The sequence below is a fragment of the Melampsora larici-populina genome (genome assembly GCF_000204055.1).
Source record: "Melampsora larici-populina 98AG31 unplaced genomic scaffold MELLAscaffold_36, whole genome shotgun sequence".
Taxonomy (NCBI): domain Eukaryota; kingdom Fungi; phylum Basidiomycota; class Pucciniomycetes; order Pucciniales; family Melampsoraceae; genus Melampsora; species Melampsora laricis-populina.
Genome location: NW_006768800.1, coordinates 1 through 237,443, shown reverse-complemented (window position 1 = coordinate 237,443; position 237,443 = coordinate 1). Strand labels below are relative to the sequence as shown.

Sequence of the window (237,443 nt, the reverse complement as noted above, 5' to 3'; positions counted from 1 at the left end):
TGAAAACACTGAAAAGATGCGGGCCCGTGGGGTCAAGCGACATATTACAAGGAAAAGTATGGTGAGAAGGCGTACGTATACAACAAGTGCATTTCTTTTACCACGTAGGTGATGTCGTCGACATCAACGCGATCTCCGATATCATAAGGGTCTGGCGAGCATATAAATTTGAATCAAGCTTTAGCATCAACCAGTAAAGTGATGGTGACGCTGGAGAACTCACGCTTGATGAACAGAAAAACAACGGAAGACAGAACTTCTTGCGCGGTGGCTCCGATCAACCAACTCAGACCCAGTGTGAGTGTTCCCGCAGAAGCAAGCATCGTTTGGAATGACACATCCAGCAATGCAATTCTGGGATGGAAACCAATTAGGGTGAGATAACACCATCATCGATATAGGTGAGGTACATACATTATGAGTAACGATATAAAGTACCTGATCAAGACCAAAGAATGATGAGTAAAACATACGAAGAAGCAAAATCGAATCAAGGAGCAGCTCACCATATAAACATTAGAATCGAATCTAATCGCCCAACGGCGCTGTCAAGATCACGCATGCTCTGAGGAAATCAAAGAAGTCAGATTTTAGAAAAGAAGATAGGGAATGACGGCGACTAACGGAACCCAAGGACAGTCTCTCGCGGTGAAGCTGAAGTTTGAAAACCGGGTTAATTTGGTGGAAGGCACAGCAGTATTGTAACATGAAGACGTACATCCAAGCAAGCCAGTTCGATGTCTTCCAAACTGGCGTCGCCATTTTCGTCCTTGTCGAAGATTTCAAAAGCTTCTCGGGACTGGTCTTCGTTGTCAAAAAACTTGCCAATGTCACTCAAAACCATCATTGTTCGATAGTGAGTGGGAACAAAGCTGTAATAGATCCTGCGAGCGAGTTGTCGAGTTTTGTTGGCGGAGGAGAGCGCAGAGAGGACCATCGAGGCGGGTGAGTTGGGTTGAAGGATCCGCTCGCCAGCTATCTGTTCTCGGCGATTCCACGAAGACCTGATGTCAATATTGACTCTTGAATATCATAGCGTTGATGGAATGAACAGACCTCGGAAGCTACAGTGCCAAAGACAGTGGTAGTAGACTTGGCAACTTGTTTAACACCCTTCAAGGCTTTGCGAAGAACTCTAGCGGGGTCAGCACCTCTACCGCCAGCCAAATAACCGCGATCCAGCGTATCGGAGCGCCCGATGTCATGGCTGTTCATATACAATGTCACGAGAGCACGGATAGCCTGCTTCTGTTCGCGAATTCGATCTTCATATGACCGGCGGTGGAAATTACTGGGGGAAGCGCGGTGGGGTTAGCTCCTCTATGGTTGAGAGGTAAAACGGTTCTTGAATTCTGTCACAACTGACCTGGCGATGATCTGAATCAAAAGTTTTTCGGCAACAAGAATGAGAGTCGATAGAAACATTCCGAACAGCCCCTGAAAAGAAATGTAGTGTCAGCCGTTTGATGTCATGGGAAATGGCTTCGAAAAGTCCTGTTAAGCCCACTTGAATCATCCAATGTAAGACATGATCGTCCCCTTCGGTGATATTGTTCATTTTGTGTTTCAAAATGAACACGTTGAAAGTCACTGGGTAATTGAAGAAGAAATGTCAATAAATGCGGAATGACCGGGATAAAATTGTGAACATTGAATTTTATACTGACACCAACTCAAGAAACTCCATACGGCCCCCATGATGACTTTCTTCATCGGAGTCAAATAACCGACCCATTTGTCAACAAATCCAGGGGGAAGAATCACTCCAATGGTATATTTGAAAACCTTGGGTGTGAGGATCCCAATGGCAAGACCAATCCACCACCCGCCCCAAGCAATTGAGAGCCAAGCTGACCACCAAACCAGCTCTACACCCCATATGCTGTCAAGTCATTCAAAAACACGTATCAGAGAAAAGAGAAGCTTGAAAGTGGAAATGCGATTGGCACTGAACTCGAGATGGCTCTTGTCGAGCGTGAGACCGATTATTCCTGGGATCCATACCAAGACAAGTACCGGTGTGATGAAAAAGAACCAGCGGATAATAATGTTGGAGTCATAAAGCGAGACCCATGAACGAGCGAAGGCGTTGTTAGGTTTGATGAAATCGCCGTCGGCGAAACGGATGGTTTGCCGAGACGATTGACTGATCTCAGGGGTGCTTTCCATACGATGATATTGGGTACGCCGGTTAGCAAGACGGTTAACGCGCGTGGCCTGATCGAGGGGTGTATCGAGATATTTTTCGCGAACAGAGTGCGAGGGGCTGAGATGAGGTGTTGATGTTGTGTGGGCTGTGCATGCAGAGTCAGGGTAAGTGGGAGTGCTAGAATGTGGAGGAGTCATTGTTGTAAAGTCCCGTGCCGTCACTGTTACGGCTGAGGTGGCTAGGCACCGTAGGTGGCTTGGCATTCAGCCTAGTCTCATCCGTTTTCGGTTTAGCCCAGGTGGAAGATCTAGGAATGTTAGATCGGGCTGGTTTCATCTTATTCGTTAGCTTATTCTTGTAACGCCTAGCTGAAACATGTTTCAGATAAATAGCAATAGTTTCTCCCTAAACTTGTGTTGTTCTCTATTGTCACATTCTCTTTTGTTTGTTTCGGTAGATTCACTAACACTAGTTTCATCTAGGTAGAACCTTATTTCTCTTTATGCAATTGTCACATTCTCTTTTGTTTGTTTCGGTAGATTTCACTAACACTAGTTTCATCTAGTTTGCTTCCCACTGCTTTCGTCCCAATAGGTTATGAGCTTTAGAGTCCCAGACGACTCAGATATATCCTTCGAATCAGCGCAATCCGAACCTACCGTTTTTAACAATCAATCTTCTTCTGACAATCAATCATCGCTTGACAATCAACAACTTACCTCAAACCCTTACGCGACTACCATCGAACCGCTCGACCCCGAGACCATGGAACCTGAAATGCAAGTTGCTGGAACTCAAGGACCACCTGCTGCTGGAGTTAACAATTCCCAGAACTTACAGCAGATCCTTCAGCAACAGTCAATCACGAACGCTCCCCAAACCGTCCATCAGACTATTACCAATGTCTTCACCATTACCGGCAGTGAAAACCCGGACTCTTGGATCGTTAGAACTCGCAACTGTCAAGTAAAATTGGCAAGTCTGGTCGAACTCTTACCAGACGGTTCTAATTTCGACGTTTGGGATGCCGATATCCTGGCTTACTTGGAAATCTTGACTGGGTGCATCGATTATCTCCATCCAGCAGCTATTCCTTCCGTTGATGGCTGGCGTGAAGATATTGCCCGCGGTATCAATGGGTTGTTTCACTGGACTATTGACCGAAGCGTTGCTATACGTCTTACGGAACATTCTTCTATTCCATCGGTTCGGTATGCTTGGCTCAAAAGTCAATTCTCGGGTCAGACTTTCGCGGGTCGAATGTCATTACTTCATGAATTCATATCTATCAAGTATGATCCATCTTCGACTACTTTGGATGCTCATATTCAATCTGCTTCGACTCTCCGCCGTAAACTTGAAAGATCTGGCATGTCAATTCCTGAAGACATTTTCGCTGGTATTCTTTTAAATGGTGTTCCTAACGACTTTCCCAACATTACGAACACTTTCGAGGCTATGATAATCAACGACCCTCGAGCTACGGTCAATTCATCATCAATGATCAGAGCTATTGGAGCAGCTGATGTGGCTCATCGTCGAGGCAACATATCTGTTGCTGATGGACTCAATACTTCGATTTCAAGATCACCCAAAGCGAAGGGTCCACGTTGTTATTATTGCAAGAAGACCGGTCACACTAAACCGGAATGTCCTGTACTCAAGGCTAAGGACAAGAAGCGCAATACTCCTGTGGCTTCTACTTCTGATGCACGAACTGTTGAACCTCAGTTCGCGGACATCGATTTCTCAGGGTGTGTGGATATCCGTCATATAATGGTTTCACAACTGGACACTGATATCACTCCCTCTACCATCATCTTCGACACTGGCGCAACTCATCACGTTTTCAATGACCGCTCTCTTTTCATTTCTATCCGCAACATTACTCCCTTACCAGTTAGAATGGCCAATAACAATTCTTCTTCTTTTATTACTGGTGTTGGTCGTGTTAGAATATGCAATGTAACAAACTCTAATGAGTTTTTAGAAGTCAATAACGTCTATTTTTGTGAGAATCTTCGCCACAGTCTTCTTTCTGGTATTCAACTGGAGGAGGATGGTATTACTTTTCGAAATTCATCAAAAGGTATTGAACTATGGAAGAGTGGTTCAAGAATCTTAACAGCAATCAAGTCAGGAAGAAAATGGATTTTAAAGGCCTTTTCGCAGCCTGTTGAAACTGCTGCTGTTTTGGGCGATTTTATGCTTTGGCATCGCCGCCTCGGTCATGTTAATGACAGAGTTTTATTGAAGCTTGTTCGTGAAAAATCTTGTGTTGGATTGCCTGAAAAGCTGACGAAAACTGTAGCTTGTGAAGATTGTGCAATCGCCAAATCAACAAAAACTTCGACTATTGGTCCTTCTTTAATTTCTTATGATGGACCACTTCAACTTGTGGTAGCTGATCTTTGTGGACCTTTTCCAGTCAAAACCATATCAGGTTCTGAATATTCTTTGGAAATTCGTGACGTCTATTCTACTTTCATGAGGACTTATTTATTAAAATCCAAGAATGAAGCAGCTAATCAAATCAAGATTTTCATAGCTGAAGCAGAACGCCGTACTGGGAAGAAGGTTATTCATTGGAGGACTGATGGTGGTGGTGAATTTGTCAACAACGCATTGAAATCATACTTTGCTGAGAAAGGTATCAAAATTCAAACTTCGCTTCCTTATTTTCATGAGCAGAACGGTTCAATTGAGCGTGCAAATCGAACAGTTCAAGGTGGTATGAGGGTGCTTCTTCGAGACTCAGGTCTCCCAAAGAAATTTTGGGGTTTTGCGATCATCACAGCAACTGATCTTCATAATAGAACTCCGAATTCAAACACCGGCTCTAAAACCCCTATCGAACTAATGTTTGGTTTTTCTCCACAAGTCGATCATCTTCGGATCTTTGGAAGTTGGGCTTTTGTTCATGTACCTGTTGAAAAACGCAAGAAGCTGGACGACCGAGCAATTAAATGTCGATTTGTCGGTTATCTTGATGCCAGTAAGGGTTGGAGATTCTGGAATCCTATCAACAATGAATTTATCGACTCGGCACATGCGCGATGGTTAGATGAGAAAGCTACAAGTCGGATTCTCCCGGAGCCTGTTTCTACTCATCTTGATGAATCTTCATTAAATCATATTCTTGCTTCCAACGACACCATTGAAAATCATGAAGAACTCCGAATCTTGTTCGAATCTCTTTCTATCACTTATTCCCTTGAAGATCGTCTTTTTACAGAAACTGTTCGACAGCAGGATCTCAATATCGATCTGTTGCATGCGAAAGCTGCTGGGTTTGCTCAACGTCTTCCTCGCAGTTATCAGGAGGCAATGAATAGTGAATATTCGACGGAATGGAAGGATGCTTGTAAGAAGGAATTGGAAATGCTTATTCGTTTGAAAGTATGGGAAGAAGTTGTTTTACCTCCTGGTCAGAAGACTGTATCAAGCAAATGGGTCTTTGCTGAAAAAACAGACGCGCATGGAAACATCACTAAAAGAAAATCTCGGTTTGTTGTCAGGGGTTTTACTCAACGCGAAGGACTCGATTTTTCTGAAACTTTCGCACCGACAGCCAAATTCACCTCACTAATGATAATTTTCTCAATCACTGTGTTTCATGGATGGCATATCAGGGGTTTCGACGTTGTGGCAGCTTATCCACATAGTCCAATCGACGAGACTATATATGTAAAGCCGGCTGAAGGAGTCCTCACATCAAAACCAAATCTTGTTCTTCTGCTACGCAAAGCTCTGTACGGTACTAAACAAGCCGCACGGTGTTGGTGGAAGCACTTTTCTTCGATTTTAGCAGGTATGGGTTGTAAGTATTGCATTAATGACCAGAGTTTGTATGTCTTGCATTACAAAAACAACATCGCCTTGCTATGGATTCATGTGGATGATGGAGTCATTTGTGGCTCATCAATCGACATCATAAATTTTATTCATGAATCATTATTAAAAACATTTCAAATTACATGGAACGACAATTTGGAACAAATCGTTGGTATCAAAATCGACTACAAACCTGACGGAATCTTTCTGTCGCAACCAACATTAACATCAAGTGTTCTAGAATCAACTGGTTTCACTACTTCGAAGACTTCGACTCCGATGATAGCAAATCTTCAATTGGACACCTCCGACAAAGACGCTATCGGTGTGAACGCCTCATCTTATCTTTCGATTTTGGGTTCCCTTTCTTACCTTGCAATTGGAACTCGACCCGATATCTCTTTTTCTGTTAACTATCTTGCTCGTTTTTCATCAAAACCAGGCGACAAACATTGGTTGGCGTTGAAACATCTACTTAGGTACATTAGTGGAACGAAGAATGAGGGTATTTATTTTAGGAAGAAGGAACAGGATGCGGATTTGGTTACTTTTTGTGATGCGAACTGGGGGGGTGAATTCTCTAGGTCTACTCATGGTTTTGCAGTTTTTTTATTTGGTAATTTAGTTTCATGGGCCTCAAGAAGGCAGAGTTGTGTAGCAACATCAACGTGTCATGCAGAGTATATGGCTTTAGGAGTAGCTGCACGGGAATCAATCTGGATTCAAAATTTATTAGAAGATATTTTCAAGAAAACTTTTATTACAACTTTGAAATGCGATAATACGGCCGCCATCAAAGTAGCTCAAGATTTACATTTGACAAAAAGATCACATCATGTTGCTAGGGAATTTCACTATGTCAATGAACAAATATTCGACGGGAATTTAAAAATTACTTGGATTGACGGACCCAATCAAAAGGCGGACATTCTCACTAAATCTCTTGGTAATGTTATCTTTCAAATCCACAAGCATAATATCTGCATGTCTTAGGTGGTATAAACCTCTAAAGGTTGAGGGGGGGGTGTTACGGCTGAGGTGGCTAGGCACCGTAGGTGGCTTGGCATTCAGCCTAGTCTCATCCGTTTTCGGTTTAGCCCAGGTGGAAGATCTAGGAATGTTAGATCGGGCTGGTTTCATCTTATTCGTTAGCTTATTCTTGTAACGCCTAGCTGAAACATGTTTCAGATAAATAGCAATAGTTTCTCCCTAAACTTGTGTTGTTCTCTATTGTCACATTCTCTTTTGTTTGTTTCGGTAGATTTCACTAACACTAGTTTCATCTAGGTAGAACCTTATTTCTCTTTATGCAATTGTCACATTCTCTTTTGCATGCAGAGTCAGGGTAAGTGGGAGTGCTAGAATGTGGAGGAGTCATTGTTGTAAAGTCCCGTGCCGTCACAACCCCTTCAGACGATTTTGGAAACGCTCCCTTGGGTGCAGTTTCGCCCCTGGTTTCAGGTTCTTTGGCTGTATCCTCAAAATTGATATATTCGAAACCAGAGAGGGCTGCTTGTCGCGGTGGCATATCGAAAATTGTTTGGGTAGAAAAACTCGGTTGGTATTCCTGCAAATGCTCTGTATTGTAGGGCAAACGAACGGAATCGCTTGGAGAGATGTTTTGGCGTCTTGACTCCGGCGACTGAGATGATAGTGAGTTTTGACCGGTTGCTGGGGACACAGGCATCTGCGATGCTTATGTGTTAATTTTTATTCGATTGATCGTGTCAGCCTATAGAATGGGCAGTCACATCAATTATGAAAGTATGCAGTAGGTGACTAGGGTAGGTGGACCTGAAGTACGATTGAACCGAAAAGGATTTGAAAAAATGAGTTGGACTGATGAAATTGCACCAGGGCAGGCTCATTAAAAGGGTTGAAAACAAAATGGGTTCAATGAAGTGCAGCCCTGTAGATACGCACTCCTTCATGAAGCTTCATGGAGGATTCATGCTGGATAGGGAGCTTTACCCGCGAAGGCAACTTTTTAGCGAGCAGACGGAACCTGCCAACATCATGGTGTGAAATGTAGAAAACTGAGAAGACCAGAAGCGATCGGTAAGCAGACTGGCTCGTGTGATGAGACGGTGGTAGGTCACGTCGGCTTTACGCTTATCCATGACTCTCAGGGGTCGGATTCCAAAACTGAGTGATCCTTGCATCCTACCACCCAGCAGTGCCCATTGTCAAACCAACCAGTTTCAGCATCACGATGAAGGTTAAGCATCTGGTCGCATCAATGCAGATCGCCACATTGCAACTAATCCAGACAGATGAAGTTGACTCAAACCGCCTTCCTTAGTCTGGAACTCTGGCCTCCTTTTTCCTACAGAATAGCCTATGTACCCCTTGTCTCGATCCTGGTGAGCCGTCCACTGCCAACATGCTGCAACGCCTCCTCTCAACGTTCGCAATCCGGTCATAGCTCGCTACGCGCGACTCAGCAACTGATCAAACGAGAACGAGATCATATACGCGCGCCGCGGGCGTGACATCGTGATCGTCACAAATGTCAGTTTTCATCACTTTGCACACGATGCCAGACGAGTCGCATTGTCACAGGGCGGACACTTGATAGACTTCGACCCTGGATCTCGGCACTGCTGACGGAAATACTTCTTCGGGGTTTCATGCTTTTATGCCCAGCATAGGATGATGGCACACAGGCTGGCTGGCTGGGATGATGTACAGTCGTTTTCAAAAAGCTTGCCGCTAATTCACCGCCCAATTGCTCGAGTTTTGCGGGCAAATTTCGGCAAGCTTTTTGAAAACGACTGTATGATCTTGCCACATGTGCAAAGCCAAAAATGAAGCAGGAATAAGACTGTATTGAAATAAAACCTAAAGAATGCTGTAAGCAAACAGTTATGACAAGCTTACTTGTGGAAAAGTCTTGCAAACAGCTTTGATATTTATATATGTCAATGTTGTCCAGGAGGGTGGTGATCAAACCACTTTGTGTTGACTATTAGAGTGTACAGAGTGTACAATGGAGATTGGTGGGATGATCATTGTTGTGAATCCACCTTTGCCATAAGGGGACTTTCCCGCGGCTGGTCACGATGTTTTCACAGCCCTGCTGATGCTCACCTGCGCTGCTCTTTGGATTCCCTGAATAGGGCGATTATAGACGCTTACATATACCCTTTTGAAAAATAAAGAACACGGCGTGTGGAGTTGCGTGAAGATGTTTGCTGTGCGCAGGATCTGAGAAAGCTGGATCAAGTCGACGATAGATCGTAGTGTTTCAAGTTTTGAGTTTTGGTCACGCTCCCTTGTTCAGCTCAAAACCCCTCAGACAGGGATGCTATGTAACTTACGCTTCAGGATTTTGATAGCCGTCTTTCTCAAAGCAGCCAATCGAGGTGAGCGAGAGTGAGCCGAATGATGGGCAGAGAATCTGGAGCGTGATTCTCGCACCTCGCAATCAGCAGAGAGGGTGTGAACCGTGTTCCAGGTAAGTAAGTAAATCTTCATGGTTCCTGTGTGATTGATTGAATTGGTGGTGTAGAGTTTGAGACGATAAGGGAAGTAGTTTACTTCCATGATCCCCTATCTCCCCTTCTCTGATCGCATCAGCACAGTGATATCCCATAATCGTCACGACTTGAATCAATCTCCAGATACATAGTACTCTCTGAATTGGGGGCCTATGACCAATCAAGGTGGGTCGGTCTATCCTTCGCTTGGTGAAGTTATGTACATATGCTTATCTTCGGCAATCACAGCATTGCATATTTCTACACTTGGTTCACTTTCATCCTGCAAGCTAAGAAAATAAGTCAGAGGTCGTCATCATGCCTTCTGCTGAACTTACCAGTTTCCCCTCCGACGACTTGGAGAAAGGCCCATCAGCTGTTGCCAACGAATCGGCCCTGGCCACCGAAAATCAAACCACTCCGATAACTGATATCAAGTCGCGATCCATTGAGTCTTCGCCGAGAAAGTAAGCTTGATCCACGATGGTCCTTGTTCGAGAAATTCACCTTCGATATTCATCATCGTTCTGCCAATGAAGCCCAGCGTCTCCTCCTCCACGGCCCGTCTGGCTTCGCCCGCTACTTCATATCGGTCAGGCCTTGTTCTACAGTCGCTCTTGCTACCCGAATTTCAATTTTAAGGTTCCCGAGAAGAATCTAACGCTATCCATTACATTCATGACATTTTCTTAGCTCTTATCTTGCTTCTCCTGGGCTGGTACATCCCTGGGCTTATCAATCGATCCACTCGTCATAAATGGGTCATCACTACATTCTGGACAGCAATTTTCCTAATCGTCTGTAAGTCAATATTGAAGCTTCTGCCTAACAACAATATCATAAGAAATAATTGATAATTTTCATCACGGACTTTGGATAGTGGCTAGCCAATATAGTTCATTTCTTCGACTGTTCAGAACTTTGACGCGTCCAATCTTTTCGCCTCTCGCACGTCTTTGGAATGCGTGTCCTCGTTGGTCGCGTTATTTATTCGGTTGGGCAACACTAGCTGCACTTATTATTGTACCTATGGTCTGTATTCCAGTACAAACTGGAAACTCCATCAAAGATCGTGCTGTATCATTGTTGGGTTTGGTAGTTTTCCAATTTGGCTTTTGGTAAGTAGAGCGATCAAAGATTTTTTGAAGTAATCATATTTGAAAAAGCTCACTATGATGAATGTTTGGGGTTTCAGGGCTACTTCCGTACATAGGACGAAGGTAAGATGGAGAACTGTGATCATCGGTCTCATCTTTCAGCAGGTCCTCGCCTTGTTTGTGATCCATACTTCAGCTGGGTATGTTCCTATTTTGTTTTCTTGACCCGAGAGTCTGTGAGGAGACACGCTTTAATCCACCGCATATATCTACTTGTTGACCTTTGAACTCCTTATCAATATGCAGACTTTCTATCTAACTCTCTTATCGCGTCTTTTACTTTGATATTCAACCGATTAGATTCGATCTCTTCAGTTGGATCGCCAAAGCCTTTACCGATTTACTTGACACTGGTACAAGAGCCGGTGGATTTTTCTTTAATCAACAAGTCCTCGATCAAAATTGGTTCTGTGAGCAACTCATCAGTTGTCAAACTTGACTCATAGCTTTTCGTGTGCTGAGAGTTTTGTTCTTTCACAATCTCCAACAGTCGTCAATGTCTTAGCTGCCATAATTTATTTCATTGCTTTGGTCCAATTGTTATGTGAGTGAAGATTTATAGATTTTGATTGTTTTTCGGATGTTATCACTTACTTCATTGATTTGACGTTTTTAGACTATTTGGGAGTTATGCAGTGGATTCTACTTAATCTTGGTTATTTCTTTTTCAAAGTTATGGACGTGAGCGGCGCAGAAGCTGTAGTTGCGGCTGCGTCCCCTTTTGTAGGACAAGTTAGTTTTTCACCTTTTTCTGTTATGTATGATATCATGCGTTTGTCGATTCGTGTGCTGAAAGTGATTGTTCATCCCTTCTAGTCTGAAAGTGTGATGCTAGTTCGTGTGAGTATCATATGATCTTGCAAGTCAAAAACTGAAGTATTCCTGATGAGGTTTTCAAATCAAAGCCATTTGTGAGCGAAATGACCGATTCAGAGCTACATCAAGTTGTCACATCTGGTTTTGCGACGATTGCCGGCTCCGTTCTTGTAGCTTACGTGTCATTAGGGATGCCAGCAGTATATCTTATCAGTGGTATGTGTATTGATTTCATGGCTCTTTTGACAATACTGATCCAAAACGAGTTCTCAGCATCAATCATGAGTATTCCAGCATCTCTGGCTATCAGCAAGCTCAGGTTTCCAGAAACAGGTTCACCATTAACAGCTGGAACAATAACAATACCGGAATCAAAGCAACATGATCTTAATGCTCTTCACGCCTTCTCAAATGGAGCCTGGTTCGGTCTCAGGGTTGCTGGCATGATGTAAGCATATTATAGAAAATGTATCGTCACTCTCAAGAGAATTTGTACTGATCAGTGTTTCTTTCCAACGACAGCCTCGCGAACGTCTTATCTGTACTTGCGTTGGTGTATACCATCGATGGTCTTCTTACTTGGATAGGACAGTTTTGGTCTCTTGATCCTCAAGGTCCTCATCCCCTGACCCTTGAGCTTATATTCCAATACCTATTTTATCCTATCGCAGTCAGTCATCCTCTACTCTTAAACATACCTCTATTCTTTCTTTGCTCTATGATCTGACCAATTTATCGAGACACCTATCTTCCAGTGGCTTATGGGTACCCCTTCATCTGACGTGATGAAAGTATCTAGATTACTTGGTCTCAAATTGGTTGCTAATGAGTTTGTAGCTTGTAAGTCATTATCATTGTTGTTCGAATTTGAAGATGAGACTGATATCACAATAAAAATCATGTAGATCAAGCTTTATCAAAATTACAACCTGAAATGACCACACGTGGATTCACAATTGCGACTTACAGCCTGTGTGGTTTTGCTAATCTAAGTGGCCTTGGAATTCAAGTTAAGTACATTCCATTTTTTCAATCATCACATCGATTGAAACATTTAATTGAGGAACAAAGCAACTCATCAAATTGGTAAAAGATTGGAGTCTTGAGTTCTTTAGCACCACAGCGACAAGCTGATATTGGGAAGATAGTCTTATCAGCTTTGATTTGTGGATTTTTTTCTACTATTCAAACTGCCGGTCAGTTTTTCTCGAATTTCATAACCTTTACGCATGAAAGTATCAAGATCACTAATTAATATTCTTTTGGGTCTCTTTTGTGTGGAGTAGCCATTGCTGGTATGCTAGTATAGTTTAGGTCTTTGCTGTTTGATGTTGTATATTTAAAATCTCTTGTGTGTAAAACCAAATCTCTGGCTAGAGGATTGGACTGCAAATCGGGATTGTCTCGAACCGAGTATGTAAGTATATATTTTATAAACAGACAAAAGAAACAAAAGATCAGGTAAAGGAGGGTACTCAAAGAGTCAGAGTGGAATGAGAGATTAGGAGAGTCACACTGGATATATGTTTCTATGTACGTCATCTCAGAATGAGCCCTGACTCCATTGTAACGGAGTCAGGCTGGGGAACCAGATGGCTGATTGTTTCTCGGAGAGCGGAGCCACCACAGGTCATTATGAGCAAGTCTGATGATTGAGTCAACAAATAGGGAAATCCAATTGAGGACTTTATTTTTTCAAGGAGATTGACCAATAAGTTGACTGCAAGCTCCTGTTTGGAAAACTACGGCATCTACTTCTCATTCTGGGATCCCCTTATTTGTATTCTAGCAGAAAAAGCTCAAGATACAAAGTAGATTCTCCCAATGATTCAGGCTCCCAACAATTGTCTGGGGTGTTCACCTTCCTCTCAAACCTCTGCGATCACACTGCTATTCACGAATGTTTTTCAATATAGATCGTTTGAATGATTGTGTTTGAATTTCTCCCCTTGAAGCTGTCTGTTTTGTTCCATCAGAGGCTCGACCTTGCTCAAAAGATATACACAGATATAGTACAATATTGTTGAAGAAACGAACCATAAAGATTCAGAATACAAATTGATTTGGATTGTTGCTTTTAGCTATCAAGATGCTGATAAAGACAGTAATGTCACTTTGATTTGCTTCATTGATCAATGGTGTAGTTCTAATTGTTTCAGAAACGAAAAAGATTCATTAGATTGATATTGTTTTGATTTTTTGTGGGTCTTGATGCAAAATGTAAGTCAAAAAGAGAACTTACTGTGAATGAGTGTAACTGGTGAATCAAGGAATGTGTTACCGAAGGAGTCGGTGGTCACACGTGGAAGATCTTGAGTGAGTGATGCAGGTAACATAACTTGGTTGGGGTTAGCTCCATCCGGTTTTGCAGGTAGTGCAAGTGATCCCGAGATCTTGTTTCGAATGACATTAGTGATATTGAAGATCTCAACATCACGTGAATAGTCGCCTCCTTTATTTTTGAATGTATATTGTTGTGAAGTTCTACCGATACCACTGATCGCTTGACCTTTACCATCGAAGTGTAAGTTACCTTCTGAATTTTGAGTATTTACAATATCAGACTTGGATCCAGCGGGATAAATATGATCCTCTGTACGAGTGTAACCATGTGAAAGTTGTCCTGAGAAGATACTTAGGTTTGCACTTGGTGCAGTTTGAATCATGGTGAGGTTCATAGGGTACGAAAATTTATCTTGAAGAAGCGGGACTCCATTATGTACGGATTGAGATAAACCTTCGGAGGATTGAATCATATTCTGATCAATAGAAAAAAAGCAAAAGGATCATAGTGAATAGATTTCGAGAAAAGTTCATCTTTAGCACTCAAAACTGTCTTCATTTTTTCTCGTAGTAAAGATCAAATCGAACATACCGAATAATCTCCACTCGCCGTTATGATTTGAGTATTAGAAAATTTGAAATCTTGCGTGACTGTTACTGATTGTTTACCCTTAGTGCCAGTGATGACGGTAGCTTTCAGGCTAAGTTGACGAGAAGCTTCGGTTTTGAAGTTTATTCTTCCTTGAGCATCATCGGGAAGTGGGGTAGATTTTTGGTATGGTTTAGTAACGACACTGTCGAGTGTTCCGGTGGTTCGAGTTCCACTAGGATCGAGAGTGATACCAACAGATCCACTTAGGACCCATGAAGGTTTACTCAATCCTGGCTCTTGTCCTCCAATCATGATAGTAAAGTTGTGATTCTTATCATCAGTCAAGAGCGGTACAAAGGGGGTGATGTCCAGGGTATAAGAAGGCGCATTTGAAGCTCCAATCGCGGCAATCGGTCTTTCAAAGATCAAAAATCATCAGTTTTTGATCATTTTAGATAATTCGATCAAACTCACCTCCACCAAGTGAGTAAGATTCCACCAGTGTAAATCACTGGAAACGGGTAGACAACACCAGCCAATTGACCATCTTATAGAATTATAGTGAGAGTGATCACTAAGCCAGTTTGAAAATCTTTAGGTAGAAAAGAGTAACTTGGAACAAACCAATCAGAAGCTGAACTTCTCGATATGGACCACCTCCACGGTAAGATCCTGTATTCTTTGGGTCAAGACGAGGCAGGAGTTTGTCGGGTACATTGGTATACTGTAACTCCAAAATTTTCAGCAAAGGTACCTTTCTCTAGTGTATCAAGATTGCGCAAACTAACCCAGAACTTATGAAAACAAACCAATTCATTGATTAGTGATGATGAGTTTTTGTGAAAATCGAATTGTAAGTGAAGCACTAACCTCTTCTTGCTGACTCCCACTGGCAAAGATTTCCACAAAGGCGGTAGCTGTGTTCTGTTCCAGAATACAAGTCAGGTAATCCAACGATTAAATGGATCAAGTTGAATTATCAATTACCTTTGGCAACGTGAGCGGTTTCTCAATCTTAGACCCTTCATCATAACCCAATGGAACAATCTGACCCAACTGTGCCACTGCAGGGAAGGCGGTAGTCGGCGCGTAAAAGCGGGCTGATAAAGTGACCTCAAATTGACCAGTCAAATTTTCAGTTGGATAAACGGTGTTGTTGAGACTGAGGGTAAGTGGATTGGGTTTAGACAAGAGTGGCATGTATCTTGTCACATCACGATCACTATGATATATAGATCCATATGACTCAGGTTAACGAAAATGGAGAAGGGACTTTATATATTTTATAAATCAAGTTTGACTCACACAGTCCAAATAATACCTCTCTTGATGGGCTCAGCTAATAAAAATCAAAAATTCGACCCGGATTCAACTCGAGTAAACTTTAGACAATCATCGAAGAGAAAGCTTAATTGAAGAGTAACACTCACGGGTCGAAGTTCGCCATACTATCACATTAGAAAAGAGATTAGTTTCAAAATAAGACTTGAGCAGAACACAAAACAAACTGACTTTCAACATTATTAAGAAATAGTTGCTATTTGAATTTACGAATGATCCAGACCAAGATCCCAAAATTCAGCGGATAAAAGAGATTTGTTGGTTGAGATTTATCAATCAGAAAATAACTCACCGCTAATCTATCATATTGCCTCCCTTGGGAAGCTATCAAAGTGGTGATGTTAAGCCATGATGCTGCATTCAAAAGTAAGAAATCTTAATTGACTTACTGGCTGTCAAGGTAAATACGACTGATGCCCAACTGCCTACTGGTCCGCAATTGGTAGGTGGTACAAAGTTGACGGTCGCTGGGTGACCATAAGAGCTGACAAAAGTCTATCAAAAAGTTCTCAAGCTCGGTAAGAGATCTGTTGTTTTGAGGTAAGAAGTATGTAAGAATTCAAAGAACCTACATGTTCAATGAGTTTTACATCGCAAAACTTGCCATCCTTGGGTACAACCGGTGGCTAGAAGGGACAAGTTTTTGGACGAGGATGTCAAAGGAAATCAAATCAAGATAAGATAAAACTTCATAACATGGAGTTTTGCAAGGTGCCTTCAAGAATCGGATAAACTTACCGCCATAACTTCAAAATTCACCAACGCATCTGGGCGGTGTTGAACCTGACGAGAGTTCAAGTGAGGAGATGGTACCACTTCACCGATGAAGAAGTAAACAGCCAAAAAAAGTTTAAAAAGGGTATTGCAAGTCATGATGAATAAACGATGTGTAAGAATGAAAAACTGATGAGCTTCGTAAGCTCTGAGAAAAAATTGAAAGTCGTTGAATCCAATGCCCAGGTTCGACAATCAAATCAAACAAATAGAAGAAATTGTAAAAATGTGCTCGGAACGAAAACAAGACGCCGCCGAAGTTTCTGAACCCTGTGGTCGTCAGCCAGGGTCATAGCTATGACAGCGATACCTCTTGTGTCTTCAGCAATTCAGCCACTGTTCATTCAATATAAATTTTCCTTATTTTTATTGTAGTCACTCTTATGGCACTAAAAAACATAGGGAGGCGCACGGCCGGGTCTGACCATCTCTTGGGCTCCCCGTAGCTCCCTGTTCAAATATTGCTCCCCTCCCCAACCAAAAGCCTCTGGCGTACGGCTTCAGGATAGCCTAATAGGCCTTTCACAGATGGTGCTATGGCCCGAGCGCTTCCATGGTGGAGCCCACAGGGAAGTCCGATAAGGATGACTAAGCTTATGTTGATAGGGAAAAGCTTCATTTATTTCGCCCGCCATGATCCAGGTAAAGTGAAGAGGAATTCGAGAGTCGAGACAGGGTTTCCTGTTGTAGACAATCGGTTCGCTCAACAGATCCGCCTGTACCCTTTGGAGGGTCACCGTCGAAAGTCTTGCCAGATTTCAAATGACAAAACTGATACATCGCCATGCCTTCATGCCTTCGACCCTGTTTTCGTTTGGATCGCAATACGGGTTCGCTCATGTGGTCAGATTCCAGTGCCACGCCAGACATCGACGTTCGGCAACTATTGAACCTCACTTCTCCTTTGTCCCATTTTTTGGTGTCGTGTTGTACGTATCAGAATATGTAGCACGAAATGATTGGCCAATGGCAGTGCAACAAGATGAACGGAATCTCCCTAACACGGTGACATATGCAAGGATCCTCTTAGGGCTGTTGCCCTCAACGCGCAACTGAAAAGATCGTGAACGATCCCATGGGCTCCCAAATTCTAGCTATTATCGAACCATGATGCATCGAGCTACAAGGAGATGGCATGTATGCGGGCGGGAAGTCGAAGCTCTCGATCGAAGTCACTACGGAAGTGTAAAGTGATTCAAACTGCGATGTTGCACCTCTTCAAGATGAATGAACAGTCTGTAGTTTATCTTTTCAATCAAGATCCTAATGAGTGCTCATGAGTGTCATGATGACCTGGTTTATAAAGTTGAGGTAGACCCTGAGCAACATATGAGTGGTATTTGAAGTATATGTATAGTGAAGTAACGATTGATAAGGAGCGTGAGTTTTGAAGTGAGTCTAGTTTAAATCCAAACTTTAATTTCTCATTACCATTTATAAAACTTTCCCTTTCCCTTTCCATTTCCATTTTCATTCGTTAATCCTAGTCAATCCATCAAACTTCACTTGATAACTTCAGCCTATCAAACTTCAACTATAACATCAGCGAACCAACCAACTGGAAATGTCTACTTCTACCGTTCCATCAAAGTGAGTATCATCAGTCATGTAAACTTATCTCTTAATCATTCGAAGCTAACTTGATTGTCATTTCCTTTTCTTCACTTCAACCAGCACTCTTCCCATTCTAGCACCTATCAAACCTCGCATTTTATCATCCGCATCAACTATTAGCGATTCGGTTTTATCTTGTATAGGTGGAACTCCATTAGTACGACTCGATCGATTCGCGTCTGCTCATGGTTTAAAATGTAATCTTCTTGGTAAACTAGAGTATTTCAATGCGGGTGGATCAGTCAAAGACAGAATCGCATTACGAATGATAATAGAAGCAGAAGCAGAAGGCAAACTAATTCCAGGACACAGTGTAATGTAATTAAACAACAAAATCCTAAACGATTCTTTTTTTCCCAACAAACACTGAAATGAATTCCAATCTTTTTATACTCTTTTGTTTAGTATTGAACCTACAAGTGGTAACACAGGTATTGGTTTAGCATTAGGAGCCGCTGTAAAAGGGTATAAATGTATAATTGTTTTACCAGAGAAAATGAGTCGAGAAAAAATCAATACGATGAAAGCTTTAGGAGCTACAATTGTTCGTACACCTACTGAAGCTGCTTCTGATAGTCCTGAAAGTCATATCTCAGTAGCTGCTAGACTTGAGAAATCGATTCCCGGTGGGATCATTTTGGATCAATACACAAATCGATTTAGTTAGTCAATCTTCTCTTTACTTCTTTGAGATTTAGGGATCGCAATCCTGACTTTTTGGTTTTGGATCATTGTTGTTTAGATCCATTGGCACATTATGATACAACTGCAGTGGAAATCATTGAAGCTATCTCAAACACGCCTACACTTGAAGGACGTCAGTCAAGTGGAAAAGTAGATTTATTAATCGCAGGAGCAGGAACAGGCGGAACCTTAGCAGGTGTTAGTCGAAAGCTCAAAGACCATTATGGATCAGAATCAGTTCATACAATTGGTGTGGATCCAGTTGGTTCAATCTTAGCTAGACCTGAAAGTTTGAATGTAGGGGGGATTGCAACTTATAAAACAGAAGGTACTGGTTATGATTTTATACCCGACACATTAAATTATGAAGTCATAGATCAATGGATGAAAACTAAAGATGAAGAGGCCTTTAGTTCAGTTAGAGAATTGATCAGAGTGGAGGGAATCTTATGTGGTGGGTCTAGTGGTCAAACTGTTGCAGCTGCATTACGGTATCTATCTCCTGGTGGAGAAGGTTGGGAATCTTATGGAAAGGTAGAGAATAAGAACGTCGTCTTGATCTTTGCTGATTCTATTAGGAATTATATTACGAAAGATTGGTTGATTGAAGGAACTGATGCTTCTGAAACCACTGAAGCTGATCTCGTAGCCAATCTTGCGTCTTCGGATTCAACTTGAAAGATTTGATCATGGAAACTGATCGACGTGATCAAAGTACAACAAGCTTGTCATCCTATAATTTTTCTTTGTCTTTCATTTATATGTTTCTGTTCTATTTCTCATCCATTGTAACTTGTTTCATCTCTTGATCTCTTTATATTTGTTGTTCCGATTATTAAAGCATCTTGATAAATTGATTGTATATATATATCTATACTTCTCGAATAATTCTCAAAGTCAAATTTCATCTGTTTGTAACAAGTTGAAGTTGGAAAGGAATAGATATGGTGTTTAATTCGATTTCACAATAGTGAAAATTAAACACTAGAGTATTTTGGGAGTGCATATACTTGGTATGCATGAGGAAATGAGGAAACCAGGTTCAACTACCAACAACAAAGATACTGTGGACTCAAGAATGCAAGGCGTGCTTGGATGAAGAATACTATTCAATGTTTTTTTAATGTGAAAAGGATGTTGCATCCAATCCTGAGTCCTTGGTGACTGTGTTCAAGGTAATCATGTGAGGGGAGCTTGGATTTTTTTAATCATTTTTGATACTCAAAACTATTAGGTTCAAGCAACCTTTCACATTTTTGTAAAAAAATATTCAGACAATCCCACTTTCAAATATAAAAAGCTTGGATCTATTTTTTCAATACATTTTTTTTTGAAAAAAAGGTTACTTAAACCTCATAGTTATAAATACCATAATTTGGGTTGGTAGTGAAATGAATATCATCCAAAAACCACGGTGGATGATATTTGTACCCCCTGACAATGCTGATTCCAATGCCAAGCTAGATCTTCACATTGTTGTTGCAAGGGCCAAGGAGGAGGATGAGCCAGCTCCAGATCTAAATGAAGATACAATTAGGATTCTGCTGATGCAGCAGATGCGACTGATCCTGGTCTTTGAGCTGAAGCTGAAACAGTTCAACCTACTCATTGCCATGAGTCAACTTCAAACAAACCGGATGCCCTTTTGGAGAAGTTAAATGACCTTTCAATTTGTTTTTGCATGGTCTTCATTGTAAGTAGTTATTATTTTTGAACTACTCTTCATTTTTATAAATTAATTTCTTTCTTGGTTGTATCACACAATCTGCAGGATGGTGCAAGGAATACAATCAAATCATGAAGAGTATGGGAATTGAACTTCAGTGATTGATTTCTGTGTATGAATCTGCTGGAACATAAAGTAAATTGGCTGGGAAAACACATGGAAGGTTCAAGAAGTAAGTTTTTGTGTCACATATCATTCTTGTTGGTATTCTCTGGCTCTACAAGTGCTCACACCCACTTCTTCAGCCCATTGATCAATCATCAGTGTCTTAAGGATGATCTTGCCTAATTACATACCAAGAATTCTTGGCAGGGTCAAAATGGAAAACTCAATGGTTACTTTCACAAGCTAACAATCATGCTCACAGAGTGTGCTCAAGTAAGGACTTGCAATAAAGAGCTCATGGTATATGTTTGTAAACTTAATGATATCAACAGAGGTGAATTCACACCTGGCTGATATTTTGAATTTTATCCATCTTCCTATCATTGCTATTCCCGGAGGCTACCAAGTAAATGGAGAGCAGGAAAGCCACAGGCTCTATAGTAATTCCCAAGTACATTAAATTACGCAAGACATTCTAGGATCAAGCCAATACACTTGACCACACCAATTCTCTTTACCCGATGATGGCATCTGTTATGAGCCTAATAGCGGGTGATGCTTATACTGTAGCTCACCCAACTCATATCTATTAGACTCGAAAGCCCACTTGTACATTTGCTTCTTCACGTTGCAATCCTGTTATTAAGCAACTCATCCCTTTGCTCTTATCCACTAAGCTTGGTCCTAACATTTTGCAACGTCTCAATTAGGATAACGGCAAAGCACTCGAAGTCAAGTATTAAAAGAAAGCAGAAGTCTACGCAAGCTCAAGAAGTTGAAAGATCTAATCAAGAAAGTTAAAATTTATCAAGATTCACATTACAGTCAAACCCCTCTAAATCCATACCTCTCGGTGGAAAGGAAAATGTATGGCTACAGAGGGGTTATGTCTTTGTTGGGGAACCCCTCTGTAGCCATACAATCATGGCTATACACGTAATCCCCTCTAAAGACATGGAAAACATGGCTGTAGAGGGTATCAAAGTGCAGCCATACATATAAAACCCTCTGAAGACATAGAAATCATGTTTGTAGAGGGGTTTTTATGTATATGGCTTGGGCTCTCAGTTGATCTTGCTGAAAAAAATTGAATTTTCTATCAAAGTTTTCAGTAATTGATGTGTTGAGTATCTTATGAGAAGAAAATATTTGATTTTGTAAGTACATCACAAAAGTTTAGTTTCTACTAAAGAAAGAAGTGATGGAGGGCTGAAACTTGTTAGCAAAAAGGGTCTGACTGGTCAATGCGCTTTCAAGAGGAGGAAGAAAGGGGTCAATAGCTGTGCCTTCAGGAAGATCAGAACTTTCAATGAATTGGATGAGTAAAGAAACCGCCTTCAAAGCTTCAGAAGCTGTTGGAGGTATCACTGGGTCAACCACCTCCATCTGAGCAGCCTCGATTTCTAATTGAGTCTGCACCTCAAACCATTCCTCGGCTGTTGCTGAAATAGGTTGAGGATTCTCATCTTCCGGGTTCAAAAGCTCAGAAATTGACATTCTGTTAGCTGAACCAACAATTCCTGCATCCTTGAGTGCTTGAAGGCTGGCCTCAAGATTAACATTTGGAATAAGTGCTTGAAGAGTCACATCTGCATCAGTGCTATGTATAAAATACAAATACCAGTTAGATTTTATTCCCAATGAAAAAAGAAAAAGAAAATTTTTTACATACATCTGTTCGATTCCATCTCCAAAATCGACAATTCCTGTATGACGCCAACAATTCTTGATGCTTGTTGAACTGACCAAAGACCATGCAAGCTTTGCCATTCGCATGGCAGTTAAGATATTGATGGTGTGAAGCTTAGACATCTCGACATGGGCCTTGAATCTTTGTAGTGAACGGGAAAGGAATTGTTGTCAGTATTGAGCTTTGAAAGCATTGATGATACCGGCATCCAAAGGCTGGACATGTGCAGTGAGATTGGGCTTGAAGAATTCCATTCGGATGTTCTTCAGAAAACCATCAGGCACTGAATGACCGGAGAAGTTGTCAATAAGTAGAAGGATCCGACGCCCTTGATTTCCGAGTTGATGATCTCAAGATCCAATCCATTGTTGGAAGATCCTGGTGTCCATCCACGCATTCTTGCTTACATAGTATTTGATCTTTAAAGCTTGAGGCGTGAGTTTATTGAAGCAGTGGGGACTTTTGTATTGACCAATGAAGCAGACCGGAGTTCCAAGGCAATCGGAGCCATCAGCATTACAAGTCAAGAAAACTGTAATGTGATCTTTAGATGCTTTGACCCCATGACCTCCTTGTTGGGCAAGGCCTTGGTCAGGAGGTAGTCTGAAAGATATCAAAAATAAATTAGTAAATGATAATGTATATGTACAAGAAATGAAAAGTACTTATGCATAACATAGACCAGTTTTGTCCATGTTGTATATATCAGCTGGCTTGTAGCCAGCAGTGATCGCACGCACACATTCAACTTCAGTTTTGACTTTTTCCTGAGATGCTGAAGCAGCTTCTCCGTGCTTTTTGTATTCGTGCAGGTTGTTTTGCTTCTTGAAACAGTCCAACCAACCACCACTAAGACTCAGCCAGGAACCACTTGGTATACCTTGAAGTCGAGCAAATTCACGCCACTGTTCCTTGATCTTGTCACCAGATAAGAGAAGGCCATTTTGGTTTGCATTCTGAATGTATGTAACAAGGAGCTTATCGACTTTGGGAAAGGTGACTTCTTTCGTTCTCTTGAAGTTTCCTCCTGACTTTGTAAATTTCACACAAATTGCAATCTCTTTTTTGATCCAAGAACTGACGAGAGGTTGAGTGAGGTTGAGGTGCGGATAGAGTGACTCAAAATGTCTTGCAGTTTTTGATTGGTTCTTTCCATTAGCATGATACCAGTCCAACACATAAATTTTCTCATTGAATGTCGCAGAACATTGTTTGTCAGGTTTCTTGGGAGCTGAAAGTTTTTGAAGGGTTTTGCTGCTGGACAAAGTAGGCTGAACAAGGCGTTTTTTTTTGTCTTTTTTGAATCTTTAAAATCTTGAATCGCTTTTGCTTTCTTGGTTAAAGTGGTGAATGCTTTAAAATCAGATTGGTCAAGCTTTGAGGGCTTGTCCTCTTCCATCTTCAAGATCATATCAATCAGGACTTGCTCGGTAATTAAGTTTCCACCTTCATCCATCCATTCCAAGTTGGATGGTGATACTGACTCTCCGGCTTCAATCTTTTTACTGACTTCTTTAGTTTTTTCTAGAATCTCGTCCTTGATGTTCAAAGCCGCTTCAAGCCGGTCCAGAAGATACTCTTCCGTGGTGATATCGTTTGGAAATTTCGAGGGCAAGCAGGAAGACACAGCAACATAGACACGATTACCAATTCGGGTGATGTAAGGTGGATTAGCTGGATTGAACACTATGGGCTCTATGCCATAGTGCTCTGGTGGTGGTGATTGGTCTTGATCCGCCATTGTAGGTATCAAATGGTATCACCTAGGAGCAAAGATGTGCAAAGGTAGGCAAAGATTCTCAGCCCTCCTGCCTCGGCACTGACCCTTTTTTCTATGGCTTTACGCTGAAAAGATGTTTTTTTTTGAAATCTGGGTATGGCTTACTGCGTTAGGCGGAACTATGGCTTTTTTGGAATTTTTGGCCCCGCCCAACTTGGGAGAAGCCAAAAACCATGGCTACAGGCGGTTTATCACTTTACACGGGTAGGGCTTTAGAGGGGTTTGACTGTAGTGGATCCAGACATTCAAGTTCACTGCAAAAAGACCCTTGGTTGAAGCATCTGAGTACTACATGTGGAACTAATTGAAGTCAAAATATTGGCTTGCATTTGTAATGTGTATCGGTTGGACATGATGTCAAAGACATGAAACTCTTGGATTTACTTGCAAGATGTTTCAAGTATTACTACAGTATTTATTCTTGTCATGACCCCACAAACTTAATAAGTACCAGACTGAGATGACCAGACTCATCAAATTCAAGAACCTGCAAAAACCCCTTCTGACCAGAAGAAAAAATCCCAAGCCAATCCAACTCTCAAACTCTTGTAATCAAAATATAATACATTTCTTATCAAAACCTTTAAGCATATTTGAAAAAAAAAATCCCAAACCAAAAAAGGAAGATATATCATCAACCATCAAACCAAATGCAAAAAAAAAATCACGCACACAAAAAAACAAACCAAAAAGAATTGGAAGAGCTCTTCTTTATAAGCCATTTCAATAAATCGATCAAAGAAAATAATTCATTATTATGATTGTAAAAAAATAATGGTAAGATAAGATAAATTCTAGAAGAAAAGAAAAGAAAGGAAGGAAAGAAAGAAATGCAAAAATATAAAAAAAAACATCAAAGACTAGATGATAAAAAAATGCAAAATACAAAGCAAAAAGCAAAGAATGTAATAAAAAAAACCGTTCAAGCCAAACAAAAAAAAAAGAAACCCAATGCAAATGAAGGAAATGAAGAATAAACGTCTCTCTAGAAGATCCCATTCCTCAATTCCAAATTCCTCCTTTAAAAGTCAAAAATAGAGTTTGTTTCAATTTACTCTTCTACATCAACCAATTCAAATGCAATCGTCACAAAGATTTCTTCTTCATTCCCACCTTCAGAAATCCTAGTAGATCTTAAAGTATATCTAATCGGCATATCACCAAAGATTTTAGCTACATTCATCTTAACTGGCCCGATTGCTAAATCAAATGTATTAAAATTCATAAAAGGTGAAAAGAATGAAGTTGCATAAACCCTAAAAAAATTAACAAAAGGTCAGTCAAAAGGTGAGGGGTAGATTGAAAGAAAAGTAAAAAAAGTGACTCAAAACACATCAGGATCGTAGATAAACTCTTTACGATGTTTTCCATATGATTCAGAAAAATACTTGCGTCGTTTTTGAACATCTACACTTTTATTCAAGAATACAAATGTATTATCCTAAAGAGAACAATCAAAAATAAAAAAAACATCATCAAAATCAAATTATTTCAAGATAACAAAAGTCTTTGCAATCATCAAAGAATGAAAGAAAAAAAGCTCATACCTCTAAAATATCAGTCGTAGGATTTCTAAATCTCCAAGGTCCTAATTGACTATGAACCTGATCTTGAAATGGATCATCATCTAATACAAAATTCAGCATATCACCAAACATTAAATCACCTTTCTCTACATCCTTTAGAGCAGGTGCCGCATCAATTTGTTTTTGAGTGGGTCCTTCTCTTTCAGTAGCTTCTCCTACTCCTCTATTTGTGTTTTGCGAGCTAGTTTCAGATAAAACTGATTCACTTTCACTACTTGAAGATCCGACTTTTTCCATCGGCTTAGGTACAGTTAGGTGTTGTTCATATGATCCAGTGGGTCTCATACTGATTGATTTCAGTTCAGGTGTTCGATTCGCGTCTGTTTCTACTCCTTCTTCTGCTGATGAGACTGATTTAAGGACAGTAGAGTTTGACGAATATGAACTGCTTCGTTCTTCCTGTGGTTGTACCTGTCGAGCTGGCGAAGGATGTTCACTAAAAGATGTAGAAGTAGATGAAGTATCATCAGAATGATGAAAAGTCGAAGGCGATGAAACTCTTGGTTCTCCTTCGATCACTTGTTCACTTTTCTCCAACACATCTGGATCAGTGATGATCGTAGGAGAGATGAATAAGGTTTGAGGTCGTTCTCGGATTTTGACACTTTCGAGTTGTGTATTCCTTCCATTATCAAAAGAGGTACTTCTAATGCGATTATTGTTCGAGGTCTCGATCGGTTCAGTTTCGGGTTGAGATTGAAGTGGCCGAGCAAGTACAGTTGAACTTCGATCGGCAGTTACCTTTTGAGGGGGACTAGGTGAAGGTTCATTGGTGTTAGTGGATGAGGAAGGATCACGCCGTCTTCTTGTGAATGGCAATGTGCGGGATGCAGCTCGAGTGACGGTGACTGTGTTAGATTTGCTTTTGCTAGTTGATTTTGAATGATGTAATACAGTTGTAAACTTATTATGACAATTAGTAGGAGGGCTACTGGAAGATGATCCCCCTAAACTAGAAGATGACGTCGAGGAAGATAATCCGGCAGGAGTAAGTTTTTGAAACGCAGTCTTGAGTTTCTTCAATCGACTCTTAACTTTGTGCAACTTTTTCTCCTCACTATCGTGTAATTGGTGACTCTCTAATCTAGGTGGCATAGGAGGACACATCACCACATCTTCTTCACCTAAAGTATCCATCACTTGCTGTGCTCGTGCTTCACCTTCTCTTTCTGTAGCTTCAGTTTCTGCATCTTGATATAAATCTCGCATACCAGCTCCGAAACTAATTTGATGACGTGGGAAGATCCTAGGCGAGAATCGATAAGAGGAAGCTGAACTCATTGGAGGTCGTCCTTCCAAAGCAGTTGAATAAGTCGCATGTGATGATGGTGCACGACACGAGAGTGCATCATCATCATCATCCTCGTTGTATTCTTCATGTTCGCTAAGTTTTCGAGAATGTTGTGAAACTGAAAGAGGTTCTTGAACCGGACGTTCTGCTAAAAGTTCTTTATTCTTCTCTAAAAATGCATCAATCCTATCACCATCTCCTTTAAGTCCAATAAATCTCCAATAACGTTTAGTATGACGACCAATCTTTTTACTTCCAGCTGCTTTACCTATATCAGCTCGATCGACTTGTTCCATTGGTACCATATCATCCCCATCATCCAGATCTTGATCTTCATCACCACGATTGGATTGACGTAAGCAAACGAGTGCATCACTCATTCTAGAAGGTGAAGGCCAAGCACAAAGTGTGTTCATACAAGCTAGATAAGGACTCATGATAAATGGTCGACCACTACTTGGACTAAGATCGTAGAACGTATTGGGATCGATCCAACGTGCTACTCTCATTCCAGCGTTAAAGGCACTCTTTGGAAATTCAACCAAGTGATCAAAGTCACTGTTACAATGAAAGTAAATAAAACAGATTGGATGAAGAGATAAGATTGAAGGTAAGCATTATTATTAGGAAAGAAGCGGAAGAAGATAAGATCCAAGAGTAGAATTAAAAGAACAGATAGGAATCAAAAAAGATAGAAAGCTTACCTTCCAAAATGAACTTCTTCACCACTATAGAGCGGAACTCCTTCACGACGTTTAAATCTACCTTCGATTTGAATATCAAATTTACGAGATCTTCCATCAAAATAAACATGATCATGAATTGGGTTTGAACCATCTGGAGTGATCCCATCAAAATCTTTAATCTTCACTAATACTCTACCAACAAATATATCTGAATCGATGATTGTCGGTTTAGTTGAATCGTTGACATGAGCTATCTGAAGTGTATCTCGGGATGAACCAATACTGATTCTTAGTTTTTTGTTCATTTGATGATGGTGTTCACTGAGGTCGATGGGTTGAGGGCTGGATGGATTGATGGTGATGGTCAGGATGGTAAAGAAGGTCAACAGAGGTCAAGAGAGAGGTGTGTGTTTAATGATCTGAGTCAGAAATCGAATGGCTGTAATCAATTTAAACCCAAAACTGTATTTGACCAAATTTAGAATCAGTCTAAGCTTAATTTAATTTATTTATCAATTCTCTCATCCTGATCCAACAAGCAAACAAATCCAAACTCACTAAAATAAAATAAAATCATCAACTTCTTTTCTAAGGACAACTCTCCGGTAATCCGAACCCAACCTTCAATTCTTGACTTCTTTTAACTTTTAAATACAAATCCACCAAAAAAACTCTCATGCAAGCCCATGCACCTCCAGGCACCTCCATGCACAACCGGCTTAAATCGTATTCTTTTCTTTTGACATACACAGGGAATTAAAAACTTGTTTTAGTTTATCTGTGATTCGACATTCGACATAATCACGAGAGCTAGGAAATTTTGTATTACAGATCATGTCAAATCAATTGATACCATCTTTGGCTAGGCCATAACAATCCTCACACGACCTCGGATTAAATTGCCACCTTGTGTGACAGTTTAATCCTTTATGTACATATCATTTATGTACCCAAGCAGTCAGGTACATATTCTGGTATTATTTAGCAGTACATTTGTATCCAACTTCTTTTAAACCTAGGATCTTGGTTTTGTTTTTGGCGGGGAAAATGCCCAAAACTTTGTGGCTTTCAGGACCCCTGTGCTTACCTGGTGCTTACTTATCCTGTTGGTATCTCCTTTTCCTCATATCTCACATCAACTATCAAGTTGTGTGACCAAACACTCACCAACATCACACTCATGTGGCGCTGGTTTGAGCTTTGAGATGATCCTGGGTGGAACCTGATCACCAGATGGGTGGTTGTTCAGGTTTGCCACAAAGTAGGTAACTGGAGGCAAGGACCAAGAAAGCTCACTTTTTCTGGTTGGGGCCTAGTGTTTGAAAACAAAGAAGTCAGATTCTACCTTCTCACTTTGAGTGCTGTAATTGGTCTTAAACTGCTTGAGTTGAATGTCCATACCCTTCTGTCAAACGCTCAACTAGGAGTTTATTACCCTTTATGTTGGCACTGACTAGTACTTACCTTGAAAAAAGCCCAAGATCACTCAGATGTTGCTTGGGACAGGCTGTAGCCTTAAGCCAACATTAAAGGGATATTGCCATTTATGTGCTTCACAGAAGGAGTAAGGTTACTAACTCACACCTCCTCAAAGTCTAGCACCTATATAGAATAGCCTACATGTCCAGGCTTCAAGTTTGTTTTGTAAAGTACATGTCTGTATTGCAAAAATGATCATACTGCTAGAGTTTCAGGTCATAAAAAAACAACTAGACCAGAATTTAAACCTGGTACCTCAGTATTTACAAGCTGAGAGACATGTCAGAGTACTGCATTTACCACTGTCACTATCTTTTAAAACCTTTTTGAAACATCCTTGAAGTTGAACTTTTACACTGAGTAAATTGCACTACATATTGAATGTCTTGATGGTTTCCTGGTATCTGGAGCTGAAATCAAGCAATAATATTCAGAAAACCAACAAAGTTTGACCTAGTTAAAGAAACATATCTACTCAGGCTTTCATATTGATGCTCAAAGACAATAACGGTACTCAAAGTTGTGTATACTTTGCCATGCATAGTTTTTTTGTGTTGTTTGCAACTACAAACAACTTGGAAACAGTATGTTTCTTGATTGAAGCTCAAAGATATGTACTTTTAAGCCAAAAACATAGTTTTCCCTGGTTGTGTGAAGTTGCGAAAAAAGAAAAGAAAACTATGCACAGCAAAGTATACACAACTTTGAGTACCGTAAATATCTATAGTCTAGAAAACACTCCAGTGAAATTGTTTATTATATCAATGTCACCTGGGAAAGTGCTTCTCTTCTCCTCTAGTATCTTTTCTTTGTAAAACTATCAAGTTCCTAGATATCAAATCAAGTTTTTTGGTCCTAACAGACTCAGCAGAAATAGTGACATCCCACGAGTCTGTTTGAGCATTATCAAAGGGTGTTGATGGTAAGTGCGGGAATGTTGCCCCGTAGTTGGTTATTTTGTTGAATTCTCTGCATTGACAATTTCATAGAGGGATTTTCTAGTTTTGAGATTCTTGTGACATCTTCAATTTTAAGGTTTTATATCATGGAGTTTTGTTTCTCAAATTTGCTTCTTCTATGTTTCAAGAATACTTTCAAACCTTCTTCACCCTACAAATTGGTTGTCTAAATATGATCTGATCAACGGCATCCTAAGCCTGTGGTTTTTGTTTGTATAGGATCTTTTGGGTCCTTGCACTGTTGCCAGTTTGAGATAATCAAATCAACACCTTCCTTACATACCACAAATCTGTAAAGGATGAAGAACTCGTAGTATCTTCTCATTCAAATTCATTCAAAAACTTTCGATGATGTCGATTCCACCTTCATTGAGGGAATTTTGATAAAGTCAATGAGTGGAATGATAAGGTTCAAATGTCATTCTTGATTTGTAGTGTAACTTGCAGTGGCAGATCATTTATCAAGGAGGATTAAAATATAAACAACGTCAGAAACAAACATGGATACTATTATAATTTATATACAAAATGACAAGGCTTTTTATTTAAAAAGCTTTTTTTACATTTTCTCCAGAAGTGATTGTAACGATAGATATATAATCTCAAGAATTTGAGAAGTAATCAGCTGAATTTACTATGACCTGGTGGTTTGCAGCCTGAACATGCTATTCACAAAAAGGTGGCCATGTTGGATTATTAATAATTGAAACTCATGATAGAAAGGAAAAGTTTACTAACTGATAAAGGGTACATTGGAGGGAGTATAAGGGCAAGTGTAATCTCTGCCACCCGAATTAGAACATGCTATGAAAGTTGAAATGTATAAGTTTAGAAAAGTGTTGAATGATATAAGGTAAAAGGAAAGTTTATAAAATGGTTCAGCAAACTGATAGAGCTTATCAAGTAAGTCTATGGAAAAACGTGAACAGGGATAACTAACCATATTGACCACTTGTTTTGAAATTGTAAGCCGAACATTCTTGATTACTCGTGCCAGCAACGTTATCAAGTACACATCCCTTCATTGGTACAAATTGACGACCTATAGACAGTTTACACAATAATTAGGGGAATTCAAACTACCCAAGATGAATAAGAATATAAAAAGATCGCAATTCACCATCTTTTGAGCACTGTTTTATTGGGCAAAGCCAGTTTACGTAAACTTCATCATGGCAAACTAGTGGACAACCAAGATTTGATGAGTATTTTTCTTGGAAAGGAACGTTGGACCGTTTCGCTTACCTGCGTTTTGTCCATTCGCAAATGGCTTGTATCCAATTATACATTTAGCAGTATTTGCGTTTGTGATAGGGAATTGCGTGATACACATAGCAATGAATATGATAACAAATTTATGAGAAGATTGGAAGAATGACATGATGATATATGAATGAAGACGAGATTGAATTTTTTTGTGGTATTTGAAAGAAATATATGCAGATAATAACGTTGTTGTAAAGTCGTGGTTAAAGGAGATTCACGGGTTTCTCAATCTTATATGCAAAAAGTAGAGCACGTTTGAGCAGGCTCAGGCTAAGGGAAAGGCAAGGCTTACTCGTTTGCCTTTCCGCATCACAGATTGAGCGGAGTTTCATACGCGGCACAAAGCGCCTTGACGAACACATCAAGCAATAGTCGACTTGAACAAGGTGCGCTATGCAGCCCGAGCCTACGGAAGCCAAGCGCCACGAGAGCAGCAGGGATGCAACGTTAGGATATTCGAAAATTCATACCGTCACACTTCCAGAGAAAGTGTTCGTGTAAATGGGCGAAAGCGTGAAGTCGAAGCAATTGACAGCTTTGTCGTAAGGCAAGGCTTACTGGTTTGTGGAAATGCAACACAGATTGGACGGAGTCTCATACGCGAGACAACCCGCCGTGACAAACACGTGAAGTGCTAGCCGACTTGAACAAGGTGCGCTAGGCAGCCCAAGCCTACCGAAGCCAAGCACCACCAGAGCAGCAGGGGTGCAGTTTTGGGAAATTCATACTGCCACACTTCTGGAGAAAGTATTTGCGCAAATGGGCGAGAGCGTGAAGCAATCAAATGGGTAACTATGCACGGAAACAGATACCCACAGTTCGAGTTTGGGATCACTACCAGACATACATGATATCTTGAGGAAAATGCTGAGTGTGCCTACTCATTTTAGGGTGACGATATAGTTTTAAGTCTTGCGGCACGCAATGTGCTTATCAACCTGTTATGCGTGTATCGATAGAATTCATAATTCCAATCCAACCAGTCTCAGAGCAGCTCGTGAAATATTTTTTTCTCTTCAGTACAACAACAGTAGAAGAGAATTCCAAAAGACATTGTAAAAGCAAAACAAACGGTCGAAAGAGGTGTATATGCGCCTATTCCTGATAAGGATCGATCTCTAAGTGTTGGGACAAAGTTCGAACTGAACTTTGTAAGAAATTCTTACTAACCTATGGTAAACTGCTCGCGAACTTCGTTGTGCAATTGATGCTCTTTACCTCTTTACCTTCTTTATAAAAAGTTGTAGGAGTTGTATGAAGCTTCTTTACCTTCACAATCAATTTGTTTACTTTTGTAAACTCATCCATTTTATCATCAACAAAACTTTCTCTCTATTCATCTCCAAGTTTAGCCAAAAAACCGTGTGAACATCAGAAGCGCGATTGAGGATGTCATGATGTCTTTTATGTCTCGTGCTGATTTGGCTGCTTAAGAAGCAGGGGGTAGTGGGTCAAGCTTGATGTTCTCACCCACCCTTCAGCATCAGCAAAAATAGATGTATTTCTTTCTTTATTCTTGTGTTCAGTGACTATTAGCATGAATGGTTTCTGAACTATTGATTGATGTGATCAATCAGTATCAATAGTTTCGATAAATGTGATCAAAAGTACGTAGATTTCCCGCTGCAGTGCGGGCCTTTGCAATTACCGTGTCCGCGCAAGGGCTGTGTCAAGCTAACCTTTGCAATGAGTCTCTGTAAAAATGCTCTATAGCCGCTGCCCTCTACGCAAGCGGAGGGTGTGTTGCAGCCTGCGCCGCGAGGATGGTCACACAGGGTCGCGGATAAGGTTGATGATCACCGTGATCATTCAGATCACGTAAAGGTCGCGCACATATTGATCGAGAATTGATACACTCTCTCACACTCTATCCTGATGACACAATTTTCTTCTCTTCGCATTCAAGAGCTGACACTCTTGATTGCAGACAAGTGAACCAATACTTGTGCACAACTGTTTGATAGTTGCGGCGGGGGCGATGGCTTTCCTCCTGACATTCAACTGATAATCACACTTTGTAGGCAGAGCAAAGGAGACTCTAAACACCAAAAGATATATGCAGTCTGAACAGCAAGCAAAAAACAGATGGTGAAGCATCAAAGGGCATACTCTGGAATACTTGTTATTTGCCAATAAGCTTCATCACAATACACAAGTCAAGCCATGACCACCAAAATGTGAAGCAAGCGGAGACCAAAGATTCAGGGACCCTCGTCACGCATGCTCACAAGCAGCTTCTCCATGGTATGAAACTTGACAATGTTCACATCATACATGTCAAAAGCCAACATGATACAAATCTTCAGAAGGTGATGCAAGGGAGCACATCATTATGTTCTATGACACAATGGTTGAGAAGAGCCAGACAGACAGAAACTCAGGCAGGCTTCAACACATATAAAAGGTCAACTAATTTGCCAATGACTTGTTGCCTATCCAATTCATCCTACCAAGTTGTTTGTCTAACCTGCACACTTGCATAGGTATGTTTCACAACAGTTTTCATCAGCCAATTGTAGTTTTTTTTTAAAATCATTAACCAAGCTCATACTTGATGGTCCCTTACCTTACCCTTTTGATTAGCCTAGATATTATCAGAGTCTCAACCCAACCTACACAGAATCTTTCTGGCATCCTGGTGAGTCTTGAGTTATTTAAATAAATCTTCTTTGCAATTTTCCATATCTGAGACTTGGTCAACCAATTAGATATCATCATGAAACTCAGCATTGTCGCAGCCATCTTCACAGCATCTGTATCATTTAACCAAGTTTTTGGTTCAATGACTAATGATCTCAAGAGTGAAAAAGGAATTCTTTTTGCTGATGAGTCTTTGGGCAACCCACTGGACCCCCCTGTAGAGATGCCAGAGTGTCAGGCATGTGAGGCTTGTCAAGGAATCAGGAAAGCTCCAACTGAGGTTTCTGATGAAAAAAGTTGGAATTTAACCCAGGATTTTATCAATGTTTCTGATGAACATGGCCGGGATTTGAATTTTTGCTGAGATTTTTTTGACAATAAATGTTGGAATTGTGGCTAATTTAGTGACATTTTGAGGAAAACAATCACACTTGGTGACTGGATGGTGGGTTTAACTTTGGGGTCAAAGCTAGGTCTAGCTATGTATGTAAATTTGTGGAAGACTGTGGAAGGATCAAATAGTATGAAATTTACAATAGAGAAAAGCTAAATTCCTCTTCTTTATCACAAACAACACATGTGCCCCCATTTGTTTGAAGATCTAGTAAACTGATGTTTTATGGGTCCAGACATTGCATCTTGAGTACACAACACTTGTCTATGAGCATGTGGCTGGAAGAATGCTTCTGTTACATGTGCTATGTCATCAACAAGCTCATTCAAAGGTACCATGAAGAAACAAAAAGTCAACAGCTTGTGGAGATGATGAATAGTCAACATGTTGTTTTCCCCTTTTTATCCTCTTTAACCTGCATGTTCTTGATCACATTTTCTATCATACCAAGTACCTCATCCAAGTATGTGATTGTATATAAACATGAAATCCAAGGTTTCTTACCAGATAACATGCATCCCCATGTTTATTCATGCTTCTGAGAGCCAGCCAATGCGGTTGGTAGTACTATATTTCCCACTGTATGCACATCCTCCCCCAATCTATAACAAAATCATGCAAATGCATACAATGGTTTTCAACAACCACTAGATGATGTTACCATCTCACAATTCATGAACCGTTGAGTAAATATGGCACAAGGCGTGATACCATCTTGTTGTGTTTTCTTTCAACATACCTCATGTTTCTTTTTCCCAATCAATTATTTCATATATCCTGTTTTGAGTGCTGATCTGTGTTATGTTATGTTATGTTATGTCATTGTTTTCTTCCTTTTCTCAAATATTTGGGTGCATGTTTTTTTTATTTTATTAATTCATCCATCATCAGATTCAAAGAGTCAACATCAACAATGTTCAAGGACTTCTGGTCTCCTGCTGTAAAGATTGACTCACCTTTTGGATATGCCAGCCTTCTTCAAGATCAACCTGTTGAGAAGAAAACCCTGGTTGGTTAAAGTGTTGACTGATCTAGGAGGTTGTGCTAAATCATGTAAGTAGGTTGTCTTTTGACCTGTGTATCTTTCTTTTCACTATATAGAGCTCACTTTGGTCTACTCAGCTTCTTCCCTCATTGGAAAGGATCTGTAAGTACGTTTTCTCTGTCAGCATCAATAGCATTATTTATTAATCTCCAATGTGTCTTATAAATCCTTTTATTAGTTTCCAGATTTATGAATTTGAAGACCTCTTGACAACTTTTTCAAAGGAGCATCTTGGCCTCTTCTCACCCATTCTGTTTGGCTAAGTTTTGGATAAGTTGGTAAAGCTTCAGCATCATTCTCTTCAGCTTTTCTAACCAATTTCTTGAATTGATGTTTAAGTTTGCATTCGAGCTGACACCTTCATTGCTTTTAGGTGGTCAACATGTAACATATGTTGTTAGCTGAAAGTTGATGAAACAAATTTTGATAGGGTTCAACAGCTTGGTTTCAAACAATGGTTATGCTGTTTGTGTGTGACAGCTCATCAGGAGGCCATTTTCATGTTTAATTACATTCATCAGATCACCTTCCTTGGCATTGGATAGAAAATTCTATTGATTTGGATGATCATTCATGAAAAGTGGTGATTATGTGGCTGCTAGCAAAGTGAATGTTTTTGTGTTTAAAGAATTTTCATTTTTCACAAAGCAACCTGATGAACATTGGTTTTTGATTCCCAAAAATAATTCAGACTTGCAATACTCTGGTTGTGTATTTCTTACCAATAAATATACATAGTTCTTTTTCCATCCAAATGACCCGAAGGCAAATGATCAGGAAGTGATGATGGATGGGTTAATTTTTGAAAGATATTATCTTGATCCTTGGTGCCATGCTGAAGTAGAGAACCTAAGAATGATCACAAATACTAGGTATATCAATCCTGTGAAAATCCACAATCAAGTGTTTTACTGAGATATGTGTTGGAGTCATCTACTGCTCTAGGTAGAAATATTTCAACCACCATGCTACAGGGAGTGTGGTTAGCTGGATCTTGACAGAATGATTCCAATGTTTTGAGACATTTCACCATCATCACAAGCCCAGAGATTTTTGACACGGTCTTGTGATGTGTGATCACAGATGTGTTATCCTTCATTCTCTTCTATCCACCCGCCAAAGTACTTGCAACATATCAAAGCAATGGCTTTTGAGATCAGATGTTATGAGGGGTTTTGAGGGGTTTTGAAAACGAGGTTTCGAATACTACCGACACCCTTGGCCTCCAGAATCCTGAAATTCAGGTATAAATGACTTGAATCTGATATTCGGATATATTTTGTCCATATTCTTCCTGGGAGCTATCCGCGGGCCTGCTATGGTCGTGATATCAAGACAGAACGCGCCCTCATGGACCTCATGGGGGGTCAGGAAGGTTTCAATTTTTTCATACAATTTTCTGTTTTATTTCAGCCGGATAGAGAGCATGCAGGAACAAAAACGTGCATACTTCCTAGTATCTTCAGGTGTGCTGAAGGGCTGAAATCCATGTTGGTTGTATGCACTTACGCGAATAGAAACCTCATGGGTATTCAGTGCTGCTCGGTTCCAGTTTCGATCATCGAGAGAAAAGCTGAGAAAAGAGACTAGCGAGCTTCTTGTCTCCGAGAGGGTTATTGGACGATCGGATAACAAACTTTGAATTCTGAAGTCTCCTTCGTCAAACAGCTGTAAAATTGACCTATGCCCTTCTCGGCACTGGTATCGCTTCTGATATATTTGCTCGAAGTGTTCAAAACCAACCGATTAAACAACCATCTGATTGGGTCAGTCCTTTGGACGTTCAACCAATACGCACGCCATAGGGTTTCCTTCCTCATAAGACCCCGAATCCAAAATCCTTCAACCAATTGCAGAACTGCGGTCACATGCATCTCGCAATCTCATTAATTCGCTGCACATCTTGCTGAGATTGGGACTTTGATGACAGTTTACGCAGTTGAATCCAGGAAAGTTTGGTTTCTATTTTGCTCCCAAGTAAAACATGTCTCTTGACTGCCTTCCACTCAAATTGAAAGATGAAGAGATGACAAATGAAAAAACTAGCGAGAGTCTTTACTCTGAGTGTGAGTAGCTTGGAATGTGGCCCCCCAGAATGTCGCCCAGGTCTCTGCGATACAACGCGTCTCGGTCCCTCGAAGCTCTCCAGCGTCGAAAAGTTGATGTTTTCTATACATGAAGGGCGAGCGTTAGACGGTGACATCAGTTTGATTAAGTTTTAGGTTGTTGATTGAAGTTGTAATTTTCATGATGGGGTGGTAAATATTTTGTTGTACATAACCATAAGCCCAAATTACAAACTCGAAGTGATGATGTGTGTAACGATAAGCCAAGCTTTGTGTCTGTCTACTTTTTTATTTTGTTGACCGTTGACTCGGTTCATTACCATCGATTCTTCCCTGCCCTACAAACTGATACTATCAATCCACTTTGAATAGCTCAAGTCCATATCATTCTAAACTATTCTCACACAAGCCATCGGACAGATTGATACATCAGTCCCCGGCTCATTCAGTTATTCATTCATCATTTTAAATTTCTACCATTCACATTGTAGTTTCCTTTCAAACCCACCTGATCGAATCTGATGGCTAATTCCTCTTCACCTAAGTCTGTTCGGCGTCCATCGGTTGGCGCCGGGATATTGAGTTCTTCCATTACTCCGATTACTATCGAATCTCCTACGAGCTTGAGGAGAGATAGTACACCCGGTAGCGCCAAAAGGAAACCAAGTATTGATCCAGGAAGGTCGGTCTGATGTGTTGTTTTGGGGTCCTAGTTCTGAACTGATTTCTCGTTTTGGGGCTACCTATATATATTGCAGACTCGGAAGTATGCACGCTCTTACGCCTGTGACTAAACTACTCAAAGAGATGGCAATCAAAGGTCCTTTTAACGTTGTTTTTATTGGAGCTGGGGTCAGTGTCTTCGTTCAGGATGAATTCACATCCGATTTCCAAGTTGGTTTCTTGTAACCGAGCTGACAATTGTGATGGGATTTGATCGGGTTGATGAAAACAGAACATTAACTTTGGAAGGTATGATCTTCCCCCTTGCTTTCGTTCGATCATCTTCAAATACAGATAGTGTGTTCTGATCTTCCGTATGATCTCGATACGCATACAGTGACGAAGGCCCGTGGAGTAAGTCTGAAACATTGGTTTAAATCGCTTACCAGTCTTTGACTCGAATGTTGATCATCTCACATTGTCATCTGCTAACGTTGACTCTGATCAACTTTGCCTGCAAATAGATCATTCGGTCCGACTAGAGCACAAGTTACAGACACGATTGAATGTAGTAGCGATCATAGATCCCGCCACTCATCGTTCCAAACAGGTGAAGGAGTTGAAATGTGCAACCTTTGTAGAGAAGGCTTATAAGGATGCAAGGTTATGTAAAGATTTAGACGAGTTTGTATCAGTAATGACTCCAGAAGAGAAACCCCACGCCATCGTGATCGGTAGTCCGGCTCAATTTCACGGTAGTAACATGTGAGTACTGCCTGTTTAGCTCATGTGTGATACAATTTTGACATGGTCATTTACCAGTCCTGGACAGGATTTGGAATTGCAATGCTTGAAGCATTTCCCCGACGTGGCGCTTTTTATCGAAAAGCCTATATCATGTGCTCCTGTTCCTGCTTGCTATGCTTTGGCCGACATCTTAGAAAAGAAAGATTGCGTAACCTCTGTAGGATACATGTTGAGATATTTACAGGTGTGCCTTTTTCTCGAAAGTCTGCGATTCCAATTGTGATTGCACTGTACTGAGATATTGGATCATTTACAGGTCATTCAACAAATGCAACGCATCATCGCGGAATCTGGAAAACCAGTGATGATGGTGGTAGCACGATGTGAGTTAATTTTTACCACCATAGAACCATGAATGTTCTCATCTGATACACGAACGTCAGATGTTTGTAGTTATGCCAAGATTAAAAGTGAAGTTTGGTGGAACAAATCAAAAAGTCTTGGTCCGATTGTTGAACAAGGCACTCACTTGGGTATGCTCTTTACTCTTCTTTTTTATGCTCTTCACAAAACCAAGAATGCGCTGTCTAATTGTTCCTGGCCGATCCTTAGTCGATTTATGTCGTTATTTTGGAGGTGAAGCTATATTGGATTCTGTCCAAGCCACATCTACCGAGGTATAGTAATTTGTCTTGATCTTTGAAAAATCCATCTTCTGAAGACTCCAGTTTTCATCATCTGATTAGTATTTCGAAGAGGCTGGAAAGCTGGAGATGATTCCAATCGACGAATCCAAGATACCTGAGGAACATCGAATTCCTCGTACTACCTCTGCACTCTGGTACGCCTTATAATTTTTCTTCCTGTGCTGCTGACAAGATTTGTTTATGAGCTGACACCAATTTGTCTTATATCTTCCAGGAAATTTGATACCGGTGCTGTCTGTTCCTTCACTCACGCGTTGACTTTACAAGGCACCAAATACTCAACCGAGTTGGAGGTATACTGTATGTGCTTCCCTTGTAGCCGCTTTTGTTTTCTCTCTCTGGCTCAGGATTGTCTTGGCTGATTAACAAACCAACTTTGAAAGTGGACGGATGGCAAATGAAAGTAGTAGATTTATACAATGAGCCCACACTCTATGTACGATCGCCCGAAGCAGATGCAGAACAAAAGATTGATTTTCCATCCGATGATCCCTACTTCGGTGAGATCTCAGCTTGGATTGATGCAGCTGAAGGAGGCAATCACTCGGATTCAGCTATTGCTGAAGATGACGAAGAAGAGATTCCAAATGGAATCTTGAGTAGCTTCAGAGACGCATGTGGGACTTATGCACTCACCTGGTTTGTTTCATTTTGTTGAAAAACAAACGTATGTTTTTGTTGATTGATCATCTTTCGTTTCTTGTCTTCTGTAGGGCTATCAAAGAAGCATCAGAACGTGCGATGAAGACGCCTGCTACGAAATCATGAAGGAAGCCAGAACAAGATCATGATGATCATCACCTTGACAAGTGTCCTTTTTGGCTCGGGCATATTTTTTTAGTATCTCCTTTTTTCAAATGATGACCGAACGCACCAAAAGATGGACTCCGTATGTGAAGAGAGAAAAATACAAAAACACGACTATAGAGATAGAATCGAATTGTTATGTTTTCTTTATGTCTTACTCTTTTTGTGAGGCTCATGTGACTGTAAGAATTGAATGGTTTCGAGCGATGTGCACTTTTGAGTTTGATGAAGGATTCTTCAATTTGAAGTCTTGCCTTTTTAATAAGTTCATCTTCAGGCATAAGGTGTATTGTGTGAATATTGCTACCCATTGTCACTAGGGACAGGGTTATTTGAGGAGTATGACTCACAGAAAGCACAATTATGAATAAGTAGTAACGAAGATGAGTGTTTGGGATTGGTTATCTGGCTGTAAGCAAGACCATGATCTGGGAGTGTTGCAAAACTACACTGTAAACATTAGCCGTGTTCAAACCAAACCCGGTTGCACAAAAACCTGGTACACCCGGTTGACTTTCTGGCTGGAAGCTGTCAAGAGCTGTCACTAGATACACAAAGTTACCACCAAAGATGCAACTGGGTGTACTGGGTTTTTGGGTCAACCGGGTTTGGTTTGAACACGGCTATTGAACAACTTCCCTTCAATTGAGCAGGGAAAAATTATTAGAAGTATAATTGGTCATAAAGTATTGATCACTGCACACCTGAGCCATAAAACCCACATTACATATCTGCAACAAGCTGAGCAAGTTGTTAGCTATCACGTACATACGGGTCTGCTCAGTTCCCTGCTCATATGAATAAATAAATCACATGCAATACATCATGTAACTTTTTCCACTTTGACAAAATCCTCCCAAAAATTGACTACATATACCTCCATAGCTACTCAGGCAATACTCTGGACACCATTCAATAGTAACAGAAAGGGTGTTACATGAGGTTCACTTGATGAAATTACAGAAAAGCTATGAGTCAGTGTATGTAGTCAATTCTTGAAATGCTTTGGTCAAACTGAAAAAAATTACAGAAGGTATTACATATGATATACTCATTCAGATGAGCCAACAGCTGAGCAGCTCTGTATGTACATGATAGCTCCCAATTTACCGATCCTGCTGCACATATGTAGTGTGGGTGCTATCACTTGGGTATGTGTTGATCAATGCTTTATGGCTAACCATACTTTCAACAATTTCCCCCCCCCCAATTGAAGGAAAGTTGTCTGATGTTTGCAGTGCTACAATCAAAAGACTTCTTAAGGAACTCAAGCATGGGGTTCAATGGTTCTCTCTCAAAAGAAATTCCCAATGTACATGCATGCATGTTGTCACTGAGATAAACAGGATTCTTTCCTTATACATTGTCAAAGACAACAAGAAATTGGTTCTTGCACCAGAACACAAAAAATAGAAGATAGAAACTATGGTTTTAAATTCTTTTCAGGTCACACCTTGTCATGCCGGTTTGACTGAGGTCAGTTCAGAGACAGTTGCTGAGTCCCTGCCAGAAACTACATATAGCAAATGGGTCAATAGATTTTCACACTGTCCACCCAGTGCCATTCCCGGGATCAACCCGGATTTTGTGGGCCAGGTCAATGCATCACTACTAGGGGGTTTCAAGTTAAAGGTTTCTACATATTTTTATGCTATAACAACTTGCCTGAGGCTGTTGTTGTAAAACATGCATAATTTTTTGTCAAGTGGGACACCTTTTGAAGTGTTTGAATTAAAAACACATTGGTTTTATGACAATTTATTTGCAAAAAACTTGCCTAAATTTTTAGAAAATACACAAGGAAAATCACACTTGAAATCCCCTACATACTGAATCTCACCTCAATCCTACTGTGCAAAGAAGTCATGTGTATAGCCATGCGTGTAAAATTGTAAACACATGTGCCAAAGTTAAATTTATGCCTTGTAATTTTTACATGCAGCCATTCCAAGATTGCTTGTTGCACACTATTGAAAAGAAAAAGTTTATGACCTTGAAACCTAAGTTTTAACCAGTTAAAACCTGAAAATTGGCTGTATTTCCTTGAATTACAGCCAACTTCAAAGTTTTATTGAGTAAAAACTTGAGTTCCACCAAGTTTCACTTTTTCTTTTTCAAAACGGAGCAACAAGAAATATTGGAATGGCTGTACCATAACAAGTGTAAAAAACTACGGGGCAGAAATCTGTATGAGCCCCCAAATTCTAATCTCACTCTCAAAACAGTTTACACTCAAACTTGGATGTAAACATCTGGAATGTCAATATACATGTTAAGACCCTCTCAGAGTTTAGATTTGCACTACACCAAACCTCACCAAATTGTTGATTGGCAATGGCTACTGCATTACCAAAGGTTCCAATTGGCAGCCCTTCCTCAGCCCACTCTGCTGCAAAGACTGTGTAAAACCTTCCATCATTGCCAAACACAACCTAATATCTCAAAATACCACAACCATCTGTAGTCAGGCAAAGGAGGCCTTTACATCTTCATGTAAGTATTTAGCTTTTCATTTTGTATATTCATTCCATAATTTCCCAAATTATCTTTATTGACCAGTATTTGCTATTTGATTCTTAGGTCCTGCTTTAATCAGTGATTGTGGTGGTGACAATCTTCCAAACAGGGAAAACAATCTTGTGCCTTAACACAAGGAGAAAATTCATGTGTATTTGATCAATCTGATTGTAAGTCATGTCACCTGTTGATATTTTAGATTGAGAATTGCTAATGGACATTGAATCTTCCTTCATCAAGATGCTTATGGAGCTTGGGGGGGAACTTACTCCAATGCGCAGCAACTACAACATGTTGGATACTATTGAGGTATCCCAACCCAAAGCCGAGGAAACTCAACCACCTAATGACCCCCTGACCCTGCACCTTATCATAAAGCAAGCCTCCCCAGATTCCAGCCCTATGAAATCACTGCCTCATAAACCAACAACTAGGAAAACCAAGAAAATCACGGTGGAAGTTAAAGAAGATGATCATATTGTACCCAAGAAGAAGGTCAAGGCTAGAGGGAAGAAGAAAAAAGTTGTGAATTTTTAGTAGTGGTTAAAGATTATATAGTGATGATCATCATTACAAGGGTAAGCACAGGAGTCATCAACATTTTCTTCCTGCTCTGTTTTTTCTTTTCTTGTTATCTGTCTCATGTGTTGTGAGTCTCAGGGAGCCTTGATGAAAACGGTGGCCAATCAAGTGGTGGAAACCATTCCGTGCTGAGTGGGGACTTACTGTGAGAATGAGAGAGAACTCAACAAAGCGGAGAGGGTAAGTAACATGATAAGAATCAAGTAACTTGATACAAATCTCAACATTAATTTTTAACCTTGTTATTTTTGGCTGAGTCAAGCGATGAGTAAAATTGTATTTCTGGGGTAGTGTTTTCAAATTTAGCACTCCAGCCCTTTGCACTGCATATTGTGTGTAAGGCGTTTGAGTGCAAAAGTAGCATTTTGCCACTCAAAAGTGATTTTTGCCCTTGTTGTTTTGACACTCCATATCGAGTGTGAGAATATCAAGTGCAAAAGTTCAACTTTGGAACATGTGTTTACAATTTTACACTCATGGATTCACACATGACTTCTTTGCACATTAGGATTTGGGCGAGATTCAGTGCAAAATTCTAATCTGCACCCCTTCATGTTGACTTTTTCACTGAATCAAAGTTCTCCATATTGAGTGTAAATAAAAGGTCCAGTGTAAAAATCTCATGACTCATAGCAACTACAAACTAAAATCCAATTGTTTTTTCGTCAACAATGTATATAGGCTTCCTAAGACGTTCCGAGTGAACTTACTTATGGGTTGGATTTGGTGTATGTTCATCTTGCAGTGATACGTAACACCCCCGTGATTGGTACAAGCTGAGCAAATTAAGTCGCATTTCCAAGTAAACAACAGCCCAAAGTCACTCAAGGGGAAATAGATGGTTGAAAACTTGCGACGCACAGAATCGGTGGTGATTATCGTCCCATTTGTATTCCACGCATTGTTGAGTGCTCGTCCCGTTCCAATTGGAGTGAGCCAGTACACAGTGATCCATCTTCACCCATCTATGACCTGATTATATATCACATAAATTTGGCATGCATTGCTCAGTTTTCTTGTGACAATCCATCATCTGGAATTGATTTTATTTGATTAAATATAACCTACCCCCGTTGGTGCAGCCGTCATCGTCGCAGTAGTATATGGTATTGTCATGAGAAGTTCCGCAAGCTTTGAAAAAAAGACACACGCTTGATAAATCTCATTCAAAGTTGTCGGACAAGAATAAAGGTCAACATACCAGCTTTACCCTTGTGTTCCCCTGTTTTTGCTCCTTTTGAGAAGCGACCGCGGCAATACAAGGAGGATTCAACGAGTGCGCTGAAACACAAGATAGAGAATAGCATAGCGATTTTGAAAAAAGACTGGTGAAACATGATGGTGAGGACAACACGAAATCAGAACAGTGACTGTACTGAGGAAGTAGTCGCTGAATCTGATATTTGAGGATTGTGCGTTGAAAGCAAGATATAATCGGAAGCGGGGGAGCTGGTGAGATGTGGAAGATTTTCTCGTTGTACGTATTTCTTGGTGTCGGTGTATGAGGCTGTCCCCTTGGCTGGCAAATTCTCGATTGTATGTAGTATGTGTACACAGCCAAGGCTCAATAAACAAACATCAAGGAATCCTCCCGTCTTGTGGGGCATTCAATTGCTGATTCAGCCTTCAAAGCCGTACCAATTCCTCCTTTCTCGAACCGAAGGTGATGAAGGGTTGTACCGAGGTCGTAGGGGAGCCTCTATAGGTGGCTAAATTGTTATCATCTCGTTAATGATGCAATCTTCTTAGGATGTTCTGCATTGGGATGACTTATCGATGGGTGTGAGTCGCTTTGGTGCCATATCACAGGAATACACTTGATGAGGTATTTGCTCTGTAGCTCAAAGTCAACAAAAGTCTGAAGTCCAGGGGAACGGAATCGTTGGCAAGATGGCTACGCGCATAATATCTACATAAAAAAGGCTTCAAGAAAACTGGTGTACATACCCATGTTATCTGAATGGTCATGTTGATATTGCAATGCGAGGGCAGTAAACAGACATTGGCGACGTGGCACAAAAAACGTCTTATGGAGTTGACATTTATTCCCATCTAGGACGTGGAGATACCATATACGAGCTCGTGGTTTTGGCTCAAAGCCCCTACCAATCAATTCTTGCATAGTAGAATTTCAGCTCCTAAGACCTGAGAGTGGTGCCAAACTTGACTACGTCAACTCGCTCCTCGCGAGAGTGGTCCAGACTTATGATCAAAAGAATTCTTGAGGAAGTCCAGCAGAGTGTACAACGATTCTCTCTTGCAACAGACTGACCACGTTTCAAGGAAGTTCCCAATGTACATGTTGTAGCTTGCTTCTGAATGGGTCACACATAACAGTTGATTTGTAACTCAAGTCAAAGACTCGAAAGATAACGGCGCGAAAGACAGGTGTTTGTACCGTTACAAAATACAAATTCTGGGTTTGTATCAATTTGAGGTCAGGCCTTGGTATGTGGAAATGAGGGTTGTTGAAAAACAATCATTGGGTACCTCCCAGGAACTATACATAGCAAGTATCACAACCTGAAAGGCAATTGTATTCTCTTGTCAACGATTCGGTATATAAACTTGCCTGCTTTGAAGTGAACTGACTTATGGCTTGGATTTCCTCTGGTGTCACATCGCAGAAATACACCTTACCCCCGTTGTTTCTACAAGCTAAGCAAATTGATCCAGATTTCAAAGTAAACAAAAGTTTTATTTAGGTCAAGAGAAATTGGATGGTTGAGAAGTTGTTACGCACTGAACCGGCTCATAGAGTCTACCCACTTGTATTTCACGCATTGTTGCTCACTTTGACCGGGCCAGTTGAAGTTAGATAGTACACATTTCGACATTTTGACCCATCTATTACCTAGTTTCACATCCATCAAAGTTGATATGCATTCGTCAGTTTTCTTATGAGACTCAATAATCTCACAGCGACGTTATTTGGTGAAAGACACCAACCCCCATTGGTACAGCTGTTGTCTTCGCAGTTGTATGGAGCTGCATCCCCATCAGGCTGGCAACCTTTGAAAAAAGATACACGTTTGGTAAATTCCATTCAAAGTCCTCGGTGAATGATCAAGACTGATAAAGGCCAACCTACTAGCGTACCCTTTGTTTATCCCTTTTACTCCTTTTGAGAAGCCCCCGCGGCAAGGCAAAGAGCACTCGACGAGTCCGCTGAGACATACGATAGAGAACAGCACAGCGATGCTGAAAAAAGACTGGAAGAAAATCATGGTGAGGAAAGCACGAAAAATAATTTGACGGTGGTGAGGAAGAAGTCGATCACAATTCAGGAAAGTGAACCAACATATATTCGGGACAGGAAGAAGGTGATATATGCATGATTTTCTCGTGGAAAATTCTCGATGCATCATACCCAGCCAAAAAACGGAAAAGTACACATCAGGTCTTATCAGATCTTATCTTGCGGGGAATTCAATTGTGTATTCAGCCTTCAAGGGCGTGTGTAAAAACTCTTCTGCTTCAACCTCAACGTGATGATGGATTGTGCCGGATATTTATACGTGTTCGTATGTGTGCTGCATGCAGGAGAGCCTGGTGTTCAGATTCACATTGGTATTTTTCAACCAACGCACACAGATAACGTCGGCGGCTCAGAGATTGGGAGAAGTCGTCGATCAGCCACATTTTCCACACTACGAGTCAATCAGAAATTATGTCCTGTCGGTCAACAAGGGTCTGTATTTTGCATCTCGCCCAACCCTAAGAGTCAATAAAGATTTGGAAACAAGTTTTCTAAATGCCCAAACAGCTGATTCTTGCATAGCAGCAGGTCACTTTCCAGGTTCTTCAAGGGATGCAACATCATGATGAAGGCAATTCTTGAGCAAATCGAGCAAATCGAAAACAAATTTTCACTTCTCACCAACTCAGACTGGCAAGGTTCAAGGATGAATTTTGCGCTCTGCAGGTTGTCTTGATCTAAAATAAGCAAAGTTACTTCTATGAAGGTGCGCTGTTTGGTAAAATGACAAAGTGGGTGACCAATGGGTTATTACTTAGGTCAAAGCTAAGGGCAGACATGAAGAAATCAAGATCAAGTTTGAATCCAGAGCAAATTACTTGAAAGAGAGAGTAGAAATTCCTGTTTTATGTCACTTTCAAATCACGCCTTGGTATGGCGGTCTGAGAGTCAAACACAATCATCGAACACCCGCATGACTATGCGAAGCAAGTCTGACAAGCTGAATGGCATTTTTGTCTCGTCAATGATGTAAGCTTCCCTAGAATGTTTCGAAATGGACTGACTTATGGGAGTGAGATCGTCGAATTTCATATTGCAAGAATACACTTGATCTTGGAAAGTGGTGCAAGCTGAGGAATTGAATGCGGATTTCAAATCAAACAAAGGTCAGAAGGAATTCAAGGGAAAAGGGATAGTCGAAAAATGTCTACGCACAGAATTGGTTGATTGTAGCGTCCCAGTTATACATTTTACATTTCTGATCGGTTTCTTTACGGTTCACGGATTTGTTCAATAAACAATGATGCATTTGAACGTATCTGTCAACTAGGTTCACAATCATCAAAATCAATAGGCAAAAGTTAGCTTTCTTGCGATGATTCAAGATCAGAAAGTGAGTTTAGTTAGTCAAAAATACTTACCACCGTTGCGACAGGTGTTGTCTAGGCAATTGTATTCGGTGTCCTGAGTTTTACCAACCTGGCAAGCTTTGAAGAGACACATTTCAGACAATGTTAATGGTGATTCTCGAAAAAGTTATCAGGGGGAAAGAAGGCTCAACATACTAGCGAAACTTATGTTTTCACCTTCTATTCCTTGTGTCCATCCACCGGTGCATTTCAAGGAAGAGACGATGAGTGTGCTGAAACAAATGGTAGATATCAGGACAGCAATTTTAAGAAAAGACTGGTGAAACATGGTGGTTAGAAAAACAAGAAAGAACGGTGACAATAGTGATGAAGTGGTTGATGACGCTTGAGGAATGTGAAGCAGGATATGATCGGGAGTGAGGGAGCTGGTGAGAAGTGCACTCTTAGCCTTTTATCTTCGTGGGTTGTCCTCCAATAAGCTCCAATACGACGATGAAGGAATCTTTTTGTCTTGCAAAGTCAATTGTGAATTCAGCCTTCAAGGGCTGAAGAATCTTTCTTTCATTGAAACCAAGTTGATGAACGGTTGTGCCGGATTGGTACAAGAGCCTTTACATATAGAAGTGAATTTTTAGTTCAGAGTCACATTGACATTTTCCAACCAAAGCACACGACGATAACCTCTATGGCTCCCATTTCAAAATGTTCACCCTTGAATTGGCCGTCCAAGTTCCACCCATCAAAAGTGTAAAAATGAAAGCATATGTATGGACTCAGCGCAGTCAGCTCATTTCTAAGCTTAACTGACACCTGATGTTCTTCTCTAGACTCTATGTGGTCAATCACATCAATGGGAGGCTTGGGAGTGAAAAGACATGCACTTTGTCCGTCCAGAATTTAACATCTTCCTGTTCTTGCTCGCTGGGGCATGATTATGAACACCTCTATCAGGTGTTCATCGATAGTTGTGATTATAGCTCAGCATAAGATGATGGTTAAGTGTTGTCCCAACCATAATCAAGGTGTCAACCCACAAAGCCTGTATGTCTGTATACATAGGACTATTTTTCTTGCAATCAACTTTTTCAGAGTTTTACAGAGTTTCGCTGCTTGCTTCTCATTGCGCTTTTGGATTCGAAAGAATTTTTATCAAGACGACGATACCATGAACTCTTCGAGCGAGACCAGAATTGAAGCTTTCAATCATTGGCTCAAAGATCGTGGAGTGATTCAGCATCCATCTATCTCAATTCATCATTTTGGTCATCAAGGTCATGGTCTAATTGCTACTGAAGATATCGAAGCTGGCACCATACTTTTTTCAATACCTCGACCACCCGTTTCAAATTCACCTTTATTAACGATTGGAACATCAGATTTCTTAAGTAAACTAGGCACATCAGACGCGGAGAAAATTTCCAGGAATTGGATACCACTTTTGATGACTATGATGTGGGAGCGCGCTCGGGGATACGATCAATCTGTACCTTCTCATATGTCATGGAGGCCATACTTTGAAATGATGTGAGTCTTGACTTCTATTTATCCATCAGCGGTCTTCTTGATTGATCGCCGTTTTTCAAAGATCGCGATCGCTCATCATCAACTTTTATCTCGCCTTTTTTATCCAGGCCGACAGAGTTTGATACCTTGATGTTTTGGTCGGATGACGAGTTGAAAGAGCTTCAAGCCTCAACGGTCCTTGGCAAGTAATCCATTCGATGACTTACTCAGCATAAGCTTCCAAATCTTGGACGTAAACACGAAAATTGACGTGTTTAACATCCCTACTCTTGATTGTTGTAAACGTTAATCGATTGGTCAGATAGAAACGATTGGTAGAGAAGAAGCCGAAGCTGATTACCATCAACTAGTAGCCCCACTAATCCGTAGTCGATCAGACCTTTTTCCGATCCCTACTTCAAATCAAGGGAAAGTTTGGACATGGGATGATTTCTATGGTCTTCAAATTTATCATCTTATGGGGTCTTTGGCCCTTTCTAGATCTTTTGAAGTCGATGTGGTACCTGAAACCGATAATCATGATGAAGAGGAGGAGGTAGATGATGATAAGTCAATAGAGGATCAAGACGAGAATGGTGATATCTCAATGACTGCAGCCAGTGCTTCATCAACTGGTATAATTGAAGAAGAAGTGGGATTGAATACTTCAGAAGGTGTAGCAATGGTACCATTAGCAGATATCCTTAATGCAAAGTCAGGTTGTGAAAACGTCAGTCTATCTCAATCTCTTTCTCCACCTACTTATAAGCTGAGTTTGTATGGAAACTATTTCACCCGATAAAACTTCTCATCCACCTTCTATTGTTTTGAACAGGCCAAGTTGTTCTACGAGCCTACTACACTGAATATGACAACTACCAAATCTATCAGAAAAGGAGAACAAATAGTGCGTCTGATGATGCCTCTGTCAATCCTCAAACTATCTCGAAGTCTGACTCATTTAGCCTTTTCCCGGCGGGATTCTTTGGTAAAGTATAACACATATGCTGATCCACCAAACGCAGATCTCTTGAGACGATACGGACATGTAGATGACGAAAACCCATTTGATCTTGCTGAGGTCTCTCTCGAACTTTGTATACGACTCGCTGCCGAAAGTCTCCATCCTTCTGACCCTCAAAACCAAAATACCCTAGACGAACTGAAATCTAGAGCCAAGTGGGCACTAGAAGTGAGCGATATAGATGAGTGAGTCTTCAAATCAAAATCAAATTCTCCTTACAATTTTCCTCATGGTCTGATGTTGGAATATTTCCTAGAATTTTTATGCTTCCTACAAAAAGTCAACGTGAACCAAAAGAAATTTTACCTGATGAACTAGTCATTATGCTACGAATTCTCTTATCAACAGAGGAAGAATTTCAAACATGGAAATCTAAAGGAAAAGTACCTAAACCTGCTATGTCAGAACCTATTGCTCAACTTGCAATTCAAATTCTTTCAAATCGATTGAATCAATATTCAACTACAATTCAAGTGAGTGTTTACCAAACTTTTTGCTCACTCTTTGAGCAGAAATTAATTTCAACTTGTATTTTTTGGTCCAAAATCAGAATGATCAAGATTTATTAAAAGATCAAAGTTTATCAAGAAGAAAATTAAAATCTATTAAAGTTAGATTAGGAGAAAAGTTAATTTTAAATGACCTTTTAAATGATCTTAATAAGTCTATTCAAATTAATAATGGAAAAAGGAAGAGTCAAAATCAACTTGAAAAAACCAAAAAGAATACAAAGAAATCCAAAACTTGACGTACAATTTGATCTTCACTTAACTATGTAGACAACTTCATTAATGTTTTCTTCAACAATTGATATTGATTTATATAAAGTTTGAAAATTTGATGCAAATGGTATGATTGATTGACTGAAACTTATTTGGATCTACTAAATGGTCCAGGTGATGGTCAAAATTATCAAAGTCTTTCAACATCTTACTCAAAACATCCTGGCACCTATCACCAAGACCACATACTTCCTCACAAGGAAATCTCAGAGGGGTGACTAATCATCAGTATTTCTCACACCAACAACATTTTGAATCCAAGGTATTCTTGGATCTCACTTGGATCTCAAACCTTCAACAGAATCTTTCTCAGGTTTTGATCCAAGGTAATTCTCAGCATAGGATAATATGTTGGTTCAGAACCTTGGTCAAGGCCTGTCCAAGGATTTGCCTCTGTTGATGTGTCAAATTCCTCAACCTGAGACTTATGTTGGCAATCTTACTGGTTGCAAACATGAAACTTACCCCTAACCCTTGGCCATGTCAGACAGATCCTTGTAATGGCTTGCTGAGATTGCCTAGTTTGGCATAGACTTCACTGTAAACATCATACATTATCCCCAAGTGAGATAGGGAAAAAGATTAACATTGTAGTTTGTCATGAAAAGACATATCACTGCACACCTGAGGCATAGCACCCACACTACATATGTGCAGAAGGATAAAACGATTTGGAGCTAGCATGTACATACAGTGCCACTCAGCTATTGGCTCATCTGAACAAGTATATCATATGTAATATCTGCTGTAATTTTTTTCAGTTTGAGAAAAGCATTCCAAATATTGACTACATACACTGACTCTAGTTTTGGTGTAATTCCATTAACTAACTAACTTGTAACACCCTTTCTGTTACTGTTGAATGGCTTCTTGATTATTGCCTGTGTAGCTATGGAAGTATATGGAGTCAATTTTTGAGACAGTTTTGTCAAGCTAGAAGAAGTGACATGATGTACCAAATATGATTTAATTATTCAGATGAGCAGGGAACTGAGCAGACCTGTATGTAAATGATAGCTAACAATTTACTCAGAGCATCCGCACTCGTGCGGTAAATCGAGTGCGGTAAGGTTAAATTTAACGCAACCGCGGGGTCTTTTCCGCACCGGTGAACAATTAGCCCCGCGGTAGTTAATTTTTCATCAGTTTGCGTTAGCGAATTGGTAAATCTACCGATTGGCTAACGCATGCGGTAGCACACATCACGACCTGTTCACAGCAACTACAACTCCAAAAACTCAACTCAGCCCAATCTCCAATACCAAAGTCAACAACAAACATCGTCTTTTCACCTCTCTCACCCAGTCACATGAATTGAATCAAGACCTTTTAACACCAATCGAGGTTTTTACGATCGTTTTTTTTGTTTTTTTGTTTTAAAATAGGTCGTTTGAAAATCTTCAACTCGACTTCAAACCAATCGAATCAATATGAAGAATTTCAGACTTCACATATGTATAGAGATAGATGAGAAAATTGAATTCTAAAGACTAATGACTGGAAGACTTTTAAGATCAAGAGATACAAACCAAACAGTTGAAAAAAGCTGAATCAAACATTAAAAAAAGTTTGGATTGGTTCAGATTGTTCATCTTGCTTGTGTAGTTTCAAATCGTTAGAATTTTCACAAGATCAATAGATGTATTCAAATATAGCCTTTGTTTTCTTAAACTTGAAATTGTACTTGAAAAATTGAATGTTACCTTACTGCATGACCACTGTGGAGCACATGCATTATCGGTAAAGTTACAAACGTTACAGTGCTACTAACGCAAACGAGTGCGAAATTTGGCTGAGTTAAGTCATTTTTTGCTTAATGTAGCGGTTGTTACCGCACGTGACCAAGTTAACAACCGCAAACGAGTGCGGATGCTCTCAGCTTGTTGCACATATGTAGTGTGGGTTTTATGGCTCAGATGTGCAGTGATAGATGTTTTTATGACAAACTACAATAATAATTGTTTTCCAATTCCCACTTGGGGATAATGTATAATATTTACAGTGCTTCTTGGGAGAATAGAACAGTGGATCTGCCTCTAATATTGTACAAGCAGCTGCGGAAAAGATACATCACCCCTAAGGGTTGATTGCCTTACACTTAGGTGTATTACATATGCTATAGCAATGCTTTGGTAACATATCTTTTCTGTGTCTGCTTGTATGTAGGCACCAAAAATATAGCACCTACAGCAATTTCTGGGGATTTGGGCGCTAGTTTTGAGCACCACTGCCAACATAGATTCCTCGGGGTGCAAAATCCAAGGCATCATTGGAGGTAAATCCTTGGACAGAACATTATTCAACAAAAGGGAAGCTGTATCTATCAAACCGTACAAAACAAAAGGCAAATGGATAGCTGACACACTAATTAATAATTTAGAAAAAGGACAAGCAGGGGCAATATTTCAACTAAGATGGGGCCATTGCCCACTACAAAAATTCTTACACCGTATAGGGGTAGAAGAACACAACAAGTGCAACACTTGTTTTGCAACGGAAACACCAGCACATTTTCTAATATACTGCAGAAAATTCGCCAAACAACAACAAGTTTTTAGACAAAAACTGAAAGAAGAAAAGATCAAAGTTAACACAAATTTGGCTACAACATTATTAGATACACCCAAAGTATACCCTTACTTAGCACAAATATATCTAGGAAATGGGAAGGTTTCTTCACTTTGAAACATATTTAGATAACTGAACTCAAGAAGTTTACATTAGTAATGCTCTATGTTTGATATACCTTTTTTTCCTTTCTCTATTTCTGTTTATATTTTCTCAATGTGGGTTTATCAAGAAGAATCTGTTGTGAAGGCAGAGTAGTTCATTACATTCAAAGCCCCAAAAGAAGTTGTAAATTACATAATTACAGTAGACACACTTGGACAGTTGGTGCAATTAGGGTGTTCAAACCTGTGCAAGAAATGTGCAAGACCGACGTGCAAGATCCGTGCAAGATCCGTGCAAGATTTTTTGCACTAATCTTGCACAGTAATTTTTTTGACAACCCGAGTTATTGTGTTCCAAACCGTGCAAAAACCGTGTCCAAACCGTGCAAAAACCGTGCGAGACCGACTCTTGCAAGTTTTGTGCAAGATCCGTGCAAGTTCTATTCATATCTTGCACAGAACTTGCACAAAACTTGCATGAATTGATTTTGAGGTTTGAACACCCTAAATATGTGAAATCAAAAGCACTTGAAAAAAGAATAAATGTTGCCTGCCTGGTTTCATTCTTTTATTTTTCTAAGGTTACACTAAAACTTCTACATAAGAGCTGTATTCCAGGGTGCAAGGACTGTGAAAGATCACAATCTTGTTCATCTTTCACAATCACTGCTTTCTTTGTACCCAAAATGCACAACCTTTGGTAGGGTTGCAACCAGCGGGAAGGTGAGAGGAGACTTGAAATGAGGATTACATACCATGCCCCATGTAGAATCTAGGTCGATAATTGTTTAGTGCAACCTTTAAAAAAAACGACATTTATTCTCGAAACTGCTATACCAAACTAGCCTATTGATAGACAGAGTAGTGGGAGGAGTTAGCAAGGAGTGGATTGCTTTATATGACACGGCTGGATACAAAGATGAGTTTATAACTATTTGGGTAACATATATTAGGTGAAGTATTAGGAGGGTCCATGTGATTTTCCAAGATTAAAGCTCAGCCCAAGTTGGTGGAAGCTAAAACTAATTTGCGAGTGAGGAGAATCCGTTGAAATGTTTTAGAGGGTTTTATCTGTACTGAAGCCGTTTAAACTGATTAAAGGTTAAGATTTGAGTATCCCTCGTCAATCGGTGCCTTTGACCAGACTGCTAATTACAAAACTATCATTATTGCTTTCCAACATTCGTCTCAACAACATTCACAAGTGACCTTTCACTGTTTCGGATGAATTCACGAAACTCGTATACGACCTCGCCTCCTGGTGGATCATGGGGATCGAACGGAACTCAATCTCCTGGTCGCGGTGGCGGAGGACGGGGACGAGGACGGGGACGAGGGACTGGCCGTGGAGGGGGAGAAAGCGTTGGTCGAGGACGAGGAAGAGGACGAGGGGGATTCAAAGCTCAGCAGCTCAATCGTGTTAATTTCAACTATCAAAATATTTCACGCAATCCAGCTTTTCAAGAAAATCGTATAGGTAAGGCCTACCATGCTTCGACTGTTGATAGGATGATCAAGCTCTCTGGATAATTAATCGATGTCTGATCTTCTAGACGTACCCATAAATCCATACGGACCATCTCGCGATCAGAACTCTCCTAGCAACAACAATCGATCTGGACCTCCACAGCCCTCAAGTTTCCCTCGGCGCGGTTATCCATCTCGAATCCCCACTAATCGCTCTTCACACAGGCCTGCTGAGCATGGACGAAGCTTCAACTCAACCAATCTCACCAATGCACCTGGCCAATACGTTCCTCCACATCTTCGAGCCCAAATAGCTGCTTTACTTCAGGAATCTCTACCGGGTCGAAGTGTTCCTCGACTCCTAATCCCAATCAACTTTGTCAAAGGTACCGGATTGGACGAAGCGGCCTTGAAGAAAGTAGCCGAAAGTCAGATGACACTTCATAAAGAACCCATTGTCATTGAACCGACTCAAGACTCGCATAAGAAACCTATTCAACCAATTTGTTCACAATCGCTTCACGTCTTACCAACCGATCTACCAGAACCAGAACAATTCACGTTCGAATCTTGGGGAAAGGTCAACGATACTGAAGCTACTATGTCCGACATGGTACAAACTACTCTTGCCGGACGAACGGCAGCCACTGCTGATTTGCCGACTGAGGCAGCTTCAGGTACTCTGAATCAGCCCACCAACCGAATGTCCGAGCAGGTTCCACTCGCCTCAACTCTTTCAGAGAAGACCGACGATCGATCAAGTAGCCTCTCAAAGGCTTCATCGACCATTCTTGAACGTTCCCACCAGAATGATGATAAACCGGATGAAACTTCCAACCAGACAAATTTATCATTACTCTTGCCCAAAGACACCTCTAGTGGGACTTTTCTCAGTCATGCGCCCTCTGCAAAGCTGAATTACGCCTTCGAACTTCCCCCATGTTACACGTCTGACAGGGACGAAGAAAGCACGCAGATGATGGCATGTGATACCGTAGCTGCAGCTTCTATCAAATCTCACGACTCACCAGCGCCTGCAGCGATCGAAGATCCCTCCGTCTTGATAGCATCTCTGAATGTTTCCGAGGTGACAGTCCTTTCTGGCCATGATGAGATTACGGTCGCCCCTCAGACTGAACCCGACGAGACAAAAACCACATCTGATCCAGCGCAAGTCACATCTGATAAAGAAGAACAGGATGCATTTATGATCGATTGCGAAGGTGACCCTACCTTGGCTCATCAACTAGACTCTTCCTCTTTTCAAAAGCCTCGCCGTACACATTATCAACCATTACACGAGCCTGTACTTCCACCTCAAACAAAACAGGAAGAACTTGTAGTACCATCCTCAACTCAGTTTGATGTCCAAAAACCGTTTACAGTGTCTCATCTCGCTCGAACAATTGTTGATCCGATTGTATCTACTCAAATCTTGAAAGATGATGATCCTGATAACTCGATAAATTTAGGCCCCTCGATTGCGAAGAAAGGCAAAAAATTGCAAAAGAGACGTGAGGCTCTTCGTGTGGAACTACGTAAACAACGTGAACGTGAAGAAGCTCGATTGAAGATTCCCAGAGAAGGTGACAGTGATCTCGAATGGGGACCCGCTGGACCTCCAGTTGATCTGAAACCTTCAACTTCCAAGAAAGAAAGGTTTGAAGAAGGGATATCTGTGCGAAACCAACGTCGTAGGAAACAGGCTGAAGAAGAACTACTTATTGAAGATTACATCCTCAACACTACGAACGAAGATGATGAAGTTGATGAAGTTGAGGATGCAAAGAGAATGAAATCCTTTATAGATGCTGTTTCTGGGAGTACGAGTAGACACCAGACTATTGAAGACCTAGACGAAGAAGACATGATGTTAGAGGAAACCAAGTATTTTCAAAGGAGACGCTGCGGTTCTGGTTCTGGTCAAGAGGAAGATTGGAAGAAAGCATCTGGATCTGACGGTGAAGATTCACTCGATGAAGACTCAGATAGTAAGATCTTCCCCCTGTTTCTTTTGGATTCCTGCCACTGTATCTCTAATTCCTTTTGACTTCCTATCAATTTCAGGTGATGTAGAATCCGACGCAGTGATGGAGGCTATCCTAGGGCAAATGATTGAGGATGAGTCAGATGACCTCTCCGGTGAGGATGGTTCAGAACGTGGGCTGGATGATCTTTCTGGTGAAGTGGAAGATCTCGAACTACTGTTGCAGCATGAAGAAGCAGAGGCAGCCGTTGAGGTAAACACTTTTCCGTTCATTTGGCAATGTTCTTGGTTGAACACTTTCGTAGCCGTCATTGAATTTTCGCTTGCCTGATCGTGTGGTCCGTTTAGTTGGCGTATGGTGTGTCAGAATCGGAAGATCTCGATTCTGACAATGACGATGACCTAGACGAGGCGATTTGGGGTGTTGATCCACAAGCAGCACGCAAAGGTGATTGAAGATACCGCTTTCAGCGAGCGTAATCAACATTTCTGATTTGCTCACGTTAATCCCTTTGATTTTGTCGATGAATCTTTTAGCCATCAAAAAAGGTTAGTCGATATTGTATTGATGTCGGCGAAGCCTTCCAATCTGTTGATCAAAAATCACTCTCTGACAAGCCCATCATCTTCTTTAACGGTTTTGTAGCAGCACGTGCTACTCGTAAAGGAAAGAATAAGGCCAAAGTCAGCTCAGGCTATATGTTTACCGATGCATTACAGAAGCAATGGGAAGCCGATCGTAAGAAGAAGGCAGCTAAGAAGGCTCTACGTGAAGTAGCACGACTTACTGGCGAGATCAAATCCAAGAAGATGACGAAGGAGTCTAAAAAGGAAAGCTGGGAGAAAACCGATCTGTTCAACACGCATGAGAATATTAGATACTTTATAGAAAACTCTTTAGACCAAAAATCTCTTCGACTATCGCCCATGAGTAAGAAGGGTCGTGCAAAGATTCATCTGGTGGCAAATCTCTACGGACTGAAGAGTCACGTGAGCTGAATCTCTCTCATCACTTCTTTTATCTTTCTATATAAAAAAAGAAAAGGTTCTAATAAATTCATTGCACCTTGTACATTTGGTTTACAGTCAAGTGGTAAAGGCAAGGCCCGTGCAACCACTGTAGAGCGTACTCATTATACTCGAGTTTGGGGAGTAGATCTCAAAAAGATACAAGCAATCTTATTTGGAAAGTCACCCCCAAAAGGTACACAAGCCTATAAAGATTATCAAGGAGAATATAATCTTAGACCGATCCAAGGAAATAATAAAGATGGAACATTAGTTGGACAAGGAGCAAGTGAGATTGGACAAGAGAATGTTGGGTTTCGATTATTGGCTAAAATGGGATGGACTAAAGGAGATACTATGGGATCTATTAGTTCTAATAATGGATTAACTGCTCCTTTAATGGCTGTTGTAAAAAATTCAAAGAATGGTTTAGGTATGACTAATTTTTATTGAAAGTCTTGCTAGTTGAGAATTTTTTGATTGTTTTTTCACCAAACTTTGTATTACAATCAGTATTTTTGCTTGCTTCTGTTTTTTCTTTTTTACATGGTATGAGAGCAATAAGCCAATGGGGTGAGCGTAAGTATACTTGCCTTGATTATAATTGCTCAATCAGGATCTCCTGCTGTTCTTTCAATCGCTCTTCATTGAAGTGATCTATTTGATGGCTTGATGATAATTTAGGAAATCATATGTATGTACAATCTGCCATGTCAAAACATCTTTGAGTCAAACAATTGCACCTGGGACAGTTTGAAAGACGTGAGCAAAGATACACGAATCTAGTCTAAAAATATATATACAACTTCACTCCATAACGCTCTGCGTGTCACAGCCAGACAAGTCACCGTAACCACAACTTTGAGATCACTCGAGATTTTTATAAGGCGGGGAGATGATTGGATCGCCTTTGGATCTAACCACAATCGCTGCTATTCATATCATTGATACAACTAGGGTCACTAGGGAGGACATTCACCAGAAGTATCAATCATATAAGTGATCAAGTTTGAGTGAGCAAGTTTGAGTGAGAGATTGAGAAGTAGCCCTGGTAGCCTCGACTTACATTCTATTTTCTACGCTCGGAACGGTGTCCCCAGATGAGGGTTCAACTTTATGGCTGGTGGTGCGGTCAAATGATTGAGTAAGATGTCAACGTATTTGTATGATGAATCAATCTTAAAACGCAGATAAAACTCCACTCACGCTTCTTTACCTGGAATGGGCTTGGAAGAGATTGTGACTGTGTTGATTGCCGGAGAGGTTAGTATCAAGAGAGAGACGAACAGAGATAAAAGACAACGATAAGTTTCCTCACCAGCTAGAACAGGAACAAGAATGAACTTATAGAAAAGCATATAAATTTATGGATTGGATGGTTCTTATCTGATGTCCAAGAGATGATGTGATTCTGGAAGGGGACGAAGGTTAGGATATTCAGTCACATGATGAGGCAGAATATTGACGACAAGCTCTCCTTTTTGTAAAACAGGGTTGCAAAAGCAGAATAATAAATCAAGGGGTGCCATTGCCGTGCTTGGCTACCCTTTGAGAACCAATTTTCTTAATAAACCAACTCGCCGCGATAGACAACAGCTGCGCCAGGGCGGCGTTCTTAGCGCAACACAAGGGCCACCCAATTTCCAGGAAAGAACAAACATGGGACATTAGTTGGACAAGGAGCGAGTGATGTAGGTCAAGAGAAGGTCGGGTTTTTATTAGCCATGTTGGTTAAAGGAGATACAGCGAGGTTTATTATTTATCGTAATGAATTAACTCAACCTTTGATCATTAAAGCGGTTCACAACAATCAAATCAGTAATCACAACATAAAATCACTCAAAGACCCTCAGAGATGGTAGCGTGATTATATGTTGAAGTTGGCAGATACTATCTCCATCCAAACTTATCAAAGTCCCTCGCCAAAGGCCCAAGGCTTGAGCGAGGGACTTACCGCTAAAAAGAAAATCGTGGCCTGAGAAGTAGCCTGTATTCACGCCGGGCAAATTGAGGTCATGGAGTGAATACAGGTTGCGCAGTCATGTTGAAAACAGAAAATATTTTTGCACTGTGAGTCATGTCACAGCTGCATGACATGTCTTCATGTATTGCGCCTCCACCAGTCATGCAAGTGACATGGGTACAGTTGGTCCAGTCTAGTCACGACCAGAGCCTCTCCGCAAAATCGAAATTCGATTACACAATTTTATACACTTAACACCTACTATTAAAGCATATGTAAGAAGTCATTTATGGGCTAAGAGTATGGTGTTTGTGTCAGAAATGACTTGGTAAGACGATCGGCTCGGCCAATTTTTTTTCAAAAAATTTTTTTTTTCCGAGACCTCGAGATTTGGGTCTAGGTACTTAAAGGGCCTAATATTAAGTACTTGATGACTTAAGTTAAGTACCTAAGTACTAAACCTATGTATTAAAGTACTTAGGTAAGCCCTTAAGTGGCTACTTAAGTACCCTGAGACGCAGAGCAGTGCAAGCACCTCTGTTCACAACTCATTCAGGACAAAACAGCATACTTCGTATATAAATTTCAGATCACATTCTTGTATTTATAATCAGGATAACATTCTTGTGTATAGATTGATGATAACATGAAGATAACAAAGTAAAAAATTTAAGGGTTGCAAATGAAATCAAGATTCAAGGCAGCCTTACGTGGAATACATCGGTGTGAACGATATCGCTTATCTTTAGCTAAGTTTTCGGCGTGCACCCCAGTGAAACCCTCTCTGAATTAAGACAAATAGACATTCATGCATTAGTATATATTGATGAGAAAAGACAAGAAAAATCTAACCAACCGATAGATATTCATATGTCGATCAACCTTTCGAAGATACTTTCGGATGGTTGATACCGGGCAGCGCTTGCGTATGTACTCAAAGAGAATTTGACAATCTTTGAAGGTTTTGCATTTGAAACTGTTGGGTTGATAATCTTTGAATTCAAACAAAAATTAGTAAAATACATAAATATGATATTCATTGAAATTAACTTACGGTGCTTGATGTAAGACCAATATAGCTCTATTGGGTTGAGCTCACAGTGGAACTTAGGAAGGAATAAACATATATGACCAGCCTCCTCAATGACCATCTGAAGCAATGGCTTCTCGTTCAAAAAATCTGACTGCATGGCCAAGATCTTCGATGCACAGCAGTATGGATCATCAGGGTTGTTGATGGAGGATGTGTCTGGGGTTTCACCTTTCTCATAAGATTCTTGTGCTTCTTTTTCACGTTGTAATCGGGATTCTCGAGCAGCTAGATCACGTTTAGTTGTGGATAGCTTACACATCGCACAGTGTAAGACAGTTTTGTTACTGGATTCTTTCGCTTTTGCTTCGTAGAGGTCCCACAAGCCACGCTCGGCTAGGACGCATTGGATGCCCTTGTTTTTCCCAGCAAGATTTGCATCAGGATAGTCGGCTGGATATACCATGGACTGAGGAAGTCCTTGTCTTTCAATTGGGATTCTAGGATCGTCGGTTGGGATCTCGGTATCTCGTAATGGTGCTTTCTTGCCACCAGGATTAAGGTTCATGTTGGAGACTTGGAGAGCTGAAGGTCCGTAAGACTCGTGCGCAGAAGAACAGTCAAATATAAAAACTGCCTGTGCGTTTGGGAAGAGATAATTGAAGATAGGAATTGCTCGATTTTGTACTTGCTCGATTAATTGCATGCAATCCCACCAAGGATCGCCTTTGCTTCCAGGGTAAGTAACCACTGCAGCATCGGTAAAAGGAGGCAAAGGCAGTCTTCCATGTTCATCTTCTGAAGTAATGACAAGTCGTCCAGTGCTGGTAGCTGGGGTGATCCAATTGGAATCATGAATGAGTCGTCCATCGCTCTTCTTACGCAGCTCTTGAACATTATCTTTGACCCAGGCTCGTTTCGGTCTCTCGTTTGCGTGGACCATTGACTCGTCGTGGTAAAGGAAAATCGTCTCCTTCTCATCTTGAAGGACAAGAGGATCTGGAGCAATTGAGAACTCCAGATCCTCGCCATGATAGACTCGAGAGCGTTTCTGCAGATCAAGTATCATCTGTAGATACTTGTGGCGGTACGCAACAACATCTGGTCGTTCATGTCCATTGTAGTACAGTCCTTTACTGTACTCGCGTGCCCAAATTCCTAAAAAGTGAAGCCATCGATTGGCTGTGCTGATACGAATCGTTTTGTTGATACCATGAGCAGGTAATGCAACATTATTGACGTGGTGAAGCAGAGATAGGGGAGTGAGCTGAAATATAAGATACATATAACTTGTCAACTTTGAATCAACAATGATCATAAAAAAGAGATAGTACAAAATGAAATAAGCGTACCTCTCCAGGTATTCTAGATATTGCCCAAGTATGAAGTGAGTTATACAGCTTCTCATCATCAAGCATTGATTTATGCGCTGAAGCAAATCCTCGCTGACTTGAAATCAACTCCTTGAATCTTGAGACATTGATGGCTTGCTGTCGTATCTTCTTTGCTCGACAGACTCCGGAGGTTGGTTTGATGGAAGAGGTTGAATTGTTGGCTCGTCTGCGAATTGATGAGGCTGCAGTTAAAATTGAAGCAGTGACGGCAGGGTCTTTTTCACCGTTGATTGTAAGCTCAAATCGCCGTTGATTGTACTCTCGAAGGTCATCAATGATGGAAGCTGGATAATTGAAGGCTGGATTTTCTTTGGCGTCTTCACGGGCCTTCTCTTCAATGATCATGATGTCTACATTTAAGCTATTATATCGTTCTTCGGCTAATTTTTGGATTTTTTGAGGGAGTGAACTTTTGGTCTTGCTGGATCGATAACGTTCCACACATTCTTCAATCCATGAATTTGAGACAACTACATTAAATCTGTTATTGTTTTCAGGTTTTTCATTTTCATTTTCATTTTTGTTTTCAGTTTCGTTTTCAGTTTTGTTTTTGGTTTCATTTTCATTTTCAGTTTCATGTTGACTGTTTTCAGAAGATTCATTCCCATCGTTGGGATTATCATTAGCAGAGATTTCAAACGTATCACTAGTAGATGAAGCAATGGTGGGTGATGCAGCAGGAGCTGGAGCCGGAAGACGAATAAGCCAGTTGGCAAACATGTTGTTTGATTTTCCCAGAGCCTTTTCTCGATTCAATCTGTAACGTCGTTTAGTTTCTTTAGGTATCTTTCGGGGTAAAAGCTTGTTCGAATTGGCTTGAACACAAGGCTTCTTATACCCTTTGAGGGTATAACCAGTCTTGGTTCTGCGTTTACCAATGAGAGTCGGTGGTTGATTGAGGACAGGGCGAGTAAAAACTGGAAATAAGGTGTTATCGACAAGGTCATTATCACAAGCTTTGTCATCGGAAGAATCAGCAATACCGGCTTGAGCGTAGAGTGAAATATCTAAAGGGTCCATATCATCCTCCTCAGTTAGATAAGCAGGATCGATTGGCATCCAGTAGAGATCAGATGGTTGAAGGATAACCGAATGAGGAGGCTGGGGAGGTTGTGGATTATAACCTTCAGAATCAGAGTCGTCCAAATGAATCATCATTGGAGGTTGAGGTGCGAGATTCTCTGGATTAAGGGCTCTCGTGGATATGAGTTGATCATGTGAATCGATATCGAGTGGTTGATCTTCCGTATCGGAGATCACCACAGGTTTGTTTTGGAGTTTGGCCGTGCGAACCTTTTCCCATCGTTTGGCTTGACCTTTCGAAGCTTTGCTCTTCTTCGGCATAACAATGAGTGTGCATGCGTATGGTTTGAGTGGGGACCGGTGATACAGCGGTGAAGGTTCAAGATGTGCGATGATACAGAGCAAAGATGATGAACCTTTGCCAAAAATAACCCCTGCAAAAACTTTTTTTTGGTATTACTGGGACCCCCTAACATTTGGGTCCCGGGGCCGGGGCCGGGGCCAGGCTCTGGTCGTGACTAGACTGGACCAACTGTATCTGGCCCACAATAATGGGCCAATACAGACCTCATGAGAGGCTTATAGCTATGTGACATATACATCTCAGTACGTACTCAAATACATGTGATTGGTATGATTGATACAGAGTGTGTACAGGATAATGAGTCCTGCATGCGTGACAGGTGCCCCAGGTCCTGGCATGCATTCAGGACCGTGCAACCTGTATGCACTGCATGACCTGAATTTGCCTGGCGTGATTGGCTCAAATATTGCTACTTCAATATACCCGTTGTGTTTGTAAATGAACAAGGCTTGAAGCAAAATAAAAGTAGGACCAAAAACGTCCATTACATACATTGCAACTGCAAGCTCCACCATATCTTGTCTGGAGCGCCTGCTAGTGGGTGTTAAAAAACATATCTTTTTTACTTTTTCTGACCCGTGAGCCCGCTTGGAGCCTGTATTTGGTGAAATTGATTGATCTTCAATCACTCAAAAGTGGAAGTTCCCAGAAAGATACAAAGGGGCTTGCAATTGGAGCATATGTAATGAGATCTTAATGTTATCTTTTTATTTTGCATCAAATATTGTTTCTTGTGGGATAAAAAAAATAAACCAATGTATGGTGGGAAGCGTCAAGAAGCACGAAACCACGGACCGGGTATCTTGTAATTACAGAAATTCCCAAATTTCATTATTTGCTGTTGACCACTGCAATTCATATTTTTCTCGAGCATTATCTTCAGCTATACAAGTTCAAATGGCAACAAAAGCTCAGAAAGCTCAGCGTCGTCGTCGACATGGATCTGAGAAGTCTCCAAAAAGATTGAAGACAAACCAGTTCAAGCCGTGGCTAACTCTACCAAATAATTTGGATCAATCCTCTAGTTCTAGTTCAAGCTTGTCTTCTTTGGAGTCTGAATCATCTTCTCTCTTTGACCCAGAATCTGTGCAAGAAGCTTTGGTCAACTCATCAGATTCCATTTCAAACGAGTCAGAACTCAACTCATTGGATTCCATCTCGGATGATTCAGAAAGCTTGCCATCTCATGAATCAACGGATCACATCTCTCAGACAACTCATCAACATCAAGACTCATCTTTGACTCATACCAAAACTCCTTATCAACTTGAAATGATAAATCATGAGTGGAATCAGCTCAATCAAGCAATTCAAGATGCTTCGAATTATTGTAAATCCCATCCAACTCCGACCCCAATTGCACTTAAGAAAGCAGATCAACTTAGCCTTATATGTGAATTTAATAACCGTTGAAGGATTCTTAACCTCAAAAATTCAAAGAGTTGTGCCATCCAAGCGTCTCGCGAAACGGTTCATAATATATGGCTTCGACAACAAAATCCGCCAAATGATGGAAGCGGCATCAATCATGCTTCCAGAATTCGTGCCCAAGCCGCTCATATTCTGCAGCATTGATGTCTCCCAGAGAGTGGTAGAGGTAAATCAACACCTCATACATCGATCTTGGACAATAGTGAGGTACTCAAGATAATCGCGGATTGGATTACTGAGCAGCCAGTTGGAAGGGTAAATATCTTGAATCCTTTCATCAAATTTGGTCCATCTTATCCTTAGCTGACTTAGCTTTGTACTCTGTTTTCTTCAGGTAACGCCTAAAACACTAACTCGCTATGTGAACACAGAGATTCTCCCCGAATACAATCAACATAAAGAAACAATATCTGTATCAACTGCTAGGAAATGGATGCATAGAATGGGGGTTCATGTAAATGAGTACCGGCGATCTGTGTATTATGATGGGCACAAACGTGCTGATGTTGTTATATACCAAAAGCAATTCATCAAAGAGATTTTCGAACTTTGCAAGCGCGAGAATCAGTACGGCGGTGAAATGATGGATCAGATCGTTTATCCTGAACTCAAGGATAACACCCGCGAGATCATCAGGGTTTATCACAATGAATCAACTGTTCACACCAATGAACAACCCAGACGAGCTTGGATGTCCAACAAAGATGTTGCCCTTCGGACCAAAAGTATCGGCAAATTGATTCACATCTCCGACTTCATCTGCCTCACAACCGGACGGCTTGTACTACCTCCCGACACCATTTCAACACTGCCATTTCGAGATGCGGCTGTCACAATCTACCCCGGAGCTAAGGAGGGATGGTGGGATGCTCAGCAACTTGTCGAAAAGATTGTCACTCGAGCCATTCTGATATTCAAACACAATCATCCAAAGGCTCAAGGATGCTTTATTTTTGACTGCTCGGCAGCACACGAATCTTTTGCTTCAGATGCTCTTCACCTATCCAAGATGAATCTCAAACCAGGTGGTGCAAAGGCTAAGCTTAGGGACACTGTTATCCCATCCGATGATCCTAATATTCCAATGGAACTCCGAGGAAAAGTTCAAACCATGAACTTCTCGCCCGATTATGTCAACCCGGCTCCATCCAAGAAAACTAAACGTGGGAAAGCTGCTAGAACAGAAGATCTGGCAGGAAAACCGAAAGGGATCAAGCAAATCCTCATTGAGCGTGGCTTGTGGGATCATCACAACAAACTATGTGCTTTGCGAGGTGAAAAAGAAATGAGTTTGAAATGTAAGGACTGCAAGATGACTGGAAGTGCCAAGGATAAGATTGCTTGAGCCGAGCGATTACTTTGACATGCTAAGATTCCTGAAGAAAAAGATCGACCAACTCCTAGTGATGCTTTACCCGTGGTAGATATTCCAAAATGTTGTGCACACAAGGTGCTAGCAAACCAATCCGACTTTGCCAATGAAAAGCCACTGCTTCAGCAGGCAATTGAGAAGGCGGGTCATATCTGCAAGTTTCTGCCTAAGTTTCACTGTTAATTCAATCCCATTGAGCATCTTTGGTGTTACATCAAATTGCGTAAGTCATTTCAATCATTCTCTCATTTGTTTTCAGCCGCGCCTGATGAAAATCGAACACCGATTTCATGACAGGATATCGAGATCACACTTTTGAATGCCACAGCCTACAAGAAGCTAAGGACTTGTTCAAAAAGATCAGGCAAACATGTCCCATTGAAACCATCCGTCGCTTTTTTCGCAAGACTGATGGAAAGATGACTGAACTCATGTAAGTTCACCTTCTCAGTCATCTCTTGGAATCGTTTGAGTTTTGTCTACATAATTCTTGTTTTTTTGTCTGATTTCCAATCGTTTCTCTCGAGAATAGGGACACTATGAAAGCCAAAGACTCTCTTCAGCTTCCAACAAAACTCTATGCATCACATCGAGTCGTTCCTCTCAACTCTGCTAGCGATGCTCACTTGGAACGATAATTTTTCTTTTTTTTTACATTTCTTATTCAAATATTGATGTATTGTACCGATTTTTTGCTCTCATCGAACAAATACTAAACAAACCATCACACTGTATGATTCATTTCAATCTTCATTAGTAATTACATTTTATGGTTCTTTCTGTCGTTGCTGTAAAAATCGAAAAAAACAAGAATTATGAAATACGGTCCGCTCAGGACATTTTTGAATAGCCCTCAACGAGAGGACCTCAAAAATATCTCAATTTGTTATTTGAATGATTTTTGCAATTTCAGCGAAGTTTTTTAAAAAAATACCTGATTAAGTGGTTCTTGACGCTTCCCACCATAGAGCTTTTCAAGCCAATACAGGCTACTTCTCAGGCCATGCTTTTCTTTTTAGTGGTAAGTCCCTCGCTCAAGCCTCAGGCCTTTGGTGAGGGACTTTGATAAGTTTGATCTCCATCCCGCCCTGTCACAACTCACTTGGCATTGGGTTTTTGGTCTACCATAGGGCTGTGACCCGACCCTAAAAGTTCAGGGCCGGCCGCGGGGCAAAGTCCGGCCCTGGCTTGACCCCAGAGTCTTCAAGAATCACACAGGGCCAACCAGGGCACACATTCAGTGCTAAAAATGTGGTAAAATCCAATGATTTACTTATTTGGAGCCTATATGAGCCTACTTGCACATCAAGAAGATCCATAATGACCTATATTGTTAAAGAAAAATGAGTATCTTGTTTTTTTATCAAGCACTTCACACTGGGGGGCGCAGAAAAAAAACACGCCAAACAACGCGCCTTGCGGCCAGGCGCAAGGCGCGCCCAAAAAACTCAAAAAATTGGTCAGCGCGCCCAAATTGGGTATGGGTATCCAAACCTAACAAACATGGCGAGGGGGGCTCTGTTAGGATTGATTCTACCATCAGGTATGCCCCCAGGTTTGAGGATCATTCTGAATTCATGTATATTTATACGGATTCATATTCAACAGCCAGTTCATCTTTTTATCCGGTCAACAATATGCCAAAAGCTCAGAAGACACACAGTGCACCTGGAGCTTGGAACCCCAAAGATGTCAATTTTCACTAGTTGGATCTCTTCCATCATCTCACTCTTTTGTTTATTAAAGTATTTTACGATCTAAATTTTTCAAAAGACAAGCCTTTCTTGAGTTTGGCTCAATTTTTGCTTAAAAAACACGCCCGGCGCGGTTTTGATCCAAGAAAAGGCGCGTAGGCGCGCCTTTTAACAAAAGGCCGCGCCCCCAGTGTGACAAGCACCAAGGCTGCCACAGATACGATACCAGTACCGGTATTGTACGGCACCGTATCCGGCGAGTCAGGTACCGTAGCTTGGTTATTGTAACCGAGCCACGACTACGATACCAAGGACGATGGTGGGTGGTATCGCGAATCCCGGTACGGTATTTGGTATCGTAACTGCCCCGCGGTACAATACCGGATACACCAGCTTTTCAGTACCCAGGAGAGGATACGGTATTGGAACTGTATCCTTCAAACGAGTACGGTACCGTGGGGCCAAAGCGTTGGCTACCCTTCAAGCAAGGGATAACCCTTTGGCCCACAACCTCACAGACGCTTTGGTCAGTATCACAATCATACATACTTTCTTACCTCAATTTGTGCTAATTCAACCTGCGTTGGATCATTCACACTCAAAGCGACTTAGATTGGACCAGATACAACGTCAAAATGCCACTTCTAGAAACATTGCGATGGGAACACTTGAGTGTGGCCAGGAGGTTATATAATCTCAGCAGGTATGTCCCCATCCGTTTGTCCCACATTGTTCTACTCTGTTCTCTATCTTTTGTGTTTCCTTTATTGATTATTTTTGTTAAATTTTCCCTTCCCAACTTTTCTCAGTCGACTTTCTAGATATACGTTCACCGCTTTTTCAAAGATGTCATCCTCTACCATAGGTGATCCACCGTCTCGTCGCAGTACACAACCATCCCCTTCACGCCGGTCATCTGTCCTGCTAGCATCACCTTCCGACTCCCGTATTTCTATGCGGCGCCAGACAGACATAGATTCTTTCACTCCAATCCCTTTAAGCTCATCCAAGCGCAAACGGACTGACAATGAATCCTATGAAGAAGAAGATCAATCTGACCGATCCTCCATTTCACGTTCATTGAAAAACTCTTGCAAAGAACCATCAGCACCTTCCAATTTAAATCCTTCTAGCTCAACTTCGCGTGCTCAGGGAAAACGCAAAGCTCCATCTCGGTCACAATCATCTGTTTCTAAACGATCTATAGCAAACAATCAAGACTCTGGTCCTTCAACTAATCAACAGACCTCTACTGCAACTTCGGCCACTCAATTACGTCTCCAAGTCGACTTGGTTCAAGACTCAGACGATGAGAACAGCAAGGTGGCTAAAAAGCCTTCTAAATCCAAGTCCAAGCCCAAGGGACCCAAATTTGATCCCCTCAGTGACTATTACCATCCGGATAAAGTCCACGGGAAGAATGACGTAAGTGTTTTTTTAAAAAACAAATTGTCCTAACTGCCTTCTTCATTCCACTATTTCATCTTTTAATCAAACTTTCTGTATCACTTTTATGAATCATAGGCACCAGGCGAATGCTCTTACTTAGTGTGTAAATACTGTGAAGCGGAAGTTTCGGCTTTTCAAGGTTCTACTTCGAACCTGTGGACCCATCGAGATGGATCGAAGCAAGGTGGCAAGTCTGGAAAGCCCGGGTGTAAGAAGAGGCAGGAGGCTATTGATCAAGGCTGTATCTTACCTATTACAATCATGGAGCAGCGTTCCGAGAAAGCCAAAGCTTCGACTGTCAATGGACAGACCTCCATCACAGCCTTTGCTCAGAAGGTGACGAAGTTCGACAACCGAACACTCAATCAAATGCTAGGCATGTGGGTCATCAGATCGGCACAACCTTGGCTCCGCGTGGAGGATCCTTATCTCAGAGCGTGTTTTCGATATGCTAATCCAAATGCTCAAGTCTTTGGAAGAACATGGGTTGCACGGTTTGCACATGAAGCTTACCTTGAATTACGAGAAACAGTCATTGGAGAACTCAAGGTGAGCTCTAATCACAAATATATTCTTTCATTATTTAACGTTCACCACTGACTCTTTTAATATTTGCTTCCATGATTGAAATCGACTTGTTTATCTTTATGTTAGTCCCTCACCAGCTGCTTTGGTCTCATCTACGACGCCTGGACCACCAAGGGCAATCGGTACGGCTTTATAGGCGCCAGCGTCACTTACATACGGTCCGACTGGACTTTTGTAACTCGCCATTTCGCCCTCAAACTGATTGCATGGCATCATAAGGGCAAATGGCTCGCCAAGCCACTGATCAATCTTTTGACCAAGCATGGTTTACATACCAAGATAAGTCTTCTCATTTCTTACTTTTTCCTTGTTTGTCTAAGGTTTCTTGTCACTGACCTTATTTCTGATAACCACATGTTAGCCCATACGCACGACTCAGGCAGCAATAACAACACCCTGGCTGAAGCCATGCAGGTGAGGCTGAGTAAGTACGCTCAGGATAGGAACGAGAAGTTCCAATGGGATCACAAAACCGAAAGGGTTTGATGTGTGTGCCACAAGCTTGCGCTCATTGTTAACGCAGGACTCCAAGCGCTCGGCATACATGCACCACCTCCTCCTCTCGTAAAATCTACCATGCTAGGTGATTTCCCGGTTCCCACCAATACATTGCAAACTGTTGTTGAGGAAGATGAGAGTGGTGAGGGCGAGGCTATCGATGCGGATTCTGACTCGGATGGCGAAGTAGATGATCTTGACCCAAGTGCTCCTGAACCAACCTCTGGATGGTACGATTTGATTGATGGTCCGCATGAAGAAGAGGAAGTAGCTGCTACAGATCGAACTGCAGCCAATGCGGTGCACTTACTCACAACCAAAGTAAGTTGTAAATTTTCTGTTTCTTCTTATTGAATGAATGAAGCCTGACACGTGTTCTTGGACGGTTTGCCAGCTGGATCTTGTAGGACGTAAGATAGGAGGCTCCGCCGTGATGTGCATGCTTTTTGACGCGGTCAGTAAAGCTGTGCTATCTGAAAGCCTCCCGAGACCCATTCCTGGGTATGGTATTCGATGGAACATCAAGCTTCAGTGCTGGAGTCGGCTATACAATGCTCGAGAGGTAAGTACAAAATGGTATTCATATTATGCCTTCCATTCACAAGTCTTAATCTGATCTCAATCACTTGTTTTCCTAGGTCATTGATCGCATCTTGAAAGATGATCAGATGGAAGCCCCACGTCGAGGTCACGCTAGTCGAGCAGCTGCCGAGACTGTTCTAGCTCCCGACATCAATCGACCTCGTGGAATATTCAATAAAGTCATGATATCTCCTGACGAATGGCGCCAAGTAAGGGACCTGATGGAGGTTCTTCAGGTAAGTCCGACTATCCTTTCTTCCATCATTCTAACTTCATTTCACTCACACTATCATTATCTTTGTATCATTATCTTTGATAGGAGTTCGAAAACTTGACAAAGTTTTTCGAACAAGACAGACCCACAGCCTTGCTCATCCTACAAGAGTACGTGAGACTTCAGAAGATGCTTCAGAAGAAAATCAACGCAACTCGATCTCGAGCCGAACCACTTTTCCCCATGTACCATGCCATGTTGGTGCGAGTGAAAACGTATCTCAAGGAAGCCTTGAATTCTCACACCATCATTCTTGCGACCATACTTCATCCAAGTTTACGTCTGGATTATTTCGATTTTGCATTTGGAGCTTCTTCCTCCGAGGCCACTTTGGCAAAAGAATTGATTGAAACTGCATACTCCAAACGCAAAACCGAAAAGGACGATCTTGGAACACTTCACGCAACTGCCATAAGCAACACAGTAGGTCAAAGCAAGAAGTTAGGAGAAGACGATGAGGAATTTCGCAAGCACAAAGAACATAATCGTCGAAATACAGCCAATGAACTTAGGTCCTATTTGGAGATGGCCGAGGATCCTGCGCCTGAGGTGGCTGAGAATCCTCATCTGGCTTTGGAATGGTGGAGGGTATGTCCTCTTCCTCCCTTCTTTCCTTTTCACAATTTGTTTTTTGATGTATTGTTTATTTTGCTGTGCAGTTAAACGTGGGGAAATATCCCATTTAAGCTCACTTGCACGCGACTTCTTGGCTATCAGTGCCACCGCCTGTCCGGTGGAGCGATCGTTCTCTTCTTCGGCCGATGTGTGCTTGCAGGATTGAATGGCCCTCAAGCCACAAACGATTGAGCGCTCAGTTGGGGGGCTCTTGTGGTCTGTACAAGGAGTCAAGATGAAGGGGAAATTTAGTATGGCCAAAGAGGTAATGGCAGATTGTATTGCAAAGGACCAAGCTCAACGTCAAAGGAGGGGATGAAATTGTATTGGAAGGATCATGTCATTTATTTTTTACTCTCTGTTTCTTTGTCTTTTCCCTACTACCCTAATTCTCATCCCGTTCCCATCTTTGAAATTACTTTTGTTGAAAATATGGCTACTATTAACCGTACCTGAGGTATGGTACGGCACCGTAGCCGGCGCCTTCCTCTAAGGTACGATACCGTACCGTATCGTTAGTAAATCTGACGATACCGGTATCGTACCGTATCGCTTTGAAACATGAGGTACGGTACCTACCATGGCATTCCATAGGTATCGGTTTATGCGATACGGTTCTGGGTATCGTACCCGGAACCGTATACGATACCTGAAATCGGATTTGATGGTATCAAGCCACCGATTACGGTGCTGGTATCGCCGATACGATACCGGTACCGTATCTGTGGCAGCCTTGCAAGCACTGCCTGTGTGCCCGCAGGGATTTTGTGGCTAAACCTCAGTGTGACAGGACACAGACTGTCAGCTTTGTGAATATCATCGGGTACAGCCGGCCAGGGGTACGGGTCCGGGTCACAGCCCTAGTCTACCAGTCATGACTCAACAGTTGTAAGTACAATGTGTGATTGACAGAATTTTGAGGTCACAAGTCTTTGATTCAAACAGTTTCAGCCTGAGCCCCAACCCCCAAAAACACGGGTAATGTCCTACCCGCACCCCAAACCAATAAACAAAGACCCCCCCGCACCCAAGCCCTACACCAAACCAATCAAATGCTGCCTCTCAAGAGGCACCCCGCACTCAAAACCGACTACTTTGCGGGACCCTGACAAGGGCACGCACAAAGTCCTTTCTTCCAACATTGGAAGTTGAAGTTTTTTCTTGTTCAAATTAATTCTGAGACTCATTCAACCTACTCAGCATCACCGCCAACATATTTACCTTGGATGACAAAATCCGAGGTATCCTTGGATGCAAAACCTTGGACAGAAGCTTCCCAAGGTTTTGATCTGAGGTAATTCTCAGGGCAAAAACCTTGGACAAGGTCTGTCCGAGGATTTGCCTCCGATAATGCCTTGGATTTCTCAACCCTAGGCATTTATGCTGGCAGTGCATCAATCCTATGCAACATGACCCTCAACTTTAGGTGTTGAAAAATTACGCCTACATCCCAAATTTTGATTGTAGGCGCTTTTTGGTAGGAAACACCCATGTAAGCATAATTTGGGCAGCACCTACATGAATTTTTTGTGGGCTGCAAATAGGAACGGCCTAGAATAAATTCAGTAGGATCACCGGTGTAATAGCAACAGGAGCTGAAATTTGTAAATATCTAAATAATGGTAGTGAAGCAGGGGAGGACAAGGGCACTGCCAGTTGACATGGACTTATATACTTGTGTCCTTGTGAGATAGAGACAAAAATCAGAGAAGCTTTATCAAAGTAAGAATAATTTGCATTAAATTGGATTGTACAGGCATTTGGGGTAATTTGAGGAGAACCAAATTGAGTATATCTTCAGGAAAAGCGCCATGAAAAGCCACTGTTGAGGGACAATTGAGGAAATTGATTGAATCTTAATACCAGCACTCGCCTATTCAAGACCTGTTTATTTAACATTAACCACTTAGTTGGTTTATATGAAAGTGCCTTCTGTCTCATTGGAAGGCACATGTGACCTTGAATTGAGATCAAATTCAAGCTCAGTTTCAATAGGTACAAGTGAATAATTTGAATCAATCAATTCATAACTAATACCAATTAATTTTTCAAATCTTTCAAAGTTAAGTTGATCATTATCATTCAAGTTAAAGGGAGGCTGTATTCCCAGACAAAATTCACTAAACTCCCAGGGCCAAACCCTACTAAAAATCTCCAGGTTTACATGTCCAAGTCACACTCACACCTGGCGCTTTTGTTGTGGCCCAGGGTGTGGTGTGGCCTTCCATTTAAAGAACCTCAGATCCTCATTTTTGGTTGCTACTCCCTGCTTAAGACAATATTTAGGGGGGCTTTAACTGAATTTCATGCTGTGCAAAGGCCATGAAGGGGTTGGTGTGAGGGCCACAGAGTGGCCTAAGCCCTGGCCCTTGCCATGTGCCCCTCCAGGGTGCCTTGTGGCTTTTTCACACCCGGTGTGAGTGTGACATCCAAGCCATTCATTTTGACATCCACGTGTTCCACCCCAAAATTGCCCACTCACACACACTTGCACAAATGCATAATCTAGATGTGACAAGCACCCAACAGTAAATACATGATTGGCCACTTGATTCAACTTCTTGACCAACTATACTTCAGCTTCAAATTGAACTTCTCAGATCAGCAGTACACGCCAATTAATCAATTCATCAATAATTAAGATATCATTTGTGGGATACAAAGTTAAGACTGGTATTTTTTTTCCCAGCTTCCCAGTTTTCGTTTTTGGCTGTGTTTGGAACTTTCCCACGTTCTCCCAGTTTCCCAGTTTGCGTTTTTGGTGGTATTTGGGAAACTGGGTAACTGGGAAAAAACTCCCAGTTTTCACTTTGTATCCCCTAATTGAATATGATAATCATCAAAACATTAATTATCATGTCTGAACAATCATATCAATATTAACCATTACGTTATCCAGCAAGACCAAACAGCTTTGTCAATTCACCATTCACATCAATATCAATTTTTAGAAGAAAAAAGAGAGACAATAGCCGTGCTCAAAGTTGACCTGGTTTCAAGAAAACCTGGTTGACCCAGTTGCATTTTGGCTGTAACTTTGTGTATCAAGTTGTCATTTGTTGACAGCTCACAGCCAAAAAGTCAACTGGGTCAACTGGGTTTTTTGTAAGTGGGTCAACTTTGAGCACGGCTAATGTCAGTTAAAAATACTAATCCAAACAGAAGATCAGATAATGTTCATAAAAAAATTCAACACCATTGGCCATGGTAGTGGTAATGAAGTACATAACACAGGCAACCAAGAGTGATTCCAATTGTGCAAGCTTATGACTCATTCATTTGATATGTAAGTTGTTTTACTCTCTACTAGACACCCACCTTGTGCTCATTCCTACGCAAACTCTTAACTTACATGAACCAAATCCAAGTTGAACAAGCTCATCAACATTTCACCATGATTTGCCTCAACTCAACAAAGGTTTCAATGATCCTAAAAGTATGTCAAATCACGTTCATAACATCCAAGTAGTCAGTTCCAAGGCTAAAGCAAGTTTTGTGATAATTGATAAAGATTTCAGACTTGTAGGTGACTCTCCAATTAAGATACAGGTCAATAGAATTTTATTAACCATTTGCACTCAATATGGAGTGTAAAAGGAGTCGAGTGTAAAAATCTGCATACAACAGGGTCAAATGTAATTTTCCACATGATTTGCCCCAAATCCTGGAGTGCAAAAACTTACAGTGTAAATGATGGAGTGTAAAGTTTTGAAATCCCACATCAAAGTTAGACTTTTGCCCTGTAACTTATATACACCATGACAAGTGTTAAATATCCACAGGGCAAAACTCTGTATGGGTCCCCAAATTCTAATTTTACCCCTGAAACACGGTACACTCCAAGTTGGATGTGATGTGCCAGCATGCATTTTTTGAAAATACCACCATCAAAGTTGAGATTTGCGCCAAACCATCCACGACACGTCTGATTAGCTATCTTCACCAAACCTACAATACAGCAGCACCAAACCGCACCAAACCAACTTTTCCGCATCCTTATCTTCTACCCACGCTCCCACCGCAGAGGTGTTTGTTCATCATGGAGAACAAACAGCTCAACCATGACAATCACCCTTGATATCTTCAATGCACTCTCCCTCCCAGATATCACAAAAGCCAGGCCACCTCTCCTCACCTCGTCCTTCATGTAATATCAACTCTCTCTCATCATCATCACAACAACTTGAAATGACATCTTGCTAACTAAATATACAATCATCTCACTTACCATCCTGTGTTCAGTGACTCATAGCCCCAATGGATTGAAGTCAACTGGTTTTGTTGACATCCAAGGCTTGCCTTTGAAGTTCTCCTCAACAGCTCCACATCAATTGTTCAACCACAATTTATCCGGCCTCATTCTACTCTGTCTGTTCTACAAATTCCCGCAATTTGATTGATCCGCAGCTCAACAATTGTATGATATCAATTCTTCCAGTCTCCTTCTGCTCTATCTATTCTACAAATCCACAAATTAGACCAATCATCCTTAATATCAGACAAATCGCACATCCTTTATCTCTACAACAATTATACACTTTCAGTTTATTGTCTTATCATGTCTGATTATGAAGACACTATCTCATTAGGCTCCCTTGAACCCAAACGGTGTGGTGATCTATTTATGATATCAAGCAAAAAAAATCATCTTCACTTTACCAAGTTATTAGAAAACTTCAGTGTAGCAGGAAATTTGAAATTCAAGATTTCAGATCAATTGAAGCTCTTAGAGGCTTATGTATACTTATTGGCTCAATATTATGTCATCTCATTTCAAAATTATTCTTAAGATCAACATATTTTACTTACAAAGTTATTACAAAAAGAGAGAAAAAGAAAAGATAAGAAAAATTCGAAAATGTAGGTGTAAAGGTTGGAAAATGGTTTTTAGCATATTTATAATTAAGTTATGGGTTTTTAAAGGTTAGAATATGAAAGAACAACAGTTTATTATACAGTAACAATTTTAATCTTCAAGGTTGATAAGGAAAAACAGAAGTTATTAGGAGAAAGGTACTTTTTTGAAGTTGGTAAACAAGGGTTATGCGTGTAGTTTGCATATGTAATGGTGGTAGTAGTGGAAATTAAGGTTGCCAAGAGGATTTTCCGGGATTTTTAAGGTTATAGAAGATGATGTCATATTACATGAGCAAGAAAAAGGGAGTAGTAGCTGTGAAAAGTGAAGAGAATGGGTGAATTTCGTCAAAAATGAAGGTTTTCAGCTTATTACATATGTCAAATGACGTCAGATTAAGTTGGTAGATAGCTCATTCACCGCAGAAGAGTGGATTACATAATGTACAATCCTTAAATCATTAGTAACAGAGGTTTATGAAAAAAGTTATAAGGCAAATAAGAAATTGGTGTGAATCTCGAATTTACAGTCACAAGTCAACATGTAACACCAAAAACCTTAACTTCACAACTCACACTGTGAATATAATGTATTTTTCCAAGGTGAAAAATGATTACATTTATTTCACAAAATGATTAAAAATGCATTAATTCTGCATTTTTCTGCATTAATTCTGCATTATTAATCATTTTGTGCATTAATGTCAATCATTTTTCACCTTGGAAAAATACATTATTTTTGCAGTGTCAATATCTTACTCATCACTCATCAGAAGTAGGTCATATGGGTGTCAGAAATGATCAGTATCACGAGAGCTACAAGATGCACTATAGTAGATCAACATTGGAGCACATCTGAAAAAATTCGTAATCTCAAAATTTGGTTTTCAGCTAGTTTACAAGGAAAAAATCACCTGTATTCATCTTAAGAAGTGCTGTACATTACATCATTGCGTCATTGATCACTTTTAGCTGTGAAAATTACATCATACATTAGTAACAAGATCATTACATTGTGTCATTACATGATTTTTAGGGTTCTTTAGGCGGATTTGACTGGTTTTTGAGGCTGTTGACTGTTGTAGAGGTTGTTACATGTGGATATATATACTCTTTGATGATTTTGGGATTTTTGTTCCCCTTTCTGCATCTTATACCTTTGTTGTAGTGTTATAAATCATCATTTATTTACTATATTTGTACTAAGATCACTTAAATCCGCCCCTTCAAAGCAAGGAGAAATTTATTTATGTGTGTTAAAGACTAAAAGTCAATTGGGAATAATACTTAACAACAGTATTGCTAGTAATAAACATAGTGTGTGAACCTTTTTGCGCTTAAAACTGGGAATAATACTACACAACAGTATTGCTTTATTTCTCTGGTGCCTTTATCTTTTTCTCTGTTATCACAAAGTGGTCAGCAAGTGCCCTTGTGCTGGTTTCTTTGAAGAAGGCAGTCTTTAGGCAACTTCTACTATATTACACGTAGTAGATTATCCCTTCTTAGGTGTTGTAAAGCTCTTGTTGAGCTTTAAATACTACAACGGGCTTCATCAACTCCAACTGAGGCCAAAGTCACTTTGGAAATTGAACCTGTTGAAGCTAACTCCACCAAAATGCTTTCTACATCACAATCACCTGGGAAGAAGAAACACAATTGCCCAACCAAGACTGGGAAGAAGTTCAAGATACCTATTCCGTCTAGCGGTGAACTCAAGACCTATATTGATCATGGGTTGACCCAAGATAGTCATGGCTACACAATTTATCCAAATGGTCAGACAGTCTTTGTCCAAGAGCCTGGCAACAACATCCTAAACTTTGGTCACATCTCCTATCCACATACTCAAAAGGTTCAAGGCGCCAAAAAAGGACCTTGGAAGATGGTCTGGTTCACCTGCCTGGGTGTTTTACATTGCAACAATGACTTTTGTGACTATGCAGCACCACCTCTGACTGCTGATGGAAAGGCAGCTGAGCTGGTTCTTGAGTGAGTTTATCTCTTCTTCTCTTTTGCATTTTCAATACTGAATCAGATGTGATGTCTTTGGCGCCCTCCTCTCTCCCTGTAGACATCTGATTTGCCCCATTGTCAGGTGTAATGGAAATCATCTTTGGACTCAATGTAAGGAATCCAACTGCCAAGTTGATATACAGAAGGAGACCAGCTGGGGAGTCTTTTGCCACACAGGAATTTATTGCCACATCTGGCCTGCTTCAAAAAACACTGACCCTTTGGCTATGAAAGCGTTTGAGGAACAATTGGTGAAGAACTCAAAGGCAGGAACATTGGGTCCTGAAGGTGATCTAATTTATTGGTTGACCATTTTCCTTCCAGCTTCTTCAAGCCAAAAGATGAACATAGACTGATGTTATGTTTATCCTTAATCCATCTAGGTAGGGCAGGCCGGCTCTGGCCAGGCAATCACTGCGCCTGTGGTCAATATCCATCCAGCCTCTGGAAATGGTGGCCGCCTAGGCTACTTACAATGAAGGGTTCTAGTCGAGAAAGGTCTCATGCCTGAGAAGGAGAGTAACAGTGGGGGTGATTGACTTATAATGGATTTGATGCACTGGGGCAGGCAGCAACAATCTCAAAAAGAATTTTTTTCTTTCAGTGTTCTGAATTGCATGTGTTTAATTGCTGATTCAGATTGCATTTTTATACATGCTAAAAGATTACAATGGTCTCAAGAAATGCAAGTATCAACATTGGACACATCTATCACAATAACTCTTCAAGAGAACAAACCACATTTTCTTCAATCATCATAAAATCAGTAAGTTTGTTTCTGGCTGCGGCAGGCCGCAGCTAACTTTTTATCCTTATCCTTGATGAAAACAAAGGATGATAAAGAACATGACAATTGATGTTTTTCAGCCATGGAAAAAATGTGACAAGTCCGGAAGGAAAAAGATACTTACAGCTGGTGATACAGCGGAAACAGTACAGCAATATGCCCCCTTATCATCCCGTGGCGGACAGCTCCAAAGACTGAAGCCACCTTTGTCCGCAGACACTAGGATTGCATCAGTAGCTAAATATTTTGAGATATAAAGTCAGTAAGTGCTATCAGAGTGCCATGAAAGTAGGACTTCTCGTCTTCCTGGTCAGGATAGAGAGGATGATACTCACGATCCAAGATGAAGTTTATCAAGGAGTCCTTGCCTGTTGGTGCCGGAGATCTGGGCCTTCGGGAGGACCCTGACTGTCAGTCCTGTACAGCCAACCCTGACTGTCAGCCCCCCCTCAAACGCATAATGTGATGGCTTTATATCACCTTTCCACACTTCAACAAGGATTGCTGCCATCTCTCACGAAAGGGCTCGTGAAAGACAGCCCAGTGACTCGGGAAATAACCGTCACCAAATAACCGTGACCTCACACCGATTTCAGGCCTCCCTAACTCACCACCGCTCTTCCTTTTCCAACTGTCCACTCTAAGTTCCCATCATCAGCCATGCTACTTGCCACCTTTATCAACATTGTCTCTTCTGACTGCCCGGAGCTACTCACAACCATCACAATATCGGACGTCATACGGTTTGCCAGCCTTGCCGCGGAAATATACACTCGCACCGAGGGCGCCTGGAATATGACTCTCGACAGTGCAGACGACGTGATACCCTTCCTCAGGACCGCATTGAACTCTTCACTACCGACCAAAGCCTTTCGCCATCTGTGGCGCATACTCTTCCCAACATTGTCCCAAATCCACATCCGACCTGCAAACCTGATCCAACAGCACGGTTACCAATCGGGACTTCCTGAAAGCATTCCCGAATTCTTTCTCACACCACCTGTGAAGAAATGTTTAGTTTGTGCAAATCCTTCCACTCCTGAAATTCGATTACAGCATCGCTCTCAAATCGATGGCTACGTGTATGACGTGGACGGCGTACATACAGCCCGGATATACACGATGAAATGCCCAAGTAGGTCTTCATGACCAGCACTTTTGACGGCGCTTTGCTCATTTGCATTTTTTAGAATGCACCACCCACTACCGACCCAGCTACTATTCTGAGGATGGCACCCGCACCTACTACTCGTCACTAATTGGCCGGAACCAAGTAGCCTACCAGGTCTCCACCCACTTTTTCATGACCCACCAATTGGCTGAACTTTTCCTCAACGGACAAATGCTTGCCCAGTAAGTGTTTATTTTGTCTCTCTCTCTCATATCGGCCACGTGATTAATATGTACATCGATAATCAGTATCTCGAACTTCAATCTAGTCAACATGTTCAACCTCTCATATGTCAATGATGTGACTGACATCCCGAGGTTGAATGGGGCCCCCACTGTTCAACCCTTTATATCTGAATCGACTTGCCGTGATGCGTTAGACATTCACTGTCTCCTCAACCGAGCTGACGCGTGCTTTGGTAACTTGATTGTGGACACCAAAACGACCGCCAGTGATCAACGTTACCACGACCCAATGCAACAAGTCTTGGAATGGATTGCTCTAGAAGGTACAAAACATCGTGATCATGTTTGTTCAGCATGTGTCCAACTGACTTCCGAGACCGCTGAAAACGGCAATGAAGGATGTAAGTTGATATTTCATTTTTGTACTTCGCTTTGATTTTAATTTCAAACAATCTTGTTTTATCTCTAGACATCCGTGCGGTCGTTACAGATGGTGTAACTATAGGGCATTGGCGCTGTACAGCAACAGCGGATCAGCTCCGAGAACTAGCGGTTTCTGACGGTTTGCCGCCACCAAATGGGCCGTGTACGACCCCTCTGGCTCGAGTACACGATTGTTTCTGCCCGAATCATCAACTACGGCTCGGGCGGCGTTGCCATGCTCAGCCTTGCTCACAGGACGCGGAAAATGGTTCAGCAACATGCGGGCTACAAGAGCATGTGGACGCCTATGCCCGATTCAAAGCACGCGTCAAGTCAAGCTTCGCACTCACCTCTATGCTCAACCGTCCTGGTTCAAACCGACCATCTGACCCGACCGTCCATCAAGCTTGGGACACCGCAGAGATGGTAGATATGGACGCTGTACAAGACGCAGACGAAGACAATCGGGTACATGAAAAAGCGCGCGAGGGTGTAGATGCCCAAAAGAAAAAAGGCAAATGAGTGTGCATCTCTCGCAGCCGAACACACAATGAACAGCTTGTAGTAGCCGCGTGCGGTATCATACTCGGGCGAGAAACATTTTTCCACTCTGAGAGCTTGAGTGCAGTGAAGGTATGTTTGTATCTAATCCTAATGCTCCCGTAGCCAAACTGACTATACTATTATTGTTCCACCGGTCAGGCCTTTATCTTACGTACGTTTCCGAAGAAAATACCCGAGGTCTGCTTCTATGACAGCGCCTGCAAGCTCGTGGATCACATCTACAATGGAGATGAAGATCCCACACCCTTTTTAAAAACCGTCTTCCCAGTAGATCCCTTTCACTTCCGTGGGCACAAGGACACCGACGAGTTTTGCCAGCATTACACGGATCCCAAATTGTTCCCAGAACTTCAGGACGAGAACGGTCATTGGATCTTCAACTCGTCCGCTGCCGAGATGACCAACGTTTGGTACAGGGGTTTTGCTTCCATCGCACGCAATATTCATGCGGTCCATTTCAATTTTTTTATGGAGGAAATGGTAGAACGCAGGAATAAATGGATGATTCGCCGACTCAAAAAAAGAGCGAACATGTTTTTCTGCGGAGACTTGGAAATGTGAACCCTTGATTCATCATGTCATTCTGGCTTTTCTATCTCTTCAATCAAATTTATCAATGGATGTTATGAATATCCAAAGTGATCTGATCAAAATGAGATTACTTTGAATACATTGCCTTTGCTTGTTAACATGTATCTATATTGAATTTATTCATGTGTATGAAAAAATTATATACATTGAAAGACAATCAGTCAGTGTTCATGATGGAATGAAAAGTCCTTTTAGATGTTTGATTGGAAAGACACAATTTGGCAAAGCTCTTGTCTCTTGTCTCGTTGATGTGAGATTAACCTCACATATCTTAGTAATTCACATGGGAGTCAGACAGATATAAAGGGCAAAAAGATCATAATAGCTGAATTACTTTTATTTTCAATGGACACAAAAACTAGTCACCAATGACAGCAGAAGTTAATATTTGAATGAATGGTTCCAATACAGATGAAAAGAGATTAAAAAAAGGGAATATGAGTTGCAAAAGCAATCCCTCGTAGGTGACAGAACTTCCTACACACGTGTTCTTTGGGGAAAATTGGCATGAGGCCGCGCCAGTTGCCAAAGGTCCAATTACGCCTGTGGCAAGAACGGTCAGCTGAGGTACCGAGAGAGGAGAGAAGAAAGTATGACCGAGGAAAGACGAGTGTCCATTTATTGTACTAGGCACCACCTCCACCTGCATTCTGAACGTTTTACGAGCCATCCTCCTCAAACCACCACCCCACTCCTCCATCCATCCTTGGCCTCTACACCAAAACGGACGCGTGTTAAGGGGATGCTAAATGGCCGTAGTCAAATACATTATGCAAAAAAGGTTCTACTTTAGACATTTATTGCAAATGTTGCTAACGCGGCAGTCTTAGCATATATATACACTCCTCGCTGCTCTCCCTCCGGCAGTGGGGTTCAGTTCCAACCTGGCATTGTCTTTGCCTCGCATCAATCTCAATCGCATCGAACAATTTATGCGATTGATGTAGCGCGAGCTTGGTCAAAGATAGGGTTTGTTCCTCCTCCCTTCGCACGTAGAGTTAGTTAGTATGCGCTAGCTTGGACCGACCTGTTTTTTAAGAAAGCAGAAGCGATTAATAGTCCTCCATAACTTCATGATACTGAAGTTATGGAGGACTAAGGTTAGGCAAATCAAAGATGTAAATTAGCGCGACAGCTCACCTTCACGAGAGTAAATCAAGTAGATTTACTCTTGAAATAGCCTAGCAGTCTCAATAACTGCTTAATATTCTCATCTAGTTTCCTCAACACCGATCTTTTGACTTTTCGACTTTCGATCCTCATATTCACTATTTTCCTGTTCTCGGCTGGATTTTTTCAACTCTGTTCCTCATAATCTTTATTTACCCAAAGGTTCTATAAGGCTTTTATCTCTCTTGGTATGTGATCGCGCCGCTGAGATAGCTTGTCTGACTCCTGCCCTACAATCCACTCCTCCCACCTTACACACAGAAACCATGAAAGGTTACCACTCAGACAGTGGCCAAAGTGCCAGTGCCCGATCGACTGATACGCAGGATGCTGCGTTGCCTGAAGACACAGCCACTCAAGCCTTCACCTTGCAAATGGAACCTTTCGGGATTTCAGGGATTCCCGAGCCGGCTGAACCCCATGACGCGCCAGAAGAAGAATCCGAAGGAGAAGCAGAGGATGCACCTGCCAACGCCCAACCGACGATCCATGAGGTGTGTGAAATGGGTAAGTCACCGTCCACATTAACATTCTTGCGAAATGTCAAAAAGTTGAAGGCATTTTCGCCTCATGGTATCATCTTGTCTTATTCATCTTCTCATAATCGTCGTCAGAGAACCCGCTTCAGGGGGTCTCTGAGCATTTAAACGACTCCAAATACTTCGGCAAGCAGGTGCTCCCAGTGGTGGTCCAACACCAGTTCATCATTCCAGACTCCGACGTCACCATATTTGCCCTTCGATGCGACATGATTCATGATGTTGTAACTTGGTCCTTTCAAGGTAAACCAGTTCGCATCACAGTCACCAACGAGTTCATACACTCTTGGGATTTCCGTTCGTCATTCCAAGCCACCATTACGAATGAGAACTGCTCTGTGGTGGTGGCTGTGCGCTCCTTCCATCACCACGATCGCCCCCTCTCCACCTATCTTGGAATTGCACAAGGTTACTTCTACGCGGCCGTAGAACTTGACGGTTTCAGGGACACCATCGAGGATAAGATGACGTTTTCAAACACCACAAACACTGAGTGGGATACCCTTCAACAACTGAGGGTGAGCGCGAATCGTTTCATCTTGGCTCGTGCACAGTTGCTGACCGCAAACCTTTTCTAAATGCTCAAAGTTCCAGGAGAACCTTGTGGGGATGATGCATGAAGGAGCACCGAATGTTCATCCTGCTCTTACCGGTTTGAGCTGCTTCACGGCGGAAGAGCTTGTTGAGGGAACTCGAGAAATGTATAGCTTAGACGCCTGTTTCAAACCTTGTCTGGCACCCGTCCACCACCATCTCTCGCGCCCAATTCGCCTTCTACTGGGAGCCCTCTCGCACTGGACGTACGAGACCAGTGGGCACACACGTTTCCTTGCGGGCTTCCAGGGTGTTGGGCCTGTCATCACCGAGGTGGTTGTTCATGACGCCAAGTGAGTGATCTGGTCAAACGTGATGCCTATAAGAGTCTTGCTCTTACCTCGCTTTTCTCTTGATTTAGTGATCCGTGGACAATTGGCAACTTTGGCCAGGACGCCCTTCGCCGCTTCCCCAAAGAGTATGTGTGTGGCAAATTTTGTGACATACTAGCCCTACCCGAGTTACCCAGGCGATCTCCATCTCCTGAAGTTTGACAAGCATACACATCTTCCAAAATACTTGTATTTCTCTATCTCATACAAACTAATAATTCAAGAACCTCAATCATCTGTATCTGAAAATTGTCTGTCTGAAATGACACTGTGAATGCGACATACAACCTATCTTTGTGGCTCATCCAACGATTGAGAGCATACTTATCCTCTCAATCGTCTTTCCCATCAAGAAAGATCGGAGAATGATCGTTCATCTCCTCTAACTAAAATGTGTGTGAATCTGTGTGAAGTCTAAGTCTACGAATGCAACTTCCGTCTAATTGCATGCGTAGACTTCATGGGATCTCCTTGCGCCATCAACTAAACGCAACCATCACACTTACACCCACCCTCAAATCGCGAGGGAGTTTAGTGTGATGCCTGGAGTGCTCGGGAGCGCGCGAAATGTGCTTGTGCTCAATTACATATTTGCTCAACCAAAATCACTTCGCAATACAAAAGCGAAAAGTGCAAAGGTGACGCAGGCGATGCGCTTCATTCTCGGTATCGTTCAATTCCACAAATTACAACAACATTATTTGCAAAATACATGGATATATGATTGGAGACTTAGAGATTATAATTTATCCCCTTCAAATATTGTCACCAAAAGTCAGACAGCCGTACCCTCCTTGTGCGTTCAATTTGAACAAAACACCATAAGGTGAGGAAGGCGCGTCCATCGTGTAGAGACAGATTGGATGTCAGAGGACTGAAAAGGAATAACGACCATTTTTGGTGATCATTTGGGTAATCAATCACCCAAATGATCACCAAAAATGGTCGGTTTTGAGCCTGGGAGGCCTTTTCTGGACTAGTAAGTTGTGATGAGTTTACTGATACAAACGTGGGGTGGGTACAGCAAAAAGTCAGATCCAGCACTGATAGGATGACGATTGCGCTGCTGGAATCATTCACTCAATTTTCGTTTCTGGCGCTTGTTAGGGGGTTCGACGGATTTAGATGGAGATGGTTTCCGCGCGGCGCCAATAGTAAACCAGAATTGTGGTGATCAAACATTTTATTGAGGGTGTTGATTGTACTTGACGGGAGCCAATCGTCGTGCGTGGCGATACACATTTTTGTGGGGGGGAGATACTGATCACTGACAGAAAAAGCACATATTACAAACGATGAAAGATACAAAATGATACATAACCGTCAGTTTTTAAAGCTGAATTGAAGGTTCACCCGGAGGCTTTATTCACCAAATTTTTGTTTTCGGCGTGTTTGTGGATCCGTCTGATTCGTCTTATTGTTGGGTGATTTGACCACGTTGACAGCGACCGGGTCAGAACCTGGTGATCCGGCGAGCTGGAATTGTGCGCGAAACTCAGCACGCGCAAAAGGTACTGCGAAGGACTTGCCAACCGATTGCTGCCGTTGTTCCCATGCCAAAATGTTGGGAGGCTCTACAATTTTGATCCATCTACCATACCGATGGATAGTACTATCTGAAGGTTCTTTGAAGTGTTCACCAAAACAGATTTTCCACGCTTTCACCCGGTGCAGTTTTAACGTCAGATTGTACCATTCAAATAAGTCACTAACTGGACCCTCGTTGTTGGGCCAGGTGACTTTGGCCAGGTTGGTATTGGGGGCTGCTGGAGTAGTAGTCTGAGCAAATGAAAAAGGAAAACCGTGGTCAATTCAGGTGCACAGAGGTGTGGGAGGTGAGGGGAAAATCAGAACTTACTTGTTTTGTAACCGTGATAACAGGTTGGGTTACATTTGAAGAAGCCTGGTGACATTGTTCTCTGACCAATATAACTTCATCTTCCTCTTCTCCGCCATGTGCGACAGGGGCTGAGTTTGCAAGGCGGAAAGGTGGGGCAGGGTGGGTTGATGTCGAATCAGCCGAACCTGGTATCGCTGTGCCTGTTTCGCTCTCGTAGAGAGAATTGCGGAACCAATCGAAGCGCGGACAATCATCAGATACAAGTTGAGGGCTTTTGACCAAAAATTGGCGCGGAGTGATCGGTAGACGGTTTGGCAAGTTGTTGGGGACAGTCCTCTACAAACAAGGCACATTTCAGATCAATCAGTATGAATTTGGGGATTGGCGGTAATAAAGGTTATGCTCCCACCCGGGCCGTGAAAGCTGGGTCCCATAGCGATAGGCTTTCAGTAGGAGTTTCCCCATTTGAAATGGCAAGGTTCATAGCCCTCTCCACCATGGGAAAACACTGCTGAAGGGTGAAGAGTGGCCACTTAGGCGCGTGAAAGGTGAACAACTCTGGATCTTGTCCCGCCTAAAGACGATAAGAATCTACAGTCAGTTTTTAGAGTCATCTCCAAGATGTGATCACCTATGTCATCTGACCTTGAGCCACGCAATTACGCTGACAACTTTGTTTTCCTCAGTATCGATTTCTTGGCTGAAAGCCGTCTCTTGGTTTCGCCGAAGGCGTAAGGCAAAAAGGCCAGCTTGTTGAGTGCTACTTAGATTGTGGGCAAGACGCCCACCCGTTTGTGCGCATTGAAGTGCGATGCGACGATGTGATGCTACAGGTGCTGGTGCTGGTGCTGGTGCTGGCGCGGCCGCTGGTGTCGAACCAGAAGGTGAGGAACTGGCCAATAAAGGATTGATAAAGTCCGGGGTGAGGGGTTCATTCCTGTTCATGAAGGGGTGGCTAGGATTGAGCGAAGACGCAGGTGGGGCATGTGGGGCATTTTGTGGCCTTCCGTGCCTTTTGGCGGTGCATCGCTGGACTCCGAGCGTTTGACAGCACTAAGTGAGGAGTTTTCACTAATCAGTTGATTACTTAGGTACAGACGCGGACGCGGGCCAAAGAAAAAATACTTACGCTGGCACAGGCTTGGTAGATGCATTGCTTGTTTCCTTGGCGAGCTTGGTCAATACGGTGACTCTGGCCAGTCTTCCCCAGAACACCTCGGCACAAAAGTGGTTGAGCCGAGGTGGTACTCTTTAGATGGTTGCCGGTTGAAGTAAACGGGGTGAACATTGACTTTAGGGACGATCGGCTGGGAGTGAGTGAGCCTGTGTTGGGGATACCGTTCGCAGTGTTCGGCAGGTGATCGACAGGGGACGGGTTTGGATACGGCAACGGTGGCCAGTTCCCCGCATTTATTGACTGAAGCTCGTGCTTCAGCTGGGAGTCTTTCCATAGGCGATACCAGTGTCCATAGTTTTTGGGTTCTCCAGTCTTGGCGCGGGGAGGTGTGATGCCGCACTAAACAAGAGTGGTTGAGACCGTCAATAAATAAGACATCTAGTTTGAAGCGAGGTGGCAAACGACTTACGGCGACTCGCCAAGTGTTGTTGAAATAGTTGATGTACTTCATGGGGGTGTCTTTTCCAACTGCGAGGCAAGCGGGGCAATAAAATCCAGTGTGGTGAAATATGATAGGAAGAGCTAGCGGCTTGTTGGGGTCAGTGCGTAAGAACTCGGGTTTGATGTAGATCTCGGTATCCATGCTGAAGGTGATTGGAAGTTTAAGGAGGGAAGGTAAGTGAGGGTTAGAAGGGGTGGTGGTGGACGCGTCGTGATATAAAGGTGCCCCGGGAGTTTGGGTATCCGTCAGGAATCCGTTGCGGAAGGGGCCAGGTCGGTGAGGTGTCGACCGCTTTGTAACACAGGGGAAATGTTGATTCAGAGGTGGTGAGGGCCTGTCATGTGAGGGAGAGGTGTAGGAAAGGTCAGTGAAACATGTGACTGTCAGGGGCTGACAGCACGATCAGGGACCTCCCGATTGTCCACTGTTCCCGTTGGTGCTAGGCCAGTCGGTCCACAGATGCCCTTTGAAGGTTTGAGGGTCGCGGGTAAGTCGCAAAAGAAACCTATTTGGTGTTTTGCCAACACATGTCCATAAAGCGGAAAGTGAGCTGCCATAAAGAATATGTATGTTATTGATTTCATTCTGTAGCGAGCCCAGTAGATGATCAGCATTAGATGAGAATCAAGGTTATCAAGGGTCTGGGACTGCACAAACTGAAAAGAACCTACGTAAGAATCTGACTTATTCTTTGCAATCAGGATGTACACCACGGGGCGACTTTGAACTGGGACCACGTGAAACGTAAGTTGGGTATGACCACGCCGAGTGGTTGTGTAGAACAGGTGGCAGCAGTGTGACCGCGGCTACGTGGCCCTCACCCCAGCTTGCCACCCGTTCTACATATGAGCTCGCCGTGAGCAGCGGGTGAGCTGATGCATGTGAGCGTGGCCTGAAAGCCAGGTGCTCAGCACACGAATGAACTTGGATGCCAGTCATGCAAGCTGATTTGGGTCCTAAGCACCTGGGCGGCACGTGAGCCGGCATGTGTCAGTACAACCTCCCATCCACACACTCAGCTTGGACAACTAGCATCCAAATGTGCGTCGGGTGCTGAGCAGATGGGTATTTTTTTAATGTGTGTAAAACACAAAGTGAATTGAGACAAGTACACAAAACAAGAAAAAGCCCATTGATCAATTCTGGGATCCTTTTCTTTTCTTTTTTCTGATGCATCTCCACAATTGGTTATTTTGTGTTCATACTGTAACTGATTATGAACATTTTAGATTCCTATTGAAAACAGAATCCGTAAATGCTAATTACATCAATATTGTACAAAAGTATCCTAATTACGCTATACAGTGAGAACATTTTTGTTATCAAAAGATATGTCAGCCTTATTGACACTATCAAAAAAGAACAAAACACAAAAAACACGGGTTGCTTGCATCACACACAGACATAAGAGGTATGTATAAGATAAAAGTCAACAAAAAACTTACAACCTGGAACATCAACATGTATACCCAATAGATGAACGGAAGTGAAAGCTGAGAGCAACTACTTTGATACAAACTGGCGATGATAGCTTTGAAACCCTAGAAGACAATCAAAAGACAATTGAGATACAAGGCTATTAGTATCAAGTTGAGAGTGTTGGATGACAAAGAAGAAGAAAAGACTTACCCAATGGGGCTAGCTTAATGGTTAAGAACGATCAAGAAGAGCTGTTGGCCAAAGTGATCCTGAAATTCGAAGGCCGCTTTTCCAAAAGCAGGCTGTGTAAATGTCACAGCCCGGTGTCATTTTCAGAACCGGGTACACATGCTGTCAAGTATGACGTCACAGACACATGTCACAGACTCCACAGTTACACCTTGTCCACTGCCCCAGTCTACGCTCGAGTCCTTTGTCACTCATGGGTCATCACATCACATCGATCACCTTTGTCTTGGAGGCGCTCATTCATTCGACTTCTTTGCATAAATCATCATTCTGATAGGTACCAGTTGGCTGGATTCAAGTCTTTCTTTTCTATCTAAACACTCTTTTAAATTTCATTTTTTCAGATTCATATTTGCTGACTCTAGTTCTGTTCCATTCATATTGGAGTCCTTTGATCGATTATTTCATTTGTCAGTCTTTCATTCTTTCATATTTATCTCATTCAATTTACTGTGAAGCTTGATGTCATGGTTTGCTCCTGTTTGAAGTGTTAACATCAAACCCTTTGACTGTTTGTTTCATTTGTAAGTCCTCTTCTCCCCCTGCTTGAACAATCTTCTGATATCTCAATGAAGTTGAAGACTAACCTTTTGGTACTTTTCTGTTAATTTGTTCATATATTTATCATGACTCCTCTCGACCAGATATCAATGTTGCCCTTCCTTTTTGTTCTCATGGTTCTTATCGCCCCGTACACCCGGATCGATCTCGTAGATTGTAGGTCTTTCTTTGTGTCATTTTTTTATCTCTCACTGATCAACTCATTGGCTGATTGCTCAATGATCCTCTTCAATAGAAACAGTTCATCGAATCATATTATCAAGCACTACAATCAATCATCAAATTTCACTCACAGACTATTTTTAGTTTTAGTTCTAGTCTTAGTTTTGTTGTTTTCTAACTGTTCTCCATGTTATTTGTGTTTCTATAATTACCACATGTAGTCCTTGTCAATGCAAAGATCAGATCATTGTTATAGTGTGCACTCAGCAAGCAAAGGTTGGAAACATCCCCGCCTGATTCAACTGGTGTGTTTATTCAGCCATCACGAGGCTGGGAAAGCACTGGGATGAGCCAATGCTCACAAGCTCAATACAACTTCCGTACAGTACAGGTGTGCGATCTTCCCCCCTGGTTGTCACGCAGCCTGCCTCACACCCTTAACAAGGTGAGATGACTCACCTGCTTGTCGGGTGAGTCATCACATTGTAGCAACGTGACCAGACTGGGTGTAGCCCATGCTGGCTGGCAGGTGTAACTCACATCGGGTATGACGATGTAGACAGCATGTGTTTGAATGTCTCACGTGAGCGTCACGTGCCATCAGCCCCGTGGTGTAGGTGCAGCTAAAGGGAAACAAACTCCTGTGGTTACACTTTATAGATAGGCGACGACCGGGAATATTCAGGATGCGACTTATTCTTGAGGTATCTGGATACAGATGATGGGTTTCACGGTGATGGAGGCTAAGGTAAGCTGAGAGTGATTCAGGAAGATGAGCTTGATGAAGGATTTTGATTTATCTGAACAATGATAGGGACTTTATAGACCACATGAAGCATGATTTTGAGCCTTTACCCTCCTATGTATCATCGAGGTGGGTCAAGATCACTCGAACTTGATCAGACACACGGAGTCTTGTCACGTTTCTCAAGACTTGAGCTCGACGACCTGAGCGAGGATTGCACCTCGTGAAGTCAACTGCTTCACTACCGAGTCTTGATGAACAGCAAGAGATACAAAACCAAAGACTCGACAACTTCATCTTTCTAGAGATCAAGGTATAAATCATCCAAAAGCCTGTTCAACAATATCGACCAGACCAAAGTTTGCCGGATGACATAGAACCCTTCTCCCCCGATTGTCAAAGGTGCCGCACTTTACCCAGGCCTCATATGATCTTACATGTTCAAAAATTGATCAGATGACCTCGGAGACCCATGAAGGTCAATTTGGAGTTGGACTCTGGTGATAAGATGAGATAGGTAGCTTCGTCAATCTTACAAAATTCAATTCATAAAAAGTAAACGTCAAACAGATTAGAATTGAAATAAAAAAAAGGAAAGTCGTGCTGTAGTATGCTAGATCAAACGATAAGATGATAAAACATGAAGAAATGAAGAAATAACAACGAATCCTTGATTTCCATCATAACAAAAGATTACAAAACGAGGGCAGAGATAAGACCGGCCATGAAGACCAAGGCTTGAGGAACGATTATACCGGTTGCGCTACTTGGACGAGCATTAGTAGAAGCGGTGGTCGAGTTATGAGACATGGTACTGTTGGATGTACTGTTAGTCATCGAATGAGTCATGTTCATGGTAGCACTTGTGTTCGTCGTAGTGGATGCCGGGGTAGTAGTTGTCGTCGTCGTTGTGGAACTCGAGTTTCCCGTGTCCGGGTATGGATTACCACCGGCGGCGATGATGTAGGATTCGACACTGCCATCACCTGATGCGGCACTATTGACACCTAAAACCATGCCTTGCTTGCATTGATCACCCACGGAAGAGTAAAAGTACAAAGGCTAATGATGCAAAGATTGCAAGTTCAGTATCATGAATACACAGCCACGATATCGATAAAAAATAAACAAGGACTAACCTGGGTATCTTTTACTTGACTGTGTACATAGCAAAAATGAGAGGAAGTTAATTTCAAACCAATCTATGCTGAAAGATAATGAAGAAAGAAGCAGGACTGACAACACCATTGATGGTGCACTACCTGAACTCTCAGCAGCTGTAGTACGAGGTCCACTATCAAATCCTCCCGCCATTGGTTGACAAGGTGAACCATAGGATCCCTCTACAATGAACAATCAGTTTGATCAGCAATGTCACAGCAGAGAGACAAGTGATTTGATGACGTACGAGTGGCACTGTAGGAGCCAGTAGGTGGGTTATTGATATAAGATGGTACACTCCATGTGAAGGTGATAGTATCGCCAGCTATGCATAACAAAGGTCAAAGAAGTTGATCAAATCAGTAAGTCAATTTTGAAAATATCTGATTCACTGAAAATGACATACCAACAGGTAAGATTCGATTAGGATCGAAACCGACTCCTACTTGTCCAGTAAGCTGAGAAATACCTAAAGTAACCTTTGATAAAAGAAATTCAATTATAATGAGACACGTAAAAAGTTAGTTTTGAAAATAGATCTGTAGTTGAGAATGAGAAGCTAAATTGAACAAACTCGATAGTCGGCAGCTAAAGCATGGCTAATGACGAGGGCACATGTGGCAAAAGCAAGAGAAAGCATTTCGTATGTCGTTTAGTATTGAGAGATTGAGTGATGAAGTTGATATAAATGATGATGAGTCGAGAATGTTGATGGTAATCAAGCCAAGTCGAAAGGCGATGCAAAAAAACACATTAAATAAAAGTTCACACAAAAGGCATTTTAAGAAAGTACTGTTCTCAAAAACTGAGTTTCACCTTTAATTTACGTAATGTTGCGCTTGAGCCTTTGGTTCGAAGATCACATAATTGCTCAATTAGGCAAGTTTTGATTTTTTATACTAATTTGGTTGGTTTGTTCGAGTTTGTTCAACCGAGTTCAACCAATCACCTCCCTGCCAAATTCCGACCCTAACGCATGACATAATCAAACAAACTTATCCTTCTCAATCAATCACAAACATATCATAATGATTGTTGATGAATATAAGTATATATATAGGTATATGGGAAGCTATCCGGAAAGGATTTTAGTTAGATATATGAAGGGGAAGGATTGAAAGTCTTGATGCTTTCTTGTTATCTTCCAATCAAACTAGCTCAAGTCATCATGAAGTATTGAATCTGTATATCAGCTCAAACAACCAATGCCTGTAAACTGCTTGAAATCATATTGATGTAAACATATCACAATTGATGATGGCATGACTAACTTTTGTGCCTAATCAAGATGGGACTGACTTGAATAGCGTTTAGAACCTGGTAGGCGGCACAGCAGCAAAATTACAGAAAAGAAATAACACGATTCAGAAGGTTGAGTTTGATGTAGCGGGCCAAAGCAAGAGCTTTCTTGTCCATGGTAGAGCGATTTTGGAGTAGATCATCTGTCTCATTTGAATGAAGTCTTGCAATTTATACCCATGGTGATGTGCTTGAGTCTGATTGAAACCTTTCGTCTAGGATAGAGTGGTCAAAGTCTTTGGGAGTGATCGCTTGAAAGTGTGAGGATCAAGCCCGAGTCAGTGATAACCTGCTAGATCTATCTCTACCTTACTATTGTCTTTTCCGTATGTAATATTTCCACTCTTCTTGATTTCGTCTTTGGAATGCAAAGTCAACTTGTTTTTCATATCTACAAATACCAAGATCTTGAAAGCGAGCAATGCCAATGAAATCTAACTCCTCACATTTCATTATTTCCCATTTTCACCTTCAGTCATTGGACATCATACCTTATAAAAACAATAAAAAGTCAACCAATGCAGGCTCTCTTTATTTTATTTACAATACCTAGCCATTAATCTTGATAGCATTGCTTCCACATACCTCAAATGAGAAAAACACGTTCAAAGATTCCCATCATTTCTGAGGAATTAATGCTACAAGCCGCACCAATGCTTTTATTCAGATTATTAATTTCTGTTCCAGGCAATGACGTCATCACCAACTTCCCTTTTCATGTAATGTTGTAGTTGCTGTGTTTTTCCTTCTAGCATTCTATATATGTGTGTTGTGGTTATACTTGAGGTTACTTGCTATATATAATGAATGTTTCCTATCAAGACAGTTTCCTCATCAATATTTGATTTGAACCCACCACAAAGTCCGCAATCAAATGTTTACCCAGGTCAGAGGCAGTAAATAAACAGGGACCTTGATTTTTTTATCGAAATATATCTCATTTTGTTGATTCCAATCACTCTCAATGATCGTTAATACCAAAAATAATAAAAACCTCATTTGAACATAACCTTCATTTCGTTTCAATCAAAACCAGAATCACAACTCAAAATAGGTCAAACTTCAAAATTACAATCATAGAAAAAAAATCAATCAGAAAAGTCATCATCATCATAACAAAAGATTCATATCATGAAAAAAGAAACTCCTTCTATGATGTATCATCTCTATCCTTTATCTATTTTCCCCTTCTTTTGTTTCTACATATCAATCAAAACAAATTTTCATCATACTCTATGTGTCATGAAGTGTAATGAAAAAAACGATAATCTTAAGTGATCAAAAAATAAACTATCAACTTCATCTTCATCTTACATTCATACTTTTTTGCTAAACAAACACAACAACATTAACCATGCAAAAGATTTTTGAAATGTTTGAAATCGTCATTTTAAAAAACAGCCCAATCTACCAATCATAACTAATCCCAATCAAGTACCAAAACATCAATCATCAGTTCATTGACTATCTTCGAAAACGAGAGCTAGAAAATAAAAATGAAACCTTACCTCATCAGGCGATAACTCGGCTCCAGCCTGTTGATTTCCTGCACGTCCTCCACTCGAGACATACTCACTGCCCATTTCACTACCATGCTCACTAGCAGCCGGAGTAGCTGGGACACTCTCAGCAAAATAATGATCAGCAGCCGATCTTGGAGTCCTTGGTGTACGTGGTAATCTAGCAGAAGACCCAGTTTGGAAGATCATCCAAGCTACTAAACCCGTCCAACCAGTTTGATGTGAGGCTCCTAAGCCTTTGCCGGTATCTGCGTGAAAGAACTAAAAGATTATCCTTTCAATTCATCGGTCAACAATGGATAGGAGTAAGAAGAAACCCTACTTCATGAAATAAAATATGATCACGAAAGAATGGATCTTTATCTAATCTGTCCATTCCACCATTATAAGCTCGTCTACCTTCAGGATCACGAGCAAAGAGATGAATGATTCGATGTTGAATCTCATCCGCAACCCCTGCCAAATTCATCATATCTCCGCTTCCTTTAGGACATTCAATTTGTAGAGTCGTTCCATAATACTACAATCAACGTACCAAAAGATGAGCAAAACAGATGAAAGGTCGGGTGTCAGGCAAAGAAGCAAGGGAAAATGACATGAATAATCTTACCTGGTAGAATCGCTGTAAGCTCTCAATCAATAAGAACGTCGTCGCGAGCCAAATAGGTCCTCTCCAATTCGAATTGCCTCCGAACATCCCACTCTTTGAGTCACCAGGCCAGTAATCGACACTAAACTCCTCTCCATTGACTTCCATCTTGAAAGGATGGTCTTTATGATGCAAAGATAAACTATGATAATTCTTGATCAGCTTCTTATCTTCAGTATGAGATCAAGCAGGAGAAAAGAAAATATAAAAACCACAAACGATCGAATTCCATAAGCGCTCAAGAACTCAGTCTCATCCAACATCCTCTCTAAGATACTCTTCAGTCTTTTCTCATTAGCAAGTGCCAATAGCTTTCTCTCATTCTTTCCTACTCCTCTCATATTAGCAATGATATTCTTTGAAGCTAATTCAGGTCGATTCTCAATGAACCAATCCATACGCTTCTTAAATCCCGGAAATCGTTTCAAGACTCCTGGCTCAAGCGTCAAGGTTGCATATAGTGGGATCAACCCCACTAAGGACCTCACAGGTAACTGTCGTGAGTGGCCTACTCCCCAACTGATTGCGTCGTAGTAAAACCCGTCTTCGTCATTCCATAAACTCGACTGTTCATCGTTAGGATCCCCGAAAGTCATTGCTCTGATTAACGAAATTAAACCCGTCAGATACAAAAGCCAACAACACATTCAAGATGGGCAAATTAAAATGATACAAGAAATTAAACTCACTCAGAGATAAAAAGGAAATGTTCAAAGAATTTTGATGCAATATCTTCATAAACTGGATTATGCTTGGCTAACTCTAAGGCCATATTGAGCATGTTCAACGCAAAGAATCCCATCCAAGCAGTTCCATCGGCTTGTCGTAACGTTCCACCCGTGGGAAGCGGTTCTGATCGATTGAAGACTCCAATATTATCAAGTCCCAAGAACCCACCTTCGAATACGTTTTGTCCACTCGCATCTTTACGATTTACCCACCTGTTCCACAATTACACCAGCCAAAACCAAAGGGTGTTTAGTAAATCAATGAAGCCAACGAAAGCGTCAAAAACGCCGCCTCGAGACAGAGACATACCAAGTAAAGTTAAGTAAAAGCTTTTGGAAGACTCTTTCCAAGAATGGCAAATCTTCACGTCCATACATCTTACGCTCAATTTTAAACACTCTGAATGTGGCCCAAGCGTGTACCGGAGGGTTGACATCACTAAAACTAAATCAAGGAGCACGAACAATTCACAAGGTTAATTGATGATTCTCATCATATCGATCAACTTGTCATAGATACCCACTTCCATTCATAGGCCGGAAGTGCCCCATCGGGTTTCATGTACCATTCACGGGTCATGATGTCCAGTTGATTTTTCGCGTAAGAAGGATCAACCATCGCTAGAGGGATACAGTGAAACGCCGTATCCCAAGCGGCAAAGAATGGATACTGATAAAAAGAATCGATTATATTTGATCTCAGCATCCTAATTCACGTGTCAGAACAAAAAAGCATCACTCACCTCCCATTTATCAGGCATAGACAAGATATCCTCGATATGCATGTGTTTCCAATCCTTATTACGAATCCATTTCCTTCCAGGCGGTGGAGCAGGTTGACCAGGATCACCTTCGATCCATTCTTTTTGCACAAAGTAATAGAATTGTTTGGTCCATAACATTCCACCTAAAGCTTGCCTCATGATATTTCTTAAATCTTCACTAAGCCCCGAACCTGGGTTGAATCTCGCATAAAACTCATCTGCATCTTCTCTACGTTCTTCTAATTTAATATCAAAGCTTTCTTCGTCTGCAATTGACGGGTCTTCTTCTGATGTTTTGTTAGTCAGCTTGAATCTAACTACAGCACATCCACCGCGAGGTGGTACATCTTTGAAGACGTAATGGGCCCCGACTTTTGTTCCTTTCATCTCTGGATTTACATACTGGCGCGGTACGTATGGTTCTTCTAATTCTTCAACCTCTATATACTCGGGTTCGGGCGGAGTAGAAGGTTTTCCAGTAGGTGTGGTAGAGTTAGATCCATCAGAGCCAGCTTGTGCTACAGTAGAGTCGGACACATCAGTTTCAACATGGCGGAAGACAGTAGAATCAAACACACCAGATTCAACTCCAGACGATGATTTTTCAATCTTGACTTCTTCATTCAAATCAGGCGATCCTTGAGCGGAAGTTTGATCACCAGATTTGGGAATCCTGACCACTTTGATCTTTGGCCTATCAGATTCAGGGCGATGACTAGGAATGATATGATCATGAAATGCATCTTTGGCATATGATCGATTCTGACCTCCATATAATCTCTCAAAGTTCGTTTCGTTTTCGGTGAAAAGCATCTCGGGTAGGACTACTTCTTCAGTTTCGACCACTTCTCCTTGCTTACTAGGCGCACTTGCAGCAGCAGGACTTGGATTAGCATACAAATAAAACTTCTCCTTTAATTCACTATGATTGATCTCAACTACGTAAGGGGAGGTTTCCGATCCTTGCTCGGTGGGAGAGAGATTCATCGAAGGCATTTTTTTACCTTCCGGTCGCTCTTTTGGCCATGACCAGGTGTTTCGAAACCATGCTTGAGGAACGATATGTATAGTTGCTGGTTCCGGACCACGGTTATAGGCCGCGATTCGAATAGACATCGCATTCTCGTTGTCCTCGTCTTTCGCATACTGTGTGATGATCGAGGCGTGTTTACAACGTGGTCTGGTTAGCAAAGCCAACGAAAAAAAGCACTAGAATGTTATAAGTACCTCAACGAAAATATCCCAATAGCGATTATCATCGAAGGCATCCGTATCAAGAATTTCGTATTCTGCTACATCTCTACTTCGATTGGCTGACTCGCGTACGAGTTGTGCATATGGAAACTCTCTTTGAGGATATTTATAAAGGTACTTCATATAAGAATGCGTCGGAGATGAGTCAAGGTAATAGTAGACCTCTTTTACGTCTTCGCCGTGATTGCCTGCGTGGAAAGATTAAGGGAAAAATTGAAAGGTTAGTAGGAAAACCAAAATTGGAGCAACATGATCTGCCTTGGAACTCGCCTTGATGACCAGTGACCCCAAACAAACGTTCTTTCAAGATCGGATCCTTTTCATTCCAGAGTGCAAAAGAGAGAGCCAATCGACCATGATTATCAGAGATTCCACCAAGACCATCTTCACCCCATCTATAAGCACGACTTCTAGCATGTTCATGGGGGAAATGAGTCCAAGCATCTCCGTTTTCACTATAATCCTCTCGAACAGTAGCCCATTGTCGTTCAGATAGATAAGGACCCCATCGTTTCCAATGCTTAAGCTTTGCAATATCTTCATCTATACGTTGTTCTTCTACAGATTTATATTCTGCAAAATGATTATGTTCTTTAAGACCAGGTGTGGGGAATGGACAAAACTTTGAGAAATCCCTAATGATCGAACTCCTTGAAGCTTGACTCGAGTGAGTCTTTCCACCTCTCATATCGATTCCGCCGTGACCACCATTCGAGAAGGATTCTTGAATGGGATTAACCGTTGGCATCGTAACTTTAGTCGGACGACTCATCTTGTAAACTCAAGTCAAGAGGGCTAAAGAAAATCCTGGATGTGATGGAAAGTCGTGAGACTAGACTGATAAAGCTTCTTGATGGTAAACAAGAGTGAGATTAGGATAGTCTTTCGATTCGATTGACTCTGGTCAAGTTAAAAGAATCTGAGATGAAAAAATGAATCAGACGAGTGAATGGTGAAGGTGATAGGAAGTGATCGAATTAGGTTTACATGACCACCTCAAATATGACGTCACTTACCTTCTGAAACACTTCAACTTGTATAACCTCTTCACTTTCCAATTCTACTAGGTCGTCTTTTGTTAGTCAAGAGTCTCAATAAACCCCGATTATTCTTGATCGAAAGCGTATCTTACAAACTTCTATTGATAATAGTCAACCATGATCCAAAAGATTGTCGATCAACTCAGTCAGTATGGAAATCAATCAAAAAGCTATCATTAAGAAGTCATGTCTAGGATACTGAAATTCACTGACCAGAGCAGAAGTAATGTAAGGATAATTAGTAAAGTAACACTGGAGTCGAACTCAACTCAATCGATTGAGGTAAACAGGTAACGAGAGGTGCAAAAGGGTTAAACTTAAACACAATCAATCCATACAATTTACTACTCGGCTATCACAATCACCGGAATTAGCACCGTGACCGGAAATCTCCGGAAATCGTGAATTGAATTATCCTATATTTCATACCTCAATCTACCTCAACATTACATCACTATCCCCACGAGTATTTGATTCTTTCTTCTTTTTCCATACGCACATGCTAAAAGATCATGTCGAAGAAACAGAACTGAGTACTTACATATGTAATATAGTTTAGAAGTAGACTATGTAGACTTTTTTATGTACTTACATAGCAAGTTGAAGAGATGTTTAAGCATTGGTTACACCAGGGGGTAAAGTTCCTCGGCCTCGGATGGGTCTGGAAACCTGTCCGGGAATTCTGATGGGATGATGGTCAAAAACCTGTTCCAGTCACAAAATTTGTGAGAATAGTGACTGGAACCTGCCTTAACCTGAGCGGTGTGCTCACGGTCCAGCCAGAAGGGGCAGAACAACACCGGGTTTGAGGGGTTGTTGGTGACAAAAGGTGATCTGGGGGGCTCAGAAGGGTGCCAAAGCGGCAAGGACTGGAATTTCCTCACTAGAAATGATTCCCACAGAGGGAACTGAGGGTCTGATGCCGCGTGGTGGACTTGATGATTCTGGAACCAAAGTGTGTATGGTTTAATAATTACTAGAATCTGACTGCCTCCATAGGAATAGAATGCAAGATCAGTTTCGAGTTCCCTCAATGGTACTATAAAAATATAATGGAGAATGAAAGGAAATAATATAAAAGAATAAAAGAAGTGCAAGTGCTAACCTAGCTTCAAAGGAATATAATGCAAGGTCAGTCTTGTGTTCTCTAAGGAGCCAGTTCATGAGCATGACAATCAAAGAGTAGATGAAAACTGCTAGGTCTATGTCTAAGGCCTCCATATCACAAATGCACTGCCAACAAATTTACCTCAGATTGAAAAATCTGAGGTATCCTCAGATGCCAAACCTTGGACAGAAGCTTCCCAAGGTTTAAGTAGAAGAGAGAGGAAACTAAATTGAAGTTGTATATTGCAGCTTGGACTTTGTCAAGAAACAGGCTTGCATTGGCATCAATGATTTCCACCATGAATTCTTGATCCTTGTTCAAGTAAGGAGTTGGATGTCCTTGTTGATGGTAGGTTCTAGGATGAAAAACCACTTACAGCCCCCAACTACTGATCACTGGCAGCCCAGTGTGTGTCATGTCTTCAAAATGTTTTCAAGATAATTCCCATATGTTTTCAAAATAACACATGTCTGCTATCAAGATGTTATGGTCAGTCACCAACAATATATGTGATACCACCAAAATTGAGATGCTGTTGTATTACATCATAAATTTGTACAGAGCTGCTCCTGTATTCCCCCACCAAGAATATACAGTCTATTGACCTTTAGGTTTCAGATTGCCTAAGTTTTTGAGGTTTAAAAAAAACTCACGGAAATATTATTTTTGTACAATAGCTGTGCTCAAAGTTGACCTGGTTTCAAGAAAACACAGTTGACCCAGTTGCTTTTTGGCGGTAACTTTGTGAATCAAGTTGACATTTGTTGACAGCTCACAGCCAAAAAGTCGAGTGGGTCAACCGGGTTTTTTGTAACTGGGTCAACTTTGAGAACGGCTTATACTCAAGAGTTGGATCTTGAGTATCTTCAATCTTTATGAATATACATATACATTGAATTTGATATTCCTTTCCAACACATGCTTCCTTGTATTTTTGTTCCCTACAGCCTTCCAGTACAAGACATATTTATATATGTAATTGTGGATTGTATGTGAACACTCATGTTTCTCATTGATTTGGTCACCCCAGGAGGAATATGGAGGAGTTTATGGCAGGAAGTCTTGTACATGACCATGTACATGTATATCAATCAATTTGGGGATGTTTTTTGCCACCCCTCTCACAATTTGCCTCAACAGCAAAGAGCTGGAACTTAAATTGCTTCACAACGCAAAAGAAATTGGGCCTTTTCATTAGTGGTGCAGAGCCTGCACCATGAGTGGGAGCACTATGGCTCCGCACTTATTCAAGGAATTTACCTGCTCAAGATATTGCAGCGGTGATCACACTATAATTTTGCTATATAGCGCGCTCTATGGAGAAATACTCTTAGTGCTTATATAGCGTGCTATGCACTATGTAACACACTATTTGAGCTGAAATAAAACAAAACAAATTCCTCCCAAACCCCATGTGTACCTACCCAACATTCAGTGCTGGGTGAGGTAGAAGAGTGGGGTGGATTCTTCTATATGGGCTATAGAAATCAAGAGAAACAAGAAAAAGAAACAAGAAAACCAATTAACTGACATTGAAAAGAAAAAGAAATGGGCAATGTGGGAATATTACCAATAGAAAGGAGCTGGAATTACTATACTATCCCTTTTTCGCCTGTTTCAATTTTTTTGCTATCATGTCTACATAGGATTGAGATACTTTGGCTGCTTCTTCAAATTGTCCTTCAGGGAGGATCCCTTGCTTCAACCAAGCTTGAGAGCTGACCAAACACTCCATAGTTTTGGGGAGCATACTACCTTGAGATGGAGTGCAGACATCAGCAGCGGCTGAGAATGTCTGCTTGCAAGCACGGGACTCAGAGGTGGCTGAAACCAAAAGGTAATCATGGGCAAGTTTGGCAAGAATAGGGAAATGGTGATGACACATGTGTTGAACAAAGAAAAGAGAAAGTTTAAGTCAGATTATAGTAGGATGTGAAGCAAAAAAAGGAGACCATCCTTCCACCACTTGAGGGGGGATTGGTTTTTACTGATTGGAAATTGGCCACCCAAGTACTCCTCCAGCTCTGAGTTGGACAAATTGTTTGCTTGGGCATCCTCCAAATACGTCAAACAGTTACACATCAGCCTTGACAGAATCCGTAGGCTTGTCAGGTGATGGTGATGGTGATGCTTGTGTTGCTCAGCTTCTGTATCATCCAACAGGTCGGTGAAAACTTTCTCAATCAAGAGTACAGAAGAAAAATTGTATTTGTGATAATGAAGAGAAAAGAATTTGCGTTGATATTGGGGATTCAGAACTGTAGCCAACACTATGGTGTCACATTCCGCGGCCTTGTGTTGGTACTTGTTGAGCCAATTGATCATCACATCAATGGAACTATCAATGCTGGGAAAAGATAAACATTTTAGTTGATGTTGTTGAAGTTTGGTATTAACTTGTTTGTATTCTGCTCCCAGTTGGGCCATTTCCCTCAACACAAGCTGTGGCTTCAACGAACGTCTGTATGGCAAAGGTAAGTAAACATTTGCCAGAGAAAACACCGTAAATATCTTGACCTGAGCTCCCCTAACCTTCTTGTGATCATATCATCACACTCAATTTGAACTGCCAGCAAAGTCGCTTCTATAATAATTTGATTCATTCAACTCCTACTTTTCAGTCGTTTCATATCATCCCATGTGAATTGGTGGATCAGATCCGCAAGAGAGTGCGTGTGATAACCCCCTCCAATCAGGTGCTTGCCTTGGTCCAGTTCATTGAGAACTTGAGCTTAAGATATTACTTGATTTGGAATTGTTGTCTGAATTATATGTAGAAGATGAGGACACTTTGATAAATCAATCCATGTCATTTCAACCTTTGGCACATTCATTGGGCATTGACCTGAAAGCTGAAGGAAGTCTAATTGAAACTGCATCACAGAGCTCTTCTTCAGGGTTTAAAAGGGCTCACACATGCATCATTGATCAGCTTCTCGAATCTCAAACCAAAGATTAAAACACACTCAATGACGCGTGTTCTTCTATTTCCTTATATACACACCCCAAAATCAAAACTATATGTATCTTGAATTTAGACTTAAGTACATAGGTTTAAGCTCATCTTAAGCTATCATGTCTCACTTAATCAAACGGGATTCAAACCTTTTTTTTTCTTTCTTGGCGCAAGTTTCGATTATCTTTCACAGTCTTTCACCCTGTATATTTTCATTCTTAAATCATTTAGCACATAATCGCCTAGAGGTTTTCAATGTGAAGAGAACTGTCTACATAAAGAGAAAACGATGTTAACTTGACTCGTGGCAACTTGGAGGGCAAGAAGTCACCTGTGCATCATGAGTACAAGAAGCCGACAATTCATAGTCACAAGCATTCTATCAAAATTCATGAGGTCAGCAAGTCTAACTCGTCCGAGTAAAGTAAGAGCAGAATCATGAAATGACGAGTATGTCAACGTTCAAGTCGGTTCATGAATTTTCAAGAGAGTATCTGTCCGGTCTCACTTGGTGGGAGTGGGACAAGCTTGCAAAAAAGTGGCAATCTCCTTAGGATCGACTAATCATCATCTTACCTATTTGACTCATCTCATTTGATATCCAGTCCATCTTGCTTCAGTTGAAAATCAATAGGCTCGAAGAGAGAACAAAAGATTTGCGAAATAAGACAAAATTCATTCCCATTTGATTTAACAAATATATCTAGTCCAGTCTACAAAATAAGAAAAAAAGACTTTAGTACATCCACCTCCTTCGATTTGTTATGAACTTGGATCTTCATATGCCTGGTTTTTATGCCAATTCAGGCGTGCTGTGAAATGCATTCAAGTAGTGCAGCATTGAAGAAGGTTTTATTCGTCTCCTCTTAGCCATCTCTTTCTTTGTTGTTACGAATAGGCGTGTTATACAAACTTTTCATATACCTTTTGATTATATCAGGACCGTTTTTCTTATTTAAAACATACACCAACATGGTAGGTCCATTACACCTCATTTTTAGCCTTGCTGGCCTTCAATATGCATCTACTGCTATTTTACCGCAATCAGGTAAGTTTAATCACTGAAATCAGATCAAGGCATTACTCTTTCACTTACATTGCATATTACTTATATCAATAGACGTGAAAAGTTTTTCTCGACGAAGTGGTCTGCTTGGTTTGGGTGATCTTCCCGTACTAGGTCCCTTGGTCGACCAAGTCACTCAAAACTCATTACCAATTGATAAACCAAAGATGCCAGAGGTACCTTCTGGAACAGGATCTATCAAAGTTGTTTTGGATTATGGAGATTTCAATGGAAACACGAATAAAAGTGTCGATCAATTTTATGGAATCCCTTATGTAAATCATTTCCTCATCACATTCATTTTGGTTTTCCTCTTGCTCAAGTTGTTTGGAATTTACTTGGATTTTTTCATAGGCCGAACCTCCTGTTGGCTCACGTAGATTAACAAATCCCATTTTTCCCTTAGGAAAGTATCCCAATTTTGATGCTACGGTTCGTTTTCTTTGATTTCCTCCTCAATCTTTCTTTTATCGACCTTGCGATTATGACTCACAAATCTTTATCTGTTTGGTATTCTTCTCTTGCATAGAGAACTCCACCTAGTTGTCCTCAACAGCTTGCCACTGGAGGAGGAAATCCAATCTTTGATATCGCTACTGTTCTTACTGATGAATTAGATAGACTACCAATTTATGCTCCGACTCTCGGTGGTCAAGAAGATTGTCTCACTTTGGATGTGAGAAAAATACCTTCATGTTACAGAATTAGCCTTACCTAGATGGACTAATAATGATATCTGCCTTTTTCGGTTTACAATAGGTTTTGCGACCTACGGGCATCAAAGAAGGAACTAAGCTACCTGTCATGTTATGGATTTGTAAGTGTTACATTTCCATCAATACATATTATTAAATCTAGGTTCAGGAATTGATCAACTTTTGCCATTCACTTTCAGACCCAGGAGATTTTGCATTAGGTTCATCAACACTTCTTCAGGGTAATACATGGGTTGAAAAAAGTATTACTTTAGGTCAACCTGTTATTTGGGTTTCGATGAATCACAGGATGGGTGTAAGTTATAACATCTCTTGAAAAGGTATTAACTATTTTCCAAGACCCACATATACTGCTTTTCTTTAGGCTTTTGGATTTCTTGGCGGTAAAGAAGTTGGCGCTGCTGGAATTGGTAATCTTGGTTTGAAAGATCAACGTCTGGCTATGAAATGGGTTCAAGTAAGTTTCACAACTTTCAAGCCTACAAATTTTGACAGAAATCCTGATTTGTTTTGTTGTATAGAAATATATCACACCATTTGGTGGAGATCCTACTAAAGTCATGCTTTTCGGTGAATCTTGTAAGCAAACTTGATACCCCAAGAGACACAAGTGAATCAAAACTGATAAGATGGATATTGTTTCAGCTGGTGCTATCTCTACTTCTCATCATCTTTTTATCAACAATGGAAACAACGAAGGACTTTTTAGAGCTGCAATTTGTGAATCTGGTAGTGCATTTCCAGTTGGAAGTAAGTCAATCTAACTCAACTTTTTTCGGATATTGACAAACCAATTCATCTCACGTTTTTTTCTGTTTTTTTTTAGCTTTGGCTGAAGGAGCCGGTCAAACTACTTATGATGCCATTTTGAAAGACACCGGATGCGATAACAAGCCTGACACTTTGGGGTGTTTGAGAACTGTGGATTATGCTACTTTATTGTTAGGACTTTTTCTATCAAAATAATATTATGCTTTAATACTCATGGTACTCTTTCATTTAGCGCTGCGTCTAATCGATTACCTGGATTTCTTTCTGGTGGATCTTTCCCGTTGGCTTATGCACGTAAGTCGAATCTCTTAGCTGTGATATCGCCGTTCTTTTGCGTTCGAGATTAATGATTTCTAATCCCTGCAATTCCTTACGTCACATCCTTTAGCGTACGTTGATGGTCAGTCTTTTTTGTTACTTAGTAATCAAATACAACTGGTGTTGATGAGTAATTTTTGACTTGTAGGAGAATTTGTGACCGGTAGTATGGAAGATAACCTTGCGGCTGGAAAATGTCAGTCCTGATATGGTTCGGAAATCATTTCATAAAGCATCACAAACTGAAAGATTTTTTCCCTTTTGTTTAGTTGCACGTGTACCATTGATAACCGGAGCACAAGATGACGAAGGCACATTGTTAACGTTGGGAGTAACTTCTACAATCATCACTGAAGAAAATTTAAAGCCATGTAAGTGCGAAAGATATAGATACATATAAATGTACACTGATCCAATGAGTCATTACACCAGATCTTGCTCGCTTGGTACCCAAAGCCACCCAAGAACAAATCAATATCCTCATCAGTGGTTACCCTGAAGATCCAACTCAAGGTTCACCTTTCAACACTGGAGTCCTTAACGCTATCACTCCTGTATTCAAACAATATGCAGGTAAGAGCACAAAAATCATCTTTTGAAGAAAACAATGTGAATCTCATCATTAACTTTCTCACTTCGCTCAGCTATGTTTGGAGACGTAGGATTTCAGGTACGCGAGGCCATGTCGGTTTTGTACGACAGCATCTTGAGCTGATAAATCATTGTCTGTCAACAGGGATTACGTCGCTTAGTTTCCAGGCAAGTGAACAGACAAATGCCAACTTGGGGTTATATTGACCGAGGAATGAAATCACTTCCTATTCTTGGTAAGAAGCATTCACCATCTATAGAACCCTCCACATAGAATCCTAATATCTGTGTTTGCTTCCAGGTTCAACACACGCCATTGAACTTTTGTCAACTTTCAATATCATTCCAGGACCACGAGCTGATGATTTTCAAGCTCGTTGGATATCATTTGCTAATACACTGGATCCAAATGTACAAGGATTACCTAAATGGGAGAAATATGGAGGTGAAAGTGGCACAGATGATTTCAAAGGGAACATACTTCAATTCGAATCGTCTGGTTCCACTGGAACTATTTCTGATGATTTTAGATCGACTCAAATTAACTATTATCTAGATAATCTTAAGAGTTTCAGACTTCTTTCTGCATAAATAACAAAATCTGGAAGTTCATATATTTTCACTCGAAGCGTTTTGTTATGTTGTATTTGAAATCTTGTTATCATATTGTTTGTCTATATATTTGTAGCATGAACCCATTTGTCCAAATTCAGACATAAAATCCACATTACAAACTATCAAAAATATTGAACATAAGCATTTCAGTGCAAACACACTGTCATCTAGGTTATAACACAATACTCGTCTCCTTTTGATAACCAATGCATCCATCATATTTTACAAAATGAATCAGATGTATCAAAAGTCTCACAATGCCTTCTATGGCAGCAAAGACCTCCCTTTAACAAGAAAGCAATGGTTGTGTATACTCCAACTCATTTAAAGAAAAGGTTTGGTGAAACCCCAACAATCAGCAGGAAGGTAGAGATGCCAGCCAAATCCAACCTCTTGCTTATACATTGTTTGACGGTGTACACACTTATTTTTTGGGGGGATGCATCAAACAGACCTCAAAGGGCCTCTGAAACTGTGAATCCATTTTAAGGCTTTTCCTCCAATCCCTACATATTCCAAGCTCAACACTCCATTCACACACCTTGGTGCAATCCCCAACAGACAAATCAGATTCATGTACATATTGGGTATCTGGGTGTGCTCAGCTTGTTGTGACAATGTTGCCATCAGCCAAGACAGACAACCATTCTGTAATTCAGACCGGTTGTCCCTTTGGCTTCCTTGAGTGTGATGCAATGAGAATATGTCTTCCGCCTTGCTATCACTGTTCTTTGACCTTGATCAAGACCACTATGTTCCTATGCTAGGCAAATAGGATAACAACTTGACTTGTTGTGAACCTCCTCTCATTACACAACTTGCAGATTGATCCAATATGGGGTACATAACGTATGTGTTTTCAGCTTGGTTGAACAAGTTGAGGGAACCAAACATCTATTCCCATCATGTCACATTGTACTCAAGCTGTTCTCTACTTGCTGTCCCGGACCCCATTGATATGATAGTGGAGGGTCTGTTTTAAGCCTGTGCAGGAAGTGTATATTAGGATAATTTTCCTTTGAAAATCATTCAATGCTAAATGTATAATTGATTGGTTATTTAAAACACCTTGATTCATCAGAAGGTCATAAGCCCATTTCAAATCAAATCAGATTTGATATTCTCATCACAATGTAGAACCTTTTGAAGAATCAATGACTTTTCAACTATTTCAATAATATTTCATTTATCTCTAGTTTTTCTTTTTCTTAATGTCTTTTTGTTTCCTTAATATCAAGCTTCTGAATAATATTCGACTTCACTTTTTGTGTCTCTTTAATATCTTGTGTTATGTGTTTAATTTGAACTCAATGTGCCACACTGCCAGCATTAAAGGGGTTCCTCAATGGGAGAATTGGTCTTGGTGACCACATTCTCTTTCTGTTACTGTCAAACAACTTCACAAACATTTCCAGAGTAGCCATGGTGAAATATATAGTCAAGTTTTCCAGATGTGTGTCTCAATCCAAACAAAGTTATGCAATGTATCACATGTGATTTGCTTATCTATATGAGCAAGGAAATGAGCAATCTTGCATGTAGATGATAGCTAAGGATTTACTCAGATGTTTGCACATACATAACTATGCTTTGTAGCTCAAGTGTGCAGTGCAAGATGATTTGCTGAACTAGTGCACTCTCAATCACATCCCCATCAAGGAACCTCTTTAATGCTAGCAGTGCCAGCTCACACTCACACCCGGCACCTTTTTCGTCACCCAGGCCAGGGCCATGGTGTGGCGTGGTGTGGCCCCGTGTGGCCTTCCATTTAAACAACCTCAGATCTTTTTAGCTGCTACTCCCTGCTTAAGACAATCTTTAGGAGGGCTTGAACTGAATTTCATGCCCTGTGAAGGCCATGAACAGGTTGGGGTGAGTGCCATGGGTGGCCTAAGCCCTGGCCCTTGCCATGTGCCCTATCAGGGCGCCTTGTGGCTTTGTGGCACCAGGTGTGAGCGTGAGTGCCAGCTACTTAAGCAGGTACTGTACAATACAGTACCGTACCTAAATACTGCCCCATGATACTATGTAGTATATGTAGTACAGTATTATGGGGTGGACAAAAGTACTGTACTCTATGAAGATTTTCAGAGTACAGGGTACTCTGTATACAATACCTGTTCACAGGTTGAGTACCTTTAACTTTTGAGTATTTTAAAAAGAACTCCAGTATGGGTATCCTATACTGGTACAATACCTGCTGCTGTGTTGCTACCAGCATACAGTAATCCCTGTGGAAAAAATAGTGGTACAAGAACATCTCAACCCAACCTGATATTTAATAAAACCCATGGCAATGGCAACCCAATGGATTTTTGGATTTCTTAGGGCTAAAAACTCAAAATCAATTGGGTTGCCATGGGCTTTTTGGAACAATTTTTGAGGTTAGGTTGAGATCTTTGTGTACTGCTCAATGATTTCATTCAATGCATCAAATAATCAAAAAGGTTGATTGATTTATGGCGTTCAAACATGTGCAAGAAATTTGCAAAACCGATGTGCAAGATCCGTGCAAGAAATCTTGCACAGATCTTGCTTAATTAATTTTTTCACAACCCCCTGCTGTATGTATTTACCCTTTCTCATCAAGGGCAAGCTGAGTCCTCGAAGCAGGGAAGCCTAGGTTCACACATAACTTTCTTAAGTCTGCAAGTTTTGTGCAAGTTCTATGCAAGATGTTTAAAAGAACTTGCACAGAACTTTCTCGCAACTTGCAAATTTCTTGCGCATGTTTGAACACCATAAATACTGATTTAAGACATTTTCAATCACTTGTTGCTCTAAATATGATCAATTTTCCCACTGGATATATACTTTCTGTTGTCAATGTCACGCAGTGTTAACTGTGGGCTTCATGATAACATGAAAATCTTAATCAAGAATTTTGATCCAATGATTTATTAGTTTTCTTCAAAAACCTTGGTAAGAAAATTTTAACAGAATACGAAGACATCTATATAGATATAGAATTGCAATCAATCAAACAAACAAAAAACAATAATTGCTTAATATAGATAGAATAGAGAGAGAAAGAAAAAGTCAAAGGTTCAAAAGGAACAAAATCAATTGCGATTTAATAGGTTAGCAATGATGAATGATAAGAATAATGTAAAAGTAAAAAATTGAGATTGAATAGAATCAAACGAAGAAAATAAAAAAAAACGATACATGATGAGTAAAAGAATGAGTAATAAGAAATCAAAAAGTCAAACAAAAAAACAATTCATCAAGTTGTAAAGTTTTTTTCAGAAAAAAAAAGTATAATTCAAGCGAAAGAAAAAAGCAGAAAGAAATACAAGATGAGATGTAGAACCAAAAAAAATCAAACTTTAATATAAACTCAAAGCTCAGTAGCAGCACAAGAAAAGCCAGTTCGACCAATCGAATGAAACACTCCAATTGCTCTCCAATGTAACCAAATCGCCGCTACAATCGCCACATGCCAAAACTGGTGTGAATGAAACAAAGTATCAAACACCCAACCTGGTTTAATTCTTTCAGGCCAATTAGTTGCATAAAAGAAAAGTCCAGCTAAGTAAGAAAAGATAGATGGCATTGCAGGTTCTATTGAAACGCAAGCAAGCAAAAAATCAGTTTAAAAGAAATCGATTGGAAGTGAGAGGAATGGAAAAAAACTCAACTATAAAATTCAACGGTTTCTTGTAATCCATATAAGTATGCCATATGAGCTTGAGGAATTAAGGCAGAAGAAGCCATTGAAACGAAAAAGATGATTCGAATATATTTCGATTCAGGTCGATCGAAAAACGGTTGGAAAGGTAAAATCATTCCAATGATGCCCATTATGGTTGTAAATGTTATATAAAGATTTGCTAAGCCTGGTCTACAATAAAATCCATAATACTTTGGTTTGGTTGGATAGATAATCAAGTCAGTCAACGAAAACTGCTCTGGTTTATGATTAGGTAGAGATTTACCTCGCTTGAAGCTACTGAAGCAGCAATCAATCCGGAAATTCCTACATCTAAAGATTCAAAGAAAGATTCACCAATCAACTTTTGTCAGAGTTGATGAGTTTTCGTCAAATCTAAAAAGGCACTTACAATCTACACATGCTAATCTTCTGAAAGGACCAAGTGTACCACACCCAGCAAACAGATGCCAAGCAGTAGAACAAACAAGACATTTAATAGCACAAATCAAAAAGATGAACGAAATTAATCGGTCCCCGATACTCGAACTTAATGGATCCGTATGAGGAGTAGTAGGCCAAAGGAAGCACAACAAGTAAATCAATGACATGGTTCCTATAAGATGAGTATGAATGTTGACTAAAAGATAAGACAAGTATGAGTGTGATGTGACGTAGTAAATTGAATCTTAAGGGAAAACATACTAGTTTCGTTATGCCACTGTAGACCACTGAACAAGAGTTCTCTCCAACGATCCAAAGGAATAAAACGATAACCTGATAGAATATAACGATTATTTTTCCATTCTTCAGGTAACTCATGATAAGTTAACAGTCTAGAAGCGCCCATTTGTAAAGCGATTCGTAATCTATCAGTCTCAGTATCCACCCAATCTTTTAATCTTTCACCTTCTTCTCTAATAAAATCTTCACCACCTTGAATCACTAATTGAGCTTCTTGTTTATAAGCTAATAATCTATTCTTTAATGATGATTTAGTGGATAATAAAGATGAGATTCGATCTGATTCAGATTTAAAATAATCTTTTAAACTGTTTAGATTAGTTTGAGAATTTGAATCATTGGGTGTTGTAGGAAAAAACTGAAATCGAAATGGATTTGATAAGGCTGAAAGATCAGTTACATAAGAAATTGTACCATTGATAGAAGTAGAAAAAAGTGATAGTTGAGATAAAGCTTCTTGAGTTTTTTCTGCATGTAAAATAAGTGTTTGAAAAAGTTGATCTCCATCTGAGATACTTTCTACCATTATATCGAATTGAGATTTTAATGCTGATGAAGAGGATGGGATTTGAACTGAATTAGAATCTAAATTAGTTGACGTATCTGTCTTGAGTAAATCTGTTTTCAATTGATCAATATAAGCTGTAAGTTGATCTATAAAGCCTGTTAATGGAGTCGTCGCTGTTCTTTCAGTAGCTTTCTCGTCAGAAAGCAAAGGTTGTTGATCATCAGCTTCATCAGATGAAGAATCTTCGTCCGATGAATCGATGGGTGAGGTTGAGGAAGAGAATGAATAGGATGATAGTTGTTGTTGGTGTGGATCATTTTTCAAATGATTCGTGATAGATTCTAAACCTTGTTCGAGTTGTAATAGATGAGTTGATAAGAATTGCCGTAATGATAATAATGCGAATGGTAAACTAGGAGGTAAATCGAGTGATTCGATCGTTTTAGCTTGTTTTTGGAGTAATTGATTTGATGAATAAGATTCGGTTTGATTTGATTTAGTATGATGGTTTCGATGTATGATCTGATTTGAAGAAGTTGAAGTTGAAGTAGGTTGGAATGATGAACTACGAGCTCTATGAACGTTTTGCTGAGGTAAAGTCATGTTGATGATGAGGATATCTTGATGATGGATGGATGGATGGATGGATGGATTGATATGGATCTGATTGAATGCGTTGGTAAAAGGTAAAGAGAAGGAAACAGACTGAAGTGAAGTTCAAATTCTGGTCTAAACTGCAATCAGTTTTTTTAATTTCTTACTTTTGAATTCGATTTGAATTTCCTCCTTGAACTTCTCCTATTCTCGATTCTCGCCTGGTCAATGGATTAAAGTTCACCAAAGCATTACGTTTCATCTTGGAAACACCTTATCATCATCAGATTGCAATCACACATTCATGAATCATTTCATCCAAAACTTTGATCAACTTCTCTCCTTTGGGTAGTCAATTCGGAAAAGCTTGACCGATTTTGCCCGCAAAACTCGAGCAAATTGGCGGGGAATTGGTGACAAGCTTTTCCGGTTTGACTGTAATGTTCTCATTAGCAATACCATTCAAATTATTTCCATCCCCTTTAATTCCGAACTTGTGCTCAGCTTCTTGAACTCTTCGCCCCACCCTTAGATCTCTACCGTTCAGTAAAAATTTCCCCTGAGCCCATATGCCAAGCTCAATTGAGAGCTTTTGCCCTAATCCCCAATCCCTGCCAAACTAAAAGACAGCCACCCCATTGGTTGATGAATTCAATTTTGGTGAGGCAAACGGGTCCGGACTTGCAAACTTGTCCTGCGTGTGAAACTCCCGGTCCGCGCCAGAGTTTGGCAAGCAAAAGGCTTTGCAGATGCATACAAAATTTCAAGTTGTTCCATTTCTGGGGGTGTGCCTTCTCCACCGTAAAATAAAATTCCTGGTATCCCCAACCCCCTTGGTAGCCTCACGAGTCACCACCCCCTCCCTCCTGCAGGTTGTATAACGCCTGTTAAGGCTCATTACCAGTGAAAGTAGTGGTGACAGGTTACTGTAGTCTAATTTTACTCCAAACCCCTTGCAAGGTCACCCAATAGAAAAATATACATCGGTCATTTAGGGTACTCAAAGTAAGTAACATACTTTTCGCTGCATACTTTTTTTGGCGGGGAGACCGAGGCCAAAAGTATATTTTTTTCTTTTTCCCCGCCAAAAAAAAGTATGCACACAAAAGTATGTACGTGTGCATACTTACTTTGAGTACCCTAAATTGTCAAGAAATCCCTTGGAGGTGGTCCCACTGTCCAGCACAGTGGATATGTGACAATGTGATCTTGAACTTCCTGATGTGAGAAACTCAAACAATTTCAACAAGGTTTGATGGAATCAAGGCTTCACAATCCTTGAGCTTCCAATGCCTTGGCTCTCAAACCAGTCCAAGTTCTGTTGTATATAGTGCTCAATATCAAGATTGGCATAGTGCCAGATTGTGTTTTTAGCAGGCCTAAGTCAAATTTGAAAATAAAGATTCATTAATGTGAAATGGCTTGATTGATTCATCAATCACTTGCTCTATCAACCATTTGATCCATTGAAATGACTATCTATCAATCAGGATCTGGAAAGACTCTGTCCAAGGATTTGAGTCCGATGATACCTTGGATTTTTCAATCCAAGGCATCTTTGTTGGCTGTGATAATACCCTGATGTAGTTGATTGCCCTGGCCGGCCAGTGACCTGCTCTTGGGGGCTGTGATCTGATTTTTACCACCATTTAAAGCACCTTCCGGAGGATGGAAACTTATTTTCAGTTACAAAGACAACAACAGAGGACAGAAGACAATAACAGAGGATGGAAAATGTATTTGGAGTTGTGGAGACAATAATGAAGGACAGAGCACATATTCTGAGTTACAAAAACAACAACAGAGGACAGAAAACATATCTTGAGGTAAAAAATAACAACAGAGGACAGAAAACATATTTTGAGTTGTAAAAACAATAACAGAGGATGGAAAAACTATCTCAGGGTGGAGGACAGACAAAAGTATTTTGAGTTGCAAAAACAATAATGGAGGACTCTATGTCAAGCTGCAAGAAGGATAACAGAGTTTGGAATAACTATTTTGAGTCGCAAAGAGGATAACAGGATGGAAAAAATAATTCACATCTCCTTTCAAATCAATCACTCTGTCCTCTGTTATCCTTTCCACAACTTACAACAGTTTCTCCATACTCCATTATTGTTACTCCAAGTATGTCATCCACTATTGTTTTTGCAACTCAAAACAGTTTTCCTGTCCTCCAATATCCTTTTTGCAAGTTCAAATAGTTTTCTCATCCTCCAATAACCTTTTTGCGACTCAAAATAGTTTTCCTGCACTCCAATTACCTTTTTGCAACTCAAAATAGTTCTTCTGTCCTCTAATTACCTTTATGCAACTCAAAATAGTTTTTCTGTCCTCTAATTACCTTTTTTTGCAACTCAAAAAAGTTTTACCATCCTCCAATATCCTTCCTGCAACTCACATTAATTGTAGGCAGTTTTTTGAGTGCCTGCATATGTATTTACAAATGTAGGTGTTTTTTCCAGTGCCTACAATGCCAATTTTAGAGGCTGAAACCCAAATGCAGGTGCTTTTTTGTGGGAACACATGTGTAGGCGCTATTTTTGTGAGCATATGAAAGGTTGGAGTTTGGGCAACATTTAGAAAGATTCTAAACTATATATTTCTGGTAGGAAAATAGACAAGCAGTCTTGTGCAGGTCTATGAGTTTATGTGAATTCATCTCACTTTTGATGGCATCTCAATAACTCCTCAATAAATGGGTGATATCCATTTGATATCCAATTCAAACCCGCTCAAAACATCATCAAGTTGCCTGAACACACTGGCCTGCCAGTGACTTGTGATTGGGGGCTGTGACTTTGGCTTCTCTGATAAGGAGGTTGTTCAGATTCATCACAACTAATCAACAGTCAATCTTTCTCTTTTTCTACTTTACTAAATGTTGTGTGGTGCTAGGTTTGTCACATTTTTATAGCTCTTTGTAGCTGAGTGAGGCCTGTTTTTAACATGTACCTTTATCACCTGATTACCCCAGGTACTTTATCAAGTCAGCAAGACCACATACTCATTTGAAGAGCTATATCTCTTTCCAAGACTTCACATCTCTCATTTTTTTTGAGATTCAATCCTATGAAAAATTTCAAACTGTTTTGGATAGCCGCCAAAAATTCCTTGAGAGACAATGTGTCTGTAGAGCATTGCAGCTTATCAAATGTGCCATAGTGAGATGAAAATAAGGAAGGATCATATTTTATTCCATGGTCCTGATATATATATAGAGAAGCATTTGATTTAAAATAAGCTATCAGACAAAACCTTGGATCTGAGTATGAAGTATTGATAATGCCACAATGCCAAGGACAAGGTGTTGGCGGATATATATATACAAAGTAGGACAGTTATGCAAAAAAAATGTTAAAAATACGCCTATTGACATTATTGAAATACCGGGTAAGGGAAGGGGAAAAGTTATGGATATTGAGGATGATATTGAAAGTATTTCATTTCAAGAAACTACCTGGGAAGGGTCACAGGGAATAGTTTTTTTGGAAAGATTGATCTTGAATGAGCTGAAGAAAACTTAGGTTTACTACCAACCACTGGAATTGCGCTGAGGACAGCTCAACACTTTTAGCGCGGAAATGTTTGGCTAAACAAAATCTAGAGACCTTGGGATCTCTAGCAGTTTGAAAATCATACTGGGTCACCAGCCATTGCTTTTTGAAAGAGGATCAAAAGAACACAATTAGAGCTCACCTGCGCCACGAATCATCACGATCATTTCCAAATAACCTCTCTATGATGTGGGCCATTGATCACATGGCATGTGGACACCCCCGATGAGCGAATCATGTGGTCCATTTTTCGGTCCAACGTTGGGCTGGTCAGTCCAGTGGCTCGCACAAAGAGTTTTTTGATCTTTACCTGGGAAGTGAGGGATGCAGCGAGATCAAGTATGGGAAAATAAGTTTCACGTGAATCACATTTTTTGGGAGTATTTGTGTTTGTTGAATGACTTCAGACTTACATTTAATTCGGCAATATGTCTTTTGACCATTATATTTTGTGTCCTTAAAGTGTGTGTACCAAGCCTTGTTGACGCAATCAGCACCCATATCATTCTTGACAACCAAGCACAGGTCGCTGGCGTATTCCGAAACACTGTTGGTGTGGTAAGCTGTGCCATCATACTTGCAAACTGTGCAGGTGTCAGCCAAACTGACCGTAGCTAGAGATACCAATAAGATAATAAGACTGATCGATAGGTTTATCAAAATTCGAGACATGCTGAGGAAGATGTTTTTTGAGAAATGTATTCTGATAATCGATTGGAAGGAGTTGGATAAGCAGACCAAAGCAAAAGGTCAGAAAAGATGTGATTGATAGATGTTGGTGTTGGTAAAAGGGTCCGAAGACTTTGTAGAATTTCCACATCCTTCAAAGTTTTATTCATACTCGCCTTGGGCTACCGCAAGTTTAAATCATAATTTCATTTCTAAAATTTTCCGCGTTTTCAAGGGTTTTCAAGGGATGTTTTGACTTGCCTTGCTGATCATGATCAGCAGGACCCGTACAGCTTTGGCACAGTGTCTCAGACAGAATTATGGTGCGCGGAAAACGCGCTTGGTAGTGATGTATGATGGTTTGTCAATTGTGTCACTGCTTCCAAGTGCTCAGACACACTTTTCATTGCTTGATATGTCTATTCGGAAGTTTTTGACCATTTTATTCCATTTTTTGATGTATCTGATCTTTACATCTCTCTTTTCTGTGATAGGTTTCATCTAACCGGTTCTATCAAGACACATCAGTTGAAGATGAGAGCATTTAATGCAAGAGACGCGAGGTATCAACTGGCCACGCAGAGAGGTCTTTGTTAAACTTAAGCTTATGACTGAGGTCATGACATCCTTGCAATGTGGGCTTACAATGTAAAATGCTTCCATATATTCTTTCAACTACAACAAAAAGAAACGAAGCAAGATTCCCATCTGGAGATTTGATTACCACAAACCCCAGCAACACTTTGAAGACTTGAGACACGATCATAGCTGTACCCACTTGTTTTTAGTGGACGACCATAGCCAGCTCATCTGGCAACTTGGGGACAATGTTCCGAGCCTTACACTTTGGGAGACTGTCTGGAAAGTTTCACTGGGAGCATTTTGCAAAGCAGTGCTTTCAAATGAGCCGAGGAAGATGTAGGTTTACTCTGCTTTACCACTAAGCACTGCCAATGCGTGAGCTGATGACAGCTTAAAACAAATCCAGAGCGGAAACAACTGTTTGGCAAAACAAAATACAAAGGCCCTTGGATATCTAGCGATGGAATAGATCGTACACTGGGTCATTATTCAGTCCATCTCAAAAGAGGGTCTATAGAACATAGGTTATAAAGCTCGCCTGGGCCACAAATCACCACAATCTTTGCCAAATAACCTCATTTAAGATATGGGCAATCGGTTACATAGCATGTGGACACCGCCGATGAGTGAATCATGTGGTCCTCTTCTTGAGAGGAAAGTGCAATTTGAAAATAAATGCCACCCAAAAAAAGAATGTACTGACCAACTGCCCTAATTGTGTCCCAGCCTCCAAGGTTTGTCTCAGGTCAGTAAAAGACTGATATGTACTGTATCTCTCCGCGAACCTGGTCACCGCAACTTTCTTTAATTGGGTTTTGAACGCGTTGATTCCGAATCCCGCGGTGTCATCCGGCTCGAAATATACACACTATTTTACAGGTGAAATGTAGTACGATTTGACATGAAACGGTGTAGTTATACCCTCCAATACCTTTCCAATGTGTGACTAAATGTAACGGCCTTCTCGTCTATATACTTTGTCATGATCAAACTAACAATGATGACCGTTCCAATCCAAAAAGGTAACATAAGAAAGACTGATAAAGTATTAGAAACTCCTGAATGTCGAAAATTCCAAACTAGAGAAATCCCTCCACTAAGTAAGAGTGGAACATGAATTACATATAATGAAAAAGAGATTCTGCCCAAGAATTGAAGTGATCGAGTGGATAGAAGCTTTTTAGCACAAGACCATTGTGATATTGCAAAAACTGCAAGAGTGCTACCCATGAGCGTGTATAGTGCCTTCACTTGAGGTTCATCTTGACTGTATAACCTTGACATGACGCGGAACATTGCGGATGACCAGGCGGTAGATTTCATTTCGGTGGTTGGGTAACCTGGTATTGAACCAAAAAACAACCCAATCATCAAGGTGATGAAAATGGCCAACCGACCAAGGTAAACCAAAATCCTGTTGATTGGTGATCCGCGGCGTTCGGATTGCGAAATATGAAGCTCGGCCATGAAAATGCCTGAAATGAATGGCAAGATCGATAATTTTTTCATCAAGAGGTTCACGAGTGCTAATGCAAGCGCTAGGATCACTCGAAATCGACGTTTTAAACTTGAAGTTGCCAGCAAAAACAAATAAATGTACATCGATCCTCGTAATTCTTCAGGCATCGTCCACAGCACAGCGTCATATTCAGATTTAGTTCGCTCTTCATACCATATAGCCACCTGCGCATTTTAGAGGTCAGTCAATCAGATGGAGTTTCTCCTTATGATTATGGTCCATGATTATAGGTCATCAAGTAGGATCCTTTTGACTCACCATGCTTTTCAAAGCTTCTAAAGTTTGCTCGCGCCAGTTGGAGGTTATCCAACGTGGCACAGTGTCTTTCGTCCAGGAGCTACACACTTCCTTGGCTCGTGCCATGTCAAAACCTCCACCCAATAAAATGATATGCGAGATCATAACTGCCGTCACCGGAGGAGGTAATAACCTGAATATCCGTCGTAAGCAAGCCGATGCCAATGAACTGTGGACAGATTCCACCTTTTGAGGTCTCTTGCTAAGCCGATAGAGAGGCCGATAAGACAGCACATAACCTGATTTTGAACAAAAACATGCCCAAGTCAGGAATTTGAGAGGAGGTGATTGTTTAGATCACATACCTGACAAAACAAAAAAAACCTGCACCAAGAACTGTTAAAAATTTCATTAGGTTAGTACAATTGTGAGGCGAACAGGGAGAGAAGCAAGATCCTGACGTCAGAAGATATGGCTGCTCGTAAGATAGGCCACTGCCAAAAATGTACGGTTCCATCGGGGTCTTTGAGAGCCACTGTAGCTTCAAGGTTGAAAGCAGCGATGGAATGATGAATCATAACTAAGAAAGCTGCGAGGCCTCGCAGGCCATTTGCCCAAGTTTGTGTAGCTTCATTTGATGCACCAGACACAGTCTCTTGTGAATTGTTCCCTTCTTGATCGTGTTTTATTTCTACCAACGGGCGTCCTTCCAAGTTTAAAAGTTCATATCCAGACGTGCTTTTAGTCTTGAAGCTCAAACTAGTCAATCTTGTTAAGACCTTTTGGATATGGCTAATTTTTATCATGATGAAGGTTGGATTGATAGATAGTGGTGTGAGCGAGGAAGGCAACCTCTATGTTGAAACCAAGGAAGAATTTTTGAGCCAGGTTAGGGAGTGAGAAAAATTGGTGCGAGTTAATTTGACAACCGGGAATAATCGTCCCCAGAGTCGCTGGTGCTTGTCTTTCTTCACAATACATCAAAGTATCCCAGGTGCCGGGGGCGGGAGCAGCCGGGAGCGCACTATTCAAATAAAACTGGTATTTTGAAATAAGCTCATAAACTCAACGTCCCTTGCTGCTTCTCGCACGCTTCGAGCAGAATCAAAATACCAAGCAAGTGACTTACACAGATTCATTACTCAGAAGTCAGAGTGAGGTTTTGCAGAAGACATTCTTGCAATCCGTCTAGAGGATTCCCTACCACAGGTTTTTATACGGACTGACGGGAAAAAGTCTGCACTGATCTCTTGCAAGGGGAAGTTGATGCCTTCTTGCCAAAAATGTGTTTCAAAGAATAAATCAATCAGCAGCAAATCATCATAAAACCTACATTTGGACTACAATAGGTGTCAATGCTTTTGGTCTTTGGTCAGATGATTTTATTCCGTCATGGCAAACAATGGCACCAAAAGACTTTCACATATTTGAGAAATTTCTTGCTTCTGATCATGGTCCCTTTGCGCAATTTTTAAAGTAGCAAAAGTGCCGCCTGCAGAGAGAGAATGGACCAACTGGTCCAATACCAACAGATCATGAGGGGCCCTACTGAAAACGTACGGCTAATTTTGAGAATGATTGATTTTTGTTTTCTTGAAAAGCACATCACTGTGCAAAACTTGATTTTCTTCTTAACCTAGTTTCATCTCTCTAATTTTGAAAATACAAAAAAATCAAAACCTGTGAAGAAATGTTTTTAGTTAGTTTTGATCACTTCATGAGCAACATTATAAATAACTTATGAAAAAAAAGAAATCATCCATTCTTAAATCAGCTATAATCAAATACATACGAATTTGATAGATCAAACTTAAACTTATTATAAGTCCCTCATTAGATTTCTTATAATACAAACACCATTTTTTAGTCTTTAACAGAGTTGCAAAGATCATATATCTGAACTTTCAAGAAACCAGAATTTGCCAATTTCATCTGTATCTTTCTTTTGAAAGATTTGAATCACAAACTCTAATCCTTCAAAACAACTTATACATTTCAATTCATGAACATGAAAACCAACTTCAAATCTCAAGTCAAAAAATTAACACCAATCAATTGAGATTTAAATGATCATTGTAACTAAATCAATGACAAACTCTATAAATTATTTCTATGTTTTTCTATTATATATACATAAAAAAACATACAATCTCTTCTTCACAGCCCTCACTTCTTCACAGCCCTATCTCTTCCCCTCTTTTCCAAACACACAATCAAACCCCCCAACCAACCAACCCCAACTTAGAAACGAAGAAACCCCTCCTTTGCAAAGTTTTTTTTTTGCTTTTCATATTTCAACTTTTTCTCTTTGTATTATTAAAAAAATAAATTAAATCAAAAATATTTAAAGCAAAAAAAAACAAACCAACCAAAAACATTAAAACATTACAACAAAACATTCAAAGAACCAACAAAAATAAAATCCAAAAAACACTCCCTCTTTTCCTCGACAGAAATCCAAACCAATGTAATTTACTTTTTCTATTTTTTCCCCGAAAAACCCATTCTTTTTTTTCAAAATCTTGAAAAAAACTCCCCTCATTCCATTGTCCATCATGTTCTTATCTTTCTATTTTTTTTGACAATTAACAAACTATCAAACTTTCTTCTTTCTTTTTCCGTTTAGATCTACGCAAACCAAGATCAACTTTAACTTTTTTCTTATTATTTGGATGATTTGAGATTTCAGTTAAATTAGTTTGATTGATATCTTGATTTGAATCTTGATTTGAATGTAAAATTGAAGTTGGATTCGAAGTTGAAGTTAAAGTTAAAGTCGGATTAGATTCTTCATTCTGATCCAAATTCTGATTTTGATTCTGATTCTGATTCTGATGTAAACTCAAATCCGATTCCTCATGAACTTTCTCAACTTCTTTCTTCCTTTCTCCAACCCATTCTTTCCTCTTCTTCGCACCCAATCCGTCCTCTTTCTTCCTCTTAACACTAGTTCCAACCAACCTTTTCTTCTCAACTAATCCAATCCCATTCCTTTTGATCATCAAACTTTCTTCTGACACTGATACATCATTATGAACTTCAATCTGATGATGACGAATCCGATGATGATGATGATCACCATTCACCAAAACCCGATCATCTAAATCGATCTTCGAAAACAAATCATCACCTTTCAAAATCTCTACCCATCTCTCTTTTTGCTTTCCCTTTCCCTTTCCTTTCTTTCCTCCCCTTGCTTCTTCTTCTTCTTCAATCTCTTTAGGTCCAATAAACGAATCAATAGTAGTAGTAGCAGAAACGATCGGACTCAACAATCCATTCTCTTCATTACTTTCACTAGATCGGTTTCCTTCTTCTTCTTCTTCTTCGCCAAAAGGTCCATCAAAGATCAATTGTAATTCACTCTTTAATTTCTCTACTCTCTCTGCACTTCTCTTGGATAATGCTAATCTGAAGGCTTGTCTCTGAGCTTTTCGTACTGTTTCACTTTCAACTAATTCATCTACAAGACTTGAAGAAGCAGGTTGGATTTCGATCACTTTTTCAATCACTGCTTTCTGAATCACTTCTTCTTTCAAAACTTCATTTGGTATCACTGGTGAATCACATGGAGGTGTATGTTGATCAAGTAAGAATCCAATGGAAGATTCCCTAAACGATTTCACATCAACTCCATCAACATCATCAGTCTGATGAATCCTCAAACTCACTGATTCCTTCGGTTGGATCACTTCTACATTCAAATAGCCTTCATTTGGATTCTCTATATAATTGCTATACTGAGAAATCATATATCCTAATTCTTGAAATGTTCTATATACTAAATCTTTTGTAACTCCTACTTCTATCAAATATCCTGCTGTGACCCCCCATGAAACTAATTCAGATATTAATCCTCTGACTTCATGACGTTCTCCTTCCAGATCGATATCTATTGAAACACCCAATCAAAGATAATGTCAGCCTCAAACTTACCAGTATCAAGAAGACAGATTTCTAAGAATGACTCACATGACATGAATGGTTGTTCGGTCGGATATATTATTGTCGGGTTAGGTTGGTAATTTTCATAAGGACCTGTTGGTGGACATGTCGATTGAGCTGGAGGTCGGTATGGACCAAGAGACTCTTCGTATTGGACTTGCATCTGCTCATGATGAGGATACTGTACTTGTTGTTCATTTTGAGGCATAGATGAAGGATCTTGATGTGGCATTTGATAGCCGTTAGACTGAAATCCATTTTGGTGATGGGCTTCATACTCGAACTCAGGTTGGACCTGATGTGGTCTTGACGGAGCTTGTGGATATGATTCTTGCGGTTGATGGAATTGATAATACTCTCTAGGGGCTGAATTATCTTCCATGATCGGCTGCAGATGTGGTTGCTGTTCTTGGCAATTTTGATTCAAGTGCGTTTCCTGATGAGATGACGTTTGCCTAAGCTGAGGTGGTTGAGAATGCCTACAAGCATCATCCATCATGACCTGATGGGAATGTAGATTAGGTTGCTGCTGATGATATGATTCATGTGAGTGTTCCTGAATCTGATGATGCGGTTGAGGTGGAGGATGACAAAGATGTGAGGGATGAGAAATATGCTGTGATGACATCTCAGGGTGATGGTTATTCGTTTCGTTATGTTGCTCTGATGGGTCATAGTAGTTATCAGGAGCTTGTTCTTGTTGTGACTCCATGGCGACCATCTGTTCATCATATACTGGTTGAGCTGTTGTATAGTATGACTGTGAAGGTGGCGGTTGAGCTTCGTGCTGGTGATAATGATGCGACATATCGAAATCGGAAGTTGTTGGAGCATTTTGAGGAATATGCGAATATGTCGATGGAGGGGGGTGAGGAGGCTGTGGTTCGGTTTGTTCGTAAGGGTTCTGTGCGGGTTGGTATGATGAGTAGTTTGGCGGATAGGCTTGAGGGTGATGAGGGTGCTGTGAAGGAGGAGCTGCAGAAGCTACATGATGTGGTGCTTGTTCGAATGTCGGCTCTGGATAAGTAGGTTGAGGCTGAGTTTCATGATAAGGTTGCCCATTCTGATCATACTGAGGATCCTCTGGTAGATCATGACGATAATAGTCATAGGCCTCCTCGGACGGTCCTTCACCCTGACCCTCATCATGACTGGGCCTGCGAGGATCTCTGGGAGGCCGGGGGTTCAGACTAGGCCTAGATCGCCTTTCCTGTTGCCAGCGTCGACTACGAGCCGTACCATAGCTATCTCGACGATCTTTAGCATAACGATCATCATCTCGGCCACGATCTCGCTCCCTCTCCCTCTCCCGCTCCCTCTCCCGCTCCCTCTCCCGCTCTCGATCCCGCTCTCGCTCTACTCGATCTCGCTCCCGCTCTCGATCACGATCTCGGTCTCGATCTCGGTCTCGATTACGAAACTCGATTGTGCGCCCTTTTGGTTTGACGGCCTTGAAACTTGCCCGTTTACTACGAGCCACGACTTTACGCGCTCTAGCAGAAGGATGGCTTCGTGATGGGACCTCGGCATCATGATCGCAATCTACAGTCGAAGGCCGACGAGAATGATCACTGAGTGACGGACGTTGGCCATTGTCCTGAGGGCGATCTTCAAGAGAGTTGGCTTCTGTCTCACTGATTTCACCTTCCTCTAGATCTGGGCTGGCAAGTTTGCTAGTTGACATGATTTGAACCGATCTGAACCTGATTTGAAAATCAGATGAAAGGAGACCAGATTCGAAAGAGACGAAAGCCCAATTGACCGGTTAACTATCCAGAGTTGAATGTCATGATCCGATACGAAGAGATTGGAGAGAAACATGTTAGAGTTGTGATGTTGAAAGGTCATGATATTTGAGAGGATAAAGCCAATGAGAGTAGAGCGAACCTATCGATCAGGTTGATTTTAAAACGAGATATCAATTTACAGGTTTCTGTGATCTTGAGAAAGATGAACGTATATGCCGATAGATTGAAGAAAGGGTTCGATTTGATTTCGATTTGATTCAGATTTGATCAAGAAATGTAAAAGTTAAAAACAGAAAAAAAACAGAAAAACGAATTAGGTTTTTGAATGTATGTCTTGGTCTTTAGTCGGATGATTTTGAAGATAAATCGAATTTGCTTTTGGAAGATTAGTTTGTGAATCTAAGTAAGTGAGATTCTTTGAACCCTTCACTTTCAAAGATTTGACGATTTGAGAATGATCTCAAGTGATGATGATGAGGGTGAACTTGATTGATTAAGGCTTCTCTATAACTTTAAGTTAGATAGAGGAAAACGTTTGAATCGTAAGACTGATTGATTAAAAGATATCGATCGATTGAATATGATATGTCGAATGATAGTCAAAGTCAATGAAGTGTTGATAAAGAAATGCAAACAAAGAAACACGAAATGGTCAGAAGTGGATCAGCTCTTCACTCAGCATCTGGTACTCATACACCTGTTACATATCAAAATTTAACTCAGCATTTTACACATACTTACACATATACACATCTGATAAACCTCATCTTCATCAGTTCCATCTCATCAGTTCCAACTTCCATCAAGGGGTAAAGTCCTCAGCTTCATCAAAATCAAAAGTTCAGAAAATCAGACAATATATCAGAAAAACAAGCTATCAAGCAGTAATGGAATTCATATATGAGCTGATCAAACATGATAAACTTTCTGCTGTTTGAAAGAGTCAATCATATTCTCTACCTCAACATTTCCTTTTCTCTTACCCACTCTCACTATATAGGAGTATATATTTCATCGGATTTACCATGGTTTAGGAAGGATAAGATATGTTAGAAAAAACATATAGCGAAACCCATTGAAAACACCTCTCTATGAATCTGATGATTGATCATGGACAAGCGCAGGCCAAATCCCATTGAGGAAAAAGGCAAGTCCTACGCGCTTGTAATACCAACCCTACACTGACACGATGGATCCAGCTGATCTTTGTGGAGAGTACAACTTCAAGTGATGCCATAAACGTTATCCGTAGCCTCTAGCAAGCTCATTGAAGTTATTTTTCTATCTTGCTTTGAAGGTTAACCTAACTAAGTCCCCCTTGGCGAGCGAGCCTGCGAGAGAGAATTCAAGCAAAAAAAAATGAAAGCTTCCACAAAACAAACAATATGTATATCCTGGGATGCTAGTCAATCTGATGACTTGATCATCCAGTTTATTCCTGATTTCTATAACTCTTTGAGCTTGATTCCACAAGAAACCCTGAGCGTTATATATGCGTGCTATAAGTGTCTCGCATAAATTTTTATGGACCCACCCTAGTGTGACTCTTTTATTCTAAGTTGTGATACTTTCAGTCTCTCCCATGGCGGACCTTTTGATGGTTTTTGAGTCAGTTGCAACTGAACTATCCTAGTATAGCTTTATTTGTTTGTTACTTTGCAAGTAGGGCTCTATTTCTACTTATTATTGTGAGTTTGGAAAGAAGCTTTGTCATCCATGGCATCAGCTGATGATGAAAAGTGTCAATCCATGGATGATTTACTCTTAGTAAGGTGAAATCGAATTGAATAAGAAAATGTAAATCATCTTGAAATGGTCAACAGGATTTCGATACATAGCATGGTCATCAAGAATGGTCATCAAGTAAACTTATCTTACTATATAATATCATTCGATTCCTTTTAGCTATATATATCATTCGATCCATTTCTTTTCTTTTCTTATTCTCATTAATTTTCCATTTTATCCTATCTTCTTCAACTTTCAAATGTCACCCAAGAAAAGAGTCTCAACCAATCGTAATAGTAAGCTTTTATAAAGAAACTATGTACCCAAATCCATCTCTCTCGATGATGATGATAATGATCATTACCATCCTGATCTTGATGAATTTCTTAAAAAATAGGTTTAAAGGATACTTCAATCGAACAATCTATCACTCAATCATCTTCATCTTCTTCTTCTTTAAATTTAGATCCACTTGACTTTTCAAAACCTCAACCAGATGATCATCATCATTCGATTACATTAGAATCAAATCTAAAACCAACAAGTTCAGAAAAAAGAAAAATTCAACTCAGATCGTAAGTCACTCGTGCCCATTTGAGTTTACAAAGCCTTTTCTCTTTGGATCTTTTGGATTTCTTTCTGACAATTGGTACGATTTTTTTGGGGGGAGAATAGGGCACAAAGAACTTTTAGTCAACGTAGAAAACAACGTGAAAAGTTGACATCTTCTCAACTTGTTGATGCAACTAATTTGAATCGTGAAATGAGAAGTACGATAGCAAGGTAACTTTGATTTCAGATTTCTTTCATTCTAATTCCCGATAAAAAAAATCTCTTTCCATCCATCCATCCACTATATATGTATATGTCTCTTTAATAAACAAGACACTAAACCTTGATGGTTTTTTGACGAAATCTTTGAAGAAGTCAAGCAGAACGTGAAGTTTTACGCCAATATGTTTCGAAAGAAGTTTTAGAAGAAGCCAAAAAACGGTTTCCAATCCCAACGAATTCAGAACCGAGTCTACAACCTTTACCAGGTTATCATTCACCTAATCTAGATTCCTTTAATGATTTATTGATCACCCCTCTTCCGAATCGATTTCATCAAGATGATGTGATCGATGTGAATGATGAGAATTCGATTCCACAAGGTTCTTCTAAAACACATGATCGAGATGTGATCAGAGGAAAAGATCAAGGGTTGGGTGATCCTGCTTTATCATCACAAGATACGTTTTGGAATTCTAATTATCCAGGAATTAAATCCGATCAATTGGTTTCTGATATGAAACCTATTCTAGAAAACAGAACAGGTTCAGATGAACAGATGGAATTGGAAGAAACCGAACCGACCCTCATGATCAGTTCGAATGTTGATCTATCGAACGGTTTCATGAGCATGAATGAAGGCACATCTGCAACTGATTATCATCAATTTGAAACGTGTGGATCTCCACCTGAATTACAATTTGATGAAGGTTGGGGAGAGTTTTGGGAAATTCATTATGACGAAATTGAAGAAGAAGAGAAAGAAGAAGTTGAAGAGGTAGTGGAAAAGAAAGAAAGTCAAGAAAAATCAAAAGTGAAGATTCAAAATCCAGAAGATTCGAAAAATGTGATCATCAAAAAAGGATTAACAGGAGAAGAAAAGAAGACAGAAGTGATGAAAGGACATGATTCAGCACTTGAAGGAAAAAGAGGAGGAAATGAAAACGAACGGAATGTAGCGACTCAAGAAGCAGGAAGTCAAAATGATTTAGCTCAACCTATGCCCAAGAATTGGAGACCACCTAATTTAACTAAAGGTGAAAGTGTTAGACAAATGTTAAAAGGAACTCAAGCTTGGGGAAGATTAATGTCACATCCATTAGCTGCTCAATGTGATAAAGTTTAGTGAAGCTCTTTTTTTTCTTTTACATCTTCTCATCAATTGAGTACATAGTGAATTGATATCGTACTTTGTTTTGGTTTTGAAATTGGGAATTTTGTAGGATGAATTAGCAAGAGCATTACAAAAACAAGCTAAATGTGCTAATGGATCACCAGTGGTTTCAAGAGATGATGTGATGAAGATTTGGCTATCGATACCTGGAAGAGTTAAAGGAAAAAGAGCGGGATATAAATTAGGTGAAGATGGTAGAGGTGATGTAGATTTAGGTGATTGAATTTGGGTTGGATGGGTTGTAAAAATAAATACATATTGAAAGAAGTTATTACAATCTTGTGATTCATTCATTCATTTATATATGATGACCTTACTATATCAACTTTTTTTATCTTTCTTTCTTCTTTTTGGTTGATTGGGGTTTTCATGTTTTGAGATTTCGGAATCAGCTCTTAGAGTTAAAGGTTTTGGTAAATTTTTCACGATTTTCTTTTTTGGTTTGTAAAAAAACGAATCGCAAGGATAGATGTCTGAGCAATGTATCGTACAAACTCATCCAGATCTTCATTTGTACCACATGATTTTGAAGGTTATTATCAGATGAGTTGAGAGCTACTCATGATGATTTGTATAGGATTGATTGGATCTACTTGAGAGCATGTCTGTAGAAATCATCAACACTTTGAGCAATGGTTGAGTTAGAGCTCCAGAGATTTGTAAGAGTCAAAATGTATGTTAAGAATGAATGTGATAGCCTCTCTTCAGACCATATCAACGTCCAAAATTTGACTAAAGAGAAAAAGGATCGGTTTATGATGTTGAGAATAGAATTCTGTCTTTGATCAAGTGGTATGTACCACCAAGAAAGACTTCTTCAATTGAAATTGTCTTTCCTATAGTTTCAGATAATCGTTCATCTAATGGAAGTTGATGATAAAGTGATCACTTGGCCGAAGATGAATAGATTACATGGATACATTTTTTGATTTGATCTGAAATCATGCGCTTGGAACGAAAAAAACGTGTTGATAAATGAAACTTTTTAAAAAGTACAACAATTTTCTTGCAAATAATCGATCAATCTATCAACTTACACTAAATAACCTGTTTCTTAACAAAACTACAACAATATAAAACCAACATCGCTTCTTTCAATGATCACCTCTTTTTATATGCTTACACACACACCCCAAATCTTACATTATAATTTAGATTTCCCACTAGGTTCAACTTTGATTTGTAAGATAGCTTTAGCCAAAACTTTTCGATTAGCCAAATCATTTAAACCTTCTTGAAGTGATTCTAATCCTTGATAAATCTTAGGATGTAAAACCGGTCTGATCTGTCCTCGCTTAACTAATTCTAAAATTGATAACCAAACTTGAGTAACGGTTTCTGGTTCATTCTTTAAATGAGCTCCCTGTTTTGATGGATCGAAATCATTAGAATTCTTGGATCTGTTTTATAGGTTGGGTGGGTTTTGGAATTAGGCTTACCCAGAATACTCCTGTCACTGCTGAATTCTTGAGGAGTAGAAGATTAGCTGGGACTTTTTCTATATCACCGCCTGTTTAGAAATCAACATCGGAACAAAAACCACGTTAGATTCTCGATTGTTCAAATTGTACAGAGAAAGGTACGATGATCTGCATTTTGACAAAATTTAACTGACCTGCAAATCCAACGACCACTAATCGACTATTCCAACCAGAAACTTTAAGTGATTTCTGAAATTCAAAAATAAAGTTAACAAGTTTTTTCCAAATCAATTCATTTCAACTTTAAGATTTTCAACTCACATTCAAGAGACCGACTGGGTCAAAGACCACATCTACACCTTTTCCTTTAGTGATCTTCATCACTTCAGCTTGCCATTCCAATAACTTCCCTGGCTTCTTTTTCGCATCTGGAGCAGATGTCACAACTGTATCGCTGTAGACAATCGTATGATCGTCGATTGGGGAAAGACCACCTTCTTTGCGAACAAAGTCTAGTTTTTGTTGACTTGATGCCGTTGCAATCACTCGAGCTCCAAGTGCTATAATATAAAATAGATTTGGATCAAGGAAAGATCATTTCTAAGGGATTTCGAAGAGGATCATTAACTTACCTTTGGCGATCTGGACTGCTGCAATTCCTACTCCACCTGCAGCTGCATGTATCAAACACCATTCACCTTTCTTCAACTGTCCTCGATTCACCAAGGCAACGTATGAAGTCCTATTCAAAATGTTTCAGACGATTTCAGTCATTTCATCTCTCGATATTTAAAAATTATCATATCTGATCTAGAGATGATCATCTGTAAACTGACGGGTATGTTATGTATAGTCCAGCGGATTGTTCAAAACTAAGTCCATCAGGCATTTCAATTAATCTATCCCATCTTGCCTTAACCTTTTCAGCATAAGCACCCTATAATATAAAGATCGAAGAGACAGATTTTTTTAGTCAAACCTCGAAGCCGATCCAAAGAAGAAGAAGAAAATTGTACTTACTTGAGTAGAACCAAATACTCTAGTCTTACCAGGAATAAAGTTACAACCGGTTGGGATCGGACTATCTTTTGAAATCATACCTGAGAATTCAGATCCAGGTATGAATGGAAACGGTGGTTGGTCTTGATATTTTCCTTGAACTTGTAAAATATCAAAGAAATTCATTCCTGCACAACTATTCGAATCAAAATCAACATCATCATTAGATTTAAGATTAATGGAGGGGGTTTCCACAAAAGGGGTTTACATAGCAGAGAAGTATATCGGTTTTGTTCTGCTTGACTTACTTTACATTTACTAATACTTCATCTGGTCCTGGTATAGGTGATTCAACATTCTTTCTGTTTCACGAATACGACGATCAGAAAATCAAAGGTAAGCTCATTGTGTTAGCAGTACACACCACCAAACCATGATCATAAGAAACTTCAGTACACTTACAAAAGACAGGCTGGTAGATCGGTTAGGCCATTTAAGTTTTTGGTAATTTGATACGCTTTCATTTTTGAGAGGTCTTGGGATGTTGATCGATGAGGTTTGATGGGATTGGATGACTGAACTGTAGTACCACTTTAGATTTCATCTTACAGTATCGTCAACTCGATCGGTTATCACTTGGGCCGGATACCCGAACGTTTACCGCTTGTCGGCTATTGAACTTTAGAAGTGAAGAAGTTGCGATAATTACACTTCTTTTGACCATTTTGTATTTACAATCAGAAACATCATTGATGGAAATGTAGAGTGTTGATGTATCGATTCAAGAATGAAAGCTCCCGCTATGTTGATGCGCTCTTGAGTGTTCCCAAATAATGTTTTGGTGGTGGTCACCTTGAATGTGCACTGATCATGATCACATCGAATTTGAAAGAACCATGCCAATTTGCTTGAGTAACCTCAATGATCCTGAACACCTTGCTTTGGAGACAAGTATGAGAATCTTCAAAGGCAACTTTGAAGGTATGCAAAAGGGCACAAGTGATTGATCTGAATTTATCATAAAAGAAAACAGACAGCTGATTATACAGGATCCCACATATATATATATTTCCTGTTGATGATTTTCCTGAGTTTACCTCATCTAGGGTATACAAATATGGTTCTGGAAATTTCCAGAAGGGTTTTCCCAGAACACCAGAAGTTTTTTTTTGGGTGTGTTCTGACCTTAAAGTATGGTGTTCTGAAGCTTTGAATAACCAACACTCTGTGTTTTTCAGAACACCAGGAAGCTTCAGGTGTTCTGGAAAAAGTCATCTGGAAATGTCCAGAACAAAATTTGTATAGCCAAAATTATAGTTTTGAAGGAAACAATCTGATTTTGTTTGTTTTTGTCAAAGCTGTATCTATATTTTAGGTGTTTTCTGAGCCAGACCATCTTTAAATGGCATGAGTCTCTGGAGTATCAACTTGAAGATCTTACAACAAGCCTCTGTGGATAGGAATTGCATATCAGTAGATGCTGAAAATTTTGGAAGATGATGATGAATGGGTTCCTCACTTTGAGAACAGTGCAAGTGATATGTGTCTTTAAAGGTTGTTTGACATACAATTCAGTAACACTGCCAGCATTAAAGAGGTTCCCAGATGGGAATATGAGTTGTAGGGATCAGACCGCCATTGTGATATATGTAGTCACAAAGGCTGTCTGATTCCTACGACCCATATTCCCATCTGGGAACCTCTTTAATGCTGGCAGTGTAAGTTTGTCTTAGTCTCTTTAGGGTTGTGGACGAGGATGGCAAAGCTTTATTGTTTTTACCACACAATTTGTCTTGAAAATGTTTTTGATTTCTTTATGTGCCACCAAAAAGTACAATAGGGGGTTTCAAGTTTGGTTTTTTTGCATAGTTTTATAAATTTGGACAAGTCACAGGGGCCAAAATAGATACTCACATACATGTGAGCGTTGTAGACTTTTTGGAATTCTCCAAAAAAGATTCATTTTCTTTCAGATTGATTCAATTCACAATCTTGTTTGTGTTCAGGTGATCAGCCTGTGGTTCTCATATTTTACTTGACATTTATTGAGAAGGCTCATTTCCATCTTGGATGAGCAATAACTGATTCCCGATGAGTACTCAGGATCAGCTCATGAGTCACTGAATACTCAGCAATTTGTTCAAAATGAAGATGAGCACATGAACTATACCTTCCTGAGGCTTCATTTTTCAGTGAAGAAGCCTGCCCAGGGGCGTCCCATTTGAGCTGCTCAGCAAATACTCAGTAGCATCCCCTGACTGGATCACTGATGGGCCAGACTTTCCTCAAACTTCCTTGCTAAGGAATGAAGCCTGATAAAAGCGTCATCCCATCTGCTCATTGCTCAGCTAATCCTCAGTGATATCCCTGGGTAAAGTTTTTCACACTGAAGGGCTGAGATCAACTGAGCAGCCCCTCAGCCAATACTCAGTGATATCCTTTGGATCCTTCTGATCCGGCCAGGAATGCCCCTGAGGACTAGCTGAGCAGCTGAGCAGAACTGAGCAGCCCCTCATCCAATGAGCAGTGAAATCCCCCGGATCCTCCTGATCTCAGGGATGCCCCTGAGGAATAACTGAGCAGCTCAGTTGAACGAGCAGACGGGCCTCAGGCTTCATTCCGGAGCCATGAAGCTTGAGGCAAGCTTGGCGCTCTGTGATCCATCTGGGGGATACTTCAGAGACTTAGCTAAGGGAATACTCAGTTCAGCTCAGCCCCCAAGCTATACATTGGTGGCATCCCTTGGAACTTACTGAACCAGGGAACGCCGCTCAGGATCAGCTGAGCAGATGGATCAGCCCTTCCTCAGACTTCTTTGCTCAGGAATAAATGCTGAGGAAGGCTTAGTTTGTCTGCTCAGTTCCTGATGATCACGTAATCAGCTGACCAGCAGAAAGAAAAGGGAAACAAATGGGAAACAAATGGGAAACAAATTGGAAACAAATGGGAACCAAATGGGAACAAAACAGGAACATATCAACGCTCACATAGTTGTGAGCATCAATTTTTGCCCCTGTGAGTTGTTTGTGGAAAAAATCTTTGTAAAACAACATATGTTTCATTTGGGAAAAAAGGTGTCCCGCTGTAAAAAAATACGCATATTTTACAAAAACGGGCAAGTTGTTGTAGCATAAAAATGTGTGATAAAATCTAACTTGAAACTCCCTAATGCAACATTGATTTGCATAAGATTTTGAATGGTTCTAAATTTGAATGTCTTCTTTATAGCTACAAGATGGCACCACCAACATGTTTACCTCAGATTGAAACTCCATACAGTCTGACCTGTGCAAATGCATACCTGCGCAACTGCATAACCCGTGATAATGCATAGAAAAAATCCTAAATTTTGATACTTTTTACTGCCAAATTTGACGATGGAATTGCATAACCCGTCAAAATGCATAGCAAAAGCCTTCCACCCAAGTTATGCATTTGCGCAGGTTAGACTGTAGTAGTCTTGGAATCCAAACCTTCCAAGGTCTTGATCTGAGGTAACTCTCAGTGCAGAAGAACAATTTGGATGAAACCTTGGAGAAGGTCTGTGTAATAATTTGCCTCCAACAATGCCTTGGATTTCTCCATTGGCAGTGTGGAGTGGGGAAATGAGAGATTTTTGAATGGCTTGTGATTCTGAAGATCGGAATATTTGGATTGTATTTACTGTTCACAAGTGAAGAAGTTAGTTTTGGTCACTTTTGTTCAATAAGATTTTCTTGATTGTTATGTGAGATTAGCATAAGAAAAAGATCAAGTAGGTTTGAGATTAAGGGACAAAAAAGAAAGGGGACTGAAGTATTAGAAAAGTCAGGCCAGATTAGGGTGGTTCAAGTCAAGAGTTGCGATCCACCTGCTCGCAGACTTGCGATCAGTCTTTTTAGGGTTGTCCGATCCTTAAAAATCCTGATTGCGCAGTTACAAACGCACCTAAATTTACGTTTTATGGCTTTGTATCTTCAGGTACACCGTCTCCCAATGCGCTTTTTTTTTGTTTCTTTTTTTAACGTGTCTTGTTTTTGTCAGGATTTTTTTTTTCATCGATTTGTTTTAATGAAAAGATGTCTCCGAGGCACGACGAGAGACTTGTGAAGCGTTTGATCATGTGACTATGTAGTATAAGACAGATAAAATGACTTCTTTTTACCAGAGACCGTTAGGATCCAGGAACACCCAAAAGAAACCAAATGATAAAAAAAGTATTTTTTTTTGCCCTTTGCGCCTGATTTTTTTCCGATGCCACGGTGGAGATCTATAAATTTCAAGACAACTTAGCAGATCGCAAATTGGTGAACCACCTCTAAAGGTGGTTCACCAACTTTAAATTTTACTTATAATTTAAAGGCCCCGAACAAAACGTAAAACTTAAAAAAGGGCTGTAAAAGGGTTACTTGAACCACCCTATTGAATGCTGGAGGCACAACATAGATTTGAGATCAGACAATATCACACCCCATTAAATGAATACTGCACTCACTCATGCAATTTTAAATCAACTTTGATAAGACCTGCATATGGTGACTTTATTTTGCATTTTTTGCGGTAGCTTGGCAATAAAAGTAATTGATCCTCAACTTATTGATAGTCAGGGGTAAGCTCAGGGTCTGGGCAGCCACAAACCTCCAGCTTCTTGAGACAGGGACATGGAGCATCCAACAGAGTCCTATTCGGTGAACTGCAATGTTCTGATGTCCAGTAGTTCCAGTCTAGAGAGCCTAAATATCACAATCTTGGAGGCAAATCAGTAAGTGTCTTCCGACTCATCGTTGTCTTCAGACTCCTCAAGTACTAGCTTATTCACGAAAGATACGACACCGGATTACCCCTCCGGCCCCAACTGGTTTACTACACTTACCTTCATTGAACCACCAAATTCTGCTATAGCCTTGCATCCAAGAGGATAGTTTTTGACCTCAAGCTTTTCCTTCGCTTCAAATCAAGTAAATCAGGTTAGTATCATCAATTAGAATCTGAAGACATTTCACTGATTCTGTTATAGATTCCCATCTTCATGAACACTAACAAGATCTGCTTTGATTCTCATGTTTCAACTCATGAAGGCTTCTTCCCCATGAGGACTCGCAATCTCAGAGCTGATGAGCGTGGCCATATAATTGGTCTCCACAAGGGTGGACTCAACGGGACACAGATAGCTCAACGCTCAGGGCGCCCACGATCAACAATTGCTACGGTCATTCAGAAGTATAGAAGGACTCACACTACACCAAATGTCATCTTTACCGGGCGGTAAAGAAAACTACTGACATAGAAAAGTCCTGAGGCAACAGGAAGAGAGCTAAAAATCTGAAAAAATATGCACCTTGTTCCTAGATGTTGGGGCGTCATGATGAGTATTTTTTTGTATTTTACACGCAGATATTGGTTTATGTACTAACAATAAACGCTGAAAATCATCAAAAACTCACATGTAACAATACCTGAAATTTGGGTCATGAGTATGAAGACAATATTTTGTGGTCTAAAAACTTCAATAACTTTTGCAATTCTGCTCCAAATAACTCGATTTTTGGTTCATTCAAAAGCTGAAATATTCTCCTTCACACTTCATAATATTAGTAAGGTGCTATCTAGTCATTTAAACACTCTACATATGTTCAAACAGTTCTGCATGAATAGCTCTGTAGGATCTTTTTTAGACCAGCTACAGATGTGATGTCTTAATGAAAAATGTAGAGGAAAGGCTCACCTTTTTAATGCACTTCAAATCGAGTGATTTGATTCAGAACTGCAAAAGTTATTGATGTTTGAAGATTCCAAAATCCTGTCTTCAAAGTCAAGGGCCAAATTTCAGGTATTGTTACACGTGAATTTTTGATGATTTTCAGTGTTTATTGTTGGTACATTAACCAGTATCTGTGTGTAAAATACAAAAAAATACTCGTCATGACGCCCCAACATCTAGGAACAAGGTGCATATTTTTTCAGATTTTTAGCTCTCTTCCTGTTGCCTCAGGACTTTTCTATGTCAGTAGTTTTCTTTACCGCCCGGTAAAGATGACATTTTGTGTAGTGTCACACTTTGATACCTACCAAGCCCCCAGGCAGGCCAAAAAAGTTTTCAACTCAAAACCTTCATGATCTCGAGGATGTAGTCAAAAATCATTGACGGGCTTCACTTGGACATATCACCTCAAAACTCGACTTTGATATCAGTCCCACCGCAGCTTGGAAAGCTTTAAAAAAACTTGGCTACCACTCTCGAGTACCAGCTCCTAAGCCATTCCTCAAGGACAATCACATTGAGAGGCGACTTCAATTTGCACTATCTTATCAACATCTGACAGTTGATGACTGGAAAGACATCATCTGGACAGACGAGTCTTTGTTTGAGGTTGGAAAAAGGTCGGAGAAGATTCGAGTCTGGCGCAAATCCACCGAACGATTCAACAAAGGATGCCTCGTTCCAACTTTCAAGAGTGGTTGCTCATCTGTAATGATCTGGGGGGGGTTCACAAACACCAAGAAGCTGAATCTGGTCTTTATGGAGCCGGGAAAACGAAATGCCACCGACTTTGTTGCCCAAGCTTACAAAGGTAGCCTTGCACCGTTCCTTGCCTCTGACACTAGCTCTGAAAGCCTTGTATTGATGGAAGATAGTGCGCCGGTTCACACGAGCAAAGTCGCCAAAGAGTGGCGAGGAACTCATGGCGTTTCAAAGCTCGATTGGCCCGCAAATAGCCCTGATCTCAATCCAATAGAGAACATATGGCGTGATATGAAGCACTCGATCTCAAAAAATCATCAAGTTAAATCAGTGCAGGAAATGCGTTTGGCTGTGAAGCATGAGTGGGAAGCTATTGGAGAAGACAAGCTTCGTTCACTGGTAGAATCTACGCCACATCGCATCCAGGCTGTGCTGGAAGCAGACGGTGGTCATACTCGGTGGTGATATATTTGTAATACTTCCTTTTTGAAGTCTCATGTGTATTATTGTATTTTTCAAGTCCCTTGTTTGTTATAAGGTTTCTTTTGCCATCATCCTCATATCTATCATAAAGTTGCTCTGTGCAATTGCATCTGTAGTCCTTACCAAAAACAAACATTGATCTTCTTGATCGTTTGTTGTCTTCAAGAGAAAATCTTGCTACTACTAGTCAATTCAGTCAGTACAGGTAAGTGTAGTAAACCAGTCGGGGCCGGAGGGGTAATCCGGTGTCGTATCTTTTGTGAATAAGCTAGTACATCCTCAAGTGACGATGATGGTACAATAGAGCAAATCATCTACCTGACCTTCCAAAGAAGTGGGCAAAGAGTTTCTAACAAATGAATTCATACGTCCCGCTGTCAGTTTTCAGGAGATCATACATAGAAAGCTTCAGATCAGCAGGGTCAAAGAAGAAGAAACATTCCCACAGGAATCATGAACTCATTGAACTAGATCAAGAACGTCAATTCACGCACGGAGATTTTGTTCAAGCATGCAACCTAGAAGCCAGATAGGCAAGATAGATCTACGGCCGAAAGAAATACGCCAACTATATAAAGAAGCACATGAAAATCATTGAAAAGATGAAAGAACAAAACAAGTGCTGGTTAGTCGCGTTTTGCTATCATCTCGCCATCAGAATGGAAATTTTTAGAGGCCAAACAAATAGCAAGGGAAAGAAGGAAAAGAAGAAGAAAATGTCATTACCGAAAGGTAGAAAGAAGAGAGTGGAAGAAGAAGCGAGGTGGGACACCAAAGCAGCTGGCAAATTAAAGTTCTATGAAACTGACCCATACACTCTGGGCCACGTGAAATACGGAGTCGATTTCTTTACAGGAAGAAACAAAGATGAGTCAGATCTGTCTCAACACGACGAAGATTGCTCGGCGGTGGCTTCTAAAAGGCCGTTGAATCAGAAGAGTAACACAAAGAAGCACTACAACAACAGGCCCTGAGGGAGATCAAGACCAGGAGGGAATAACTACCCACACAAAACAACGGTAAATAACTGTCTGAGTTTTCCTAACCGCAGAACATTCCATCCTCATCAAAAGAAAAGAGAAATAGTTACTCACAACTACGTATTTGCCTAAACAGTACTTTGGAAACCAAAATGATCGAGTTGTTCAATCACAATCAAACCCGATAGCGAGTACCAGCCAGTTGGTGGAACAAAATCCCCAAAGCGGAAACACAACACAGGGAGAAAACTCAAAGTTGCAAGGAAGTACTGGTAGAGTCAACTACCATGCCCAAAAGTGAGCAGAAGCATCTAATCACATTCCATAGAGAGATAGACTTGCTGATGAAATTTGTTGAAATTTCTAAATGCTGGTCCGAATACAAATTGGGTCAACGTAAATTTTCAATCCAAAAATTTTCTTACCTATCACTCTGCTTATCTCGTGTACTATGATTGTGGGGAATTCTTGGTTCTTGATATCCTTGTTTTGTAACTGGTACACAATTAGAAAATGAATACATTCTTAGAATTTGAAATATGATTCCCTAAACCAATGGTTAAAATTCCGAAAACAATAGACCCAGCCGAGAAAAAATACCCGAGAGAGATCCTGAAGTGGTAGTTATTGGGATAGAGAGCAGAGATGACGACAAAGAGTCAATCGAATCAACCCATTCCTCTCAAGACACTGAGGATGGGAAAGCAAAAGTCCCTTTACCGTTGAATCAAAGGAAATCATTCATAGTGCCAGTAGACTCAGTATGGCCGGCCGCTGTTAATTCACATATGGACATCAGGACATGGATTGCACTGATGGAGAAAGTAGGCCTTCAAGATGACATACCGTATATTGAACAGGGTTTCAGAGAGGGTTTCTGCTTGGGAATACCACGACACAAAATCCAAGGGATGAAATGGTTCACACCCCCGAACCACGCATCAGCAATACTAGCCAGAAGAGAAATCGAAGCTACAATGACAAAGGAAGCACAAGAGGGTAGACTGTCTGGGCCATTTACGAAAGAGGAGGTGCACAATAGCTATGGGTTTTTCCGGTCAAACCCGATGGGAAGTGCGGTGAACGGAGACGAGTCCATTAGGCTCATTAATGATCTGTCACACCCTAAACATGACAATGACATTCCATCAGTCAACTCCTTCGTGAACAAAAAGAATTATGAAACTTACTGGGACAGGTTTAGCACGGTAGCAAAATTCCTATGCAACAACCCGGGAGAGTGGGAGTTGGCCTTTTTCGACTGGGCAAAGGCGTATAGACAACTCCCAGTACACCCTTGTCAACAACGATTTCTATGCATAATTGATTTCTACGGCAGAGTATGTATAGATCTCGCGGTGGGATTTGGAGGTGTAGCCAGCTGTGGGGTCTTTGGCGGACCGGCAGAAGTCTGGAAGTCAATAATAAAGACAATTCTTAAACTATGGGCAATTTTCCGCTGGGTCGACGACAACCTCATATTGAGGAGACTGGGAGACAAAACCTCATTAGCAGACATCATGAACCTGAGCAATACGTTAGGAGTGAAAACTAACATGGCCAAAAACCATGATTTCGCTGAAGAACAATGTTATACAGGTTTCATCTGGAACAAGAAAAATCACACAGTAAGACTACCAGCGGAGAAGTTGGCGGAAAGACTTCAGATAGTAGAAGACTTACTTGTGGTAGACCAAACATGGAGTTTTGACACAATCGAAAGTCTGGTGGGGAAGCTGGGACACACGGTACACATAGTTCCGCACATGACAGCTTACCTACACTCGTTCTATAGATGGTTGAAAAGCTGGAAAGAAAAACAAGCACTACGGACAACTCCAGAAGACTTCAGGAGCAATCTGCTAGAATGGAGGATATGTCTATCCAATTTCAAGTCACTCACCTTGATTCCAAACCCAAAACCACTGGAGGTAGAGTGGGTAGGCGACGCTTCCTCATCCTTTGGAATCGGGGTGTTAGGAGGTGCCAACTGGGCATGCTTCGGATTTGTAAAGGGTTGCCAAAGTCTAGATCTAGTTTTGGACAAGCGCACAATTCCTTGGGCAGAAACGGTTGCTGTCAGGCTAGGGCTCTTGGTGTTAGCAAAAGTGATGAACATACAAGGGAAATCCTTTCGGGTGGACACAGATAATACGACTACCCAATCAATGATAAAAAAGAGAAAATCCAAAGATAAGCAAACAAATGAAGAGTGGAAACAGATACAAAGGGTACTTACGGTTTTAGGCTGTAACATCAAAGAGAGACGTGTTACATTGAAAGAGAATAAGGCGGATAGCTTATCAAGAGGCTACCTAGGAGACCTTTTTTGGTACAATGAAGTCTTAGTAACTGTCCCGACTGATCTGAATCACATACTTTCCCAGACATCACCGACAGAAGGACACCCACTGTCAAATGGGAAGAAGGAAAGAAAGTCTTTCCTCAGAAACCGCCAACCAAACGAAGGAGCTGATCCGCCTGACAAAGTTGTTTAAATCCTTTTGGCAGGATGCTCGAGGTGTTGATAAATTGGAAGAAGACAAAGTACAACAACACTTCCTAAGAGGTACATGGGCGGATGGTACTCTAAAACATTACAACTCAGCAATAGTGAAACTCATACGGTTCTCAATAGTGAAAGGAATACACAGGGAAGAACTCTTACCAATCTCTCCCAAAACCTTAAAATTATTTATTGTCTGGGCATCAAAGAAACAAGAAGAAAGGGCGATAGTGATGAGTCAGTCAGCTCCTCGACGATCAAAGCATACATAGCGGGCGTAAAAGCCTGGCATATATTTCATAACCAAAAGTATCCAGACGACGTAGACTCAGCGGCAGCTGGACTTTTGAAAGCATCAAGGAAAATAGAAGCAGAGTTCAAAGAACGGGACAGGAAATACCCACCAGTACTGATTTCAGATTTAGTAATCCTTTTGAACAAATTAGAAAATGAAGGGGAAAAGGGAGTAGGGGTCCTAGCGCTAGCCCTAGCAGCCTTCTGGGGCACAGCTCGATTAGGAGAGCTGATAACTGACAACCCGAACAAAAGCTTACCTACATGGGAGGATGTATCCTGGGGTCCAAATAGCTCCTACGTTAGAATTTTCAGACTCAGTGCGAAGACCACAAAGCCAGGCGAAAAACAATACATACACTTACACAGACAAAAATCAAAACTCGATCCTGTGAGAGCAATGGAGAACTGGTTTGATTTGAAAGAGAGGAAGTTATCAGACGGGATATTCATCCTGGGCTCAGGTTTAGAAAAGACTAGGTTGAAGAAAAGTGAAACCATGGCTTACCTTAGAAACATATGGAATAAACATAGATTGAAGAAGGATCAATTGTTATTCGGTCATTCTTTCAGAATAAGCGGAGCCTTGCTCCGTTGGAACCTTGGCGCTTTGAGAGAAGAATTGAAATCACAAGGTAGATGGATGTCCGAGGCTTATAAGATTTACCTGAGGAAATTCTCAGCAAAAGATTACGCAAAAACCGTTAAACCATTAGAAGCTCTACGGGTAGATTAGTAACTGGTAGCTTATTTGTTTAAAGTTTCATCATGCAGTTCAGAGGAAGCGGGTAATACAGAAAGTATTCAAAATTCAACTGACTTTATGCAGCCACAAAATATTTGACACTGTACAGTCAAAGTTCAAATGTAAGGTGAACAGATGATCAACTATACAAGCATTTGGAGGAGAAGAACAGAATTAAGGAGCAAGAAACTCTCTTCAACAGAGTTTAGGGGCTTCTCAGAGCTCTCGTCTCAAGCCGACAAGAGTTTTGGGTGCTGAGAAGCCCTAGTCTCCGGGAGTTCTGGTCTCACCAATGAGGTGAAAATGCTGAGACTTCTAAGGAATCCTTAGCCTTTTCCCTCAAAGGCCTCCCCCACACCACTAATAGTATATATAAGTTTAACTACAAGGTTAAACAAAATGTCTACTGTGGTAGACCAGTGCTCATACAAGAGACAAAGACTTGTTAGAACTGAGCAAAAGTTATAACTATGGTTTAAGAATCCCTGCTCAAATACCATAATCACTTTGTACAGGAGTCCTTAAGTTTTCCCGCAGAAGACTGAAATGGATTGAAAGTGTTCCCAAAGCCTGAGACAGTGCTCTTCAGTCCATTTCAGGCTGAAGCGGGTAAGTTGCTAAGACGGTGTGGAGTCACAGGCCCGGGACTGGTGAAAGGTCACCATCACAAGCGTGTGACAGATGAGTGTGGTGCCCAGGAGAAAATTCTCTTTTCCCCTGTATTGGCAATCCCTCACTCTCTCACCCCACAACTCTCCGTCGCTGTCAACTTTGCTTTCTCTATTCTTAAGACTTGTTAAGGGCTTCTAAGCTCTTACAAAATTTTGACCCGCCCGCCTGCCCGGTGCTGAGAAGCCCTAGTCTCTGGGAGTTCTGGTCTTGCCAATGAGGTGAAAATGCTGAGACTTCCAAGGAATCCTTAGCCTTTTCCCTCAAAGGCCTCCCCCACACCACTAATAGTATATATAAGCTTAACTACAAAGTTAAACAAAATGTCTACTGTGGTAGACCAGTGCTCATACGAGAGACAAAGACTTGTTAGAACTGAGCAAAAGTTATAACTATGGTTTAAGAATCCCTGCTCAAATACCATAATCACTTTGTACAGGAGTCCTTAAATTTTCCCGCGCAAGACTGAAATGGATTAGCTATTTTATTTTTTTATTTTTTATTACTACATTTCACATTACGTGAAAGGTCTTTACCCAGGCCTAACCCGGATCCTTGCTTCAAATCCCTTATAGGTCTTAGGTAGTTTTTTATGTTTTTTTATTATTTAGTGTAGTTCTGCTAAAATTTACAGTTGTATTGGAAAATCCCAGTCACCAGTTCAATTCCTCATCCCTTTACACAGTATCTTTGTTTATTTTATTTTATTTTATTTATCATCACAAGTAACAAGGATTACAGGAAATTGGAAATCACCATAGTTTTGCATCAACACTTTGTGTAGTGTAGGGTACTATTGGAATATGCCTGTTCTTTTGGATCTTTTAGAATTATTAGAACAGTGTTACAGGTTAGAATTGTGAAGATAGAAAGTTGTTAAGAATTGCTCCTGTGTTAATTTTTTTTATTCTTGAACTTTTATTTGAAGGTTGAGGGCAGTCTACGACAATCTTAGTTTCATCCGCCTTGTTACTCTTTCTGCGCAGTGACTCTTCCCCTCTCCGGCTCAGCCTACACCACACAGTGTAGGAGTTCTACACCGTGAGCTTTGTCCTTGGAGCTTTTGACAAAGGTTGTGCAAGAAATCAGCAAGGGAGTGGTTTTATCATTGAGATTGAGATGAGTGGAGTTTGTCAATTGAGATTGAGGAAAGTTAGTTGAGTTAGGCACGTTCAGCAAGGGCTTGCTGTGCTTTGGATTCCGATTGGAATTTCAGGATTCCCCGGGAATAGCCATAGCTGATTGGTGAGCTTGTGGATGTGTGTGCAAATATCCATTTCTGGGGTGGGCTTTTAAAAAAACATCCAAGGGGTTTACATCCTTTTTCAAGTGTAAACTGATTGATAGGCAAAATTAGAGATTTGGTGCTCCAATTAGCGATTGACAACCTAAAAACTTTACCCTCATTTGGTTGTGTAAGAGGTCGCATGCAAAATTCTAACTTACATATGTCAAATTAAATTCTTACACTCAATATTGAGTGTAAATCATTGAGTGTAAAATTTTATTGACCCATTTTCAATACAGAAACATATTCAAGCTTCTCAGTATGCTGTGTACTCCTACCTCACAGCTTGCACACTCAATTTAATCACTATTCAAATTTTTGGCACCCACCCACTATCCCTGGGGTCTGATACCTCCCACTCCTCAGCATTTGGTGTGAGTCCTCCCTCAGGCCTCTCCTCAATCCATGGCTAGATCACCAAGAGGATACGGATCCCTCAGGTCTAGTTGGAAACCTGAGAGAAGCCCCAAGGCCTAAAACACTCCTACCCTCCTAGACTACCCAACAAAAAGCCTACTAGGGGCAGAAGTGGAAGGACTTGAATGTTAGGTCTGGCATTATGGTCCCCACCCTGAGTAGAGCCTAAGCTCTGAACACACATACTCCAAGAGAGGAGCAGACAGAAATGATGACAAAAACTACCTTGACATAAGATGATTGAAAGAATAGAAAAAACCCATGAAGCTTAAACCTCAAGCTCTTGCACTGGATCCAGTGATCAACCAGCGGGTGCAAATATCCAACAAACAGCAATTGCCCCTGAGATTACACAGAAAAGCGAAGAACATCCGTCGCAGTGGCATCTGATCTTTAGAGCCTTACTGGCTTCGCAAGAACAATTTTGTAAAAGAAGCTGGTCAGGATTTTCTGAATCATAGACCTTGATCTGTCCACAATACCCAAAGACACCCTGATCTGATTCATCAGTTGGGACCAAACCGCCCGCCGTAGAATCGTTAGAGTTTTTGCCGTTCAGCAGACCACCCACTCCCTGTGCTATACGGCGCATTTCGTCCTCACTGTACACCGTACGCTGCATACGAGGTTGTGAAGGTGCTATCATGACTGCTTCTTGCTTTTCCTGTCGACCACGGATGGTTCTTCTCACAGTCATCTCCCCTTCCCTTTTATTGTATTCCAGCTCACATGCTGTTCCTTCTTCGATTCTTCGGTGCAATCCCTCTGTACCAGGACTCCATTTAATTGCCGAAGCCACTCCAGAATTGAATCCCCTCGAGTCCGTCGCAGCGGGCACATACGACGAGGCTGCCGCGTCTGAAAATCCTGTAAGGTTACAATTGACACGGCAAGCGAGACTGACAAGTAATGCGAGAATAACAGCTATCATTTTTGGTAGATTAAGAACACCTAATCATGAAATGTTGCTGAAAAACACATGTAAGCCAATCAGGATCTTGTGAACAAGCATGAAGAAACATACATCAAAACTGTGTACTGGAGGAGTTCAATTCTAATTGTAATCAACAATATCTCAAGTAAACAGGGGTCTGTTGAGATGTCGTTTTTGAGGCCAATCTGGTGGTATTCAAGAGCGTATTGACTGTAGATAGGTTAAATTCAATGTTGTGCATAAGTCATTGACATCTCTTTGTATGTTTCTCTGGTTGCAAGTCGAGTGGAAATGTACGCACCCAATGTGATTAATCAATGCAATCTCAAGAAAATAGGTGTCTGCTGAGATTTTTTTTGGAGCTAGTATGGCGTGACTAAAGAGTGTATCAACTGTAGATCTTGTATGATAGACATTGTGGATAAGTCATTGTCATTTCTTGAGGTTATCCGGTCGCAAGTTGAGCGGAAATGTACACACCCAACGTAAGTACTAAAGGTTCTAATGGTCTGAATCACCAAGCAAAGATTTCGAATGCCAAAACTGTGCTTCGACTCAAAGGATCACAATCTTTAAGATTGAGCTAAGCTCTAACAAGCGAGGACAGTGCAATGATTAAGTTGAAGTACCAAAATCTTTGACGTGGCTAGAGCAAGAGAGTAGGGCCAGCTTTGCGGTTGTGCTAGTGCAGAATGACGGTTTAAATAAGTTGATGATGGGAAATGCGCTAGGGCATGTTAAGGGATGTCTCACATATCAGTTGTGGAACAAGTCTACATAATGTTCTGCGCGCTCTCGATTCGGGAGGCCCAGGCCCGCGATAATATTTACAATCTTGTCGCCAAATTGAACTATTGGCCACGTATCATCTATACCAAATTGTTTTGCATTCTGTGGAGCCACGTTTGGGAGATCACTGCGCACTGATAGTGATACCTTTGAGTTCTCGCATCCTCCAGTCTGCCGCCTCGGTTTCTTGGAGCAAAACATTGTCACAAAGCAGTCAATGACATGACCCGTGATGTCCCCTGATATCCCCTTTTATTGCCCACGGGATCCGAAGCAGTGTCACATGAAGTTTTCTAATGCAGTTGCATCGTTATCTTTCGGAAGATCCTGGTTGTGGAACGATCCCACATATCTAATGTTCTGCGCGATCCCGATGTCGATCTCGACACCAGGCCCGCAAACGCGCCAAATTGAACCCTTGACCATGTCCTAGGGATCCCGGATTGTTTTGGAGCCTATCAGGACATGTTTAGGAGATCTCTGTTCAGTGATACCCGCAAGTTGGTCCAATACTTATGAGCAGGTCTCTTTGTGTGTTCTTTTATATTCACAATCCCTTGGTTCTGCACCCACATTGTGAGTCAATCCAATTCTTATGATTTTTTTTTGAAAGTTAAGATGTTCAATAATGACTGAGATATGTTGATGTATGCATCAGTATCCACATCATCCACTTTATCTCTACTAATCATATTTGCAACCTCTTTTTGTTTTTAATTTTAACTCACCCTTCCTATAGAAGTACAAGCTTTAGACAAGTGTAAAGAGTTCTCAGTAAACAGTGAGAGAACTCAATACTGAGGATAAAGCAGATAGGAATCCGTCGTTCCTTGATCATGTTTTGCCTGGACTAATTTGTCTTTACTGCTGAACACTATCGTTGTGTACAATGCCCGGGAAATGCGAGTTAATCAGTCTAACTGAAAAGGTTTTGTACAATATTAATATACCAACGCGAAAGACTACTCTGGGGTTTAGCTAGATCCAAAAGCCACAAGTAAAGAATATTAGCTAGAGGTTCTGATCCACATCAATATCATGCTTAAAGTATGATGATGTCTATAGATGACCACACTCGACTCAAATCTGTCATCGATATGAAAACTTCTTTTGCTATGTAGTTCCAGGATCGAATCTGAAATACTCACGACGGAGTTGTTTTTGTGTCTCTCTCCATTGAGAGATGTCAGTAATAGTTTGGAATAATGTCTAGCAAATGACATAGCACTTTGTGAGCTTCAGCCCAATTTGTAACTTTGTATTAAAGCAACATCAGTGACATTCCAATGTGATTGACTGTACCAAGGCGAACGCTGTTATTCAATTCTTACCACGTGTTGACTCATTAGTCACATAATTCTAGCATGCTCTTTTAAAAGTCTTGACATGAGTATAGTTTCATCATTTAGGGTCAATTTGCTTTGAGACAAAGTTCCATGTAGTCCTGAGCCAAGTCGTGAATGGTCGTGAATGGGCCATTGAATTGCTCGAAAGGCAACACCACACACTGTTGATTCATATATTGACGCATCATCGAAGTTATATGTATCTTCAAGAACGAAAGCAAAACTTGAAATTGAGGTGAGAGACCATGAAATAACGGATAGTATCGTGGCTTGAAGATGTTGCGGTTTTGTGTAGATACATATTTGTAATTTTGGTTGGCAGAGACGTAGGTCGAAGGAAATGAGAAGGGGTGTTTCAGTGTGCTATGAGGTTGTGGAGATCTAGTAAATTTTGATTGTAATTGTGTTTTTTGAGCAAGATAGGGTGGTTGTGGAAATGAAAAAGGTATAAGTATACTGATATTACTGGAAACAAAGAGAACTGATCTGTCAAAATATAAAATAGGGAGAAAGGGATTCGAATCAATGGTACACCAATAAGTGAATCTAATGATTTTTTTCCATTGGTCCATTCAGCGTATTATCCAATTCCTGATCATCCAATGAATAAATGATCAGTATAGAACCTCTTGTCCTCAACATATCTAGGTGATGAGAGAAATGAATATACAAACCAAGATTTGGACTGATGTTAATTCATCAGTAAGATGACATTGAATTCCACGAGATTCAAAGGCTTCCAACAATTCAGAATAAATCTCTTGATATTTAGATTTTTCATCTGTAGTAAAGACAAAGTGTTTAAAATTAGGCAATTTTTCGAAAGCATTCACATTAGCCTCTTTCAGAACGTCTCGCCAATAATGTTCAGTTTCATATAAGTCTGCAACAATTGTTCTAATATGTTTGAACATCGGTTCTTGCAACCAATAAATGTCTACAAGACATTGGGTTGCGATAACTCTTAAGTTTGGGAAGTCCAAATCTGTAACACTTTTGTCAAGTTGATCTTCGATGAAGTATGGAAAGATACCTTCCAGCGTATCTTTGATTGGCTCCAGAAGTAATCGTAAATCCACAGGAGGTTGGATACGAGTATAAAAGTCAATGAATTTTAAAGTGTGTTTTGAAGCTTGAACAATATCGTGTATCCCTCCTAAATCGCCGCCATAGGTAAAAGCGAAGTAACGTAATTTTGATAGACTTGGTGGTTTCAAGTCCAAATGTCCTAATGATACACAATTGAGTGATAAATGTTCGAGGTTTGGTATTGATAAAAATAATTCTGATAATGAAGGTAGATCGTGTGTTTCATACTCATACCGGCTGAACCAATGATTAAATCTCATGGATAAAGATTTCAGATTGTCAATGGTCTTGATGGCTTCCATTAAATGTGGAGAGATTTGCATTGCACATCGAAAAGTAATCGTTAAGCTTCTCAAGCTTTGGCCAAGTAATTTGATAATTTTAGCTAATTGATCCATTGTTGGTGGATTTGATGTTCCGGGAATTGAAAACTCTGCTGATTTCGAATTCCAAAGGTCGTTCATCTTCAACCTTTTAACAGGACATGGAAGATTAGGTCCAAACAAATCATTACTCCAATTGTCTATAATGACTTGTGCACGTTCTGAATCGGATATCTCGATTGTTTGGAAATAAAATTGTATAACAGCCTTAGACCAAGTCTTTGAAACCAATCGTAATTTGATCAATTCTGTATATGATGACTTTTTAAGGTAAGGTTCCGAATCAGGTGCATCGTTTACAAGAATATCTTTATCTAATTGATCCACATATTCTCCTAGGATTTGATTGAGCGTTTCAAATGGTAAATCAATGATTCTATTCATCTTGTAGTCTTATAATCTGGTTTGTTGCTTTTCTTCTAGCGATTTTTGATTTATAAAAACATGAGTGATTTGGATTTACTCGTGGGTTGTTGTCAACGTGTTTTATAATGTCCCATTCGATCGATCAATAGGATTTTGGTGATTGTCGTTCATTCCACTTGCTACGTAAGTTCGTTCTTCAAAACCGTTTGATCATCTTTGATGTCTCTTGACAAAAGCTGACTTCAGTTTACTTTTCTGACCCGACCTCATCACATCACCCAGCCCTGATCCTATCAAAATAGTCTTGGCATGGCCGAGCCCAGGTGGCGTGGCAGCCCCGACTCCCCGAGCAGACAGGCGGACAGAGCTGGGGCTCATCAGTTTAAGTACAACTTCAAAAACGGCCAACAGATTCACATGAAAAGGGGCATCAAGACTATCTCTGGATATTACCTCGATTGAACAAATATGACATTGTAAGGGACCTCGACAGCATCTCACGAAGAAATTCAAGTCACACATTGTTTTGAAAATCAAGAATCACTATATAGAACAAAAAACAACAAGGAAGATAAGATCATGAAGGGATTTGATAATTTACCATTCGAAATTATTCATCAAATCCTAACAGAATATGTGAATCAATTAGATAAAGAATGGCGAGTAAACGACATGACTGCTTCGGAACCTTACCTTGAGGGATCATCATACACAGAATTGATCAAGCTACGATTTGTTTCTAAAACTTGGTCTAAAGCTATTATACAATTTTATTTCAAAACAATACTAATATATGATGAAAAACGCGCAAATGTGATACTAGAGAATTGGAGGGACTTGTTCGACCCTGATCTTCCGTGTCCTGTTAGGAGATTGACGATCGAAGAGCTTTGGGATTCGGAAGTTGAAGATCCTATAACTCGCGAACAATCAGGATCGCCTTCGATGAATCAACTAGCCAGAATGATCAAATTACTTGGTAAAAACTTGAAGAGGTTAAAAATCACTTTTAGATGTGGCATGCGGATTTCAGCTCATTTGATGGAAGCTATCAAGACTATTCAAGATTTGAAGTCATTATCACTTACATTTAGTTTTCACAGATCCTATGGAACACACGATCCACGATCATTATCAGAACTGTTTTCATTATTACCTAACCTTGAACATTTATCACTTCACTGTGATTCATTAGGACGTTTGGATTTGAAACCGCCAGCTCTGTCAAAATTATGTTACTTTTCCTTTACCTATGACAACCATTTAGAAGGGATTCACGATATCATTCAAGCTTCAAAACAAACCCTGAAATTCATTGCATCTGATACTGATATTCACCCTCCTCCAAGTTTACGACCACTCCTTGGACCCATCAAAGATACATTAGAAGGGATCTTTTCATTCTTCATCAATACTCAACTTGAAAAAAGTGTTACAGATTTAGATTTTCCAAACTTAAGAGTCATTGCAACCCAGGGTTTGAATTATCCCATCACGTCAGAAATTCATTGGTTGCAAGTCCCAATGTTCAAGAATGTGAGAACAATTGTTGCAGAACTAATATCCGCTGAATATCAATGGCAGTGTGCTTTAAGCGTAGTCAACGCAAAAGCTTTCAAGACAATACCCAATTTCAAACAGATGGTTTTCACCACAAATGATGAAGAATCTGATATTCAAGAGATTGATCCCAAAGTGTGTGAAGCATTGGAATCTCATGGGATTCAGTGTCACCTCACTGATGAACTAACATCAGTTGAAATCATGGTTTGTCTTTTTGCCCTATCACACATACATCTTGAAGAGTTTTTGAAGATTTCACACTGATTTTTTCAATTGATGACCAGAAATTAGATCTTGAACTCAATGGACCAATAAAATAAGTCAACAGATTGATGATCATTGGCAGGTAAGTAATCTTAAATGGAAACCAAAACTTTCAGATCTATCCCAATCACACTCATGTTCATCTTGGGGACTTGATCAAAAAGGTGCTGAGCTAGAACCAGAACACAGACGCGGAATTCAAATCAAAAATATCTTATTGGTTAAAGAGGCATCATGGAACTTGAAAAAGAAGCAAGAAAATATGATTGAATGAGCATTTGAAGAATTCAAACCTGTATGTTACTCCATTGATTGTTTGGTCATGTGCACGTACAACCTTCAGCAAGTTATGATACACCACCAACCCCCGACGTCACCGCAGTGCACCGCAGTTTTGCTTAAAACTGCGGTGCACTGCGAAATTATACACATGCGTGACGTTGCGGTGCGCAAGTCGCGCAGTGTACTTACAAGGCGTGATCCCCTGCGATGATGCATAGCGCAGTGTGGCGCACCGCAGTGGCGCAGTAATTGCGCGTATAATTGTAAATAGCACAAAATAACAAAATCAAGTGACCATGACTTTAGACAGTGAGACTAGTAGGAAAACCAACAACTAACATAGATGAAGAAGTAGGAGAGAGTCAAAACAATAAAGATAATTGTTTCAGAGAAAACAATTGAACAAAACAAATGTTTTAAAAAGATAGAAAATTTTCACAAAAGCTTATACCTTTGCCACTTTTTTCTTCTTGGCTATACCGGCCACAAGCTGTTCAACAGCTGCCACCGCCTTTCCTAGCTCTCCATTTGGTACAAACTTTTGCTTGAGCCATTGGCAGATGCCAACAGCTCTTTCAATCGATCTCAAAGTGAGTCCCCCTCGTCGGTTAGAACACACGATTGCCGCAGTTGAGAAAGTCCTCTCGACGGCGCAGGATGATCCAACGCAGCAGAGGTAATCACGAGCCATCTTAGCGAGTTTTGGAAATTGCTTTTGATTCATCTGCACGATAAAGTTGACGTTAGTTTCTATACAAAGAGAAGGAAAACAAAGGTTACGTACACGCCACCATTGAAGTAAGTCCGTGTCATGCTCACATGGACGCATTCCTGATAGATACTGATTGACTTCTTCATCGCTTGTAAGAGTTTTGGTAGAAGAGGCACCAAAAACATTAGACTCATCCAAAGGGTCGAATTGTTCTGGTTCAGTATTAGCCAAAGAAGTCGGCTTTGAAGCAAAATCAGGACAATTGTTTTCATATTCAGAAAACTTAAGGCGAAATAGTTCCTCGGCTCGGTTCGCATAGTCAGGATATTTGTTATTGAAATACTCTATTCGGAGCCGTGGATTAAGTACTGCCGCCATAACAATTGGATCGCAGTGGAGAGCTTCCGTCTGATAATCTCGGAGTTGTGTAATCATACGAGTGATCATTTCCGATAGGCCTTGATGTTGCGTTGTCTGCTTGATGTCAGCCAATACCAAAATCAATCCAGAATACTGGAAGAGGACGGAGGCACCAGTGGGCCCGTCACCTTCCATTTTCTTCGTGGATCGTAGAAAGTGCTGAACAAAAATTCAAGTATAGAAAAAATCAGTTGAATGCAATTAAAAAAACAATGAAATAATTTTACCCCCAGGACATCATTCAAAGACTCGATTGCCTTCCATTCGTCTGGAGCTATCGTAATACCTTCATAAAAGCCTTCTTGATCTTCGTTGATCATGAAGTTAATGACCTAAATATGAATAGTAGTAAGAATTTTGAAAAGGAAGAATATTTATATGAAAAAAAACTTACCGATTTAGCTTTGCACAATCGTGTTTGAGCATCAAGCCATATATTCCATCTTTGACCATGAGCAGCAATCAGTCCACGACCCTCAAAACCTAGCTGAGACGCGCAAGTCTTGAAATGATTAAGTCGAGGTGCACTCGAAGTAATCAATTTGTTAATTCTTCGCACCTTTGAAAACATATTTCTTCATCAGTATAATTAATTCATAACACATATCAGGTGTGACTAAGACTTACCTTGGTGACTGCTCGAGGTAAGAGTAAAGCGTCAGGCTTCTGGACCTTGTAGTCGGATGCGTTTGCCTCGTCATCTGAGTCGTCACTGGCCTCTATGTCATTTCCTGCCACAGTCAACCCTTCATGTGTAACCTCCTCGCTATCTGTATCAATGTCGCCGTCCGGTAATCCGTCTTCATCAACCACTTTGCCGTCAGCCATTACAATCTTCGGTGGGGGAAGATGATTGTCGGGAAGAAGGAGTCGTAGGCGTTTTCCAGAAGGGACCGTGGGTTTGATTCGGCCGTGATCTCCTAATCCAATTACTTCGAGCCCAGATTTAACTGTTAATGCTAGCTTGTGACAGTAGCATCTGATCTGATTTCGAGATGAATCCCAAAAGATTGGGTCATCGCAATCCATGAACATTTTTTGAAGCTTGGTTGCCAATATTGGGTTGCTTGATCCTGAGTCAGTCGTCTGCGCTATCATGTATATTCGGAAAATAATTAGCAAGAGACAAATAAACATAAAAGAAAGCAAAAAAGAAAAGATACTCATCTTTTTATGAAGACCATGTCGGATAAGGAATTTCCCTACAGGTCGAGCTAATAAAGCTCCATAATGATTCCATGCGATTAGTTTCAATGTCAAGTGTGTGACATGAAACTCCCAGTCTTCATCTATATAGGACACCGCCACTCCAATGAAGGCACGTTTACCACCTTTGGTGGTCCATACATCGTGTATGACACAGACTTTCAAGTCAAGAGCCTATGATAGTATCCAGTAACTCATTGAGTATGTGATCAAAGCAAAATATCAAAAGGAATAAAGGAAATATTAAAACATATTCAATAAACTTACCTGAAGGGTTTTAACCAGGTTACCACGAAATTCCTCAAAGTACTCCATCGCACGCCGAGCCGACCACAATGCTGACCAAAGAGTAGCATTCGGATTGCATAAAGAAAAGGCCGCTTGAAGATAAGGATCTTCCATACAAAGCCAAGGGATGCAGTTTCTTAACAGCCAAAGAACGAGTATCATGTTCAATAATGAAACCGAAAACTTAGGTAAATTTAAGAAGTTGGCAAGTGATTCCTTTTCGTGATGATGATTCTGAGCATTCGCTGCAGCCAATCTTTGAGCTTCTTCTTCCTGATAAGTCGGAGGAAGATTGGCACCGGCAGCGATCGCATTTTCTTGACCTTCGCAAGGTTTTCGACCAAGGTCGCCATCACGGTGGCCTCTCAAGTTGAATTTGCTCCTTGCATTGATCTTGTACTCGCCGTCACACCATAAGCATGTGTGATAGCATGGCTTTTCGCCAGGTTTCTAGATTTCAAAATTAGATTGAAATTCATTACAATGAAAGAAAATATAGTAACTTGATGAAAATGACATTACCGGATCTTTCAAATTACCATCTGCATCTTTCCCATGATGTGCAGGAGAGTAGTATAACTTAGGCAGGTCGTATACAACTTTGGACTTTTCAACAGGAGGTGGTATTTCTTCAATGTCCGAGTCTTGGTCCGGGTCGATATTGGCAGGCATTTTGTAGTTCTTTGACTTAGGAGACAGGGACAAAAGTAAGTGAATGTTAGAATCATGGAATGACAAAGCAAGTTAGAGAGGACTTACCTGTTTCTTACGCTTAGATCCAGCAGATTTTTTTTGAACCGAAGACTTAACCAAAGATTTGACCGAAGATTTGACGACTGGGGCTTTTCGAGTGCGCTTTCCATTGGCGGGATCAACAGTGCTTTCAAAAGAGTTGTCTGCAGATTCGTGTGGCTGAGGATCCTCCTCCGCATCTTCCTCTTCGTCTTCAGTGACATAGTTAGGATCTTTGTCATCTTCGGGTTCGGATTCGATGGCTACAACTGTCTTCTTGACTGCAGATTTACGGACAGCAGCGGAAGAAGTCTTTGAAGATGATGTAGATTGAGATGGGATTGAGGCTTTTGACTTGGACTTGGCGGAAGAACTCGTTTTGTTTGTGTTTTGTTTCATTTTGTGAAAATAAAAATTAGGTAATTTGTGAGATTTAGATAACACTACACCAAATGTAATCTTTACCCGGCGGTAAAGAAAACTACTGACATAGAAAAGTCCTGAGGCAACAGGAAGAGAGCTAAAAATCTGAAAAAATATGCACCTTGTTCCTAGATGTTGGGGCGTCATGATGAGTATTTTTTTGTATTTTACACGCAGATATTGGTTTATGTACTAACAATAAACGCTGAAAATGATCAAAAGCTCACATGTAACAATACCTGAAATTTGGGTCATGAGTATGAAGACAATATTTTGTGGTCTAAAAACTTCAATAACTTTTGCAATTCTGCTCCAAATAACTCAATTTATGGTTCATTCAAAAGCTGAACTATTCTCCTTCCACTTCATAATGTTAGTAAGGTGCTATCTAGTCATGTAAACACTCTACATATGTTCAAACAGTTCTGCATGAATAGCTCTGTAGGATCTTTTTTAGACCAGCTACAGATGTGATGTCTCAATGAAAAATGTAGAGGAAAGGCTCCCCTTTTTAATGCACTTCAAATCGAGTGATTTGATTCAGAACTGCAAAAGTTATTGATGTTTGAAGATTCCAAAATCCTGTCTTCAAAGTCAAGGGCCAAATTTCAGGTATTGTTACAGGTGGGTTTTTGATGATTCTCAGCCTTTATTGTTAGTACATTAACCAATATCTGTGTGTAAAATACAAAAAAGTACTTGTCATGACGCCCCAACATCTAGGAACAAGGTGCATATTTTTTCAGATTTTTAGCTCTCTTCCTGTTGCCTCAGGACTTTTCTATGTCAGTAGTTTTCTTTACCGCCCGGTAAAGATGACATTTTGTGTAGTGTAAGTTGAATAACAAGTAAAAGTAAACATTGGAAAGATTATTCTGAGCTTTAGATGAGTTGAATAATAAGTAAAAGTAAATACTGGAAAGATTATTATTGTGAGCTTTAGATGAGTGGAATAATAAGTAAAAGTAAAACTTGTGAAAAGTGTTGTAAGATTGAGATAGTTCTAGATGATTTATGGCGCCATGTTTTGGCTGATTCGTTGAGCTTAGATGATCGTAGATCATTATCCGGAAGTCCATGATCTGGATCGAGGATTGGTCAAGGCAGATTCCTAGAATCACGGCAGGCAATTGTGGTTGTGGTGTCATATCGGCGAGATTGGGATGCAAGGGGAGTGGCATCCCTGCTTTGGCTGAAGTGGAGCCAGGGTATCTGACCAGTGCCCGTACCTTCTCGGACTCGCGCAGGGCCGCGCAGTTTGCGCACAATGTGCTGAGCTGCGGTGTGCTTTTGCGCAGTGTGGTGAAAACCACCACGGCCTGGCGGTGCTAACTAGCACAGTGTGGTTTTCCCGCACTGCCGCTGCGATGGGGCACCTCGCAGTGCAGTTTTCGCGCAGTGCAGTGCGCTGCGCGTCAGGGATTGACACCACATTCTACAGTACTCCACACAGGTTATTGAACTCCTCTGCTCAGATATGCTGCTGGGAAAGGTGCATCCGTTGTAGTAGATTTCAGAGAGGAGCTGATGACTGTCACTTCATTTTACAATGGATTTGTACTTTGCAAGCGTGATTTCATCACCTACATATTTTGAAGCTTGCTATCTTAGAATCACCGCTACCATAACCCTTCTACTGTAAACAATGCAACCCAATTCAACTGACCCAATCTTACCACAATGTCTTATGGCATCAAAAAATTCACCTCCATCTGCACCCATTATGGCTCATCTGTTTGTTGAATTATTAGGTTTGGTCACTTTTTCCTTCCTTCTCAACCCCTCTCTTCCTCTCATTCATTTCTTCAAACTGCAAAACTGTTTTGTTTTTGGTATAGGGAGGTATAGTAGATGCATATTTAGGTAATGTTTGTGAATTAGATTTATTTTGTCAATCTTATAGAGTTTATTTGTTTTCAGATGAAGTGTTTTTAGCCATAAATTGAAGAAACTTCTAAGTTGATGAATTTATAAAAATTAGATTGATTTCATAAATTGGTTTTTCCTTTATAATTTCTCTGTCATTTGTTTATTTTGAATTTTGTGGTCTTGATTTGTTAACAACTTTTTTTCTTCATTTTTTGACTGATATATACAAACATTGGATAAATTGTATAACACATTTTGACCAAGTCTTGGAAATTAACCTCAACACAATTAATTTGGTTTATGATGAGTTCTCAAGGTAAGGTTCAGAAGGAGTCCCTTTAGATATGTCACTTTCTTTGTATAATTGAATCACAAATTATGTTAGGATATGGTTGATCATCTCAAATGATAATCTATCAAATTGATTGATCTTATCTTCCTTGTTTTTTTTCTAGTGATGTTTGATTTTTGAAGCACAAATTATTTGAATTAGCTCGTGAGATGCTGTGGAGGTCTTTATGATGTTGTCTTCATTTGATCAAGAGTAAATCTAGTGATAGCCTTCATGCCCCTTGCAGCATAGATTCATTGTTCTTCAAACTCATATGATTGGTATATTGGAGGAAAAGTTTGTACCACAATCCCCGAGCTCATCACATGAGTCCATGACATGGCCATGATCCAATGCAAATAGCCCTGTCACAGCCGGGCTGAGGAAGAATGGAGGCAACTTTTACACAAAAATCAAGCAAATTGGTGGTGAATTTGTGACAAGCTTTTGGAAATGACTGTACTTATAATGGTCAAATACTTTGAACATTATGGTTTTGAGAGCTGACCCAGACACTTCTTGTGTCTTTGGAGCATCTTGTTCAAAGTTGATAGTATTTTAAACCTCACTCCAAGTGAGAGCTTCTTTCTTTTGGGCAAAAATTGTTGCATTCCAAAATTTGTATAATAAAACTGGCCTTCTGAGAAATTGAAGCCCTGCCAGGATAATTGGCTCAGAGACAAGCGTCCGGATCTCAAGATGATGTACCAAGTAATTTTTTCAGGCAAAAAAACCTTGTTCACACCCTTGAGCTCTCCCTGCCTGGGAGCCACCTGCAATTATGACCTCAAAGGAAATCTTGTTGATGATGATTTTTACACCTAACCTTGTCACATCCAAAGTTCATCAATTTTCTGGATTGAAAATATCTTAAGATACACATTGTTTTATGCCAAATCACCACAGAACTCTTGCAGTCCCCTCCATCCACCAAAAATAGTGCCATATTTCCCTGTGTTGTGGTTGTAGATGCACATCTGGAAAGGGCATATCTGTGTTTATGTTGTGGCTTGAGCCTGAGGGTTGCATCTAGAGACCACTAGGCTTCACAGAGGGGCCTATAGATATACTATTTTTAATTTGGCAATACAAACATTTTTCTTGGGTCAATCCATCTTTTCATCAATTAAAGTTTGGTTTTTCATTGCAATAGAAGAAAATGGAGCCCTATCTGAGCCTATGTGGATTAGGGGTTCAATCAACAGTATCCACAAATCATCTTAACCAAGTCTTTATCTGTGTGCTCAGGTGTTTTGACTTTCTGATTAAAATATGTGATGGTTACAATGCAAGTTTGTCTGATCCTCAACAGATGACTTGTAAGGTCAAGTGATTCTTGACCTTCACTCATGAAGCTCAGACTCACAAGGCTGTAGCCAGACAGAACTAGCACCAGAGTGTATTCCTAGAATTATGTTCCACAAGTCTATCAATACAAGAGCTTCTAACTAGAGAGAAAGGAGGGAAAGAGAATCCTTGAGAAAAGAAAAGAGAAGAAAGCATCTGAACATGTATATAAATCCCATGTACCCATCCATCTGTAATACCATAAGCTACACTAACACTGTAATCTTTACCCATATTTGCTCATTACATGACTCCATCAGTATTCTTCAACACAGCTCTTGCAGGACCCCAGTATGCTCCTATAAGGGGTACTGATCTGGAATTGTGACTTTTGAGCTCCTGTGGAGATATGACACATGGGATTTTGCACATTCTTGGATGATTTCTGCCAGGTTCTGCTCATTCCAGAGTTGCTAAAGCCTTGACAGCTGATTAGAAAGATCAAACTTGTCCTAAAGCTATGGGTAAAGCCAGGGACAAGTTTCTGCGGAAGCTCAAAGTCACATTTTCAGATCAGTACCCCTTATAGGAGCATACCAGGGCCCTGCTCTTGCATCAGCGCCCAAGAATCCAAACAAAGATATCTGGATATGTATCATCATTGATTTTGTTTCTGTTATTCACAAAACTACAATTTTCTAGAAAGCGTACAAAGATAGTTGAGAGGTTTGTTTGTAATGAGTGTTGAGTAAATCCAATGACTCATTCAAATGGACCATTTAGTTTGATATCTAGTTCCTGAAATACAGATAAAAGAATCAGTATAAAATATGATTTGTGAAATATATATGAATAGAAAGTTTTGAACAAACCATTATTTCATCGCATGTTAAATGGTGAGTGAGATGACATTGAACACCATATGGTTCGAAAGCTTTAATTACTTTAGAATCAATAACTTCAACTTCAGGATCACCGTGTGTGGTGAAAACCATATGTTTGAACTTAGGTACTTTCTTCAAAGCATTCACACCAGCCATTTTTAAAGCACTATTCCAATAATCTTGACTACAATTTAAATCCAGCACAATCATTCTAATGTTTCTTATCATGGGTGTTTCTAACCAATAGATGCGTGTCATGATTTGATCTGGACAGTATCGAGATCTAATCACTCTTAAGTTTGGAAATTCTAAATTTGTAACATCTTCAATAACTTGTTCAGTAAATGAAATTGTAAATAAACCTTCTAATGTTTCCTTAATCGGTTCAAAAACTTCACCTAGACCTGTAGGATCTTCAGGAGCTGAAAAAAGTTCAATAGTTTTTAACGTCTTTTTGGTGGCTTGTGTAAAGTGAGTCATTGCTTCTAAATTATTTTCATCATGTGTAAAACAAAGGTGACGTATATTCGATAAAGCGGGATATTCTAATTTGATAGGTTCTGTTGCATCATAATGAAATGATAAGCATTCGAGTTGTGGTAATACTGAGAGTAATCTTGATATTGAGTCTGGATTGTAAGTTCCAAATTCTAATTTTCCTTCGAAATTGTATATAGATGAAATTTCTAACGATATTAAATTTTCAGCTATTTTAAAAGCCTCGATTAGCTCAGAAGAAGCTCCAATGGAATTGATAAAAGTAAGGTTTGAAGTCTTTAAATTTTTACCGACTAACTCGATCAGTTTTGTCAATTGATTCACTGAAACCATAGATGATTCAGATATACCTATGAAGGAAGGAGGAGACGTTAAGAAAATGTTAATTGATACTTCAGAAAACTTTTTCAAGACGAGCATAAGAATGATTGACAATCTTGGATGACTTGCCTTCTTTTTCTGAATACCATATTTCTTTAATAGTAAGTCTTTTAACAGAACAATAAGAATGGAGTCGATTGAAATCACCATTAAACTTATCTATAATCAATTTAGCACGTTTGGCATTATGCATAGCAATCGTTTCAAAATAAAATGGTATAACGGCTGTCGACCAGGTTTTTGAAATTAATCTCAAGTTAATCAATTTGGTATACGATGAATCTTCGAGGTAAGGTTCGGTAGCGGTTGAATCACTGATTGGAACTTTTGTTGGTAAGTTCTTGACAAATTCCCGTAGGACTTGAGTGATAACATCTAATGGTAATCCATTGTAATCGTTCATCTTGTAAGTAAGTCTAGTTCGTGTTTTTGTTCTTGCTCTTCATGAAAGTGAATGACTTGTTTACGTGCGACTTTGTCTCAAAGTTCTCTGAGATTTCTTGACATCTATAGCCGAGAACAGCCGAGAAGTTAGAACCTTTCACATGATCGCATGACTTTGAATTCAGTTGCTTTGTATTTAGGAATTGAATTGCTCAGCAAAGAGCAAAGTAATTTTGAGCATTTGATTAAGGTTCCATCAAAACTCGTGAAGCAACTGAAAGTCGAGGCCGGTGAACAACCGGTAAAAGACTGCCGCTATATGGAAAAGGAAATTGCAAGTGGATATCGCACTTATTCCTCTGAGAATTAAGTTGTTTTGAAATGACCTATTTCCGAAGTGCAAGCTTCAACATCAAAAAGAATCCCAAAAAGGCAAGTAAGGTTCTATACGCGTCCAAAAGTCATCGATTCACCTGTCTTCGACTAGATGACCGCTCTTCTAAGGCGTACTACTTAGTCCTTTATTTTGTATTGTTCAAATAGTGTTGTATGCAAATATGCCAATAAAGCACTTTGAAAAGATGAAAACTGCGAATGACTCGATATTTCGTCGTAATCAACAGTTGGTAGACAATGGTGCTGAAGTTCACAGATCTAGACGACAATTCTCAATACATTCAGACCTTATAATGATCACAAATCATCGATGAGTTTTGGTTTGAGTCAATAAATCACAAATGACAAACATTTATATAGAAAAAAAAGCTTTGTTGCATATGTGTAATTAAGTCAATTGAATCTTGGAAAAAAGAGGTGGTCTTATGAGGTACAACTTCAATCAACAATTCATGGAGTGGGAGGTACAACATTCGATACATCAACAACTTGTGCCCAGTTGGATGATTCAGGTAAGCTATTGACACTATTCCGATATGCCTCTTCTTGTGTCATTGGTGGTGTATCTAGACCTTGATATTCCTCTTCTGATGTTGCAGGTGGTCCAACATTTGATACATCAACAGTTTGTGCCCAGTTAGAGGATTCAGGTAAGCTATTGACACTATTCAGATATGCCTCTTCTTGTGTCATTGGTGGTGTACCTAGACCTTGATATTCCTCTTCTAATGTTGAAGGTGGTCCAACATTTGATACATCAACAGTTTGTGCCCAGTTAGAAGATTCAGGTAAACTATTGACACTATTCCGATATGCCTCTTCTTGTGTCATTGGTGGTTTACCTAAGCCTAAGATTGCATATGCCTCTTCTAATGTTGCAGGTGCTACAACATTTGATACATCAACAAATTGTGCCGAGTCTTGTGGGTTGGGTTGTCTTTTTTCTAGGTACGATGAGGGTTGAGGGGTTGGTAAGGTAGCGACTTTTGAGATTGTCACAAGGAAGAACAGAGCGAAAAGGAAGACTGATAATCGAAGCATTTTTTTTGATGGTTTGTGTTTGAACTTATTGAAGTTGAGAATGAATGTGCTGGTATAATGAATGGATGTTGCTGATGCTAGGTCTGGGGAAGTTTGAAGGGATGTTAATTTTTTCTTCGATGGTAAGGATGTTGAATGGTCTTATAGATATCATCTTTACCATTCTCTCATCCAAAAGTTTCTCTTTCATTTCGATTTGCTTTTGCTTTTCGCGCTATTTCTTTCAGTCATTTTGTTATTCCTAACAAGGATCGGTGCGATGAAACTGTAGGAGAAGCTGCTTGAGGTTTCATTCCACAAGCGAGGGATGGATGTCTTTATATAGACATCCATCTCTGCAAAGTACAAATAAGGAAATAGGTGGGAAGATACAACGCGGTGATGTCAGAGACATCGAGATAAAGCTAGGATGGCCGGATCCGTTGGTACTTGGATCCGGTCGACAACATTGGTAGACGAATCCGGGGGATTTGTCGATAAGAGAAATGAGAGTACATTTAAAAAGCACACAAAGTAAAAGGAAAAGCATTCTTGAGAAAGCGGTGAGGAAAGAAACAGGTAACAAAGAGAACAATGGGATTCAGGGTATCACATCACCCCCTTTTTAAGTATGGAAACTTCCTAGTTTTCAGCACGGTTTTCATTGTGTTGTATTTCGTCGTTTAATACCTCCGACGCGCCGTGCAAGTAGTAAGAGAGAGCGCCCAAAGCTCTGGCGGAGAAGTCTCTGAGATTTCTGTTTGCTTCATCTGCGTATAACTCGTTATGTAGTTTTATTGCCAGATCTACGAGGTATTCTTCTCTTCTCGCTAACAACTCTTCTCGTTCTATATCAACAGCGGGTTGCGCTAATTCTTCTTGCGCGTTTGTCACGTTTGTGGAGTTCCCGAGAGGCATAGAAGAATTCCGCGGATCTTCCTTTATAAAGTTTTAAACGAGCTCCGTTTACTTTAGCATTCAAGATATGGCCATTCGCAGTCATTAAGGAATACGTACCGTTGGGGTAACATTCTCTAACAGCAAAAGGGCCATCCCATTTTGGATGCAACTTTGATGGTTGTCCTTCGAAGCTCCGTAGGACGAGATCTCCTGTCTTAAGACTTCTTTCCGTGTAGGTCTCTTCAGTTCTAGTATTTCGTTCTCGTGCTCTTGAATTAAGATCTTCGATAAGCTCGTCCTGTCTGCTGGCGTGCTTCCTGATGTCTAGGTTGCGTTGTTTATGGATTAATTCCAAGTTTTCGATAGAGTTATTGAAGTTAACACTTACTTTTTCGGATGGTAGGCGGGCCTCACTTCCATAAGCCATAAAGTAAGGTGAGGCTTTCATTGAGTGAGAGTATGATGCTCGGTGTGCGAATAAGCATGAGTTTAAGTATTCGTCCCAGCGAACTTGATTGTAGGGGCTACACATCTTCCGTAAGGCGTTCAGGAGTGTCCCGTGAAAACGCTCTACTAGGCCGTTAGCTTGAGGGTGATACGCGGTTGTAGTTATATGTAGGATGCCCATCTCTTGTACATATTCCCGGAATTCGCGTGAAATGAATTCCGAGCCGTTGTCAGTAGTGATTTCAACGGGTAAACCGTGGTTTAATGTGATTTCTTTTAGAAGGTCGATCGCGGCTGTGGCGGAAGTCCTTTTGAGTGGCTTCGCGTACGCCCATCCAGTTCCATAATCGATGGCTGTTACAAGATGTTGGTGATTATTAGTAGTTTTCACGAGTGGTCCCACAAAGTCTAGGCCCCATTTTCTGAAAGGCTTACCTCTAGTGATCATCTGGATAGGTAGGGTTTGTTGTTTTGTTGGTGCGGCATGTACTTGGCATGCTGCACAGAGCGACACCGAGTTCCTGACGGTCTGGCTTAAGCATGGGAACCAGTACCGTTTCTTGACAGCGGTGATGACGTCTTCGACGTTCCGGTGACCCAGGTCTTTGTGAATCTGGAAAGCTAGAGATTCAGCTCTGCCTTCATTAGTTGCCACAATTCGAGGGATCGTGCTTAAATTTTCGTCCTCATATAAGACCATTTCATTCTGGATCATTCGAAACAATCCGTTTCCAATTGTGGCTGGGTCGACTCCGGCCAGGAGTTTTAATTTGTATTCGACTAGGACTTTATAGGGATCTTTTTGTCCGTCCATGTTAAAAAGTGGCTGTGCCACTTCTGGTGGGTTGAGGTCGAATTTGGTGTTGGGTTTTTGTGACAAGGAGTCTGCCGCAAGTTGTTCTTTACCGGGTCGGTATATTATGTGAGTATCAAAGAATTCTATCTCGTCTACAAAACAAGCTAGTCTTCGGTTTATAAACTTCTGAGTCTTGAAGTGTTTGAGGGATTCGTGGTCGGTTCTGACTAAGACTGGGGAACCTTCTATGTATCCGCGAAAATGTTTTAGTCCGTGTACAATAGCGAGCAGTTCTCGCTCTTGGGCCGAGTAATTCTGTTCCGTTTTAGATAGTTTTCTTGATTCAAAGGCTATTGGACGTAGGTTGTTATTTTTAAGATTCTTTTGATACAGAGCGTAATCAAAACTTCCAGTTTTGGAACTTCTGTCTGTTCATCTTGCTGTAACACCGCGCCGATGTTTGTTCCTGACGCGTCGGTGTCCAATACAAATGGGCGGAATGGTGTTGGATGTTGGAGGGGTACTGATCTTGACAGTGCTTCTTTTAGTGTATTAAAGGCCAATTGTTGTTCTTCCCCCCAATGAATCGAAGACCCCGGCTTCGGAGATCCCTCGGTGAGCTTATAAATTGGGGAAGCAATTGAGGAAAAGCCTTTAATAAACCTTTTGTAATAGGTGCAGAGGTTTAGGAATCCTCTCACCTTGGAGATGTTATCAGGTTGTGGCCATTCAATGATTTTGTTGATTTTTCTGGGTTAGTCTTGATCCCACTGCCGTCCACAATATGTCCCAAAAACAGTAATGAGTTTCTGCCCCATTGACATTTTTTTGGCGAGACTACTAACCTGTTTGATTTTAGTATTTCGAATACACGTTTAACATGTTCCAAGTGTTCCTCGGGTGTCCTAGAAAAGATAATAACATCATCTAAGTATACCAGTGCGAACTTGTCAATGACATCACGGAGGATGTCATTCATCATTTCCTGGAACATTGCCGGAGCGTTGCAAAGTCCAAAGGGCATTACTGACCATTGAAAGTGTCCCTGTCGACATGTAAATGCTGTTTTTTCTTTATCCTGCGGTGCCATGGGTACTTGCCAGAAACCGGATTTTAGATCAATCGTGGTGAAGTACTTCGCGCCCGATAGAAATTGATACGCGTCGTCAATTCGCGGTAATGGGTAAGCATTTTTACGTGTTACTTTATTTAGTGAGCGATAATCGACACATACCCGTGTCAAACCATCGGGTTTTTTTACCAAAAGCAAGGGTGAGCTCCAAGGGGAATCGGTTTTTTCGATTATTCCTTGTTCTAATCCTTCTTCCACAAATTGCCCGATAAGCTGGTGTTCCGGTGGTGTCAAGGGACGTCCGTGAGTTTTAATTGGTGTACTATCGCCTGTGTCAATAAAGTGTTTGTGTTTTCGTTCCACTTGCTTGATTTCTTCTTCGAAGCATTCCGGTGCCGTATCGCGAGCCGCCTTTTCGAGGATACTGTGTAGTGCATCAACAGCCATAGTGTAAAGATTGCTGCCGTTTGGCCTTGGAATGAAGTTGTGGCAGTGAGAGTTTTTTTCGATTTCATATTCCATATTTTTAAAATTGATTTTTGGCTTATGTTCTTTGAACCAGGGCATCCCTAGAATTAATTCTACGTTAGGTAAAGGTAATACGTATGCCTTGATGGTGAACCTGAAGAAGCCGCCATTGTTACAGTTGTCAATTTCCAGTTCGAAGGTCGCTGTCTTGGTTGAGGTTTCGTGCGCCCCGTTTGCTAACCTGACTTTCTGGCCTTGAGTCTCTTCAAGCTTAATCCGGTTAGGGTGGAGTTCGATCATCTTCTTGATCTTATCTTCGGAGATATAGTTTGCCGCAGCCCCGGTATCGAGGATGGTGGCCAAAGGGTAGTTTCTGAAGTGGCTCGTATAGGTTGGTAACGATGAGCTGGAGTCACTATGGGTTGCTAGATCGACTATATTAAGTTGTAGGCTTTTGTCATATAATCCTCCTTCTTCAAGTGTTAGGATGGCTTCGCCATCGTAATCTCCCAGGTCCTTAGGTCCGCTAACTGCATAACCCGTCCACCTAGGTCTCTTTTTGCTATGATTCATAATCTTATTCCATGATTTGACATGTTCAAGTTCTCTTTCTCCTAGCTCCTCCCTAGTTCTTTCTCCTAGGGGTGAGTGGAAGGGAGTGTTGGTAAAACCAAACCCGTCAATCCGACGACCGTCCATTTTTACTTCAGGGTAGGAGAATGTTCTCTCACCTAGGGGTAACAGGTGGAGGCATTGTTCAGACTCTGTTTCGGGAGTCATTTTTGCCTTTTCGTCCGTGGGTAAAGTTGTCGGGAACGGTAAGTTGGACATGTCGATGTTTGCAAGTTCTGGTGACGGAGATCTTTGTTCATATCCAGGGATTGGTAGGCCTAGGTACCCTGAATATCCGGACGTGAGCGGTGGGCTGGAGTGTACCAGAATTGGGTTTTCACTCGTTCCTTCACCAAGTGAGTCTTCCTCCAGGGGTCTTTTCATGAGGTTATTCACTTGCTTGGCATCTAGGTTGAAATATTCAATACCTTTAGAAATGGTTTCTGGGCTATCTTCATTGCCAAAAATTAGGCACGACTTACAACATCGGTATGAGAGATCCTCAGCTTGTTCCTGGAATAGTTTGGTTAGAGCGTCACGTTCCTTTTTTAGTTCTTCCGCGCGCTCGGGGTTCTTGAGGGTTTCCTTATAAGCTTTGACCTTCGAGATTAGGTCCTCTCTTCCATCAAGATCCGGGTCGTCAAGGTTCAAACTAGATTCCTTTGAGGCTTTCATCATCGTCCCGTCGGGGCCTATTAAGGGTGTGGTATCCATTCCGTGAGAGGTTCTTGGATCTATATCTATCATTAACAAACTCTGTTTGCGACGATCGCCATTCGAATAGCTTGGCTTCTTGAAGTTTGGTTTGGAAGGTTTTTTTGAGTTAGTGCAGTTTCGTGCGACATGACCGTGTCCGTGACAATTATAACATTCGGTCTGAGAGGTTACCTTCATTTTCTCTTTGTCCATCAGGTCCAGGTCCATACACTACAAGAAAGATAATATTTTCTGGGCAGAAAATTAAATTATTGATACACAAAAATATTGAGAGGCCAGGAGAAGGGCAAAAAATAAATAAAAATATGCATCTTGTTCCCTGCGGTGAGAGCTTCACTCTCCATATTTTTCCATATTTTTACAGTCCGTATTGATAAGTGTACTAACAATAAACCTTCACAATCATCCAATTACAACCTGTAACAAGCACTGAGATTTGGCTCATTAGTGTTTAGAGAAACTTTTGATTTCTGAAAATACTCATAACTTTTTCAATTCCGGTCCAAAACGCTCGATTTTGGGTGCATTGGTAAGCTGGAATTGTCCTCCAAATAGTTCATAATAGGACCACACAGCATGCTGGTCTGCTAAAAAAGATATAATCTTTTTTGTACATTTGTACATACAGATCCATAGAATGATTGTCATACTAGCTACATAGTTCTTGACCTTATGAAAGTTTGAGAGGAAGAGTTCAGCTTTCTAATGCACTTGAAATCGAGTGTTTTGAGGCAGATTTGACAAAGTTATAGGTGTTTTCAGAAATCAAAAAGTTTCTCTAAACACTAATGAGCCAAATTTCAGTGCTTGTTACAGGTTGTAATTGGATGATTATGAAGGTTTATTGTTAGTACACTTATCAATACGGACTGTAAAAATATGGAAAAATATGGAGAGTGAAGCTCTCACCGCAGGGAACAAGATGCATATTTTTATTTTATTTTTGCCCTTCTCCTGGCCTCTCAATATTTTTGTGTATCAATAATTTAATTTTCTGCCCAGAAAATATTATATTTTGTGTAGTGATAGGTCCTGATGAGTTGGTAACCGCGGGGGGTTTTCCAAAGTTTGATGACCGATGGTAGTGGTTTCGCGAGAAAGGTCGGCTAAACTTGCGTTCGAATGTGGGTTTGCTCTCTGGTGTCTTGAAGCTGCGGTTATTAACCTTGTTGTGTCGATCACGTTCTCTAGCTGCGGAATAGATTAGTTCCATATCTTCTTTATCAACAATTTCGGGTCGATTTGCCCATTCTCGAATGTTAGCAGGGAGCTTATCCAAAAATGCAAATTTTCTGTCGAAGAAGCAATATTTGTCCATGGGTAGTTGACAAGACAATTTTCGGAATTGTAAGATGTAGTCATGTATGTTGTTACGGTAGTATAGTAGTTTGATTTTTTCTTGTATCTCGTCCATAGTTAGACTGAAGTTGTATTTTTGAAGAAACTTTCTTCTGAACTCTTGGTAGTTGGTGATGATTCCTCCGGTGGCATTTCGTTCGGAGAGCCAATACATCTTGGATTCCTCGTCCAAGTATGCCCCGATCATTTCTCCCCACTCGCTCTCGGGATAATGATGGATGCGAAAATTAGATTCCAGTTCTAGAATCCAGGTCTCCGCGTTGTCGCCGTACCCTTCAAATTTTCGAGGTTCCCCGCGGAAGGCGTCGGGTTTTTTGTTATAAGTGTGTTGTTGGTTAGTTTGTAATTGTTGGATGATGTTCTTGGTGTCGGCGAGTTCTAAAGCCTGGCGTTGATATGCTTGTTGGTATTGCTCCCAAAGTTCCGAGAGTGCTTGTGCATGAGCCTGGGCAGTATTCTGTGAGTCGATATTAGTCTGTTGAATTTGGGCTCGTAGGAGCCTGATGTCCTCCGCTGGGATTTGTACGAAACCGTTTTGTTCATCCATGGTTTTATTTTATTTTCTGTTCTTTTTAGAAAAATAACGGATTGTCTATTAACAATTTTTCGTGGGACTTGATCAGAGTCTACAAAAAATGTACGTACTTTATAAAGATTAAAATCTTCTAGTTGTTACTTTGTTGATACCTAAAAAGGTGGTGCGCGTTTTATTTGTTTGGTTTGTTAGTTGTATGTTTTGAGGACTTTTGAGTCTGTCCTTTTTTTTTTCTTTTAATCGAAGAGAAGCAGTCGTTTGAGATATAATCGAAATAACTAGCTAAGGAATTTGAGAATAACTCACGACTTTAAGATATCGAGCCTGTGAGGGTTAGTGCTGTTTGGGTTTTTTTTCGAGATTGAATTTGATTGGTGTTGTTGAGCACTGTTTTGAGAAGAGGAGGTCACAGGTTTAGTAGGGAGTCTTCTTTTCTCCGGTTTGTTTGGGAAAGGTGTTTCTTTTAGAAAAAAAAAGGAAAAGGGTTAATTTTTACTAACAAATAATTATTTGTTATTCCTAACAAGGATCGGTGCGATGAAACTGTAGGAGAAGCTGCTTGAGGTTTCATTCCACAAGCGAGGGATGGATGTCTTTATATAGACATCCATCTCTGCAAAGTACAAATAAGGAAATAGGTGGGAAGATACAACGCGGTGATGTCAGAGACATCGAGATAAAGCTAGGATGGCCGGATCCGTTGGTACTTGGATCCGGTCGACAACATTGGTAGACGAATCCGGGGGATTTGTCGATAAGAGAAATGAGAGTACATTTAAAAAGCACACAAAGTAAAAGGAAAAGCATTCTTGAGAAAGCGGTGAGGAAAGAAACAGGTAACAAAGAGAACAATGGGATTCAGGGTATCACAATTTGGAAGCCTTTTGGCAAATTACGCAGAAAAGTACATTGGTCGAGTCATCATTAGTCTTAGGCTCACTTCTCTGATGAATGCTCAGCCTCCCAGTTCTACTTTGATGACTCCACCATGAGGACTCTTGGGATGACTGGTTATGTCATTTTTACTGAGGCGGAATAGTTTCTGACTTAATTTGTGAGTTTAAGCTGATGATTTGTCGTTTGATCGAATCGAGTTCACTCGATCGCTTGCAGGATTCCAGCTCAGCAATTCATCAAGATGTCTATTCGACTTCTTGTATTCCTCATCCTTGGTTGTTGGTCAATCTCAAACACACCATTCGGAGGAATCGGACAAGGATTAGGTGGTCTGTTGCTTTCAATCTTCTCTCAGTTGAAATCACCAACGCTTTCGAGTCAAGCTGACCTGAAGCAATTCTGCAAAACAGTGACAGCCTCAGAAGTCGTCCCACCACCTCAACCTGCCACGCCGCCACATGTGACTCCAACCTTTGACGGTGATGATCTTCCAGTCCCAGATCCCCCCGCACCTGCCACCCCACCTCAAGCAACCCATGATCCAATCGTAACAGAAGGGAAACTTAAATGGCCGAACAAGCTACCTCCTTTTGTTCCACCTTCAACTTCCCAAGAACCTACATACGATGGAAAAGAATATCGATTCAAATCATTTGTTTTCAGACCTGCTCAATACACTTTTGACGCCTTCCTAATTCTTTTGGTATTGGTTTACACTTACTTAACTTACCTTGGAAAACGATCAAATACAAAAAAAGTAGAAGAATACTTAAATACCATCTCACCTAAACTTAAAACAGAATTTTCTCAAGTAGGAATCGATTCTAAAACGTTATTTGCACAAATTGGACCTTCAAGATTTATAAGTTTTGCAACGGGTCGTCAGTTTTGTGAATCGTTAAACTTATGGTTCTTTTTAAGACCTAAACAAGATTTACCTATGATTTTATATGAGTTTTTAAGATCTTCAATTGATTTTAATTGGACTGGAAATTTAGATCAAATCGAATTAGTTTTTAAAATTCCTTCTAATAAGCTCGATAAAAGTTTTGATTCCAAAGATTTGTTTGTTTGGGCTTTGGTTGAAAAGAGTGTTATGGATAAATTTAGAAGGGATCGATGGGATGTGGTAAGGGACTGATTTAGATTTCAGAATATCTTTTTTTACTGACATTGATTATCTTTTGGGGGGACTCATCACGCTTTGTGGCATTGGATGTAGAGAACATTCACAGAAGTAAAGGAGCTTAGTACTTTACCTTCAAATATGGTCATCATGTCAGAGTCAGGCGAAGTGACTGAACAGATCCTCAAGTAAGTAAACGGTTCTCACCTGGCCTGCGATCTCACTGTACTTCACCTGCAGCATCTACTAATACGCCTCCTGCAATCTTCAAGGATTAAGGAGTTGACCGAACTACTCAACTCAAAACCTCAGAGCTTTAAGTGGTTCGATAGCTTGGTCATCTCTGGTACTCCTCATGAAGAACCAACAGAAAAGTAGGTCAAATGTCTCCTTGCCTGTCCTTCTTTGTAGGTCATCGCCGGCTTGACTAACGTTGCTTTTCGATATATTTAGAGGACTGGCAACACTCTCCACACCTAAATCTCGAACAATAACACTCCGACTTCGACTCCCACCTCCTTCACAAACCTCAGACCATCTAGACCTTTACAACTTAACATTCTCACTCTTAAATTCTTTAAACGTCTTAAACTTAAGTTCAATCTCAGGTTCAAAGTTTGCAAAACGTAGAACAGAATATTCAGATTTAATTTTAAGTGAAAGTAAAAAAGAAAAGGAAAAGGAAAAGGAAGAAGAAAGAAGAAAAAGGTTAAAAGAGATTCAAGATGAAAAAGTTAAAAACATGAGTGCTAGTGAACAAAAGAAATTTGATGAAAAAGAAAGAAAACGTAGAGTGATGAAGATGAGTAAGAGTGCTATGAAACGAAAGTGAAATCACAATCAACGAAAAATCAAAGATTGCAACATGCTCAAAGTTGTAAGATAGAATATATGAAAGATTTCCCATAGAACAAGGGTTAGTGTCTTATTCTTTCTTTAGTTTCATTGTCAAAGACAGATCTTGTGCAATGCAATGCAATGTGAAAACAGTTTGTTTAAGAGATAGAACCATAGAAAGGGAATATGACCACCTCTAGAATCATATCACATATTGATTTTTCACATCCATACCTTTCCAGCCTTCTAATTTATCACGATGGGTTGCAAAAGATTGAGTGAAGCGATGGTTTATAGTTTCAGGTGGTCTAAGACCACAAAGTTGGTTTCTTTGAGCTGTATGGAAGAAGTTCGGAATCAATCATTGGTTCAAAGCGCTAGGAATATTGGATACTTGGTCACGGTTCTACCAATGTGAATTGGTGAGCAAGTGTGTATTGGAATAGCAAAAGTTCAAGGAGGAATATTCAAGGGTTCATTAGCCGCTGAGAAATGAGAGCGAGATGTGCTCGGGTTACAAGGATCAGTTGGAATGATAAGTGGCAATCATGAGGAAAGTCGTGAAAACGAAAAGGAACTTGATAGTATGAAATTCAAAAGTAGTGCAAGATCCAAAATAACGTTCAACAAAGCAATAATAACAAAGATAGAGTTAGAAATAAAAAAGTAGGAGTCAGGTTTGAGTCTATATTGATTGCTGAGGAATTGATTTGTCTATGATACAAAGGCTTTGAGATGAATCTCTCCATGCAAAGAGTTTTAGTCTCCTCGCATGAATCGCATACTACGCTCCCTGTAAACATATAGATGGTTTAGTGATCAATCTTACACATGCCCAGGAAAGAAAATCCGTGTGTTTTTACTAACCAAACAAACAAAGCAGCGGCATTGGTGGGGAAAGCTCTGAGAGCACATGGAACAAACCCTCGATAAAAGGCCTAAAGAAACAGAAGGGAAGAAGAGGTGAGAGAGGCTAGAAAGAGGCGCAGGCATGACGAAAGATTGCGGGGGGTGACTCAACAGTATATCGACCTTGATCCCAAATTGAACGAGCAGCTGAAAGCCAAGTTGGATATTTGGGATTGGTAATCGAATCACACATCATACGACTAAAAACAAAAGATCGAAGAATAAGTCAAAAGAAAAACTTCATCAGTTGACCATTACCCACATATAACCTAAAGAAAGAAAATATCAACTTTTTAACCGCATCAAACGGACAACTAAAGATCCAAAAGACTTCTGCACTTAAACCACCGGCTAAAAAATCACGAGTACCAATCGAGAGTGAACTAGGTAAAGAAGAAGAAATGATTGGATATGATGCAAACATTGCACCAAACCAAGTTCTAAAGAGTAAAGTAGCTGGTAAAGCTCTATAAAAACCTTTTAAACCGTCTTTCCGAAAGATTTGTTGAGCGCAATGAATTGGACCTGTGTAAAGTTTTGTACGTGGATCTGAGGTTTGCATTTGAAGTTTCGCTTTACTGATTTGAAGATAGAATCAGTCTTGAAAACCATTTAGAATACGCATATATGAAAGAATGGTAAAGTGATGATGAGACTTACAGGGTTTCAATGGGAGTTACTACAGTGCAAACTGTCCATCCAGCCATTGCACCTGCGAGCTTTTTTTTGGTGATTTCATGGAATAGTGTCATGACAAGAATCAAAAAAAAAAAATGAAGGAAGAGATCGAAGACATTATGAATGCGAATCAAACAGATAGGTAAACGTTAGAGAGAGTGTAAAACGGAGAAAGACTGTTTACACCATGACAAGGTATCGATAATGATTTCGGATCAGTACCAGTTGACCTTGCAAGCCAAGCTCGATAACGATCAAGCGATCCCATCAGAATCCCATCTGACATTGCCCAACCGATCGCAGGTGGAGAGGCACCTTTGTACAATGCTCTAGGTCCCTATGAAAGTGGTTTGTGATTGATCAGTCACTTTATATATTTTGGAGAAAAGTGCAAAACTTTTTGTGGTTCTTTGATCTTGTGAAATTGGATATGTACTCACTTCTTGTCGAACAGTTTGAAGTAAGCAATCTAACGGACCTGCGTATTGGCCGGGTGCAGTACATTGAAGACGAAGCTTGATAGTCTATCACCACACCGAACACGGAAGTTAAGATTTGATGGGTCACGAAGTTATTTGCTTCAACATTTGAAAGAAATGTGACGGACATCGAATGGATGACCGACTGCTAATTTGGTCAAACCGGAAAGTGTACCAGCCAGAAAGCTTATATCGCGTTGATCATAAATTGTTTTCGGGAGACGATGAAAAGTTAATTCGGTTTGCGATGAACTAAATGAAAATGGTTTTCAAAGCAAACTAACCCTCTCAGATCTGGAAGTGAAGTACTGGTGGAGGAAGTGGTCATGATCAGTAAAGAGTCGTAATTTAAACCCTTTCAGCTTTTCATTTCGCCGGCAATTGCTGGGTGAATACAATTCATCACGTCTAACAAAAATAGGCAAAAAAATTGCGCACAGAAGTGAGAGGATATCATACTGTATACAGCTGCCCCAGATAAAAGCATATATATCACCTTCCTGATCACGTTCTACATATGTACATATGTCTATAGGAAGCACATCTTGATAGGTTCTTGCTTGCAGAAAAACCACTGCCAAAAGATAGTGAGCTACGTCAAGACTCAAGGGAAGAAGGAAAACATCAACTAAGAAAACAAGACCTCTTTGTCTGATTGGATGCACAATAAGATGGTTTTTCATGTCAAACATACCTCACATCAAGTTCTAAGTTGAGTCAGCTCAAGAATCTCAGAAAGTGGGCAAGGTTTCTGGACTTCTCTTCATTTGAATAATCTCAAGATGATATAAATAACATGCGTGTTTGCATATGCCAGAAACTCCTAGACACTCTCTATGTATACTCAGGGTATATCTATCATCCGGATGGCTCCTGTCAAGATCTGCTGTGAGAAATCTTGATTTATGGTCCTTCTGTCTCAAGCCAGATCTGAGATAAGGATCTGGCCTATGATTGCTATTGGCCTCAAAACAAGTTTCCTAGAAATGTTGGCCAAAGCTCCTTGAATCAGACCTCAATTTTATTGCAGAGTATTTGGGCCAATGTCAATCTGTTGTTATTCTAGCCCTTACCAGCCAAGTATATCTATGCAGGTTGGTTTTATCTATGTATTTATCTGTCTTGGCACATAGTCCTGGTAGTTGCCATATGCCAATTTATGAATATATACAGCATACAATTCTTGGGCTTGGTGGATGAAACAGTTGTGGATCAATAAGATGGTTGAGCTGGTGAAGTACTTGAGTTGAGCTGGTGAAAACTTGTGCTGCAATTGGTGATTACAATCTCTTTTTTCTTGCAAGAGGTATTTGAATCAAAATCAGAACTTAAACCAAAAACAAAAGTTGATTTTTTCAAAGCTTACAAATGACCGGTAAGTTCAATCAAATGGATACAAGCTTTACCCAATTTACCCAATTTTCTTGTTCAGAAATGCATCAAAACAAATTTCAATAGTATTGAGTAAGGGATTCCATGATTCAGAGTTATTGACAAAATCACCATAACCTGGTGTAGTGTACATTAACAACAGTGAGTAAGAGCCTAACACCTGTCTCCTCAATTTCTACAAAGATCAAATCATTAATGGTACAGTCAAATCGGAAAAGCTTGACCGATTTTGCCCGCAAAACTCGATCAATTTGGCGGGGAATTTGTGACAAGCTTTTCTGGTTTGACTGTAAGCTGATCGGAAGAAGATGAGAAGACAAACTTAACTCAGTCCCAACGGTTGGGGGTGTGGTCCAGCGTTGGGACTTTTAAGTTTGAATCGACAAGCTTTTTTAAAACGAGTGTAAGCAAAAGCTTTGTAGAGGCCGGTACCGCAATTCTCAAAGTTACATAATCAACCGCGAACCAGTTTGGATGCTCTTGAAAGGTTTGAAAATTTGATCAGTCTGTCTCGATAGTCTCAATCGATGAACGAAACCAACCAAGATATCAAATCAAGAAGAACAAGAACTTAAGAAGACGTCATGACAGAAACCAAAGGTTTACCATTAGGTGTGATCAATCTAATCTTAAAAGAGTTTATGAAAAAAAAATTAGAGAAAACTGGACCCTATGTGACCCACTCAAGAGAATTATTTAAATTCCGGCTAATTTCAAAGGCTTGGTCTCAGGCGGTAATAATTTTTTTTCATCGAAAGATATCTTTAAGAGCATCTCCACCCATGGAGTGCAAAAAGCAAGTATGTAAGACGGCTGTATGACAGGCCTCGGTCTGTATGTCAGTTATACGCGGAGGTTGGTGAAATCGGGGACGTGTAAATACCTTTGATCAATGACTAATTTGAGCCAATTGGGAACTCCTGATTCATTGTATGACATCAGGGCGATACTTGATTTTCATGATCGTATCGTGATCAAGTTGTGAATTATTGATAGTGATTTGGCTTAAATTCACTATCTTATGTTTTTGTTTTTCCATCGATATTAATATTGATCTTTATAAGAATGGCTGAGCAGGCCAACCACCCCCTCGGGTTGAACAACTTATTGTCTATGTGTGGCCAAACAAACGACCGATTGCGTTTAATCATGAATGCCGCGCAAGTCACCACGGACGTTGCTCGTCACCTCGTCACGTCGGGAGGCAACGAAAAGCGACGCGGCGGTGGATCTAAAAAGGGAAAACGCCCCAATATTAATCGAAACCGCGAAGGAGCTCACGTAGAGCTTTTCAACAACTACTTCTCAGAGAACCCTCGCTATGATGAAGAGCTGTTTAGACGTCGTTTCCGCATGGGTCGAGACTTGTTTTTACGTGTAGTTGAAGGAGTAACTCAGGAGGACACTTATTTTGTTCAGAAGCGCGATGCCTGCCGGAGGCTTGGTCTTTCTCCTTTGCAGAAATGCACTGCAGCTATTAGAATGCTCGCATACGGCACACCCGCCGATATGAACGACGAACATCTACGTCTGGCCGAATCTACTTCCATCGAAAGTATGTTCAGGTTTTGCGCCGCCATTGTATCTCGTTTTGGAGAAGAGTACCTCCGCGAACCGAACGCTGCCGACACTGCTAGATTACTTGAGGAAAACAAAGAACGAGGCTTCCCTGGCATGTTGGGTTCCTTGGATTGCATGCATTGGCGATGGAAAAATTGCCCAAAAGCTCATAGCGGTCAATACAAAGGCAAAGAAAGTGGTCCGACAATAGTTTTGGAAGCTGTGGCATCCAAAGATCGATGGATCTGGCATGCCTTTTTCGGGTTACCTGGTTCGCTCAATGACCTGAACGTGCTCAATCACTCTCCTCTGTTTGAACGCCTATGCAGAGGAGAAGCACCGAAGTGCGAGTTTGAAATCAATGGACACCAGTATGATCAAGGATACTACCTTGCTGATGGTATTTATCCAAAATACGCTACTATAGTTCAAACTATAGCGCACCCTCAGGATTTGAAGAAAAGGGTGTGTCCTTTATCTTTGCTTACATACTTTTTATTCTGTGTTCACAATTTTTCCCCAATGTTTTTACTAGAACTTTGCAGAAAAACAAGAGTCAATTAGGAAGGACATAGAATGTACCTTTGGTATCCTTCAAGCACGGTTTGCTATAGTAGCTGGGCCTGCTCGTTTTTGGAGTCCCAAAAAGCTAAAATCAGTTATGTTAGCATGCGTAATTCTTAACAACATGGTAGTAGAAGATGAGAGAGATGTAGGACTAAGAGACGTAATACCTTTGGTGCCTTTGGGCCAAATCCTTCACCCTGAAGACGACATGACCCCTTATCAACGTTATCTTAATGTTCAACATCGAATGGAGGATCGTAATACTCACTTTCGACTCCAAAATGACCTTGTTGAACATCTGTGGAACATTCGCGGTGGTGCTCGTGTTGGCCTTTGATTGATATTTTTACTTATCTATTTCAGTATTTTTATTATTCATTGTACGTTTGTAGCTTTGTATCCATGAAATCTTTGTGGTTTTTTGTGTAGCTTCCAATTTGTTTTTATATTATATTTTGTTTCGATTATAAGTTTATAAACTCATAAGTTACTATATATGTTCAATTCAAGTGATTTTCTCAGTTGCTGTTACTCGAAAGTGGGCTGGCTCAAATCAAGGGGCTTGATACCCAACATAAAGGTCAAACTGTTGTATCAATTAATCACATTGAAAAGTTATGTATTATATACAAAGAAAAGTAATTTTTTTGGTTTAATCAATCACTACCGATCACATATCAAGAACTCTCATTATAGACAGATACCAAACATTCAGGTAAATAAACGGAATATAACAAACAAACCAATCAAACGCGTGTGCAGAGGAAAAAGGAGAAGACGGACAAGGATAATATAGAAGGATGATAACATTCAAACACGTGTGCGGAGGGAAAATACTAGTAATACATAAGAATCAAATACTAATCTTTAGCTGCAGCAATTAATCTAGCCATACGCTTCTTTACAATCTCTGCCTGTCTCATTTCATAAAATAACTTGATCTCACCATTTAGTTTTGTAGTATCAGTTTTAAGCACAAGATCGTCAGTGAGGAAGTCGACTGCTTCGCTCTGAACAGCAGAGTGCAAAGCAATTGAAGTAGTAGCTTCTGCCATAGCCTTCACATTATCAGCCATTTGATTCAATATAGCATCTTGAGTCTTCGCCTTTTTAGCTAATTTATTACCAATAGGGCGATCATGTAAATCAGATGAGATGACTTCTATGTCAGAATCGTCGGTAGGAGCAGGAGTCGAACGGATTGATATGACAGTGGGAGGAGGTTTTGGAGTATATCTTCTAGCAAGGTCGACGTTGTAATCAGACCACTTTGGAGCTGAAGATAAGATCGTATAGCATTGCATGAATTTGAACACACTACCCTCTCGCTGACGGTACATCTCGTGAGCATCAGCAATGATATCATCAGCTGATTTGCCACTGCCGTGGAGATTCTTCGTCTTCGATAAATAACCAACAAATTTATTGACCGCTTTGTTGATCAATCGCCATCTACCTTGCATAGACTCGTCAGTCCTTTCCACATACAGATCAGGTTGCTTGACGATTGCAGGTTCAAGTAGTCTGTAATGTTTGAAGTCAGCTGAAATTCGCTTCCACAACGTCATTGAAGTTTGAGCATTTCCTATCAAGCTGTCCTGAGAGATGTTCAACCACGACCGGCATATCTGAAGATCTTCGTCTGGGTGGTAGTTACCGCCTCGACCGGATACCACTTCATCAGAGTCTAGAGGAGTGTCACCAATAGTTAAGGTAGTGGCAGCAGAAGCTTTGGTGTTTCGGGTAGATGTTGAAGTAGAGGCTTTGCCTTTTCGAGAAGTGCTAGGTGCTTTGCGCTTCATACCAGGCGATTGAGAAGATTGGGAAAGCAGAGTATGAGTATCTGAAGTCGGCATCGGCTCAAAAGAAGCAATGGCTGGAGCTGGTATAGAAGAGTCGGGTGGTGTATGCCATTGAGGTGGCGGATTAGAATGATGACGAGGAGGTTGAGTAATATGAGGTTGAGGCGCATAGGAATAAGGCTGAGGTGACATCAAGCGATTACTTTCGGGACCTGAAATGCAATTAAAAATGTATAAATCAACAAGCGTAAAAAAACATCAAAAATAAACATGTAATCATACCTCCATTGATAGAGTGCCTGGATGTAGGACGCAACACGGAAGTGTGAGCCTGGACAGGGCGATTGTTATTACCTAACGCAGAAAACACAAATATGAGGTCAGTGTGTGTAAGAATTATAACATAGAAATCAAAAACACTGACCTTCATTACCATAATAAGTGACCGAGTTACCAATGCCAGGTGGAGGTGTGGCATGGTTTTGTTGAACCGGTTCCGGTGGGCCATTGTCCGTAACTGATATGTAAAAAGTAAGTCAATACGATATAGGAATGACAACTTCCAAATAAAGACTTACACTCCCGAGCATGATTTACTTCCCAGTTTCCATGTTTCCACCACATATTCGAGTGAGAGGTGCGAAGTAACAAGGATTGATTGGCCAAGAGGTGAGTACTCGAAGGTATAGCGTCAACTGACAGTGGGGCACACTGATGTAAGCAACGATTTGAAGTCTAAAGTAAGTATGAACACAAAATATTATGACGATGAAATAGAGTAGTCAGGTATAGGATGGATGAACACAATCGAATCAGTAAAATTGAAAGCTTTTTATACACAGGAAAGAGGTGAGCAATGTGACCTACCAGTTGACCTCCAAAGTCCGTGATCGTTAAGTTGGGTAGATTGAGGTAACATTTGGCCAAAATAGATGAAGGTTTGACCATCGAAGTCTTAATCTGGCGCGATGAGGTCAAACCACGCACGAAAGGGTGCATGGTTACTGCTATGAAAGAGCAAGGGTGCCACAAAGCATAGGCACCCTTCATCAAACGAAAACGAAGAGGTAGAAAGCGTCGAGGTTGGTATGAAAGCGATCGGGAAGGATCGGAATTGGTGATGGTAGAGGTGATCGACAACGATTGGCGAGATAAAGAAAAGATAGAAAGGGTTTTTTTCACCAAAGTGACATCAATGTCGGATGTTTCTTCCTAAACCGGTGATACTCGGTTGTTTGCTCACCGCTCAGATTTGCGCTCTCCCGGCCAACATTTGAACGGAGCGTAACCCATACAGGGTGTTTACACGGTGCGGTGGCTCGAGTTTTTTCTCACGCATTGTGTATATCACATGTATTTTTAGTTTTACACGGACGGGTGGCGATGCTCTAACGGATTCAGAGTGTGCAGAAAGATCATTTGATATTTGGAAGGAAGACTTTTTCGGACCGCCTTCATCTTCTGTTGTTGAAAGTCTTGTGATTGAGCGCATTTGGTATTCGGGAGAAGACGAGAAAGAAAAAGAATCAGAACAAGCAGGAAAAGAAGTAGAGAAAGAAGAATTCAAAGAAGAAGATAGTGATTCAGAATGGGAATGTAAAATTTCAGAACCAGAATGGGAAGATTATGATTCAGATCCAGAGTATGGTCTTGGTAAGTTTTTCACTGCTTGATTGCATAACTTTAAGCTTGCTGAAGTGCTCACTAGACCTTTCCTCGATGGCTATTTCCAGATCGTACATTACCACCACTTTCAATGAGTCAAGTAATACGATTAATCAATTTACTTGGTTCCAATTTGAACTCTCTGACCCTTCGCTTTGTCAGTTGCATGGGAGTTTCGCCTGAGCTAGTCAAAGTTATCGGGAAGCTTAAAGATTTGAAATCATTAACTCTTTCATACTCTTATCACGGTTCCAAAGAAGGAGCTTACGATAAAAATTCAATATCTGATTTACTTTCAGCGATACCTCAACTCGAGAGCTTGATCATCAATTCTAGTTCAATCTTGACGGATTTAGTTTTAAAACCTCCAGCTTTATCGAACTTGCGTCATCTTTCATCTACTTATGATGATGACCTAATAGCACTCTCTTTTATCACTCGATCTTCAAAAAACACTTTAAAGAGTATTCAACTCTTTCCTAGTAGTCGATATGATTCTATACCTTCTGGACGTAGAAGTCTAATTGAAGTATTGGAACCGGTTAAAGATACATTAGAAGGTCTCTTTACATACTCATTTACATCTCAAATCAAGGAAGATATCACAAGTTTGAATTTCCCCAAATTAAAAGTTCTTGCATCTCAATATTGTCCTGGATATCACATGAAAGAGATCGACTGGTTAAACGTACCAATGTTAAAGAACATTGGAACAATTGTTACAGACGTATTTTTAAGTGGAGACAAATGGCAACGTGCACTAAGATTTGCTGATGGAAAGGCTTTTAAAAGTGTACCTCATGTTAAACATATCTTTTTTATTGGGACCCCATTCCCCGATACTTATGCTCATTTAGTTAGACTCTTTGATGCAAATGGAGTACAATCTCATCTTGTAAAGGGTTCATCTTGGGATACAGCTATGGTGTGTGATTTTTCCTGAAGGATCTCACCCAAACATGCTAAAAGTAAAGGTTTTAAAGAGTCATACTGATCTCTTGATTTCTTCTTAATTCACCAGAGCCTGGACTATAAAGTATGGACCGATGAACGCGTAGATCACCAAGCTGATCACTCACTACGAGGTTTCTAAAATCTACAAACCTTTATCTCAATGCTCTTTATTTGATGTCTAACAAGTACGTTTCTTGAATAGACAAAATCCACGCAAGAATTTGTAAATTTCCTGAATTTTCCAAAACTCAATACAAAAGTTTCATCAAGTTCGTTGTACTCTTGGTTAAAAACTTTCAACTTTGTTCTTTTGAAACAAAATTTTGTCTTGTCTTGTTGTTTAAATACTAAAAGAATCGTTGTTCAGCCTTGAGTCTATGTTGTTGTGTTTGAGGCAACTTAGATTGTAGTGTAATCAAAATTAAACTGGGATCTGGTTCGTCTGGATTTCATCCAAGTTGATCCACTATCTTTCGTTAGATTTCTATGAACATTTCATAACGGATCCAGAGCGATTGACTGAGAAGACGGCTGTTGATAGTAACTTTGGATGTTCTCAGTAGCGGCCTAAAATGATAGCTCATATATCCAGAATAATCTTTTGATAAGGAGCATACCATCCTGAGGATTGACAAGATCTTTCCGAGAAGATTACAATAGGGTGTATATTCCTATGTAAAGAAGGGTGTATGTGAAGGATTCATGGTTCATTTGAACTGTTTCAAGTCTAAAAATGTGATAGCACCAATAGTGAATTTTATTGCATAGACAGAAGAGACATATAATTTGAAATCAGAGTTTATGTGGTTTTGGCTGTGGGGCACAGCAATTTCAAAAAAAGTGAAAGCAAGTCAAGGCTGCCATCTCAGGTTGCCACAGAGGCTTTCCATGAAACCAGGTTGCCAGTTCAGACATTAGGGCTCATCTGGCACTACTTGAAGTTCTGGAGTATATCTGTCAAGCTTTCACAAGAACCTCTCTGAGCACCGATCACACTCCCAAATTGTTCACCAACGTAAAACATGACACCAGCCATAATCCAGGTATATATTGAGCCTGTCATTTACATATGACAACACACCATATCTGATCAAACATGTAACAGAACATAGGTCACATGAAGACTAATAGGATCATTTGGGAGCCTCCTTTGAATCCAAACATACTATGCAACAAGTTTTAGAGTGGTTTTTGCTAGATAATCTGATGTAGATTCATATTTTGTAACACATTCTGATAGAGTTTCTTTTCAGAGTTTTATATTGTTTGATACAAATTATTGATCTATATGTCAGCTTAAGGATTTGATCCCTGTCTGTCTTTTGATCCATAAGAAAAAAATCCTCAAGACAACATCCCAATTTTCTTGAACATAGACTTAAAAATAATAGGGTGCTGATGACCATGAAAAGATCAGTCTTATCAAATTTGGGTCTCATCCTTGGCATTTGCATACAGTTCTCTCTGTCAGAAATACCAACACCCAATAAATTTATGGATGGCAGAGTTATATGGTTACAATCTGGAGAACTCTCTGAACACACCATTGATGGTAGGTATTGCAATTTTCCATCTTTTTGGAATTTACCTGAAACAAATCACTGATTAGATATGGTTTACACATCACTAAAATATTCCCTGTAGCCGCTCCAGATTCAATTGGACCAGTGGATAGAATCTTAATCCAGGATGATCATCTGAATGTTTGGAGGGCACTCAGAACAGCTGAAGTGGTAGCCAATCAACATAAATCCTACAGCAACCTTGGGAATGTTGTTTTATCATACACTAAACAGATACTAAAACCCTTTATAGAGAAACCTAAATCTAAATTTCAAAAAAAAGAAAAAGTCACTTGGGTAAGAAAGTCAACTAGCCCACTTCATCATATTCTTTCTAGTTTGGTAAAGATCATCAAAGCCCATTCATCTCCAGATTCTCATTCTGAGATAGACTATGTAGAGAAAGACATTCAAAATTCATTTCAATTCACCTTGAATCCAACCTCTCCACACCTCACAAGAGACAATTTCAATCATTTCATGGAATTTTCACTCTCTAAAATAAGTTTTTATCTTTTATTGAGAGGTATCATGAAAGAGAAACATCAAATCTCTGAGATCAATTCATCAACATCAACCTTGAAGTTCTTGAAGAATTTATCACAGTTTGGGATAGATGATCTTCAATATGGTAGTTGGTACAGAAAATATATGCAGACCTTTGAAACTTTTGAGAAATTACTCTCTTTGGGCTTACAGAATAGTCATGTAATGCTTGCACTGACACCAAGTAAATGTAGTGCACGTTCAGCAAGAAAAATTTTGGTTACCTCTGCAGAAGATAACTGGACTGCTCGAAGGTATATCACAAACAAAGATCCATTTGTTGATCCAAAACTGGAACCAATCTCTTTGCTTGAAGATCCTCTCAAAAAAAGCCAGACTTTAGGAGATTTGGGTCATAAAGCTCGTGAATTGTGGTTTTTGTTTGATAAACCAGATCTTGAAATTTCACAAGAACTCATTGCTATGAAAGAAAAACATCAAACCAATTCAATTGAGCTTCCTGAACAAATAAGATTTATGGTAGGATATATGGAACTAATGAAAACAATTGGAGCAGATAATGATCAGTGCAAAAGTATTGATAACCAGATCTCTAAATGTCTGGGTTTAGTTTTGAAAGTGGATGCAGATGACTCAGAAGCACAATTGATATTATGGAAAATCTTGGATTATGTGTTGAATGCAACTTCAAAACCCAGTCAACTTCACAAATTTGAAAAGAGAATAGAAAACAGTGTGATGTTTTATTTACTGATAAGAAGGATTGGAAAAGTGATGGAAAGCATTCTGAGTATGAAAGTCTCAGAGACACCAGTGACCAAAGCTCAATGTATGCAATACTATTGGTCTTTGCTTACATATAGAACTCCACAATATTCACCACGTCCTGAAGACATCACTAAGGATTTAAAGCTTGGTGACCTTTATAAAGAGCATTTGATTTCTTCAGATCATTTGAATCAATTTTATTACAAAGTTGATCAGTATATTCAAGATGTCCATAAACCAAATCTACCAAGAATCTCAACCCATGATCATGATCCATCAAACAATATAGATGCACAACACTCAGGCTCATCGGTTTCAGTTTCAGATGACATTTCAATTAAGCAATTCATAGAAAGTAGGCTAAAGCCCAAGAAACCCAAAAATCATACAAAAATAGATGAAAGAAGCATCATCCAAAATCTCAAGAGAAAGGTATCTGATGTGCCAAGGAAAAAAATAAACATTGTTCAAGATTTTCCCAATGATGGGTCAACTGAACATATTCATGAAGACATTGGTAATTCAGCTGGCAAGGCATCTATCTCAAGTTTTGACAACATCAGAAGTACAGAAAAAACTGGTGATGAAAACTTGATAAAAGAGTATCTCAACCATGAGTTAGCATTGAAGTTCAATAAGAAGCCCAGGACCATGAGGACCAAGCAGCAGGTTTTGCCAAGAGAGCCTGTAGTGGACAATTCTTCAGAAACGGTCAAAGAGAAAAATTTTCACAGGACAAAATATGCAAGCATGGACATTACCCAAACTGCCTCAAATGATCTGACTGATTTGGCTTCAGGTGTGATTCAGAATACCGACTTGGGTTAGTTTTTTTCTCATTTGCTCATTCTTTGCTAATTGAAGCTGACTGTATTGCCTTCAAAAGTCCATAAGAACCCACACCTATTTGATCTCAATGAACCATGGGAGCCCTCTCCACTTGACTAGAGTGTCATTGGAACCTTCAATCTTTCTGTTGTAGTTAAATTTGTTGAGAAGCAACCAAGACATTGCCTGTTCTTGTCCCTATGGGTTGATCAGCTTAAAGACAGCCAATCACAAATAGGTGGGATTGAATCCCCACCAACTTTTTCAAGACTCACTTTAGTCATTGTTTGCTGCTTTCATTTCATCTGCCTCCTCTTGTTTTCAAACTTAATTGTCACCCAGGTGTTATGATAAAGCCTTTACTCATCATCATAAGAAAGATAATTTGTCACTGGCCTCATCAAAAGAGACCATTATGATTATCCATGTTCTCAAACTGAAAAATCTTTATCTTTCAAATTCCAGTCCACTACTTATGACAACCATGATCTTCAAGAAAGACAAACCAAAGAAAAATAGTCAAAAGTTGGTGGTACATAAGGTGTCTTATGTTCATAGGTCCACACACACACATGTAAAACAGATTACAGTTCGTTTTCCACCAAATTTCATTTCACATAGCTAAATCCAACTTAAGAACCTGGTTATTACCAATGCATCACATCAAAACTTCCTGGGGAGAAAAAAACAAAGACCATTCATAACTGCTTTCCAAACTAATAAATCCATTTTTTTTTTGTAAAAATCAATATCAATCAGATTAGAAAAATAAGAAAAACCATTAAAAAAAGTTTGAATCACAAGACTAAAAGTATTTCTTGCTTTTTTTTGTTATTTTGAAAAACTAAAGATGATCAACAAATCCCAAGACCTTTTTAGGTAGGTATAAAACAACATTACATTTTTTCTGCTTTGATTGGTAGTCAAACCAAACCTCCTAAATAAATAAAAATCTCAAAACACCTTATAACATACACATATTCATTTTTTGCAGTTTAGTTTATTTGATTGAAAAATAAAAATTTGCAATTTGATAGAGAGAGAGATAGATAAAGAGAGAAAAACTTAATTGGTTTAAACTTTATGAAATCTATGATTAGAATCTGAAGGGCCTGGATGATGAGAGTTTGTAGAGATTTTAATTTCACGTTGGATGACGATTTGAGGTTCATCTTTATCAATTAACATTCTCCACTGTTTTTGAAAAAGAAAGTGTCAAAAAAAGAAAAAGATTTAAGAAGATGAAAAGCAAAACAAAACACTTACACTTTGAAGTACTAGTGCACCTGCTAAAAGGAATGAACTTGAGACTACTAACCAATCAAATAAAGATCTCCATGCTTGACTTTTTTTCATCATCATAGTAACACAAACAAAAAAAATCTTAAATCAATCAAGATGATACGATGTTTTTTTTTGTTTTTTCGAAACTCTTACTTACCTTGTTACTACATCATCAATTCTAATCATCAGTATAATCGCATCCACCAAATACCAAGTAGAAACGACCATAAGTAAAATACATTGCCACATTAACAAATCTATCAAAACCAAACCAAACCAAACCAAACCAGCAAAAAAAATCAAATCAAGTTTTGTAAACCAAAAAATGAATTGGAATAAATTTCTTTTGGGGAAAAAAGTTGCGACTTACAATAAGATTTACGTAATTTTTTGGAAAACCTACTAGGTGCTAAAGTTTTTGAAACTTCAAATCCTTCTAAACCTTTTTTACCTTCATTGACTTCTACTGTCGTTTTTAATAATCTTAAAAACAAAAGAATCGCAAATGAATAAAACTATTTAACAAAAAAATCACAAAAGAAAACAAGGATTCAAGATCATCAGTTTGGTTTTTCCTCTAGAACATGTCTTGAGACTTGTGAAAAAAAATCCGCATTGTTTGATTAAAGAGAGCAGCTTACCACCATAGATAAGATTGCAGCAAATGACCAAAACAAACAAGCCCAACGAAACTGATCGAGGAATTTGAATCCAGCTTTAGTATACTTTAAGATCCCGATTGTAGGATTGATATCAGATTTGATTTGATGAATGACTGATTGATAAGCTTGAAATTGAGCTTTTCTAGTGACAATCGAAGCGATTCCCCAACCTATTGAAATTAAGGTAGGTATGATCGGTGTGATGATACAAATCGTGTTCATGATGATGGGATGAATTAAATATTTTTGAATCTTGTTGGTTCCATCTGTAGTGGTTGTTCTACTAGGTGAAAAGATACTAAAAACCCCGAAAAAAGACAACCATCAAGATCAACAATGATGATTTTTCATAAATTTCAAAAAAGTGTACGGGGTAATTCGATTTGATAAGGAAAAAGCTCTTTACCAAGTATATAAAGCACCAAAACCAGAATACCAAAACCCAAAGAAACCAGGAGAATTACCAATTGCTAACCAAAAATATTGATAAGAATTTTTAGAAAATTCAGGAAACTTTATAGAATAAAAAGCTAAAAAAAGATAAATTTCAAATAAGATTGAACCAAAGATTTGAGAAATCACAAAAGCAATTCCACCATTCGGTATATAATATGGAATTAAATATTTAGCTTTCATAAATCAAGAGGTAAAGAAAACATTGGATTAGTTTTTCTTTTTCTTCTTTTCTTTCTTAAAGGATTAAAAAAACAAAAAAAACGGGTTTTTTTAGGTAGGTTTGTAGACTTACAACCATTAGCATATTGTTTACGCCATAACCAAAGATGTTTACGACGAGCTTCTTGACCACGTAAACAGGGAATGATGATTAAAAGAAGAGAAAGGATAAGAACGAAGAAATAAACAACCATATAAGTGATGATGACTTTTGGAACATAAGGATAAACTTCAGGGTATTGACTTTGATATAATTTTTCAATCAAAGCTTTTGATTTTGGAGAAAGAGAACTCATTTGGAAGAAGATAGATAGGAATCAAGAGAACTAGTTTGGGGAATCAAGTCTGAGTCTAATCAGTTCTATGAATCATGAATGAATGCTATTTTGGTAGGTTGTAAATCAGAATGAGAATGGAGAATCAAGAAATGGTCAAGAGGATCTCGATTCGGACTTGAATGGATATGTAGCATTTAATCTGATTGATTGGGTTAGTGTTTGTAGTTTGATGAGAGTGATGATAACCTTCATGATGAGCTGTTGTATTAATCTTGACTGTATCTTGAAGGTTATTGGTTAGAGTCAACTTGGATGGGCTCATTTGGTGAAATGGTAAATTAGGATCACTTTGACTACGGATTTACAAGAAAAACTCATTCGATCGATTCACTTTTAACTTTCTATTTCCTCAAAGACTCAAACTGAATAGAATTGCAATCAATTCCTTCATGCTCTTTGTTGTGGTCACCAAGACTCGACCATTGAAAGTCTTTAAAAACTATCAATCAAAAGTGAAGATGTTGATCTGTTTCTATCCTTTTCTTAATCTCACCCTGATCCATATCATCCAATCTACTTTCTCAATAATTTGTAACCTCAAGATATCTTTTAATTCTTAAATTTTTTAAAATCCGAAAATAAGAATTTATCTACAAGTTCCTACACACCATGCGATTAATAATCTGTCCACATGTTTTTTACATTTGTGATTGATCTTGAATTGAAAATTTTAAAATCTTATGATTTCTTTATGTATCTACAAAATCTAAATAGATCATCATCATTAATCTTTATCAGGGATGCAGGAATGAGTACCGAGTATGAGTATATACTCAACTGATACTCACTTTGTACGGGTTTACAGGGCCAAAAATAGGCAAAAATACTCAGTATACTCAATAATACTCACTTTATTGAGTAAACTCATACTCACTCCTGCATCCCTGATCTTTATAATTTTGTTAAAAGATTTAGATTTTACATGGAAACAAGAGAGCGTCAAAGAGACTTTAAAGGATGATCTATTAAGATATATATATCTCTCTAAGATCAAAACGTGATGCTTTGTGTATTTTCATCACTTCATGAATCGTAGTTCGCTTCCGTCTGTAAAAAGAATCAAACTCATCGAAGAACTCAAAGTTTTAGGATTCGATTTCATTTGAGAGTTAAAGTTGGATGATCGTTGGATATAAGCATATTCTTATAGAAATCAGGCGTAACGTCCTTGTCATCAATCCGTCCTTGCGTGGTCACACTTTTAAGCTTATCGGTATAAATGCACGCATGAATTCCATAAACAACGCCTGGATTGCATAGAGAGGTAAACAGATTGTATACTTTGGATGAATGCTTCAGAGTTCAACAAGTTATGTACAATCACTCAAAATCAAAGGTCATCCATTCCATCATAGTCAAACTCCATGGGACTATGTATCTCATGAAAGATTTTAGATCGATTTGGTACATTTCTTGAATTTGTAAAGTACTACAACTAGCTTTCTCAGAAAGATATCTCTTCAATCTGGTGGTATGTGAGAAGTAAAGGCAGAGGTCAGTTAATGGTCCTGATCAACAAGAGCATGGTTTTACCTGGAAATCGAATCGGGGCGTAGAACGTAATCAAAAAGGTTCACTATGGGGCAGAAGAAAGTGATACATGAAAAGGAAGAGGTGGGATGGACCAAAAAATAATAAAGAATCGAACGACGATTCTAAAAAGAATAGGTCATGAATCCTGAGAAGACTTTGATGTCAATGAGAATGAATAAAAGAATTTTGAGAAGATTGTCATTAACAAAAAGTGGAAAGAACCGGAGTTCGGTGACCGTCACGGTCCAGCTTAGTTTATATGAATATGAGAAACTTCGTGCCGAGGGAAGAGCATCCTCATTGAGGTAATTATGAAGAAAAGAAAGGTAAACTGCACAGGAATGCAATCACGCGCACAGCGTAATGGCTTACAGAATTTTTCGTCGGAGCTACGTCACAAGCAGCTGTACCAATGCGATTTCTCGTAGCTAGAAGGTTACTCCTAGTGCCCAGAGATATTCTCAAGGGAATAAGAAACCTTCAATGTGTAAAGAATATTGTATGGATTGAGCACTTGGCAATCACTCTCAAACACTCAATATCATAAGGAGGATTAGCCAAGAGACACGGCAGAAGAATTATTTTCCTGGGCATGTATACAGTATGATGTCATCTTGTTGATAAACTTCTTTGCTAGTTAAATATACACTCATCAATGCTTGAGTTTTGCGCATAATTAATTGAGGACTGGTTTACTTTTTTGTCAGTAAATTAAAGAGTATCCAACATCTATTTAAAGCTCACTACAAAGATTGAGAAAAGAAATTACGTGTTGTAAATATACAACTCTCAAGAGTAGGAAGAGTTCTTGAAGTTACAAAGAAGAAAATCCGTTGAGGTCATACACCGTGTGACAGTCTAAAGAAGTAGGATCTTCATTTTGACATCTTTTATTAATAAGAAAACCGAATCCCAATCTATTCGACTTGTTTAGATCTCCAAGCATTTAATCCTTTCATAAAGGTATCCCAATTTAATCCAATCGAATCATCAACTAACATAAAGTGTACACCTAATCTTTCGACTTCTGAATTCCTTGGTTCGTCATCAAAGAAAAGTATATCTTTGTATTCAATCTTCATTTCTTTTTGAATCGTTTCAAAGTGACTTAATTTCGAACCTGGATAGATTTGTAAATTATCAAACAGATCAATCGATCGAATCAAATCTTGCTCTTGCTCATCCGATGAAGAATTAGGTTTTCGAGGGATTCTTATATCTGATAGGGCTTGGCGAGCACTTATGTATGTAGATACATCGATCCACACAAAATCACAAGTGGAGTTAACCACCATTATTCATGACAAGACTTAAGCGACAAGACTCACATATCTGGTCTATGAGTACGAGAGCATGCAGCAATCTTAACTCCAACAGATTGAAGTGTGGCTAAAATGTGCGGTACATCAGTAAAGAATGATAACTTTCGACCCGCTTTATCGACGAGTTCTCCGGGTTTGTTGGTGGGCTTGAGAGGTGGATGAATATGAGTATCAACCCAGCAAGGCCAAAGAGTGTAATCAAGATCGACAGCAACTAGTTTTGGGAGAGGTGGATTGAGGTCGATTTCAGAACCGGGCTTCATGGTTCGATGGTTTCGTAGAAGATATTCGATTGGGTTAGAAAGGTTATTCTCCAACACGAGAAGTGTCGTATCGGTATATCAGAGTCTGAGGGCGTCAAAGCGGAATCATGAAGCGCTTGTAAACTTGAGATCGGATTTCCATAGCCCGACGTCTCAACCCCGCTCAAGGTACCTCGGCGGATAATGTGCACACGCTTTCTTTGATGTATGCATCTCTTTCAAATTTAGGGTTTTCAAACCTCAGAAATTAATCCGTGCAACTTTTGTGCAACTTTTGTGCAAGTTTTTTTAGCATCTTGCACAATACTTGCACAAAAGTTGCAGACTTAAGACTTACATATCTTGACATAACAAAGCCCCGTTGCAACCAGGGCACTGAGGCCAATAGTCTTAGAGTTCACTCTCTTTTTCCCTGAAGATCACGCAAAGCCATAAGATACATACAGCAATGGCTGATCCTCCTCCGCCTGCAGGTCAATCCTACCTAACTCCCATACATCTCGATCCAAACCTTCAAGTACTATCCCCGCACATTTCCAATTCAACCATTTCCACCTCCCCCTTGCAAATCGTATCTCCGGCCAACTGGGTTCAAAGCCCAAGTCCGATCCCTCACCAAGGTCTTCAGCTTGCACTCATCCCACCTTCGGTAAATGCAACTGGCTGGAGCTTATCCCGATCTAATTCAAATACTATGGATGTCTCTCAAACACTTCCTTCAAATTCTTTGGCTCACGAAGGTCCGAGTGCTGATGCACCAAAGAAGAAGCGTAAATATACAAGGAGGAAGATCTCAAACACAACACAAAAACCTACTACGGAATCAAAAGAATCAAATGATGAAAAAAAACTACTTCGTGGAAAGCTGAACTCAATTCTGAGGGGAAGAGTGCTATTGTTCTGATAATTGAATGGTTGGGAACTGCAACTACAACCAGTACACGTTATGATTGGTGGAAGGGAGAGATGGATACCGACACACGAACAATTTACAGCAAGAAAGACATTGGTGAGAAGATTTCTGAGTACTTGGCTGAGCAAGGTTTATCAAGACGAGATGGGAAAGGTGTAGAGACCCAGGTAGGTCAATTTCAAAGCTCTCTACATTTAAAATGTTGGCCAAAGGATGTACATGAGGATTTGATTTAGATACGTACACTTGAAGCAGGCTTCACGCTTGCTCAAGACTTTCGCAGTGGAACTGGACAAGGTATTTTGGAAGATTTTGAGCAACAAGCTCAAACAGAGAAATCCGAGATGGGCTACTCATCTGATAGTGATGAGTGGAAGGCGATTCAGCAAACAACTAAATCGAAGTTTGACCGTATGTACCTTTTCATCTACAGCCGATCATACTTAACTTACTGATGCACTTTTCTCACCCTCATCTAGAGCTCTTGTTCCAACGTTCGATTTATTACTATGATCTCCTACCTTTCATGTCAACACGGACTAACGTCATACCCCAGGCAGTTCGTGAAAGTGGGGATCATTTAGATGAAGAGACTGTTCTTCCTTCTACAAAGCGTGCACGCAATCAGTCTCCGATCAGCATCGTATCCTCAACACACGAAAGCCATGAAATTGAAACGACTCCTTGGGAAAGTCCTCTTGACCTAGACGAAGCAATCACTCAGATTGTAGTTGACAGTCCCGGCTCTTTTTCAGCTTCCCAAAACCGACAAGGTTCACCTACACCAAACAATTTAAACAAGAAAGGAGGGAGTGGCCGCCCACCTGGCCGGCCCTCCAAACGTCCCAACTCACTTCAATTCAATAATCAAGGAGCAAAGTCGACCTCCAGCTCGGCCTCAGATGTACAACAACTCCTAGCATCTCACCTACCCTCACGAGAAGAAAAAGCTGAGAAGAACAAGCTAGAGAAAGAGCGATGGAATTTTGAGGAAAAGTATATGAAGGCAGAGCAAGAAGCACGAAAGGAAGAGATCCAAACTCAGGCTAAACTGGCTGATGCAGTTGCACGTCACCTTTCAGGAGCAAATGATGGTTTAGACACCGCTGAACGTGCTCAACGATCTCAACTTAAACTTGAACAAGATCGAGTTCAGCTTGAACTTTCACGATCTCAGTTGGCTCGCAGTCGTGAAGACCTCATCACCGCCAGGAGTGAACGTAAGTTGTCTATGTTGGCCAAATACAAGGCATTGGGTTTTTCAATTGAGGAAGCTAAAAAGGAAGTAGAGGAGGCTGAAGATCAAATTCGAAGTAAGTGATACAAGCAACATCTCTTCTTTTTGAGTTTCGCCAAATCTGACCAGCTTATCCAATGCCGCTGATAGGGGACCTGGAAGGAGAATCTCAAGGATCGATTTGAATATCAGCTCAGAACTTGTCTCATGAATCGATTCTTATTTCTTGATTTTAAATTTCTTTTTTTAGAATTGTGTTAGTGTAGACCCATTAAATGCTTAAGAAGTCTGATTCTTTTTTATTTTTGTAGAGGTAACTCATCAAAAATTTCCAATTCTGTTATGTTCTCATTTGATTCGGCTTCGGTTTAGTTATCTACCTTAGTTAGCCTCATTAACAACGAGAAAGATTATGTTTTTCCTTTTAGTTTGCCTCAGTTTAACAAGTCGGTTTGCGTTTGGCTCGGTGTTGCGTTCTTCTTTTTTTTGCTTAAAGAGTTGAAGAACTTGGCAAAAAAAAAAAAAATTTTGAAATATTTTCATGTTCTTTTTGTGGAAATGGCTCCGTGTTGTGTTCCTTTTTCTTTTTGATTAGAAACATGAAATAATTCAATATAAGATCATTTGTATTTCAGACCGAATCGATTAGATGAAAAACAAATGGACAAGTACACCATTTCAGATAAAATTAAAACAAAACTACCAAATGAGTTAAAAAAAGAAAACAATCGAGCCAAATCTTTTATAATGATTCACAAAACAGACGAAACACACGGATGCGTGCATCTTCATTATCATCTTCTAATATCTCATTCAAGATTAATGGGTCCTCGGGGTCAATAGGAGTTGAGACTTGATACTGGAAATTGGATCGTTCATTCAGATCCAAAAGGAAGTTGTGCAGGATACAACAGGCTGATATCCAAGCGTTTAGACGTTTGACCGATTTCTCATCCTTTAATATCAACTGTAAGTCTTTCAGAGACTGCCATCGTGATTTGAGCATACCATTACAATGCTCGATAACCACACGTAATTCGCTTAATACTCTGTTAAAAGCCATCTTCTCAGGAGTCAGGGGAATACCACCGACACGTTTAAATGCTGGAATGATGAAAGAATTGGAGCTGTAACCGGAATCCGCCAGGAGATACTCTCCTTGAGAGAAAAAGTTGTTTGGGTCTGACCACATCTAGAAATTGGCGGAAACAATATATTTCTTCGTCAGCAAAGTGAATCAAATCATACATGTGTAAGATTGATGGAGTAAGCTTGATCTTACTGAAGATGTGCGCATGACTCGCTGGTCATGAACACTGCCACACCATCCATGGCGAGCAAAAATGATCCTCCGTTCATGATTACATATAAGCATTGAGTTGACCGCATAGATATATTTGCGAGTCCAATAGTCCTCCTTGCACTTTGGAGGACCAAAGGCAAGTGGTATCAATGTACCATCCACAAACCCGACACAACCTTTGAAAGGGCTGTTTGCGCCAACAGCTCTTCGAATCTTCACTCTCTCCTCGGGTGTTGGCCAAGAAAGATATTCCCTTTCCATTCGAATGATCGCAACTACACATCTCCACGTGAAATTTTCAACACTCCCTTCTGAAAACACAAAGATAGTGAAATTAAGTCATCAAATACCCTCAAAACATGTCCTTAAGTGTAGAAGAAGCTTACCCGAGATGCCGAAAACATGCGAAAGTATCCCAATTCCACCCCCGTTTCCAGAAAGTCCAAGATGGGCCAGAGTGACAAGTAATTGAAGCTCGATTGGGGCCTGCGCAGCAGTGGATTGATTCTCGAATACGTCACAGGACACAATTTTATTAAGCAAGGTTAAATAGCTAGAACGACACATTCGTGCCTAGTGTTACATCAGGTGAGCTCAACATTCATCTTTTAGACAACAACATATAGATAAACAAACATACCAGCCTCAAAAAGGTTGCATCGCGTGCAGCCCAGACCCTATTGAACATTGTCAGAGGATGTCCCCGAGGTTCGCGACGCCTTCTTTCAAAATATCGCTTGCGCTCGATCATATCGATCGCAACTGCCCATAAGGCCGGATCGACTTGATATTCAGGTTGGTTTGATTTGAGTAATCGGTGTCGGGTTCGCCGTTGGAAGAAAACCCATAGAGCCACACACGCATGAGGATCAAGATTCAACACGGATTGAATTTGTGGAAGCTGCAGTAGCTGCCAGAAGTTGGATAGACCGAGAGATGAGCTGCTGACAACCTTTTGCCTTGCACGTAGGACAAGACTGCGAGAATTGGAACGGTTGTCTTGATTGGCGAGTTGCTTGAGTGATCGAATGATTTGTCTTCGAGATGAGACACGTGGCATGATGGTAGGTAAGGTGTTGGCTTGCGCTGTAACCAGATGGGGTTGTGAAAAAAATAATAGTGCAAGATCCGTGCAAGAATTTCTTGCACGGATCTTGCACGGATCTTGCACAGCGGTCTTGCACTATTCTTGCGCAGGTTTGAATACCCTAATTGTCTCTTTTACCATGCAAATTAGGGTGCCACAGCCACACAGGGAATGCCGGCCATATCTGGCAGCTAAAATCAGCATTCATGGGTCGGATGGGAGAGTCCCAGTCTATATCTCCTCAATCCATAAGAGAAGCCATCCATATCGTGGTATTAACGGTATGTATAAATCCTACACTGGGATCATGTGCCCACCCCTTTGGAGGTTCAGTCTACGCACAGCAGCGTGACATGTTTCCATGGGCGTGTAAGTTGAGTATATATTCACATCTGGCCATTCAAGTTCCAACAAACTTAACAAAGTCCCTCGCCTGGGGCTCGGGCCTTTGGCGAGGGACTTTGTTAAGTTTGAGTTCCAAGGGATTTGGTAAATTGACTGTATGTAAGTCTGAGTTTGACCCAGCCGCAATTTGTCAATCGAGTGACATGTTTGTCCTAGAATACGCACCAAAGCTCATTGGTGGTGTGTGAGTCTCGGGGTGTTGCTTGAGATTTGGTTGAGGTGGGCTATCCTGAGAAGATTATATTTAGCCTGGACCAGGAAGTTAGACCACGTTAGCTGGGCTTCATTGGATTGCAAGCTTCTCTGTCGGTTGTTTTGAGATCTCTTTGGCATCATGGCTGCAATCTGTGAATGACTGACAGCCCAAGGAATCAACCTAATAATACTCCGATATCTAGCAATTGAAGGGTCGGATTGGTGTATTAACTTTTTGTATCACAACTCTTCATTTGCATCAAGCCTTTGACAATATGATTCAATTTCCCCCCACTTGCACTTCGACCTGGTGTGCAAGTGCTCAGTGCTCAGATGAACTTAGTGCAACACGAATGTGAAACCACCTTCGCCATGCTACCCTCTGTAACAATGACAAGAATGACATCTTTGCCTCAATACTCGCAAGTTAGCGCAGATTGAACAGGGTCGAATTGTCACTTTATGATGGACATTGATTGGGATCCAGTAGGACTGTATGTCGAAAGTGGCAGACAAATGAAATTTCTTCGAGGTTATTGCCACTACCGATGATGAATGGCAGCCTCAGCCGAACATCCAGAGAAAGGCGGGCGACTGGAAGCTAAGAAGATCGCATGACAGGCGGCGTAAACTTGCATGATTTTGGGCCAATTGCATTTTCGTAAGCACTGATGGTGTTTTGGTGGCGAAGTCTGAACTGAATGATTATGAGGCTGGATGTTAATCAAGCTAGTCGAAGTAGCAATCATAAACCAAACCTCATGAAGATTTGTTTAAGATTATGAGGATTGTAATTTGGACTGGACATCAATTGCCTGGCACGCATTCGACTCTTTCCAGTCTCCCTACCTCCTACCTCAAATATCTTAGTCGCCCTACGTCCTTGATCACCATATCTCATTGATCTTCCGCTTTCAAGTATATTCAACCTCAAATTCGCTCTTTTCAACAAATACCCCCCAATCAATTGGCAACGTAACTAGCTCCACCATCTCAACACCAAGCGCCAATATGAGCTTGGAAACTCAAGCAATCATCGACGGACTCAACGCTTATCAATACCCATCTGTCTATCCTTACGTCCAGCGGATATTGATCGCTTCCAGCGCGATCTACTTTTTTGTCTTAATCTTATGTATCTCCATCCTTGCCATTCCGCTCTTTCGTGGAGTACAAGCTCGACGCAAGCATCTCTGGTTCTGGAGGAAACAGTATCTTCCAGGTCGTCAGTTATCTTTGACACCAGTTCCTTTTCTTTTCTTATATACTCACGCTTTTGTATCTATCTACAGGGACGAATATTCCCTACTTGGTACCGAACGGAGGTCTTGCTGTCGTCATCTCCCAACTGTTTGGGTGCATAATTTTTGAAATTTATATACTGCTTTCATATCGGGCACTTCAATCACCCGAGTTCTCCCGGAGCCACTATCAGTACTTCTGGCTTACAATTAGCTATGCTCCTGGTAACTCCCCGCCTCACCTCGTGATTTTTATGTCCACATGCCGCGTTTGCTGACACCGTTCATGAAATCCTAGGTTATTTTGGATTTTGGTATTCTGGGTTCAGTGCCCTGTATATCTGGTGCGCTTCATTCGCATTGCTTGTATTTTGTTGCAAAACAAACATGAAGAGGTAGTACTCACTGATCTCTCCTCTCCTGAATCTCCATCAGTCTATTCTCACCTAGCCGGGCAGGAAGCCACCACCCAAATAAACAACGACACATGCCACATCCTATCATAATGAACACGATCTGCATTGGACCACCCATTTTTACCGCCCTTGGGGCAATAGGCTGGGGAATCGCTTCAGTTGTGACAGCACGCGAGAAAAATATGGCATATGATGCGGTGCTTGCGCAATTACTGAACGGATCGGATCCCACTTCGGGCTTGCAACGGTACGCAGTGGCAGGCAATCGGTTTATCGGGCAATTTCGCTGGGCTTCATTTTGTTGGACCATCGCTGCATTCTTTGCTGTTGTGGTATGCACTCTTACACTTTCTTTCATATTTTTTCTAGATATGCTTTTACTAAACAATTGTCATTCTGACGCTTGATCCTTTCTTCTCACCTGGTCAGTTTTACTGCATAACAATCGTACTCTTCCTACGTCTTTTGAAGGGAACCGTCGACGTTGCGAGTGGAAAAACAAATCTTTTAGGCCGAAATGAACGTAATTATGCTGTTGAAGAAGGACGCAAGTCGACGGTCTTGGTCAGCACCACTGCTCTGGTGTCAGCCGTGCCAGCTCAAAACTCTCGCCTAGCTCAAAACCTGAGAAACGGATACCGTTAGTCAATGTTTGTCTCTTGGGAATCCGATGTTTGTCGAGGCTAAAACTTCTTCTCTCCGTCTTCTTTGCGTGTTTTTATAATCTGATCGTCAAAAGGTTTCCTGGTTTGGCATTGTGGTTTGCTCACTGTCGTTCTGGTATGGTACTTTGTTGTTGGAGTATTCCTCACGATAAAGATTGGAAAGATCCCAGATCAGTTGAGCAAAGTTCAATAAAATCCTAAAAGCTCATGAAACCCTTTCTAACCTCTTTGTCTCTCACCTTTGGTAATTCTAGTGAAGGATGGAGGTCTCTCTCGATATGGGCGGTAGTGTCAAGTTCCTTCCTTCTATCAGGAGCTTTGTTACTTCAAAGCGTGAGTAACTTTAATAACCGTCTCATTGCATAGAATGTAAAATTGACGTTTTTTTCTATCTAATCTTGGCTAGTGGCGAATTCTAACGGATCGAGACGTGACACACGAAGGTCCATCTCCTACGGCGAGTACCCCAAAGCAAACCAAAGAGTACAATGTCCTAAACATCGACCCCTCTATCCAATTTCAACCCGCTGCGGGTGGTAATATGGAAAGAGCCAACTCTAGTACCCAGATGCTCCCCAACCCTCTTTCCATCACAAATGAACCTGCCCAACCTCAAGTATTGTAGATTCACATATCACCACACACTTGACTTGGGTTCTTTCTCAGGTCATAAGGAGCCTCCTTGAATGTTACAATCTTACTTGAAATATCTATTCTATAGTTAAAACATATTGCTTGATATAACACTAATAAAATTTTTACAACACCACCTCTTATCGCTTCTATCTTTCTTTCGGATTTCAACGTGGCAATTATCTTGGGTTTATATCGTGGTGTATCATACGCGCGGGACTTTGTACAATCAATCACTCTTTCAAACTGCAGCACATCAAATATACCAAAATGTGAAACTTAAACTGAACACCTACACATCAAATGGGTTGATGTGCGCGCATACATTTAAAAGGTGTAGCTACATCTTTTGGTGCACCCCAATCCAAGTTCTCTGCATTCACTGACCACAGAGTTGAAAATACACGAAAAACTCTCCCGTTGTCCTCAATATTTGACATACACCTGGGAGCACTTACAATCTTACGCGAGAGAACAGGGACAGTTCTAAAAGCCAAAAGAAATACAAGGATTATAAAATAAGCCAAAGATTTTTTTTGAGAAACCGTAACTGGAAATGTATGAAATTGAGAATAGAATTTATTAGTCTGCTCAATATATGGGTTGAATTGATACTACACATGGGTGAATATTAATGGTCAAGGTGGAAGTTAACTAAATTATCACAAACTGACATGACTATATGATTGTAACAGATATTTTTTTGTATCTTTTGGAGTGGGTGGGTGAGAAAAAGAGAATATAAAACAACCAGAACTGGGAAAACCAAAGATAATCTGAATTTGGTGTGGTAAGGATAGATACAACTTGGGGAAGCTGAGATACTTGGATCTTGAAGAGTGCAAGGAACAAGTGTGTCAAAGTTAGGAGGGATGTTGACTAGAGCTGGATATGTTTGATGCTTGATCCATTGTGCCTCTGGTGTAAAATTTCTCTAGCTTGAAATGCAAGTGTTGGGGAGGGTACACTGCAAAGGGCTGTCTTCTCATGATTGGATATCCAATTACTTGGGACCCACAGGTGGTTGCTTGTCTATATTTCATGTACTGGCCCCACTCAGCTAATAACATATAAACTAAAGTTCATGATAATAATTTTGTGAACATTCAATAGCTTAATTTTATATTTTCATCATAAGACAAATTTTGTAAATCAAACTGATCACAGTGACTTCAGTGACAAAGATCAAAACAAAATTGAAAAACAAATGGATTAGGCACTGTTAGGAATATCACTTACTCTACAAAATTCTACTCAAGTGCGCCGGCACTAGGCAAAGAAATGCAGGCACAGCCAAATACCAATCATTGTGATTTTGAACAAAAATAAGGTGTCACTAGAGTATACGCACGCAAGCCTGCCACAAGGGATCAAGAATAAGACTTATGCATAAGACTTGAGAGTCTGTCACACAACATAAACAATGGAATGACTTAATTAACAAATTGCCTTATTGGCAATGCTGAGACAATTTGATCCACAACAAGTAATATTGACAACACAAAATCTCTGACAGGAGGAGTGGTCAAAAAGATATGGCGGAGGGTAGAGATCAATATACAGTTCCACTTTCATTCTTAGATGCAAAGGAATCAATTGTTACAAGAATAGTGATACATCAATTTTTTGAGCTAAACTTCAACAATGAAGTTGGTCATGATAAGCTGCTTATGTTTTCTTGCCATCATGTGATCAAGCAATATTTTTGTAAAGTTTGCTTCTCAAACCTCCTTACACATTATGTTATGGGCATGTGTCTATCTTTGTTTTGTTCTTGGTGCTTGATCACTTTGAAGAAACATTTGAGTTACAAGCAGGGTTATGTCTACCAATGATCCCTATTTAATAAAATGGGAAGGTATTGGGCTGATCACCTGGAAAAAATACAAATGTCAACATGCATAGATTCCGTGTAGGACCACAGGGGGAACACACTCATATAGTATGTAGTAATCAATTTTGCAAGGAGTAATGTGGTAATGCAATCTTGAATGAATTGGCCAAGCAGGCTGTCCTTAGCCAATGAGAAAGTAGCTCTTAGGTTCTTGGGTCATAGGAGGAAAGAATGGAGAATTATAATTGGACAGGTTTATGTTGAAGTGGGGGAGTAACAGGGAGAAACTTTAGGAATTTGAGGATGTAGTTGCACAGCTGGAAACAATAGCTTACAGGGTGAAGGAAGATTGGTGGCTATCATGTCAATTCAATATTGGGTCTTATATGAATCATGTAGAAAAAATTCAACAGTTCTTCAAGAACAGTCATTTGAATAAATGATGAAAGCCAGGATTCACACATGTCATCATGACATGAGGTGCTTTTCAGTCAAAAGCACAATGGTGTGAGGAAGTTCAAGGCCAGGTGAAGATTTCTTCGTGACAACAACCTCAGTCTTCCAAATCTGCAAAAGCCAATGAGTCCAAAATATCATACAATGACCACAGATTTTCCCCAAAGAGGAATATTGATCCAAAGCATGGAGCACTTTTGAAAAGGGGACTGGAATGCATTTGATGATTAGTCATAATGGCAAAAATGAAGATTTGATCATGAATCAATTTAGGTGCTTTTTAAAAGCAAAACTAAGGACTTTTCAAAAATTGAGTGCGGTAATGGACAGATTGAATGTTCAATTGAGGAACATGAAATGCAAAAGCATTTGACTATATGCCCAAAGAGATGATTTTGAAAAGGTGAATTTTTAAGTTGCTATTTAATAGAAAAGCTGATTGCTTTTCAAGTTTGAACTGCTGTGATATTTGGATGGATGGGGCTGGTGATGTTGTTACTTATCAGCAATTGAGTGCATTGAGAACAGATTGAGTATCAATTCAGAGGGTCAAAAATGAAAAGCTTTCAAATTACAACAGTTTCAAAAAACAAATATTGTTGCTGTGGTTGTTTTCCATTATTTTTTCATATCCGCACTCAATTGATATTTTGTCTGTCTGGGTTATTTACCCCTATTGGGATCAGAAATGGAGCTCATGCAGGCTCAAGCCTGCTGATTAAGCGTTGGCATCAAGGGTTGAAGCTGGCTTCAGGCAAGCAATGCAATACAACCTCAGGCCATGTCATCAGCCACTTCCAAGCTTTTCCTACCAGATTGAAAACCATGGATATGAAAAATAAAAATTCCAAAAATGACAGCAGGAACCACCATTTATTTTCAAAACAGCTGTATGAATACTTTGATGATGTTTCAGAAGATGTGAATGAGTGGCATATTTAAAAGCACAATTTGATAATTTTCAGAAGTTCAAAGTGTTAATGTGGAGGTAAGATGTTGGATGGGGGCAAATGAAAATGTATAACACAAGAGGGCTTTGATGTGTTCAATTGCACTTCCGTCAAAGATACCTCCAATTGTGAAATCCAAGGGATCCTTGGGTATACATTCCCTCGGCCTGCGTGTCCGAGGAATCATTGCAAGGCTATCTTTGCCCTCAAAGATTGTGTTGTATCATTTACTTGGACATTGCATCTGAGGCTATTGCCATCCAATGATACCTCAGATCTTCCAATCCAAGGCATCTTTGTTGGTGGTGTTGAATCCCCAACTTTTGTCATACCAAGTTAGTGCATCCATAGTTCAATGATCTCTGGTGACTCAAATGTGACGTACCTCAAGTTCCTGTCCCTTTACCCTGCAAAAACATTGAAATTATGATAGGTTTCAAGGTTCCAAAGGGGGGTACAAATTTGAGTTTATGTAATACTAAATTTCTGGATGGTGTATCACAGGATGGATCATGAGATGTCTCACTCTCACAAGAAGTCGGATCCTTCAACACTCCCTGCCCTGGCTGGGTCCAGAATAGCAATACAGTCTTGCCTTTATCCACTGTACTAAGCAGCTCCAAGGGTTCAATGAGAGGGTCAATAATATTAGGAATGCATAGGTGATCTGATGAGAATCAGAACTTGGTGATGGATCAAGTTCCAACAGCTGATTAATCATGTATGAGTGATGAGAAGAGAAGAGGCACCTGATGAGTCTCACAAGTTAGTGATGAATAAAGTGCTAAAGGCTGGTGTATCACATGTGAGCGATAAGAAGAGAAGAGGCACCTGTTGGCAGGTGTCAAGTAGAAGAGATGACAAGTTTGACTGAAGAGCAAGATAACATGCAAGCAACAGCTCTTTATATAGTGTAACAAACAAACATCTAGCTGTGACTCGCACATGCCGCATTAGGAAGGTAAAACGAATATAATAAACTTAATGAAGAGAAAAGAGAAAAGTAGTTGTGTGATGCTAAGACCAATGCACAAGTTGTTGCAAGGATGATCAAATAGCATGATGACCATTGCGGATTTCAAGGACTGGGTTGATCTGCCTTCATATCATCTCGATCCCAAAAGGAAGGTACAACCAAATATCAATTATTGTGCTTTTGAACATAAATAATGTGACATACATACTACATTTCTGGCTTATGTATCACAGGATGTATCATGAGATGTCACTCTCACGAGCATTTGGATCCTTCAACGCTCCCCGCTCTGGCTGGGTCCAGGATAGAAAGACAAATTTGCCTTTATCCACTGTACTAAGGGGCCCTGAGGATTGAATGACAGGATTGGGTTTATCTCCCTGCGCATCATCTCGATCCCCGAGAACTCTCCACTTATAGATAGAAATGGCAATGATCAGTTTGATGAAAATTTAGAAATATGAAAAAGAGATGATATTATTTGGCTTACACTTTGGATAAGTAAAGCGCCAGTCATGAAAAGAGAACTTGAGACTACCACCCAAGCAAACAATGATCTCCAAGCTTTACTATATAAAGAGAGAAGTATCGAAGTCAGAATGTAAGTCTTTGAGAGTAGGGTAAAAATTGAGTACGGATCAATCTAAGAATCATACTGAACCTTTCTACCGATTTTCCGATATCCAAGGTAAGGAGGAGCCCGACGACGAGATAGAACGTCAAGACAATGGTAAGTAAACCGCAATACAAGACCAAATACCCTATGAGTACAGCACACCACACATGGAAGAAACAAAAGGAGAAAAGACGAACTGTAAGTGAAAGATCCATCTAGAGAAATTGAAAAACTAACGATAATCATTCCGAAGTCTTTCAGCGACCTGAGTGTTTTTGGCCATCGGTAAGCTGATTCCGCCGACACCAGGAACCCCACTCATTGAACGAGCACGAGCTGGCACAGCACTTCTCTCTTCTTGACCAACTACCAAGGGGTTATCTAATTGAGACTTTCCAAGTAAGCTCTTCTTCCCATTTGCAACATTGACCGTAGTTTTTAGTAGTCTCAGGAAGAGTGCAATCGTAAAACAATAAAACTAAAGATTTGTTTCACAGATCAAAAGAAACCAAAATGAGATTTTGAGATTTGAGAAATATTAACACCAAGAGTTGAAATTTATGAATACGTACGACAATAGCTAGAGCAGCGGCAATTGTCCAAACAAATGAAACCCAACGAAATTGAACAATGAATTGATTTCCAGCTTCAGAATACCGCGCCAGCTCAGGACTAGGATCCATCCCACCATACAACCGAGAAATGACTTCATCATAAGCTTCATTCTTTTGACGCGTCTTGACAAATGATTCAATAGCCATAGCAATGGATACAAGAGTAGTGACGATGGGTGTTCCAATACAAATAGTGTTCATAAGGATAGGATTTGGCAAAAAAGAAATTTTGGAAGGTCGATTAGCATCGGGCCTACTAGGCGAAAATAAGCTATGAGAAAAAGTCAAGGCGAATGAAGTTTCCATGAGTATAAGACAGTGGATATAACAATCATTTAATCCACGATTTAAAGTCAAAAGCGTACCAGGTATATAAAGCTCCAAAGGCAGAGTACCAAAACCCAAAGTATCCTATTAAACGATGAAACCATATATCAACGATAAAGATTAGACCCATAGCTTAAAATGCAAAGAAGAAAGAGACTTTGGGGTTACCAGGGGAATAACTGATGGTCAGCCAAGGATACTGATAATGATGCCGAGCAAATTTAGCCGATCGTAAAGATTGATAAGTGAGTAAAATATAAACTTCAAAGAGTGCACATCCGAAGATTTGAGCAATGGCCACAGCTGCTCCTCCATTAGGTACAAAGTAGGCAATAGTATGGCCCTCTAGGAAACAGATATATAGTAAGCATAAGACAAGGAGACCCAAAGAGAAGAAGCGAGGGGGAAAGTGAAAAAACTGACTATAGTGACGACGCCATAACCAAGAATGTTTGGCTCTGGCTTTTGGACCTCTAATAAAGGGCACAGCTAAGATAGTGATACACAAGATAATCACTAAGAAGTAAAAGATACTGCAGACGATAAGAATCCATTCCACATAAGGATAGACCGAAGGATATTGAAAGCCGTGTAGCTTGTGGATAATGGCCTTGGCTTGAGGACTCAAAGAAGATCTCGACATTGCAAAGTGAAAAGGGAATTGAGTATGTTATATTTCTATAAGTTAGACTTTATGAATTCTCATCGAGATGGAGTTAGAGGTGCTCAATTTATGAACTGAAGACCAGTCCGAGATCTCGGAATACGTCGCAAATGTATCTCTAAATCCCAAATCTCTTGAGCCTCATAGGATCTGCAAAGAGTGAGTCATTCCTACTGTGTTCTGCGTGTGATATATATTATTATTGATGATGCACTTACGGTACTCGAAGTGGTATAACGGAATTTGACTGTGCCGCGGTAGCTGAGTCAGGCTATTTTCGATGAACAGATCTTGAAACACATTATTGCCTTGGCTCTTTCAGCTTAACAAAGCCCACCCTGCGCGGCCGCTGTGTTAAGCTGATGGATCTTGCAAAATCGAAAAATAGTGATTCATTTCATCACTTCTAGTGTGTACATATTTCATTTAAAAGAACTTCGGGGGGAGATTAGTGTACTTTGGAAAGGTGGGATATTCTCGAAATACCTTTCCATGGCGAATTTGTGAGGTGCATCATTGATGTTCCATAAGCAGTCCGATATCCCCAGACTCTCTAGTATCTCTTAGAGTCTGCATTCGTTACACCCAGCCGAAGATGTTCACTGAAATGTTCGAAGCACTGACACCGCGGGAATGATTGAGTTCAAAGCCCGATTGAGCGAAGTTGCGGTGTCCGAGTCCGTAACTTTGCTCAATCACGGATCTTGTTCACATCACGTTCACAATTCGTTCACAGGTTTCCCTCCAGTTACCCTCCGCAATCTGAAGTAACAATCATACAACAGAAAGTCCCTTGCAAGTCATCAGTCTTTGACATTTGTTGTTAATCTAATTCATCTTTCCAATTTTCATCTCAGTGCTTTCACCATGCCCCATTGTCCCATCACCATCATGTGGGTTGCTAACCAACAATGTTAAACAACACTGTGTGTTTATGGCAAATCTTTTTAGAGATATGGACAGTGAATTGTGCTTGTGTCAATCTTTTTCAATGTTCCAGATGCTCAACCAACAAAGAAAGGAGCTCATCAAGGACAAATTGAAATTTGATCTTGAATACATACAAAGGCAGAGTATCAGTAGAGCTTGGGGGAAACCTACAATGGACGAGAGAGGAGGGTGGAGGACAAACCTCAAAACCCGAAACACAAACTCTGTATTGCCCTGTACAGATACTCGATTTTCAAGTAACTCTCATTGATCCTCACCACAACACCATGGGGACTATCCAGACAATGCCAGAGACAGTTCCAGGCGACTCGAAATTGAGAATGGGGTCTAATCATTACATCAAAATTAAAAGTACGTTTCCAAATCGTCAAAAAATGGATTTGAACTAAAATGATAGATACTAACAAAGGATTCTTTTGGCTTTTTTACCAAACAAAAAGATTAACTTCAAAATATTATACGCTTATTTAATGAAAGTTAATGAACTTAAAGGTGAGTGGTGAGCTTTGTAGGTTTTGTAGAGGTTCAGAGAAATGCTTAGGAAATTAGAATGGGATGGGATTAGAACAGATTGCAAAACAGTTGAAAGTCATATGGATGTGGTTGAAATTCCATTTGTGAGTGCTTAGTTTCTCCCCAAAGTTTTATTGAACATTTATTTGTAGTTTTGAGAATGATCTTTTTTCTAATGGAATTCATCTTTTGTTTGTTTGTCATGAGTTTGCTTATTAGGTTTCTTTTGTAGGTTTTCCGTTATTTGATTGCTGAATTTATGGAAATGGGAATCAATTATGAGATCTTTCTCTCGAGTTACGGGTTTTTGTAGGTTGCTTACTCTTTTCAACTTTATCAGAATTACATTGCAAGTGGAAACATCAGGTTAAACAGTACTTGATTTGATAGATAAACATTAAAGAAGGGAAGAGATAATGTTCAGATTTATGAAGGGTTGCAAGATTTGGTTGATTTTTTTGATGATTTTGTTAATGTTCAATTTGTTTAACGATCACAATTTGTATTTTCATTTTTATGTGATATGATCAGTTTCTTTCTTCTGTCATGATACAAATGCCCTCACACGGATCTTCAGACTGATGATGATTAAACTTAAAAATGATCTTTTTCATCAATTGATATAATCAAAATGAGATGAAGCTACACTCAATGGTACACATCATCTTTGTGTGAGATCTGTAGATGAGAGTAGGCATACAACATTCAAAAGTTGATTTTTTTGTTCTCCATTGTACCCCATGAAAAGATGATTAAGAAAGACAAAAACCTTACATGATTGTTGAAGTAGAGCAATGCAATAAGATAATGCATGAATGGGGTATTACTCATCACCACGATTTTAAATTGTTTCTTTGATGATCTGGTGCCTGAATTTCTATGCTGATCCAACAACTCAACAACATTCTTGATCAGGAGCAGTCTGGAATCGTTTCTGGCATTATCTGGATTGTTTCTATGATGTTCTCGTGAGGATTCATGAGAGTTACTCAAAAATTGAGTATCTGGTATTGCCCTGTACAGACTGTACAGGGCAATACAGAGTTTGTGTTTTGAGTTTTGAGGTTTGTCCTCCACCCTCCTCTCTCGTCCATTGTAGAAACCTGTGAACGAATTGTGAACGTGATGTGAACAAGATCCGTGATTGAGCAAAGTTGCGGACTTGGACACCGCAACTTCGCTCAATCAAGTTTTGAACTTAATCATTCCCGCGGTGTGACTTTGTATTTGGCGCACAAGACACTTTAGCGACAAAGTCAAGAAACGGCAGATGGTAACCAAAGGCTGACGGTACCATCCTTTCACCGGTGCATCCTTTTCCACGTATCCACATGTAGATATTCAAAGGGGAAAACACATATAGGGATAACTGTAAGTTGAGCGAGTATTGCCTGGGTCTCAGTAGAAAAACCTTTCAATGCTCTCGGCCTTCCTCATCATCAACTTCTTTATTTCCCCCAGATATCCTAAGAGTGCGCTGTCACTTTCTTACCTTCACTATCCTACAAACACTCTGCCTATCAGAGTTTCTTCCCTTGGATTTCTTTCTCACCTACCAGGGGCGGGCCTGTCATTTTTTTTTCAAGTGCTTTTGATTTCACATATCACACTAAACTTAGCTATGTAGGTTGAGCGTAACTAAATTAAAAATTTCTTTTGTGGCTGTTATCATGAGCAGGACTACCAAACCTTCACAAAAATCCTGTGTACTGTAAGCGCGTCCAGAAAGTACAAAGCAGTTTTGAGAATAAATGTTGTCTGCTTGTTTTTATTTTTTCATGTTTTTTGAGGTTACACTACAACTTACTCACCCAGATTCTACATAAGAGCTGTAGTCAACTTATTCAAGGGTGCAAGGATTGTGAAAGATCACAATCTTGCTTATCTTTCAGCATCATTGCTTCCTTTGTACCCAAAATGCACAACCTTTGGTATGGTTGCAAGCAGCAGAAAGGTGGGAGGAGATTGGAAAGGTGGATCACAATGCTCTATGTAGAATCTAGGTAAATAAAGTTTAGTGCAACCTTATAAAATAAAAAAATAAAAAGAAACAGGTGACATTTATTCTCAAAACTGCTGCACACAATAACAAAATCCTTTTATTCCTTGGTAAGCAGTGTCACGTGACATGGGTTGCTATTAGGGCTGTGACCTGGACCTGGCCCTGCCCAACCAACTCTACCTGACACCTTTCACAGAGCTGAAGGTATGTGCCCTGGGGCCTCTAAATTTGGCTTGATGACAGCTGAATATGGCCCTGTGGGTGCTTCAGGCGGCTTGGGTGCCGGACCCCTTTTTTGCTGAAAAATGCCTTCATGCTAGTCTCCTACGGGCCCTGGTTGGCCCTGAGCAGTTTTCAGAGATCATTGGGCTCACTCAGGGTTGTATTTGGCACCAGGCTGAACGTGAACTCACAGGGTTGGGTCACAGCCTAGTTGCTATAACCCTTCTGTACTTCTTGTAGAATGTTCTATAGTTAGTAATAACCTACAGGATGACGGGGCTGGAGCCGGATAGCCCCTCTTGTCCCCTCCATCCAAGAAGTTTATGGAAGGACTTAAGGCTCAAGTGCTACTTTTCAACTTGTAACAGCGGTTTTTTTGAGTTTTTTTCCTTGATCATCCATCATGAGGGTCACAGACCTCATAAGATGACACTTGCAGCTCAAGGGGTCTTCTCTTAAAACTTCTAAATGGTTTCTACACACATTTCATTCATCAAACTCACTCAGAAGAGTTGTAAAAACTTGTAGCTGCAACACACAATTCAATACAGGACCCACCACTTGAAACCCCGAAAACACAGTGTCCAAGAATCAAAATAGCAGTAAATCTACCTGCAGTGAGAATCTGAAAATGGCGGAAGGAGAGGCATAGGATGTTAAGGAAGCTATGCCTGTCTGGATGAGCAATTTTATGAGGTGTCTGTGACCCTCATGATGGGCCAAAACAAAAAATGGCTAAAAATTCTGCCGTTGTGAGTTGAAAAGTGTGACTTTAGCTGGAAGTCCAAACTTAACTAAGTCCCTTGCGCCAAAGGCCCGAGGCTTGTTTAATCACACGCAGGAAAATTCCTCTTTGTGATCATCACAGTCAGGAGTCAAAGGCTAGTGAAGTCACCTTCCACTTTTGCAATCACTTTTGGATATTGAAAAGCTACCATGGGGTTAGGCAGATATCTCAGATGGAGAGCAGCAGAACATCAGCACAGTACCATGTTCAATAAATGTACCATAGAGGCCTAGGTCCCATCATACATAGCTCATGATAGGCCCAAAACCAATACCCATCATATCACTTGGAGTAAAAGGTTGCCTCAAATATCAATCAAATTAATTTGATCAAAAAGGCAAATGTTTCCAATAAAACCTCACAACCTTTTCAATCAGACTTTAAATGACCACAAAAAGTCATAACCTATAAAGTTTACAAGTCTCAAGAACTTCAAAGGTTTTTGTCATGTTTTGGAGTTTGAAGTCTATTTTTCTTTCTTCAAATCACATATACCATCTACATGATCTGATGAACCAAAAAAATAAAAAAGAACAAATCCACTTTCTAGGAAGACTTTATCTTTTTCTATCACTATCAAACCTCAAAAAGATTATCCGACTCAATCTGCTCACTTTCTTAAACCAATTCCTTCAATCTTCAACTTTCAATCCCCATTTCAATCTTCATTGACCTCTGGTCTTAACAATTCATAAACCTTCAAAACCTCAATCAAATTCCATCCAAGACTCTCTCTAAACCTTCATTATCATCACCACTAGGATCACTAAAAAACCCCGAAAAGTCCAACTTACTCAATAACTCACTCATCACCATTCGTTTAAACACAGAAACTTCTAATCTACTTTCTCTCAAGACCTCATCACCTTCATCACCATTCCCTAAAGACTCTAACCAACCTGGAATCGATCCTCCCATGCCTCCCATCATGATTGTAGATTGATCAATGGTTTGACTGATCCCTCCAAGTCCTGTGCTGGGTTTCTCAGGTTGATGGTTTATACGTGAAAGGATTTCGAAAAAGTCTTTTAAATCAGATTTAAATTCGATTCCTAACTCCTTGACTTTTTTTAATCTAACTTTAATCGGATTGATTCCTTCGTTTGGTGGATTTCCATTGGGAGTTTGATGACCGATTTGATCAGATTGAAAAAGTAAAGGAGGAAACAATTCGAATTCAGAACAATCTAATTCATCTGAAAGCCTTAAACATTTCTTCAAGAGTGACTTTAATAAATCGATCTCAAACAAACATAAACCAAAGGAAACCTTGAAAAGGAAATGAGTATGTAAGATTCCTAAAGATTTAAAATTCAAGTTTGTTTTGATCGTATTGAGTTGATCCATAAACCTCATCAAATTCAAATTGATCACATTAATCCAAAAATGTGAAATCATCTCTTCTATCCACCAAGACATCAACCTACGAGTCTCCCAACACATTCGACTTAATACGTTTTGAGATTCGGATTCCGATTCGATTTCTTTTCCCCATCTTCTTCTTTCTCTTTCTCTTCTACCTAATGTGATCCAAGATTCTTTTAATCGATCTCTAACCATTAAGAAACTAAACAAACATGAATTAATCAAACTGTAACTCAAACATGATTCCTTGGTTAGAAAAAGTGATAGATCAGGTGTTGGAGTAAAGGTGAGTAACATGGGGAATTGTTCATCGAGTAATAAGGTTGAAAACTTTGTGGCTATCGCTTCTGGTGAAGATGGATGTAGATCATTCAAAGAGGTTGAAGAGAGTGAAAAGAGTGTAAAACCGAATCCATTTAGATTGATAGGTTGGGAAGATTGATCGGTATCAGTACTGAGGGCAGCTTTAAGTAAAATGACATCCAATTCACGTTCACTCAAGGTGATCGAACGGCGTTGTCGATGAACAGACGAAAGCAATCGAGTGAGTCGTAATTTACTAAATGCGTTCACGAGGTTTGTGGTGAAGGAAGGATGTTGGAAGAGGAATACATCGGCAAGTGATCGAAGTGTAGCGAGAAGGATATCAGGTGTAAGATATGTTGTAAAAAGATGAGCTGATAAGATATCTATTGAGATTGATTGGGTTGGGTTCAGATCTTTTTATATTTTTAATCAAGGTCGAGGTTTGGAAACAAGTTGCTAACCTTGAACTGATTCGATAGTTTGACGAAAGGCAGGATGAGAAAGATGATCGACCTTTGAAAGCGTGTTAGAAAGTTGAGATTGTAATTGAGTAGGAAGGACTAGCTTGAGAGGTGCGAGCCTACTAGAACGTGATCGGTTTGATTTAAGTTGATGAAGATGACTGAGTATCGAAAGTGCCAAACAGATTTGAGAGACCGAGTGAAGGATTCCAGCATGAGGATTGAGAGAAGGTAGATGAGGTAAAGCATCAGGTTTGAGAAGATATATCAAAGGTTGATGTTTGATTTGATCAGTAGTTGTGCCAGGAGGACGAGCACGTTGAGCCAAGAAGAGGTCATCGATCAATTGTCGATCATGATGATTGGGATGAGTTGTGAGATGTTCTCGAGGACGTTGACCGTAGATGACAAAAGATCTAAAAGCATCGATCCAAAGATGTTCAATTGAGACTTGAGTTCGATTGAAGATTCCAGAAAGTTGTGGCGAACCAGTGAGCGAATGTTGAAAGAGTAATTCGATGAGTTCAGGAGTCGTCCAATGAGAATGATCAAGTTGAATTTGTTTAAGAAGTTGATTGAGAGCATAGAAGATCGAATTCCAAGGATTAAGTTCAGCTAAGATAGCCGAAAGCGGTGGTGAAGGTAGTGAATCCGAATCATAAGGTACTAGAGTGGAATGATGAGATAATAATCTGAATTCTAAATCAGTTAGCAGTGATTGATATTGAACCAGTTCACGACTGAGAGCTGAAGCAAGTGAAGCTAAAGCTAAAGAGTTTGAAGAGTTGATGGACTGGTTAGATTGAATGAAACTGATGATCGATTGATGTAGATTAGCAATCGAATGAAGTGATTTGATCGAATGGGTTAAACTCGGTTCAGTTTCTAGAGTCAATGAATGATGAGTTGATGGTCTTGAGATTGATAATGATTTGAGATGACCCGATAATAGTAAAAGAGCTTCTTGAGGAAGTGAAGTGGATTGATTCATGATTCGATCGATGAAGAATGCTGAGGAATGATGATGGAATCGGATGAATGTTGAATTGGTTTTTATGAAGAACCCTGACCATGACCTACTTCATGACCTACTTCATGACCTTTGCACTGGAAATCGTAAGAAATTCAAATCCAACAAACATTCAGAGTGGATGCCAGGCAAGATAAAGAGCTTCTTGACCTTTTGCAACCAACCTTGTAAGATGAGTGTTCCCAAGCCCAGCTCTGACTCCAAGAACCACCACGGGCGCGTATTTGACAGAGAGAGGCGCGCCCAGGCGCAGACTCCTTTGTCTGGGACGCGCCGAAATAGCAAGCTCTCGAGCAAAAAAAAAACAGAAAAACATGAAAATGATCTCTCAAAAACAGCAATCAAGGCTATGATGAAGCTCAAACACAAATCAGGACATGAGAAAAGCTGTTTCGAGTCAAGAAAACCACATTTTTGAGATGAAAGTCAGAGACCATCTTTGTTCAAGAACTACTTTAAGGGTCCTGCAACTCGGATGAGCAATCAATACATAGCAAAAAACCTGTAGGAATTTCTCTGGCTTGAAAGTTACACAGACCAAAATGACGATGTAATAGGCTTCCTCTAGCCCAAGATTAGGCCCATGAATACCTTCTATGCTTCAGATTATCATATGGGTGGACCTCCCCCTATTTCTAGGAATATTTGGCACACCTAAGCCTACGGGAAAGGACCACGAATCAGCAATTAGTCACGTGACCCGATCCGTGACTGCGCAAGTACTCGTCCAGATTTCAAAATCTCATTATCCTAATCTTTTCGACCCCATTGAACCACCTTCTCCACGCGATAACGGCCGTTATGGAGGTCGACGACGCGCCGGATACGGGCCAGAAGGAGAAGAGTGTTCCAAAGAACACTACTCCAACTCGCGACGCGTCCAACGCGTTTATCAATCCGGTCGGGCCCCAAGAAAGGACCAAATCGTCCATCCCCCCTACTCCTCTCGTTTTCGATAAAACGAAACTCAGCCAAGGGTTGACTCAATCTCCCTCGATTCAGGCTTCCGATCTTGGAAGCTTCTCGAAGAAGAGAAGTCGTCTTGAAACGCCGGGCGTAACCGCCGAATATCAAGCTGCCGAGTTAACGGGCACACCGAGATCGAACAGAATGCATGATCTGTTCCCAGGAGTTGCCGAACCTACGTCACTCAAGGACATGGTAAGCAAACTCCTGGAGGTGATCAAAGCGGGTTTCCCACTCGCCAATAAGTCCGCTAGGACCAAGCAGATTTCGGTTGACGTAGAATCTGCTGCAGATATTCTCGTCTTAACCGGTGCCGTATATGATAGAATCATGTATGAAGACGCTCGTCGTAATTACACAACGCCTGAAGCGTTAAGCGGTCAAACCCAGAAACGCTCAATAATATTCAAGGGTAAAGAGACCGACGATACATTAAATATGATCGTTGAGCAACTCGCCATACTCACCACAACAATGGGACAGAAGAACATACCTGTACCCTCAAAAAAGACACCAATGACTCCATCGTATGCACTAGCAGCATCTAAACATGCTCCAACAACTGGCAAGACGACCACTCTGCCGCCAAAACCAAAAGCTAAATCGGCTAAAACGCCACCAAAAACAAGGCCTACTAACACCATAACGTTAGTTCACGAAGTGGGGGCTGAAATCACGCACCCTGATTTACCCAATGCCAAACTCATCCAAGAGATCAATGTGGCGCTCAGAGCTTATCAGGTAAAAATGAAACCTGAGGACACTGAGGCTATAGAAGCAAAGAGCGTGCGACGCCATCCGTCAAACGACATTGATATATATTTCGAGACAGCGGCACACGCTACCAAAGTGCGAACCCTGCCCAATTTATGGGTTCAAGGTTTTTCCAAATCTTTAAAAATGAAAGAATCTAGACACGAAATCATAGTGAATGGAATACCTACAACATTTGATCCAGACCTATCAGACCATAGAGAAGAGTTACAAACAAGTAATAACAATCTTCTCAAAGGCATGAAATTTGTCAGATGGTTGAACCCAAAAGCGCTTGAGGATCCTTCAAAAAGACACTCGTCTATACTGATTGGCCTGAGCAGTGACGACGAAGTTCAGCAATGCATCAAACAAAAGATTTGGCACGGGAGAGGTAGACATACCACTCTTCGAAGTGGCCCACCCCCACAACGCTGCTACAACTGTCAGAAGCCAGGTCATACGGCAACGAGCTGTCAACTTGATCCTCTATGCCCGTTCTGCGGAGAAAAGCATCACACACATGTCTGCCCCCAAAAGGGCAAAACCGACATGAAATGCACGGCGTGTGTAAGACACAAAGTCAAGCTTGACCCAACATCAGATATCAAAGCAATCTTCAAATCCAACCACGCTGATTTTATACATCACCCGTTCAGCCCAGCGTGCCCAACAAGGATAGCCGCAAACAAACCTCCTTACAACCCTAGCGGATCGCCAAAGATCGTAATAATAGAAAGCAGCGACATGAATATATCATCATGATAGAACAACACCTGCGAGAACTATTAACTTCACAAGACACAATGGCGGTGCTGCAGCTGAACTGCCACCGCTCCCAACATGTAATGCATTCTTTATTTAATCACGACCTCACTAATGAGTTTTCCATAATAGCCATCCAGGAGCCTCATATCAACAAAGTTGATTACCTACCACCAAATCAAACAAACTGGACTTTAATTAGCCCAACACCAGCAGAGAAGAATGAAGACTCGCGCCCGAGGTCGTGCCTATACGTTAGGAAAGACCTCCAAGTGGCTCTCAACCCAATTTCCTCCCCTTCGCGAGACATATCCGCATGTACAATTAAGATCAACGATTTCTCTCTTTTGATTACCAATGTTTACAACGCGCCCGAAACCTTCACAGGATTTGAGGCGTGGGACGCGCTAATGACCAATTTACCCCTTTCCCTACAATTACTACCAACAATTGTAGTAACAGACACCAATTTACACTCACCGGCTTGGAATCCAATACACAGCAACACATCAGATAAATCAGCAAACGACCTAATAGACATCATGTCTAAATGGGACTTACGGCTGCGATCACCTGTTGGCCAACCAACCTTTGGACTCAACTCAACAACCACAAAAGGAACCACAATCGATTTAGTGTGGGTCAATGAGCAGCTTGACGATGTCATCCAAGCCTGTTTCGTAGACACCGAGGACATCACGAACCATTTCTCAGACCACCAATCTCTCATTACGACTTTTTCCACAAAGACAAACGACACGCCACACCCGAACTCGACCAAACAAAAAAACTGGAACAAAGTTGAAACAGCAAACTTACTCTTAGAACTTAAAACAACTCTACCCAAGGTAACACGACTAACATCACAAGAAGATATTGACTCTTTTGACCGATCTCTCAGACAGACTATCACCGACGCCTTAAACAACAACTCACCAAATAAGGCACCACCGGGTAAACATAAGCAATGGTGGATACCTGAAGTGCTTGACCCTCTCAGAAAAGAGGCGCATCGCCTCCACCGCAAGTTCAAGAAAGAAAAAACTGAAGAAAACAAGATCAATTACAAAAAAGCAAGAAACAAGTTCAATAAGAAAGTCGATAAAATGAAAGAAGACAACTGGAAGACATACCTATCCACTTTGACTCACAAGAACCTCTTTCAAGCAAAACGCTTTGCCTCAGGACGGAAACCCTCATCCTTAGTCAACACGCTTATAACAAACTCAGGTGATATATGCTCGACAAATCAAGAGAAAGCTGACCTTCTTTTTAAAACTACTTGCGTAGCAACAGCTCCCTGCAAGATAGACGACTCAGAAATCATCAACTTTCCGCTAACAGAAAACACACGAAATTCAGAACAAATCATGCCAGCTTTCTTCGATTATTTAACCGAAGAGAACATCAAAGCCGTCGTCACAAGTGTCCCACCACTCAAAGCTCCTGGAGCGGACTCGCTCCAGAATTGGGTATGGTGTAGAGTGTGGCAAATGGTTAAAACTCACGTTAGATCTCTCTTCCTCCAGATCACAGAATTGGGCCTCATTCCTCAAGACTGGAAACAGGCAAGAACAATTATGATTCCAAAACCAGGAAAACCCGACTACACAGCACCTTCAGCCTACAGGCCAATTGCGCTACTTCTCACTCTAAGTAAAATCTACGAAAAATTACTGACAAAACATCTCTCAGAACAGGTGGAAAAGAAACGACTTCTCCATGAAGGCCATTATGGAGGTAGGCCAAACAAATCTGGACAGGAAGCGCTGGTTCATATGGTATCATGGATTCGGAAAGAATGGACCAAAGGTAAAGTAGTAGGAGCCCTTTTTGCAGATGTAAAATCGGCTTTTCCTTCAGTCCATCATCCAAGACTCCTAGCTATCCTAGAGAAAAAGGGTTTCCACAATCAAACTGTCAACTTAATACACAATTTCCTCAACAATCGCTCTACCACACTCTCATTCAATGGTTTTGAATCAGATCCTTTCAGACTAACACACGGTCTTCCTCAGGGATCGCCGATGTCACCTCTCCTATATCTTCTGTACAACAATGCTTTACTAGAAATAACTGAAAAAATGGATACATCAACTGCGTTAGGTTTTATCGACGATGTAGTTCTACTCACGACAGCATCGGATAAACACCAACTACGATCACAAATGCAGACACTGGCATACCGCCAAAATGTCTGGGCTCAAAACCACGGGGCAATCTTTGATGTTAAGAAAACCTTTTGGGTGGCATTCTCACCAAAAGGCATGGAGGATCCACCAACAATCAGCTTCGTGGACCGGAAGAACATACAACCAGAAAAGAAAGCTAAGTGGCTGGGCATTACAATTGACAGCGCTCTTTCATTTTCACAACACAGAAACGAAATCCTCGTCAAGGGACGCCAAAGAGCTGGATTTCTAGCAACATTGTCAAAAGCTGAGTGGGGAATTCCTCCAAAGCTCATGAATATTCTGATCACAACAACAGTCCACACTGCCCTAGATTACGGAGTAGCAGCTTGGCTAGCCTTTGAACCACCACAATACTTCATCAAGAATCTCGCCGCCATCGACAACACGTGCGCAAGAGCCGCGTTAGGAGCCCTCCCGTCAACACCAAGCATCTACCTACGCCATGATGCTAATCTCATACCACCAAAGATTCGCCTTCAAAGCAAAATCATGAACTTCATGGCAACATCTCTAAAAAAACCGTCTTACTCACCAATCTATAGTTTTGTAAAGCAAGCACAGAACTCAAATCCGAAAAGCCACCACAACCCGTTTCATAGATTCTTTCAACATTCTGTTAGTGAAGAATTGGCTGAATTTATACAACAGATCCCCCTCGACCCGACCGATATATTGACAAGACCTTCAAATTATACCACGATAATACAAGAAAACAAAAGCTTGGCGAAAACCGAGGCTAACAAACTCACAGCTACGTTAGAGCACGTAGTAATTTTTACTGATGGATCTAGGATCCCAAAGTGCACCACGGCTGCTGCAGCGTGGTGCAAGAATACTCACAAATCTATGTCTGAACATTTAGGCACAGCTCGAATGCATGGAATCTACCAAGCAGAATATAGAGGAGTCCAAATGGGACTCGGACTAGCACTAAACACAGCGTCGATTCACACACAAAGAACCACAATACTACTCGATAACCAGAGTGTTATTAAGGATCTAAGATCAAACAAACTCCCTATTACCACTTTGGACGATAGAAAAGAGACTTACAAACTTTTGATGTACTTACACAGGACTTTCCCGAATATGAGAATCACATTCAGGTGGTGTCCAGGACATTCAGGCGTCTATGGAAACGAGATTGTAGACAAAATAGCCAACAAGAAAGCACGAACAAAACTTCCAAGTACCTTTCAAGCAAAACCAACAGCCGCAAGTTTTCTTACAGCAATCAAAGAATGGAGATCAAAAAACTCAGAAATCACGGAACCTCAAGACTTAAAAAGATTAGGTCACAAACCACAACAAAAACTACACCTCAAACAACTCTCAAAACTCAACAAACATTCAATAGGAATCATCACGCAACTAAGGTCAGGACATATATATCTTAACCATTACCTCAACAAATTCGCACAGATCGGAGACCCAAGCTGTGAATGCCAGGAAGGCATTGAGACAGTCGAACATTATCTTTTCATATGCGGAAGATTCCAAGAAGAACGCCAACAATTTGAAGAAGATCTCAAAGAGATAGAAGAAAAACCCACCACAGCAATCCTCAACAAACCCTCTGCATTCAAAGCCATCGCAAAATATTGCGACAGAACCTGGAGGCTGAAAAGCCGATGGAACTGGGCAAAAATCACAGACGAAATTCCGCCTACTCACAGGCATCCACCAAGAGATTGATCTCTTTACCCCCATCCTTTAGCGCCGTAAAATGTCTCCCTTAAAACATATGTATTATAGTTGAAACAGCCAACAGCAACCTTTCCCCTGAAACAGCCAGAGGGGTTTTACCGGTGCTGGAAATATGCAGTGTCTCATAGCCGAAAGGCTCAAATGACACTTAAAGCAATAAAAAAAAAAAAAAAAAAGATTAGGCCCATGAATACCTTCTATGCTTCAGATTATCATATGGGTGGACCTCCCCCTATTTCTAGGAATATTTGGCACACCTTTTGACACACCAAACATGCCGCTGTAGAAATTATAAGCCAAAAAGGGTTACACATAGTGGGAAGGGCATAATCTACCAATTAAGGACTAGTAGAAGATATCTACAGACTTTCCTCATAAAACAAGACAATCAGAACGGGGAACTTCTCTTGAATTGATTACTGATAAGTTGAAGTATCAAAAGAGAAATATATCTTAATTGACTTTCAAAGGACCAAAAGCAGGAGTTTAAATGAAATAGCACAGTTTTGTATGTCTCTCGGCACTTATAGTCAGGGATGCAGCAGTGAGTAGACTCCGACTCTGTCACTCGGGTCCCGCGCCAGAAACTCCAGCTATGTACTCTACCTGTAAGTTACAGTTCGAGTACGATACTCAAACAATTTTTGGGTTTGCAAACCGCGTGACCCCGGGACTCAATATGGCCCCGGGTGCGAGTACTACGCGCGGTGAGTCGACTCACACAGAGTCGACTCATGTGCCATTACGTACTGAGTCTACTCATGACTCAATGAGTACTACGCTCACTGGCCCTAAACTTTGGGGGGAGGTATGCAGCAGATAGAAATGTGCTGAAAAGGAACATTTCAGCACACAGATGAAAAGGCACGTTGAGTTCAATTGCAAAGGTGGAAGCAGTTGGATTTAATCGAATTGATTACGAGTGGGGATATTTATGTTTTAATCAAGGTGTCAGGATACAACTTTGTATTTGAGTAATGACAACAAGTTAAAAATTTTATTCATTGGGTAAAGCAACGGTCTCCACAGGCACCGTACAGTTAGTGAGCCAGTGCCTCACCAGAACAAGGTCCCAGATAACTTCGGGATCTAGGCGGCCTCGGGACGGAACAGCGATGTTACCTGAGATAGAGAACACTCTCTCGACCGAGGCGCCTGATGCTGCGATTGTGAGGTGTTGCAGGGCAATCTGGGCCAAAACAGGAAGCCCACCCGGTTTAGACATGCACTGGAGATCATACCAGGTTCAGCATATGGGGGAGGTAGAACAGATGAGTCAACAAAAAAAAACTTACGGTCCAATATTCCCCAATCTCGTTGGGTTGAACCGGTTCTTCACCTCGTAAGTATCGAGTAACCTCATCTGACTCATGTTGGTTGAGGTTTGGTGGATAGATGCTTGAGGTTCCCAAAAGCGAGTATATGTCTTGGAGGTGTTTGCTTCCACGAGGTCTTGATTCAGCGTCTGGAGGTGGGGAATCATTACCGTTTTCAGTTGGACTAGGCTTCCAAAGATTGTATTTGTCGCGCAGACATCGTTTGGCCACAACCTCGACATCAACGTGGTTTCAAAAGTTGGTATCTCGACGGGCTGGGTCGAGTAGAGTAGCCACTAAAGTCTGGTGGTTGGAAACTTCTCGGGTCAGATACTTAACCAACTTGTCTTCAGCCCGTTTGCATGCACGACCCCAAGCACCGGGGACCTTCTGGTGATTTTGCAACACCTTCTGAAGCGCCCATAACACCGGGAGTACGTGTTGCTTGGTGGCGTCGTTTGATTGGAAAATTTGGGTTGCAGTTTTGAACATGTCAAGAATCGGCATCATATACTTGATAGTCGCCCAATTGGCGTCTGTAATAGCAAGTTTCGCTCGCTTCGGATCAGCAGTGTAAAGGTCCAAGGATTTCTTGAGCTGTAGGGTTCGTTTGACCTGCAATGGAATCACCAATGTAAATAGATGACTTTGAAATTCGATAAAAAGCGAAATTAAAAAATTACTAACAACATAGTAGAAGTAATTCCAACGGGTTGGAGGGCAGCTCAGCGGAAGCAGGAGCGGATCTTGAACACTGTTCCGAATTTTGATGAACGCCTCAAGTTCTTGAGGACTTTTCCGTATATGGGTGTCCAATGCCCAGATACGGCTGACTACAGTTGAGTTCTTCTTACGCGATGAGGTCGAAGTGGTTGGAGCGTTGTGGTGATCAATTTATGGGATCAATTAAAAAATTCACAATTACCAGTTTACCAGTTTATTAGCAGGAGTCAGCAGGAAAGAAAATTCAAAATGGAGGTTTTTGATCAATTGAAGCTCTTGTAGGCTTATGTATTGGTCATTAGGTCAACATTACATCATTTTATTTCACATTATATATTAAGATCATTATAGTTTACTTACAAATTTATTACAAAAAGAAAGAAAGAAAAACATAAGAAAAATTCGAAATTATAGGTATAAAGGTTGGAAAATGGTTTTTAGGTTAGTAAAAATAAAGTTATGGGTATTATGAGGTTAGAATATGAAAGAACAACATTATATGATACTATGACAATTTTAATCTTCAAGGTTGATAAGTAGAAACAGAAGTTATTAGGAAAAAAGCACTTTTTCGAAGTTGGTAAACAAGAGGTACACGTGTAGTTTGGTTGTGTAATAGTGGTAGTGATGGAATTTAAGGTTTCCAAGAGGATTTTCCGGGATTTTTAAGGCTATACATGATGATGTCATATTACATGAGCAAGAAAAAGATAGTAGTAGCTGTGAAAAGTGAAGAAAATGGGTGAAATTCGTGGAAAATGGAGGTTTTCAGCTAATTACATATGTCAAATGACGTCAGAATAGGTTGGTAGATGGCTCATTCAACGCAGAAGAGTGGATTACATAATGTACAAACTTTAAATAATTAGTAACGGAGGTGTGTGTAAAAGGTTATGAGGCAAATAAAGAATTGGTGTGAATCTCGAATTTACAGTCACAAGTCATATGTAACACTAAAAACCTTAACTTCACAACTCAATATATTACTCATCACTCATCAGAAGTAGGTCATGTAGGTGTCAGAAATGATCAGTAACACGTGGGCTACAAGATGCACTTTAGTAATCAAAAATTGGAGCACATCTGAAAAAATTCGTAATCTCAAAAATTGGTTTTCAGCTAGTTTACAAGGAAAAAATCACCTGTATTCATCGTAAGAAGTGCTGTACATCATATTATTGCGTCATTGATCACTTTTAGCTGTGAAAATTACATCATTTATTAGTAACAAAACCATTACATTGCGTCATCATAGGGTTTTTAGGGAATTTCGGGCGGATTTGATTGGTTTTGAGGCTGTTGACCATTTTAAAAGTTCTAGTACATTGTTATATATACTTTGAGAGGGTTTTGGGACTGTTGTTCCCCTTTTTTTCTTTATCATTTACGCCATTATTATTTTGTTTATCATCATAAACTTATTTTAATAGTACCTGTTCACTTAAATACGCCCTTTATTACAGCTATAAAGAGAAATTTACTTTAGTTTTATAGTCATAAAGACTTATTGGGAATAATATCAATCAGATATTGCTTATTTCTTTAGTTATCAATTGGGAATAACACTATAGCAGTGTTGATAGTAATACAAAGTGTGCTTTTGAAGTTAAAATTACGTGTGAAGTTATATTTCTCTGGTGCCTTATCAGTACTCAATACAACAGAGCTCTTTCTGATTGTGTTGTTTTAGAAGAGCAGTCCTTAGACAACTTCTACTAGTCATTTTATTAGTAGATTATCCTCTTCCAGCTCTGTATAACCCTTGTTGGGTTATAAGTTCTACAGCGTCTTGAGGATTAACATCTAACGTATTGATAATGTCCTCATACGTCGATTGAGTGATGTCAAAGGCGTCTTGAGTTGGGCCGTTGCCTTCAAGGGATTTGTCAATCTCGGTCTCTCGGTGGGAAGTCGCATCAATTCGAATGTCGTTGTCGGCGTCCGGCAGCTCATCAGGCTGAAAGAAAGTCGGGGGATCTGCCAAACCCAAGGTCTCAAAGGCCTCGAGGTCTGCGTCAGTCAACTCACCCATGCCATCAAGATAGTCTTTGGCGACTAAATTGATGACATGGCACATACATCCATGAAATCGAGATTCGAAAGGCCAGTGGATCCCAATGGTAGCATATTGGTCGGAGAGAAGCTTGACCATGGAACGGTTGGAGGACGCGTTGTCCCCAGTCACGGAGAAATGATTTCGTACCGCGCCTACGTGATCCAAAGCCTTCCAGTACACTTTGGCTAGGTTTTCACCGGTGTGTTTACCTTCGAGTGTCTAATTACCAAAGAATTGGGAATTAATGGTTACCCAAAAAAAGTTCAAAAAATTGAAGTCGGAGCTTACCTTGAACGCGAGTAGACGACGGCAAAACTTCCCACTGGCGTTGAAAAAAAATCCGTTGATTGCCATATAGGTGTGCGAGAAGTCCGCGCTTGTCCAACAGTCCGTCGCTGTTGAGATCGAACCGGGGACTCGTGAGATTTCGTCTATGAGCTTCTGTTCCAGATCGAGGAACAGAGCCTCAGAGTCGGCCTTCACAGCCATTCTGGAGGGCCAATAAAACGACGGGCATATTGCACGGAGTGCTTTTTGCATGATATCACCCTCAAAGATTGAAAAAGGTAGGTTTTTGCTTATGATCACACCAACTAGGAGGTTTCTAAGGTCTTTCTTGCGTGCGGCTGCGGCAATAGGATCTTCTTCGGGTGTGATACTTCCAGGGGAGTGATTGAACCAGGCCAAAGCTAACCCAACACACCTGCGTCGATGTTTGTGCAGGTTGGAGTTAGGTCGGCCAGTGATCGAGAGCACGACGCTGTTAAAAGAAATTGTTCCATCAGCACAAGTTAGATAATTATAAATTAGATTCAAATACGACGCGAGGCTTACCCGCAGTGAAGACAAGGGTAGCATTTCGTGTCATCGCCTTTGGTGAGGTCGGTCGATGGGAGAGGCTCCTGTCGCGGGAAAACAAAAGAATTGATGTCATTAGTATTTATACCGTGGAACATCATTAGAAAACTCCAACTCACATCGAAGTAGAGATAGACATCCGAGCAATGCCTATTAGCTCGGGTCATAGAGTCATCACCATCTACAGACATGGTATCAGGAACGTTGTACGGCTTAGGTCGAGCTTGAACAGGGGAATCGGCTGGAGTTGGGGGAACCCGACTGGAGGCGGTGGCAGGGGGCCGCGAACTGGAAACAACACGAGGCGTCGAAGTGGATGGTATACGAGCCAATGATGAAACCCGAGGAGTTCCAGCAGCAGGGATAACACTGCCACGCCGGGCGTAGGGAGATATCGACGTAGGTGATTTCTGGATCTGAAGATGACGAGGCATGATCTGGTCGAGCAACTGAGTAGGTCTTTGGATAATTGAAAAGGACTAATCAGTGATGTATTTAAAAAGGATAAGGTAAAGAGATAAAGAAAAGAAAATGATGACAAACACAACAATACAAAATATATGAACAAAGGAAGAAGAGAAGAATCGAAAGGGAGGAAGAAGAGAGGAATCGAGTACTGGAGCAAGACCCAGGCAATCACGACTAGATATAGAGCTTACCGGATGTCAAATGTCCATTCGAGATTTGATGCCAACGTCTCCATCTCCAAATTAACCCATGCCACACCGGGTAGCCATAACTCCAGGTGGCCACCTGAAGATTCTTGACACATACTCAATTAGTAATTTAGAACAGATGAATTAAAGAAGTGGTAGATTGATTGATTGATCGATAGGGTAAGTAACAAGCCACGATTCCAGAGCGAGGTCGAATGTGGATTGTGGATTGTACGATTAACGATGCGAAGGCCAAATCGATGGTAGGATTGGGTGTGATGAAGTGAGAATTCAAATGGTGGACAGGCTTGTTAGATAAATGAGATCCTTTGTGGCGGTATTGTAAGCAGTATCATGAGGTGATATCCTAGAGCGTGATGAGTGGGATATCCTACTTTGGTATGAATCGATATCAAATGCTGATTAAGGATCGATATCGAATGTTGATGGGCTGTTTGGCTGAGATTTGGTTGTTTGGATGAGTATTTGATGAGTGGAGGACTCATCCAAACAACCTGCCCGGTGAGAATGGGGTCTGGGGTATTGGGCACCGAGAGAGGGCGTGCTTGAGTATGCGTAATCAATTTACGCATGCTGATGGGTATTCCGATGTGGAGTAGCACTCATACTGTCCACATCGGGGGTACCTGTACTCCGGTACCGGGCAAATACCCGTGCAGAGTGGGTATGAGTAGAGTACACTCAGACTCACTGCTGCATCCCTGCTTATAGTGTTATTCCAGTAAGATAACTAAGAGAAAAAAGCACAGTATCGTTTTGATATCATTCCCAAAAGAAGTCACAAACACTATAGTGCGCGGAGGCAAGACCTTGGCAATCTGGGATCAAGTAAATACAGGTAAATACTCACTAATTTGCCCTTTTGGCCCTGCCAGCTCAAATTTCAGATGGTTCAATCTGGTTGGATTCTAGTTTTTTCATCAAAATTGTTTGCTGCTCTTTCAACTCAAGCTTGGTTTAATGTCCCAAGTCAACAAGCTCTTGGGTTACAAGTTGTTCTTTTGCTCAACTTCCTATGACAAAAACTCACTATGACAAAAACTCACGGAGATAAAATACATTTGCCAAAGAAGATTAATTCTTCAGAAAAAAAAACAAGAAATCATTATTTTTCTTCAAAAAGATATGCAGGGATTGCTCTGGATGAGAGCAGTCCAAAAGCTGAGAAAGGAAATGAAAAAGGTGATATCTTGATATAGATATACTCTTTTGAAAAAAATGACCAAAAAGATATGCATGGAACGCGCTTGATGAGGGCATTCCAGAACTCCAATCGGCTGGTTGATACAATAGGTTTTGAGGTGCAGCAATTGTTTTGGGCCTTCTTTTGAATTTGACAACGACTTGCCTCCACGCACTATACAACAAATTTCTTTTTATAGCCACAATATAGGGCGTATTTAAGTGACCAGGTGCAATTAAAATAAGTTTATGATGATAAACAAAATGATAATAGGGGGTTTCAACTTGAGATATTTTTGTGTAAAACTTTTATGAAACAGACAAGTTTGTAAGGGCCTGTTTAGCTGGTTTTCCAAAAGTCTGTTACATAAAAACGTTCTTAAATCTGCCCCTTTTCAAGGGGCGGATTGAAAAACTCAGAATTTGGCTTTTTTGTGTACCAAACAGTCAACCAAATAGGTCAACAAAAGATTGAAATGGAGGGGCAAACAGGGCAAAAACGCTTTTTGGTCTCAAAAACAGCCTCAGGGCTGTTTTTCAAAATTGAAGATTTTTTGATCAAAAACGGTTTCTGTGTTTACGCAAAGTTACGGAACACCTGTGTTTTTGATGAAAATCAAAAACCGTTTTGACCCAAAAACGGTTTTTGGCTTTGGTGGTGCTTTTGACCAAAAACCGTTTTTGGGTTCCAGCTGAACGGGCCCTAAGATTTTATGGTGTCTTTTTTTCCTTCAAATATATAGTCAACAGCATTTGGGACGCCTGAAAATGTGTCCCAAATTTCTACGTTTACGGTAGTTTGTAGAACAATGGGCAAGTTGTTGCACTGTAAAAATACCATGAACAATGCAACTTGAAACCCCCTAATGTCAATTTTTCAAAAAAAGGGGAACAATCCACCTTCTGATACTATATAACACCCACTACAATGTTCAACAACTTCAAAAACCAACAAAAACTGGCAAAAACTGTCATAAACCTCAAAAACCCCTCTGATGTAATCCTATGATGTAATTTTATTGATGTTTGATGTAATTTAAGCTGTGAAATTGGTCAATTGATGCTTATAAAAGATGAACAGATATTCTTATTATGAATACATGTGTTTTTTTCCTAATATTCATGGCTGAATTTGAAAACCATTTTTAAAATCATGACTTTTTTGAAAAGTTGTCCAATTTTGGATTACTATAGCTCATTTGATAGTTCTCCTGATGCTGATAAAAAATTGCGTGAATACTGCCTACATCTGATGTGTGATGAATATGTCCTTGAGCTGTCAAGATTGCTAAAATAAGGGCCCGTTTGGCTGGAACCCAAAAACGGTTTTTGGTCAAAAACACCACCAAAGCCAAAAACCGTTTTTGGGTCAAAACGGTTTTTGATTTTCATGAAAACCACAGGTGTTCGGCAACGGTCTTCGATCAAAACCAAAAACGGTTTTTGATCAAAAAATATTCAATTTTGAAAAACAGCCCTGAGGCTGTTTTTGAGACCGAAAAGTGTTTTTGCCCTGTTTGCCCCTCCATTTTGATCTTTTGTTGACCTATTTGATCAACTGTTTGGTCAACAAAAAAGCCGAATTCCGAGTTTTTCAATCCGCCCCTCAAAAAAGGGGCAGATCAAGAATTTCGTTTTTTGGCTTTTTTGTTTACCAAACAGTTGACGGTAAAGGTCAAAAATGGTCAACAAAAGATCAAAATGATCATTGTTGAACATTGATCACCGGTTGACTGTTCGGTAATGTTGAAATGAAAAGAGTCTTTCAATTGAAACTTGAAAATCAATCGAATCATTTTAAAATCCTTCGTTCCATCCATCATGGTCATCAAAGACCAAATTCATTGTTTGTTGACCAAAATCATCGTAAATCACGTCATTTAAAACATCATGGAGCATTGTTCTCGCTCATCCCTTCAGTCTCTCACACCTGAAAAGCGCGCAAAAGATCAAAAGTTGCTTAAATTGCAATTTCTCAAACAGCTCCTTGCTGTTCAACAGCAACAATTTCAAATCTTTTGCTACTTTAGCACGGGTGTGCAGGCCTGTGCAGCTCAAGTCCTGCCTCATCTCACCAAAACTCCGCGTCTTACTTCCATCCTCAGCAGTCAGGCTTGGATTGATGAGCTTATTGCTAGTCCAAATAACTCAGTTTTTTAAGATAATCTTGGAATGAACAAACCTGTTTTCTTTGAACTACGTTCAGTACTTGAAGGAACTGGAATTTTATATGACTCCCGTTGGATCACCGGAACTGGGAAGTTGGCTATCCTTATTTATACTGTCATCACCAGCCTTTCTAATCGTAAACTTCAAAATCGTTTTCAAAGATTGGCTGATACTATTTCTAAGTAGCTAGCCAATTGGGCGGCGGGCGCCGCCATGTCATACTCTGCAATCAATGTGGTGTTTGTATGCAGTGAATTCTATCCAAACTACCCAGTTTGAGCAAAAATGGATGCAAATTTATAGCACAGTATACTGGCAGCTGGGATTCTACATTCAAAAAAGCCATAGCACACTAATGAGTACAATTATATCTGTTTTTGGGATATGGGATTCTCATGTCACAAGTTGAAAAAACAAAAGTTGTCTCTTTCATTCTCTGGAATCAACATAAACTTTTTTGACATATGACATGTGAACTTTGCAAGCTAAAAACATACCTTTGCACTTCTTTTGCAAGTGTAACAAACCAACTTGTAACTTGATGAACAAAGGACATCAGTCACCTTGTTACTCTTGTGATGTGACTCAGTGTGAAGTGTCTACGGATAGCCTGTCCTTTGATATCTTCCTTTGCCTAAAGTATTCTCTAACCATTGTGGCAGCTCACACTTTGCAAGAATAAATATGTTTGTGATGGTGTGTGAGTATGTTGATATTTTTGGTCCAGCTGGTCCTGAAGTCTATCATGTATGCTCAAAAGGTAATCAACATTTTGAAAGCATCTCTGTGGAATCTTTGAATTCATGATCTGCAACGTGAAAAATGAGGACTTATTGAGACCTGTCCCTGAGTGCGCATATCCCGTTCATTGGTGTTTCAAAAAGTACACCACCATCCACCTGAAATCTTTCACGCAAATTGAGTGGAAATTCCCACATGCAATTCTTGCTGATCAAACAACTGGAGGTAATCCATTCCTCACCTTTCATCTTTAAGATAAAAAGGAATCCAATATTATCAATGAATTAAACACATTCTCAATAGATAAAAACTTAATCATCTTATTCATAACTCAAATTGCACTCTTATTTCAAATTTTATTCTTACATCCAATTTATTTTGTTAAAACTAAGATTTTGACAAAACTGATTTTGTTTTCATTACCCTTTTTACTTTTAATATTTTGTTTATTCAATTTTAAAAGAAATTTACCATCAAAAGTTTTACCAATTGGACTTTATATCTTTGTTTTATGTTCTTTAAGTTTTTCTGAAGTTATCAACCTTATTATCAACAGGATGATGAGACTGGTTCAAAAGTGGATCAGGATTGTGATTCATATTCTAAAAGGACTCAGTTTGCTTTATCACTCCTTGTTAGATTTGTTCTTTTCTCAATTCCCTATCATCACAAAGCAGCAAGTTTATATCTGATTGATCTTGATTGTCTTAATCTTGAATAAATAGTCTACAAGGAATTGGTTGGTCATATGGGATACCTAAACCAAAGCCAAATGCTACTTACTACAAAGATACCATCAAAATAATCTTAACCTTACATTCAATTTTATTATATCCATCAATTGTCAGTTTTATGATTTTCCTCATTTTTTCTTACTTTTTTGGACATTTTAAACTTTCAAGATACTTTTTAACAATCATCATAGTTTTATCTTCTTGGTCTTGATTAGAATTAACAGGTTCTTTCCTCAGGTTAATTTCTTATTCTAATTTTCTTTTTGATTTTCCAATCCATTCTAAAACTTCAAGTCAATTTTGGTCAAAACATTAGCATAGTTTCTTGAAAGAAATCTTCATTAAATTATTTTATTGACCTTTTAAACCTTGTTGGAAATCTTCAATTTTTAGTTTTACTTTATTGAGTTTGATACACAAATTTTCAATGTGTTTTGCTTCTGGTCAATTCAATCCTTATCTTAGAACTACTGTCATTTTCATTTCTCAAGACTTTGGTATCCTTTTAAAAAGAAAATTCAATCTGAATGGTACTCTTTGGACATTTTTTTGGTCAAAATTTTGGGGTAGCTTTATGGTTGATGCTTGGTATGTCTTTCTGAATCATATACAAAGATAATTCCCTTGTTGGAGGATTCTCAGCATTCATCTTTTATCTCTTGTTTGTTTAGGCTTGAATGAGATTTGGTGGATCATAGACCAATTGAATATCTGGATCAATTATTTTTTTGACTCATCCTTGAACAACACACGGCACTTGTGTCTTTCTTTGCTTTTGATATCTTGTGACATCATGTCATCACCATTGGAAAGGATGAAACTGCATGATATCTTGGATTATGTCCACTGCAACTTTGCTGTTTGCACTTGTTAACTGACTCAATTCAAATTGTATTTGTTGTAACAATCTAAACCAATTTCTCAGATCCACTCCTTAGAAGCTTTCTTTCCACCCAAAAATTCGTCTCATCAAGGATAATCAATTGTTACAGTACACATTCATAAAAAAACACACAAAAGATTTGATGTGAATTTAAAGACTATGGGATTGGTTATGATGAGCATCAGAAAGCACACTTTCAAACCTGATCAATTTTTGTTGAGGAAGCTCAGAGTAAAGATCTTTGCAGTAAGGACTAATTAATGACTTATCCAATCAATCAACCTTTTTTTCTTTGGACTAAAAGATTAATCTTATCTAAGATTTTATAACATCAAGTTTTCAAGTATTAAAAAACAGTCAAAATCCCAGACGTTCCTTCCTTGAGTTGAAATTTCAATCCATTATGAAAGACTCTTTTCAAAAAGACACTCATCACTTTGGACAACCCATGATCCAATAACCAACTTTAACATTTTGTTGATCAAATCCAATACTTTTCACATGGACAGTACTAAAGCCAATCTGATCTTCTTCTCTACTGCTCAAACTCTCAAACCTGTCCTTCACCATTTGTTTGCGCTACCACAAACCAAACTGGGAAGAAGGGTCAGTATCTATCTGGTAGTCTTGATCATAAGTGGTACACAAACATTACAACCCATTTAAAAAACCCATTTAAGAAAAAATATAAAAACCCATTCAAAAAAAAATTTTTTGAACAGAAAATTCCAGAGGGACCCAATTTATTTTTCTGTTCAAAAAAATAATTTTTTAAATGGGTTTTTCTATTTTTTCTCAAATGGGTTTTTCAAATGGGTTGTAATGTTTGTGTACCACTAGTGTGTATGGATGCAATCGATAACAATTCAAAGTTGATCTTGAAGGTAAAGAGAATTAAGAAAGAATGAGTCAGTGTTGAATGAATGATAAGAAAAGAAAGTACTTACTGTTTTTGTTGAGAATGTATTGGAGCCATCCATCACGCTCACCAGGGGGTGTATTGACATAAGTTTCAGCCAGCACAGGCTTTTCAGCAAATAAATCGAGGGCAATATAGCGTTGAGTGTTCTGAAGCGATGATTTGTAAATTAAAGACACAGCTGAAGCATGAGTTGAAATTTTGTCCACTTGGATGGTTTTAGCTGCAGTGTCGATTGATGCTGAAGTGGAGGCAAAGGATGACTGGATATTAGAGCCGAAGTCCTTCATATCGGTGGACATTCCATCGAGAATCTGAATGCCAGAACTTTTCTTTGGTTCGGGTGGACCACGTGCTTTCAGAGCAACCTTAGACTGGCGGTGTCGCTTTGCCGCTGGACCGTCATCTTCGGAACTCAGTTCTTCTTCGGGCTTGTAAGCAACTCCAGGTAAGTCGGAATGATCAGAAGATGGTGATTTGGGAACAGGATCAGGTGGTGGAGAAGATAAGAAAGTGCGATCGAATGGATCCTTGGATTGGCCAATAAAGGGTGAAGGCATCTTGGTCCTCTTGACAATTGGGGTGCTCAAAGTTGAAGGAAGATTGGTGTTATCGACAACAGAACCTTTAACGTACTTGCCGGTAGCCATGTGGCCTTCAATTAGAGTCGCAATTGCATTGAATAAGGGAAATGGTTGACCTTTCAACCAAGCGTAATATTTTGCCTTCGTACTCTGCTTCAAGAGGCAAAGAAGTCAGTATGAATGATGCCAAGGGAGAATTAAAGAATATACTTACTTTATCATTGAGAATGGGCGCCCAGACTGCGTCAGGTAAGTCAATACAGCCATCCTTCCACCCAGCACCACTCAGCCCATTGAGATGTTTGTAATCGGCGTATAGTTTCGATAACTGTACAAGCAAAAGACAACATCAATAAAAACAAAACAAAACAAAACGATAAAGAATGTAAAAAAAGCTACTTACAACATACCAGTGAGACTTACAAGCCTTCGCGGTCTTGACTGCACTAAGATGAACCAAGTTAGTGCCTGGAATCTTCTTTTCTTCACTTCCTTTAAGTTTTTCAGCGACTTTAGTCCAAGTTGCAATCTTGAATCCATGAGTGGTGGTAGCGTTGTCGGGTCCAATCGCTCCATTAGCAGGCTGACGTTCAGCAATCAAGACATCAATGTAAATTGCGTTGTCATCCTCATCCCATTCAGCCTTGAGCTTTGGGTCTTTTGGTGTCTTGACAATTGGCGGGTTTGAAGCTATTGGCTGGTTTGGAGTAGCCGGAGGGGGCAAGGTCATTGGTTCTAGGCTAGGCAAATGAGACTCTTGATGATTTCGAACCGCTCTGGGAGCGCGCGGTCGTGGCTTGGGTTTGGGTTTGTCGGTGGTACCCATAGCAGACTGATAGTAATTGATAGAACTGATTGGTAAGTGATAGAAGACGAGACAGGACAGCAGGACTAATCGGACTGATTGGAAAGTGATAGAAGACGAGACTAGTGCGAAGAGAGACTAACAGTGCGAAGAGAGACTAACAGTGCGAAGACGAGACTGACAGTGCGAAGACGAGACTGATTGGTAAGTGATAGAAGACAAGACAGGAAAGCAGGACTAATCGGACTGATTGGAAAGTGATAGAAGACGAGACTAGTGCGAAGAGAGACTAACAGTGCGAAGAGAGACTAACAGTGCGAAGACAAGACTGATTGGAAAGTGATAGAAGACAAGACTGATAGTAATTGATAGAACTGATTGGTAAGTGATAGAAGACGAGACAGGACCACCTCCAACAAATTTGAATCGCATTGTGGCATGCGCGCTCAGGTCGCGTTTTGAGATGCGATTTCAGATCGCATATGTGACATGCGATGAAGAGCCTGTGCGATGTGAGATCGCACAGGTTTCATGCGATCCAACTTGTGAAATCGCATCCTTTTGTGCGATTTGACTCAGATGCGATTTAAGATCGCATCAACTCAGCCCGATCTAATCCTCAAGCGAATCAATATCGCATCGGCTCAATGTGACTGAACCGCTCAGGCGATTCAAGATCGCATCAATCAAATGCGACTCAAATGCGCAGGCGATTCAACCCATGGAATCGCACCAAAAAAATCCGAACAAATTGTTTCATCGCTCCACTTAGATGTGATCCAACCTCGCCTCGTTTCATGCGATTCTACCCCAGATGTATTATCGCATCCTCCCATCCGATTCAATCCCACTTGCTTTTCATGTAGGAATTGCAGAATTTTTTTGAAAATTAAGCAAAAAAAACTTGAAACACCCTAAACCACCCAAGAAATAGCAAAAAGTGATAGATATCTGAGGACTTGATTTGTTCAGATAACAAATAATAAATGTGAACTTCACAAAAAGTTCACAATGAAATGTGAATTTTAGATGAATTCACAAAAAAATGTGACTTCACATTCTTATACTTGCTACTAAAAG

General features: G+C 40.3%; 43 protein-coding genes across 43 annotated transcripts in view; 18 read left to right on the top strand and 25 right to left on the bottom strand.

The window, feature by feature from the left end:
- MELLADRAFT_65659 (uncharacterized protein) overlaps positions 1-1,558 on the bottom strand; it is a gene marked incomplete at both ends in the record, with an annotated part of 2,651 nt that extends 1,093 nt beyond the window's left edge. The window contains 8 exons of the mRNA XM_007413314.1: positions 76-151; positions 224-354; positions 415-438; positions 507-565; positions 719-979; positions 1,057-1,291; positions 1,367-1,437; positions 1,508-1,558. Coding sequence (XP_007413376.1) covers positions 76-151; positions 224-354; positions 415-438; positions 507-565; positions 719-979; positions 1,057-1,291; positions 1,367-1,437; positions 1,508-1,558 — 908 coding nt within the window. The remainder of the gene's footprint in view (positions 1-75; positions 152-223; positions 355-414; positions 439-506; positions 566-718; positions 980-1,056; positions 1,292-1,366; positions 1,438-1,507) is intronic.
- An 8,933-nt stretch (positions 1,559-10,491) lies between these two features.
- MELLADRAFT_38047 (uncharacterized protein) lies at positions 10,492-12,690 on the top strand (the record flags this gene model as incomplete). The annotated part of the gene is made up of 12 exons (XM_007413435.1): positions 10,492-10,580; positions 10,658-10,759; positions 10,920-11,029; positions 11,110-11,163; positions 11,236-11,351; positions 11,436-11,459; positions 11,525-11,651; positions 11,709-11,883; positions 11,958-12,105; positions 12,191-12,275; positions 12,347-12,444; positions 12,529-12,690. The coding sequence occupies 12 exons, from the start codon at positions 10,492-10,494 to the stop codon at positions 12,688-12,690; spliced, it is 1,290 nt and encodes a 429-aa protein (XP_007413497.1).
- Positions 12,691-13,567: 877 nt separating this feature from the next.
- Positions 13,568-16,524, bottom strand: MELLADRAFT_90243 (uncharacterized protein; the record flags this gene model as incomplete). Its single annotated transcript, XM_007413313.1, has 15 exons — positions 13,568-13,581; positions 13,678-14,194; positions 14,311-14,725; positions 14,785-14,857; positions 14,935-15,040; positions 15,099-15,104; positions 15,181-15,234; positions 15,298-15,532; positions 15,616-15,649; positions 15,741-15,758; positions 15,823-15,847; positions 15,944-15,975; positions 16,041-16,146; positions 16,224-16,277; positions 16,390-16,524. 15 exons carry the CDS (start codon positions 16,522-16,524, stop codon positions 13,568-13,570), a joined length of 1,824 nt encoding a protein of 607 aa, XP_007413375.1.
- Positions 16,525-17,989: 1,465 nt separating this feature from the next.
- On the top strand, positions 17,990-19,401 carry MELLADRAFT_90242 (uncharacterized protein; the record flags this gene model as incomplete). The annotated part of the gene is made up of 4 exons (XM_007413436.1): positions 17,990-18,015; positions 18,100-18,357; positions 18,445-18,701; positions 18,782-19,401. The coding sequence occupies 4 exons, from the start codon at positions 17,990-17,992 to the stop codon at positions 19,399-19,401; spliced, it is 1,161 nt and encodes a 386-aa protein (XP_007413498.1).
- Positions 19,402-25,075: 5,674 nt separating this feature from the next.
- Positions 25,076-27,892, bottom strand: MELLADRAFT_109368 (uncharacterized protein; the record flags this gene model as incomplete). The annotated part of the gene is made up of 4 exons (XM_007413312.1): positions 25,076-25,280; positions 25,356-25,465; positions 25,572-27,459; positions 27,606-27,892. 4 exons carry the CDS (start codon positions 27,890-27,892, stop codon positions 25,076-25,078), a joined length of 2,490 nt encoding a protein of 829 aa, XP_007413374.1.
- Positions 27,893-30,646: 2,754 nt separating this feature from the next.
- MELLADRAFT_123223 (uncharacterized protein) lies at positions 30,647-31,406 on the bottom strand (the record flags this gene model as incomplete). The annotated part of the gene is made up of 5 exons (XM_007413311.1): positions 30,647-30,690; positions 30,764-30,829; positions 30,966-31,067; positions 31,146-31,205; positions 31,271-31,406. 5 exons carry the CDS (start codon positions 31,404-31,406, stop codon positions 30,647-30,649), a joined length of 408 nt encoding a protein of 135 aa, XP_007413373.1.
- A 2,601-nt stretch (positions 31,407-34,007) lies between these two features.
- MELLADRAFT_124500 (uncharacterized protein) lies at positions 34,008-34,295 on the top strand (the record flags this gene model as incomplete). Its single annotated transcript, XM_007413437.1, has 1 exon — positions 34,008-34,295. The coding sequence occupies one exon, from the start codon at positions 34,008-34,010 to the stop codon at positions 34,293-34,295; it is 288 nt and encodes a 95-aa protein (XP_007413499.1).
- A 3,948-nt stretch (positions 34,296-38,243) lies between these two features.
- On the top strand, positions 38,244-40,211 carry MELLADRAFT_38087 (uncharacterized protein; the record flags this gene model as incomplete). The annotated part of the gene is made up of 11 exons (XM_007413438.1): positions 38,244-38,288; positions 38,392-38,408; positions 38,497-38,513; positions 38,624-38,864; positions 38,922-39,090; positions 39,163-39,229; positions 39,290-39,379; positions 39,459-39,523; positions 39,593-39,687; positions 39,768-39,853; positions 39,937-40,211. 11 exons carry the CDS (start codon positions 38,244-38,246, stop codon positions 40,209-40,211), a joined length of 1,167 nt encoding a protein of 388 aa, XP_007413500.1.
- Positions 40,212-43,090: 2,879 nt separating this feature from the next.
- On the top strand, positions 43,091-43,414 carry MELLADRAFT_65652 (uncharacterized protein; the record flags this gene model as incomplete). Its single annotated transcript, XM_007413439.1, has 1 exon — positions 43,091-43,414. The coding sequence occupies one exon, from the start codon at positions 43,091-43,093 to the stop codon at positions 43,412-43,414; it is 324 nt and encodes a 107-aa protein (XP_007413501.1).
- Positions 43,415-44,079: 665 nt separating this feature from the next.
- Positions 44,080-44,796, bottom strand: MELLADRAFT_123784 (uncharacterized protein; the record flags this gene model as incomplete). The annotated part of the gene is made up of 5 exons (XM_007413310.1): positions 44,080-44,102; positions 44,170-44,235; positions 44,321-44,431; positions 44,528-44,590; positions 44,661-44,796. The coding sequence occupies 5 exons, from the start codon at positions 44,794-44,796 to the stop codon at positions 44,080-44,082; spliced, it is 399 nt and encodes a 132-aa protein (XP_007413372.1).
- Positions 44,797-45,959: 1,163 nt separating this feature from the next.
- Positions 45,960-46,686, bottom strand: MELLADRAFT_123799 (uncharacterized protein; the record flags this gene model as incomplete). The annotated part of the gene is made up of 5 exons (XM_007413309.1): positions 45,960-45,982; positions 46,052-46,117; positions 46,203-46,313; positions 46,409-46,471; positions 46,551-46,686. 5 exons carry the CDS (start codon positions 46,684-46,686, stop codon positions 45,960-45,962), a joined length of 399 nt encoding a protein of 132 aa, XP_007413371.1.
- A 949-nt stretch (positions 46,687-47,635) lies between these two features.
- MELLADRAFT_123828 (uncharacterized protein) lies at positions 47,636-48,356 on the bottom strand (the record flags this gene model as incomplete). The annotated part of the gene is made up of 5 exons (XM_007413308.1): positions 47,636-47,658; positions 47,723-47,788; positions 47,874-47,984; positions 48,080-48,145; positions 48,224-48,356. 5 exons carry the CDS (start codon positions 48,354-48,356, stop codon positions 47,636-47,638), a joined length of 399 nt encoding a protein of 132 aa, XP_007413370.1.
- Positions 48,357-49,193: 837 nt separating this feature from the next.
- On the top strand, positions 49,194-51,303 carry MELLADRAFT_90239 (uncharacterized protein; the record flags this gene model as incomplete). The annotated part of the gene is made up of 7 exons (XM_007413440.1): positions 49,194-49,552; positions 49,660-49,737; positions 49,871-50,261; positions 50,367-50,438; positions 50,526-50,740; positions 50,812-51,028; positions 51,106-51,303. The coding sequence occupies 7 exons, from the start codon at positions 49,194-49,196 to the stop codon at positions 51,301-51,303; spliced, it is 1,530 nt and encodes a 509-aa protein (XP_007413502.1).
- A 6,247-nt stretch (positions 51,304-57,550) lies between these two features.
- Positions 57,551-59,200, top strand: MELLADRAFT_72588 (uncharacterized protein; the record flags this gene model as incomplete). Its single annotated transcript, XM_007413441.1, has 5 exons — positions 57,551-57,716; positions 57,812-57,911; positions 58,001-58,012; positions 58,110-58,453; positions 58,550-59,200. The coding sequence occupies 5 exons, from the start codon at positions 57,567-57,569 to the stop codon at positions 58,922-58,924; spliced, it is 981 nt and encodes a 326-aa protein (XP_007413503.1).
- Positions 59,201-81,065: 21,865 nt separating this feature from the next.
- MELLADRAFT_90237 (uncharacterized protein) lies at positions 81,066-82,614 on the top strand (the record flags this gene model as incomplete). Its single annotated transcript, XM_007413442.1, has 5 exons — positions 81,066-81,540; positions 81,596-81,758; positions 81,825-82,162; positions 82,231-82,516; positions 82,608-82,614. The coding sequence occupies 5 exons, from the start codon at positions 81,066-81,068 to the stop codon at positions 82,612-82,614; spliced, it is 1,269 nt and encodes a 422-aa protein (XP_007413504.1).
- Positions 82,615-84,775: 2,161 nt separating this feature from the next.
- Positions 84,776-86,136, top strand: MELLADRAFT_90236 (uncharacterized protein; the record flags this gene model as incomplete). The annotated part of the gene is made up of 4 exons (XM_007413443.1): positions 84,776-85,016; positions 85,124-85,566; positions 85,637-85,935; positions 86,004-86,136. 4 exons carry the CDS (start codon positions 84,776-84,778, stop codon positions 86,134-86,136), a joined length of 1,116 nt encoding a protein of 371 aa, XP_007413505.1.
- Positions 86,137-87,336: 1,200 nt separating this feature from the next.
- MELLADRAFT_90235 (uncharacterized protein) lies at positions 87,337-89,990 on the bottom strand (the record flags this gene model as incomplete). Its single annotated transcript, XM_007413307.1, has 7 exons — positions 87,337-87,753; positions 87,833-88,150; positions 88,224-88,388; positions 88,460-88,867; positions 88,944-89,330; positions 89,401-89,724; positions 89,829-89,990. 7 exons carry the CDS (start codon positions 89,988-89,990, stop codon positions 87,337-87,339), a joined length of 2,181 nt encoding a protein of 726 aa, XP_007413369.1.
- A 3,014-nt stretch (positions 89,991-93,004) lies between these two features.
- MELLADRAFT_72584 (uncharacterized protein) lies at positions 93,005-94,497 on the bottom strand (the record flags this gene model as incomplete). Its single annotated transcript, XM_007413306.1, has 6 exons — positions 93,005-93,631; positions 93,709-93,727; positions 93,810-93,912; positions 93,978-94,055; positions 94,137-94,209; positions 94,305-94,497. The coding sequence occupies 6 exons, from the start codon at positions 94,368-94,370 to the stop codon at positions 93,263-93,265; spliced, it is 708 nt and encodes a 235-aa protein (XP_007413368.1).
- Positions 94,498-96,486: 1,989 nt separating this feature from the next.
- Positions 96,487-100,632, bottom strand: MELLADRAFT_38091 (uncharacterized protein; the record flags this gene model as incomplete). Its single annotated transcript, XM_007413305.1, has 11 exons — positions 96,487-96,810; positions 96,872-97,069; positions 97,160-97,340; positions 97,418-97,798; positions 97,888-98,139; positions 98,237-98,371; positions 98,451-98,596; positions 98,670-99,112; positions 99,407-99,836; positions 99,918-100,132; positions 100,194-100,632. The coding sequence occupies 11 exons, from the start codon at positions 100,630-100,632 to the stop codon at positions 96,487-96,489; spliced, it is 3,144 nt and encodes a 1,047-aa protein (XP_007413367.1).
- Positions 100,633-106,020: 5,388 nt separating this feature from the next.
- Positions 106,021-109,101, top strand: MELLADRAFT_109356 (uncharacterized protein; the record flags this gene model as incomplete). Its single annotated transcript, XM_007413444.1, has 18 exons — positions 106,021-106,096; positions 106,169-106,389; positions 106,469-106,546; positions 106,644-106,790; positions 106,874-106,931; positions 107,010-107,125; positions 107,195-107,287; positions 107,352-107,409; positions 107,476-107,580; positions 107,657-107,771; positions 107,834-107,895; positions 107,990-108,001; positions 108,068-108,115; positions 108,189-108,290; positions 108,352-108,492; positions 108,564-108,589; positions 108,656-108,746; positions 108,812-109,101. 18 exons carry the CDS (start codon positions 106,021-106,023, stop codon positions 109,099-109,101), a joined length of 1,839 nt encoding a protein of 612 aa, XP_007413506.1.
- Positions 109,102-112,060: 2,959 nt separating this feature from the next.
- Positions 112,061-113,636, bottom strand: MELLADRAFT_44573 (uncharacterized protein; the record flags this gene model as incomplete). Its single annotated transcript, XM_007413304.1, has 5 exons — positions 112,061-112,689; positions 112,767-112,989; positions 113,064-113,110; positions 113,190-113,417; positions 113,483-113,636. 5 exons carry the CDS (start codon positions 113,625-113,627, stop codon positions 112,466-112,468), a joined length of 867 nt encoding a protein of 288 aa, XP_007413366.1.
- A 4,729-nt stretch (positions 113,637-118,365) lies between these two features.
- MELLADRAFT_109354 (uncharacterized protein) lies at positions 118,366-118,855 on the bottom strand (the record flags this gene model as incomplete). Its single annotated transcript, XM_007413303.1, has 2 exons — positions 118,366-118,493; positions 118,597-118,855. 2 exons carry the CDS (start codon positions 118,853-118,855, stop codon positions 118,366-118,368), a joined length of 387 nt encoding a protein of 128 aa, XP_007413365.1.
- A 1,494-nt stretch (positions 118,856-120,349) lies between these two features.
- MELLADRAFT_90230 (uncharacterized protein) lies at positions 120,350-121,996 on the bottom strand (the record flags this gene model as incomplete). Its single annotated transcript, XM_007413302.1, has 4 exons — positions 120,350-121,117; positions 121,212-121,489; positions 121,556-121,586; positions 121,652-121,996. The coding sequence occupies 4 exons, from the start codon at positions 121,994-121,996 to the stop codon at positions 120,350-120,352; spliced, it is 1,422 nt and encodes a 473-aa protein (XP_007413364.1).
- Positions 121,997-123,775: 1,779 nt separating this feature from the next.
- Positions 123,776-127,686, bottom strand: MELLADRAFT_109352 (uncharacterized protein; the record flags this gene model as incomplete). The annotated part of the gene is made up of 4 exons (XM_007413301.1): positions 123,776-125,082; positions 125,127-126,677; positions 127,314-127,393; positions 127,625-127,686. 4 exons carry the CDS (start codon positions 127,684-127,686, stop codon positions 123,776-123,778), a joined length of 3,000 nt encoding a protein of 999 aa, XP_007413363.1.
- A 1,184-nt stretch (positions 127,687-128,870) lies between these two features.
- On the top strand, positions 128,871-130,779 carry MELLADRAFT_109351 (uncharacterized protein; the record flags this gene model as incomplete). Its single annotated transcript, XM_007413445.1, has 5 exons — positions 128,871-128,907; positions 129,009-129,186; positions 129,287-129,394; positions 129,536-130,502; positions 130,606-130,779. 5 exons carry the CDS (start codon positions 128,871-128,873, stop codon positions 130,777-130,779), a joined length of 1,464 nt encoding a protein of 487 aa, XP_007413507.1.
- Positions 130,780-131,426: 647 nt separating this feature from the next.
- Positions 131,427-133,537, bottom strand: MELLADRAFT_49522 (uncharacterized protein; the record flags this gene model as incomplete). Its single annotated transcript, XM_007413300.1, has 9 exons — positions 131,427-131,919; positions 131,996-132,066; positions 132,172-132,226; positions 132,299-132,537; positions 132,610-132,719; positions 132,814-132,914; positions 132,998-133,172; positions 133,285-133,338; positions 133,439-133,537. 9 exons carry the CDS (start codon positions 133,498-133,500, stop codon positions 131,701-131,703), a joined length of 1,086 nt encoding a protein of 361 aa, XP_007413362.1.
- Positions 133,538-147,101: 13,564 nt separating this feature from the next.
- On the bottom strand, positions 147,102-147,731 carry MELLADRAFT_109349 (uncharacterized protein; the record flags this gene model as incomplete). The annotated part of the gene is made up of 1 exon (XM_007413299.1): positions 147,102-147,731. One exon carries the CDS (start codon positions 147,729-147,731, stop codon positions 147,102-147,104), a length of 630 nt encoding a protein of 209 aa, XP_007413361.1.
- Positions 147,732-150,415: 2,684 nt separating this feature from the next.
- MELLADRAFT_109348 (uncharacterized protein) lies at positions 150,416-151,422 on the bottom strand (the record flags this gene model as incomplete). Its single annotated transcript, XM_007413298.1, has 2 exons — positions 150,416-150,460; positions 150,544-151,422. 2 exons carry the CDS (start codon positions 151,420-151,422, stop codon positions 150,416-150,418), a joined length of 924 nt encoding a protein of 307 aa, XP_007413360.1.
- Positions 151,423-159,242: 7,820 nt separating this feature from the next.
- On the top strand, positions 159,243-159,543 carry MELLADRAFT_90226 (uncharacterized protein; the record flags this gene model as incomplete). Its single annotated transcript, XM_007413446.1, has 2 exons — positions 159,243-159,348; positions 159,440-159,543. 2 exons carry the CDS (start codon positions 159,243-159,245, stop codon positions 159,541-159,543), a joined length of 210 nt encoding a protein of 69 aa, XP_007413508.1.
- Positions 159,544-164,077: 4,534 nt separating this feature from the next.
- MELLADRAFT_90225 (uncharacterized protein) lies at positions 164,078-164,668 on the bottom strand (the record flags this gene model as incomplete). Its single annotated transcript, XM_007413297.1, has 1 exon — positions 164,078-164,668. The coding sequence occupies one exon, from the start codon at positions 164,666-164,668 to the stop codon at positions 164,078-164,080; it is 591 nt and encodes a 196-aa protein (XP_007413359.1).
- An 8,023-nt stretch (positions 164,669-172,691) lies between these two features.
- Positions 172,692-173,768, top strand: MELLADRAFT_90224 (uncharacterized protein; the record flags this gene model as incomplete). Its single annotated transcript, XM_007413447.1, has 2 exons — positions 172,692-173,579; positions 173,673-173,768. The coding sequence occupies 2 exons, from the start codon at positions 172,692-172,694 to the stop codon at positions 173,766-173,768; spliced, it is 984 nt and encodes a 327-aa protein (XP_007413509.1).
- Positions 173,769-175,172: 1,404 nt separating this feature from the next.
- Positions 175,173-176,807, bottom strand: MELLADRAFT_109345 (uncharacterized protein; the record flags this gene model as incomplete). Its single annotated transcript, XM_007413296.1, has 9 exons — positions 175,173-175,206; positions 175,281-175,351; positions 175,435-175,522; positions 175,613-175,900; positions 175,983-176,041; positions 176,185-176,337; positions 176,441-176,524; positions 176,608-176,731; positions 176,764-176,807. The coding sequence occupies 9 exons, from the start codon at positions 176,805-176,807 to the stop codon at positions 175,173-175,175; spliced, it is 945 nt and encodes a 314-aa protein (XP_007413358.1).
- Positions 176,808-182,174: 5,367 nt separating this feature from the next.
- On the top strand, positions 182,175-184,431 carry MELLADRAFT_109344 (uncharacterized protein; the record flags this gene model as incomplete). Its single annotated transcript, XM_007413448.1, has 5 exons — positions 182,175-182,179; positions 183,275-183,453; positions 183,509-183,622; positions 184,098-184,390; positions 184,411-184,431. The coding sequence occupies 5 exons, from the start codon at positions 182,175-182,177 to the stop codon at positions 184,429-184,431; spliced, it is 612 nt and encodes a 203-aa protein (XP_007413510.1).
- A 1,392-nt stretch (positions 184,432-185,823) lies between these two features.
- On the top strand, positions 185,824-188,204 carry MELLADRAFT_109343 (uncharacterized protein; the record flags this gene model as incomplete). The annotated part of the gene is made up of 3 exons (XM_007413449.1): positions 185,824-185,971; positions 186,064-188,079; positions 188,143-188,204. 3 exons carry the CDS (start codon positions 185,824-185,826, stop codon positions 188,202-188,204), a joined length of 2,226 nt encoding a protein of 741 aa, XP_007413511.1.
- Positions 188,205-189,158: 954 nt separating this feature from the next.
- Positions 189,159-191,001, bottom strand: MELLADRAFT_109342 (uncharacterized protein; the record flags this gene model as incomplete). Its single annotated transcript, XM_007413295.1, has 7 exons — positions 189,159-189,278; positions 189,351-189,429; positions 189,526-189,625; positions 189,739-189,883; positions 190,010-190,328; positions 190,506-190,659; positions 190,779-191,001. The coding sequence occupies 7 exons, from the start codon at positions 190,999-191,001 to the stop codon at positions 189,159-189,161; spliced, it is 1,140 nt and encodes a 379-aa protein (XP_007413357.1).
- A 2,243-nt stretch (positions 191,002-193,244) lies between these two features.
- Positions 193,245-194,248, bottom strand: MELLADRAFT_44567 (uncharacterized protein; the record flags this gene model as incomplete). The annotated part of the gene is made up of 2 exons (XM_007413294.1): positions 193,245-193,815; positions 193,905-194,248. The coding sequence occupies 2 exons, from the start codon at positions 194,159-194,161 to the stop codon at positions 193,494-193,496; spliced, it is 579 nt and encodes a 192-aa protein (XP_007413356.1).
- Positions 194,249-195,127: 879 nt separating this feature from the next.
- MELLADRAFT_90219 (uncharacterized protein) lies at positions 195,128-196,496 on the top strand (the record flags this gene model as incomplete). Its single annotated transcript, XM_007413450.1, has 4 exons — positions 195,128-195,241; positions 195,311-195,485; positions 195,554-196,387; positions 196,441-196,496. 4 exons carry the CDS (start codon positions 195,128-195,130, stop codon positions 196,494-196,496), a joined length of 1,179 nt encoding a protein of 392 aa, XP_007413512.1.
- A 3,347-nt stretch (positions 196,497-199,843) lies between these two features.
- On the bottom strand, positions 199,844-200,202 carry MELLADRAFT_109340 (uncharacterized protein; the record flags this gene model as incomplete). Its single annotated transcript, XM_007413293.1, has 2 exons — positions 199,844-200,030; positions 200,060-200,202. 2 exons carry the CDS (start codon positions 200,200-200,202, stop codon positions 199,844-199,846), a joined length of 330 nt encoding a protein of 109 aa, XP_007413355.1.
- Positions 200,203-200,312: 110 nt separating this feature from the next.
- Positions 200,313-201,365, top strand: MELLADRAFT_90218 (uncharacterized protein; the record flags this gene model as incomplete). Its single annotated transcript, XM_007413451.1, has 4 exons — positions 200,313-200,526; positions 200,594-200,767; positions 200,841-200,937; positions 200,978-201,365. The coding sequence occupies 4 exons, from the start codon at positions 200,313-200,315 to the stop codon at positions 201,363-201,365; spliced, it is 873 nt and encodes a 290-aa protein (XP_007413513.1).
- On the top strand, positions 201,318-202,552 carry MELLADRAFT_75326 (uncharacterized protein; the record flags this gene model as incomplete). The annotated part of the gene is made up of 4 exons (XM_007413452.1): positions 201,318-201,598; positions 201,698-201,797; positions 201,878-201,956; positions 202,030-202,552. 2 exons carry the CDS (start codon positions 201,884-201,886, stop codon positions 202,161-202,163), a joined length of 207 nt encoding a protein of 68 aa, XP_007413514.1.
- Positions 202,553-206,194: 3,642 nt separating this feature from the next.
- Positions 206,195-207,370, bottom strand: MELLADRAFT_72576 (uncharacterized protein; the record flags this gene model as incomplete). Its single annotated transcript, XM_007413292.1, has 5 exons — positions 206,195-206,595; positions 206,677-206,885; positions 206,963-207,041; positions 207,134-207,233; positions 207,326-207,370. One exon carries the CDS (start codon positions 206,441-206,443, stop codon positions 206,210-206,212), a length of 234 nt encoding a protein of 77 aa, XP_007413354.1.
- On the bottom strand, positions 207,321-208,973 carry MELLADRAFT_78578 (uncharacterized protein; the record flags this gene model as incomplete). The annotated part of the gene is made up of 6 exons (XM_007413291.1): positions 207,321-207,566; positions 207,661-207,973; positions 208,068-208,113; positions 208,198-208,374; positions 208,453-208,843; positions 208,912-208,973. 5 exons carry the CDS (start codon positions 208,670-208,672, stop codon positions 207,321-207,323), a joined length of 1,002 nt encoding a protein of 333 aa, XP_007413353.1.
- A 4,639-nt stretch (positions 208,974-213,612) lies between these two features.
- On the bottom strand, positions 213,613-214,800 carry MELLADRAFT_72575 (uncharacterized protein; the record flags this gene model as incomplete). Its single annotated transcript, XM_007413290.1, has 1 exon — positions 213,613-214,800. One exon carries the CDS (start codon positions 214,726-214,728, stop codon positions 213,880-213,882), a length of 849 nt encoding a protein of 282 aa, XP_007413352.1.
- Between the last annotated feature and the right edge of the window lie 22,643 nt (positions 214,801-237,443).